This window comes from Stigmatopora argus, chromosome 6, assembly GCF_051989625.1.
Source record: "Stigmatopora argus isolate UIUO_Sarg chromosome 6, RoL_Sarg_1.0, whole genome shotgun sequence".
Lineage (NCBI taxonomy): Eukaryota > Metazoa > Chordata > Actinopteri > Syngnathiformes > Syngnathidae > Stigmatopora > Stigmatopora argus.
Genome location: NC_135392.1, coordinates 16,300,647 through 16,589,004, shown reverse-complemented (window position 1 = coordinate 16,589,004; position 288,358 = coordinate 16,300,647). Strand labels below are relative to the sequence as shown.

The 288,358-nt window shown below is 39.6% G+C and overlaps 2 protein-coding genes across 10 annotated transcripts; one reads left to right on the top strand and one right to left on the bottom strand.

Moving 5' to 3' along the window:
• Window positions 1-73,525: 73,525 nt before the first annotated feature.
• LOC144075595 (receptor-type tyrosine-protein phosphatase gamma-like) lies at window positions 73,526-186,980 on the top strand. Of its 2 annotated transcripts, none has more exons than XM_077602824.1 (29): window positions 73,526-74,198; window positions 101,366-101,470; window positions 130,041-130,220; window positions 133,594-133,742; window positions 137,803-137,898; window positions 144,356-144,422; window positions 148,937-149,094; window positions 151,631-151,823; window positions 154,922-155,106; window positions 161,147-161,255; window positions 161,720-161,769; window positions 161,856-162,591; window positions 165,332-165,470; window positions 169,459-169,550; window positions 170,684-170,775; window positions 175,492-175,588; window positions 175,717-175,799; window positions 176,775-176,909; window positions 176,982-177,116; window positions 177,221-177,393; window positions 177,496-177,631; window positions 177,836-177,982; window positions 179,420-179,513; window positions 179,848-179,924; window positions 180,005-180,133; window positions 182,277-182,423; window positions 182,519-182,661; window positions 183,968-184,103; window positions 185,573-186,980. In XM_077602824.1, the coding sequence occupies exons 1-29, from the start codon at window positions 74,111-74,113 to the stop codon at window positions 185,711-185,713; spliced, it is 4,212 nt and encodes a 1,403-aa protein (XP_077458950.1). In that variant the 5' UTR covers window positions 73,526-74,110; the 3' UTR covers window positions 185,714-186,980. The 2 variants fall into 2 exon arrangements, with proteins under 2 accessions (XP_077458950.1, XP_077458949.1); XM_077602823.1 differs by having other exon boundaries at window positions 177,203-177,393.
• A 480-nt stretch (window positions 186,981-187,460) lies between these two features.
• On the bottom strand, window positions 187,461-275,212 carry cadpsb (Ca2+-dependent activator protein for secretion b). 8 transcript variants are annotated; one of them, XM_077602833.1, is made up of 31 exons: window positions 274,644-275,212; window positions 253,124-253,237; window positions 249,578-249,910; window positions 238,922-239,002; window positions 238,312-238,545; window positions 235,095-235,216; window positions 233,855-233,966; window positions 231,737-231,876; window positions 230,627-230,693; window positions 229,383-229,491; window positions 229,082-229,294; window positions 222,315-222,451; window positions 222,059-222,246; window positions 219,354-219,455; window positions 219,199-219,262; window positions 218,222-218,345; window positions 214,668-214,736; window positions 213,885-213,917; window positions 210,738-210,844; window positions 209,838-209,867; window positions 207,184-207,340; window positions 206,537-206,678; window positions 205,142-205,303; window positions 203,544-203,699; window positions 203,162-203,330; window positions 202,466-202,540; window positions 202,295-202,378; window positions 199,433-199,465; window positions 199,223-199,330; window positions 191,515-191,619; window positions 187,461-188,702 (listed from the first exon to the last, which is right to left on the bottom strand). In XM_077602833.1, exons 1-31 carry the CDS (start codon window positions 274,974-274,976, stop codon window positions 188,526-188,528), a joined length of 4,080 nt encoding a protein of 1,359 aa, XP_077458959.1. In that variant the 5' UTR covers window positions 274,977-275,212; the 3' UTR covers window positions 187,461-188,525. The 8 variants fall into 8 exon arrangements, with proteins under 8 accessions (XP_077458959.1, XP_077458951.1, XP_077458956.1 ...); XM_077602825.1 differs by lacking the exon at window positions 214,668-214,736; XM_077602830.1 differs by lacking the exons at window positions 205,142-205,303; window positions 214,668-214,736.
• Window positions 275,213-288,358: the final 13,146 nt, after the last annotated feature.

Sequence of the window (288,358 nt, the reverse complement as noted above, 5' to 3'; positions counted from 1 at the left end):
AGCCAACAGTCTGGTCTGGGGCCTGACATGCAAACCATAAAATATATGAACATTTTGTCCACAGAAAAATCAATCAAACCACTCAAATTATGTTTTTAACCTGGTCTATTCAATTGTTTGGACACGCAAAATGATAAATCAGAGTGTCTATAAATTGAAAGAGTTTTAAGATGCTACTACAGGGGAGTGATGTATAATCTCTTGCAGTTTGTTTCATTTATTCATAAAATGCAGCTGGACAAAAGAGAATGTGAAGAGACAGATAAAGAAAGAACAGAGGGAATTTGTGACACAAACGTGATTGAACTATTTATGTAGCTATCAGCAGTCTTGCAATCTTCATTATGAAGGGACACCATATGGGAAGGAAAATACAGTCATACCTCTACTTACGAATGCCTTTAGTACGAAATTTTCAGGTAACAAAAGCTTTTTATATCCAAATGAGTGCCTAGAGATACAAAAAAGATCCAAGTTATGAAATCCCCCAAAAAGTAAATTCATTCCTTACATGTTATTTTATTTTGAAAATATTGTCGTGGATGCATTGATCCTCACTTTAGTACCTCCCTACACTCTACTGGGCTCTCTTTTTTCTTTCAAATTTGAATTTTAAACCTTCTTGAAGAAGTAAATAAATTACTCTCCTCGTTATTCCATTATGAAAGTAACTATGTTACCGTGGAGATTCACACCCTTGACTTTGGTGCGGGCAGGCATGGTCTCGATTCCCGCTGGTGGCGGTATGATTGCCAGTGCGTATGGTCGTTTATCTCTCTGTATTGCCTACGACTGACTGGCGACCAGAGTGTGGTGTAGTCTGCCTTCATCTCGAAGACAGCTGGGTTAGGCTCCAGCAACCCCAGCATTACTTTAGAGCACAGGTGTCAAAGTGGCGGCCCGGGGGCCAAATCTGGCCCGCCGCATCATTTTGTGCGGCCCGAGTAAGTAAATCATGAGTGCCAACTTTCTATTTTAGGATCAAATTCAAATGAAAATTATAGATGTATAGGGAATATTTCCTGTGTTTGCTCATTTTAAATCAATAATTGCAGACGATTTGTACAAATTTGAATATCCAAAAGTGATCTATCGATCAGCACGATTGAAAAGGCTGTCAATTTATCAATCAATTAATTTTGGCAGCCTAGTTGGAAGACATACTGGCCCTCCGGATGAAATCGAAACTACAACGTGGCCCGCAACAAAAAATGAGTTTGACACCCCTGCTTTAGAGGATGGGCATTATGGAAGATGAATGAATGAATGAACTATGTTACCTTACTTTATAAGAAAAAAAGAATATGAAATATGATGATTTTGAAAAGTATTTTTGTTGTTCTGTTGTGCAATAAAGATAAGACAATTCCCTCCTTACACTATGAAATGTAAAGATCTACCACCCGCAACGAATATTAAAACTTGTCAAAATATTGACAAGTGTACTTTTATAAATTTGCCCCAAACCATTTGGTTATAATAACAATTACAAAGAAGCACGATTGGATTTATTCATCGATTTATGCCAAAATAGTGAGCAGACCGATAGGCCTCTGCATTTAGATGATGTTTCAAGGAAAATGTAACGAAACCATCACCTAAATTATAGAAGATTTACCTCCTGATTTAATGCTATCGATGTGATACTTTTAGTCGTATTGATTAAACGATAAAAACTCAGAGTGGGAACTTAGAGTTGAAAAGCAGCTGATTTTTTAAATTCCTTGTACACAAATAACCTGTGGCCTGCTTGCCCACCAGTCAAATGTGAAACCTAAGAGGAGTATCTTAAGTGACCTGCCTATTACTCAAAATTAGTTAGAAAGTTGGCCATGCCTTGCCAGAAATTGTCCTCCTTGGGCAGGTTCTCAGTCTATTTTTTTCTTTCTCCTTTCACCCTTGCATACGAATGATGACCTTGAGCTCTGATGTGCTGTGAGTTTCTTAGCATCAATTATTGTCTATTTGGGTCGAAATCAGTAATCACTGAGTCATTAGCATACTGTATCCCTTCATGTCCACGTCTAACTGCCAATGTGCACACACACACCTGCCACCAACACACACACCCCAACACAACCAATCAGAGAAAATGGTTAAGATTATGACTATTCTATTTGGATCCACTCATTCATTTTATGTACAACTTATCCTCACAAGGGTCGTTGCGGGTGCTAGATCCAATCTCAGCCCACTATTGGCACCCGGCAGAGGCTAACCTGATGGGGCCAGCCAATTTGCAAGGCATAAGGAGACAGATAACAATTCATGCTCACACTCAGACCTAGGGGCAATTTATTTTTTTCAACCAGCCTACCATGCATGCTTTTGGGATGTAGGAAGAAACTAGAGTCAATTTGGTCACAAACTAATGAGAATCTGATTGTCTGCAAAAGTAGGCAATATGGAGCAACTAAAAGATCTTCATCTCAGCTCATCTCATCTTCTGAACTGCTTTATCCTCACTAGGGTTGCGGGGTGTGCTGGAGCCTATCCCAGCTGACTTCCGGCCAGAGGCGGGGGACACCCTCATTGATGGCCAGCCAATCACAAGGCACAAGGAGACAAACAACCATCACGCTCACACTCATACCTAGAGTGTCCAATCAGCCTACCATACTTGTCTTTGGAATGTGGGAGGAAACCGGAGTACCCGGAGAAAACCCACGCAGGCCCGGGGAGAACATGCAAACTCCAAACAGGAGGACCGACCTGCATTTGAAGCCAGGGCCGACACGCTAACCACTCAGCCGCCGGGCCCTAACAGACCTTTCTTTTTTTATTACAATTATTATTATTATTTTAGTCTATTCTCGGATGGAATGAAAAATAAGGCTTTAGGAATATTTTTCACTATGCATCATCATTGTGGCTTTTTGTTGATTTCTGGGAAAAGAAGGAAGAGCTGTGCAAACAACCCTCATAACCACCCCTACCATTACCTAAAACCCCGCTTACATATCTATGTTTAATTGGAGGGGGCCTGGCGGTCGCATTGGCCTCACAGTTCTGGGGTCGAGGGTTCGATCCCAGATTGGTCCAGACTTTGCAGAGTTTGCATGTCCTCCCCAGGCTTGCTTGGGTTTTCTCTAGGTACTCCCATTTCATCCCACCTTCCAAAACAAAACATCCATGGTTGGCTGGTTGAAAACTCAAAATTTGCCCTAGCTATGAATGTGATTGGTTGTTTGTCTCTTTGTGCCCTGCGATTGGCTGGCCACTGATTCAGGGTGTCGCCGCGTGGTGCCTGTAGTTAGCTGGGATAGGCTGCAGCACCCCCTGCTACCTTTGACAGGATAAGCGGTTCAGAAAATGTATAGATGAATGGATCGTCTTAACGTGTAAAATCATTATCAATTGGATCAAACTGAATCGTAACCTGTGAATTTTGATACGAATCCTTTCGCCATACACTATGAGGCAAAAAACTACTTTCCACTGCTCCAATTAGGTGAAAAAAATTGATGCAACTATAAAAAATAATTGAATTGGATATGTAAAATGTTTTTCTTCACGAACCAAACTAATCAAGTGTGGAGTTACCTCTTGCAGCAGATTGTTCTATTTACAGTGGTCTATTACATTCTATCAGAGATGTTTTCCATTTTTGCCCTAACAACTTTTTTACTCCAGCTTATAAAGTGCTTTGTGGCTCTTGGCATGTGAAAGGTTCCTCACAGATAAACTACAGGACTTCACAGGCCAGTGGCTCTGTGCATGGAATATCAATGAAAGCATTGTCGTCGGCACCCGTGTCGAAATATCTTTAGCAATGTGGCATCATGCATTGCGTCGTGCTAATCGCCACCATCTTGGAGAGGCGATGATGACACACCCATGTGGGGCAAGAGTGACGTGCTATCTGATGATTGTTGAATTTATTTCCGTCACTTTGCTGCTGCTGCACCTGAATGCACCGTGACAGAGAGCCCAATCTCTCATCCTGCTATGCAGATTGATAAAATACACCAGAAAAAAAATACATACATACAACAACACTGGATTTTCCATTGAATGGTCAAACGATGGACCAGACAAAGCAGTTTATGTGATGATTCGCTGAATAACCGATTTGTCATAGAAAATCCTGCTGATCCAAGCTGGCTTATTCACTTAAGGGCTATATAGCTTCGATAAAACCTCTCCTGTATCTCCCTCCAAATTATGTTTGCAAATGAACCTTTTTTTATTCAAAACACCTGCACAGCTTGCCAATTTTCCCTCATGCTTTGCACTCTGATCCCATCCAAGTACAGAGAGGAAATGTTTACTAAATTAGCAATTTATAATAAAAGTAAATGTACTAGATTTTCTATTTTGTGTGCCTCATAATGGATTTTATTAGGGTTCATTTGGCACCTGATACAGTAAAAAATGGACTAAAAGTTTAATCTGTTATGTTTGTCAATTACCATCTAATCAGTAATGTATGATTATTTTCTGTAATTTCTTCTTATAAACATGATAATACAGCTAGTGTTTGTCAGATTTTTTTCTGTGAAAGTCATTCAAAGTCACATTAACTTAAATCCACGGTAACCCAAACAGCAAATGACATAGTAAGTTTCTTTGGCAGTCTCCACTCTTGTAGTTTATTTGTCATTTTGATGGGTACCGACAGCGATTTATTCTCTATAAAGGTGTCTACAAAACACGATGACAGTAATTCTTGTTTTTTTTCTGAAGAAGAATATATTAAATAACTTTCATGGAAGCTAAGTGCGTGAAAGGAGTACATTGTGATTGAGGAAGGCTGAGGCTTGTGTTTGGCTATAGAAATGTTATTATTATGTTGTGAATTTTTAATCAATACGAGATATGGGAAATAGTTATGTACATATTTATTGACTGTGCAGGAACTTCTTAAGTCTAGGTCAATTTTGAAAGAAATGTTTAAAGAATGCATACTATTCATTATCTTAAACGTTTAACAGTTCCATGTGACATTGTTTTGTCAAAGTACCCCAAGGATAAAAAATAGTCCATACATTCTTACAGCATGTTTCCATCAACTGATGCTTGGCGACAGTGGAACGCTGATGAGCGCCCAAAACAATGAACCTTAATTGTTTTTTTTTTACCCTGGACTTGTCGCCAAGCACAAACAACCTCTGGCGCTACTCACTTCTTCAATTTAGTGGATAATTTTATTTCAATGTAAATCTGGGGATGGGACAACTCTCAATTACCTTGCATAAATCCACTCGACTCCTCTCTCAGAAACAATCTATTGCATTAACATGGTTTGTGTAGTCAACATTTTTGCCCCAAAGCTTCTGAAGTACACGTGTCACTTAATGTAGTGGTGTGACAACTGATTGCGAGGTGAAAGTGCAACTCTGCTTTCTCAGAGACATATTTTCCAAAAGAACCTTATAACTAGGTATTATATTGGATGTTTAATTGCACACTATGGGAGGCCAGTCGCTCTTGAAAACCGACTATTAATATACAAATAATGTACTCAATTCTCCAAAATACGCACCCCGTAAATAGAAGAAAAATAGCAGGCAATATTTGCAAATGAATGTAAAAAAAATCTTTTTTTTCTTTTTTATTCTCCTTTTATCACCTTTTTGTCATGGTTCCCTGGCTGTTACTTTTCTGAAAAATTCCCTCAGTTGACCGTTTTTATCTGAATGGTGATGACAGCATGATGACTTTATGTAGCGAGTTTGCCACTCATTTGCGAGTTGCGCGTTCCAACCCTGGCCTAAACGATCCATATGTGTGATTGTACGTGTCATGATATAGATGTTTGTCTATATGTGCCTTGCAATTGGCTTGGACCCTGTCTCCTGGGATTGACTGCAGCTTCATCAGGATCTTAATAAGGTTGACCGCCGTTGAAAATGGATGGATTTTTCGAATTGTGCAACCTTGAGCAAGTTTGACTTTAGCGATCCCACCGTGTTAGACTTTAAACATATTGTTGTTCAATGTTGCTGTAAAACCACAGTATGAGGACCCCAGAGAATTTCAGAAATTGTAATGAGGACAGTGTTTACTGCAGTTTAGTGTTGACAAGGAGCTCTCGATGCAGAACCAGTGTGTAAAGACTCCAGCGAAGGTTAAAGTCATTACTGTAGGTAACAATTGCTGCTAAGGTGATGAAGAGGGTACTGGCAGGGCCTGTGTCTTATTTTGTGCATACCAATCAGATTGTTAACATCGGAGGGGGCGGTGCTGTTGTAATGCCCTTTCACTCACGCAGATCATCACTTGCAGCATATTTGTCTTGCAGCTTGTGTTGACGCTCATGTAAATGGACTGTTTGGCTCCAAACTGTGATGCACGGTGCCTTTCCCCCTGATTAGACTGATCCTAGAGAGAGTGGCCTGTCCTAATGAATCCCAAACATGGAATCAGAGGCGGCACACTTGCCATCCCGTCGCCACTCTGTCCCATAAATCTTAGCGCAACCCTTCAGCTTGTCGCTGCGATTAATTGGAGCAATCTGAGTAATTACATGTAATTAATAACTTGTAGAGCAACAGAATGTCAGCCGCCGCAGGATTGAAATGAAGTTAAATTTACATTTTTATTACCAGTAATATAAAATGAACTTGGTTGTTGTGAGTTTCCTGCTAGACAGCTACAATTATCAACATCTGCATTTACATTAATGAACTATTATGCAGCTATTACCACAACAGCAGTGCACCATAACTTAAGGTAATGATCTAAAACTGAAAAACGTATCCCAGTGTGACTCATTGTGTCCGTGCTTAGGTTTACATCACGTCGATAAACACTTTTATACATAATGGGTTTAGAGCAAGGTTCGGCCCGTCCGTCTCTCTTGTCCTGTTGGCTGTATAATGCCGTTTACTTATGAGTAGGCACACTCAGGGAAAGCCACGCTTCATCTGCTGTGGCGGCAGAGGAACACAAGCTGCTTGAAGCTCTCGTGTTGAACTCAGGCACCTGTTAGCGGCAGATAGACGACAGCTCCAGTTGGCAGCTCTCGCCGCACCATGAGTTAGCTTCTCCCTGCCTCCGCTAAATCCAATCCTGTTCATCAAGTTTACTAAGTAGCGCCGCTCAACTCCGTCATGCTACCATGATTCAAAGTGGTGCTGACCTTTATAGGGAATAACTTGTCATTAAGAACGTGTCCATGGTAAACTGACAACCATTTTCTCCAGCTGTGTTTCCATGGATACGAAGCAAACCAAAGGCCTTTACTATTAGGGCCATCAATCATTCCAATGTCAACATGCTAAATCATCTGTGCCTGCAAGCATTATTTAATGCTGATTTTCAAATCAAAGCAGTGTTTCAAAAAAAAAACATCCTTAAATTGGTCACAACATTGAGCAGTGGCAAAAACAATGATTCATTTGATCATTTCAATCTTCTAGTTGAGAAGAATATGAACCTCTCCATTTAGCCAACCTGGCTTAGGGGAATTTTTAGAGAGCAGTTTAATACTCTCACACTAACATGAAGCCACACATTTGTAACACTTGCAAAATGTAACCACTTATTGCCATAACAACCTGTCATGTTTCTGAAAAATACGTTGCTTTGATGAATGCACATTTTGCTCCTAATCCTATACGTATGTCACTTTCAGGAATTGTACACAATACCATACTATCATAAACCAAGACTTTTGGAAGCCCAGACCAAGAAAAGAAGAGAGGGAGAAGAGCAAGATTATAGGAACTAGTGGTAAGATCGGCCTGAAAAAGAATCCAGCCCGACCCGACCTGGCCCCCGGGTATTAGAGCCCGGTGAATTAACTTAATTTACAGCACCAAGCCCGAAGCAAACCCGAAATTTCATATTTTGGTTGCGAGGACTCGGCCCGAGTCAGGAGGAGGAGGCGTGTTTTATAATAACAAATTGAAGCCTGTCTTTTGTAACAAAATATAAGTTAAACAAGACTGTATAACCTCATTGGTTAAACTGTCTGTGTTGGATTGATTAGAATAACAACCTGCACCCACAGGAGCCCTCGAGGACCAGTTTGCCCACCCCTCTAACATGTGCATCACAGTTCTTAGAAAAAGGGTTTCGGGCTTTGGCCATCCTGTGTGAAGTTTACATGCTTTCACTCTGTCTAAGCGGGTTTTAAAATAAAAAAAAACAGACTGATTTACAACAGAACAAGCATAAACGGTGCAGTTTGCCATTTATATTGGAAGTGGTGGTCCAGAGACATGTCACCTTATTCATTTTTTGTCCATTCTACGCCCAAAAACCATTGCAAAAATCAAGACAAAGAGGATTTTCTGGCTATAACTCAGAGATTCCAAAGTTATTTGTTTTCAGATTTTGCGCATCTTTTCAGCCTTCAAACTTCATGTATTTAAAGTCCTCAAAATGACCGGACTGGTATTTAATACTACAGCTGATTTTTTGAAAAAGATAGCGGATCATACACGAATATTCTCTTGTTGCAGTGGGACTTTTCTGTCAACATTTACTATGTAGCGCAAGCATTACAAAGCTAGAAATGACAATGAATTTTGTTTGGGACATGCAATTGCAATTTCTGAAAAAGTGGACATGTCCAGATTCATTGTTCTGGTTCGAATAAATATGAAATGTTTAAAAAAAAACAGTCATGTGACTACTGTGATCCTCCTTCACTTCGTGGCTTCAATTTTCGCAGCTTCACTACATCGTGCATTTTTTTCTGAGATACAATCATCTCTCAGCGCCGAAGAAGGAATCTACAATAGAGGGAGAATGGGTGCGCCAAATATCATATAATACAGTCCCTACATGCATTCGTCTTGCCATTTTCTCCTTTGTTGCAATTGAATTTTGCCTGTTTTTTGAGTCGCCATTGAAAATTTCTCCTAAATATTGAAGTTCCTTGATATGCTGAAGAAGTAGCACGCCATTGCGAAACAAATGAGAATACACCTTTGGGAATAATTTAATATTTTTTCGTATAATAAATGTTGGGTTGTAAAACTAGGTCAGTGCTTTTGATTGTGTTAAGGCCGGCAGAGAAGCCCACCACTGCCATTTGGATCTTTTGATCATCTAATGAATAATGATTTAAGACACTAAGAACATGTACTAGTTTTTCTAATTAGTAGTGAAATTTACCTATTTCAGTATTGTTCATTTATTCATTAATTTTCTGAACGACTTATCCTCACTAGGGTCACGGGGGATGATGGATCCTATACCAGCTAACTGTAGGCACCAGGCGGGGGACACCCTGAATCGGTGGCCAGCCAATCACAGGGCAAAAGGAGACGAACAACCATTCACACTCGCATTCATACCCAGGGGCAATTTAGAGTGTTCAACCACCCTACCTCACATGATTCTGGAGTACTCGGTGAAAACCCACACAAATTTCTCCTAAATATTGAAGTTCCTTGATATGCTGAAGAAGTAGCACGCCATTGCGAAACAAATGAATTCAGCTGGTAGGAACCTTTTTAATGGTAATGGGTTCCGCCGTACAGTTTAAAGTGAATGTTTTTCCCCTCTGGAGAGCATGCATTGCTTCAAATAAATAAAAATGAAATTAAATTCTCGTGAGGTGAAGAGGTACGAGGTGTAGGGCTGGTCTCTCTGCACAGTTTGCCGTGTTGCACATTGCAATTTCTTTCCTTGGCCACCGGCGTGCATGTGCTGTTGTTCACCGCTGGAATCTCGCATATTCCAAGGAGCGAAACTGCAAATTCTCGTGTGCACAAAGACATCCAAACTCCAAGGGAAAAAAAAAATGAACCAGCATTATAAAGGATTTACGCCGTAGATACGGCTGTAAAGCTGGCATGGCAAGAGAACCTCAACACACTGCATGGGGCCACTCTGGGATATTTAATAAATATACTTCTTGATAATTGTACCTGTGTGCTTGTATTTTCGTATAGGCTCGAAAACATGTTGAATGGTATGTAGTAATAACAGGGATGATCCAACTTTGCGTTTTTTTAATTATCTGGTCTACATCATTTTCATTTTTTTAACATGGTTCCTATTTCATAGCATCTTTAAACAGTAATTGATTAGTACAGGGGTGGCGAACACGTTAGACAAAGAGCAAAAATTTTAAACTATGAGAGTCAAAGAGCCACTCCACGCAGGGACCTGCCAAAACAGACACACACACAAACACATAATTAAAACCATTTTATTCACCATAACAATTTCTTCCCCTTAAAAAACAACAACAATCCAATCTGCAAAATTATTTTCTAAACATGATTGATTATTTGTTTTTTATAGGCCCTGATGAATATGAGTGTGTTTTAGTAGAGAATAAAAATAAGAGAAACATGAAACGAGGCATAGAGCCACATTATAAACAAAATATGATAAGAAGCAGAGCCACATTCCTTTTGGCCGGGAACCGCATGAGGCTCGAGAGCCGAGTGTTCGCCACCCCCGGATTAGTATAAATGAAAGATAGTTATTGAACAAAACTAAATAAGTAAATCACAATTTTACACAGAAAATTACACTCCTAGCTGCCAATGTTTTCGAATAAATGTGAAGTCAGGTACCAGAATATTCTTTTGTGCTGTAGGTAACTTATTAAATGTCAGCCAGCCTGTCAAAATGCCAGAGGTTTATGTATTTTGGGCTTTGAGTCAAATAAAACTGGTAGTAAAGTTGTTTAGTTCAAGCCATAAGTATTTTCTCCTACTACATTATGCATGCACCTGCATGGCTGAAGCTCAAGTTGATCCAAGCCTACCTACCTGCCTGTTGGATTTAGCGTTTTCACGAAGAGTAAGGTACTCAGCGTAAGGTACTAAGACATCAAGATGGGGATGAATCGTTTATCATACATACATACATGCTTATATTACACACTGTTACACATCAATGATCTATTACTACACTTTTGGCTTGTCCCGTGAGAGGTCACCACATTGAATCAACCTTTTCCATTTCACCCTGTCCTTTGCATCATTCTCCTCTACATCAGCCACTTTCATGTTCTCCCTCACTACATCCATGTATCTCCTCCACAGTCTACCTCTGGCCTGACCGACATCAAAGACAATCACTCTGTTAAATAACAAATAGAGCGGCACCTCTACTTACGAATGCTTCTACATATGACATTTTCAGCTTCACAAAGCTTTTGATATGCAAATTACAATATGCGAAAACAAGATCCAAGTTACAAAATATCTCAAAATGTTAATAAATTTCCTGTATCCGTTATTTTATTTTCAAATTGACGCAGCAGTGTTACATCCTGCTTCACAATCTTCCTACACTCTGCTGACCACCCAGCAATAACTCTCATGTTTTTTTAATAGTTTGTCTTTTCTTTAGTTGTTCTTTATTTAAAAATACTCTAGTGAATCAAATGAAAAAGCAGGCCCTGTTATCCATCCATGACTGATATTGCAAGACAATACAGCCGTGACCCACCTACCATCGCTATGATATTGAAGCAACAGGAAGCATTAAAAGTGACAATTCCTATGGCATGACCTCTCTATCCTCAATTCCGAGATGGAGAGCATGTTAGTACTTTGGATAGAGGAGGAAGTAGTTGCAGGGCATACTGGGACACAGTTGATTATTTCAAAAAATAAATAAATAAATAACAAAACAGCACATACTTAATGCTAAGTTGTTTTGAATTTATAATTTGAAGTTGTTTAGATGTGTGTTTATGTGCATGTATTTGTGTGTTTTGCCAAATTCATAACAGCGTTGCTAAGGGAACCAACAGACTGACAAATCTTATTGTCGTACGATCTACGAGTAAGTAGTACCTTGACGGTCTAGAGCAAGGGTGTCAGACTCGGGTTGGTTTGTGGGCCGCATTAACGTCAACTCGATTTGATGTGGGCCGGACCATTTTAGATATAATATTTAGTTGTTTTTTTATAAATGGATTAAAAGAACTGGATCAAAAGCCCTAACTATTCCATTTTTTTATAGATCTAAAACAATGTTTATTTGAGCGTTTTTTTCTTAGTAAAGGAAAATCTCTTTTAGATCATTATGTTCCATATTAAAGTGGAAAACAGAAAATATTTTTATATATTTTTAGATTTTACAAAAAGATTTTTGAACTAAAAACTGAAAAATATGATTTAAAAAGTACAATTATTGATTTAAAAGGGGGAAAATCAGAAAATATAATATACATATATAATCTTCATTTTAATTTGATCCTAAAACAGAGGGGCACTCATGATTGACTTTCTCGGGCCACACAAAATGATCTGGCGGGCCAGATTTGGCCCCCGGGCCAGCACTTTGACACCTGCGATCTAGAGGAACATGAGTAAGAGAAAATACAAATGCAATTTTTCACACTTTCCTTTTCATATATCGTTTTTGTTCAACCAAAATTAGTGGCCAGCCAGTCCCAGGACATAAGGAGACGAACACATCCCTACGGAAATTTTTGTATGTCCACGTAACCTACCATCCATGTTTTGGGGATGTGGGAGAAAATACACAAAGGAGAACTTGGGAACTCCGCACAAGAAGGTCAGACACCACCGGAAATTGACCCCTCGATCTGAAATGTGAGGTGAACGTGCTAACCACTTGACCACCTGGCTGTCTTTTTATTGAGATTGTTCTCCAATATTTAACAGCAGATTTGTTTTCTTTTTTTTTTTTTTCAAATTCTTAGAGACGATTCTTTCTGCTGGCATGCACTAGATCAAAAAGACTATAATTCCCTTTACAGCGCACTTCCACACATCCATTTCATTATTTCTGTAACAACCTGCTGCTTGTTGTTGGCAAACTGACAACGTTGGTTTAAAAAAAACAGTGATCCGTTTCAATACGAGAACTGTTTCCGTAAAAATGGTAAATGAAATCTTTGATTATTTTTATTATTATTCATCCATCTTCCGTGCCATGCATCCTTGAAAGCATCGCAGGGGTTGCTGGAGCCTATCCTAGCTGACTTTGGCCAAAAGGCAGACTACACCCTAGACTGGTCGTCAGGTACACACAGTGAGAGAGACGACCATTCGCACTCACAATCATACTGCCACCAGTGGAAATTGAGCCCGAGTGAACAATTACTCCACCAAGTGCCACAATTATTCTTAGTGTTGTTATTGTTGTTGTCATTGTTGTTGTTGTTGTTGTTGTCGTCTTCGTCTTTGTCGTTGTTGTTGTTGTCGTCGTCGTCTTCGTTGTTGTTGTTGTCGTCGTAGTTGTTGCTGAACATCCGTGCTTTCTAAATCTGCAGTCATACAAAATGACAGTGGCGGGCGGTGCATTTTCTGGTAGCGCCTTCAATGTATCAATCCAACCCTCAAAAACTATTTTATGGCTATAAAACCTCTACTGCAGCTACAGCTGCAACACATAAAAAATAATCAATATATTAATGCACAAAAATTGGGTAAAATCCACTTCCTAGCAGCATTTCATGATTAAATACAAATACTGGAGCTTTTCAGACATTAAAACCAGGCCAGGGGGTGATTTTCCCGGGAAAAGACAGCGATGAACGTCAATGGCGTACGGGCAAACATTGCCAGAAAATGGGGTAAAATCCAGCCGAAAACAGCATTTATTGATTAAATACAAATACTGGAGCTTTTTTGACATCAGAACCGGGCCCGGAGTATCATTTCCCGGGTAAAAAGACAGCAATTAACGTCGATACGTCCATACGTGAAATGACAAAAAATGCACTAAAATTAGGTAAAATCCACTTCCTAGCATCATTTATTGATTGAATACAAATACTGGAGCTTTTGAGACATTACAACCAGGCCAGGGGGTGATTTTTCCTCGGGAAAAGACAGCGATGGACGTCAATGGCGAAATGGCAAAAATTAAACTGGGATAAAATCCACATCCTAGCAGCATTAAGTGATTAAATACAAACACTGGAGCTTAAATACAAACACTGGAGCTTTTCAGATATGAGAACCGGGCCCACAATTGAAATATTATTTAGGAATATAGCCATATTTTACTCACCAAAAATCCTTTTTAACTGTACACAATATCCATCCTGCTTTCTTTCTTCCTTCTTTCCTATCGCCATCGAAGCTAATGATAAAAGTCGAGCCTGTCCTGTCATATTTACGGCATAGTCCGTTTTGAAAATAGCTTTAAATCAACACGACAATATACTATTTGCTTGTGGAGCTAAGTTAGTGCGCTGAAAGTGCCGCACACACCATTTTCCCGGCTGTAACAGGCTTGCTAGCTTCGGAGTTGACCGCCCTTTCTTAATGATGTCCTTTTTTTTCTGGAAAAGTCCGTCTGGAAAATAGCTTTGTGAGCAAACAGAATCCATTTGTTTTTGCTTCTTTTGCCCATTGTGGGTGGGTGGAGTTTGCGATCTCGGCTGCCTCGGGTACTGCTTTGGCCCGCCTACTAGCCAATCATAGTTTGTGAAAGCAATGACATGTCCCTGCCAGCAAAATGCTAACGCCTATGAAAAATCATTGTGGGGTTGCCAACTCGAAATCTGATTGGTTAAAAGCAACAGTCTAATTTAATGCAGCAGAGCCCGCAAGAACTGATTGTGAAGGCTTTGAGGCAGATCTGATCTGGCAACAAATAATGGCTGAAATGTGATTGGTTAAATGCTTCAATATGAAAACACACATCTGGAAGCAGTGCAACCAGGGGGAAAAGCAATGAAAGGAAGCTAACAGACCATTTGGAATAATAAGTATTGATGGACAAAATATAATATGATTCAGATATTTCTTAGGCCAGCAGAGAAGGCCTTGAAGGCCATGACGGCCCGCCACTGCAAAATGGTATATCTTTGTAATGCTAGACCAGTTTTATTCTGCCATGAAGGGAGCTTAAAAAGCTCCCTTTGTGATTGTTTATATTGTAATATTTATTGAAGATGCAGCCAGCCATAAAAGGGTTTGAGGGGACACAGAAAGAATATAGAGACACAACATGGAGAATAGGGATACATAATAAATTAGAAGCATAATTGACTAAAGATGCTGCATAAATATAAGTAGCGCTGCAAAAGTAGTCATGATTTTATTTTAGAGGGGATACCCTGTGAGGAAAGTGTACATCAGTTAAACCAATACAGTAGTGGAGTATGGTATTAATATCAAGACTAATCACCTCTCATAAATTGTGATTTGACAATTTAAAGAAAACTAAGTCAGCTCAGATGCAGAAGCTTTGAGCCACACTGCTATGGAGACCACACAGCAGGTACAGATGTAGCAGTCATTCTATACATACTATAATTACTTTTCAGCAAAATGAAAAAAAAAACTAAGTGCGAAATGTAAGGCATGGCCAACTGTGGCGTTAACAGAGACTGAGTGAAGAGGCAGCTAGCTTGATCTAAAGCCTTCAACAGTTTGGCATTTGATCTAAAGCCTTCAACAGTTTGGCATTACCTGACGACACTGTGGTGAAAATGTTTCTCATCCTTGCAGGCAGCATTGGAAATGTTGAGACATGAGGATGATGCTGACAGAGATAATTAAGATCTAGCTGTTAAATGAGCTGGCTAAAGGGTCTAACTAGCAGGCTGTTCTGCAACTTCCATTGCCTTGTGCTCAATGTAGTTATTTTGAAGCACTGACATTTCAGATGCCATCATATTCAGAATGTTCTCTTTATTGTTTCTTCTAGGCTAATGTAGAACAATTTAAGAAAGGTGTTTCCTTCATCATCCATTCTATTGTTCTGTTTAATTATGTTTATACAGTAACTCTTAGTCAAGAACAGATTTTTTTACTTGCCAAATGCCTTCAATATGTGTGAGATATTTAATGTATAAGGAACATGGTCTTCTACATGCTCAACAGAATAAAATGACATGCAGTATAGGGACGAAATAAAGACATAAAAGTGTATTTAATCAAAATGAGTTGCTAACCCTTTTATTACATTCTAATTATACACTTCACAGTTCTGCGATTGAGGGTTCAGCCTATGTTCGGAACTTCCTGTGTGAAATCTACTTGCTCTTGTGTGTGTATTGTCCAGGTACTCTGGATTCCTCCCACAAGCTAAAGACATGCATGGTAGACTGGTTGAACATTCCAAATTGCACTTATACGAGTGTGGGAGTGAATGATTGTCTGTAGCCTTGTGCCCTGTGATTGGCTGGCCACCAATTCAGGATGTCCCCTACCTGGTGCCTATCGTTGACTGAGATTGGCTCCAGCACCCCCTGCAACCCTTGTGAGGATAAGAGTGTTGTCCCCATGAGGAAAATTAACAGATGTGTCATGTCTCTTTATTGAGTAGTTCCAGCAGGTAGGTGACAAACCTGACAAATTGGAAAACGAATTAATATCCGTCTCATTCTCATTTTCTGAACCGCTTTATCCTCATTAGGGTCGCGGGGGGTACTGGGGCCAATCAAAAATCAGCAACAAAAATTTTACAAAATATGTGACGTTGTCCTTGGCATATGTATTCTAAAGAACTACATTTTCCATCATTCCCCAACAATGGCACTACACCAACTATCATTTCTTCTCATGCATTTGCCTTTGGAGTGCATTAATTTTTCAATGGTACAAAAAGAGAATACACCTTTGGGAATAATAATATTTTTCCGTATAATAAATGTTGGGTTGTAAAACTAGGTCAGTGCTTTTGATTGTGTTAAGGCCGGCAGAGAAGCCCACCACTGCCATTTGGATCTGTTATGGTCATCTAATGAATAATGATTTAAGACACTAAGACAATGTACTAGTTTTTCTCATGAGTAGTGAAATTTACCTATTTCAGTATTGTTCATTTATTCATTCATTTTCTGAACGATTTATCCTCACTAGGGTCACGGGGGATGATGGATCCTATCCCAGCTAACTGTAGGCACCAGGCGGGGGACACCCTGAATCGGTGGCCAGCCAATCACAGGGCAAAAGGAGACGAACAACCATTCACACTCGCATTCATACCCAGGGGCAATTTAGAGTGTTCAACCACCCTACCTCGCATGATTCTGGAGTACTCGGTGAAAACCCACACAAGCCGGGGAGAACATTCAAACTCCACACACTGAGGACCGACCTGGGATCGAACCCTCGACCTCAGTAATGTGAAGTCGGGGCGCTAACCACTTGTACACCAGGCTGCCTTTCTATAATATATCATATGCTATAATTATTTATTAAGCATTGACAACTTGAAGAAAGGAGAACTGCTTATTCTTCTAACCAAGTATCAAAACATAGCCAAAGTTAAGTGAGATATTATATGCAGAAATGGGCAAAGAATATGCGATTAAGAAGTCCTATCCTAATTGTTCCAAATTTATTTCAGAAGAGATTGCCTACTTCCGTCTGACTCTTTAATTTCCCCTCTGATACTGTTCTGCTCCACATAACAAGAGTAATACAGCCATGACAGCCATTACGACAACTACATCCTTTTACACATATATACAGGACATTACTAGTTATGGAGGTGTCAGATCCATGACAGTTCCAGCAGAGAAAAAAATATTTTTCCTGTCTGGCCATGTTGGTTATATCATTTTCTTTTTTCTTTTTGAGCTAATTGCATTGATCTGTCCAGTTCCTGACTGTGATTGAAGCGATTTCACATTAGACTCCTTGCCAGGGTTTCAATTAAAAATGGAATATGTTAGGGTGGGGATTTTTTCTTTATGAAAGTGTATTCATGTGTGACGTGATCTGGCAAGCTGATTAGCATGTTTCCTTTTCATTCTGTGATTAAGAATAGCAGAATGCCGACAGGGAGGAAAGCATCCCATGAGTCATTTTTGGCAAAAAAAAACATTTCCCACTTATTTCAACTGTCATTTATATTCATCACACCACATAAAGGAGGCTGATTTTTTACATTGATAACTGACAAATTCTCTATATTCTTTTGTACTTAAGAGGAGATTGTGAGCGAATGAAAGTGATTATCTGTTTAAAAGTCAATAGAATAAGTTTCTTCAGGGAAACCTTTATCATCAAGCCAATGCTAGAGCTTTGATGTGAGATAAAGGAAATGAGAATCACATTAATACCAAAACATGCTTAGGAGGATTTATCTCGACCAGCTAATGAGCCTGGGAATGTTTCCAGTCTGCATAATCAAATGCAGGGGAAAATATGACGTGTTATTAGCCTATAGCAATAACGAGCTAAAGCAAATCCACCACTGGCACTACAAAAGAACAGGTAGACTATGACACTGCAAAGAAGAATAAGTAGATTTTGCATAGTTCAAAGCTGTCAAGAGAGGTATTTATGAGCCTTTTCTGTTTTGTTTTGCTTGCTTCTTATTATTGCATGTTCCGGTAAAACAAAAACAAAAAAAACTTTTCACTTGTGAATCTTACAAAGAGCCACACTGAAAATGAAATAAATACAGAAAATGTTTTCACAGACTCAAATTGAGTCAATGGGGCTTTTTCTTCCTCAAATTAATATTAGCACTCCGGCCCTGGTCCAAATAATAAATTAAATTAAAATAAATACAAAGAAATGTTCAACTTATTACATCACAGTTCTGCAAAGAATTATTAGTACCACTCTTAAACTAGAAAATGAATAAAATCAGAGAGTTTACTAGCTCAAATTGAGCCAGGGTTATGAAAGGTAGCTGGAGGCAGCAACCTCCAAATTTAATATGCAGGTATTTTTTTTTCAAACAGGAAGAGTGCCAAAAAATATAATGATGCTATATTTTTACTATGGGAAAAAGTAAGTAAGTAAGTAAAGAAAAAAAAAGATTTATCATTCCTCATCTTTCCAGGTGTACAATACACAACACTTGTAATAACTTTTAAAAACGCTATTCTTAAAAAGAAAAAGAAGTATAATTCCTAAAATAAGAATGGTAGCTCAAGATACGAGATGAATGAATGGAGAATTTCTTTACGGTGCTAATGTTAACAATGATAGTGGTGGTTTTGTCACTGCTGATATTATATGAACATTTATAGTATGGTGGAACAGAATGTTGACAGATACTGTAGGTAACAATATTTAAATGATTATTCTTAAAATGATTATTTGGAGTAAAAGGAGTCAATAATGTTCATCCGGCTGTATGACTGTATGCCACAGTATTACTACCTAGGGGCAATGGTTGACATTTTCATGGTTTGTATTGGGTAAATTCTGTTTTGTGCCTCCATGTATCTTGTCCTTGTAATGAACTATTGATTTGCCTCATTTTTGCTTTCTCCTTATGTGTCTGCCAATCAGCAGACTCACGTGTCACCCAACGTTGTCCTTATCTGTGTATTTAAATTCCTTGGTTCGGTTTACTCTTGTTGGCTGATTGTCGGTGTCAGTGTGAAACCTATGTTACTTCTATTTGCACATACATTTTCTTTTTCTACATGAGTGTTTCTTTAAAAGAAAATATTGTATATTTTATGATATTTCCCTATCACCCTGGACTCCACCCACCGATATATATGTATGTATTTAGGTGGAGGTACAAACGTGAGTGTGAATGGTTGACGAGTCTGTGTTTCTGTAGTGATTGACTGTCGGTCTGTCTAGCTTCCTGTGACCCTTGCAAAGGATCAGTGAACCTGGCGATGAATAATGAATGGATATTAATATATCATGCCGATAAATAATACATTTAGAGTCTTGCAAAATGCATGGAACTGTTACTGAGTTAAGACGAGTTATAATAGTGTCTCGAAGGAATGAAGTACGTACAATGTCATCAACCTCTGACCACACAGAAATGCATACTCAATCAACAAGTATTTAATCAATTCAAAAACACAAATTAAACCAAAGACTTAATTTACCGAGACTTTGCCTATGCGGAGAGCAAATTGGTGGGAGGAAAAATTGTTTGTCAAATTAGTTTTGTAAGATCAAGTTCAGTATAAGATGTAATTTGACTTTTGCTTGTTGCTCATCTGCTCAATTAGTGGCTCATACTTGTCACTCTATGTCACACTGTAAAAGTGAAGGCTTTAATATATTCCGTCAGATCATAAGTAACTTCCCACCAGGGTGAGAAAACATTTCCGAGATATTGCAATGATTAGACTAGTAAGCAAGTATAAATTACAGAGAAATGTTTCTTTCAATCAAGCATAAAAAAGCAACAAAAAAACACTCAGAATTGCTGATGATACTGCCAGAGATAATTAAGCTGTGGGTGTCGAGTTGTGCTTCTAAATGAGCTGCTTCAGATATTGTCAGCCCTACACAGCATGTGTAAAGCTCAGAATGACAAATTAAAGTGTTTATACCTTGAACAGACCAAACAGCGGTGAGTCTATGTCTGTTCTTGGCAGTGACTGAGTCGATATTACGGCTAGCATTGGCTGCTACCTCATTGCAACATCAATCTCAACTGAATAGTTTTATATTGACTAAGTTAAATTATAAAAACTTAGCAACATGCTGATGCAGTGAATCAACCATGCAGTTGGACTAAAGAAGAAACATTACAGCACACTTTTTTGCCATGTAAGACAGACAGTGAGATTGGTTGTTTTTCCCGTTACACGGCTTGTAGCTCAAAACGTTTGAGTTTCAATTTGTCTTTCCCTTTTCAAATTAATAGAAATGCTTTTAGTCTGTACTCTGCCCCAAAATATTTTGATGTTTTTTTTTTCGTTTTACCTCAGTAAAGTTTTTTTTCAGCAAGGCAAATAGCAGTCTATAATGTTTTACGACATGAGCACCAGGGCACAATCATGCAGAAACAAAGAAATTCAGTCAACGGCAGCCATACTAGATGTTAATGTTATAGAATAACTGTAAGGATTTTTGGTCATTGGCCAGTTGCCATTTGTCATCGGTGGTCAGCTAAGCAGATGTTTCCATGGGCAAAATTATTTTTTGTAATTCTCTTTGTTTTATGTTTAGTCTGGCACTATATTTCAACTGAGAGGTTTTTTTTTAAGATAAAGAATTGATGGTGTAGCGGTTCACTCGCCTGACTTCAGTGCGGGCAAGCGTGGGATCGGTTTGCGCTCGGTGGCAGTATGATTGTAAGTGTGATTGGTTGTCTCTCTCTCTCTCTCTGTAGGCACTACAGCTGACTGGCGACCAGTCTAGGGTGTAGTCTGCTTTTGTTTCCCAGTCAACTGGGATAGGCTCTGGCAACCCTCATCGCCCTTGCGAGAATGCGCGGTACGGATAATGAATGAAAAGAAGAATTGAGGTTGATGCAATTCCCAGTAACTGCCTGGATAAAAATTTATGACCCCAGAACTGAGTCCGACGCGCTAACCACTCACCCACCGGAACGCACGTCGCCCTCACAGCTCTGGGGTCCTGGGTTTGAATCTGTGTGTGGAGTTTGCACGTTCTCCCTGGTATTCTGTGGATTTTCTCCGGGTACTCCGGTTTCCTCCCACATTTAAAAAAACATGCATGGTAGGCTGATTGGACACTCTAAATTGCCCCTATGTATCAGTGTGATTGTGAATGGTTGTCCGTCTCCTTGTGCCCTGCGATCGTCGGGCCACCGATTCAAGGTGTGCCCCGAAATCACCTGGGATAGGCTCCAGGACCCTCCGCAACCCTTGTGAGGATAAAGAAATGAACGAATGAATGAATATATTTTCTTACTGAAATCAAACATTTTATGTCATATTATGCTTGCTATAGTCTGGCAGGTTCAAGAAATGTGAGGCCCCAGGCAAAAGATCGACATGGAATGGAATCTTTGGAATGAGAATATAAACAGATCATTTATACATATACTGCTAGAGCCTATCGCAGCTAACTATAGGCACCAGGCAAGGAACACCTATCGCAAGGCACAAGGAGACGGAAAAACATTCACGCTCATACTCATGCCTAGAGGCAATTTAGTGTTCAACCAGCCTATCCTGCAATTTTTTTAGATGTGGGAGGACCCAGAGTCCCCGGAAAAACCCATACAAAAAACATGCAAATTCGACACAGTGAGAACCAATCTGGGATCGACCCCACGACCTCAGAACTGTGGCGCCGACATGCCAACCAGTCGACTGGCGGGCCGCCTAACAATTTTGATTATAAAATTATTTCAATATAGAGAGCGGTTAATATTTTCTAATATTTCAAAGGCACGTTTGTACATTATTCACTAAAAACACTCTTTCCCAAGTTCAATGGGATAAAGAAGTACTTTTCAAGGACAGGAGAAAAGTTCTCTCCGCTTCAAGAGCAGCAAAAATAGACTCAACCAACGCGCTTGGTTGTATGGAAAAAAATAAAAGGTTATATCGACAGTATTTATGTTTTTACAATTTCCTACTCAATACGCAAAAAAAACACCTAAAACAGTTGAAACTAAATGGAGGGGGAGAGATGTACGTAGTACGCGAAGAGGCCTAATTCCAGTGAAGTCACTTAGTAACAACGATTGGTTTCTGGCCAACAGCGAAATGGAATGAAAACTTTTTTGGTCCTTTTCTGGGGAGGTTATTTTAAAAGAAAAGAACGATGGGTTGTGGCTAAGTGAATTCAAATCTATCAAATTCAGTAATGTACCCAGTTAAAGGGGACCTTTAAATGCCTTTACAATTTACCAATAGCAAAAGCTAGGCTTTGAATTGTACATTCCCTAGTACAATTAATACTTTCTGGACATGTATTAAGATGGACCGATCCAATGTAGTGAAAACTAATGGGGGATGCCAAGATGTATACAATACAGGAAGCATGCTCATTTTGCTTAACTGTAAGTCCGCCGCTGGCAAGTTTAAAGGATGAAGAACTCCAATGAATAAGTGTATAAAGCACATAAAAAAAGAACAAGATGCCTATGACATTGAAACAGTGGATTATCTGGATGCAAATGTACACTGTATTGAGAGGCTTTTTAATTGAATTCAAGGGCAGAGATTTGACTTGCAAAACTTTACTCACACAAAAGGAAAATTACATTGAGATGAAGGCTTTGCTGTTAGTGGCAAACAGGGAGATGAAACATGTGCCCAAAAGAAAGGACCATCAATCTAAAGGAATTCTATTGAAAAATGTGTTCATTTCACCATTATCTTTTCTCATTGGGGGATAGTCAATGCTGGAACACATGCACACACACACTCTGAATAATAAGTGTTTCTCTATGAGAAATTGTCCAATATAAATTTCAATGTGGAGAATAACACCATCAAATAAAACGTCACTAAAATCAGAATCCAGTAAATACCAAATCAGCCTAATTAGTAATGACGCACTCAGAGGTCACAGTCGACGTGACGACCACATTAATAATGCTCGAGAAGACATTTTGAGTCTTGAGTTTTGCGATCAGCATGAGGCAGTAAGAGCCCCGTCGTCTTACCACTTGCTTTTATGACACAGCTGTACACAGCAATTATAGTTTTATTTTGGTCTTCATCTCACTAAGGTCAGACAGCACTATGAAATAATAGTGGTTTTGCCTCACAGTTCTGAGCATCATCATTCAAATCAAAGCTCTGGTCTTGTTTATTGTGTCTTTAATGCCTAAATGTTAGGTTCACCGATGACTTAAATGACCATAGGTGTGAAAATGAACCACCACTGACTGGTGCAGCAAGCTCAATCCTTCTGGTCTAAAACGACACTAATTTAACAGCAAAATGTATACTTTTTAAAAATGAGTATTAAGCATAAAAATCAGACAATATTCATTTTAAGCCATGAATATATAATTATCTGTTGCTTGGGGTTATTTAGTCAGGTTACAACAAAGAAGTGAAAGGGCTTCCTTGGTTCCCTGATGCTTTTTAGATTAAAAGTGAGTGGAATGTAATGGCATATTAAATCCCGTTTTCTGCTTGTTTTCTGTTTTACTGTTATATTACATTCTATGGAGAGCCTGGGTTTGGGAACAACACTGTATCAGGCAACACACATAGGTATCACATTACTTACATGTGAAGACATCCACTTATGCATCCTACCAAAAAACCCAAACTGGAGCCATGTGAGACTGGTTGACTGGCACTGATCCACCAAACATCTCGACATAACCCCTTTACGGCATTTACATGCATTTTAATGCCATTTTAGGAGAAAAAACAATGTACTAATGATAAGCAAACTTGCATTAAGGAAAGTTTATGTTATGTATAGTAGTTTAGGGGTCTCTATCCAGTGAAATATTTAACTTATTAGATCATCGAAGGAGCAATATGTAATATTTGCAGCTCAATTATTCATTGAATTGCCTTAATGTTTCATTCGACATTAAAGAAACATATTTTTTAGCAAACTCATTGTGCTTCTGTGTCCCACCATTCAACAACAGTCAATTGTGATATCAGTTCTTTGTCTTTGGCCAGGTTACTACAACTCTATAGCATACGTAAACACAGGTTGCTGCCACTTTCATGGTTAGAAATGAGGGGAAAAAAGGTTCCGAATGTCAAATGAGTCATGACAAATCAAGAACCTAAAGAAGGATATATATTGCAGATGGTTTTGATCAACTGAGACAACCGTCTTTTCTAACTTGCTGTATGTTGTCAAGAAAAATAGGGTTTCTCCTCCAATCTTATCATGAGAAATTAACTTGTGCTTGTAACTTGCCTATTTATTTTTGGGAAGCACTCTTTTGTGATAACCTATATTGCTAAAAATACTTTATTGTTGTTGCACTAATGTATTCCTTGGTGCAATTAGAAACTTTAAAGATGGAATATTTCGGCTCTTTGGCTCCCCTGGTATCAAAATATCACTTTTTCTTACTAACAAGAAGCACACCGTCTTTAAATGTATAGAAAAAAGAAACAAAGTAAATACAGTAACAACATTGTTCTGAGTTCATTTATTAATGTAGGTAAATTACTGGAGAATGGCATTTAGAGAGCAGATGCTACCTTCTGTTGTTTGCTCCACTAACACAAATGTTAACTCAGCTTTGACTGTTGGCTTCATCCAGTGTTGAGACTCCTAGAAGTGCATTGTATCAAGTTTTTAATTGTATTATCCCATTTCTATTACATGTTGCTCCTTTAAAAGGGCATTATCACCTAAATCTTACGCATATGGTATCAATTAAAGCCAAGTCATGTCACAATTTTACCTTGAATTGATTTGTGAATGCTATATACAGTGCTAACTTTACTTAAGAAATTAACTGGTTCCATAACTTCTTTTGTCATTTTTTCATAAATAGAGCAGTATTCATATGTAAAATCTCCAAAGACCTACCAACTAAACCTTTTTCACAGTAACAAGGTGACCCAATGTTGTATGAAAAATGTGAGAAACACAAAAATGAGAAAAATGATTTAATAATGTATTAAAATGAATAACAAGCGTGGAAAAACATTATGTATTCCTGTTGGTGCAGAAGTGTAAGGATGAAACTAGCATTAGGTAATGTTTTTGCTGCTTTTCTGTCTTAATGATTTGATTTGGTGATTCTCAATGATCCCATTTACTTTGATTTGCTTTGTACTTTGTGCTTTTGCTTTGTTGTTCTGTCTAATCACCCTCTCGCTACTGCCACAATGAAATTTCCCGAATATGGGATGAATAAAGTTATCCAATCCAATCCTATCCAAACAAAGCACACGAACACATGCACATGAACACACATCTAAACAAGTCAAATTATGAATTCAAAACCATTTAGGATTAAATAACTGCTTTTTAAGAAATAATCGACTCTGTCACTGTATGCCCTGCAATTGCTTCTTTCTCTATCCAAAGAAGTGACAGTCTCTGTGTTAAAGCACACCCATCCACCCAAAACCCCAACAAAACATATCTTGTCGTTCAGTACAGAGAGGCGATGCTTGACTGATGTACTCATGAATGGTTAACAGGGCCTGTTTCTTCAGTTCCAACCAGTATTTTAAAATAAACAACAAAGTTCATTTAACCACACCCTAAAACCAAAACAAAACAAAATAAATATGGACAGATATTGTTGGGAGACAGCCAACATATTGCCTACGCGAGTGATATCAAAAGGTTTCACAAAGATTTTCCACCTAACGTTAATTGAAAGATAATATATTTGGCTTTTCCAAGCCAAAGTTATAGACAATTTTATGGTTTCCCAGAAAAAATAATTTAAGGTAAAGTGATTTCTATGAGAATTTGTCATAAAGGTATACATAAGAGTTAAGTGTATACATTTAAATAAAGTACAAGTACTAACCCATTGAAAATCCCCGACAGACACAGTGAAGAAAGGAGAAGGAAAGCCGGTGAGTGATATTCGAATCTATGATATGATGTTTTGTATGCATAGCTAAAATGATGAATGTTGTATGTGTCTGTGCTCAGGAATCAAAAGAACATAGTTTGAGTTCTGTGGGGCTTCATCAATAGTGCATTCTTTTATATCACAGGTAACTGTAGGTTGTAGAAATTGCACAGTAGAAATGTGATTTTTTTTATTAATGTCATTTGTCATTAATATATTCCTCGTTGTTGTTGGATCAAAAGGTTAGGTAAGGATCCCTAATTATCCTCAGGATAACAGCAGGTCTATAAACATTTTTTTTATCGTTCCCATGCGTCTGATGTTTTACTCCAAAAAGCTATTCCCAAACAATTAATTTAAGAATATGAAGTCTACTAAATAGATTAGAAAACCAGAGCATCACAGAAAAATTCATTTTTTTAAATATTTTGGTTACTTTATCATAGTCCATCAGAGATACAGTATTGTCATTGAGACATGAAGGCAAAATCTTGTACTAACAACGTGTGAAGGAACAGTTTGACCTTCTTACTGCCGCAGCAAAGTCATGTCACGTTATGCGAGATGAAAATCCAATAACCTTTGCATCATTAGCGCCGTTTGCCACAGAGAGTGTAAGTGTGGAAATAATGTTCACCGGCACTTGCATATCAGCAGCAGCTGTGCATGTTAAAAAACCACCATGGTTCAGACCTGCGCAGTCAGGGATCGAATAAGTTATAAGCTGCAAAATCTCCTTGAGACCTTAAAGGTGAGGCAGAAAGTTCATCAAACAGGACTTTGAGGTGCTGAGTTTAGTTGCTTTTGCACTATTGTGCAGACTATTTACCATGCTGTGTGGTGTTCTGGCCTTTGTTACAAAATTAATTGCTTGCCATGGTTTCTATGATTATTTTTTAGAAATGCCGGTTAGGTAAAATGGAACCACATGAGGAAAGCTGAAGTTGCATAGAAGTATGTCAGATAAGTTTGGAACATTTATGAGAGTTCTACTCAAGAAGTAAGGTGTGCAGTAGGAGTGACAGAGGAGTTTGGTGTTGAGGTGGGGATTGCACCAGAGGTCAGCTCTGAGACCCCTTTTTGTTTGGCATGGTGATGTATAGACTGAGTCAGTCTATACATCATCAGTCTGACTGACAGATGAGGTGAGACAAAATCTCCATTAAATATAATGTTTGCAGTTGAGTAATAGTAATAGTTGTTTGGGTAAAATAATTGGAATGGGCACTAAGTTTTTTTTCTTAATAAATAATAATAATAAGCCATTTACATTGCAGTTGCAGCCTGCATTGCGGTCAACCAAGTAGCTCCACTTACGAAATAAATTGGTTCCAGAAGTGGTTTTATAATTTGGATTTTTTCTAAGTAAAAGCAGGGGTTTCCATGAAAAACACATTGATTGCATAGTGGCAAAGCCTTTCAGCAAATAATGGTGCCTTCACAGATGTTTAAGTTACTCATGCCATGGTCAGTAATCAGCCCCATACTAACACAGATGTAAAATCTTGAACTGGGCTTCCAGAACAGTACGGATGGTCGTTTTCCTCCATGGCCCACAAGTCCACGATGTCTGCAATTTCCAAAATCAATTTGACGTGCGGACTTTTCTGTTGTGCTGTTGATACATGTATTTTGTCTTGCATAGCAGAGTTTATGCAATTCACCTGAGAGTGGATAAAACAGACTTCATCCCTCAAGTAATTTTCCCTGTAAGTACAACAAATTTAAATCATAATTTTTCTGCGTTTAGTAGGTAATTTATCAATCTATTAAAGCCTGTGTGCATAGAGCCAACCTCAGCTCAGATCATCCTAATAATTAATTTTATATTTCACTTTATTTGTAGTTTTGTATGAAACTGAACTCCAGGAGAGCTTTGTGTGGATTCTGGAGTGTTGAAAGAGCATCAAAGAAAATAGATATATTCATTTTATATTAACACAGCACGGAGTGAACAACTGCACAAACAGTACAATGGACAGCAAGCATGTCAAAATGTGATGTTGGTGTATCGACCTGTGCTGTGAGGAATGACAATGTAAGATATGCAATATTGATATTTTGTCCCCCCTTGAACAAATAGTGAAGTGAGCTGCATTAAATGTTAATACAATTATAATCCCTGACATCAAGTGCACCTACACCTGCGTTGGGATTTTTTGTTTTCATCGGCACTATTTAAGTTTTTATATAAAAGTCCTTGCAAGTACAAAGTGGTGCCTGAGGGGGAGAGAACACATCATGACCACACATTGAGTTAGCACTAGTGCCTAAAATCACCTTGAATTGAACAGAAACGCCATTCAACCATTTACAGATAGTTAGTGATGTGCTGTCAGTGGAGGCAGTATTCATTCTTCTGTTCCAGGTACCTTCACAAGTTGACTATAGGCAGCAGGTGGGCACAAGGAGTCAACACACATATCTAGGTCCAATTTAAAGTGGTCAATCAGTCTAGCATGCATGTTTTTGGAATGTAGTAGGAAATCGGAGTATCCGGATAAAATCCACGTAGACACAGTGAAAATATTCAAACTTCAAGGCCAGAGCCACCGATAGAACTCTTGGTTGCACATCTGTGTCTCGCCAGATGCATCATTGAAAAATATTAAATGGAAAAAAAATCAATAACCTCATTGACTGTCGTTGATGACCTCCCCAGTCCAAATAGTTTGGACATCTATGGTCCTTAATGAGTGTTGCTTGATTATTGTATTAATAAATTCAGACTTTAAATAAATACTTCTTTTGGTAACTATCACAGTGCAAATACATTAACCAAATTTATGCCATTGATGTTAATTGGCGTCCAATCTACTTCGATGCCAACGATTTGCAATCCAAATGGATTGGACATCTATTGTGGTCAATAATTATTACATTTTCATATATTTATTGTTTCTCTTATTAAAAACCACTGCACATACTCTGTGAATAGTTTACATTTTCCATAACCTGATACGCCAGACAGACTGCTAAATACATATTCTTCCTTTGGAAACATTTCACCAATCCATCTGGGAAAGATCCAATTGTGTCCATTGTCATGGTAAGGACCGTAAAAAAAATTCAGCTGTTGATTGGATGATAGGTCTTCTCATCACGATCACCACCGACGAATCCACATTAAACCACAGAATGATTTCTTGGCCGGAAAAAGAGCAAAAATAATGTTTCCTGTTAAATAAGCTTTTAGCGACATCGTTTGCTCATCTTTTAATCAGGAAATCGATACTTTTTCTGACAAAACAGAAATTGACCTAGCTTCAAGAACTGCTTTCCTCGCCGTCATTGTTTTCAAACAGACATGTTCTTTTCGATGATGTCACCTCTGCGGCTCCAGCCTCCCGCCTCTTTCCCTTGACTGGCTTGGATATGCAAAGCTGATAGCTGGTTTTAATACTACAGGTTGTCAAGACAGTACTGCATGATGAATCAGCCGGTGACTGCTCTACAGGGATATATTTTCCCAGGCTGGCAGTGAAGTTAGAATTGTACAGTGGTTTGTTCTAAAAAAAAAATGTATTTTTCTATTTGAAATTATTTTAGTATATGAACTAAATATCGACGTGTTTTGGTCAATAAGTTCTCTTAACTGTACGATCTCAAAACAGTAACTAATTTATGAGGCATATTAAACCCCACAATAGGAGGCATGACTTGGTAGAGTGACTTGCAGCTCTAGGCTGGGCCATGGAAATTAGAGTATGCTAGCAAGTCAAGTGCTCTTAAATTGACTCCACTGTATGGAGTTTGCATGTTCTCTGGGTTTGGAGGGGGTTTTCTCCGGGTACTCCGGTTTCCTCCAACGTCCCAAAAACATGCAGAGTAGGCTGGTCGAACACTCTGAATGGCCTCTAGGTGAGTGTGAGCGTGAATGGTTTTCCGTCTCCTTGTGCCCTGCGATTGGCTGGCAACTGATTAGGGGTGTCCTGTAGTTAGCTGGGAAATGCTGCCGCAGCCCCTGCAACCCTTTTGAGGACAAGTGGTTTAGAAAACAAATGAACGAATGATTCAATGTACACAGCCGTGAAGGAAAACTTGAGTTTTTGGGATCAGTCAAATTTCAGTGGAGGTTTGATCGTTAAAAAGAGTTTGGTGATTATTGTAGAATATTGAGGCGCCCAATAGTCTAGATAACACCTACTGTGGCAAATAGCAACATGTGTTCATGAGACAGGGTCTTAAAGATATCAGACATTGGCAAAACGATGACGAAGGAGGGCAGATGTCCTTCACATTCTCACTGTACTGTGCTCAGACGTAAGACGCGATTGCGAAGGACGGCGGATGTCCTTCACTATGCGCAAGCTTTAAAAGACGCCGAGTTTTTCAAAAAAGTAGTTCTTGCTTCCTGTCTGCAACCATATCGTGCTGTTCATTTTTCCACTCCAACATGATATTTTTGTTTAACAACATTTGTCATCAAATTGTACAACAATGATTTAAACTTTAAACAACTTCCACTTGCCTACATTTCGATACCTAACTCGTTGCGAGGTCTGGCGAAGCAGTACGTGCGGTAGGTGGAAACACACATTCAACTTAATAGTTAACATGAAATAAGCAATATGGGCTTGTCCTTATTCATAAAAAGTCAATAAAATGTATCTTACTAAGAAGTAAAAATGTTGAGGAAAAAACGTTAAGTTAGAGGCATTCAAATTGCCCTACTGCAATGGCCAAATAGTTCACAATGTCAGTTCTGGACACCTACTGAATTTTTCCCAACCTTAAATGACCACCTCTTAGATATATCTTGTCACTAAATAATGTTTTTTTTCCCACATATACCTACAAACTGATTGCCGTTGTCGAAAAGTAAAAAGTACAATTGTTGCCAATCAAGTAATCGAACTTAACCAGCCATTAGTTTCATTGTACGTTTGTAAATCTGACTGTGATAAAGGCAGTGCCTCACCAGCCTTAAACTTCACTGCATGTCACTGCAGAGAGTTCCCACCCCCACAAAAAAGAATATGTCAAAAGAATAGTGACAAATGTACTCTTTCATTTTGCACTTTATTAAAAATATATGTGGTAATAAAATAATTCAATAGAATGTAAAGAATTTGAGCAGCATGATGAAATTGTTGCATCTCCTTCTGATGTTTGAACCTGTTCCATTTGGGAGCAGTATGGTATAGTCATGTAGAAGCCAACTGAGTTGAATGAGTAAGCTGCTATAATATTAGATGCTTTTGTAGAGAATGAGGACACGTCTGTGAATATTACAATTTCACATTTTTACTTGCAAGTCAATGAAAAAAAAAGTTCAAATGAACTACGATACTGGTGCTCACTCCAATAATGTCTCAACTCGGAGACATGATAAGCGCAACCAAATGTCCTATAGTGGTATGAAAAGGTTTGGGCACCCATAATGAGATTTTCCTTTATAAATATGTTGTACGCATCAGAATTTTCAGTTAAATATATTTAGAAAATAGCTGAACACGGGGATATTTGGGTGATGGAAAAAACCCTTATATAAAATGTGCACTAATTATTTGAATAAAAGAGCCAAGAGCACAAAATGTGGTTACCCCACACCAACAGAAAAAGAACATAAATATTTAGTAGGTTCTATTGCAAAAATAACAGGCTTTAAATGCTTACACAGCTTCCAATGAGGGCATGAATTCAAGTTGAAAGTATTTTAAACCATCCTTATTTACAGAACATCTTCAGTTTATTCAGTTTTGATGGTTTCTGAGCATAGACAGCCAGCTTTAAAATTCATGACTGGATTTCAATAATATTTAGGTCTCAGGACAGAGATGGCCATTACAGAATGTTGTACTTTTTTCTTTGCATGAAAGTTCTTTTAGATTTTGAGCTGTTTGAGATTATTGAAGTACTATCCAGTATCCAGCCCCAGCGGAACTTGTTGTCAAGAATCTTCTGATTCATGGTTTTCCGTGATATGACCCTGTAGATACAGAGAAAAGAAACTTCTCACATAGTAATGAGGTTTTTATTGCTCCAGTTCCTATTTTATTTTGAAAGTATTACTCTCCTCATTTCAGAGCACTTGATTTTTCTGATTTTATGTCTTGTGGTATGTGAGTTTGTTAGTCTGGTGATGTGACATGACAGCCTTTATACTCTGAGGAAAACAATCTGTTCTAAGTGTTTATGTTCTAAGGTACCTAAGTTTGTTTGCTATGTTTATTTTTGTCACAGTTTCTCTCCTCCCCTGCAGGACTGTGTTTTTAATGACTTTTCCTCCTCGTAGTAATTTTTGTGTGAATTGAATCCTGCTTGCTTCTGCCCTCAGAATGAGGGCTGGTAAATTAGGACATTTTTGTTTTGCCAAAGAATATTCTGCATCTGAGTCCTGTCTCGAGTTCAGTCTTGGCAAAACGTAAAATGTATGCAAATAGCCACCATGAATCCATTTTCTCATTATATATTGGCTTTACCTGTGTATGTAGGTCATGGGGCAGCAAACTACTGATGAAATGTGTGTTTCAATAATTAGTGCTAAAGATAATCAAATCAAAGACACAATGAGAGGGTAAAAAAAAATGTAGCTCCTTTTTTGTGCACACCTTTATCTCTCAAATGTACTTTTTAAGGCAATTCTATGTATTTAACTGAAATTACTGATCTGTGCAACCAAACACAGGGGAGTAAATACACGAACAGCAAACAAGAAACTCGAGGGGGGACCCTAGAAACAAAGAAGAACAAGAAAGAGGATCACACCTCAAAGCGCTACTGCAAGCCTCTTACACTGCATGAGCATGTTCACGTCAAATGCTTGAGGACTTTATTCAACAGATCTCTACCAACTTTAAAGAAATGCATTTTGGGCTGTACAAATGGCTCACAAGCAATAGGTTTTTATGTTTACTTTATTTAACTACACAAGTGACACAGTCTGCTTTTTTAAAAATTCTTATCATTTGTTCTGTGCCTTCTGAATTTGAGGATTTAAATATGAATTCTATTCATATCATCCTCTATCCTGGTGGTGAGAAATTCAGGGAGCCTGTCTCAGTTACTTCACAATGAATATGATAATTTCTAAATGTATGACTGTGACAATCCTCTGCACAATGATCTAAAATGTGGGCTATATATAGCGCTGCGACACAACTGTTTACAATATCCTGTCAAATAAAATATAGCACCTATTGTCTCTTGAGAAAAAAAAAAGTGTAATGTTGTTTTTTGCATGGGGTTTCATCAGTGTGAAGTTATCCCAGTAACTGTTTATGTGTGCGTGCGTGTCTGGGAGTGGGAGTGCGTGACTATGTGTCCAGTTTAGAACTTTCAGCCCAAGTTCTATCACAACAGACAGCTTCACCGAGAACATTTTCTCAGCGATGGATGGAGAAAACTTCCCCACTAATGAGTTGGGAAATAGACACTGGTGTAGACACTTAGTCATCTCCATCAGCGCAAGTTAATGTGATGTTGCTTTTCAATGCATTAGTATTCGGTGGGCTTCACGCATGCATGCTGGATAGGGGGGCGTCTAGTTTAATTCATTTCCTAAAATATACATGGGCTGTTCTCATGGTAGTTCATTCAATTTGTTGATTGTTCTTGTCATATTTGGGGTCATCTCATTTGGAGACGAACTTTGTCACTGAAGCGACTTATTTTGATGCAAGCTAAATTAAAAGAAGTGTAAATTGGTCGACTATTTATTTAAAGATAGCAGCAGGTAGGATGATCATTTACAGTCATCGCAGTAGATAAGGTGTTTGTAATTAGAAAAATGCAAAGCGTAACTTTAATGACACTTCCAACTTTTACGTCAGGGCTCATTTAAGTCTTTTTCTATTTATCGCTTCTGTAAAATGCTGCAATATGTCCTATTGGCAATGCTCCTGGGTGCTGGGAGTTAAACTGCCAGGTGATGTTCCACAACTACCAGAGGAAGACCGACATAGACGAGCCGCTGCTCGTGCACTTTGGCGGCGAGGGCGACGACGACAACAGCACCAAAAGGAAGAACAAGGACCCGCTCTTTATCCATATGGAGGCTGAGTTTTATCGCTACGGAGTCAAGATGGAGTGGATGATGATACACCGCATTCTCAACCACAGTGTGGACAGAAAGAGGATCGTTCACTATCTGATCAAGTGGCGAGATCTGGCCTTGACTAAAGCGGGAGATCTTCCTCATATCAGTAAAGTTGGATTGAGGAAGCAACAACGAATCATTATTGTGATTATTTCTCCCTGTGTTTCCAGCGTAAATACAGGGTTTTAACTCTTCCATTATTGATCAATTCATCCCATCAGTTTTCTTCTTTCTTATCTGAGATTAGGTCACAGGGGCAGCTGATGATCTTCTCTGCTGTCCAGCTAATCCAGGCATGTCCAAAGTCCGGCCCGCGGGCCAATTGCGGCCCGTGGACAAATTTTTACCGGCCCGCGGCCTCTATCATGAATGTTTTTTTTTTTTTTTTTTTTTAATTTTTTTTTTTTTTTTTTTTTTTTTCATCATGAAATCAATAATATGCGGCCCGCCAGCACTGTTGACCACAGTATAAAATACATGTGTACAAAAAGCTATTTTTCATATTTTTCATTTCACCAGAAGATGGCAGTAGCCCTGTGGCCGCACTCTGGCCGCCGTGACCCTTGACCTTGCGTGATCGTTTCAGCCCAGCACATTTCTAACATGGCGTCTGTAAACAAAAAAAGGAAAGTTGACCGCGAGGGCCGCCGCTTCCAGGACAAGTGGAAATTTGAGTATTTTTTCACTGAAATACGAAACAACTGTGTCTGCCTAATTTGCCAAGTGACTGGCTGTTTTCAAGGAATTCAACATCAAGAGGCACTACCAGACGAAACATGCTAGCTACGACAAGCTAACTGGGAACAAACGCGGTGAAAAAGTGAAGCAACTGGAAGCTGTTTTAACGGCACAGCAAAGCTTTTTCACAAGAGTCCGTGAGTCAAATGAAAATGCCACAAAGGCAAGCTACGACGTGGCAACGCTGATTGCAAAGCACTGCAAACCTTTCACTGAGGGTGAATTTATTAAAGACTGTGTAATGAAAATGGTTGAGAAAATTTGTCCCGCGAAGAAGCAAGAGTTTGCCAATATTTGCCTGGCTCGTAATACTGTGGTACGGAGAATTGAAGACGTTTCATTAGATATTAAGAGACAGGTAGAGGCAAAAGGAACTGAGTTTGACTTTTTCTCGTTAGCGTGCGATGAAAGCACGGATGCGTCCGACACCGCTCAGTTACTGATCTTTTTAAGAGGAGTGGACAATGACATGAACGTGAGTGAAGAGCTTCTGGACCTCCAGAGTCTGAAGGGCCAAACAAGAGGAACGGATTTATTTGTTTCTGTTTGTTCCACCGTAAAAAAACCATAACGGTCAAATTTCCATGGTTAGTTACTACTACTACATTCAAAGAATGTCAGGCTAAATAGTCGGCCCCCACACATTTTCACCTTACCAAATCTGGCCCTCTTTGCAAAAAGTTTGGACACCCCTGAGCTAATCATTTGCGAGGCCTTCTCTTTTGATCTCGAGCAGTTTCCAAACCACAACCATGAGGATCTAATTCGATGTTAGCACGGTAAAAGGAAACTATCAGTCTCTCACCCGGTTGATGCTGTCGAGGAAATGGAGCCTCAGATGAGTCTTCTTGAACAGAACGGAGGTCGAAGTCTGGCCAAGGTCCTTTGCAATGTCTACACCTAGCTTAAGGGATCCTAAAGCTGTTGCTTTTGGCACTTTGATTCCCGCTGTATGTGCCCGACTCCTAACTTATGGTAGTTTTTTCTATGTGATTATTTTGGTATGTTCCTTTCTTATTATCTCAGTTTTTTGTTGGTTTGTTACTACCCTGTGTTTTTTTGTAAGGTTTTATTATTGATACTGCCTTTGGCCATAAAAAAACTTACATTAGTGCCACTTTGTCCGCCAGAATTCCTGCACTTGAGTCCAACTCCGTCTCACTACCGGGACAATTCAAAAGAATAATAATAATATCACTTACTTCCTCTAAATAGGGGGGTCAATAAGCTCCAGAGTTTTTTTACGCAAACCCTGTGTATATTTATGTAGTGCATACTCCATTTTTATCTGCATTTATTTAAATTTTCTAGCTAAGATTAGGCTGTTAATGATTGCAAATATACACGGAAATCATTTTTAAAATTTATTCATAGTTACTCTTCCTCTTTTGACACATTATTTTGTCCATGGTCAGAGAAAGTAGTGGCTTTTATTCCATTTGAATATATCTTGGACTTGCTGCCTGTCAATCACTGGCCAAGTGTGCTCAATATATAGAGTGGGATTTGAAAGGCAGGTATTTGACAGTGTAAACCAGGGGTGTCAGACTTGGGTTGGTTCGCGGGCCGCTTTAACGTCAACTTGATTTCACGTGGGCCGGACTATTTTAGATATAATATTTAGATTTTTTTTATATTAATGGATTAAAAGAACTGGAATAAAAGCCCTGAATATTCAGTTTTTTTTATAGATCTAAAACAATGTTTATTTTAGCTTGTTTTATATATTTTTAGATTTTACAAAATGATTTTTGAACTAAAAACACAGAAAAAAATGATTAAAAAATTACAATTATTGATATAAAAGGGGGAAAATCAGGAAATGTAATACTATACATCTGTACTCTTCATTTTAATTTGACATTCTCACTGTACTGTGCTCAGACGTAAGACGCGATTTCGAAGGACGGCGGATGTCCTTCACTATGCTCAAGCTTTAAAAGACGCCGAGTTTTTCAAAAAAGTAGGTCTTGCTTCCTGTCTGCAACCAGATCGTGCTGTGCATTTTTCCACTCCAACATGATATTTTCTCTTCATTTTAATTTGATCCTAAAACAGAAAGTCGGTACTCATGATTTACTTTCCCGGGCCACACAAAATGATGCGGCGGGCCAGATTTGGCCCCCGGGCCGCCACTTTGACACATGTGGTGTAGACAGTATGTTATTTTCACCCTATATGGGATGTGTATACCAGGATTATACTCTAAAATTTGACTTTATATAAAAGTGGAACATGTATTCAGATGTTGAAAAGTGCAGCTTTCAAGCTTGCCTTACTATAGCAATTTTGAAACCCTGTGAATGACTTGAGGTTCTTTAATGAAGTAACACTCAAATTGAAGAGGGTTCTTAAGAAATTAATTAAAGTCAGTCATTGGCCTAAAGGCTAAATAAAACCGAAGAGTATTTGAGGTACTTTTACAGGAACTACCTTCCATCCATTTTCCACTCTGCTTGTTATAATTAATAAGATGACTTTTGCAAATAACTGAGAGGAAGGACAAACAACTTGTTATCGGTCAAAAGAATAAACCTGATGTATATGTATATATATATATATATATATATATATATATATATATATATATATATATATATATATATATATATATATATATATATATATATATAGATAGATAGATAGATATAATCTCATTTTCTGAACGCCTTTATCCTCACTTAGTGTCGCGGGGGGTGCTGGAGCCTATCCCAGCTGACTCCGAGCCAAAGGCAGGGTACACCCTGAATGGGTGGCCAGCCGATATATATGTGCGTATGTATGTATATCTATATACATATGTCTATATATCTATATATGTGTGTGTGTGCAGTACATATATGTACAGTATCAACCATGATAAATGCTCAGAATCTGTGATTTCCATTCGTGAGTCAAACTGTTTTTGTTAGATTCATTGTATAAAAAGCAAGAATTCCAAAAACAGCCCGTCCTTTCCTTGTTCATTTGTCAATAGCACTTCCCCTTTTTTACCTTCAAGGGCACATAAATGGCTGGTTGATGCTTGCAGTGCCTGAATCTAATTATGCTGATGGTTGAGAGACTGTAAAAGCTGTGGGTCATTAGCTCTCATAAAGGTCTACATGCCCCCAACTCCCACCACCCACCCTGGTGAGTGACGTACTGCTGAGGACAGGGAGATCTATCCGATGCATTTTTATTATGGACACTGCAATGACTGCATTGGGGGTTGGGGTATGGTCGATGAAACTAACGCTGAGGGAGTGTCTGGAGTGCATTGTTTTTTTTTCAACTGTCATCCTAGAGTCGTGCCAAATCTATGCCCTGGATTATTTATCTGAAAAGGGATGTTCTATTGTCGCTGTAATGACCACAATTTCTGTTGGGAAAAGAGCGAACACATAATACAAAACAACATGTCTTTGCCAGCTTTATTGTAGTCCTGCAATGCTGCGAGACAGGGGTCAAAGTCAAGTCAGTGCAATTTTCCTCACTGCTCTCCCTGACACATTTTTCAACTGAATTTGCCAGGGATTGTCCCTGCGAAGTGATGGCATGTCTAAAGAGGTTTAGTGTTATCTTGCTGCAGATAAACTGACAAAGAATACTGGCACCTCTTCCCAATGGTAAGGGATCTTCATTCCAGGATCCCTTGAACTTTGCTTTGTCAAAGCTGTTTTTACTAGGTTTTAATCATTTTCAGAGAAGAAATATGTACATAACAATTTATTGATCTCAACTAACACTGTCAAAAACATAGACTGTGGCTGGGCAGCCTTACATTAAAATAGAACACAAATGTCTTAGGATACACTAGGCTACAATGCCGTCCACGGCCCAGTTTCTTGCAACTCTAATTTATATGGAAACATGAAATCGAATCTGTTATTATTATGTAATTTTTTTGCACAAGTATGCACACCTTCTGTTATTTAGAATGGCCTGATAATATTCAAACTCTTCTTAAAAAGGGGTCAGCGCAGATATTTCCACCTAAGGCACAAGACAACATTGGATCAAGTGCATACCAATGGAAAGACTCCTATTCAACAATTTTAAAGGAAAATTTATTTTATTTTCTAGGCTGTGTAATATTGAGAGAACACCTATAAATGCCAATATTTACAGGAAATGTAAAAAAAATTCTTTGCAGACATTTTTAAATGCCAGAACTCTTTTAGTCAATACCAATGTTAATATTCCAGGTAGTCCTCCATTGCTTATGACGTCAGTCCTACCCATGATTTCTGAGAATATTGCAATGGCAATGTTGTTTAAATGCGAGTTTCCACTCAAAAGGTCATATACACATACATTTTCCTCGGAAAAGAAAAAAAAGAAAAAAGTGGGAGTATGATTGTGAGTGCGGATGGTCGTTTGTCTCTGTGTGCCCTATGGCGGCCAGTCTAGGGTGTAGTCCGCCTTTTGCCTGGAGTCAGCTGGAATAGCCTCTGGCAATCCTTACAAGGATGTACGGGATGGAAGATGAATAAATTAATGAGTGAGTGAGTGAGCGAGTGAAAAAATTTGTGGAGAATTTTGTGAGCAGGAAAGTGTGTACTTTCTGTGTACACACAGAATACTGCTGCCTAATGGTGTAGAGGTTCACTCGCCTGACTTTGGTGTGGGCAGGTGCGGACTCGATTCACAAAGGTGGCGGTATGATTGTGGGTGTGGATGGTCATTTGTCTCCGTGTGTGCCCTACGGCTGACTGGCAAGGAGTCGAGAGTGTAGTCTGCCTTTCGCCCGAAGTCAGGCTGGATTAGGCTCCAACAACCCCTACAACCCTTTCGAGAATGAATTAATTAATTATTTTTTAATGTACACACCTGCCAGTGGCTATTTTTTCTATTTCACTTTTGATATGTGAACCTCTTAATGGAAAGTTTCCTGGTCATTTTCATCCTCAAATTCTGTTGTCGCTGTTGCACCAAACAGCAAGAGATAAAAAGGCTTTTACAGGTGCTATACATTGGAATCGCAGGAATTAGTAGTAATTTTAAACCATCATTTATTTTGCTGAAATTTTACAGAATGTTAATGTAAATCTAAACTATGCATGTATGATGGAGACCAGAGCAATCATTTTACAGAGCACGAAGGATTCCTTTTATCACCATGTACCTAAATGCTTCCTTTGAAACACATCTTTTTTTTAATCGACTTTCCAACATTATCATTATTATCCCTGAAAATGACACTTAATCCTTAAAGCCACTCTCAAATGTGCCGTAGAAACAATAAATAATTCTTGCAGCATTTTCTTTCCAAAGAAGTCAATAACAGGCGGATGAGAGGATAGTGCATCGGCCTCACAGTTCCGGGGTTCTGTGTTCGAATCCAGGTAAGTCCACCTGTGAGGAGTTCGCATGTTCTTCCCAGGCCTGCGTGGCTTTTCACACGGTACATTGGTTTCCTCCCACATTCCATAAACATGCATGGTAGCCTGGTTCGACACGTAAATTACCCCAAAATATGAGTGGGAGCATGAATGGTTATCTGTCTCCTCGCGCCCTACGATTGGCTGGCCACCAATTCAGGGTGTCCCTGCCTCATGCCCAAAGTCAGCTGGGACACTCTTATGAGTGTAAAGCGGTTGACAAAATGAAAAAATCAATGAAAAAAGACAAAATTCTATGTATGGAGTGTAGTCAGTGTGACAAGTAAATGTTCTTTTTTTGGGTTTGTCATACAAAATAGTCACAATGGAAAAAATATTAGTACATAATAAAAATGACATTTTAAGAAGGCGGCCCGGCGGTTCAAGTGGTTAGCACGTCGGCCTCACAGCGCTGGGGTCCTGGGTTCAAATCCAGGTCGGTCTACCTGTATGGAGTTTGCATGTTCTCCCAGGGCCTGCGTGGGTTTTATCTGGGTACTCCGGCTTCTTCCCATATTCCAAAAACATGCATGGTAGGCTGATTGGCCACTCTAAATTGCCCCTAGATATGAGTGTGTGCGTTAATGGTTGTCGGTCTCCTCATGCCCTGCGATCGGCTGACCGATGATTCAGGATGTCCCCTGCCCCTGGCCCGGAGTAAGCTGGGATAGCCTCCAACATCCCCCGTAACCCTAGCGAGGATAAACTGGTTCCGAAAATGAAAGATGACATTGTAAGAACAGTAGCGATAAAATTCCACACAGCCAAAAATCTTGTTAGCAAGTACGCAATCAATATTCACTGACATACCTCAGAATTTTGGGTGGCAATATGAGATAAATATCTTGACATATATAAAGTCAATTTCATAACACAGCAAGTTAATTTGTATTTGACTAGTAAATGTTTCAACATAGAACTAATAAGTAATATATGCTTGAATCCTAGAACATTTGTTGTTCTTCAAGTCAGGGTGCTCCACAAAAGACATTGTCCGAATCTCTTCATGTATGAAGAGTTGAAGGGTGGGGTTTGAATTGATGCAGGAATTTTATGGCCTACATCAGCAATATATTCTGTATTGCAATAGGGGCAAATGCACATGTCAAACTTTTAATGAGAATGAATGGGTATATGTCTATATAACATAATAAAACCGGTCTAAGATTAATTGTATTGAATAAATGTAAAGCAGAAAAGAGATAGAGGAATCAACTTAATTCAAGATTAATTGGGTTTCATTTTTCTTTTTTACTCTTTCAGCAATTGATGGAATAGAAGAGTACATATGCATAGAGATTAAATTAAATTATACATTTTTACATATTGAACTGAATTGCCATATGTCTCATTTTCATTTTTGTGTTTGTTTCTGTTTATTTGTTAACATTTGTAATAACCCTGTTGAGTTCAAACAATAGACCCTTACAAATACTAAAGTAAATGCAGTACAAAATTAACATGCCCTTGACATTATTTATTCTATATTAAGGACTTGTTTCTGTCTAATTATTGTTTTTTGCACATGTGCCATTGGGGAACTCACTTCATGAATTCAATTTCTATTCCACTTATCCTCACAAGGATCGCAGAGGATCTGGAGCCTATCCAGGCCAACTATGGTCAGCCTGAATTGGTTGCCAGCCAATCACAGGGCAGAAGGAGACAAACGACCATTCCCGTGCACACTCATACGTAGGAGCAATTTAGAGTGATCGGCCAACCTACCATGCATGTTTTTGAAATGTGTGGGGAAACCAGTGTACCCAGAGAAAAACCCACACAGGGACTAGAGAACATGCAAACTCCACATAGGAAGGTTGGAACTCACCAGGGATTGAACCCTCAATCTAGAAATGTGAGACGCATTAACCACTCTTTCAACGTGCCGCTGAATTAGACTATAACTCCACCAAATAGTATGGTTATTTTGATTAAACTGCACGTGGACAAAAATGTTGACGAACTTGATTTAAGACCTGCTCCTGGCATATAATCAAGGTAAGGGACACTTCTGTCTAGTTTTGATGTGTTTCCATTGTTTTTTTCCCTTCTTGGACTGGAAACAAAGTGGCAATCTGGACATGAGCGAATACAAAGATGAGTACCACAGAAAATGATCATAGTGAGCATCAATGCAGGAGGCATTCAGATGGTTGGGAGACTGACGGGAGCCCCACTCAAATGTTTTCATTTCTGAGCAGATTCAGACGTCTGAATAATTGCAGTCCTAATTTGAACGGTGACGATGCTGTAACTGCTTTCACTCTGTGATAGTGATGCACATATTTCAGATGTGTTTTGCACTCAGGTGCCTACTGTATGAGTGACGATGTCCTTTACCTTGTTTTTAAGATCAATAAATAATAATGTATAGAGTTTATAACAAGCAGCTGACTTTACATTATGTGAACCCACAGAGAAGCAATTTATATGCTGATGTCAAATGGATTTTTGTTTTCCATCTACTGTCTAATTTTCACATACACAGAAATAGAACATGATGTGGCAGTTGGACATTTTAGATCCATGTTTGCAACACAGCTCTGAGTGTGAAAACTAAATGCGTCTCTGAAAGGCAAGCAGTATATTCTAATGACAATATGAGGGTTTTGAATTGATTGATTTGATGGCCAGACCAACAGGATGAATAAAATGCATCTATGCCAAGAATACACATAAAAGCACACTTGTTAGCATAGCATCATGGTCTCACAAGACAGATGCTAGTTGCAGACATGGCTGAGAATAATATGGCAGTGAAATAATAGTGATTAGGGAGTTTAAAGACTTAGCTAACATACATATATTGGCATGATTTGTCTACACGCAGCACCACTATTTTCAACCTAATTTGTAATATTTTTTGTTAGAAAGAAATCATTTCTTCCAGTTCATGTACTTCTCAGATATTGCCTGATAAAATTCCATCCTTTGTGAGCTGCCATTTTGTATGTCTTCTAAATCAGTATTGGTGGGCCAAATTTAGCTTTGACGTTATCATCAATAGGACTGATGTTTTATCCATCCATTCATCTATTTTCAACAGCACTTATCCTTCTCAGAGTTGCATGGTGCCCGAGCCTGTCCCACCTGATTTAAGGTAAAAGGCTGACTACACCTTGAACTTGTCGTCAGCCAGTCGTAGGGCACATAGGGAGGTAGACAACCATTTGCACTCACAATCACACCGCTACGGAGTGGAGATCGATCCCACGTTGGCTGCGCCGAAGTCAGGCGAATGTACCACTACATCATCAGTGACATGTTTTATCCATCAGGTTGCAAATTTGTACTCGAAGCACATGTTGGCCCTCAATGACATCACCATTAATTTGTCTTAAAGATGGTCGGTTAAAGCATCTGTTAGAGGTTTTAATGTTCTTACACCTTCTTTTCAGGACAAGATGTTGACATCGTTGATGTAAGTGTTGATATAAAGTATCTTAAAACAACTGTAAGAGATACATTAATAAATATATAAATGTGAAAGTATGTTAATGTAATAAATATGTTAAAAAGGCAATGTGAAAAAGCATTAAATTTCACGCGGAACTATTGTTTCGTATATTTTGGTTCAGTTGGGACCAATGCTCCCTCTAAGCTGCACACGTGTGCAATTGCGCACTACTCTCGTCTTCTCTGCGCACAGCAAATCATATGCAGCGCACAAAATAAAATCCCATTATTATTATTATTTTTTTAGCTGTGAGGCCGACGCGCGAACCACTCATCCGGCGGGCCGCCCATTCATAGATGTTACGGCTGTCAGCCTGGGTACACTATATCGTAGGGTGGGTTGTTTCGTCTGTGGTTTCTTTTTCTTCACAGGTACCTGGAGCTGTGGGTCCACCCCTGTCGCAAAGCCTTGCCCAGGCCAACACAGCTGTGACTACTTCCCAATCATCCCTCCTCCAATCAAGATCCACTTCCTGTCCTTATTTAAACCCTTTTTATTTTGCAGTCCGGCCCTTCTTGGCCTTTGGCTCCCTGACTGCATGTGATTGTAGGTGCTGAGGCAGTGGAGTCCTTGCTTTCTTGGGATGGCACTTATTGTCTAGGGGAAGTAGGTTTTGTTTGCCCCAGCATCACCTGGTATTGTAAGTACGCTACTCATGGTTATATTGAGTATTTATGTTGATAGAGTTAATTATTTTTGGGCTGCATAGGGGGACTTGAGATAAGTTTAGACACCCCTGGGTATACATATAGTTTGTTGCATTTATACATGTAGTTCATTCCCCTGTCAAGATTTTTATTACATCAGTTCTGACAGTGGCACCCTTAGGCCTTATTTCCTGTATTTTGTGGGTGTTCATTTGAACACCTTTCTGGGAGGGTGGTTTTTTACTATTTTATTTGAGGGTGCCGCTTTAATATCTTTTGCTTCCCCTATGTTGTCCAGGTTTTGGTGGACGTTCTTGTTAATAAATCCTCATTGAAGGCTACTTGCAATGTGTGTCTGGCTCGTCATTGACGGAATCTTTCTGCTGTGGTAGTTGCGACTCCCTGGTATAGCTTACCATCAGGGGGAGTCGTAACAATAGATATTAATCATTACATTTATTACTAAATAATCTGTGTAGTAGACATACACCTACTTATGGCAGGTGTGATACTGGTGTGTGCCCATAGCGAGAAATGATGATGTTGCTCACATCGGAACTCAGAGTGCTTAGGGAGGTTGTCTTTCTGCCCAGACAAACAAAAAATTAGAGGGAACATTGGTGGGGACAAATTTATGTTAATGAGCAGGTTCGTAGCACGCATTCGGTGGCAACGAGGTGATGGATGCGCATGAGCAAAGTTTGGTGACAGCATTATGTGCAGATTTATAAGAATTTTCAACACTCTTTTATGAGTTTACATTATATAAGGATTCACTGTGTACATTATGAACTTCATGTTTTGTGCATTTGTATTCGTTTCTGCAAATTACCGTTCTCACGGCATTGCTGATGAAACACAGAATACCTGTTGGTGACTTTTGACAACCAACAATAAACGCCCGTCAAAGAACTTACCTTTGTTTTTTCACGCCATGATTGTATTTATCAACATATAAAAAATGTTGTTTGTATGCGCGCCAGAGAAGTGGGAATTCCTCTAAGCTTACATTTAAAGCGTGAGCTGCTTTTTTTCGATGCACATGAGATTTACTGATGCAGTGATAAAAAAAATTGTGGCCCAGTAACACACCCCTCCACACCAGAAAAGACTGTTTTCTTCTAAAAGGGGATTATGATTGTGGCAGCAGCAGTGCCGTCTTCTGGGCAAAAGGCACGTCCCTCCTGGTTTGATTCAGGCAATTGGTTCAGGTCAGCTGCAATATTTAAATCTGGCGTTCCTGTGTCACCCATTCATGTGTTCCTTACGCAAATAGATTACCAAAATACGCGCAATAACAACCTCGCCCAAGCAAGTGGGATCGGCAAAGCCGGGTCCCTTTGCTTGTTTATTTTAAATGTACCTCCATATGAATGACAATGCGATCACATTTCTTAGGCCAGACTTCTCACTTATTTTATAAAAGCAGTGAGAAAAGATTCAGTATGTTTGTATTAGTTTCCACAACCATTGATGCCATTTTACCGGGATTGCTTGGCAATTTGAGTTGAAAGTCTGAACATTTAATTTTTAGAGCTATTTTAGTTTTTGCTCAGGTTTCGGTAAAACTTCTGCCATTGTCAGTAATATGTGGCCGACTGGATTTAGCACCCTTCCCCCAGGAATCACTTCTGTTTTGGTGTTTGACCATCAGTGCCAAGTGAAATGCTGATTGCTCCATTTGCTTGTGCCAACCACAGCAGATAGTCAAATTACAAATAATATGCATAGATTTAAGTTCTTGCTTAAGATTTATATTTGATCTTAGAAATGGTTGTTTGTACGCAATGTTCCCTCTAATTTTTTGTTTGTCTGGGCAGAAAGACAACCTCCCTGAGCACACTGAGTACCAGTGTGAGCAACATCATCATTGCTCGCTAGGGGCAGACACCAGTATCACACCTGCCATAAGCGGGTGCATGTCTACTACACATAAATGATTTAGTAATAATAAAATGTAATGATTAATATCTATGAATGGACGGCCCGGCGGATGAGTGGTCCGCACGTCGGCCTCACAGCTCTGGGGTCCTTGGTTCAAATCCAGGTCGGTCCACCTGTGTTGAAATTGCATATTCTCCCTGCGTCTGCGTGGGTTTTCTCTGAGTACTCCGTTTTCCTCCCACATCCCAAAAAGATGCATTGTAGGCTGATTGGACACTCTAAAATTGCCCCTAAGTATGGGTCTGAGTGTGCATGGCTGTCCGTCTCCTTGTGCCATGCAATCGGCTGGCCACCGATACAGGGTGTCCCCCGCTCCTGGCCCAAAGTCAGCAGGGATAGGCTCCAGCACCCCCCGTGAGTGATAAAGTGGATAAAGTGGTTCAGAAAATGAATGAAAAAATATCTATGAATAAAACATCTTCATAAATGCCATTAGAATATGCATAAATCCGACTCAAATTTTACCTTATTTTACCTTATTTTACACATCTGTCCTTCTCACTTCTCGTTCAAATGACTTTTCTGCTGAACGTGTCACTTGAGATAGTCAAGTTTCCATTTATATGCAATATTTTTCCATCATTTTGCTTTGATTTATTTAATAAGGGATAGCACATATTAATGAACATATTTATATTCATGTTAATGAACATATATATGTAAGATTGTAGCAGAGGGCTAATTTCCATTTATAGTCCATTGTGTAGGTTGAAGACAAACGATCACACATAGTAGACACACACGCACGCACACAACCACACACAGCAGATTTAGACAATTCTCACCTGATTTCGCCGCTTGTTCTTCTATTTGCACAGTAAAGTAAAAAGGACTGTGTTAAGAAATATTAAAATGTAATTAAAAAAAGATAGAAGGGCTGTAAAACACGAAAAACATAAGAGCGGACAGAGCTACTGCCACTGGCTGCCGCCATCATGAGGAAAGAGGGAAAAAAGAGTTTGGATTTTATTTCGCCATATGATTGCTGCTGCGCGGAGAAGACGAGAGTAGTACGCAATTGCGCACGCGCGCAGCTTAGAGGGAACATTGGTTGTACGTCATGCTGATTTTCTATTAGAATGTCTGTGCAGTGTTAGGATGTGTGATTGATTGGAAAAGGTTTCTTTCATTTTTCTTTTAACTTTAGTCAGTCTTTCAACGAAAAAAAGAATAGTAATCTCATTGTGCCTAGGAATCAGTCCTCTCAGCCTATTGACTTTTCAATGCTACATTGCTCATTTAATGTCTAAACACTGTCAAGCACTGTTAAACACTTTAACACACTTAAATCTATTCTCATGGAAATGTAGTTAGAATTTGTCTGAAAAATGGGGCAGTTTAATTAGAAAGAAAATAGGCTTGGGAGAAAACAGAGGTCGCTCCTTATTACTGTAAAACCTTCAAATTCAAATATCTCACAGGCGTGTTTTAAATTACATTTGTGGTTCACTAAGTAGTTGACAGTTTATGTCTAAAGTAGGGAAGTTAAGATTTGAAGTGTAACACATTTTACCCTTGTATAATATGGGTAGAATGTACAAAAGGTTACTTACCTTGCTTCCACTCAACTTTATCCAAAAAGAAAAAATGATAGAAAATGGGAAAAAAAAGAAAATGGTTTTGGAGAGAGACAAAGGTTCTTTCCTTTTCACAGGAAAACCTTCAAATTTAAAAACATCTCAGAGATGTTTTATGTTATATATGTGGTTTACTAACCAGTTGACAATGACAGTTGATTTGTAAAAGAAAGTAGATTTGTATGTATTTCAGTAAATATATCACCGTTTTGCACTTGTAAGATATATAAAGGAATAAAATGTTTCATAGCTTGGAGGTTCCACTCAACTTCATCAATAGAAAAAAAATGATATCAGCTTTGTCAAACCAAACTATTCAAACGTACCCAATTTAAGAGCATTCATGACTTTTTTAAAGGTGTTGCAGTGGGAGAATGTCAGGGCAAAACTTAATTAAAAGTTGAACTATTGTACTTTTTTGAGAGAACACTTATCAAAGATATCTTAGACGGCATGTGTGAAAGCTCTAAACTTGAGCTACGCATGCATGGTGGGAATATAATACATTCTATTACAGTGAATGTGAGGACAGGAACACATTTCCTGTTAACAATCATTTTTCACATCTGCATATTTCATTTTTCATAATAGATTTGCTAAAACGGGTCTGCAGGCACCTGCCGAGCAGTGCTGCTTGGCTACTACTGCTTTGTGCATTCTCTTCCATTCAGCTCTATTCCTATTTTGACAATAAGTTTTAATACAATTGAGGTTGAGAAATCAGCAAAGTCAGATATTAATTTCATTAATAGTGTCCATTTTTTGTAACCTAGATGTATAAACGATGATATTGGACTGACTGTATTTTATCAGGTCGGACAATGTGGATTTGGAGAGCATGTTTTCAGCAAGACTACTGATGCATTTGAAGACTTCATATCTATTTCTGACACTGTGAATTGCATGCATCTATCTGACTTTGGTGAGAAAAACGTATACATTTGTCGGTAAGAATTTTGAGTATTTTAAAAACGTATTATATACAGTATTTAGAAACAAAAGTTGTGTCATTTTTCAGGGTTCGCAAGGTGTAATACTCAGTCTTAACTTTCGTTGCAAGTGACGATGGGAATAGCAGTCAAGTCTACAATGTTCAGTTCTTTTTCTCCTCTTTTTTTTCTTGTATCAACAATAAAAGATGTGTTTTTATTTCTCCAAATCTACATTTTTCGCCAGCTTTGAAATACATGTTGAATGTTACAATTATACGATCTCAGAGGTGTCCCAATTCAGAGGAACTAGTGTGCGTGACTAGCTTAAGGTGTGATAATGCATGTGATGCTCTCCCAGAGAGGATGCTGGCAGCTTTTAAATTCACTCTTCTTTCATTTCTGCTGCACAGTGTAGCCATGTGCTCGAACATCTGTCAGAGCTGAAACTCCCTTCGCCTTAAACGACACATACTAGTACCAGGAGGGTGGCAATACAGCAATGTCTGAATTATTGACAAAAGTATTCATTTTAATGACTCCGTTACAAAGGGGAGTATGGGGACAGTCATGGGTTTTGTTGGGGGTAAGGACACGCATACATCATCTTATTATAGGCACGATTTGTCCAAACATACAAACAAGCTCAGTCCGTCCCCTTCTGGTGATACCACTTCGGCCCTCGGGATCACTGTGAGTCAGTGTTGCACGGCAGAGCCAAACGTGTCCCCGCATCTCCTTTCTGCACTTGTCGCTTCTCAGTTCCTGCAACACAGGAGGGAAGAGCAGCCGAGCGCCGTCACGCTACACAGAAAACTCATTTTGCCTGTTTGTAGCTGCGTTAGCTCCTTCTTACTTTGAGACAAATGAGGGGAGGAAAATCACTCAGTTGTTAAAGTGAGGGCTTTCAACCTGTTCTGGAAAAGTCTTTCCTCATGTTTTGAAATAGGACTGAACTTGGTGCACTCGTGGGGGCGTCTTTTGAGATTGGTGAATTAGTGGAGTATGCCTATGGAATACTTTGAGAGCTGGGTTATTTCTCAAATGTAATGAAATATACAGAATTTTCCAGGGTAGTGTTGTCTGAATGCAGCAGGTTAGGTTTCGCATCAGAGCGCAGAAACAGATGACACAGCTCCCACATGATGATACTATATTACCTTATTTTTAAAGACAAAATAACATTTAATGAGGAGTAAATAAATAACCTATTAACATACGTCAAGGATTAGGGTAGGGAAGATAATTGAGATGAATGATTCATTCATTCATTCATTCATTCATTTTCTGAACCGCTTTATCCTCATTAGGGTCGTGGGGGGTGCTGGAGCCCATCCCAGCTGACTCCGGGCCAGAGAGGGGGGACACACTGAACGGTGGCCAGCCGATCGCAGCGCACAAGGAGACAAACAACCATGCACACTCACACCCATACCTAGGGGCAATTTAGAGTGTAGAATCAGCCTGAGATTAATGTTTATTTCATTTTTTTTCATTTCATTTTCTGAACCGCTTTATCCTGACTAGGGTCGCGGGGGAAACTGGAGCCTTTCCCAGCTGACTTCAGGCCAGAGGCGGGGCAAAACACCCTGAATCAGTGGCCAGCCGATCGCAGGGCACAAGGAGACGGACAACCACGCACACTAACACCCATACCTAGGGGCAATTTAGAGTGTCCAATCAGCCTGCCATGCATGTGTTTGGAATGTGGGAGGAAACCGGAGTACCCAGAGGAAACCCACGCAGGAGAACATGCAAACTCCACACAGGTGGACGAAACTGGACTTGAACCCAGGAACCCAGAGCTGTGAGGCTAACGCACTAACCACTCACTCCTCCGGGCTGCCCATGAATGATTATTCAAAGTTATATTCTATGATTGTTTTGATATAAATGTGGCAGTACAGTGGGTGGTTGGTTAGGATGGCCACATTAGAGTTCTTGATTTAAGGGTTTAATTTCACCCTCCGGTAAGATGTTTGCATGTTTTCCCATACCCATTACAATCATGATTTGGCCCTGCCAAATTCCTGACATTAGCCCTATAGAAATTTTTCAGAGCAGAAGCTTTGAGTTTTCAATCTAAACACAATGGATTTGGAAATGATCAGCGGAAAGTCGTGGAGTAAAATTATTCCTGCCTTGGTTGCCACCCTAGTAAGGAACTACAAGAAAGATCTGACTGTTTTGCTTCCCAAAATGGGTTTAGCCACCAAGTATTAAATCATAATTTGAAAAGGGGGTCAAATATATACCTCCTTCAATAAAATGATTTTTTTTTAAATTCAAGTAGTTTTCTCAATCTTTCAAAAAAATCTTTCTGCCAAAGTTAAAATAATACTTCCATTGTAAACCAGCAAGGGAAGAAATACTTGCAATACTTAGTGATGTATGGTTAACTTTTTGAGGCCAGTTTCTGACCAATTGCTTAAAAAATAAATAAATAAACTAACCACTTGCGCCACTGGGCCGCCCAGGAATGGGTTCACTACAAGTAAAATTTAAATCAGAATAGTCCCAGCATCTTCTGGGTGATATCATCTTAATCCGCAAGAACGAGATGCATATAAAGCCACCCAGAAGCCTCAACAAACTCCTTGACTCATGGCTTCGGGCGATTTGTGGTGAGGAGCCGTGCTCAAACATCTCCAAGACAGACTGCTGTGCTAACTTTTAAGAAGGATATGTATCCAATACATGGCAGAGCAATTTCTGCATCATCGGGTCAAATTTGATTTCAACCCTCTGAGCTCCTTGCAATTTGACAGCATCTGGGAAGGGGAAATCAAGTGTGAAAGATGCTGTGAGTGTATCGCTGCACAACTGATCTGTGCCTATTGCAGATCTGCACGCAGCTTTGGTGGAGGTGCAAGGAATCCTGAATTAAATACTTTGGGGATTTGTTTTAAAAAATGCAAATGTGTCGGTGGTCATATTCATCACACAATTAATCAAATTAGTTGGATAGTTATAGTTGTTTGAGGTCTGAAAAAAAAGGGAAAAAAAGGTTACGATGAAGATGATTTAAAATTATGAGACCGGCATTGCAATAATAGATTAAAAAAAACCTACATTTCATTCCTACTTGTGCTACAGACCAATAGAAAAAAATGACAATCATACATGTTCCATTCCTGCATTGATAAAGTATTTTTAAACAGAAACCAATGTCATGTTTGTACGAAAACAAGTTTTTTTCCAATTTGTTTTCAAAATCAACCAAGCAATCAAAGGCAAATTATTATGATATCAAATATTTTATAAGACACTTGTTAAAATTATTTTCTTCGTTCTTATAGTACTCTTATCATTCCAATATTACAACATTAAAACTTTCTCATGAATCATCTTTTTTTCTTTCAAAGATTCATTTTTTTTTTAAAACACAAATTTACAATCACATTGTTATTGTGTCTTTTTTATGGGGAGTAGAAATCTATTCAGAATCCGACACATAACTTTATATCTGGGATTAATTTTATTGCCTTTCAGCACCAAACCCAAGAAAGCTGAATACCGTATTGCGTTTTTGACAAATGCCTTCAACTTAGCCACATTGGAAGAAATGACTTTTTCTTGCAGGTGATTTATTGATACACTTGCATATTCTTTTATAATGTTTAAAAATATATAACAACAAATTACACATTAGCTACACATTCGAGTTGTACTGCCATTGATTTGGTTTTGATAATTGCCTTAAAGATGGTATTGCTTGATTGCAATTTTAACCTTAATATCACCTCTTTAACTTTTAAAAAACACTATGAATGGATTAGGCTTCTAACTTGCTATTTCTAGGCTCACTACTTTGTGGTGAGTTTCACTCAGGGCTCGCGGACTTAAGTCCTTGGGGGCACCTTTTCAGTCTGTTTCCATGTCTCTGTCCTCTAATACATATCATCAGAAAGTACGCCATAAGGCTGTGAATGACTGTGATCATTTAGGTCAGGTGTGTTGGAGAAGGAACAAATGAAAAAAAATGATGTAGATGATCTCGGGGATCAAAGTTAGTGACCCCTGTTTTAGCTCTTCTTTTGTCCCCAGGCCACAAGATCAAACCCACAAGGTTATGCTGGGATGGGAGGACCCCATCAAACTTCACCTAAAAATCTTAACACATACTTAATAATACTTAAATAATTCCAGAAGAGGTTATTGCCTCAAGGCTAAGGATGAACTCTATACTGTATTTCACTTCCACTTTTACTCTCTGTAGGTGTAGGGGCCAGGTGTCCCAATACTTTGATTCTGAATTTCCCGAGTGGGTTCTGATCCAGACGCTGTCATTTAGAGTTTGTTCTGATGAGTTGCATCAGTCTCAAACAGTGCAGAATGTGACCACCTAGCTGCATCATGGCCTCATCTTGGCTCTCTGTACATTTATTTTATCAGGCGCCACCTGTTCTGACTCTTGGCTGACACTTTGTGAACGAAGATGCAGAAAATGATGACGTCTCGGAGCAGACGTTTTGGGGGCGACTACCTAAAAAGCCTGCTGTCGTCACACCCCCTCTGAAACAAAGAATACATAAAACAATCCGGACCAAAAGATATCTTATGTCTTTAGACTTGCATGTTGTTATACTCTTTAATATTCAAGAACCAATATTACTACTATGAATCTACCTTTAATTTCAGATTTTTTTATTTTAGCCACATAGCTTCGAAAAAAAAGTATCTCCTGGCGATATAATTCTGCTCTGTAGTTTAAGATAAACACAGCAGGTCTCACACAGCTTTGAAAACATTTCACCTTCCTTTTGTGGCTACTAAATGATATCAATGTGAAGATTTGAAAAATCTGATTTCCTACATTCTACTCTTTCCAAATATTATTACTCATCAGCCAAAGACCCCCAAAATTTAACAATTCATAATCTATACTGACTTATGTGCTGTGACTGGTAGATTGTCAGTACTTACATGCCCCACTAATGGGCAGAAGTGGCAAAAATACTCACATTCTAAATCAGGGGTACTCAAACTTTCTTTGCTGAAGATATACTTTTCAAGGAGCCAACTTCCCAAATACACCGTCAAAGCTCAGCAGTTACCACCGAATTGACCCAAATATAAGACACCCCTGATTATAAGATGACCCACTCTTTTTCAAGACTCAAGTTTGCAAAAAGACTTTTTGAACACCAAACTCAATTTTTATACTGAAAATAATTACAGTATATCTGAAACAAATGGTTATAACAATATCTTAATATCTCTTCTCTTATCTGTCTTTTCTTTCCGCTAATTTCATAAATGTCAACCTCTGCCGATAACTGCCCTCATAAATGATTATGATTCCCCTTACAAACCCCCCAAAAACCTTACAAACACTGTACGAGTCGTACGGTGTTTGTAAGGTTTTTGGGGGGTTTGTAAGGGGAATCATAATCATTTATAAGGGCAGTTATCGGCAGAGGTTGACAGGTATGTAATTTCTAATTTTTATTTTTATTTTTCTTCTTCATGCTACTATATATATCAGTGTTGGACCGTCAGGACCTTCAAGGCCTTCTCTGCTGGCCTAAGAAATATCTGAATCATTTATTATATTTTGTCCATCAATACTTATTAAATAATTCAAAATTTTCTGTTAGCTTCCTTTCTTTGCTTTTCCCTCTGGTTGCACTGCTTCCAGTTGTGTTTTCATATTGAAGCATTTAATCAATCACATTTCAGCCATTATTTGTTGCCAGGGTCAGAAATCTGCCTCAAGGCCTTCACAATCAGTTCTGCAGGCTCTGCTGCATTAAACAAGCGTCGATAAGACTGTTGCTTTAACCAATCAGATTTCGAGTTGGCAACACCATAATGCCTTCTCGCAGGCATAGGGATACGTCATTGCCTTGTCGCAGGCGTAGGGATACATCATCGCTTTCACCAACTATGATTGGCTAGTGATAGAGTGGACTAGCCAGAGCTAACAAACTGTATCTGGAGCGAGCTGCACAAGCAAATATATTGTTGTGTTGATTTAAAGCCATTTTCAAGACGGACTATGCCAGAAATACGACAGGACAGGCTCGACTTTCAGCATTAGCTTCGATGGCGATAGAAAAGAAGGAAGAAAGAAAGGAGGATGGACATTGTGTTCAGTTAAAAATGATTTTTGGTGAGTTAAATATACTATATTCTTAAATAATATTTCAATTGTATGAAATTCCCGGGGAAAGTCGTCCTCCGGGCCCGGTTCTGATATCTGAAATGCTCCAGTATTTGTATTTAAGCACCAGTGTTTGTATTTAATCAATAAATGCTGCTAGGAAGTGGATTTTACCCCATTTTAGTGCAATTTTGGCCCTTTCGCGTATGGACATATATGGACGCATATGGACGCGTCGACGTTTATCGCTGTCTTTTTCCCGGGGAAATCACCCCCAGGGCCCAGTTGTAATGTCTGAAAAGCTCTAGTATTTGTATTTAATCAATAAGTGCTGATTTTAACCCATTTTCATGCAATATTTGCCGGTTCGCCATTGACATCCATCGCTGTCTTTTCCCGGGAAAATTACCCAGTATTTGTATTTAATCACTAAATTCTGTTTTCAGGTGAATTTTACCCCATTTTTGTGCAATTTTTGCCGGTTCGCCATTGATGTTCATCGCTGTCTTTTTCCGCGGAAATGACCCTCTGGGCCCGGTTCTAATGTCTGAAAAGCTCTAGTATTTGTATTTAATCAATAAATGCTGCTATGAAGTGGATTTTACCCCATTTTAGTGCAACTTTTGCCGTTTCACGTATGGACGTATCAAAGTTCATCGCTGTCTTTTCCTGGGGAAATGATGCTCCGGGCCCGGTTCTGATGTCTAAAAAGCTCCAGTATTTGTAATTAATCAATAAATGCTGTTTTCGGCTGGATTTTACCCCATTTTAGTGCAACTTTTGCCGTTTCACGTATGGACGTATCAAAGTTCGTCGCTGTCTTTTCCTGGGGAAATGATGCTCCGGGCCCGGTTCTGATGTCTAAAAAGCTCCAGTATTTGTATTTAATCATTAAATGCTGCTAGGAAGTGGATTTTACCCCATTTTTGTGCATTGATTTATTGATTATTTTTTATGTGTCGCAGCTGTAGCTGCAGTCGAGGTTTTATAGCCATAAAATAGTTTTTGAGGGTTGGATTGATTCGTTGAAGGCGGTATGAGAAAATGCACGGACCGCCACTGAAGTGTGGAGAGTTTAGTGTGATTGGGTTTTTTCTGCTCCCTGTTGGTCTGGAGGGGGGCACTCGTATATTCCGCTTAGTTGACTTGACAGTGTTTAAGTGAGTCAAGGCAGGTGAGCCAGAAGTTTTGGAAATATAGTGTTTTAGGAGGGGAAAAAAATATCTGATGAAACTGTTTTTTTCTTTTCTTTTTCTTTTTCAAACGACTTGGCATTACATCAAAGGAGAAAAAGTTAGGCATAGGGCACTCACTCCTCAAAATAGGACTGTGGATTGATGTAGCAAAAGCTTGAAGTTAAACAACGATTGACAAGTTCATACTTTCAAAGAGTAAGTATTTTTGCTCTTCTAAACGGTATCCGTCAGTACACATATCTTCTCTTGGACATGTAGATTCTTTAATCTGCTTTCATGAAAATAAATGAATATGGGCTTTACATAAATTAGATATCAATAACTGCTGAAAACAAAATCTCTATTTCCAGTAATGATATCTTTTTTGTGGTGTATATTTTGTAAAAAGAATTGCAGGGACAACATTAGGACTAGGTGCAAAATGCTACAATAAAAGTAACGTGTCGGCCACCCAGTTCTGAGATTGAGGATTCAATCCTAGGTTCGGACCTTCCTGTGAGGAATTTGAATGTTCTGCCAGGGCTTGCATGGGTTTTCTCCAGGTACTTTAGTTTCCTCCCGGATCCCAAAAAGCATGTTTGGTACGTTGGTTGAACACTCTAAATTTCTCTTTGGTGTGTGTGAGCATGAATGGGTGTCCATCTCCTTGTGCATTGGGATTGGCTAGCCACCAATTCAGGGTGTCCCCTGCCTGGTGCCCGTAGTTCTCTGGGCCCAAAGTCAGCTGGGATAGGCTTCAGCACCGCCCACAGCCTTTGTGAGAATAAACGGTACGAAAAATGATGGATGAATGTATGAACTATAATAAGTTATTTTAGATTGAGATATGCACTTAACATGGTAATTATTTTGATACTATTGTACTATGTTATCTAGCATCTTTACTCAGCCACTTGCATACGTGTGAAACATTTTTACTCTGAAGTATTTCTACGTGCACCCTGGTGTTTTCTTTGGTTATGATCATCGGGCAACAGAGGAGGGATCAAATGAAATATTGAGAACTTTTGATTTCTTTACTTTCAGAAGATCGATCTGTGTTCTTTGTTCTGTGATGAATGAAGTGGGAGAGATTTATGGCAACATGAGTTCAGCAGACATCCCCAAGAGGCTTGAAGAGGCAACCATGCAACTATGTCAACTATGTCATTACTCTTCTTTTTCTTCTTCTTCGTATTATTAATACTATTGCTTCATGCAAGTATTCACTTGAGTATGGGCCCCCCATATGAGAAGTCAGGCATTTATCTCTCATGATATTAGCATCACACAACATTATTTCCCACCGTCGAACATTAACACCGCTGTACCAACATGTGACGCCACAGTGAAGGCACTTACAATGTGAGAGCATCATTACTTTGATGAATGACATCATTTGCACAACAGTATGACCTAACTGTAAAAAACACTCTGTTTCACAGTGAGGGACGCATATGAGGAAAAAAATAATGCAATAAGAGATAGGATAGTGCCGCAGGAGTTATCGTTTCTTGTCTCGAGCTACTATTTGTTTTACTTGTTTGGGCTGATTTGCATTATTACTTTTGTTATTATGGGCCTTCTTATGTTCTTGGGTGCATGCAAGTTCAAATGTAAACTTCAAGAAACTAAGACCGTCCAGAGGAAATACTCAGCGCAGGCGCTTGTAGCCTTGCAGCAGTTCGTCTTTCTAACCTCTGCCCATAGGCTTATTGACCATTTCATGATTTTCTTTCAGCATTAATTATGCATGCCTGTGCTATTGCACTGCAAATGTATCACACACAGATATTGTTCATGCATTTCTACACAAAAAAATAAAAAATTGAATCAAGACATTCTTTGTCTTTGCTTGCTGCATCCTTTCACACCAGAATTAAATTAAATTATATCAGGAGCCTGTGTGAATAAAGGTGAAGACACACCACAGTAGGTGTCTACTTATCACTAAATCTGATGTTGATTTACTACTTTGTATAGAAGAAAAGCTGGTAGTAAAGGAGTACAGAAATGTATATCAATGACTTTGAGAATATTTTCCTGAGGATTGAATGAAACTTTTTTAAGCAAAACAACATTTCTAAAAGGGACAATACAAATTGATATTTGGCCTTTTGATCTATTTCAATTCAATTGTACCAACATAACAAATCAATATATCAATAAAGATCAATTAACTGTTACACCTCTACTCCAAACAGACTTTGAATGGACTCAACATGCATGTTTTAGGAGTATAGAATAAAGCTCAAACTCAACTTTTCTGCTGCTGTACTGCCTCTAATAAATTGCATTTATCAATAATTTCCAACATAGTTTTGCGTTCATAAAAAGATAATACATAGTCAGAACCCTTCTATGATGGCAGAGAGGTGCATGTTCACAGTCTGGCCCTCAGAGGCTATGGATAAAACATTTTATGTCATCAAAGTTGCCTATTCCTCCTCATCTTTTGAAGCCGAAGCAAAGAAATATACTAAAGTAACATCGTCAGAGGCCTGATTTTGATTCTATGGAGCAAGCTTTCCTTTGGCTGCACCATTAGAGAAGGCACCATGATCAACAAACAAGAAACTCACTCAATGCAATGCAGGAGCATCTCACATTGATGAGCAAGAACTGCACAAAACAAGGCAACAAAAGATAAAACTATTTGGGGAGAGTAATAAAGGCAAAAATAGCTTTTGGTAAATAATGTATGACATAGAGAATCAAATAAATTATATATAATCATAGCCTGAATTGCATTACATAATTGATGCACACAGTCATACATTATGCACCAACTGTCAACATGTGAAATGTGTTTGAAAAAATAATACAAGTGTGATTCCCAAACCACTTAAGGGCAAAGAGGAGAGAGAGGCTTCGGGGACAAAGTCAGTGTCATAGCTGGATTCAGATGAATCATACATATATCACTTCTTTTCATTTTTTTTAAACTGAGCAACACAATTTAACTGTCAGGGAACGTGTTAGGATGCCTTAAGGGCTGCAATTCCCAAAGGGTGAAAAAGATTAAAATGTCAAATGACATAGCACAAGTTGCAATGGCCTCGTGAACCTGAGTGCACAGAGGTCAGTGAAAATAATGTGAACCAGTTATATTATTTCGAATGACAGGGCACAAGTAAGTAGTGTAAAAAATATCAACAAAAATTTGATTCATGAAATCATTCATAACTCCAGCTGTAAACTTTGACTTGACTTTTGCTTGTTTTGGTACCATTTTTGAAACCTATTTACTTACACTAATGACAGTGGATGGAGGTTTGACATCACCAAAATGGCACAAGCTATTTTACATGTTTTATTCGCTGTCTATAACTGTATACAATCTTTAGTTATCTTCAAATTATTGTCATTAGCACTATACACATGTATTGCTATATTAACCTTGATATGTTATTGCCTCCAAGTGCTGTACAGTAATACCTTGACATACGAGTGCCCCAACATACGAGAAATTTGAGATACGAGTACAATTCCGAGCAAATATCTACCTTGAGATATGAGCATACGAGACAGCCAGGTGACCGAGACGCGAGAGGCTGCTTATGATTTCAGCGCATTGTCTTTCTCGCCTCATCTCCCTCGTGCACAGATACCTACGAGTACTGGGCGGAAGGTTGCATTTTTTCCATGTTTTTTTTTGCATTAGTCAATGCAGAATTAAGGGGAAAACAATGGGTCCAAAGCAAGCCGGTGAAATGAAGGGTAGTGCGAAGAAAAGGCGTATGATGACAATCGATATTAAGCACGAAATAATCGAAAAACATGAGTAGTGTATGGGTGATTGAGCTGCCTCGCCAATATGTATGGAGAAGCAGGAAGTTCGCCTCAGAAGCCACAGTGGAATACATTAACCTCTTTGCCTTGGTTATTGCACAAGAAGGCTTACATTTAGTGTAATGTAAGATTAAAACTTTTTTAAGTGTCTGTGTATAGGAATCTAAGTTCATTTAAGTTAAATTTAAAGTTTATGTTACGTTACAGGCGCATCCGTCAAGTCTTTTGCTCTCTCTCTCCCTCATCCGCAAACTCCCCGTTATATAGAATAATGCCTCATTTCATTAATAAACATTATTTGTTACTCTGTTAGTAGATGGTGAGTAACAACCAATGAAAATATGTTTTTCCATTGTAATATCCATTTTTTTAGTTTTTTTTTTCAGAGGGTTGTAACGAATAAATTTTTATTTAGTTCATTTCTATGGGAAACGTTAATTTGAGATATGAGTAAATCGACATACGAGCTCGGTCCCGGAATGCATTAAGTTCGTATCTCAAGGTATGACTGTACATTGTATCTATATTTATTGTGGCATCTAATTACCAACATGTGGTTTCCATACCTGTCAACCTCAGCCAGTTGCTCCCCTTATCAATGATTGCAATTCCCCGTATTAAGTGATAATAAACCGTACAAACACAACGCGGCCCATATTTATTCGCATAGGGCGCACTGTGAAGTATACAATTTTCCCCTAAGTGGACGGGGTGTCATTAGCCTTTTGTATGCACTAAATTCAAGATTCTGTAGATGTTGTATGACGCTGACAGCTTGATTGTCTGGGTACACGCTATACAGTGAAAAGGCGGGCGTGACGGATGCGGGTGCGCACATCTTAAAGCATGACAATACACTGTATTGTCATGCTTTAAGATGTCCACTCGCAGCAACTTTCACGTCTTTATTGCAAGGGACACAGAATGAGAATTGAGTGCCTCTTAACGATGCTTTAATCCAGCCAGCATATTCACCTTGAAGTAACTCCCATTCTTTCTGGTGTCGACCCGATCCTTGAGTTCTTCGTTTCTTACTAGGTGGCTCCTCCATGCTTGCTTCCACGATATTTACTCTATGTATATCTACGCATGCGCATGTCATCCTTTATCGATATTGCCGTACGCACCGCTAAAAAAATACATACGATTTAGGATGATTTTTGCTGGTATACCGTGACAATAGTAACGATCGATGACAGTAGCGTCGTTGGCTACCAGCCTACGAGACTATCTGGATTTTAGCCAAAACGGTCTTGTTAAGATCGGTTTTCATAAATATTGGCGATTTTTTTTTTTTTTTAAATTCCCCGTACAAAAGTCGGTGTACGGCGTACATGATTTGAAATGGTAAAAAAACCATTAAAATACAGTGGTACCTCGTCATACGACCGTTCGTCATACGGAATGCTCGTCTTACGGGGGAAATTTCGATCGAATAATTCGCCCGTGATGCGGTCAAAGTTTCGTGATGCGACCAAGCCAGGTTGCCATGGCATTTTTTTGGGCATATCTTTCGTGTATAACAATATTTACGAGCACCGGATGAGCTATTCAGACCAGGAAACGCACAACGCGCATGCGCGGTGAAAAGAGGGCTTTCTGGGTAATGAAGTATACTCGTGCTCGCAAAAGTATCCCCGGTAGCAACTCTATCATAGGCGCCGTTCGATGGGACGCGAACACAGATGCTACAAGCTAAAAGGAGCCGCTAGCCAGCGCCCCTGTAGCTCCCATGAGAAATCCGACTCGGATCGCTGCCGCCTGTGCGACGAGGAAACAGAGTCGTCTGAACACTTATGGCTCCGCTGTCCGGCCTTAATGACCGAACGCTACCATCGCGGCTTGGGCAACTCCCTGGATGAACTTATCCGTGTTCCAGTGGCAGCCCTAGCGCTGCTGAGGGTAATCCTCAGGCGCCTGAGGTGAAAAAGAAGAAGAAGAAGAAGAAGATGAGCAGCGGGGCGATCGCTGATAAGACTGCTTGCTGCTCGTTGGCAAGTGGTCGTGCGTTCTCCGATTGTGAGGACATTTGTGTGCATCATTTTCGGAATATTTTGAAGGGAATAGTACGACAGCAAACAGCCCATCGATAGCGAACGTGAGGGTGGAGTGTTTGTTCTGTTTACGAGTGCGTTGTGTGGAGGGAAAAAAAAAACGAAGCCCCTCTCCCCTCGGCGAAATCCGGCCAATTTTAGTTAGATTAAACACTTTATTTCTATTAAACCACTCGTTATTTATTACTTTGTCAATATATGGCGAATTATAAGAAATAAAACATTTTTTTTCAATCCAATATCCTGTTTCTGGTGTTTTTTTCAGAGAGTTGGAACGAATTAAATTGTTTCCCATTCATTTCAATGGGAAACTTTACCTCGAGTTACGAGTAACTTGTCATACGAGCTCAGTCCCGGAACGGATTAAGCTCGTATCTCGAGGTACCACTGTACGTATAAAACGTACAAGTTGACAGGTATGGGTTTCAGACTATATTATTGAGGTATTGGTTAAATGTACATCTGTGGATTAATGTAGTTTATTTTGTTTTCTTTACGTAATGTGTCATTACAATAAAGGTGAAGCTCAAATAGTAATCAGTAAAAGGAAAAGATTTGCCAAGCATCTGTTATCTGATTAAGAGACCTTTAGTCTAATAATTATACTGTCTTACACACCATCAATGTACTACTTCTTGGTGTACATACTTCTTGGCTATTATTATTGAAAAGGGCTGCCAGTTTGATATAAAATTATGAAATGTAAACAATTGCATTTTATCAATAATTAATGATATTAAGTAATGTGTGGGCAGCACGATGAACGAGTGGTTAGCATACACAGCTCTGAGATCAAGGGCTCTGGCCTTCCTGCGTGAAGTTTGCATCTTTCCCTTAAATGCCGGTTTCCTCGCACATCCCCAAAAACATGCAAGGAAGGTTGACTGAAACCTCCAAATTGTCCCTAGTTATGTGATTGGTTTATTTGTCTCTTGGAGACCTGTAATTGGCTGGTAAACACATCAAGGTGTACCCAACCTACTACCCACAGTTAGCAGGGATGTCTTCAGCACCCCGCACACTTCTTGTGGTGACATGGAAGTTGAATGAATTAATAAATCCATTAAATAATGCAGCCACTTGATGGTGTGTGAGTTCACTCACCTGACTTTGTCACTAGTACTACATTGGTATAAGTATTAACTCTTTTCAAAGACCTGATGGGAATTGCAGCGTCGATTCAAATTTCCTTTGCTCAACAATATATGGATAAAGACAAACCACACAAAACACAAGCAACAAAATTTGTTCCATTATCAATTTTACCTGATTAATTATTATTAAGCCACCTGATAGTGTAGGGCAGAGGTGGGCAAACCGGTCCACAAGGGCCACTGTGGTTGCAGGTCTTTGTTCCAACCGATCCAACACAAACAGTTCAACCAATGAGGTTTCTGCTAAAACAAGAAGCACCTGACTGCAATCCACTGATTGCACTTTGCAGAGGATACCTTTCTCACCCAATGTCACCGCTTGTTCTTCTATTTGCACATACTGCGACAGCCATTCCATCTTAAAAGAACCACATTTCCTTTTTTACTTTGGCTTGTTGAGTGGCTCTGCCAGAGCCCGGTCGTTTTGCCATGATAAAGGTTTGGCATCAGCTCCACCGAACTGTTAGCTGTATGCTAACCTGTGAAACACTGGCACCTGCGCACAACGCGTAACTAACGCAGCCAATCATGGCCATTGACATTTACTCATGCCGCGGAAGTAAACACACGTGACATGAACCGCATTATGTCATTTACTGGACAAAGTGTTAATCATAGTTTTATACGTGATTACAGTTTCTTGTTATTTGTCAGTGACAGGCAGTCACTCCCTGAGTTGCGTTGCAAAATGGCACAGATAATTGTAATATGTTTACGTTTTTACGATCCAGGTTGGATATTATTTTGTGCACTGCATTTGTTTGCTGTGCACGGAACACATGAGACTAGCCCGCAATTGCGCACGCGCGCGGTTTGGCGGGAACATTGGTCTTTGGAATAGTCCTTGAGCTCGAAGTCCACTGGGATAGGCTCTAGCAACCCCTGGAACCATTGCGAGGTTATGTGGTTCAGATGACCGATTGAAATGAACGAATTAAATAATGCTTAGATTAGGATTGGGCAAACTGGTCCCCCAGGGCCACTGTGGGTGCAGGATTTTGTTCCAACCGATCCAGCACAGAGAGTTTAACCAATGAGGTTTCTGCAGAAACAAGAAGTACCTGAGTGCAATGCACTGATTGTATGTGTAGGAAACCAGATTGATGACAAGGTTTCCTCTTGATGAGTTGAAAACCCAGATCTACTGTGGCATAGTGTTAGCTTGGTTAGAGTTAGTAGTTTGCCCACTCCTGGCATAGACACTGCTCATGTTTGGGAGTTCTCACAACAATTGGGAAACAGTTCATAAATATTCATTCACTTTCCATATCGCTTGAGTTGCGGGGTGTGTGGAGCCCACGTAGGACATTCAAATTCCACACAGGAAGATCAAAACCTGGGATTGAACACTCGATCTCTGAACTGTGAAGCTGACGCCCCAACCACTCGCCCATTGGTCTGTAGTTCATAATTGTGCAGTATTTATTCCAATACATTTCTTATAGAGTTGAATGCATTCGTTCATTCATCTTCCCTACTGTGTATGCTCATAAGGGTTGCAGGAGTTGCAAGAAGCTATTCCAGCCGACTTCGGGTGAAAGGCAGACTGCACCCTAGATTGGTCGCCAGTCAGCCGTAGGGAAGACAGATGAGACAGATGATCATTCTTACTTACAATCATACTGCCACCAGTGGGAATTGACCCAGGGCCTGGCCATGCCAAAGTCAGGCGAGTGAACCTCTACACCAGTGGTCTCCAAACTATTCCACAAAGGGCCGCAGTGGGTGCGGGTTTTCATTCCAACCCAGAAAGAGGAAACCTTTTTTTTACCAATTAGGTGTCCTACAAGGGCAATCAGTGGATTGCAGTCAGGTGCTTCTTGTTTTCTGCAGAAATCTCATTGGTCAAAATGTCTGTGCTGGATCGGTTGGAACAAAAACCTGCACCCACAGCGGCCCTCGAGGACTGGTTTGGGGACCCCTGCCCCATACCATCCGGTGGCATAGTGTTAAATGTATTATATTATTATTTTTCAAAATATAACTTCTACAACATTCCTAGACCTTTGTGAGAATAAGCGGTACAGGAAATGAAATAAAAACTAAAAGGTCAAAAACACAATGCTTGAATTTATGTGGCATCCATGCTGGTCGTAAAACTTAATACTAATTAGTAACTTGAATTCATCACAGCTAATTCCATCTCCTTCACATATTACTTAAGTTGGCTTGGCAAAGAAAAATACCATTTATAAGTCAGGAATCATTCATCACCCCTTTGGACTCCACTAGCTCAAAAAGAGTACTTCAGGTTAATTGTACTTTATTAGGTCTGTAGTATTGTCAAGCACACCATAGCGCCGCGTGCTCAGAGGCACTGCAAGGCTAGAAGATCCTGAGAGGATGCCCAGGAGGCAACGGGCACTTTGGAAAAGGTAGCCCTTTTCGGAGAAGAAGCAGATGGCCTGCATTAAAAAGCAAAGGGCCCTTGTGACAGTGCTCAATAGCCCTGCAGAGAACTGGATAATTAAATGAGAAATTTAATCAAATTCCTCAAATTAAATGTCCAGATGGATAGCTTTGCAAAGAACACCACTGACTACACAGTTACCTGAGGGACGGACTCTGGTGAGCGCACAATCCTCCAATCAGTACACCATCACACCTGATGAGTGTAGGTGATGATTACTGCTAAAGTATTCCATTCACAGTTCTGCCAGCAGGAGGTAAAGGGACATTAGTGTGTGACCACAGGGGAGTCATTTGCATAACAGGGCCTGAGCGGAAGTGACTAAACAATAGGCTTGATATCTGTTCTTGCATAAAGGGCACTAGGGTGCAGTGCCCCTCTATTTCAACCAGGGGACTGTCGTTCTGTTTCTAGTAATCTTTACTGAATGTTTTTTGACATTTGAAATAATCACTTGCTAGTTGTTACATTAATAGTAACCATAATGATAATCAGACAACCCCGGTCTGGCAGCTAACCTTTGCAAACCAGTTTAAGTAACACTAAAAACATGAGGATGTATTTATTATATGAATAAATGAATATGTACTGTATTTTCTCAAATAGCTTCTAGATGATACATAAAGCAGCTGGGGAAAATGTTCACTAAGGTGAGGCCTTTATTTGTACATTTTTCATTTTTATTAACAATATGGGCTGTTCATTAGACAATCTCTAATTAACAAGGACCCATCCAGTCATTAATTTCCTGTTGAACTTGTCCTATTACGGTCTTGGGTGCACTGGAGCTGAATTAACGAGAAGTGGGCTACGCCCTTAACAAGTTGCCAAAGCGCATAGGATAAACAATCTTGGTCTGTATTGGACTGGATACATGTCCTAATGGTGGTTCATCCATTACATGACTTTTGCATTAGCCAATAAACATGGCAGTTCACACTAGGGCAAACATGTGGAAACCGGGCCAGCACAAAAGTACCACAGAGCAGGAAAAAAAATGTCAACATTATATTGATCAGTCTGTTACTAAAACTTTATGGGTATTTTTTTATAAAGAATTCCATGTTTTTGTTCCTGGGATTTGAATATAAGAATATTTCAAAACAGATAGCATTTTTGTAAGGTTCATGTTTCATGGTGGCGGCCTGGTGGTGCGAGTGGTTAGCGAGTCGGCCTCACAGCTCTGGGGTCATGGGTTCAAGTCCAGGTCGGTTCACCTGTGTGGAGTTTGCATGTTCTCCCCGGGCCTGCGTGAGTTTCCTCTGGGTACTCCGGTTTCCTCCCACTTTCCAAAAACATGCATGCTTGGCTTTTTGGACACTCTAAATCAGACATGTCCAAAGTCCGGCCCCCGGGCCAATTGCGGCCCGTGGACCAATTTTTACCGGCCCACGGCCTCTATCATGAATTTTTTTTTAATTTTTTTTATTTATTTATTTATTTATTTTTTTTCATCATGAAATCAATAATATGCGGCCCGCCAGCACTGTTGACCACAGTATAAAATACATGTGTACAAAAAGCTATTTTTCATATTTTTCATTTCACCAGAAGATGGCAGTAGCCCTGTGGCCGCACTCTGGCCGCCGTGACCCTTGACCTTGCGTGATCGTTTCAGCCCAGCCCATTTCTAACATGGCGTCTGTAAACAAAAAAAGGAAAGTTGACCGCGAGGGCCGCCGCTTCCAGGACAAGTGGAAATTTGAGTATTTTTTCACTGAAATACGAAACAACTGTGTCTGCCTAATTTGCCAAGAGACTGGCTGTTTTCAAGGAATTCAACATCAAGAGGCACTAGCAGACGAAACATGCTAGCTACGACAAGCTAACTGGGAACAAACGCGGTGAAAAAGTGAAGCAACTGGAAGCTGTTTTAACGGCACAGCAAAGCTTTTTCACAAGAGTCCGTGAGTCAAATGAAAATGCCACAAAGGCAAGCTACGAAGTGGCAACGCTGATTGCAAAGCACTGCAAACCTTTCACTGAGGGTGAATTTATTAAAGACTGTGTAATGAAAATGGTTGAGAAAATTTGTCCCGCGAAGAAGCAAGAGTTTGCCAATATTTGCCTGGCTCGTAATACTGTGGTACGGAGAATTGAAGACGTTTCATTAGATATTAAGAGACAGTTAGAGGCAAAAGGAACTGAGTTTGACTTTTTCTCGTTAGCGTGCGATGAAAGCACGGATGCGTCCGACACCGCTCAGTTACTGATCTTTTTAAGAGGAGTGGACAATGACATGAACGTGAGTGAAGAGCTTCTGGACCTCCAGAGTCTGAAGGGCCAAACAAGAGGAAGGGATTTATTTGTTTCTGTTTGTTCCACCGTAAAAAAACCATAACGGTCAAATTTCCATGGTTAGTTACTACTACTACATTCAAAGAATGTCAGGCTAAATAGTCGGCCCCCACACATTTTCACCTTACCAAATCTGGCCCTCTTTGCAAAAAGTTTGGACACCCCTGCTCTAAATTGCTCCTAGGTAGGTGTATGAGTGTGCATGGTTGTCCGTCTGCTTGTGCCCTGCGATTGGCTGGCCACCGATTCAGGGTGTCCCCCACCTCTGGCCCGGAGACAGCTGGGAATGGCTCCAGCACTCCCCGTGACCCTAATTAGGATAAAACTGTTTTGAAAATGAGATGAGATGAGATGTTTCATGGTATTAAGTTAATGACAAGTAAACTACAAGTTTGAAGGATTCATTTTCGTACTGCATTTCATCCCATTTAAAGCAACATTTAAAAGAGAGCAAAAGCTTCAAGGTAGGACAATCATAGGATTGTGTAACCCCACAGACAGTGGCTGTTTCACATAGACATTAATGTGTGGCTACACAAGGCGACATTGTTGGGGGTGTAGTAAGGTGCCTCAAAATAAAACCAAAATTTTTTGATGAAAGGTTTTTGGGGAAATCACTGTTTTTGTACAGGGAATTTATACTTGCATATGGATTTCCTTCTTGTTAAATTGTTGAAGGAAGGAGGACATGATTATGGTGAATGATGGGATATGTAAGGTTCATTTAATCATTGCATGAAAAGTACAAGAAACAAGCCTAGCATGCAGGAAAAAAGAGCTGTATTCTTTTTATGATCTATTATTTCACGAGGGCCTATGGATTCTGACGCACAATTGTCAATAATATCTTGTATCGTTTATTAGTAAAGTACCACTTGTAATTTCTTTTTGTTTGGCCTCTCATATATTAATTTATGATAAATTACTAACTATTCATTCAATCATTCATTCAAGGGTCATGGCGGGTGCAGGAGCCTATCCCGGCCCACTATGGGCAGCAGGTGGGGGACAACTTGAACAGACAATTATTCACACTCATACTCATACGTAGGGGCAATCTAGAGTCATCAACAAGCCTACTATGCATGTTTTGGGATGGGGAGAAACCCTGACTACCTCGAGAAAATCCACGCAGAGAACAGGCAAACTCTACTCTAGAAAGTCAGAACCCTACAGAGATTGAACCCTCGATGTAGAAATTAACTATTAGGCTTCTGAAATATGCAGGTAAACCACAGAGTCAGAATCAGAACACAATTAGGAGAAAGGGTATGAGGTCAGGACCATGGAAGAGGGAGCACCTTTTTCTACTCATTTAATGAGTGCCGATATTAAATTATTATGGATTATAAGGCTCCCCGGGCTTGTGTGGGGGTTTTTCCGGGTACTTCGGTTTCCTCCCACATTCCAAAGACATGCATTGTAGGCTGATTGGACAATCTAAATTGCCGCTAGGTATGAGTGTGAGCATGAATGGTTGTTTGTCTCCTTGTGCCCTGCGATTGGCTGGCCACCAATTCAGGGTGTTCCCCGCCTCTGGCACGAAATCAGTTGGGACGGGCTGCAGCACCCCCCGCGACCCTGGTGAGGATAAAGCGGTTCAGAAAATGAGATGAGATTAGATGGATTATAAACAGGTAAATTTCTGTAAAGAAAAAGCTGAGCTTTAGGAGAGTTTTTCTTTTTTCTAACTGCCTGTAGCTGAAATAAATAGATCCAGACACAGATTAAAAAATATACAAGTGTGGTACAAAAATGATTCGCTGCAGAACGCAGCACAGTAACCCTTCAGGGTGCTAGTTGAACATTTTTGCTTACCTCTGCAAACAGCCTGATTTTCATTTTGTGGCTGAGTGGATAAAATTTGAATAATGTAATATTTGAATTTAGGCTTTTTGCTGTGATTGCCCGTTGGCGAGTGTATGTGCGGTGGGCAGGTGTTAATATTAAGACCTCAAGTGGCCTTTGGTGTCTAGGATTCAGAAAAGGGCAAGTACTTGCAAAAAAAGGTGAAGTATGGTGTAACCCCATCACTGAATTCAATTTAGCTCCTTTACACCAGTGTTTCTCAACCTCTGTGCCATGGCACACTGGTGTGCCGTGAGCAATGCTCAGGTGTGACGCGGGAAATTGCAAGAAGTCATACAATGTAAAATTCAGACAGAAAAATTAATATGACTATAACGAGATTAAAATTGAACTATTACAAGGTTAAAATCAAACTCTGATGAATTCTTAAATTATAGAATTTACTATTACAAGATTCAAATTGTAAAAACAGACACTTTGTTGCTTATTTTTCTCTAACATGAACCGGAATTTGTTTGGTTTCTAGGGCATCAACTTTTGCCGATGTAAAGTCTGTGTGAGCACATTTTTTTGCGTAATATTAGCAGATTCAAGTCATATTTGGAGAAAAGTCATAACATTATGCGATTAAAAACATTACATTACTTATTTTTGCATCACTCGAACCGGAAATTGTTAAAGGTCCACAGACATCAACTTTTGTTGATATTAGGTCAGTGTGAAAAATCATATTTTGGAATAATTTTGGAGGTTTATTTAATTCCTGCTGATAAAACTTTGATGAGAATGACTATTGTTAATATAGGGGACATAGTTTCAAATGAACTAATTTCAAATGGTGGTGTCCCTTGAGATTTTTTTTAATGCAAAAAGTGTGCCGCAGCAAAAAAAAAAAGGTTGGGAAACACTGATTTACACAACCAAAAGCAATGGTAAAAACTTGGTATCAGACAAAAGGTCACTGTTTCTGTTCCTTGCAATCCGGGGGGTGACTATCCCTTGATAACTTCAGCAAAGTTTTTGAATGATTGCTCCCTTGGATCTGTATGGGTCCTTCCCGTGACCGGACGTTTGGTCGCTCGGGTGAATATAATTTTGAGAGCTGGTTTCAACAGTAGATATTTAGATATTAAACTCTCTCTCATGAATATAATTTTGAGAGCTGGTTTCAACAGTAAACTCTCTGTCATGTTGTTAAACGTCCGGCGACCAAACGTCCGGCGACCAAACGTCCGGCGACCAAACGTCCGGCGACCAAACGTCCGCGCGACTAAACGTCCGGGCGACCAAACGTCCGGCGACCAAATGTCCGGCGACCAATCGTCCGATTACCAGTCCTTCCTGGGTGTGATGTTTAGCTGTACTTCTCTCAGGTTATCTGTTAGTTATTTCAATGTTTCTTATTCAAATTTAATATCATAAAAAAAGTTACTTTAAATTGTCCTATTGTGTGTTTCGTAGGTGTGCATGTGTGTTGGGGTGGGCCAGGAGTGGGCAATCTGGTCCTTGAGGGGTGCTGTGGGTGCAGGTTTTTGTTGCAACCGATCCAGCAAAGGCACTATAACCAATGAAATTTCTGCAAAAAACAAGAAGCACCTGACTGCAATCCATTGATTGCACTTGCAGGACACCAGATTGGTGAAAAGGTGGCCTCTTTATGTGTTGGAATGAAAACCAGCACCCACTGCGGCCCTTTGTGGAATAGTTTGCCCACACCTGGGCTGGGCAGTGCCGCCGCTCCCCACACATGCATAATACACTGTGCATGGGGCCCTATGTGGTCTGAGGGCCACTATAACAAGCCATTTCTCACACACTAATTGTTTTAAAGCAGATTTGATGCACCTAAAATATAACTTTCTCGGTGTATGAAAAATCACATCACAGCATAATATCAAGTGAATGTCAAGAAGAGTGATCATTTTTTTTCTCGAAATTTGTTCACTTTATTTTTTGCATGAATATGCTTTTTCTTTTCTTTTATGTCATTCTTACAGGTGCAACTGCATAATAAGTGCTCACAAAGTCGACGATCCCTTTTAGGCAATTATTTGTAATGTTACTAAAAATATTTGCACTGTTGCTCAGAGAAACTTACTAATCATTTCTTTTTTCTTGTGATTTTGCTCTAATTTAATAACGGCCTGGCGGGTGAGTGGTTAACTCGTCTACTTCACAGTTCTGGGGTCCTGGGTTCAAATCCAGTTCGGTCCACCTGTGTGGAGTTTGCATGTTCTCCCCGGGCCTGCGTGGGTTTTCTCTGGGTACATTCCAAAAACATGCATGGTAGGCTGATTGGACACTTTCAATTGCCCTCTAGGTATGAGTGTAAGTGTGAATGGTTGTCCTTTGCCTCCTTGTGCTCTGCAATCGGCTGGCCATCAATTAAGGGTGGCCCCTGCCTCGGACCCGAAGTCAGCCGGGATAGGCTCCACCACCCCCCGTGACCCTAGTGAGGACAAAGCGGTTCAGAAAATGAATGAATGAATTAATAACTGAAGTAACCCATTGTCTACCCTTCAGGCTGCAAAATGACCAATTCAAAACAACGAGGAGAGTGTAAATGTAAAAAAAAATGGATGAACGTATATTTCTGTCAATGGCACTAAACCGTGTCATTCATTTTCAGTTCTCTCGGTTCAAATTATTAATTATTACTGCAGATAATTACTTTTGACAATCTCTCTCACTCTATTTCTCTCTCTGTCTCATATATCTCTCTCTGTCTCTCTATGTTTTATATATCTCTCTCAAACTATCTCCCTTCTCCCTCTCTGTCTCCTTCTTCCCTCTCTCTGCCTCTTTCTCTCTTACTCTCTCTCTCTCTTTTTTCTCTCTCCCTCCTCTCTCTCTGCCTTTCTCTTTCTCTGTCTCTGTCTCTTTCCCTTCTCCCTTCTCTCTCTCTGTCTCCTTCTTCCCTCTCTGCCTCTCTCTCTCTCTCTCTCTCTCTCTCTCTCTCTCTCTCTCTCTCTCTCTCTCTCTCTCTTATCTCTCGCTCCCTCCTCTCTCTGCCTTTCTCTTTCTCTCTCCCTGTCTCTCTCGCTCTACCTCCTCCCTCTCTCCCTCCTCCCTCTTGCTCTCTCCTCCCTCTCACTCCCTCCTCTCTCTCTCACACCCTCTCTCCCTCCCTCTCTTTCTCTCTTTCTTTCTCTCTCTCACACTCTCTCTGTCTCTCTCTTTCTCTCTCTCCTCCCTCTCTCCCTCCTCCCTCTTGCTCTCTCCTCCCTCTCACTCCCTCCTCTCTCTCACACCCTCTCTCCCTCTCTTTCTTTCTCTCTCTCACACTCTCTCTGGCTCTCTCTCTTTCTCTCTCTCCTCCCTCTAACTCCCTCCTCTCTCTCTTTATTTATCTCTCTCACGCTCTCTCTCTCTCATATCTTTCTGTCTCCCTCCTCCCTCTCTCTCATTCTCTCTCTCTCATTCTCTCTCTCTCATTCTCTCTCTCTCATTCTCTCTCTCTCATTCTCTCTCTCTCATTCTCTCTCTCATTCTCTCTCTCTCTCTGTCTCTCTCTCTCTCTCCCCCCCCCTTCTCTCTGTCTCTCTCCTCTCTCTCTCTCTCTCCTCTCTCTCTCCCCCTCTCCCTCTCTCCCTCTCTCCCTCCCTCCCTCCCTCTCCCTCTCTCCCACCATACCTCCCACCCTCCCTCTCTCTCTCTCTCTCTCTCTCTCTCTCTCTCTCTCTCTCTCTCTCTCTCTCTCTCTCTCTCTCTCTCTCTCTCCCCTCTCTCTCTCTCCCCTCTCTCTCTCCCTCTCTCTCTCTCTCTCTCTCTCTCTCATTCTCTCTCATTCTCTCTTTCTCTCTCTAACCCCCTCTCTCGCTGTAACACCCCCCCCTCTAATTCTCTCTCTCTCTCTAACCCCCTCTCTCGCTGTAACCCCCCCCCCCTCTCTCTCTAAACCCCCAAAACACCCCCCCCCCTCTCTCTCTCGCCAACTGTTTGAGTTGCTTTCAACAAATCCGAGCAGAGCCCCGCCTCCCCCCTCCCGCCCTCCCATTGCCGTCCCTCCGCCCCGCGCGCAGGCAGCCTGTCCGCCAGGATGGAACCAGCAGCCGTCTCATATCCATGATTGCATGACCGCTAGTCCACTTCCTGGATGGAAGAATGGGACAATTCCAGCAGCAGTTTTTCTTCGCACTGTACGTCGATCCAAGTCACGGATAAACGCTGAGTGCTCGACACTTGAAATCAATACAATTGGACCACTTCGACCCCCCTCTCTCTGGCGTAGTTAAAGACAACCATTGATCGCCGCCTGACCCTTCCACACTCCGGGAATGTGGCTCCGCGGAAGCCCGTCGTGGAGTCCTAAGAGCCCTGCCTGGAAGTGCTTCCACGCCGCCGTGGCGTGTTATTCCTCGAAGCCGAAGGAGCCCCAGTTTGGACCAAAGCGGACTATTTTATAAGGAAGGTTTTTTTTCCTATTTTTTATGCTTGTGTGGCCGCAACGTCAACTTAATTTTTTGGTGAAAGGCTTCTCTCGCTCGCGTGGGATTTTCTCCCCGTTTTGCGATAACAGGCTAAAAGACTAAAAACACCCACAAACTTTATCATCAATCGCCTCCTCGTTGCTCTCCATGAGTAGTTTAACATGCAGAAGAGACGGGAACTGAATCGCTGGTGGATTTTATCCGTAATGCTGCTTCTAACCTTGCCCGATCACGGCGACTGTCATCCTGGTAAGTCTCGGCGATTACTTTGCGGTACGCAAGCTAGCTCGGCTGATTCCAAACACCGACTATCTCATCATAAGATCAACTGACTAATACAATAAAACAAATGAAAAATATAAATGCAAATCCGTTGACCACCCCTTGACTTCTACATTGCGCCAAAGTATTGCTGCGAACCTTAACATCGCTTTCTTAAATGGTAGCGTTTGTTTTTCTATTCTTTTATGATTGAAGCTAAACTTTAGATTTAACTATTGTTTTTGGCTGTTCGTCATGATGAAGACGACCCTTGCTTTCTTCCTCTTGTATGCTGCACAGCAAACGGCCACTATGAAACTGTGACTCATTTTACACCCACTGGATTCATTATTAGGTATACCTAGTAGCAATGTCTGTACGTTTAAAATAAAATTTTCATTTCATTTTCATCTTCTGAACCGTTTTATCCTCATTAAGGTCGCGGGGGGTGCTGGAGCCCATCCCAGCTGACTCCGGGCCAGAGGCAGGGGACACCCTGAATTGGTGGCCAGCCAATCGCAGGGCACAAGGAGACAAACAAACATTCACGCTCACACTCATACTTAGGGGCAATTTATAATGTCCGATCAGCCTACAATGCATGTCTTTGGAATGTGGGAGGAAACCGGAGTTCCCAGAGAAAATCCACGCAGGCCCGGGGAGAACATGCAAATTCCACACAGGTGGACCGACCTGGATTTGAACGCAGGACTCCCACTGTGATGCCGGCGCACTAATCACAATAAATAAGTAAAACAGAAAAGAAAAAGAAAATATCAACATATGCATATATGTATGTATATGTATATATGTGTATATATGTATATATGTGTATATATGTATATATATATATATACTATATATATATATATATATATGTATGTATGTATGTATGTATGTATGTATGTATGTATGTATGTATGTATGTATGTATGTATATGTATATATATATATATATATATATATATATATATATATATATATATATATATATATATATGTATGTATATGTGTATAGTGTATGTATGTATGTGTATATATATATATACACATACATACATACACTATACACATATACATACATATATATATATATATATATATATATATATATATATATATATATATGTATATATATGTATGTTTATGTTTATATTTTTTTCTTTTCACAATTCATCAGCAACCTGCAATGCCACATAATAAAACCACAGAGCTAAACATGCATATTCAGTTTCATCTTGCAACACAGTGAAGACATAAGTGAATGATTGTAGTTGTAGTGAACTGGAATAGCCTGAAATTAGTGCCACCCCCTCAATTTATTATTCAGCTATATAATTAAAATTCTCAAATGTCATCCTTCACTGTTGCAAGCATTGGTAGAACGTTAAATGCAGTTATGTCCCGTATTGATATTGTTGCTACTCATGTGTGGCACCAATTTTCCTCTATCAGTTGCAGTGATGCAACAGAAGAATGCTTCTGTCTTAATCACAACCCTCTCTAACCCCAGTGCTCCTAAGTTCCCTTGTTTATTGACTTGGTGCCTTACAAGATGTGAGTGAGCACAGTAGAAATATTTTATATTGCATACCTCAGTGGACCTCTGACTCACAGCAAAAAGGCCGACTGCCGGACGATTGAAAGGTCGCTAGTTGAAAAATCCAATTCAACTCCGTTCACGTAACTGTTCTAAGGCTGCCATGGTAAGCAAGGTTTTTCTGTTCATTGCCAACTTTTTGTGTGTGTTTGAAATAAGAATACAGTAATACCTTGACATACGAGTGCCCCGACATACCAAGTAAAATTATGAGCAAATATTCACCTTGAGATACGAGACAAATTTTGAGATACGAGCCTTCGAGACAGCCGCGAGAGGCTGCTTATGATTTCACTGCACTGTCTTTCTCGCCACATCTCCCTCGTGCAAAGATTTCTACGAGCACTGGGCGGAGCGTTGCATTATTTCTGTGTGATTTTTTTTTTGCTTTAGTCAGTGCAGAATTAAGGGAAACAAGCCGGTGGAATGAAGAGTAGTGCGGAGAAAAGGCGTATGATGACAATCGATATTAAGCACGAAATAATCGAAAAACAGTTCGCCTCGAAAGCCGCGGTGGAATACATTAACCTCTTTGCCTTGGTTATTGCAGGTTTAAAGTTGGTGTAACGTAAGATTAAAACTTTTTTAAGTTTGTGTATATGAATCTAAGTTCATTTAAGTTAAATTTAAAGTTTATGTTACGTCACGAGTGCATGCGTCAAGTCTCTCACTCTTTCTCTCCCCCTCTCTCCCATCCGCGAACTCCCCATTGTATTGAATAATGTCTCATTTTATTATTAAACATCATAACCACTAGTTATTTGTTACTCTGTTAGTAGATGGTGAATTACAACCAATCAAAATGTTTTTTCTACCTCCAAGGTGAGTGGTGGGTGGTTTCAGAGACCTGGTATGGGATGTATTGCAGGTTGAGGTGGTGTTACCATTTGATGGGCTTGGGACTCAAAGCGGGCAAAAAGTTGTTTAGAACCTCTGTTAGTGCTGCACCTGACTGCAGGATTTGCAGCGCAGCCCTCGTAGTTGGTGAGGGACTGTATGCTCTGACACATTGTTCGGGGGTTGTCGAGTTGCCCTTCTATCTTACCCTTGTAGTCTGTTTTGGTGGTGGTATGATTGGGCGTGTCAATTGTTGTCTGACTTTGTGTGTGTTCTATGGTCAACTGGCAACCAGTCGAGGGTAAAGGGTTAGGGTTGGCAACCCTTGCCAGAATACGCGGTATGAATGGTGAATTATAGAAGGTTTTTTTCTGACTTATAATTGGGGCTATGTCGAACATTCAACCTGCTGAATTAGTGACGGTAATATTTTTTTTGAAAAACTTATTTTTCTAAGTCTTAAAAAAGATTTTATGATGGAGAAATATCAGCATGTTCACATGCTCAGCAGACGCACTTAGGAAAAAAAACGAAAATGTTAAAGCGATAGAGGCTTACTTATGCAATCGATTCCAAATCAATTGCCACGCTGAAGTCGCACAAGACGAATCATTTGTCAGAACTTGTAACTCGGATGATTCACAATGCACTCGTGTTACCGAAATCTTCCGATTTACAGTTCAGATGAATCAAGATGGCAGAAGCCGTAGCAATGGTGTGATTTTCGAGGCATTTACATTGGAAATTTGGTACTTTTCCGAAATGGTTGCTTAAAAAAATTGAAGTGATAATTTCTTTGGATTTCCGGACTTTATGGAGGCTGTCCATAGTCCCGGAGTTCATGTTGCATTTCCGGGTAAACCCCGGAAATTCTGGAGTAGTTGGCAGCTCTTGTGTTGCATGACATACAAGACAATTTTATTAAACTATTGGAGATGATGTGTTTGTATAACACTTTTTGGCAGATTTTTTCACAGTTCAAAAAGAAAATAGGGGCGAATATAAAGAATTTCAATTCAAACATTCAGTGGACTTGCAAGGTCATAATCAATATTAACTCATTCACGTTTTTTTTATCTGTACTGCTTTGTTTTTATTTTTATTTTTTTTTATTTGAGATGACCCACGCAAACTATTGAAAACTGTTGACTGTTGAAACAAAAAACAAACCAAAAGAAAACGCTTTTGGCATTTGTGATATTTTATTTAGATTCGATGCCAATAGAACATTTTTGATGTTTGCAGCTGCATATTTATAGAACTCCTCCTGGAATTTCTCTGCATAATTTGTCCAATATGCACAATGTAGGACATCACATCTTGCAGCCTCATGTTGATTAAAATGGCATTAGAACCATATGCTATAAAACTCAGCATTTTGTGTGGTGTCCCAACCAGCTGCCTGTACTACTTGCTAAATGGTCAATTGGGAGAAACATTGCAACTTTGAGCACTTTTCACGTGCAGTAATATTAGTTTGCCTATTTGCATGGACTCGTCCTATGCAGTGGGTGATCAATTTATTTGGAATAAATTTAAGGTGTGTGTTGTCTGATTAAGAATTTACCTGAAATCGCCCCCAATACCATCTTTTTCAGTGGATCGGAATTGAGTAGTATAGAATGATAGATATACAGACTATTTTGACACTATTGAAACACACTTTGAAGTAAAAAAAGTAAATATACAACAAATCACAATTAAAACAGCTCAATTTGGGTGACCTGGTTTATAAGCTTTATAAATGTATTTACGTAAAATTTGTTATGTAAACAATTGGTTTGTAAGCTTGTTTTGGTGCCGCACGACTAAGAAAAAGGTATTTGTGTTTTTTTTCTGCTTCGATGAAATCAATCACACTTTTATATGATTATAATTTAGCGACACCTCTTCAAATTTGGTCGACAAAAACACTTGGATGTGGTACTTTTTTTTCTCAATACATTTCCTTTGTTTCGGCTCAGGACTCAGTATTGGGAGATTCTGTACCTCATGCAACTCGGAGTCACATGCAAAAATATGTGATCGGAACATCCCTTTTCCTGGTAAGAAGGATACCACATTAAAATATAAATGTCTATTGACTATGAAATAATGTTGACACCATGCCTGTTTCATGTATGCCCTGTTTCAAATTATGAGCTCAGTCTTTAGAACAGCTAAAAGGGTGCTTGTTTTGCATACCAGTGTACCTCAAACAGTGACCTATGTAATGGGCGTCTCAATTAATCTTCTTGGTGTTTTACCCTCTTAAAACAAATTAACACTTGTCCCTAATTAGAACACACCAATTTTATTCTTAAACATTTTGGCTTTAATGAATTAACTGCTCTACTACTAGCAAAAAAAAAACCCAAAACAGGAGTTACCAAAGCACAAATAGATTGTTAGCCCGTGGGATGTTTATGTCTTTTTCAATTTTTAGTCAAGTCTCTTCTGTGCTTGCTGTATATACATGTATTGTTTATGTTCTTCGGAGCCACACGCTTTGAAATGAATTCTGCCCAGTCTGCCTCTAGCTGGCACTGCCTGAGTAAGTCAAATCAATATGTGCTGTGTTTAGGACTGAAATGAAAATGCTATATATATCTACTTTACCATTCAACTTTAAAAACACGTGTTCCAATATATAGTGTGTGTGAACATTCGCCTCGTCCTCTCTCACCTCTTCCCTTCAAAAACAATAGAAAATGTTTTGCATGTGTTAGTGTTTAATTTCAATGGCTCAATGAATAATTTTCTCATCTTTTTCTCTTTTTGTGTTTTTCATCCAAAATTGGAATATGTTGATCATTTTTAAAGGGTTTAATTGGTAGTATATTGAGGACCGTGGAACGAATTAGAGATCTTACATGTAATATGCATCTTCAATTGCCAAAAATCCAAGTTGCGAAACCACTTCTGGAACTAATAATTTCCTAAGTAGAGGTACCAGTGTAATGTAATTATGTGCTAAATGATGGGGGTTTTGTAGCTACCAGCTACGTTAATTTTGTGCAGCTGTCACATAAATGTTACATTATGCGATTTAATTAATTTCATGTTTCAAGTACTGTGTATATCACATTTAATATTATTGAAATGCGCTTGTCCTTTCTGATGCTATTCTGTTAGAATATATTCTATATTACATAAAAAGCTTTAAACAATTTCTGAAAAAGTCTGTTCTTTGTTTTGCTTCTTAGTTATCCTTATCCAGTGCAGATATGTACTCGCTGTTTCTGTTTTTCAGTGTGTAACTGTCATAAAATCTGGCTCCCATTGATAATAGGAATCGATAAGCTTGGAGGCACACAAGTGCAGTTAGAGCGGACAAATTGGAAGAGTTGCTCGATTCCCATCTATATAGCACATCAGCTTAATGGATCAAAAAAAAAGAAAAGAAAAAGACATTACAGAAATGTGCCACAGGCCACTAGATTTGATCAAAATCAAATAGGCTTGCATGGCAGTGCACTATTTCTGGCGTAATGTGACAAATGGCCAAAGTGGCCAGTGGACATAAGTGGGTTGTCCACCATCTGTGGTAAAGTGGCATATCAGATGAGTTTATGGTAATTAAGAAGTAAATGCAAAATTTGAGTGATTTGAGTAGCTGTACATCAATAGGGATCTTCAATGTTGTTTAACATGGTGAAAACCAGAGTCTATCTTTGCTGTGAATCTCACTTAGTGTTTTAGCCAAGAGAGTCTTATGGTCACAGTAGCTTTTTAATCAATTAAAAATGACTCACAGCCACTTCACTCCGAATCTTTTCATCTCTCCTAACCATAAAAGACACGCACACAGTCACACATGATCTGGATCGGACAAGGCTGGTCTAAAACTAGTGGAAAACACTGCTGTGGAATCAAATGCACTTATTTCCTGTGCTTCTTGACAAACATGATGAATGTCCACTCTGTAAGGCAGTGTCACTGAAGGACATATACTGCTGCACTCAAGGACTTGGCCATATCAATAAATGTCCGGTGTCCTTCAGTCCCCACATCCTCTTTCCCCTTAAACAATCTTGCTGTGATGCGATACAAAGTCGCCTTTGCTTACAGCTGAACTGTCAGTCAGAGTTTCCCACAGAGAATGAAAACAATGGAAGCTTCAGTCTCCTTGTTGCTACATTGTGTTGTTGTGCATCAACAGAGCATCTGTTTGCTTTATGTTCATTATTGTTTTCTTTTGTTCAGGCTACATTCACAATTGCCTGATTGTAGACATTGCCGTCCATGAAACTAATTTCAAATGTCGTGAGCAACATTACTCTAACTCAGTGGCGGGCTGTCAGGGCCTTCAAGGCCTTCTCTGCTGGCCTAAGAAATATCTGAATCATATTATATTTTGTCCATCAATACTTATTATTCCAAAGGGTCTGTTAGCTTCCTTTCATTGCTTTTCCCCCTGGTTGCACTGCTTCCAGATGTGTGCTTCCAGAGGTGGGCCAAAGCAGTACCCGAGGCAGCCGAGATCGCAAACTCCACCCACTATGGCCGACAGAAGCAAAAACAAATGGATTCAGTTTGCTCACAAAGCTATTTTCCAGACGGACTTTTCCAGAAAAAAAATGGACATCATTAAGAAAGGGCGGTCAACTCCGAAGCTAGCAAGCCTGTTACAGCCGGGAATATGGTGTGTTCGGCACTTTCAGTGTGCTAACTTAGCTCCACAAGCAAATAGTATATTGTTGTTTTGATTTGAAGCCATTTTCAAAACGGACTATGCCAGAAATATGACAGGACACGCTCGACTTTCATCATTAGCTTCGATGGCGATAGGAAAGAAGGAAGAAAGAAAGGAGGATGGATATTGTGTAAAAAGGATTTTTGGTGAGTAAAATATGGCCATATTCCTAAATAATATTTCAATTGTGGGCCAAGTTCTGATATCTGAAAAGCTCCAGTGTTTGTATTTAAGCTCCAGTGTTTGTATTTAATCACAAAATGCTGCTAGGAAGTGGATTTTACCCCAGTTTAATTTTTCGCGTTTCACCATTGACGTCCATCGCTGTCTTTTCCCGGGAAAAATCACCCCCCTGGCCTGGTTGTAATGTCTCAAAAGCTCCAGTATTTGTATTCAATCAATAAATGATGCTAGGAAGTGGATTTTACCTAATTTTAGTATTTTAGTGCATTTTTTGTCATTTCACGTATGGACGTATCGACGTTCATCGCTGTCTTTTTACCGGGGAAATGATACTCCGGGCCCGGTTCTGATGTCTAAAAAGCTCCAGTATTTGTATTTAATCAATAAATGCTGTTTTCGGCTGAAATTTACCCCATTTTCGGGCAATGTTTGCCCGTACGCCATTGACGTTCATCGCTGTCTTTTCCCGGGAAAATCACCCCCTGGCCTGGTTTTAATGTCTGAAAAGCTCCAGTATTTGTATTTAATCATGAAATGCTGCTAGGAAGTGGATTTTACTCCATTTTTGTGCATTAATTTATTGATTATTTTTTATGTGTTGCAGCTGTAGCTGCAGTAGAGGTTTTATAGCCATAAAATAGCTTTTGAGGGTTGGATTGATACGTTGAAGGCGCTACCAGAAAATGCACCACCCGCCACTGCTCTAACTACAGTCCAGAGTGATTGAAAAGTCACTTCCTACTTTGAAATTTTATTCCTTTTTAAATATTTTCCTCAGTTTTTCTTTTCTTATTGGTTAGTTTGTTTAAATTTTAAAAGCGCTTCAAACAAACTACATTTGTATGGTACAATAATCGTTCGAATATAATAATAATAATAATGTAGATCAGACATGGGAGCGATGATCGAAAGACCGCGAAGTAGGATCACCTCGTATTTTTAGCATACCATACTAAATAGTACACAAGTACAATAATCAAGAAGTGTATTTATTAAATATTATAGTTATATGGATATGAAAAGACTAATATATTATCTCAATATAATCTATAAATAAAAGAAAATTTAATACTTTAAGTACTGTACTCACAGTGAAAGCTTTAGTCCAAGTCCTCTTCATCAGACTTGAGAGGCATTGGGTCATCGATGGAATCTTCAGGGGGCACCGTAGGGGCAACAGAAGGAGCTTCTTTCTTCGAGAGGTTTTTGGCGCACAAGGAACATGGTGACCGCCCTTTCTTTCCTTGTACAAATATGCTGTTGTACAAGGACATGACACTGTCAAGACTATCAAATTTAATGGCTCCTACCATGCTGTCATCAATCTCCTAGACCCTTTGTTGCAGACTGCGTGCCATATTTAAGATCTCCTGCCAAAGTCTTAAATGAATAAAGACCACGTTCTTCATCCTCATTCTCGTCATTGTCCGCTGGCTCTTCTTCTACACTCTTCAATGGGATGATTTCGACGAGATCCTCATCAGTTGCGGGATGGGAGGTTCTGAGTGGCTCTTGGGCAGTGTGTTGAATCCACTCGTTATGCCAGCTTCATGGCCGTATCTACGGCATAAATCCCTCATGGATCTTTTTTTTTATTCCTAGTGGTTATCACTACAGTAATCTCTCGATTATCGCCGATTCACTTATCGTGTATTCACGCGGGGGACAGCCTGACTTGGTGGCCTGACTTGGTGGCCAGCCAATCGCAGGGCACGAGGAGACGGACAACCATTCAGATTCACACTCGTACTAAGGGGCAATTTAGAGTGTCCAACCGGCCTACCATGCATGTTTTTGGAATGTGGGAGGAAACCTTAACCCACGCAGGTCCAAGGAGAACATGCAAACTCCACACAGGTGGACTGACCTGGATTTGAACCCAGGACTCCAGAATTGTGTGCCCGACACGCTAACCACTCAACCGGCAGGCTGCCCCTACGAATTTAAAATCAAACTAAAAATCAGTTTTAATTTGGTCGTTCTGCCAAAATTTCCTCCACATTTACACAAACGGCAGAAACAGAAGTCAAATCCCACTCACACCTGGCAATTGTCTTTGGGGAGACACTTTGCGTGTTGTATAGCTGACTGTTTATCATCAGCAGCTTTCATTGGCAGGCGTGGAAATGTAACACACTTAAGCACTGTGATTACACTTCAAAAAGATTATTCTTTTAAAAGATAAACCAGAATCACAGTTTGGATGCTGTTTATAAGGACTTCAAAAAAAGCTGTGTATATGGTAAAAAGAAAGCTAAGGTATAAGCTCGGCATTATGTGAGGCCCTGGTCTGTTGACAGCTATATAAATATATAGAGAAATCATTAATTTAAAAAATATTTCACATTTTAGTTTCTCTCTTTAGTTCTTGGTTAAATCTTTTGAATTATTTTATTTCACACATTTTTTTTGTCTTCTTGAAGCAGCTATTCAAAATTTCTTTATTTGCTTTCACAATGAGTGACATTTTGTTTCTCCTATGTAGTTCTGCTGTCCCCGGGATAAAAAAGAAAGGGGGTAAAGCCAAAATTAGGTAGCCTCACTATTTAACAGACCTTTGACAAAGCAATCAAAGCTTTTTAAGTGACGTTGAGCACTGTATAGCAGTGAAGCTTGATTGCATGATGTAAAATGGTATGGCTACAGAGGAAATCTGGCGCAAGTTAATTTCAGAGGATTTCAAGAGTGGAAGGAAATGTGCTGAGTTGGATGGTTTTAGGAGGGAGTTTAAAGACTGCTCTATCGATCCTGTTGGCATGTCGCCCCCTTGGGGAATGCAAATGTTTCACTTTCTTTACACACATCCAAACCCTCCTAGTAGGAGAACCTTAATTATCAAGGGATTTGAATACCATGGCCTTTTCCTCTGGCAATTTTATTTTCCAGAAACAAATAGTTTCATACTTGCTGAACAATGACCACTCGTCCATTTGTGCAACACCAGTCTCTGTTGCTGAAATTGCTAATTGTCAAGGAAAAATTCGGATCCCTCGGTATTATTTTTTTCCTTTGACAAATGTCATCACAATACCTGCAAGTTTGCACACCTGACAAACGCTATTGCACACAGAAGCAGTGACAGCTGCTGTATGTTATTGTCGCATCCAATTTGAACCCCATCCCACATGTTTACCAGAGCGAAGAGACCTATCCCCAGGTAACGGCTAATCACTGAGGGATTCCACACATCATCTGTCCCACACTTAATAGTCTGCATGGAATAGGCAGTAGAAGGCAGCGACTGCTTGAACAGACACACAGATCTCAAGACAACTCACTGTTTTGGATGATTGGGCCAATTAAAAGGTTTTGGTTGAGTTGTTGACACTAGTGACACTGTTGTACCATTCCCACAAAATGAGGTAATCATTTACCATGGCCAGTCCATTGAGATGAAGTGCCTTTAATTTGGTATTTTCTGTGTAATTGTGCTAGAAACAACAAAAGTCCCAACAGGCACAAACATATGACACTACTTCTAGCACTGTGTGACATGTTATTGCTATGAACCTGCTTTTCTAGAAAGGGTTATTCTTGAGTGTGAACACAGCTTTAATCAGATTGTCTGTGAACTATAGCCGTTTATAAATAAGCACCCATGGCAATCACATTTAATTATTCAGGAATATTCTGAGCTACAGTTACAAATCTTGTATTTGGGAAAACTTTGTATTCTTGACATATAATCAAGCCATTTCATCTCAATGCTGAAAGTTATGTTCCGTTCTTTTGTTTTTTTCGTCATTGTTGTGGCCACCCACCATTGCAAATCCATTGTCTTTTCCCTATTACATCCTCTAATATTGTATTTTTTTGTCTATAATCATTATTCTGCATTTACTTTGAGCACTGTCTCCCTTTTTTATTGACCAAACCAGAATTGTGGATCAACAGATCTACAGCAAATGAAAATGACAGTAAATTCCTTGCTGATACTACTAATGCTAAAACAAATACAGCACATACATCCGTAGATAATGGAAAAAGACAAAGCAATAAACAGGATAAAATGAGTTTTGGGATAAATCTCTGTGGCTTATATTTGATAGGATAGATGAGGTATTATAAATGTCAGGTCATATTAATTTATTTTTTATCCTATCACCAAGAAAGAAAATGTTCATGTAAAAATGCCTGATTGTTTAGTTTTAATAAAAAAGAACAAAATATAAAACATGAGAATAATTACCAAGTATTTTGCAAAGACTTTTTGTGACTTTGTGCCCCCTTGTTCTTCCGTAAGTTGGTTCCATTGGTTAATTTGTTACATTGTCACGTTCTCCTGGTTTTTGTATTTAAGGTTTGATTTTTGGAGAACAAATTTATGTTGATTAAAGATCACTTTAGTGCACCCTCATTCCCCATGTCTGCATGCTTACCTGCACTTGGGTCCAACTCTGCACCACCGCTAAACCTAATATCGTATAATTACTGTTGTCATACGGTCATTTTTCCTAATGTTTATAGAGCCAATGCAACTTTTTTAACATTAAAATATTACCCTATATTGATGCATCACAAAATCACTAAAATAATGATACTTTGGTTTGGCCTCAAAGATGATATATTAACAGTGAGGCCCGATTTTGATTTTTTTCTCTTATATAAACGTCAGCTTGTAGTTGGATAGATTAATCAATTAGTGTGAAACCATTTACTGAGGCGTGTGCTATCTGAAGCACCCCATGATTCAAATTTATTATGATACCCACTGCTTTGATTTGAATATTCAACAATTATTAACTATTTTTATTATTATCTTGGATTTTTCCCCTAGCTCAGTTACAAGTACCATCTCATTCATTTGCGGCTACCTCAGAATTTTAAACACAATAAATGCTCCTCAAAGCTCCTGTAGTTACAACAAATAAAAATACCATTAAAGGTACTGTAAAGACATTTTGATCATTTTCTTTTAAATACATGAAACTGCTTTAAGATGAGTCCTGATAAAGCGGACACAAGCTGAGAACAAGTGAGTACAGACGCTCCCCTACTTACGAACGAGTTAGGTTCCGAGCGATTGTTCATAAGTTGAATTTGTTTGTAAGTTGCTCAGTGCTATATTTTGTATTATAATTTATATTTAAGGCCTATATAAGTATATTGAAGGTTTATATAAGTGCATTTGTATGTTTAAGGCTTGTATAAGTAACACGCATTGTTTGTACTGAAAAAACATTTAATAAAATGGAGAGAATACATACAGTACTGTATACATACATTAGAGAGAGAGAGAGATTTACTAGAAACTGACCGAAAGAAGCTATCTAATGACGATCGCAGTTTTCTTTTTTTCATCATAAATGATGCGGTAGCACTGGATGGCGTCATTCAATTGATTTGCAAACTTTGTGCAACGTTCAATATTTGGGTCCTGCTCCTCGATCTTTGTTTATAAATGGTACTGACGGTCGAACGATTGAAGTTGTATTCCCGTGCAACGCGCATCAAGCTTCGTTATTATTGCCACTCATTTCAAATGAAATGGCTTGCCTCTTCCTTGCATCTCCCTCAATTTCCTTTCGATTTTCACCAACCATATTGAATAATGGATGCACGAGATATTTAATGATGCAAATGAAAAAGGTTCTTTGCGCACTGCAGATACGTTCACGCACTTCCGCATTGCAACGAACTGGGCAGAGGAAGGTAGATGCTGGGTGAGCTGAGCTCTCACAGCGCCAGGCGTCGGTATTAGCGGCGGAAAGAAGCACTACTCGGAAAAAGGCATGCAATACAAAATCGAACTGACGAACATTTTTCAACATAAATGCAATTTGCAGACATGTTCGTATGTACCGTTGTTCGTAAGTCGTATGTTCGTAAGTAGGGGAGCGTCTGTATTGAGTCTCTTCTTAATAGACAAACCCTTATTTTTGTCGTCAAAAGCCCAAGCTGAGCTGAGTGCCATCACTGCTTCATGCTACACCACTATATACGTCAACAGGTTTTCCATTTTAGCAAAGGCAAATTCCACATTTCCTTTATTTTGCATATTTTCTGGATCCCACTAAGCAAAATTGTAATGTTATTTAAACTACGGCAAAATGAGGAGATAAAAAAGACACAAATGGAGACTTATTTTACGGACGTAGTCACACGCGCGCGCGCGCCCACACACACACTTACCTATTGGAACAGTTGGTATGCAGTGTTTGTGTGATTTGCTGCAATTCCCCTCTATGGGAAAAAACAAAACAAAAAACAATAACATAGTGTCAAAAGTGGGATAAAGACACGTTCGTAACTGCAAACAATGAACACATTTTTTTTCTTTTTTCCTTTCTCAATTTTTGCCGACACTGCTGTCAGTGCATACGAACTGCTCTGATAACAGATGGGGACGTATAAATACCCAATCAAAGCCGTTGCTCCAGTCAGTGAATAGTTTATTGAAAGCCCCCTCCCATCACTTATGGGAATAAAATTCGAATCAATAGGTTTTTACACCCCTAAATTGTCTGCCTATTTATATGGATCTAGTAAGCTTGTGAAATGATTGGTAATAAGCAACAAATGGTGGATTTACTTTTAAGTTTACAATATGATTCTAAGATTTTTTTTCTGTAAATCAGTTAGATCCATTTTTCGTCCACCTCAGCTTCCCAAAATGTATGGAGCACTACTCTACCAAATGATTAAATTGTAAAATACACCTTTCAAGGTTCAAAAACTCTTTATGTCACCATTCTTATATATTTTTTCACCAAAAAAAACTTTACAATGTGCAGTGCATACTTTACAAACAGTTTGTCCATGGCAACTTAATGTTGCTAGTAACAAATAAAATTAATTAATTCCATTCTTAATATTTATAGGCTGTCAGTCAAAGGATGGGTAGGTTCTCGGTACACTTCGTATTGTATCTTTGATAATCATTTTAGTCTGCTCGAATCAATTCTAATTGCTCCATCTCCCTCGCAGCTTTTGTGATTTAATTTAACAATTTTGTTTTCAAGTTAGCTAATCCAAAACAAATACCGTATTTACTCTCATATGAGCCGCCAGTGCGTATAAGCCGCACCCTGAAAGTTGCCTTGAAATTTTAGAATTTTACAATTTCTCGCGTATAAGACGGCCCCCTGATTCCCAATTTTCACCTCCATATTCATGGTTTTAATACGGAGTACAAATGTGTTACTTTGAAGGGAAAATGCAAAATATCTAATTATTCAATTTGAAAAAAGAAAGAAGTCTATGTTGATGAGGACCTGGTTCTTTCAAAAAAAATTAAATTACAATTTTCTTACCAGAAGTTTAAGATGTTGTGGCAGCCATATTGCTTCTAATGTCAAAATATCTAAATTCTTTCGATGGATCATATTACTCCAATAGTTGTCACTTTCAAACGAGAAATAAAACGAAAAAAATAAAGGTGGAATTTGATTTTATTTCAAAATTAAGGCCACTCGTGTCTGGCGAAAAAAATGTAAAAAATCTAGACGGCAGCTAAGATGCCGGTACCCCGAGCGAGCAGTGACGGGAACGTTTTGCATTTTATGCAAGATACCTTTTTTTCATGAATTTCATTCATAGACCTAAAAATTAATTGTGTTTAGCGTTTTATCTGTTTATCTTTTCTCCATTTTGAAATAAATGACCGTATCGGCAATCGCTTGCGTCGTGACGTCACGGCGCACGCTTGGGTGCCATTTTGTCGTGACGTCATCGTGGCACGCCGCCGTCAATTGCAGTTTTCTTGCAAGTCGTATTTTTATGCGCATATAAGCCGTACCCTCGATTCAGTCATCATTTTTTGTCCGACAAAAGCGGCTTAGATGTGAGTAAATACGGTAAATCGTCTACAATACAGTGATAACACTGAACAAAAAAATGGTGTCAGACACGTGGCGGAAGTAACTTGTATCCTACTATAGTTTTATTTATAATTTTTAAATGCAGCCTTCAAGTATTGATCGGAGAGCCACATCAAAGAACTCTTAAAGAGGAAGCAAAGAGTTCTGACTGCTTGCATGGCCCAAGGCATGCATAAAGATCCTTTTTGGAAATGATGCATGCAAAAGAGTGCTCGAGCAACAATTATTATATCTGGCCACTCCTGAATCATCTGGCCAGTGAACTTCAGGTTAGCTATATTAATATATATTTATTTTTCCATATCTCAGTGCATACTAAAGTCAAATGTGTTTGCAGTTGACTAGAGTCTGATGTTATCAAGGATCTCATATGCCTTCTGAATTAATACATTTGTATTAATGCACACGTGTCTTTCAAATGCCAGCTGTTATGGTTCATTTATGTTCACTTTACAAACCAAAATAAGTAGTGTAAAAATCCACTTATCTGTATTATGTTCTGCCATTATTTTATCAGTGAAATGTTTATTTTGAAGATTCTTTCTCGTATTAAAGACTCTGACACCATTTAATCTTCTGTTATGGTACTGGTTAGGCCAGATCAGCTGGCACATTAATAGAAGTGATGTGAAGAGATGTATCTCTAATCACATTTTATCTGTTCGAAAGTTACAACAGTGCATTGAAATGCGGCTGCCTTGAGATAGGATTTCTTGACATTTTTTTGTATGATTTACGCAAAGGAATGTCAGCTGATGGCTATTCACTCATCAGAGGTTAATGGCTTGGGAGGGACTGATGTCATAAGTCACATTTACAAACATATGCCCCTTCCACTATACTATCGGTTTATTTAAACTCATCTTGTATGCATACAAAATGTAGCACAAAAAAACAACAGCCCCTTTCATTTATAAAGTACACACATGGACATATATCAAGGTATTTTTGCAATATGTGGTAATCGGTGTGAGAAAGTTTGACGTCTGTCAAAAATTGCGTGTCATCCACCAGGACAATGAGCCGTAACACAGCTAAAAACAATGAATAGCTAAGCGCTAAACATAGGAGTATTATTAAATGGCAAACAGTGAGACTTGTTTTACAATAAATCCTATTAAACAGATAGCTATTTAATGCATTTCATTCACTGTAGTAGTTTTTCCCTTGAAGTGCAGTCGACAGCCTAGATGGATTTAGTGAATCACTTTACCCGGTCTTGAATAGTGTAATGGAAATTCAGCCTCTTGTTCTCTGTGGATTTCCTTTCAGGAAGTCAGACATTTTCATTCATAAGACTTGATTTGAGTTAGACAATAGAACAATGGTTCTTTATCAGCATCTTATCAATAAAGACTAAATTCCAGGATATGGCCAACCTCCTCCACCTCTTTTTATTTTAGTGCAAGCCTGATTAAAAACAAATGTTAATGTATTTTTTGTTCAGGCATAATCGCCCAGATTAGTGTTCAAATACCAATGTATTTATTATTGTGAGTTGAGGTAAGTTTGATGATGTGTCAAATGTTTCTTCGGGCAAAATCCAAAGTACACCCTAGACTGGTCGCTAGTCAGCCGAAGGGCACCAAGAGAGCCAAACGAACCCCCGCACTCACAATTATACTGCCACCAGCAGGAATCGAGGCCGCGCCTGCCCGCACTGAAGTCAGGCGAGTGAACTTCTACACAACGAGGTGTATACATACATTTATATATATACATATATATATATATATATATATATATATATATATATATATGTATGTATATATATATGTATGTGTATATATATATATATATATATATATATATATATATATACACATATATATATATATATATATACATATATATACATACATACATATACATGTATGTGTGTGTATATATATATATATATATATACACACATATACCTGGATATGTACCTGAATTTAAATAAAGACTAAAGTAATGCAAATTCCCCAAAAAATGCCCTCTTATAAATAATAAATTTGACAACTGTTCTACAATACCCCGGATGGATGTAAATGTTTGTTGATCCGCAAGGGCCTTCAACTTCCACTTTGCTAACTAGCCAGCAAGATGAATACACCCTCACTCCACCGAACAACATGCAGTGTTTACGGGCCACTGTAATCCGGAGATCCTGCGGGTCGATGAGCAAGTCGCGCAAGACCGTCTGGGAACGATTGACACCCTGTAATTGATTTTTCTTCAAGAAGCCAGGAGGCAGGAAGGTAGAAGTGTGAGCCAATCGGACGAGTAATAACGGTCTTATAGCTGTTGTTGTTCTTACACTGAGGTCACTTGTGATTTTTTTATTTGTGTAAACCTTTGTCTAATTAAGATAACTATCTCATACTGAGAGAAATTATGGATTTAATCATTTTTAGTACACATTCAAATATATATATTCTATAACGGAAGTGTTTAGATTAATATCTATCATTACGTTATCGGCACACTAGGTTTCTCATGTTGTACTTTCTGCATGGCACAAACATCACATTTGAGCATTCTTTGTCTAGCCTACATGCCAATCAACTTAATCACTGTTATTTTTACATTTTGTGCTTTTGAAATTGAAATTCAGATGCAGTTTCAATTCATGCTACACATAATTATAGTCTAAAGGAGACCTACAGAAATCTTTCAGAAGTACAAAAAAATGCTAAATTTCCCCAATGCTTTGAACACTGCATCTTATCAACTGCTGTTTAATTGTGGACTTTTCCTGGCTGATGAGCTGCATGTCTTTAGATATACGCACGTTTGGCATACATAATACAACGTGCACTCTATAGTCCGGTGCAGTTTATATATGAAAAAGTAATGTTTTCATGTAAAATTTGTTGAGTAAGGTTTATAGTTGATTGTATTTATGTCAAATCACCATACCATATTTTGCAGACGAGATGACCTACTTAAAATCTTTTGTTTTTCCCCAAATTTACAGTACGCTTTATTATCCAGTGTACTCGTTTATATAAATTTTCGTTATGCTCACATACCTCAATCCTTTAGTGTTTGAGCATTATTGTGTTATACTATTCCAGTAAACCGCTCAAAGGACAATCATCCTTCAACAACTATGACCAAATAATAAACTAGTTAATAAAAGGAAAGCTACGTATGTTACTATGGTTCTTTGAATCCCGAATGACCGCCACTGAATGATCCCTTTGCGCATGCGCAGTGCAAGTACCAATTCCAACAAAGTCACCTGGGACCTGTGAAGGGTATATAGTTCCAGATCAACCGTAGCTTCAGTCCCAACAAAATCTTCTCGCGTGAGCATAAGGAATCTGAGTGACTGGACTTTCGTTCTATTTGATTCCTTATGACCACCCGAGGCAGAGCTGTAACCACTGAATGACCAATAACAGTGAAGTCCCAAAGATTACTAGACACAAACCTCACCAGGCATCCTCCGCAGACTCGAAGACCACACCCAGCGGGTGGGGAGAGGTGACATCCAGAATGTAGGACCAGAAAAATGTGCCAGGAGATGACCATGAGGCAGCGGCACAAAGGACCTCCAGGGACACACCCCTCATAGCTGCTCAGGATGTCGCAATGCTCCTTGTGGAGTGGAAACACACCCCCGAGGGCGGGGGGTTCCCAGTCACGCGGCAAGGCTGACAGATCGTATCCACGATCCACTGAGAAAAGGCGCTGCTTAGAGACAGCAGAGCCTCTATCATGAGACCCCCAGCAGACAAACAGTCGGGAAGACCTGCAAAAACTTGCAGTCGAGCCCATGTAAGCCCTCAGGGTTCTGACCCGACCCAGCAAAGCAGCCCTGGTCTGGCCCTGCTCTGACCTGTTGAGGGGCAATAGCAGGCAAGGGGTAAAGGTGTAAATGATGACGGACATGCGAGCTGGACAACACTTTAGGCTCAAAGGCAACGTTTGGCCACAGAGTGACCCCAGAGTCCCCTGGGTGCCACAACACGCATGACGGGCTCACCGAAAAAATGTGCACCAATGCGCCACGGCACAATCTTTGGGAAACACTGTTCTTGAAACGGGAGGCCAGCAAGGTTATAGGAAATAACCATTCGGAAAAGATTTCTGCTGCAGGAAAAAATACCAGATGCAGGAATTGTATTTATGTTTCAGGGGACGTTTGATTTCGTTTAACGTTTCTGAACTTGGACTGTTTTTCGTATCTTGGAAAAAATGGTTCCTATCACAGGTTTTCGTTACCTGTAAAGAGAATCATTCATAAGTAGAGGTATCGCTGTGCTTGTATATGGCAGAGACGACAATAAACATGCCTGACAGACTGACCAACCACCTGTTGCCTTTCACAGAACTTATCAGTTCAAACCTTCAAGTGAGTATAGCGGTTGGGAGAGTTGTGCTTTAAACACAAAAAGTATTCAAAGACAAAACATAAAACAAGTGCAAAAACAGCAAGATGTAAATGCTCCAACTACAGAAACCAAGTGGAAGGAAAACTGTACAAATCAAATGCAAAAGCAAAAGCACCAGACCACTAGGGCTCTTGACGGGATGGGTCAGTCCCATGCTATGTATGATCTGTAGGAGCAAGGTTTTGTGTGTTAAGTAACTTTGCTTAATTTAAAAGAATGTACATTTTGCCCCACATGCGATTCTTTGCCTGAAAAATATGTACTTTATGATGCCATGTTTTATACTGTTGCCAAAGAGAGTGTCTGCATGGATCGTTATGGGCCCATTCAGACAGCAAGCAATTGAACTAAATCGAGACCTCCCAAGTAGTGCCCTAATTTCCTTAACCACAGCAATTATCTCCACAAAATTGATTATATTCTTAAACTCATATCTATTTATCCATATCTTTGCCACATCTCTGCTAACATGGTAGACTGTGTACTTAAAAATATTTCAGATTGACCACATTTTTTTGGTGGGAAATTCAGCGCTGTTGTTAGTTTGACAGTTCATGACATGTTTATTTGAGATTCTAATTAAAATACCCTGTCTACTTCTTACAGAACAGAATGTAGTGTAAGTGCAGCCTAATGAGCAAGATGTGTGTGCCTTCTTTGCCCTTCCTCCCATTTTGCTTGCTTTGTTGTTCAAGTTCCCTGATGAATCTCAGACTAGATTGTTTTCTGTTTGGACGGTAGTCCAAGGCCGGAATACACACAATGCTCGAGAGGGTGTGTACATGTGTGTTCTGGACTTATTTCAAAGTTGGTGTCGCTCACGCTGGCCTCTCGTTTCTACATATTTTTTCAGTTTCTCTTCAGGAAGTTGTGTTTCAGGTTCCCAGCGCCCAGCAAGGCTTTGAAATAAACATCTCGCCCCTGTTTTCAGTTGCTGCACTTGTCAACTAACATTATGAATAAAACACCAGACTGGCCATAGAACATCAGGCTTGCAAAATACATGACATGTGTTGGGGTAAATTTCTAAATTAACTATCGGATAACCACCTCAGGAAGTGCTTTAACATCAGACTACTGGGTTTAATTGTCCTGTAATATGGCTTCATTTCTCTGTCCTTGGGGTTTTTGTGTACACTGCTGAATGCGCTTTTCTTTTAGCTGTGAAAGCCAAAATCTCTTTATTGGTATTTGAATAGTTGTAGTATTTGTGAAGTTGACATCCTGGTCCTAAAGGCCACCTGATCTTTGGCTGATACAGGCTTTTATCCCGTTCTGTGTCCCTCGTGTGATTTGAGCACGTTCTGAGACATTGCGCCACAGCCCACTTTTCCAGGAATGTGAAATGCACGCATTTCCTACTCAAAAGTCTACTTTTATTTATGTCAAATATTCATTCTAGCTAAGCAGACTGTATACCCTTAGAATTTAGAAGACATTCCAACTCGTACTCATACCACACACCAAAAGCGCAACATTGGTATGTGGATGTTTAGGTAGGCGAACGGGTGCTAATGTGAAAGCGCTTTGTGCCTGCTCAATACATGTATATAATTGCACTATATATGTAAGTACTCTCCATTTACCATTTCACTCATACTGTAAGGTTGAAGTGCAGTTACTGTGCAGTCACATTTTTATTCTTGAGTCTCGTGGGCATCAGTAGAACATGTTAGACTGTTTTAACTTGCTACAGCTGATCAAGAAGGCATTTCAATTGTACACCAACTCAAATATTTAAAGTAGTTAGCAACTAATAGCGACTGAATTTTCCACACTATAAGGCACACCTTCAATGAATGTTCTATCATAAAATTGTTCATATATATGAAGCACACCAATTATAAGACGTAGGAGTAGTGGTGGTGGTAGTAGTAATAATAGTAGCAGATTGTGTTATACATCCACTGGATGGAGTTATACTCAAGGGAATTTAAAAAATGCTTTAACAATATTGATCCATATATAAGTCGCACCGGATTATTAGGCGTACCCTTCAGAAAATATAAGTCTTTTAGTTATGCCTAATAGTGCAAAAAATGTGGTACTAACATCCGTACATGCATCCTAATTTGTTTCTAGCTTGCTCTTCATCCATTTTGCAATGCTTTGAGATAAGAGAATGTTACTTGGAACTCGCTATCACAGTTGTCACTCCCAAATCTAAGACATGCGAATAATTCATCCAAATGATGTATCATTGCTCGGCAGCAATCACTTCTTGTTCCCCCGCTGTGTAAGGCATAACTTGGATTAACCAATTAGACTTGAAATTGGCCTTCATTCAAAAGTCAACCGTAGTAATCAAAATCCATCAACACATTGTACAATATGCCTAGTTTACTGTGCATAAATCCAGTTTAAAAAAAAATAGAAATAGAAAAAAAATAGTACCACAAACGACTCATTGAAAGTAAATAGAATCACAATAAAGGCAGCATTAAGAAGTTTCCTGCGTTTTAGCGCAAAACTAAAAAAAAAACTTCAGGAGAAGCAGATGTCATTTGACAGTTGCCTCAATGCTTTGGTGATGAGATAGCAGCTGTCTCTCAGTGCACTTTTTTTTTTTTTTTTACCAACCAATTTGAATCATGAGCTGTTTTGTACTCAAAATGAACATGAAACCACCCAAACTAACTTCTGTTTGTTGCAAATTCAGGCAAATTAAAGTTTTTTTTTTTGTCTTAATTATTCAGTTTAATGGTTGGCCTTCTCTGTTTCTAAGAGAAACTGTAGAAATTGTTTAAAGAGGAATGAAGTTTGCCTCCCTTTCAGTCAAAGTTTTCAATGTGTGTATTAAGGATTGAATGTCAAGTAGCCAGTCAGGTAGTCAGTAAACGACTGATTGACATGCGAGAAAATATTGTATTTCTTTCAGATGTTAGATCTGACATCACCCTTTTTAGGCATATGCCCACATGTGGTTGTTAAGAGTGGTAATTTACGCCTTTTTGGAGTGATGGTGTTCACCTAACAATGTGAAATTATGTTAGGGTACATTCTACGTATATTGCTATAAGTCAACGTTTGCTCTGTAAACTAAAATTCTGTGAGTGCTCTCAAGATAACCGGTGGTGACATCACGTACTATAGGACGTTAGACGTTGTAGCTTTTCTACAGCTACTTCATTTATAACATAAATGTTGAATCCATGATGAAAGATGTCTTTGGTCATACTCTTTCTTTCTCAGAACCTGGTGGAAGCACTCTACTCCAAATCTAGGATCATGGTTGCCATAAAATCTCACAATTTATATGTTGACTAAAAAAAAATTAAGAATTAGGTAAAATAATATAAAATTGAGGTATTTTAGATTATTAAAAAAAAAGATGACTATAAACAAAATATCTAAGATTTGTAACAAAACAATAAAAATATATCTTCGGGAGGGATGTTGGCGTGGATTCACCATGCTGTATTGTTAATTATTATAATAATTGGCAGCAATTGCATTCATGTAGAAGCTTACAAGGTGGGAGGTCACAACATCCTCCACTAATTAACGGGAAACCCAAAGGTGCCATTTGATGATTATCCAAAATCTGAATTGCTATTTTGTGAGCTCTAATAGATTGGTGATCATTTTGTCAAGTTGTGGTTATGTCTCTAAATACTCAGTGGCCAACATTCTCTCGTCCAAATAACCTCATTTTCGGACTAAACGTTCCAGCGTAAATGTCACAAAAAGTGTAAAAAAGTTTTTATTATAACGACTTTTGATTTACACTGAGTCCTGTAGGAAATATGACTACAGGTCGACCAATATGTGATTTTTAAAGGCCAATGCCGATATTGTAAACAATCTAAAGCAGATATGTTTTCTTCAAAAATGGATTTGGTTATGAAAGGCAATTCATAAAAAAACGCTTTCACGATACTGGCAGGTTTGCTTTTTAGAGTCGAGGGTTGTAAATGTAAAATATTTTCCATTCCTTCGGTCCTATGTGAATGGAGCTCAAGATGAATCCAAATATACGATATGCGATAGGTACCTTTTAATGCTAATACCTGGGATGCAATTGATATTTCAACTTGACTCTTGAATGTCTTAGGCAGATGAAACACTCGTGGTGTTTGTTAGGTTGTTGTTGTCTTTTCGAAAGTCTCTCAAGGGTTTCTTTGAGTTGTTGTTGAGTGTGATATTATGGCACAAATGAGCAACGGAGGAGATTGCCCTTAGGGTGATGAAAAGGGGGAAACAGTTGTTCGCTACGGCATTACAAGCTCTTTTGATCCCTAAGGCCTTTTAACACTTCTTTTCCCAAAATAATGAAAGGTAAAAACTTGAAAATGTGTAAGACATGCAGGTAGAATATTAATAGTCATAATTTGCATTGGTTTCCTTTATGTAACATATAGGACTTGCAGTGAAGCTCTCCTCCCATCTCAGGATCAGCACAAAATGCATTTTCTGCTCTCCTCAATCAGAAATGCTGTGGCTTTAATCCTTTGCCCTCGGGGGACAGCTGACATGGATGAGAGTAAACTGTTGACATGGAGCTGTCTCCTATGCTCTGTGATCAAAGCGTGCACGGCCCTCCTGTTTCACAACATGCCTTCAAATATTCTCTGAGTTGCCGCCGCAGAGACAGCCTCCCTCTTTGTTTCACACACATCATTTTAATCCACCCCGAGTTGATAGATGTGATCACAAACTGGCTACTTAGGACGTTTCCACTGTAGCCTCTGTGACCTTCCTCTAAGCACGTTGCGTCCGATTTCAAATTTGCTCACGTCTTGGTGAATACCATTTTTGGAGGCATCAATGTGCAAATTTGAAGTGCAAGGGAGAACCGTGCTTGATGCAGCTCTGTTTAATTAATCCCCAGTAATGATGCAACTATTAGTAACAGCAGAGATGATTTTAAGTGGCTTGGGCGGTGAAACTGTGCGGATGCTGTGATGGGAGTCAAAACATCTTATTGACTTCTATACTGCCCGCATGTTATTGTGGCATGTAATTGTTTGATGTACAACAAAACAAATTGTTCACAAATTTGAGCCTGGGGTCTATTTTCTGCAAAGGACTAAGGATCCCGCTATAGTAGGCCTGGGGGATATGACAAAAAATGTTATCTTGATTACATATACTGTAATACCTTGAGATACGAGCTTAATGCGTTCCGGGACTCAGCTCGTATGTCAATTTACTCGTATCGCATCTCATTTTCCAAGAGAGAGAGAAATAGGACAGGAGAGAGACTTGACGGACGCGCTCGTAATCTTACGTTACACTAAATTTAAACCTTCATGTGCAATAACCGAGGCAAAGATGATAAAATATTCCACCGCAGCTTTCGAGGCGGAACTTCCTGCTTCTCCATGTGTTCGTTTTGTCCAGGTAGTGTTTTAAAATTATCGAACCAGTCACGACTCGCTATGAAAGGTTTTTGTGGTGTCTTTTTCAGATGCTTGCTTTGCTTTCCAGTCCATGTAGATTCTGCTGGCTTTTTAGAATATTATCTCCAGCTAACTGTTTATCTTTTATCCATATTAAAAGAAGGCTCTCCATCTCGTTATGAATGTCACTGGGCAGCTTGGAAATTATGGTTAGTCCTTTGGGAGGCTTGATATCCTTCATCCTTCTGCTTAAGGATGAAGGATATTGTCGAAGTACTCCTCTCGTTCTGGCGAGCCAGCTCAGTCTCGCATACACCAGTCATGTTTTCAATGATTTTGTGCTTAATATTATAAGAAAAGAGAATAAAAAATATGATGATTTTAAAGTATTTTTGTTGTTCTGTTGTGCAATAAAAATAAAACATATCCCTCCTAACACTACGAAAAGTAAATAATAAAACCTGCAGAAATTTTGACAGACGTCTTTATTTGTTTAAATTTGCCTTCGAACCAAAAGTTGCTGTGCAATATGAAATAAATAAAATAATCAACTGTAGAAATCACCTTTGGTAAGCAGACCATTTTCAGACTCACAAAACGAAACAGAGTAAACTTACCTCACATATGGCCATTTACAAAAAATTAAATAAAAAAATTAAAAAGTTGGGATGAACTTAACCCATTTTTACCCAAGATAACAAGTTTTAGATTTTTGAAACATTTTCATTTACATCGAATGGGTAAACACCTTGATATCAAGTAAGAAAAACATTGCAGGATGTCCTCAAAATAGCTGGAGTTTTTTTTAATGCCTCGTAAATACCTGTGCACAAAGAGCAGCCTTATTGGAAATGTTCTTAACCCACTGTCCTCATTTGAGGACAGCCTGTAATATTTTTGTGACTTGATATCAACATTTATGTAAATGTTCTGAAAACGTTGCAAAAATCTAATACTTGTTATTTTGGGTTAAGTTCTTCCAACTTTTTATTGTTTTTTTTGTAAATGGCCATATGTGAGGTAAATTTAAACAGTTTCTTTTTGTGAGGCTGAAAATAGTCTGCATGCCATTAGTGATGTCTTCGGTTCATTATTCATTTCATATTGCACAGCAACTTTTGTTTTGAAGGCAAATTTGCAAAAATAGACACCTGTCAAAATTTCTGCAGGTTTTATTATTTATTTTTTAGTGTAAGGAGGGAGATGTCTTATTTTTATTGCAAAACAGAACAACAAAAATAGTTTTTAAAATCTTATTTCATATTCGCTTTTTTAAATAAATTAAGGTATTATAGTTACGTTCATATTTGAATAAGGAGGAAAGTACTTTATTTACTTATTCACAGATGTTTGAACTTTCAAATTAGAAAAAAAGATGTGATGATTAACGTCTTAATTATCAATATCGACTGATTTTTTTTTTTTAAATCGTGATAACATTTTTTTTCATATCGCCCATCTCTTGATAATATGCAAATCTAAACTTCTGTGAATAAGTAAAAAACAATATATCATGACAGTACTACCTATGAACAATATGTCGTGAATTGCCATCCTCTCACTCTGTGGACGTGTAGATACATGCCCTGTGATGCAGAAATGCCACTCCAAATCAGGAAAAAAGTGTCACCCCCAAACGAGAATACTTTCAGAAGTGTAATTTTAACACACTCTACAATCTTAGGATGCTATTGCAAATTCTGGTTTCCCTACTGTAAGTAATATGGTTTTGAAGGAAAAAATATAAAATAAAGCTTTGTTGCTTGTCAATGTACAACAACAAAAAATGTGTGATTTAATTCTGTGCACTTAATAGTGTCACGGCTTGTGGCCGCCACAGTGTAGAGCATCAGTGGTGCAGCCGAATTCCAGGCCAGCTGCTGCTGAAATGGATGTAATTGTTCGTAACTGTTGGAGTGCCCAAGACATCACAGGCTCTGCAGGTTGGCAAATCTTGTCGTCTGCAGGTCTTGATGGTGATGATCATTGCCAGCTGTTCAGGCTGTGTCAAACAATGCTTACTGGACTGGAAGCGAGAAGTTTTCCTTGCACACATTTTTCTGTTATTGCTTATGAGGCTAAGACATCGGTGTGGTGGATACTGCAGAAGTGAATTTTGATCATCTCCCTCCAGGGTTACCACCATCCTGGGAGTTGCAGAAACTGCCATCTGATAAACTACTTGAACAGCAATATGAAATTTCAACTGTGGAAATTACATGAATGTGTTATATTTACAACCCACTGGCTAAACATAACATTAACATTTGGCAGTCTCATTTTGGCAGCTTCCCTAAATGTTTTTTTTCTCCTCAGTTTTGTCAGATGGCCAGCCTCACCAAGCTGGAGCAAGGGATCATGGGAGCGCAGGTCTAATAAGGGAGAGGAGAGCAGCTGGAGACTCTTACTGGTCCTACTCAGGTAAATCTCTCATTTAAAAATCACAGTTGTTTGTCCTTCCAATTTAATGGTCCTGGTAGGAGAAATTGTATGATTGGTGTCAGCATGGTTTTCTTCTTTTTTATGCATTCCATCTTCTCAAGAACTCCTCTATTTTAAGAGGAAGTCAAAGACACTGTACAAAGATATGATCTTAAGCTGCATTCCTGGTGAATGTTTTCATCAGATTCACACAGCAACAGATGGCTCAGATGTGAAAACAGCTGTATAAGGCAATACTTTAATGGTATATTTTTTTATAAGATCAACCGACAACAGTAATGAACAAAAAAACAGGAGTTAGAAATGTTCCTTGCGTTATGCATCTTGTAAGTATAATCATTGCTTAACAGAAAAAAAGCTTGAGCTTGCCCTGTTAGGCAAGCTAACAAATCAACACAAAATCAGATCCCCCCATCCCTACACACGCATTTATACACAAAATACATAAAAAAACTGCCTCATCAGTGATCAGAATAGAATGTCATTTGAGAATTTCACTATAATAATCATATTATTTAGTATTTTATTCAAAACAGATATTGCAATTACTATTTGGCACAATTTTTCTCCAGAATAACAGATAAGATGACATTTTTACTTGGATATGCTTTTACTTAGAGCTGGGCGATATGACAAAAATTGTTATCACGATTTAAAAAAATATATATCAGTCGATATTGATAATTATCATGATATTTTTTCTTTCAAATTTGAAACGTCAAACTTCTGTGAATAAGTAAATAAATGACTTTCAATCAATTCAATTATGAAAGTTTGAGTTTGATTTATTTAATAAGGGAGAGCACATAGTAATGAACAAATTCATTTTAAAGTTAATAAACATGGATATGTAAATGTGTGAGATAGCTGCCAAGGGTTAATTTCCATCTTAAATTCCTTGTGCAGGTTAAAGGTAAATGATGACACACACACACACACACACACACACACACACACACACACACACTCACACACCCTTCCAATGAAAAAAGAGAATATAAAATATGATGATTTTAAAAAGTATTTTTGTTGTTCTGTTGTGCAATAAAAATAAGACATCTCCCTCCTTACATTATAAAAAAATAAGAAAAGCTGCAGAAATTTTGACAGGCGTCTTTGTTTTTATAAATTTGCCTTCAAACCAAAAGCTGCTATGCAATATGAAATAAATAAAATAATTAACTGAAGAAATCAGCTTTGGCTAGTAGACTATTTTCAGCCCCACCAAACGAAACACCGTAAACTTACCTCACATATGACCATTGCTCAAAAAATAAATAAAAAAATGAAAGAGTTGGGATGAACTTAACCCACATTTACTAAATATAACAAGTTTTAGATAATTACAACGTTTTCCTTTACATAGAATGGGGAAACAACTTGATATCAAGTATGAAAAACATTGCAGGCTGACCTCAAATTAGGACAGTGGTTTAAGGACATTTTCAATAGGGCTGCTCTTTGCACAGGTATTTACGAGGCATTAAAAAAACAAGAAAATGCCTGGGAGAATGCACTTGGATCTTTTAGTGGATCGGATCTGTGTTGTCCTGCATCTCATTAATCGCTACTTTTGGCCGTGTTATTGCCCTTTTGCGTTCACGCTCCATGTTGGCCTCTATTGCTAACATGCTAAAAACAAATTTCCTCTTCTCCTGAGCGTTGGTCTGGAACTAGGGTTCATCTTGCAACAGCGCCCCTGCTCTCTATGGTGATCAGGTGGTGTGATTGCAGTTTAAAATTATCAAATTTTTATTGTAGTTTTTTTTTTTTTATTGCTGACAAAAAATATTTCACGATAATTATTTTTATCATTTTATTGCCCAGCTCTACTTGGAGTAGTCTTTCATTTCTTACCATTACTACAGAAATCTGTATAAGAATAGCTGCTAAAATACATTGAACATTGGTGACATTCAATTGTCCATAAGAACATATTTTTGCAAAGTCTGATGAGTAGTAAGGTTTACAATATTTGCTGATTTATGCAATGTATTTCAATCCAAAAAGATGTGCTCCAGAGGCACTACAAAACCAAACCGAAATGGGGTAGCGGCCACCAGCAGAGTTTGAGAGCAACCGTTCCAAAAAATGCCCTTTTCTGGGCCCTTTTCCTTTTTTTCCAAGACCATGGCAGAGGAACTCTGGCCTGGAGTGAGTTCCTGATTGATGTGCCTTTGTTCGTCACGGGGCTCTTACTCTTATTAAATTGTGTGTTTATGTGCGTGTGTACGTATGTATACTCAGCTGCCACTCACAATTCCTTCCTCTTGGAAAATGTCTAGAAAATAGATCTTTCGCTTTTTTGCATTCATACACATGACATTTCTGTGAATATTTCATACAAAATTGGTATACTTTCATAGTGTTCAAAGGGGTTAGGGGTAACATTAAAGATCGTAGATTGAATTATGCTAATATCAATGTACAATATGTCTCCATGAAAAAAACCCAACCACTTCTGGAACAAATTAATTTCGTAAGGAGAGGTACCACTGTACAGTGCTATTGGCCTGCACTATGTTGGGGGTACTATACTTAACTGTTGTTTTGCATGAACATTTTGTAGTGACAACAAACACAGCTGCAAACTTTAGTCTAGAATTGACCATACTTAGTTAGTATGGTCTTTTTATGGTATTACAGGAGGATATTTGCTTTAAACGTGTCTGCTCACCTGATTGTGTTATGGAGAAAGAAGCACATAGATGTAATTTTTGATGGTGGCCATGACTCCATGACAGTTCCATGAGTATGACATTTTAGGCATTATTCTCTGAGCTTCAAAGTATGCACGGGTGGATGGTGAAGGTTGAAATGTTCTTGTGCAAAGCCTGTAAAGGGCAATAACTGATGTTGCGTTTAAAGACTAAAAAAACATTAACCTGTCAGGATGAAAACTATAGGGGCATATAAATGAAGGAGCTACTGTTTTAATTATTAGAGCATTCCCACATTTTAATGTTCCTAATGAAACTAGTAATTAGCCAGTGATTGACCTAACTGTTTGTATGTGAAAGCTTTCTGGATTTCTTGAAAAACAAATTATGGCAAAGAAAAGTTCTGATAAGCATGGTTTATTTATTTATTTATTCTTAAGCTCTGCTTTTTGTTCAGCCATACAAATTTGCCACGGACACCGGAGGCCCCCGTGCAAACAAAGCTGTCCAGCGAGAAATAGAGGTTATGTGCTTTGGTAAAGGGCACCTCGCAAGATTTGCCCGGGAGACCAGAAGCACTCTGTTAAATTGTATTTACAGCTTCCAAGGTCCAAAAACAGCATACAGAAAAATAACTAACTTGCTCTTGGAATGTAATGTGTTTGTGTGGATGATTGCTCTGAGGGTGTCATTTGTATTCGATAAAAGAATTGCAGATGTCTTTATAGGAAGGAAATAGAACAACAATCCAAGTTTGCTGGAATGCATGTCAACTCAGATGTGGATTTCTTTTCATGTATGTATTAAATTAGAAAACACTGTACAGCTAAAGCTGTTCAGTGCTTCATTTATGCTTGTTTGAAGTTCAATTCAAAAATTCAAAATGGTCATGTTTGTGCTAGGCTGTCTTTTCTCCCACTTGACCATTCAGAAAATACATGGCTATGCATACATGGCTGTTTCATTTATTGCAATGTGTTACATTGAAGGGTGCTGTAGTCACTCGAAATATATATACGTATATGTATATTTTTTCCGGAGCAAAACCCTTTAAGATAAGTTAAATGAATAAATGGAACATTATTGTGCACAAGCATCAGTTTTTGGAAGTGTTTCAACTTAAGGTGAGTGGATCCAAAGACAAAAGCATGATGAATTAACAATTTTAAATGCATGTCCAATAAAGGAAAAGAAATGGGAAACCAGTACTGTTGATATAGCTGAGGTGGTAACATGAAGCTAATTAGTTAATAACCATCTCTGTACAAATTACTATGTAATAATTAATATGCAATAAATTGTAATTTATTTTCAACAAGAAGAACATTTCCAACCCGCCTCTCCTGTGTCCAAAAGTCTATATATTTGTAGCAGCAATACACCATTTGACACATTTCAATTGCGTGTGGATCGTTTAGCTTGTGATCTATGTTTGAATCCTGTTTAATGAAGACAAAACCCATTGATTGGATTAATCTTTTTGATCCCGTACAATTTGAACTGTTTATGGTTGGGTCCTCGTTTTACGACAGAAACTAAAACAAAGTTTGTGTTTAATTGTACAGTCTGCTAATCACCAGTCATCTATCTTGACTGCTTGGTGAAGAAAAGGAGGGCATTGAGGCAACATAGAAATGTCCGTTGCATTGAAAAGGTAATTAGCAGCTAAGGTTGTGAATGGAGGACCGACAAGCGTGCCTCAGCAGCTAAATGGTTATTAAGTGCATTTGCTCTGTGCAAGTGAGTGGAAAAAGAAATGCAGACAGCTGGCTGAGGCTAAAGCTCGAAAGCACTGGTGAGTAAACAAAGCTTCAGCACTGAGCTTCGTACTCTAACGTGCATATACTTAGTTTCATTTTCAACATCCTGTAGGAATCTGGTATTAAATTAAGACCCTTCATCTCGCCCTGCAATCGGCTGGCCACCGATTCAGGTTGTCCCCAGCCTCTGGCCTGGAGTCAGCTGGGATAGGCTCCAGCACCCCCCGCGACCCTAATGAGGATAAAGCCGTTCAGAAAATAAGATGAGATGAGACCTTTCATCTCTTAAATTACCCTCACTAGTATTTAAAACACATTCGTATTGTGTTTCAGTCACTTGTATGTAAAGTAATATGTAAAAAATATCTTTTACAGATGAGCTTGAGAATGATGTCAATCAAAGTTTCTAGATACCACCCCAAATACTGCAGAGCCATCAGATATTTAACCTGAGCACTCTATAAGCTAAATACAACACATATTTCTCCTGGCAATAATTATCCACTCATCATTTTTTTAAATTATAGGATCATTTCTTAGTATGGAGCAGAGTGATTGCGGTGAAGTGTGTAGTGTTTAGTGCTGGCATCATGAATAAACACTGTATTGAGAAGCAAGCTGAGGAAACATAAATTAACCAATCAGTAGAAATGATCTCAGCATTCGGTTTTCTATGAAAATTTGTACTCTGTTGCGAAGGGCCCCAAGTTAGAAATGTGAAACAATGAGTGCTGGAACATATAAAAACTCCTTTATTTATTACTATCTTCATGTGTGCATTGTTTATGAACTTTGATGTAAGTCGCATTAATAACCACAGTATGTAATTTGATGCAGTGATTCTATGGACATAACACAATTCTGCATTCTTTTTTATGGTGTTATTTGTTTGTGAAAAGTTTGTGCCTTAAAAAAGACTCCTAAATGATGTCTTCTAAAAGTGGAAAATGATGATTAAGGAAGGTTACGTGGCCGTAGCATACCATTACATAACTAATCGGTAGTGAGCTCCATAAAGAAAGATAGAGCAAAGATTTGCGAAAAGGCAATGTCTTTTAATAGAGATAAAAAGCATGTTCTGATACAGGTGGACAGCCAGTTGTAAAAATAGAACACGTATTTACGCTATGGACCATGGAATACATGATTAACATTCTGAAGAAGACAACGAAAAAATCAAAATGCATGTCATTATTGTTATATACATAACTAGGTTTTTCACCTTCCTAACTGTTAAGATCACTCAAATGAAAAACAGAATGGTTTTCACTCAAATGACTGAAATGTTTCATCAACATTTTTGAGAACACCAAAATTTATTTGTATTTTGTATTGCTTTTGGTGAAATTTAACTGGGTGGGTTTTCTCCAGGTACTCTGGTTCCCTTCCACATCCCAAAGATGTGAGTGGTAAGCTGATTGGACACTCTAAATTTCTCCTTTTTACTTGCTATTGGCTGGCCACGATTTTGCCTGGTGCCCTTGGTTAGTTGGGGTAGGCTCCTTGAAACTAGAACTATCTCGCATCCTTCCCGGAGAAATTATCAGACTCTGCACATCCCCTTTGTAGTAGCTTAGCCTTTGGTCAAGCTTGCTTCATCCTCAATATTTATTCGACTCTTATTTGTCCAGGTAAGGCATTTGAGAACACAAATTTATTTGTAATGCTGACCTAGCAGCAGGCAGAATAGTAAAACAAGATACTGTTACTCTTCTTGTGTTTAATGCCCGGTTCTCCCATAACCTTGCTTTGCTATCCTTCCATATTGCATATTGTGGAGCACTGTGTAGAGTTGTGATGGTGTTGGAGCCTATCCCAACTAACCATGGTCAGGAGGCAATATACACTCCAAACTGGTTGCCAGGCAATTAGAGGGAGCAATGGGACTAACAACCATCATTCTCACATTCATACCCACTGAAATTTTAGACTGTTCAATTAGCCTACCATGCATGTTTTTATTATGTGGGAAGAAACCAGAGTACATGAAGAAAAACTAAACTAAATGTTCCAGAGGAAGGCAGGAGACCCTTGACCTTAAAACTGTGAGGCCATGTTAACCAGTGCCACCCAACTAGTCTAACAATGAATCGATAAACCTGTCCAATTTAAAATAGATCAATCGAAATATGAGTGGAATATTGTGATATTGCAGCGGTTACGAGACTTGATCTTGAAGTGCCCTCTCCAGAGTTGGCACGCAAGACAGGCTTACACAGTGGTACCTCGTCATACGACCGCTCATCATACAAAATGCTCGTCTTACGGGGGAAATTTCGATCAAATAATTCGCCCGTGATGCGGTCAAAATTTCGTGATGCGACCAAGCCAGGTGGCCATGGCATTTTTTTTGCATATCTTTCGTGTATAACAATATTTACGAGCACCGGATGAGTTATTCAGACCAGGAAACGCACAACGCGCATGCGCGGGGAAGAGAGGGCTTTCTGGGTAATGAAGTATACTCGTGCACAGCTCAGCTGCTGCATTTCCTGTTATTTTTATCTAATACGAGGAGTATTATATTATTTCTCGTTGGCTGCTCATAAGAACATCGGGGGCACTGGCTCGCAACAGCATCCCCGGTAGCAACTCTATCATAGGCGCCGTTCGAGGGGATGCGAACACAGATGCTACAAGCTAAAAGGAACCGCTAGCCAGCGCCCCCGATGCTCCCGTGAGCAGCGGCGCGATCGCTGATAAAAGACTGCTGCTCGTTGGCAAGTGGTCGTGCGTTATCCGATTGTGAGGACATTTGTGTGCATCATTTTCGGAATATTTTGAAGGGAATAGTACGACAGCAAACAGCCCATCGATAGCGAACGTGAGGGTGGAGTGTTTGTTCCATTTACGAGTGCGTTGTGTGGAAAACCGAAGCCCCCCGCCCCTTTTGTGCCCCTCTCCCCTCGGCGAAATCCGCCCAATTTTAGTTAGATTAAACACTTTATTTCTATTAAACCACTCGCTATTTATTACTTTGTCAATATATGGCGAATTATAAGAAATAAAACATTTTTTTCAATCCAATATCCTGTTTTTTGTGTTTTTTTCAGAGAGTTGGAACGAATTAATTTGTTTCCCATTCATTTCAATGGGAAACTTCCCCTCGAGTTACGAGAATCTTGTCATACGAGCTCAGTCCCGGAACGGATTAAGCTCGTATCTCGAGGTACCACTGTATGCCCCTAAACTCATTCAGCAACATCCATGCAGAATAGCCTCATGTACACCTACTTAGCCGGTACTTTATCTTTTTAAATTTTTGTGCCGGATAATACGTTTGATTATCGATTTATTATTATTATCACAGGTGCACTCAAGCCAATGGTGAAAATCAAGGTGGTTGAATGGGTAGCACACTCTCCTGTGCAATAGGTGGCAGTATGCACATAATTGTTGCAATCTGCCATGATTCAAAATGTGGAGATGCTAACTTTCCTCTGTTTCAATGAACTTTTACTTTGTCATCATGTAGCGTAATGACACCTAATACATTACTTAATTTGATAGATGGGACTTCGCTGACCCACAACCTACACTCATTTTCTATGTAAAATAAAGGCTAATGATGGCTAGAAAACTGCAGTTGTTACCGAGTGACATCACTGGCATACGGCATCTTTGTGCATTACTTCCTCTTATGTCTAGTTTATTGTAGAGGCCAGCATTTTAGTTGGGTGTTTTTGGTCCAAGAAATTCAATAATTTAATCAGAAAATGGGTAATACATGTGTACTATTGTGTAGGAAATTAGAACACGAACACTGCCGATATTAGGCTCTATTTCTTCCCGTACAACTGAGCGCTGAACTGACTGAATTGATCACGTAGAAAGAAGTGGAGCAGCCGCTGAGTACTCGCTATTCTGTTATTTTAATCTGAATATTTTCCTCAAGACTGCTCTAACCAAGTGACAAATGACGTGCGACCGATGTGTTGGGTTGTTTATACAGACGATCCCCTACTTACGAACATACGACTTACAAACAACGGTACATACGAACATGTCTGCAAATTGCGTTTATGTCGAAAAATGTTCGTAAGTTCGATTTTGTATTGCGTGTAGTGCTTCTTTCCGCCGCTAATACCGACGCCTGGCGCTGTGAGCGCTCAGCTCACCCAGCATCCACCTTCCTCTGCCCAGTTCGTTGCAATGCGTAAGTTGCGTAAGTGCGGGACGTATCTCCAGTGCGCAAAGAACCTTTTTCATTTTTACCATGAAATATCTCGTGCAGCCATTATTCAATATGGTTGGTCAAAAGCAAAATGCTTCTAGTGAGGGAGTTGCAAGGAAGAGGCAAGCCATTTCATTTGAAACGAGTGGCAATAATAACGAAGCTTGATGCGCGTGAGAGTGGTGAGCGTTGCACGGTCATACAACTTGAATCGTTCGACCGTCAGTACCATTTATAAACAGAAAGATCGAGCAGCAGGACCCAAATATTGAACGTTGCACAAAGTTTGCAAATCAATTGAATGATGCCATACAGTGCTACCGCATCATTTATGATGAAAAAAAGAAGAAAACTGTGCAATCGTCGTTAGATCGCTTCTTTCGGCCAGTTTCTAATGCATAAATCTCTCTCTCTCTATACAGTACTGTACATATTCTCTCCATTTTATTACATGTTTTTTTCAGTACAAACCAATGTGTATTACTTATACAAGCCTTAAACATACAAATGCACTTATATAAACCTTCAATATACTTATATAGGCCTTAAACATAAATTATAATACAAAATATAGCACTGAATCAACTTACAAACAAATTCAACTTATGAACAATCGCTCGGAACCTAACTCGTTCGTAAGTAGGGGAGCGTCTGTATATGTGTTTTATTTATATTTATATATATATATATATATATATATATATATATATATATATAGTGCTATATTTTGTATTGTAATTTAAGTTTAAGGCCTATATAAGTATATTGAAGGTTTATATAAGTGCATTTGTATGTTTAAGGCTTGTATAAGTAACACGCATTGGTTTGTACTGAAAAAAACATTTACTAAAATGGAGAGATTATGTACAGTACTGTATATATATAGAGAGAGAGATTTATGTATTAGAAACTGGCCGAAAGAAGCGATCTAACGACGATTGCACAGTTTTCTTCTTTTTTTCATCATAAATGATGCGGTAGCACTCTATGGCATCATTCAATTGATTTGCAAACTTTGTGCAACGTTCAATATTTGGGTCCTGCTGCTCGATCTTTATGTTTATAAATGGTACTGACAGTTGAACGATTTGTATGCCCGTGCAACGCTCACCACTTTCTGACGCGCATCAAGCTTCGTTATTATTGCCACTCGTTTCAAATGAAATGGCTTGCCTCTTCCTTGCAACTCCCTCAATAGAAGCATTTCGCTTTTTACCAACCATATTCAATAATGGATGCACGAGATATTTAATGATACAAATGAAAAAGGTATTTGGCCACTGGAGATACGTTCACGCACTTCTGCATTGCAACGAAGAAGGTAGATGCTGGGTGAGCTGAGCCCTCACAGCGCCAGGCGTATTAGCGGCGGAAAGAAGCACTACTCGGAAAAAAATACAAAATTGGACTTACGAACATTTTTCGACTTAAACGCAATTTGCAGACATGTTCGTATGTACCGTTGTTCGTAAGTAGGGGAGCGTCTGTATTTATAAGCTGGACATCTTTATGCCTAAAGAGCATCTCCTGGGTTCTTTGGAAAGAATGCCACACAGTCAGTCAACTTTGCTTTAAAGTCAAGTGCTACTAAATACACAAGGGTCTACCGGGAGCAATGTTTCTCTTGATGCATTAACTTGCAGGAGCTTCCTCTTTCTGGCACCATGGTGACATAGTATTGCTCTTTTTCCTTTGTAAAGGGTGTCAAGCCACATGAAAAAGTATGTTTGATTCACACGCAGCTAACCATTTTGAAGCTCAGATTCAACTGAAAATGATAGAAGCAGAAACACAAGTTTAATGAAAAAAATAAATAAATTTAAAATTCCAAAGACATGCATGGTAGGCTGATTGGACGCCCTAAATTGCCTCTAGGTATGAGTGTGAGCGTGGTTGGTTGTTTGTCTCCTTGTGCCCTGCGATTGGCTTGCCACCAATTTCAACCAATTTCCAACCTCTGGCCCGAAGTCAGCTGGGATAGGCCCCAGCACCCCCTGCGACCCTAGCGGTTCAGAAAATGAGATGAGAGATGAGATGAGTATTGGAAACTTTGAAATAGATTAGGACTTTTACATGTACAGCAATCCCTCGATTATGGCGACTTTGCTTATTGGAAATTCACTAATTGGCATTTTTTTTCTGCTATTAATTACTTAAAAAAAAATATATATATTATTATTTTTTATATCAGTGCCGAGTCCTAGTAGCAAGAGTGGCTACCGCTTACGAGTTTCAGCACGGACTTTCACATTTTTATCAACTGTAAAATTTTTTTTAAAAAAAAATGGTTAACTTCAGTGCTGAGTCCTAGTAGCAAGAGTGGCTTCCGCTAAATCCACGCTGAAACTCGTAAGCGGAAGCGACTCTTGCAACTAGGACTCAGCACTATAGTGAAAAATTAATCCAATATTACATGTTACATCCAATATCATGTCCTGGTTGGCCTTCTGGCATACTACCCTGAAAAAACTCTAGAAGTTAAGCAGGGTTGTGCATGGTTAGTACTTGGATGGGAGACTGCCTTGGAATACCAGGTGCTGTAAACTCCACTAATTTTGTTACACGTAGCTGTGTATGATGACAATAAAGGCTTTTGATTTGATAAATAAATAAAGTTCATAAAAAATAAAAATCCACGCTGAAACTCGTAAGCGGAAACCACTCTTTCTATTAGGACTCAGCACTGATGTAAAAAAAAATGTAATAGGGGTCATCCTACTTGGTATACATTAATCGCGATATTCGAGGGATTACTTTAAAATCCACTATACTTACAAAAAAATTAAGTTATGAAACCACTAGTGGTACAAATTAATTTTGTAAGGAGGTACCACTCTATTTATTTTTTTATTAATTCAGGAAGTTATTCATTCATTCCAAAATTGTATTATTTATGTTTTTACAATAATTATTTAATACATGAATTCCCTCCGCGACCCTAATGAGCATAAAGCGGTATAGAAAATGAGATGAGATGAGATGAGATTTATTCCCTTTTGGCACTGGTGTTCCCTTTCACAGCTTGGAAAATTGTAAATGCAATTCATCCAGTGTGGGCAAGGATTGCCTTGAACTCTCATTAAATTGGCCTGTTAATACACGTCCTTAAACCCTGCCAACATCATGTCCACTTGTTTAATTAGGATAATTTATTTAATGATGTATGTATTTATTAAATTTGGTTCTCTGGTAATTTGATACCCTGGTTCCCCAGACAAATAAACATGGACACACACAGAATAGTGGAACATGTCAGAAAATCTAATGTCATTTTTCCCATGGAATATGCTCAAGAGCAGTGTGCACCAACCACTGGGCTGCAGACCGTGACCAGGCCACAAATAAACAAATAAATACATTTTACACGCACACAATAACACCATTGCCACTCAAATGTGTACTGGTCAAGTGACAGATCAGAAAGACAGTTTCCAGCTTGATCATACCATAAATATTATTTGCCCTGTTGAGTAAGAACCCACCTAATCAGGCAACACAGACAAACCTGCATGCAGTTTTTATACAACAGATATGGCCGTGCACTGTGAGTTTGTTTCAGAAACTCTTTTGTTTTCTTAGCAGTTGCCTGGCTTGCGGTAAACTGCGACACGGCGCAATGTGCCGATGTTGCTGTTCAAAGATGCCTCGTCTATACATAAAGGCCTTTTTGGGCTAGTGATAGTGGTGTGCGTGCGTGCGTCTTCCTGCATTGAAACCATTATTTGTGTTTGTGGGAGGGAACACAAAATGTCTGATTAGTATTGCCATATTTCGGTTGGCACAAGGGTCACACACGTCAAGGCACAATTTAGAGCACATGTGTCAAACCGATTCCGCCGAGGGCCGCAGTGGGTCCCGGTCTTTGTTCCAACCGATCCAGTGCCGACATTTTAACCAATCAGGTGTCTTCTAAAATAAGTAGCACCTGACTTTAATTAACTGATTACACTTGCAAAAGGTATCCTCTTGTTGAGTTAGAATGAAAACCTGCACCCACTGCGGCCCTTTGAGGACCGGTTTGACACCCCTGATTTAGAGTTTCAACCAGCCTACCATGCAAGTTATGAGGATGTGTAAGGAAACTGGAGTACCAAGGGAAAAGCCAGGCAAGCCCGGGGAAAACAAAGGAAGGTCTGGACCTGGGATTGAACCCTCAATCTTAGAACTGTGGGACCCCGGTCAGTTCTTTTTTTTTCTAATTGTTTTTGTTTTTTTTGTGTTCATTGTCAGACATTTCCAGCCAAAGATAAAACAAAGGACTGTTTCCCCTTGAGTACATTGATAAGTCATTTGGTGCATAGTGTCGTTGATATATTTAGTCATAACTGAAATCCTTACTGGTTAGATGGCCTTCAATGTATTGAATACAATAAACAACCCGTACTGCTTAACCTCACAGGGTTCATAGGGGGTGCTTGAGCCTAACCCAGGCAACTATAAGCACAAGGTGAGGGACACCTTGAATTGGTGGCCAGCAAAAAACGGGTACGAGGAGACGGACAACTATTCACCGTCACACTCATACCGAGGGGCAAGCTAACCACTCGATCACTGGACCGTCCCTAGAATAAATATAATACATCCAATAGATGAACAATGACCACAATCATCAAGGCACTTGTGAGGTATACTTTTTTTTAATGAGCAAGTAGGGGCTTTAATTGCCAGCAGCAGTTTGTATAGGCGCAACCAAAGCCCTTTAATTGAGCACTCCGTGGTTTATTTGAACTTGACCTAGAAACTACAATATTCTGTTATCTCTCGCAACCAGATCCTGATATTTTCTTCAAAATAGGGAATGTATATTCTGCATTATTTAGTTTCTACCTGTCAGCAGTATGCTTCTACACAAGAAATTGTATATTCCTCTATTTTGCTCTTCATGTATTCATAAAGGCAAAAAAAGATGCCGCAGCATTAATTGTTAAAAATGAATTTAGCAAGAGTCCGTGTTTACTCATTATTCATCATTGCTACACATTTGGCTCAGCCTACGTGTGCCAGAATAGATCTATTTGTCTCTGTCGGAGATGGGCCCTTGACAGATGTGCCAATATGGCTAGCGAAGTTCAGTGTTGGGGGGCAACCTAATTCTCCATGATGTATCATGCTGGCAGCAGGCAATGAACAGAATTGAGTTCCAAATCATCTTACTTCCCACTGCCTCTGGCAGTTTGTTTCCTTTCTCTCGATGAGGTAAATATATTAAGGATGGAAATAAATTAGGGGTTACTGAGCCTTGAGCTAAGGGTGTATCAGTGTGCTTTTATTGCAGTTGATTTCTTGTATTGTCACACTGGCATGCCCTCATACCTCATAGATACTACACACAAAAGCAGCGCCCAAAAGCACACTGTGATGTTTCTGCTTTTTCCATTTAGACTGATGATTGATGTGCTCGACACACAGGTTTGCTATGTAAACATAATTTAATTTCAGGAATCACACACTACTGTTGTGCCTTGAGGACGCATATTAGGCCTTGTTTGTGGCTTAGGTTTGTCTTAATGGATGTGGACAAGCTTTGCCTTTTGGAATTGCAATAAAGCGGAAGCGTTAGATTGCCAGTGCACAAGTTTCCTCTGTAATTTGGTTATGGTAATGAGCTGGAAAGGGCAGGTGAGAAGCTCAGCAAATTTTTAAACTCATAATCATAATAATTTAGTCTGCAACGAGTACTTATCAGCCCAAAGGTGTGGTGTTAACTACATCGAGCAGGCTTTTGACAGTCTCAACATTGATTAGAAGATGGCTCAGGCTTTGTTTGGATTCTAAAGTGGTGTTGAATAACTAAGTTGTATAAGTAAAGTGGAGAGCCGCGAGAGTTGTAAGGAGAAGTGATTTATTACATTTAGCACTACATCACTTCGAGAACACACATTCCCTGCTTAGGTTAGGTCGTTTTTCCTTTGCTACTATCTAGGGTTTACTGATTTACACTGCTAACAATTGATTTCTGTCTAGATTCTAAATTATTTAGACACTTGTTGTGTAAACATTGGTACTACTCATTGTGGTTCCTGCTTACCTTGTAGAACGATTCAAGTAATGACTTCTGAGAGGTAATACTGAGCTCCAAAAGGTAATTAAATGTTGTTGATTAACTTATGTTTATTAAGGAAAGATGTTTTATACAAGAGATAAGCCAAAATATTGCTATATTGCATAGACGTGTGGTTATTGTTTTGGTTAGAGACACTAGAGGCACGTCCCTGACAATATTCAACCATTAATTACAATATAGTCACTATGAATGTAAGCATTGTCAATTGTGTTATGATTACGTAACTCAAATAAATACATGATACATGAGCATTAAATACAATAAATACATGCATGTAGACCTGGGTGTTAAAGCGATAATGGTAATTATTGTCAAATAATTTCTTTCAACAATAACATTAAAAACATTTGATATGTCAATAAATATAAACTGCAATTACACCACCCGAACACCATAAAGATCAGGAGCGTTCATGTGTCGTGAACACTAGTTACAGACCAACGTTCAGTAGACAAAGAAGATGATAAGGAACGGCTAATCATTTATCAGGGTTAGTGATAGAGCGGCCCACACACAGCATGAAAGCAAAATGACTATAAGACCGCCAAAATGAGCGATTATGAGATGCAGGACAACACCAAGCCTACCCACTAAATGATCCAAGTGAAATCTCCCTGTCATGTACGCGTCTGATGAATGCACATGAGGCGCATTGACAGCAAACACAATTGACTGAGCCTCGGCAGCCCTCCCAATCCCTCACTCCTGCAAGTACAGGTTCAAGACAGCAGTCCACAGTAATTCACTCTCTAACATTGGCCATGATGTTATGGGAAGCCAATAAGAGAATATTCTGATAGGGTAGAGCTCTTCTAACCAAAAACAGGGAAGGGATTTCTTTCTTTTAAAAATGCCCCTTTAACACATGCACAAACAGCTGCCTTATTGAAAATTTATCTCACCCATTTTAACCCACTCCTCATTTGAGGACAGCGTGTAATTCTTTTCTTACTTAATTTCAAGGAGTTTCCCGATTTTATGCAAATTGAGCAAAAATCGAAAACTTGTTAACTTGGTTGGTTTAAAATGGGTTAAGTTGATCGAACTTTTTTTTCTTTAAATGGCCACAGGTAAATTTACATTGTTTCTTTTTGTGAGGCTGAATGAAAAGAGTCTGCTTGCCAATCTTGATTGTCTTGTCTTAAATTGATTATTTTATTTATTTCATATTGCACAGCAATTTTTGGTTTGAAGGCAAATATGTAAAAATAAAGATGCTTGTCAATATTTCTAGTTTTATTGTTCTTTGCTTTTCCTCGTGTCAGGAGGGAGTTTAAGCTTTAAAATTGATGCGGTTATATAGTAGTTTCCTTATATTTTCTGATTCCATTCAAAACATGCCACTCAGGTCTGTGTGTGTGATTCTGTTATTTCTGACAGGGCAATGAATAATGAAAACAAAATGGCTTTTGCCTTACAGGTTAAAGGCAAATGCTTTAGAATCCTCTAAGAATGTCTTTTTTTCAAATTAATTACACTGGCTGCTTTATGATTAATGTCCACATGAAATAAAAAATAATTAGACATCTTATTGCTTTGCTTCCACCAGATATCAAAATGTATCATTTTGTCTCCTTATGTATATCTTGTCAGTTCCAAACTGAGCCAAATTGAATTCAAACCTTGTGCAATGAAACAAATTGTCTTTTTACTTCATAAGATGGAAGGGCGTGACTTAAGGAGGGTTCAAATAACCTCATGTGAGATGTTGCGTTTGTCCCAGCAACATCACCAATAAAAAAGAAGTCGCGGGCTAGCTGGGGACACTGTCTGAATGCTTCTCAATAGATTTGTAAAGTTTTTTTTCTTTTTCTTCATCTGCAGTACATACATTTTTGTTGCAACAGATCATCACAGACACTTTGACCAATGATATTTCTGCAGAAAACAAGAAGCACCTGACTGCAATTTACTGATTGCACTTGTAGGAACCAGATTAGTAAAATTGTTGGTTCGAGTGAAAACCCGCACCTAGGAAGAAACTTAGAGAGAGGCCTCTACAACTCAACTGAAAAATGTATGAACATAAGCCTTTTATTGAATTCAATGCTTTTATTGTCATTATACAGGTATAATGAGGTTTAAAGGTTCACTACGAAGTGCACAAATAATGACAAACAAACGGACAAACTAATAATCAATAAATAATAACAATATATAATAAATCAACAATCAACAAATAAGTAATAAATAAGTAGTCAACAACCTAAATATGTGGGGAAGGGCCTATGATCAAGGTGAAGTGAAGATGATGGTGGTTTAGTGTGCAGGTTATTGAGAACTTTATTTCAAGTCAGGTAAATTCTCATCATGAAGTTCAAGAGGTCTCGTCATCAGGAGGAGCTTCTGCGGGTTTTTTTTGGCGCACAAGGAACGTAGTGACAGGGAGTTGTGACTGTTGTTTCTTTTTGTACAAATATGGTTTTGTACAAGGAGATTGGGGGTGGCCCGGCGGATGAGTGGTTAGTGCATCTGCCTCACAATGGGGGACCTGAGTTCAAATCCAGGTCAGTCCACCTGTGTGGAGTTTGTATGTTCTTCCTGGGCCTTCGTGGGTTTTTTCCGGGTACTCTGGTTTCCTCCCACATTCCAAAGACATGCATGGTAGGCTGGTTGGACACTCTAAATTGCCCCTAGGTATGACTGTGAGCGTGAATGGTTGTTTGTCGCCTCTGGCCCGAAGTCAGCTGGGATATGCTCCATCACCCCTGGAAACCCTAGTGAGGATAAAGCGGTTCAGAAAATGAGATGAGACAAGGAGATGACACTGTCAAGACGGTTGCCAAGTTTGATAGCTATGACCATGTTGTCATCAATCTCCAGGACACTTTGTTGCAAACTGCAAGCCATATTGAATATTTCTTGCTGTAGGAAGACCACATTCTTTATCCTCATTCCCGTCATCGTTTTGAAGGAAATCCAACTTCCACTCTGCTCCTTCGTGACATCCAGCCTTCTGACCCGCCCAGAGAGCTCTATTTTCGGATAAGAGCGACGGCGTCCACCGGGTACCCGCACTTGAAGGGAAATTCAACTTCCACTCCGCTCCTCCGCGGCATCCAGCTGCTACCCGTCCAGAGAGCTCTATTTTTGGATAAGAGCGACGACATCCGCCCGATGCTCACAATTAAAGGGAAATTCAACTTCCACTCCACTCCTCCATGGCGTTCAACCGTTTTACCCGCCCAGAGAGCTCTATTTTCAGATAACATCGACAGCATCTGCCTGGTGCCCGCAGTTAGAGGGAATCTTTCAAGTACCCCATGGACCCAACACCCTCACAACTTTTTATATTTTTTTCTGTCATTGAAATTTAAGAATTCCAAGGGAATGTAAGCTATAATGTCTTCAAGACAAGAACTACTAAAAGTGGTTTAAAAGAGAAGGCATTTTTCTTCACAAATGGCACTTAAATCTTAATGCCGCTGGCAATAGATTTTCGAAGAAATTATCATAATAATTACACTAACTATTATTCAATTAAATGACATACTACATAAGTAGAAAAAAACAACTTCAGTGTTGTTCTCTTACAAGGCATACACTCGTTAGTCTTGGTTCTGTGCAAATACACGTCAGTTTTGTCCCTGGTAAACTTGAAATGTGACTATACATTTGAATCTGTGATTTAACCGTGTCCGTTTAGAGATGTTTAGCTGCATGTGTGGGGCCCATCTTTAGGCACAGTGGATGCACAAAAATAATGAGCCCGTTTGTCTTCGTAACATCACAATTCCTATAGTAAATTTTGAAATTGGCTTGTATTGCCAACGCTGATCAGAACTCATCCTTGGACTTAGCAAACTATCTCAATTTAACCAGTGCCAACAATGTCCTATTTTTTTCTTTACTTATTTTGTTTAAATACCATGTGTGTGTATAAAAAAATGTTAATTTGTTGTAGCTTTTATTTTACTGATTGAGAAAGAAACCTCAAGCGATTGAATTTCCAATTTCTCAGCATGCAAATGAAATATATATATATATATATATATATATATATATATATATATATATATATATATATATATATATATATATATAAAAAATGGAAATTCAATCGCTTGAGGTTTCTTTACTAATCAGTAAAATCAAAGCTACAACAAATTAACATTTTTTTAAATTCCTTTTTTGTTTGAAATAGAATTAAGGCTTTTGAGCATTGGTGTCAGGTATTATATAATTTATTGGTAGGCAGGGTACAGCTCTGTCTGACAAGGCAAACCGTCCACCTGCCGCCGCGAGGCAAGGCGGCACGACAGCAACTGTGTTGTGGAGCAGAATAAACTAGGACATGTTGCCCGTGATGGCACATGAAACACACATCCACGTTGCTTGTGTAACACCCAAATGGTTAAAGAAAGACAAAGTTCAGAAAAAAGTCTAAGGCCTCCCTAGGATATTGCATTATTCTGCCTGAGTGTTACGATATTTAAATAACAACCAACTGTTGCGTTTCATGTTACTGGCGCACAAATTAGATGAGAAATTTTCTTTTTGAAGTTCACTTGACAAGGTTATGCACTTATGCTAAGCAGCTGAGTTAGTCTTTGGTTAATACACATTGGCCCACTGCCAGATATGCTAGGGGGAAATTGTTAACATCTTTCAGTTTTAGGGAAGCACTTCCTTGTCAGACTGCATGTATTTCCGTCGCTCTGCTTTCTGTACACAAGGTCCTCGAGATTATTTTTACAGACCAAGGGATGTTGTACTTATGCAGCGGCCAACACCCATGAGCAGGAAGCCACCGTTTCTATGAAAGTCCACGAGATGGAAGCAGATAGCACAGAGGGAAAACAATATTTTGGCTAGGGTTCATTCTGCTGGCCAATTAGACTCTGATGTATGTATGATTTAGCACTTCCTCTGCTTGCTTTTATGTATTTGGGCTACTGTTTGGAACACAATGACCCTTGATTAAAGATTGAGCTCAACCTTAGAGAAAGCCTTGGCGCCATTCTTATCAGATGCCTACTTCTTAGCACACAGCAAAGCAACTTGAAATCAATGGTCTTATAATAGTGGTTCTTAACCTTGTTGGAGCTACCAAACCCCACCAGTTTCATATGCACATTCACCGAACCCTACTTGAGTGTAAAATATATATATATTTTTTTCAAATTCAAGATATACAAATTCCTCGCAGCATAGGCCAAGCAAAGTCACGTGATCATGCGCAGCCAGTGATGGTCAAGCGGAGCATGTTATGTGTATAGACATGATGAGTCGATGTGGCTTGACCCCCTTGGCAGAGGCTCCACCAAACCCCTATGGTTTGATCGAACCCAGGTTAAGAACCACCGTCTTATAATGATGTCTCAGACAGCAAAAAATACTTTTAATTATATATTTTTTTACAAGTGACTCATTGAAGAACATGATGTGATTGGAAAGTTCACTTGCCAGTGTGTAGTGCATTGTTAATCCTTTTTAGGTGTGGGGTGATGGTGGTGTTGTTTTAAGGCATGTATCAAGACAAATGGATTGTTTATCTTTCGCTCCGCCCTCTTCTGGAGACATTAGCAGGAAGTGGAAGCCGGATTTTGGAATGGCAACTAAGTGCTGTTAGGTCATAGGTGTTAAAATTTTGTAATGGAATAAAGTTGAGGTTAAGTCACGCCTCAAAATGATCCTTATGTAACTTGTATTCAATTGTTTTCTTTCTGGTTAGTGCCTGTGAGATTATCATTTTTTGCTCACTTTAGTAGTTAGTTTCTCAATTTAAATCCTGCTTTCTTGCTGTTTCAATGTTGTCTGGGAGCAGTAGAAGATTAAATCTGCGTGTTGCGAGACTCGTCTCATTCTATAGGAAGCAAAGATAAAGATGCTATTTTAAAAGCGGCCTCATCTCCTTGTACTTGTGAAATGTTTTATTTGTCTCTTTCATGTTAACCTTCAAAAGCCCTCTATTTCCTCATCACACTTCCTTTGTAGTCTGCATCATTCTTCTACGGTGAAATTTCAATTCTTTGTTGTTGGGTGGCAGTGCCCTGACTTCCGCCATGTTTCATCCCCTGTCTTCCGCTTGTGAGTTTTGGAGTGAATTTTTACATTTTTTATGAAGATTTGTGATTCAGATACTTAATATACAATAATGTGATGTATTGAAGCCGTGAATGTTGAAACCGCGAAGTGGTGAATGCCTTGTCTGTTTTCTATGATTCCAGTTCTCTCCCAAATTCCCAAAACATGTATGCTAGGTTTATAGAACTCAAAGAATTGCCCAATGGTTCAAAAGTAAACATGAAAATGTTGTTTCTCTCCTTGTCCCCTGCAATCAGAGAACCAATCCAGGGTGCACATTCCTACTCACAGGCTCCAGAACCTCTTGATCCTCATGAGGATCAGCAATATGGAAGATGAATGAATTAACGTTGCCATAAATTAAAATAATTGGCAATTACCAGTTCCTGTAATTTGGAAAATTGAAACTAAAATTTTCAAAGCTAAGATATACAATGGTATATCTACTTAGGAAATCGTTTCAGAAGGGGTTTTGTAACTTCGATTTTTTTGTAATTAAAGTGTCATTTTACATATAGATTCTGTAATTCCTTACATTATCTTACATCATTATAATCCCAACTAAACTCTTTTAAAAACCGATCAAAGTGTACCAATTTGGTCTAATTTTGTTTTAATCTAATCTTTCATGCAAAACATTGGTCACACATAAAAAAGGAATACATAATCTAAATCAAAACTTCACAATGGTGGATGTTTCTATTTTAATTTGTTAAGCAGAGAGTAAGAGTAAACCCCTTTTCTGAACTGGATAGCTGAAACAATTATTTGGGCTATCTAATAATGTAATCTATCTCATCTCTATTTTCCTCTGACAAACTAATTCCACTAGATTAGTTAATTCTGATATATTGATGACACATGACAGAATTGTAGCCTCTTAAGGTTTTGGTCAAAAGTTAGATTTAAAAATAAAACCAAAAGCATGATAGTAAATTATAAATTACTCAATACTTCGAAATGACATCACTTGCCTTTGAAGCCTACTGAAACCCTCTGGGAGAGTTATGTAATTCCTGGCTGTAAAAATAATTTGCTAAAAAGCTCTTTTGGAAGTTCTATAGAAATATACAAATGCACTTGACTGACACACTTTTGCAATTTGTACATCGTTTGACTGTTTGAATGACTCTAGCAGGGCGGCTGTCGTGGGTTGCTCATCGAGCCGTACATTTATGTCTCAAAAGACAGTCTAGCGGTGTTGTCTCATTTCTGACACTGCTTTGATTTTATGACGGTGTGTCGTTTTGGCAGCATGACCCTATTTAGTCTCTGTTACAGTCACTCATCAAATGTGGCTGCCCCCATTTTGCCAGGGTGATTTTCTTCACTATGATTCTTGTTCAAAGCCGTCTCAAACAGCAATAACTATATTCAGACATGTTTGCCAGTTCTAATTCATAACCATGTGCAGCCCCGCCCCCAACCCTGTTATACTGTTTTCCAAATGAACTCTTCTCCAGTTTTATCCCGTCATCCCTTGTCGACACTGAGCAAGCATCATGAAACATGTCGACACTGAGCAAGCATCAGTTGCTTGTTACTAGGGAGGTACCGATATTGAGTTTTTGACTTACGATCCAATCTTGATTTTTCCAGATATATTTTGCTGAAACTGATTCAGTGCCAAACCGATGCCCATAATTTTAGACCAGTAAAAATAATGCAAAATATAATGCAACTAGTAAATAATGAATGTATATGTATGTATTTGTATTAAAATCAATACATTCGATATCTCATTAAGATGTTACTGTCATTAGTTTCTTAAAAGATGTAACCCCACCAAGCGGACACGTCCAGTACTCCAAAAATAATCGTATCAGATCAAGGCATCACTACTTGAGATGAAGTGAATTATCTTACTTGTAGACATGTTCGAATGGCATCTCAAAGGTTTTTGTTTAGCACTAGAAAACATTTAGAATCTTTCTTTGTCTATTTGTTTAAAATGTATTAGAGTTATTAGCTACTAAAACTAGAAGCTTCATTCACAGCAAATGTTTTCCTTTTTAGTATTGGATTGGATTGGATAACTTTGTTCATCCTGTATTCGGGAAATTTTTTTGTCACAGTAGCAAGTATGCATACCTCGATTGTTGATTTTTGTAATCAGTTGTGATTGTTTGGGAGCTAGTCATTTAGGGACTTAAATTGGTTTACATCTAACGTAACTGGAGATATTTATTGATAAATCACGTACTGGGAATCTTACTATGCCGAATATACTATTAACAAAGCTTTCTAATTGCAATATAGGCTATAGGCAAACGTGCTTACAAGAAAAAGTGGCTTGTCGTTGTTTTCTAAAATGACATGTTGTCATTGAGTGAGTGAAGAAAAATAGGGTCGTCCTCATTGTTTGTCCAACAAAGACATTTGACACCTCTCTATGTTGCAAAATGTGGCTCCACCATCTGGTGTTGGGTCAGCAGTTTGTACCTGACAGCAGGCGTCTTGTTCAACAATCTCTTGGAATGCCAAGGAGAAAAATTTGGCCTTATTAACAGAGCTGAGCATTTCTACTGAATCTACAGCTAGAGATTTACTACATTGAACAAGATAATGTAAACACATATAGCAATGACAAGTTCATGTTGATTAGTTGCCATAAATATCAAGATGAACAACATCCTATTTGACCCAAAAATGAGCAAAGAATGTACCTTCCTTTTTCTTAAAGGTACTCATTCTTTAATTCATCTTCCTTACCGCACATCCTCGAAAGGGTTGCAGGGGTTGCTGGAGCCTAACCCAGATGTCTTTGGGCGAAAGGCAGAGGACACCCTAGTCTGGTCGCCATTCAGCCGTAGGGCACACAGAGAGACAAACGACCATCCACATTAACAATCATACCACCGCCAGCGGGAATCCATCCCGAGCCTGCCCACAATGAAATCAGACGAGTGAACCTCTACCCTATTAGGCGAGTTCTTAAAGGTACTCACTCAATACACATAATAAAGACTCAAAATCAGGTGATCCAAGTTCAACAATATATGATCTCAACATTCCTAGTTGTATGTTCAGTAAATCTTGCATGTTCATTGGTTTTGAGTTGGTGCCTCACGAACAATGTGGATTAGTTTGCTCTCTAATTGCAAAGGCTCCCACAAAAACATTCTACTTTCGGATTCAAAACATTAAATCCCTTTTTTAAATCATAATCCTCTTAACAAAATAATGCCATGAAATGTTACCTGTGAGCGAACATCTGGGTAAATAGCTTGATGATAGTGGGAGTTTGCATATTTAATCAACATTGTTTTCATAGTGTTGAATCAAACAAACCACGTGCCATCTGATATCTGTGTTGATGAGTTTGGATGCTGGCCAAAATAAGATGTTAAAGAAAAAATGTTGCATGTTAAATGCTATTTTATAAAATATTCTCACCGTGGCCTTGTATAGAGTTGTGGCCACGAGGTTTATTTTAGCCATGCTGATGTATTGCAAAGAGACAAATGAATCCAATGTATCTCAGCCCTCCATTGTCTGATTGCTGTGCTGATCCTCCGTTTTGAATCATCAAAGAAATATATTTGTGTACAGGATATTTTTTAGATGGCAAATCAAATTTAGTGATACCTTTACTTACCGTATTTCCACACCTATAGGGCGCACGAAAACGTCTAAATTTTTCAATAAAATGGTCGATGCGCCCTGGTGGCGCAAGTGGTTAGCGCCTTGGCCTCACAGCTCTGGGGCCCTCGGTTCAAATCCAGGTCATGTCCATCTGTGTGGAGTTTGCATGTTCTCCCAGGCCTGCGTGGGTTTCCTCCGTGTACTCCGGTTTCCTCCCACATTCCAAAAACAGGCTGATTGGACACTCTAAAATGTCCCTAGATATGGGTGTGAGTGTGCATGGTTGTCCGTCTCCTTGCACCCTGCGATCGGCTGGACACCGGTTCAGGGTGTCCCCTCCTTCTGGCCCAGTGACAGCTGGAATTGGCTCTAGCACCCTCGCGACCTTAATGGGGATAAAGCAGTTCAGAAAATGAGATGAGATGATCGATGCCCCCAATTGGTCAGTGCGTGCTTCTTGTTTGTGCACTAAATTCAATTTTTTGTATGACCCTGACTGCTTGAGTGACTGTTTTTATTTCTTGCCGACACACTACTTATTGCACCTGTTGCACTTTTTAAAACATACACCAGCATGCATGCTATGTGCTATGCGTCATGCTAGCTCAACCATACCAGCGTGCCCTTTAAAACGAAGCGCCCTATGTATTGATAAAAAACAGAAAAAAACACTCGCAACTGAGACTGCGCCCTATAGGGTGGTGCGTTTTGTGGGTGTGAAAATACGGTAATTGGTTTCAAAACTTGTTTTATAACTTGGATTTTTCGTAAGTAGAGCAGTATTTTATATGTAAATTCTCTAATTTGTTCCATGGCCCTCCAAAAAATTACCAACTAAACCCTTTAAAATCATCAGTGTCCCAATTTCGTATGAAACATCTTAGAAACGCATAAAAATAAGAGAAAATAATAAGACATTTAAATACTTACAACTTAAGCTATTAAAATGACGCCACAACTCCGAACCAAACAAAAAGAAGCAAAAAAGTCCAGCTCCTTAGCACTGTCGATATCGCTCTCTGTCTCTCTTGCTCGCTCGATTTCTCCTTCACCTCACTTACACTGAGCGGCAAGAACAGCATTTAAATAGTATCTTATTGGAACCCAATTCTTTACAATATGTAAATAAATAAGAAATATAATAATATACACACCCCAATAATAAACCCACAACTTCAAATTATGTAAGACACACAGAGAAGTCAAGAAACAACTCGGTGGCACAAGAACTCACTGCCAAAGAGACGAGGAGGGTCCATATCTAAACTCACGAATTAATGTTAGACGCAATGGCTTCTCTGCTAATCTGCCTGGCTTCTACAGCGCCCTAACCTTGCACATTCATAGAGCCACTGCGAATGGGAAGCCATTGAGGTGTTGAGAGATAATAGGAAACCAACTTCAGCACGACAATTTAAAAAGAAAATATATACAAGTGTATTGTAGCGTCGCTTGTCTGTGGGTTTATTTTCTGTTGATTTAGATAGGTACTGCGCCCGTGATTGTAAATAGGTGTCAATAAAGATATGTTGCGTGGATGTTGTAAGTGAGGCAAGTGAGCCTTTTTTGCCTGCTTTGACCAGAGAGGGCACTCAAGAGCAACTATTTTAAATGCTGTTATATTCAATTATCTGCACTTGATCATTCATAAGTTGGACAGCTTTATGAATCCTGGTATAGCAATTTGTATATTAAAGTGTTCTTAACCTGAAAATTCTGCATGGCATGCCAAAGCATTCGTTAGTAGAGGTACCACTATACCTCGAATAAAATGTGTTTTTGCTCTTTAATTGCCCCCCACCCCCCAGGTACAGTATATGTTGTATCGTGACCTATTTGTTCTCAATTATGTGCCACTTGGTCCTTTATGTTTGCCTAGCAAATATTTATGAATTCATTTGTGTTTTGGCACTCTTGAGAAAAATAGAAAAACATGAATTGTCCTTTTGTTCTTGTAGGCCTATAAAATATGTTGTTGGTTCAGAAAATGGGACCTCTTTAAAGCGACTTGAGGCATTATACGTCAGACAGTAAAAGAGAATTTTGACTTTTGATTTGCCTTTGTCTTGTATTCTTGAAACAGATGGAAGTTATGGCATAACTCAAACATTTTAGAAAGATAACTTTTACGTTCATCAACATTATATTCTGGCAACGCATTACTGTGAAGCTACCACGTCTTGGTTCGATCTGCCCTAGTCCTTGGCCTAGAAACATGAAGCCCAACACGTAAAAGCAAATTCTCTGCTTCTACAAGAGAATCAATATTTTCTGTACAAAGAGTGTCTGCTCAATATTGAACTAAAAAAAACTGTTAGATCAAAAATTGTTAAAAAGAAACTTTCTGCTTCTGAAGTACAACACCGTGAGTTTTACTCAGAATGTGTATTTGAATAAACAATCACTTTATTTCCTATAAAATCACCCTGTATAAATAGATTATATTCTGTAATAAATTGAAATAAGCTACGCATTTTTATGGAATCTGACGATATGGTTCTTTGCTAGATTTATGATTTTTTTTTTATAAACCAATGAATAACAAGTGTACCGTAATCCTTGTCACTAATGCGATGGGGACATTTTTTTTTCAGTCTGACTCATGCTCAAAATCTTTCAGCTTTACATGACAATTCCACTCTCATTTAATCAGGACCTGTAAACCTTAGTATTTGGGTCTGTTAGACCCCCACACACACACACACACACACACACACACCCACACACACACACACACACACACACACACACACACACACACACACACACACACACACACACACACACACACACACACACATTATTTTAATTACACAATGAAGAGAAAAAAATATATCTATATATATATTTTTTCTCTTCATTGTGTATTTAAAATATAATATGTAAATTCAGACAATACATTCTAAATGTTTATAAGTTTTTTATTTAAAAATTCAAGCGCTGTATTAATTTCTACTTATTTCAAGGAATGTTAGTGCCTGTTTCTCACACATTTATAAGCCATGTTTAAAATCAGAGGGTTAATATCCCTTCTTCATGCAAAAGAAAATTGACTGGTATCATGTGGGGGTGTACCTCGCCTGTTTCGCACCGTCTTCGGATAGGCTCCAGCACCATAACGACCTTCGTAGGATTAAGCGTTACAGATGATGATTTAATGAATATTCTGATTCTCAAACTTTAATCATAGTTATTCGAAAATAGTGGGCTTGTTCCTGTTATGCGTTAGAACAATAATCATTGAGATGGGTGGGATTGTTGTGTTTGATAATTCCCAAATAATCCTGGATAATGCTGTTGTTTCTGAAGACTGAAGGACAAGGCCTATGGCTCTAAAGTGTTTATACTTAGCAAGAAGTAAATCTATTCTGGATTGAGAGGGATTCTTGTGTCTTTTTTTCATTTGAGATATGCTAAATTTCCCTATATCTGGTCCGAATGGGATCCTGAATATTGTGTTAACCCAGAAAAAGTTTCAATCCATGCAAGCTTTCTTGTTCCCCTGATCCTTCATCTTTTGTTGTTGCATTGGCCCATTGTAGCCGAGAAGAGATCAAGGGGACCACTGTCGGTTATGGATTATTTCTTTGCAAAAGTGGCACTGTAGGGGATAGAGGATTAAAAGAGCAGACAGTGGATGGGGATTCTACAGGAATTTAGTTTGCTTAGTTTGCTTACTGACTTGTTTAAGTGGAACCATTTCTCTTAATTTGCCAGGGCTGTGATTTGGTTCAATTCTGTATTCTGTGTTTGCTTCAACTTGTTGTGTAGGAAATAATTTTTGATCATTGATTACAGTCGCACCTGTACATACGCATGATTCTATATATGACATTTTCAGGTTAAGAAATGTTTTGATATGCAAATTACTGGTCCAAGATAAGAAAGGCTGTCAAATTCATGAAGGATCACCCGACGGTGCAGCGGTTTTTTCGTCTGACTTTGGTGCGGGCAGCGTGGGTTCTATTCCCACTTGATGGTAGTGTGATTGCAATTGGTTGTCTGTCATAATCTGTGCCAGACGACTGACTGTCAGGGGACTAGGCTGTAGTCCGCCTTCCGGAAAAAGTGAGGTTGAATATGCTTCGCCACCCCACAACCCTTACAAAGACAAGTGTTGTTTAAAATGAATGCATGATTTACATCCTAGCTCTCTGTTTAGCAGGCTTATTGATGTGCTGTTTCAAATGCTGTCATCGAACTTCTAAAATAAAAACAGATTGTGATTTATACATATATAACAGCTGTTTTTAAAACCTCTTGTTGCGTGTTTCCATAGGAAGCCATGGACCACGAGGCTGGTCGACATTATACCCAGAATGTGCTGCAAAAAAGCAATCACCCATCAATATTGTAGAGGAACAAGCTCTGATTTCGGACGAGTATCAGGAGTTGGAACTTGACAAATTCAGCAAGGAGTCCTCCAACCAGACCACCATGAAAAACACAGGAAAAACAGGTCAGCACTTTTTAAAATGTACAGATCAGTAATTAAATGTATATGTTTATACTGTAAATACATGGGTGTACATTTGGGGCAACATAAACTAAATCTGAATTCCAAACTCAATCTGAAATTCTAATTTATGTTTAAGGCCTATATAAGTATATTGAAGGTTTATATAAGTGCATTTGTATGTTTAAGGCTTGTATAAGTAACACGCATTGGTTTGTACTGAAAAAAACATTTAATAAAATTGAGAGAATATGTACAGTACTGTAGAGAGAGAGAGAGAGAGAGAGAGAGAGAGAGATTTATGTATTAGAAACTGGCCGAAAGAAGCGATCTAACGATGATTGCACAGTTTTCTTCTTTTTTTCATCATAAATGATGCGGTAGCACTGTATGGCATCATTCAATTGATTTGCAAACTTTGTGCAACGTTCAATATTTGGGTCCTGCTTCCTCGATCTTTCTGTTTATAAATGGTACTGACGGTCGAACGATTCAAGTTGTATGCTAGTGCAACGCTCACCACTCTCACGCGCATCAAGCTTCGTTATTATTGCCACTCGTTTCAAATGGAATGGCTTGCCTCTTCCTTGCACATCCCTCAATAGAAGCCTTTCGCTTTTTACCAACCATGTTCAATAATGGATGCATGAGATATTTAATGATACAAATGAAAAAGGTTCTTTGCGCACTGGAGATACGTCACACACTTCCGCATTGCAATGAATTGGACAGAAGAAGGTAGATGCTGGGTGAGCTGAGCTCTCACAGCGCCAGGCGTCGGTATTAGCGGCGGAAAGAAGCACTACTCGGAAAAAAATACAAAATCGAACTTACGAACATTTTTCGACATAAACGCAATTTGCAGACATGTTCGTATGTACCGTTGTTTGTAAGTCGTATGTTCGTAAGTAGGGGAGCATCTGTACTGAACATTCTAGAAACGTTCAGATGGTCACAAGCTCGAACAAAAAGTCCAACAGTTTATAAACAACGTTGAACGTCGATGCCTCCGGTAGCACTGCATTAATGTGCAAGGATGTTGCCATATGGGCTCAGGAACACTTTGGAAAAGCATTGCTTATTAACATACAGTGCAGTATTAATCAGTACATCCCCAAATGCTAGTTACAAATTAATAATACAGAGTGAAAACCCTAATAACTAATACATTTTACTAATCTGAGATGGATTGACTCAAAAAGAAAGTGCGATGTGGACTGATGAGTCCACAATTGACCTGTTACATGGCACAAGATCACATTTCAAGAAAGAAAGAAATATTCTAATAGATTGTAAAATCCAAACGTCTACCCTATGAACCTATGCTCCAAAGCCAAGATGTAAAATATTTACTGTGTCCATGAAGCGAGAAACAATCAACACCAATACTAATCCCTTGTTATTTTTGTAAATCCCTCTTATAAACAGAATTCCAACCTCGCTCGTTGTCATTTTACAGGCTCGATACATCATGTACAAACACATTTCCAAGTTTGCCACCCTACCCCCACCCCTCCCGACCTCAGACACTATCTCCTACTAAATCCATAGACCAGAGGTGTGAAAACCCTGACCTGAATTGATATCTTGCGCTTTTGGCAGTGCCTCAAAGATAGTACTGTCATCTTTGCATTTGATTATGATTAGAGTTGTTAGCCTCCATGACAACCGAGGCCACTGGGACAGCAAAGCTTTGGGCTGCTTATTTACACAGATGGAAATAACACAGCATTTTAACACTTGGCTTGACGAGAGGATTTCAAACTGCTTTGCACTGTGCAAATTCTGGAAGCCTCCCAACCTGAGGTCCTATGACAATGTTTAAGTGTCCTTGAGCGAGATACTGAACCCCCACAAGGTTGCATCATTGGTAGCTAAATGAGGAGACAGTGTTAACACACTTTGAGGGCCTGAAAGATGGAAAAGCACTATAAAATTGAAAGGCCATTTACTAATTTTACCATGGAGACCAGCTGGGGAGAAGGGAATAGTTCCTACTTGAGCTTGAGCCTCAGATGTTTTAATCCGCAAATCAGAACTTTACTTTAAACATAGAAGTAGTTGGCATTCTAAGAGAGGCAAATTTTTGAATGTATTTTCAGTCAAACAGGCACATGTGCCGAATTTCCCTGTCACTTAATCTGCATGGAAGATACTCTTAATTTGACAGTTCAGAGTCTATTATTACACATTGTTCCACTCAACACAAGTGTACTCATCATTAAAAAGACAAAAAGACACATACAGGGCTTAAGACCTTTTATGAAATTTCAAAAGTCAATACTGTAATCTAGAAGTTTGAAAAGTTCCCTTGTGTCAGCTTTGAGATCAAACTGATTGGCCGCCAGGCAGAGTGCTCCTCAACAAAAACATTTATGAGTCAAATTTCAAACAACTTTGCACCAAATTCACGGTGGATCGGGTGGCCCCTGAGACATTTGCATTGATCAAGGATTTATTTTCACACACACTCCCCTTCTTTCGCAGGCTGTGATTCAAGGTCTTTTTGGCTTAGCTTCTAATTCCCACTCTGCTGTTGGAGGGTTCAAACACACCCGGTAGCGCATTTCTAATGAAACTCCCAGGGCCAGCCAGTTCTGCCGCTCCTTGACTTTCCTCGTGTTGAGCACTGGATTACAGTGCTTCGACAGCAGCAGTAGAAGGGATTTATCATCTCCGTCAATATTTTTGTATGCATCTTGTCAAATAACTTGCACTACTAAGTTTGCGTGATTGGTGACCTCCTCCCCTTACAGTCTGACCCTCATACTTTTGATTCCTAGAAAATCATCTGCATCTAAAACCCTTTTCTCTGTGAGCTGTGCCATCAACTTAAGCAGCACTGGCATGTTAATGCTGCTGGCAGATTTCTTTGGAGCCTTACGACAGGGGCTCTGCTCATCCCTCATCTCCTGATGCTCTTCTTTGCTCTTCACTCCTATTTTCCCTGAATGTCACCGTTTTTCAAATGTCTCCCTGCTTTCCATCACAGGGTGATCCGATTCATTTATCAAGATTTCACCTAGTCACTGTGCACAGCATGTTCTTCCTGTCTTCTGTATTGACTTGGGGTCTGTGTGTGCCTTTGTGATATGATTACAAGTGGGCTGAGAAGCTGTCTAAATCCCCCTGTAACAGGGGATCAGCCGACACAACACAAGGCCTAATCTGGCTAATGATATCAACTGCAGACAAGCTAAAGGCTTCTATATACAGAAATGCTCTTATTGCCGGTTTAATAAGTTTTTTTAATTATTTTTTTTAATTGTATTTTATCTCCCAAAGTAAGACCGAATCTTTCAGTGCATGAAGTCAAAATATATTGAATGTAACTTGATTTTTTTTTCCGGTAACACTTTAAATTTTCTGTTTTTAGTTGCGGTTCTCCTAAAAGATGACTACTTTGTGCGGGGTGCTGGACTGCCGGGCCGCTTTAAGGCTGAGAAGATCGAGTTTCATTGGGGCCAGAGTAATGCATCAGCAGGCTCAGAGCACAGCATCAATGGCAGACGGTTTCCCGTCGAGGTAAAGTATCCCGTCAACATATTACCACCAAAAATATACACTTAGGTAAAGATAAAGGGTGGTTCACAAAGTTACTTAAGTGTTTTCCATAAATGCTTTCAGATGATAAAAAGTGCTAACATACACATTTCAAACCGGAAACTGGTGCAATAGCTTGTATCAAGGCAATAATTTAAGTAATCTTGAGACAAGCTTTTTATTTTAGGGAGGAGCCAAGCTTAGCTTATAGTATAAACTACTTGTATGTGTATTGGTAAGTATAACACATTTTTGGGGGATTTGGAAATTACTTTAGTCCCCTGTAAAACATATTATTGGATTCAGATGAAGAAAATACAACAATACAGACGGTCCCCTACTAACGAACGAGTTACGTTCCGAGCGATCGTTCGTAGAGTGAATTCGTTCGTAAGTTAAAATTAAGTTTAACTTTCTTTTGGAAGATGTACTTGATGCTTAAGGAGATGATGGAGGAGGAGGAGGATTTTATATCATGAGAGGGTCTTCGTTGTCGCTGGGATGGGCTTCAAAAGTCACTTCCTCCTCCGTAACTTCAATGTAGGAAGAAGTTGAGGGTTGAGGAGAAGAAGATGAGGGGTGATGAGTATCTTCCTTGGAGGATTTACTAGAAACTGGCCGAAAGAAGCAATCTAACGACGATTGCACAGTTTTCTTCTTTTTTTCCATCATAAATGATGAGGTAGCACTATATGGCATCATTCAATTGATTTGCAACCTTTGTGCAACGTTCAATATTTGGGTCTTGCTGCTCGAAGAGTGCGATGGCTTTATTTAGTTTCGTCTCGAATTTCTGAATGGGGACAGGCGTTTCTTCCTCCTCCTCCTCCTCCCAGAGGTAGGTGGATGCTGGGTGAGCTCTCACAGCGCCAGTTTTCGGTGTTAGCGGCGGAAAGAAGCACTACTCGAAAAAAGGCGCGCAATACAAAATCTAACTTACGAACTTACAGCATCTTTTTCCGAACATTTTTCGACATATGCCATATGCGCAGATATGTTCGTATGTACCGTTGTTCGCAACTCGAATGTTCGTAAGTAGGGGAGCGTCTGTAATAATAAATGGATATGACCGTCATACAATCAGTTCAACTGTCATTGGTCTTTACATGTCTAATTACGCCTACTGAGTCGGCTACTGTTGTCGTCATTTTACGTTAATTTTCTGGCAATTGGCATTTAACCGTGGTTGTTACATGGCATGTCTTTAGTCTGCAGATGCATCCCTCGAGTCCATGTGTGTTTCTTTCTTTGACGTCTCTGCACAGAAAGCTTTTGATCCTGAATGCCTCTATAATTAGATGAATTTTTGCCTTGCCATTTTGCATTCAACGCGTTGAGATTGTATACAGTGAAGCTCTTGATCATGTGCCTCTAAATAAGTAGATCTGCAGCTGTTAGAAAAATAAACATTATCATAAATTAAATACTTGATCTAAAATATAGCTTTTCTCTGTGTATGTGTATTTCTATATATGTATGTGTATGTATACATATATATATATATATATATATATATATATATATATATATATATATATATATATATATATATATATATATATATATATATATACACACACACATACAGTTACATATACCAATGTGACATATAATTCCTGTTGAGAATTTGAAGCACCACCCTGGCCAGTTTGAAACATTGTGGGATCCTTGCGTGGGTTTGAAGTGAGAGAATCAAACTGTGTTTAAGACAAAAACATTTACCAACACTCTGGTAGCAAGTGTTACAAAGAATCTAAGACCTTACCTCCCACACACGTATTACTTATTGTCTTCTTCTTCTGCCTCAATACCTTGCTATCATGGGAAATGATACCAAACATGGTCAGCTTTTTATCAATACTTAATTTGGAATATGAAATGGACACACTGCACACTGTGTGGAGAGAAACATTGGGGCAAGAAGGAGGGGAAGTGGCCAAATTCAGACCAAAAAATATCTCATGTGGACAACACAAACTCTACAACAAAGCAAAACAGAGAACTGGAGGTAAATACCGTAATTACTCGAATATAACGCGCACTCGAAAATAACACGCAGGTAATTTTGGGCCAAAAAAATCTGGAAAAACGCAGTACTCGAATATAGTGCGCACCTAAAATTTCCCGCTGACGAAAATCAGAAATCTTACCTTTTTTTCTTCGTTTCACGATTGTTTTGTTCAAACAAATTTATTCATTAGAATCCTTCAAATGAAGAGTTCCTCTCTCACTTTGTCTGTCCTCTCATACATCTCTTCGTTGAGAGTCCTATCAACGTCCACGCTTCCTTCATCCACTTCCTCTTCCTCCCACAACACATCATCCGATTGGCTTTACGAGATGACGTAAAATCCGTGCGTCAAAGTGAGTTTGACAATGCTTTTTTCGATCGAAAATTTGTAATTTATTTTAGTTATTGATTATAACACTGAACTGAGAGAGGGTGAACTGAGACGGGTACGAGGCTAGAGGGGGGCAGTGGTGGTCTCGGCTTTACGAGATGACGTAAAATCCGTGCGTCGGCTTCACGAGATGACGTAAAATCCGTGTGTCGGCTCTACGAGATGACGTAAAATCCGTGCGTCAAAGTGAGTTTGACAATGCTTTTTTCGATCGAAAATTTGTAATTTATTTTATTCAATTCAATTTCAATTCAATTTATTTGGCAAGAAAAAGCACCAGGCTAAGGGCCATGTAACAAGACAAAATAAATAAATAAATAAATAAATTAAAAAAAAAAAAAAAAATTAGTTATTGATTATAACACGCACCCCCAACTATTGGAATTAATTATATAGCAAAAATCTGCGTGTTATATTCGAGTAATTACGGTAATTGAGCTCAAATATTTTTTGTCAGGTGTGCACCTGTTATCCCTGGTTCCTTGTTGTAAATGCCTGTAAAAAATACTGTTGAAATGTGTTAAATGCACTGATGGAAGCAAACATGCCGAAAATATTTGAGTTTGCTTTAACCACCTGTTTCTGCAGTTCTCTTAAAATGTATATTTACTTCACGAACCTGTTATAAAAGTATTTTCGCTACAAATCCCCTAGTTTGTTATTTTTTTACAAGAGCAGGTCACAATAGTTTATCTCTGTGGCTAAATGAAAGCCTATGGGACACCATTTAATTATTAATATGTGACAGTAAAAAATGGCTACCGCTCCCTCTTGCAGTGTTCCCAGACAATAATTAAATTCACTTAAAGCTGTAGTTAAAGCAAATTATATAAATCATCTGAATTAGGTTATTCCTTTACCATTTGTCTGGCCCCTCCCAGTATGTCTTTAACCAAAACCAATGTTTATACTTTCTCTGCCTACTCAACTGTTTTGCACACTTTCAAAGTGGTCATTTTGCAGCAGACACTCAAAGTTTTCTATTCAACCCAGGAATTAAATCAACAATTAGGACCATTTATTAGGACCAATTAACTGGATTCAGTGCCATGAAAGGCTTTTTAAATTAAAGAGTCTCTAGACCGTAATGATGGATAGGTCCAATTACTACCTTTAGAATCATTTACTGATTTTGATCATCACCACATGTCATTGTGTCTGGTTGGAAATGGAAGCAATCAAATTCTTTTTGAGAGCAAATGAAGGCATGACAGGTGTTCTCTACACTTTTTATCATAGTTTTTGCATTTTAGCCACACATTTTAAGCTTTGTTGTGGAACCACAAACAGTGTTGCGGGTGATACAAGGTAATTGGGAGCACTGATGAGAAGCGTTTTATTCTCTTAGATCTCACAGCAGAAAAAGAGCAAATTCCTACACTTCTGTCTGTCTCTGTAAGCACAGTAGTCCTGAGAAACAGGACTTGGAATTTCTAAAGCATATTCGAGTAGTGGCAGAACACAAAAAGGAATGGCACACATTATAGGAGATTTATGGGGGTGATAAATACGCCCTCCTTTATACCTCTCAAAAAAGCCTTTCATCAGCTTCCCAGCAGTGTGTAGCATGAATTTATGGCAGGACAGTTAGTTCTCCTTGTCCACTCCTTAAGCGATACATGTTCTTTCCCCCATCCCAGATGCAGATCTACCTTTACAATTCGGATGACTTTGACAGCCTCAGCGCGGCCATCAAGGAGAGACGCATAATTGCCGCCATGTCAGTCTTCTTTGAGGTAATGCATCACGAACAACCATCGCACACACACACCATAAAGATTCATTCATCATGGGATATGTATATATATATATATATATATATATATATATATATATATATATATATATATATATATATATATATATATATACATATATATATATATATATATATACGTATTATATATAGACATCAGTGGTGTGCCGTCAGGGCCTTCTCTGCTGGCCTAAGAAATATCTGAATCATGTATTATATTTTGGCCATCAATACTTATTAAATAATTCCAAATTGTCTGTTAGCTTCCTTTCATTGCTTTCCCCCTGGTTGCACTGCTTCCAGATGTGTGTTTTCAAATTGAAGCATTTTACCAATCACATTTCAGCCATTATTTGTTGCCAGGGTCAGAAATCTGCCTCAAGGCCTTCACAATCAGTTCTGCGGGTTCGGCTGCATTAAACGAGTGTCGATAAGACTGTTGCTTTAACCAATCAGAATTTGATTTGGTGACACCAAGGGCTTCTCGCAGGCGTAGGGATACGTGATTGCCTTCTCGCAGGCGTAGGGAAACGTCATCGCTTTCACCAACTATGATTGGCTAGTGATAGAGTAGGCAGACCAAAGCCAAAGTGAGCCAGCCAGAGCTCGCGAACTCAACCCACAATGGCCGACGGAGGAAAACAAATGGATTTGGTTGCAGATTTGCTGGCAAAGCCATTTTCCAGACGGACTTTTCCAGAAAAAAATGACATCATTAAGAAAGGGCGGTCAACTCCGAAGCTAGCAAGCCTGTTACAACCGGGAAAAGGGTTTGTCCGCCACTTTCAGTTCGCTAACTACGAGCGCTACCCCTGGCTCACGGGCTCCGAGGAACACTGCAAATTGTATTGCTAGGAGTGCTTGTTATTTGCCACCGATCGACATGTTTGGAGCAACACTGCATTTGCAAATTTGACTTGTTTAACTAAAGCAGCAACAAGACACCAAAGCTCTGCTGGACACTTACAAGCAACGGTGCTCTCCATAACTTTTGGAGAAACCCGAGAGGAGTTACAATTCAACGAGCAAGTGCGCAGGGAAATGGAGCGCCACAATGAAAATGCAAAGAAAAATAGGGAAATCTTAAAAAGTTTGATAGACCGTCATTTTTTGGGCAAGCAGGAACTTTCATTTTGAGGACACGATGAAAGCGCTGCATCCCCCAAAAAAGGAAATTATGTGGAACTTATTTCTCTCATTGCTGAGAAAAACACGGATTTACCTGCCCACTAATAAAGTGTTTAGTGGCACGTCGGGCAAAATACAAAGCGACCTGATAACTGCTATTGCTGAAGTGATGGATGAAGAGATCAGAAGGGAAATAAAAAAGTACTGTTTGTCAATGTAATGGTGGACGAGATACAGACGCGAGTAATGCAGCACAGCTCGCACTGGTTCTGCGTTACGTCACGGGCAAAGGTGTCAAGGAGCGGTTCGTCAGATTTGAAAATGTTACCAGTGGGAAGCGAGCCGATGACATTGCAGGTCTCATCATTCAATTTTTGGTGGAAAATGAATGTCTGGGTAAAGTTGTGGCACAGTGTTATGACGGTGCAGCAGTCATGTCTTCTGGATTGAATGGGGTGCAGGCTAAAGTTAAGGGGAGAGCCCCCTTAGCTTTATTCATACACTGTTATCCACATCGGCCCAATTTAGTATTGACTCAGGGGGCCTCAAAGCTTGAAGAATGCAAGATATTTTTTGCTCACCTGAATGGCTTTGCTGCATTTTTTTCGAGATCACCTCGACGCACACAGCTGCTGGACGAAATCTGCCAGCGGCGTCTGCCGCGTGTGGCACCAACACGGTGGCAGTACGCATCCAGAGTGGTCAATACGGTATTTGAGAAGAGAGCTGCTCTAAAGGAACTGTTTCATCACATCCTGGAGCATCATGATGAGTACGACGAGGAGTCTGTGTGGTGTGCTGATGGATTTAAAGCACTTCTGGATGATTTTGAATTTAGTTTTTTGCTTCACACATTCAATGGCATTTTTTAGCATTCCGACGTGCTTTTTTCAATACTACAGAACAACAAACTGGATGTACAGTTTTGTCTTGCAAGAGTAAAGGAGTTTTGGGACACAGTTGAACGCGAGAGGAGCCGATATGAGGAAATCTACGAGGCCACCGAACACAGTGCGGGTGCTCCAAGCGCACGAAGAGGTCAAGCGCAAGATTCTCGCGCGCACTTCCAACAACTTCACGACAGGATTCTGGACAATATTATTTGCCAGAGGCGGACCAGATTTCAAGACCACGAAAGACTGATGTTTCTCTCCCTCCTCGACTCGCAGATGTTTCGAGAATACCAGGAATTTTCCCACATGCAGCCTTCTCCACCTTAACGCAGAGCCACGGAACACTTTTCGATCTGACTCGGCTAAGAACAGAACTGATTGTAATGTATGCCATGGATGATTTTGCCGGAAAATCTCCCACTGATCTCCTTGACTTCCTTCAGCAGAAAAATCTGAGTGAGAGCATGGGGCAGCTGTACACATTAGTGTTTGGCAGTGACCATCCCTGTGTCCACTGCTTCTGTCGAACGGACATTTTCAGCCCTAAATAGAATCAAAACTTATGCCAGAAATACAAGAGGACAGACTCAACTTTCAGCATTAGCTTTGATGGCGATAGAAAAGAACTTCTTGATGGACCTGAAACGCACGTGTAATCTGTACGACAGAGTAATTGAAATCTTCTTGAGGAAATAAAGGAGGATGGATTTTGTGTATAAATAAAAATAATTTTTGTTGAGTAAACTGTCTATTTTCCGAAATAATATTTAAATTTTTGAGGTTATTATTGATTCTTTTTTATATGTGTTGCAGCTGTAGCTGCAATAAAGGTTTTATAGACATAAAATACTTATTGAGGGTTGGATTGATTCACACGTAGCACTACTGAAGGCCCAGGTGTGAAATGCACGGCCCGTCACTGATAGACAAATATATACATACATATACAAAATCAATCAATACCGATGCTATCAATTAAAAAATGCCGCACCGTGTTCCAAGGAAAGTATCATCCCACCAGTTTGTTGCTGACTTCCTGAGATGCTATAAATTGTTCCCTGAAGGTCTAAGCCAGGGGTGTCAAACTCGGGTTGGTTCGTGGGCCGCATTAACGTCAACTCCATTTCATGTGGGCCGGACCATTTTAGATTTAATATTTAGATTTTTTTTTAAAAATTGGATTAAAAGACCTGGATCAAAAGCCCTAAATAGTCAGTTTTTATAGATGTAAAGCAATGTTTATTTGAGCTTTTTTTCTTAGTAATGGAAAATTTCTTTTTATCATGTTTTTCATTTCAATATTTTTAAATTATGTTCAATATTAAAGTCTACTCGGAAAAAGGTGCGCAATATAAAATCGAACTTACGAACTTACAGCATCTTTTTCCGAGCATTTTTCGACATATGCCATATGCGCAGACATATCTAATATCTTAATTTTTAGATCTTACAAAATGCGCTTTGAACTAAAAAAATTGGTTCTAAAATATTGCAATAATTGATTTTAAAAAGGGGAAAATCAGGAAATGTAATGTACATCTATAACCATTTGAATTTGATCTTAAAACAAAGTCGGCACTCATGATTTACTTTCTCGGGCCGCACAAAATGATGCGGCGGGCCAGATTTGGCCCCCGGGCCGCCACTTTGACACCTGTGGTCTAAGCACACCAGCTCTTGATATATAACAGTGGTCCTAATTTCTACTTACTGTAAAAATACCCCTGAGATTTATGTATCATGGAAAAGCATTCATCTGACAACTTCAGGGTCTACAACAGTGTAATTCACTAATTTCTATTAGGTGTGGGTATTTGTGCAATTGATGGTAAGTGATCAATGTGCACTAACATTCCGCATAACGGCACACACTCAAGGGTCAGTGACTTGGTGGAGGAAATGATGGGGAGGGGGCTGGAATGGGAACACAGGTGTTTTGAATGTGGGTCTACTATCAGACAATGATGGACTATGTATGTGGGAGAACCTAAATGCCCATGTTGCGCTGTGACAGCTCTATTGCTTACTGCAATTAGCACCCTTATACACAATCCGCTGAGTAGCATTTTACACAATGAGGGGTTTTAGTGCATGTACAAACACATACATACACATCAGCTTAGATTTACCATTTCTAATCACTAATAGGAGTCTTCCTTAGATCCCAAAAGGCCTATTAATGGCCTCTATGGCGTGTGAATTATCTTTATTCAGCATTCACATCCACATATTTACTCTCCTCAGACTGATTTGAATTAATATTGAGCATGGAAAGCTCAGTCTTTGCTTCCCAATATTTTCAATCATCAACCTATCTAGGACACGTATATAATGGGGCATAACATGCATCAGAGAAATTGTGACCAGACTTTGTGACCATAAAAAAGGGGCCTCACTTATTTAAATAGGTGTGTTGAATTGAAATATTTAACATGAAATCCTAGTTGGACTTTCTTTTTATATGTCCAAAAGTTAAAGAAACATATTTTTACATAGAAGTACTGGGTGAAGGACTTTAGTAAAAAGAAGATAAAGTGAAATGGAATTCTTATATTTAATGTATTGACGTACATGCAGTCAGTTCACTGGACAAAAATATCGAGCTCAGAGTCGTTCAAGATTCAGCAGATTCAGAATGGTGCTGCTAGAGTCCTTACAAAAAACTGAAATCTGGACCATATTACTGCTACTACTACACATTTGGTTTGTGCCATGGTTTTTCCACTTCACCTTGTCCTTTGCAACATCTTCCCTACACCAGCCACTTTAATGTACTCGCGCATCACATCCATGAGTCTACTCCTAGGTCGACCTCTAGCCCTGTTCCCTGGCTGTTCCACCGTCAACATCCTTTTTCCGATATAGTCCCAGCTCTTCTCTGGACATGTCTAAACCATCGAAGTCTGGTCTCTCTGACCTTGTCTCCAAAACGCATAACCTTCACTTTCCCTCTTAATGTCCCATTTCTAAGCCTATCCAACCCGGTTTATCCTAAGAAGAGCCTCAACATCTTCATCTCCAAGAAAAAAATGTTTCTGCATTTCTCCTCAACCAGTACGTCATACTGTGTCTTAATACATGAACTGATGACTGTAACGTGAACCGCCAACATCTAATCAGAAATCGATTTTTATGATTCCTCCCATGAAAAAAGTCTCAATTGGATCGTTCTCAAATTGATCTGTTTATTACATTATTAGAGGTCATACGGAACAATCAGTCCAGCATGCCAGTATGCCAGGTCACAGTAAGTCTAATTTACAATCCAAACTTCAGCACTTAACTTGGGTATAGCTGGCACATCTTTACCAGCAGTAGCTGCCTTAAATTCATAGATGTGAATCTATTTTAACTATATATTTATTTAACTAGTTTCTTAAAAGGCATGTTAAACAGGTATAAGTACTGTAGTTTAAATTTTAAATTAAAAAAAAAAATTACAATTGTTGAACAATACATTGGATGTACTAGATTGGTATGTTTGTATTGTTCTTAATGTATTTAAAAATGGCCTGTGACAATTGAAATGTGTGTCCCATGATGCAGAGAGGTGTTGAATCAATGGGTTAGAGTTGCATTTTTTTCATCTCAGGATTTAAGACAGTTTTATAATGTATCATAATAACCAATCAATTATTAGATATTGGAGGTGCAAAAAAAACTTCCACATGAGCAAGGAATATATAAATCATGAGCCATGGTCCTCATGAGGGTCTCGAGTAAGTGGAAGCCTTTGCCAGCTGACTCCCAGGGTACATCTTGGACAAGTTGCCTGCCAATTTCAGGGAACATGTAGACAAAATAACCACTTATGTACAATGTAAGTCGTACATGATTGCACAGCTATTGACAATTTGTAGCTTTCAATCAACAGAACGGTTTTGGGAATGTGGTAGTTGGCTTGCATATAGATTTAAGATAGAGAGATGTGGGGGTATTAAGATATCAATCACTCTTAATATATAAATATATAATAGACATCGTTCTCATACATTTCTCTAAATCTTCAAAGCTAAACTTACCAATTTCTCTTTTAGGCGATCAACTTAACTGCATTTATTACAAAGCATGATCATTCTGTTATTGTCTTTGTTGGGGGTATCATGAGGATCGACTGTTTCACAAGTGGAAATGCCTGAATCTGAAAAGTCAGTCATTTAGATGTGCATTTTTTATTGGATGAGTTATTTGAGATGTGTTCTTATGATATTGTGTAGACACAAAACAGAAAAATATATTGTGCCACTATTAGGTTTGATTTAACTCCTTTGCTGCTAACACTTCCAGTAAAAAATAATTGGATGTCTGTTGCTGTCAATGGGATCTAATGAGTTAACAAATGTTGCTGTGCGCTTATCGACATTTATTGTTTTACTGCTGTCAGCGTTTGTAATATTTTGCTTCTGACTCTCGCAGCTCGGGCAAAGAGATAATCCTGCTGTAGAGCCCATCATCCAGGGTTTGAAAGGAGTGGTACATCACGGTAAGCAATTATGTTTATCAAGCAAAATGCAACAGCTTCAAATTTAGAGAAACAAAAGATGCTAGCCTTATTTTCAGCTACTCAGACCTTTGCTCTGATATAGTCCTAAATTAGACCTGGAAGACAAGATCTGAACAACGACTGGCATCAAAATGAGGAAAAAAATACTGCTTGTCTTTTAGAGTGTCACATGAATAGGTGGATCTTTTTTAGCACGTATGGTCTTAAATTAATGATGACTCAGCCCTCATGTGTGTTTATATTTTCATAAATCGAGCCTCCTGGAAAAGCTCATATTCTTGCCTTGTGTTGCCTTGAATAGTACTTTAAGGTATGAGTAAGCCTGAAATATTGCTTTTGTTAGCTTTACTCTATGAATTTAGCAGACCCCAATCATCTCTGTTTGCATTGCCTGTTATTCACTGCTGCAGGTTTGTTTCAATTGGCAACTCTTTTACAACACAAATTGTCTTTGTCAGTACAATTGTGTGCCAACAATGTTGTGTTTACATAGATTAAAATGTACATCAGTGAGTGCAGTTAGATGCACAAAACATATTTAATTTCCAGGCGCGATCGATGCAAATTTTAATGACACAAAAGTTAGACAAGGTTTCGTCGTTGCATCAGGGATTGTGAAAGTGACAAAAACACCCAGCAGAAGCTTTCTTCTTTGTTGGTGAAATCAACCTTGAGAAACCATCGGCCCACCTTCGAAGGAAAACAAAGTGAAAAGGTCGAGTGATAGGACTAGTGTGTATATTGTCGCGTACTTTATATTTATGTTATCGCATGAGCCAAACTCTGAGTTAGTGTGATTCTTTCATTGCCTTACTCTCTTACAGCTGCACCACAACGTCTTACAACACAGCGTTCACAATATTCATATTCACAAGTGCAACTGTTCAACATCATTACTAACACCACATATCTATGAGTTTGACCGAGCATAATAGTCCTTCTTGAGTACGACAGCAAAATGATATTGCTTGCGTGAAAACCTTACTCCTGTCATTCAAGATTGTCCTCTTGGTTCAATAAATTGTTCGTGCTGGATGCACATTTGAAGTGGGGATTGGGATGACGTGTTCTGCTTAAACGGAATCATTTTCACTTCACCTCAGTTTGACTGTAGGAGGCAACATGCCACACAGTAAGTATCGAAGAAGTTTGTCCAAGTTCAGATCAGCTTTGATTTTTGATCCTCTTCAACTGATAATCGAAAGCACAGAGAAATTTCCAGCAGGTATGAATCTGCTCAGCCGAGTGGATGAAGTAATTTCATACATATTTTCTATCTTTCTTTTAATTAAGAGTCTGAATTCGGCCATGATATACCATCCATAATTAAAATTATTTTTAATTTTTTTGTTTCCTTAATGGCGGCCCGGTAGCGTGAGTGGTTAGCGCGTCTGCCTCACAGCTCTGGGGTCCAGGGTTCGAATCCAGGTCACGTCCACCTGTGTGGAATTTGCATGTTCTCCCTGGGCCTGCGTGGGTTTCCTCCGGGTACTCCGGTTTCCTCCCATATTCCAAAAACATGCATGGTAGGCTGATTGGACACTCTAAATTGCCCCCAGGTATAAGTGTGAGAGTGAATGGTTGTTCGTCTTCTCGTGCCCTGCGATCAGCTGGCAACCGATTCAGGGTTTCCCCTGCCTCTGGGCCGAGGTCAGCTAGGATAGGCTCCAGCATCCCCTGTGACCGCTAGTGCGAGCGACCCGGTTCAGAAAATGAATGGATAAATATTTCTTTAATTTGAAAAAAATGGTCTAAGTCTCTTAACTCTTTTAGCGAGAGCGTTCCGAGTACTTAATGGCCATCCAGAAACGAAGACAATCCTCTTTGTTATGTCATGCAAATCCATGAACCGTATACATGTCTCACAGCATAATACAGTAATACCTTGACATACCAGTGTCCCAACATACAATAAATTTGAGATACGACATGGTTCCCAGTGCGGCTGTCGGGGTGGGCGTGTATACGAGAGGCTGCTTATGAGAACAGCATCACTCTGCCTTTCTCGTCGCATCTCCCTTGCGTAAAGATATCTACGAGCACCGGCCAAACCATACAGGTTGCATTTCTTGCAATAATCAGTGCAAAATTAAGGGAAAAACAGTAGGTCCAAAGCAAGCCAGTGCAATGAAGGGCTACCCATCATTTCCAAGCTATGTGTGTGTGTGTATATGTATAGCGTATATATATATATATATATATATATATATATATACATACATACAGACAGACGCTCCCCTACTTACGAACATTCAACTTACGAACAACGGTACATACGAACATGTCTGCAAATTGCGTTTAAGTCGAAAAATGTTCGTAAGTCCAATTTTGTATTTCGCGCCTTTTTCAGAGTAGTACTTCTTTCCGCCGCTAATACCGACACCTGGCGCTGTGAGAGCTCAGCTCACCCAGCATCTACCTTCTTCTTCGTTGCAATGCGGAAGTGCGTGAATGTATCTCCAGTGTGCAAAGAACCTTTTTCATTTGTATCATTAAATATCTCATGCATCCATTATTGAATATGGTTGGTAAAAAGTTAAAGGCTTCTATTGAGGGAGTTGCAAGGAAGAGGCAAGCCATTTCATTTGAAACGAGTGGCAATAATAACGAAGCTTGATGCGCGTGAGAGTGGTGAGCGTTGCACATATATGTACAACTTGAATCGTTCGACCGTCAGTACCATTTATAAACAGAAAGATCGAGCAGCAGGACCCAAATATTGAACGTTGTACAAAGTTTGCAAATCAATTGAATGATGCCATACAGTGCTACCGCATCATTTATGATGAAAAAAAGAAGAAAACTGCAATCGTCGTTAGATCGCTTCTTTCGGCCAGTTTCTAAAACATAAATCTCTCTCTCTATACAGTACTGTACATATTCTCTCCATTTTATTAAATGTTTTTTTCAGTACAAACCAATGTGTGTTACTTATACAAGCCTTAAACATACAAATGCACTTATATCAACCTTCAATATACTTATATAGGCCTTAAACATAAATTATAATACAAAATATAGCACTGAATCAACTTACAAACAAATTCAACTTATGAACAATCGCTCGGAACCTAACTCGTTCGTAAGTAGGGGAGTGTCTGTATGTATATATATATATATATATATATATATATATATATATATATATGTGTATATATATCTATATATATATATGTGTATATATATATGTGTATATATATATATATGTGTGTATATATATATATATATATATATATATGTATATATATATATATATGCATTTATTTTGTTAATTTTAAATCGCCTCCAGGTACCACAAAATGACACTAAAGCGAGTCGAGCCTGTCCTGTCGTATTTCTGGCTTACGTTTTTATTTGTTTTTGTGCTGAAAATGTTCGTTCCTGGTTGTGACAGGCTTGTTGTCCAACCTTTCTTAATGATCTACAGCTTTTTTTCTTGAAAAGTCTGTCTTGAAAATGGCTTTGACAGTAAATCTGCAAACAAATCCTTTTCTTCTCCTCCTTCAGCCATTGCCAGTTGATAAAACCACTATTAAATCAACACAACAATATATTTGCTTGTGCAGCTCGCTCCAGATACAGTTTGGTATCTCTGGTTAGTCCACGCTATCACTAGCCAATCATAGTTGGTGAAAGCGATGACGTATCCCTACGCCTGCGAGAAGGCATCGTGGTGTCGCCAACTCAAAATCTGATTGGTGAAAGCAACAGTTTTATCGACCCTTGTTTTATGCAGCAGAGCCTGCAGAACTGATTCTGAAGGCCTTAAGGCATATTTCTGACCCTGGCAACAAATAATAGATGAAATGTGATTGGTTAGATGCTTCAATATGAAAACACATCTGGAAGCAGTGCAACCAGGGGAAAAGCAATGAAAGGAAGCTGATAGACAATTTGGAATTATTTAATAAGTATTCATAGTTCACGATTCATACAAAACTAAGAATCTTTGACCAATTTTAAAGGGTTTAGTTGGTAGTTGTGTAAGGACCGTGGAACGAATGAGAGCATTTAAGTACATCTCTAAGTAAGTAGAGATATGACTGTACTTATAGTATAGTTTCAGAGCATAGGACATACCTACTGGGAAGGCCCCTGATATTGGATTGATGCGAGATAAATGGATCTCCTCGTGTGACACAAAACAATTCCTGTTTGTTTGGTTTGCCTATCCTGGTTCTGATCAGATGGCGCTGATCTAGAAATCAGTCAAATCTCTCCTAATCCTCGTGTCCACAGTTGTTCTCTGGTGTAGAACAGGCTAGCACCCACCCTCAGATCAGTGCCAGAGCATACAATTTTACCTGACTGAGCTCCCTCTGCTCATCTCCCTCAGCCATCTGAGCACACAGCTCTCTGGTGCTTTCAAATGAGGGCAAGTGAGATAAAATCAGCTAAACCTCGGCATACATTTCATTCTAGACAGGCATGGTCTTAAAGATAAGGTGTTTTGACTGGTAAACAACTTTTTGCTCTTCTTGTGTTGTCCTCAGAAAAGGAGACCAACCTCAGGTCATTCATCCTAAGGGACTTGCTGCCATCGTCAGTGGATAGCTATTACCGATACACTGGCTCTTTGACCATGCCGCCCTGCAGCAAGGTGGTGGAGTGGATCATCTTTTCCAGGCCTGTTTATCTATCCCACTCACAGGTTTGTTTAGTGCGAGCACTTCCATGTCCAAACTGAGTATTCTCTACGCACGGTCAGATTCCATTTGCACACTTCCAAATGATGCTGTTGACCGCACAATGCAGCACGTGAGCTTATCTTTCGGTATCTTTGTCTCTTCTGGACGTCATTCCAGCCATGTTCAAACATGTGTGCGTATGCATACGTTGTATTTTTGTTTAATCAATATCGATCAAACTTTTTATTTAAACCATTCATTTTCTACACCGCTACTGACCCTGGATACTTCCTATTTTTCACTTTCTTTTCCAAAATGGCGCTTTACATTAGCCTGACTTTCGCCATGTACAAAATATATGGCAATGATTTTATTTGTAAATATCCCAAAGACATCCCGTCTCCTCATCCCGTCGAACGCCGACTCATGTTAGCTGACCTACTGCTAACCAAACGACATATTTTATGAAGCCTATGGCTACGGAAGCCTATTACATGCAACTAGGTTTGTGAACCACACTTTAAGTGACCGCACTTTTACTCTCTGTCAAGGTCTAAGACCGGTTGTTTGGTCCGCACCAGATTTTGCTAGTTTGTCTTCACACAAGCCCAAAAAGTGCATACTACAAACTATTTAGGTTTGGTCCAAACCAAACAGGGCAGGTGTGAATAGGCCCCAAGAGTACATGTTGTATTTTCCTTATTTTTGAAAAGTGAACTGGTGGAGTTAATGGAGCAGAGGGTATTCCTAACCTCACATGAAAAATGGGGTGGTGATGTTTATTTGGTATGAGGTAAGGGAAAAAGCAAAGGTCATGATCCAGGAGTCATAAGAATACACGGTGACAAATAAAGCAAGATGCGACTAACGGCAAAAGTACAGGAGTTGATCGGGTGACAAGGTGGTGCATCCTATGGTTTATAAAGTTGGCTGATTGAGATTGCCTGCACCTGTGGCCACTCGACCCGTCTGACATCCAACCTTCAACCAGTAATGATCATGCACAAATGCATCTATTGGTTTTTAAAATTGGCAGATGATTGCCCGCCCCTGTGGCAGTTCCACCCGTCTAACATCCAACCTTCAACCAGTGTTTTGTCAATCCATATTAAACGGAGTGGAAATTCAGATTAAATCAAATCATACCAGGCTGACTTGCCTGGTAATTTCTACATGGTGAAAGTCAGGCTGGCTTGCCGGGTTACCTTTACTCCTATTCAAGACATCTGTCTTTTCATTTTGTATCATTTTTTTCATTATGTTGTTTGTCACTTGTTTTTTTGTGCCTCATCTGGCTCCACAGTCAACTGTTTTCAGTGATTTGCCTGTGACATTCATTAGGGAAAGCATACTGTTGTGCCCTGCATGTGCTTGTACCAGAAACGGAAACAATGCATTTGACATTATTCCCACTATATTTAACTGTCATTGTGTAATATCAGTTAATTCTCTTCTTAACAAATAATAATCGTTATAACCGCTGATCTCATCATTAGACATTTAGACAGAGAAAAAGACAATAACCCAAATAAAATATTTATTGCATTCAGCAATTACATAATTTACTTTTTCCTCAAGGGATTAAGAATGTATGGTTGTTATGACTGTTATACTGGGTATCTGTAGGTGGTTTTTGTACTGTTAAAATTATATTATAATGCCAGTCTATTCTGTGGTTAGAGGGTCAGCCCTGGAGTTCTGGGATCGAGGGCTCAATCCCAGGTCTGGACATTCCTGTGGAGAGTTTTAATGTTCTCTTAGGGCTTGCATGGGTTTTACCTGGGTACTCTGGTTCCCTCCAATGTCCCCAAAGCATATTTGGTAGGCTGGTTGAACACCATAAATTACCCCTAGGTATGAGTGTGAGCGTGAAGGGTTGTCTGTCTCTTGCGATTGGCTGGCCATCAAGTTAGGGTTCCCCCCCACCTGGTACCTGTAGTTAGCTGGTGTAGCTCCAGCACCCGCAGTTTTTTTCACATTATGCAGGGATTACCATAAGCATTGTTTTTCCACCTGAAGCCGTTCTTTATTTTAGTTTAGTGTGTGAGTTAATTTATTCCAAATCATGTCCTTGCACTTTTTACTGATCCTCTGGTGGGCAATTTGCGCGACCGTAATTCCTATATTAGCTGGCCTAACATCCTCTAGAATCCCTTGTTCAATAGACATTTTTTCTTCGACAGCAAAGTTATTGACTAAGGCAACATAGTTTGTGGCACTACATGGACTCTTTTATGTTTCTGTATTCTATGAAGTATGTACTGTGCACATGAATTCTGCACCGTCTGTGTAGTGTAGTCATTATTGCACGGGCTAACAGATCATTTGTGGCAATCAATGGTCACAAATTTACTGCAATGAGAAGTTACAACGCTATAGGTGGTCTTAATCATTAAGGAACGTGACTGCTGGTGTCAAGCGGTGACTGTTTCTAGTACTAATTTTGCTCGATTTCCTAGAATAGGTCAACTAATTGAAAGCGACCACAATGATGTGGTATACTGTCCATAATCCTCAGTTCACTGATATAAAAATGCTCTTATTTTTCCCCTGCTTCAGCTGGAGGCTTTCTACTCCATATTCACAACAGAGCAACAGGACCATGTCAAGTCTGTGGAATATCTGAGAAACAACTTCCGTCCCCTGCAGGACCTTGATAACAGGAAAGTGTTCAAGTCTGCAGTGATGGATGCCTGGCAGAAAGACTTGACTGACATTCACGGGAGCAGTCACAGCACTGAGGAATCAAGAGGTGAGCTCAGATCCATCAACCATCACTACAATATACTAAATATTAGGAATGTCATTTATTTAACATTAAACCATTTGATCCACTGTGAAGAAACTTAATGATTTTTTAAAATGTATTTTTTTTGCAGATTAGATGCGTATTGAAATCATTCACTGTCATTGACAGATTCATAGCACATATGTTTACACGCAACCAATAACCCTTCCATAATTGGGTTAATGGTCGTAACTAATTATCCACGGCCATGTAAACAAATTCAAATCCTGAAGATGCTTGTATTACACAATTCAGTTTACTTTATTAGATGCCCCGTTTTGTTACGGAGCACGTCGCAGATTTATTTATTGAACGAAGCTATTCACATCATGACATTTTTTGTGCATAATTAGGTTACAGTGTGACAGACTTCATATATTTGTGTGTGTTTGTGTGTGTGTGTGTGTTGATATACTAAAGAAATGAACAAGTCCAAATGATCTATTTTATCCAAATTTGTATTTTGAAATATATTGAGGAGTTAGCCTGGCGGCTGAGTGGTTAGCATGCTGCCATCACAATTCTGGAGTCCAGGGTTTGATCCCAGGTCTATCCTCTCTGTGTGGAGTTTGCATTATCTCCCTGAGTGTTTGTGGGATTTCTCTGGGTACTCCGGTTTCCTCCCACATGCCAAAAACATCCAGGGTAGGTGCGGCTGCATCTGAGCCAAAATAATCAAATTTTAAATTTCTTCATATTGGCTGGTCGGATTAAAAAACATAGGCCAGTACCGGTCAGTCTATAATTTATAGTGGCCAATATTTAAGATTATACATAGAACGAATGATGCCAATTCAAAGCAAAATTCTACTTATGGAAAATCCAAGTTACTAAACAAGTTCTGCGACCAATTACCGTATTTTTTGCACTTTAAATTGCACCTTCAATGATTGGCCTATCTTAAAATGTATTTGATATATAAGGTGCACCAGATTATAAAATGGAGTTCTAATAGTGGTGGTTTTGGTGGTCGTAGTGGTAGTGGTAGTAGTAATAGTAATAGTCAGTGATTGTGTTATCCACCCACTACAGGGGTGGCCAAGTCCGGTCCTCGAGAGCCCCGATCCAGTCTGTTTTCCATATCTCCCTCCTTTACCACACCTGAATCAAATGATCAACTCATCAGCAAGCTGTCCAGAAGCTTGATATCGATTCAGATTATTTGATTCAGGTATTTTGGTGGAGGCAGATATGGAAAACAGACCGGATAGGAGCTCTCAAGGACCAGATTTGGCCACCCCTAGATGGAGCTGTAGTTGTAGTAATCGTAGTAGTGGGTCTGATTTGTGTTGTACATTAACTAAATGGAGCTATGCTAAAGGGAATTTCATACTACAATGATTAGACAATACTGATCCATATATGAAACGCATCAGATTATAAAGCACACTTCCGACTTTTGAGAAAAAATGTCTTGTAGTTGAACCTTATTGTGCGGAAAATACGGTAAGTACAGGTACCACTGTGTTCTTAGAAGGATCACTACTACTACCATAATGTATTGTTAATTTCTGATCTGTGTTTGCCTTCAGGGATTCCACTGTCACTTTAAAAATTATTGAAGGTTTACCGATTGCTCCTGTGGTGAAGGTTTTCACTTCTATCTCTATACGGCATCTATACCTGAAGCCCACTTTCTTCTAATTGGCCATCACTTGAAAGCCTTCAAGAGGAGGCTTTTCATTGTCACGTGAGCATGCACTCCCTGGGGCAATCTTGGTTATCAGACAATAAAGATTTTCCTTTCTTTATTGTCACCTGTTTTTTTTCCAGTCTTTTTTTTTGAAGACCCTATGTACACTGGCAGTTTTAAACCATTTATTACATGTAACTGAAAATAAGAAGCGCCTTGAATAAGGGACAGATGAAGATTAATGGGAAAGACTGTAAAGCAGGGTTGTTGGAGAAAATTGATTGGGAATGCTTGTGATAAAGTTGGAGCTCTCTAACGAGGCCAATCAGCCATCATTGTTAATATGTGGCACAGCTAAAATAGAGGCATACAAATTAAGTTGTGAAATTGCTTTTGTGGCGTTAGGTCAGTGTGCAGAATGAATGTGGCACAGCATCTACTCATTTCCATTCCAAAACCTAGTACTTCACCCTAACCCCCAACACTTTCTTTTCAGCAGCAATGTTTATCATTTTCTGCTTAGCTTTCTTTGTTTTGGCTTCACTGCTTATTGTGAGTCTACAATGCGAATGTTTTATCATCAGCAGTGACAGCTGTCAAGGTTGTGTGCGTGCGTGTGAAAAATGTTTGATAGCAAATGTTGAGAGGCGGGGCTACATGGTCTAATCACTACACCCTTTGAACCCATGAAACAATGTTAAAATGCTCTTTTGTGAAAATGCACTTTAGTTTTTAGCTTTGTCAAAGCTATACTTAGGACCTGATAATGTCATGACCATCAGTAATTCTAAAATGATGAACTAGAATGAAAATGGTTGCATTGTAAAGAATAATGAATGTCACCACGTATGGCTGTGGACTTCTAAGTCTGATGATGTCATCTTTTTTCATTAATCACTAAGCTTCTGACACTTAACTTCTGACAGGTTCAAAATACAATTCACACACTGTCGCACTTCATCAACACCTTCAGAATTTTCCCTTGTGTCTTCTATTTTCTTTCCTCTCAAGTCACCCCCTGACTGAGACTGAGCATTTTGTCTTTTGTCCTGGCAGCATAATTTGCACTGATCCCTATACTGAATAAATGACTATGACAATTTAAATTAGTCAGAAATCCTGTGTGCACAAGATTAGTTGACATTGTTTCCTGGCTGCTGTTGCCCCGTTGTACTAGAGAAAAATGTCCAGTTTGTCTGAGTATCCTCGGTGCAGCCTATGCTGCCACCCTCAGGTTGTTATCCATGCTCTTCCACCATACCTCCCCTACCTGTTTCCTGCAAGGGATTGTTAATGGCAACAATGGAACTCAATGCATATAAACAAGAGACTTAGTCATTATTTGGACACCCGTGCAATAATTCTTGCCAAACCATTGATCTCTCATTCTGAATTTACTTAGATGTTGGACACTTTCTTTTTCAAACAGTGTGCAGCAGTGCCCCAGTGGGCATGAAGATCCAACCGTTGAATCAAACGGCTCTGATGGTGAGCTGGGAACGCCCCTTGACTGTGTTCCATCCACCCATCACCAGCTACAAGGTGTCCTACAGCTGGGTAAAGCGTGATGTTGCTGATGAAGAGACCTTCACCAAGACGGGGGATCAAAGCATGGTGGGTTCCCTTAGATAATGCACAACTGACATCTTCCACAAGAGAAAGCCATCTCAATGATTTTTGCAATATGGATTTTACAAACAGGATCAGTCACCATGATTGTAGGCGGTGACAGGTTATAGAGAACTATGCATGTAGGTGGTGGTTGATATCAAAGCCCTGACCAACACCCCCCATAGCTCCCACCCTGTCACTCACTTTTGGGTGAAGAGACACATGGGCCTGTCACATTCATTGCCAGATTGATCCATAATGCATGTCTGTGCACCTGGGGTCTCTCTTTTAGGAGGATCCATTACATTTCCATCAGTAGCGTTTAACATTTAGACTGGTACATGAACAAATGATGAGACACCTGGCCACTGAAACTAAAACAATGGAATATACTAAAGCATTCCCCTATGTTAGCTTCTACTTTTCTGGAATGACTTACAACAAGTGTGGGATTGTTTTTTGCTTTGTTTTGTATTTTTCCATCCAAAGTGTTACACCACAGAAGGGTTTTACACACCGTTATTATCTATGCATCACCTTTAATTGTACATATTCTGGGTTTTAATCAACATATTTCAATACAATACAATATTGATTGTTTGGACTATTGAACATATATCACTTTCCCGACATTACAAAGTCCGACACAATTGTATTCAATTATAGATCAGAAGACAATCAGTTAGAAAGTCAAATAATTGTGTTGTTTTGGGGAACTTTAATGCTTAAATATTTCAGGTAGATTTTTGACAAAAGATTTGACAGGATCCATTGGTAAAAACAAGAGATACAACTGTGCCGATAGGAAGCTCCTCAATTGATCCAAAACTTCAATACCATCTCGAAAATGCAGTACCTCATTGCAAACACATTTTAAACGTGAGTTTAATCAGTTGAATTATTGTGCTTTTTCTGTTCTCTTCAAAGAACTAGACAATATTCCAACTAAAATATTTGACATTTGTTACCCCAATCACTACCCCCACCTACCAAAGCACCTTGCTATTTTTAGACTGCCATCTTCCATTTAATTACCCGTCCAGTCCTACTGCAACAATACTATGTCTGTTAATGCAGATGCCTCACTAGCGGAGAATTTGAACCGTTTCTTTGCCCGCTTTGAGACTGACAAATCAGGCCCAGTCTCAACACCCCCACCACCACCCTGCAGCAATACACTGACGTTCCGGGAACAGGAAGTGAGACTGGTAATGCGGTCTGTGAACACCAGGAAGGCTGCGGGCCCTGACGGAGTACCTGGGAAGGTGCTCAAAGCCTGTGCTGACCAGCTGGCTGGAGTCTTCACAAATATTTTCAATTGTTCCCTGCAACTATCCATCATTCCATCTTGTCTGAAATCTGCCACCATCATCCCTGTCCCCAAAAAGCCAACCATTGGCAGCATGAATGATTATAGGCCTGTTGCCCTCACGCCTGTGATCATGAAGTGCTTTGAAAAGTTGGTAGCCCGCCATATCAGGAATACAATCTCTCCCTCAATTGACCCTCACCAGTTTGCTTATAGGGCAAACAGGTCCACTGATGATGCTATTGCCATTGCTCTTCATACAGCACTGAGCCATCTGGAACACCCTGGGAACTACGTGAGGATGCTCTTCATTGACTACAGCTCAGCCTTCAATACCATAAAACCGGACATTCTGACTGACAAACTCTCCCACCTTGGACTATCCTCTTAAATCTGCTGCTGGATAAAGGACTTCTTGACCAACCGCCCACAGACTGTTAGACTTGGTCCCCACCTCTCTTCCTCCATTACACTAAGCACTGGCTCCCCTCAAGGCTGTGTACTGAGTCCTCTTCTGTACTCCCTGTACACCTACGACTGTGCACCCACCCACCAGTCTAACGCCATCATCAAATTCGCTGACGACACCACTGTGGTCGGACTCATCTCAGGAGGGGATGAGTCGGCTTACAGAGATGAGGTCAACAATTTGTCTTCGTGGTGCTCGGTGAACAATCTCACACTGAACACCACGAAAACTAAAGAAATAATCTTGGACTTTCGCAAACACGGCACAGATCTGGCCCCACTCCTCATAAATGGAGTATGTGTAGACAGGGTCCAGTCCTTTAAATTCCTGGGGGTCCACGTCACGGACAAGCTCTCATGGTCTACAAACACCACGGCAGTGGTGAAGAAGGCTCAGACACGACTCCATTTCCTCAGGGTGCTCAGGAAGAACAACTTGGGCTCCAATCTTCTGAGAACCTTCTATAGAACCACTGTAGAGAGCATCCTGGCGTACGGCATCACAGTGTGGTACGCTGGAAGCACGGCGGCAGACAAAAAGGCCATGCAGAAAGTGATTAACACTGCCCAGAGGATTGTCGGCTGCTCTCTGCCCTCACTTGAAGACATTGCCAGCCCGCGTTACCTCAGCAGAGCCAAGCACATCATAGGGGACCCTTACCACCCTGGTCACAATCTGTTCCAGCTGCTGCCCTCTGGCAGACGCTATAGGTCCCACAAAGCTCGGACAAATAGGCTTAAGGACAGTTTTTTCCCCACATCCATCAGACATCTAAACTCGCGCTAACATACACACATTCCCTTCTGCGGCATATGAATAGATGTTTGGTTGGTGATCTGCCTCCTACTAGCTGACTTGAAGGAAGGTAAGTGGCAGACAGTGTGCGGTAATCGAGAGGTAAGCGACCTGTATCCACAACAGCGGAATGTCAAATTACAAGTCCGTAACTTACACTTATTTAGGTCTTTTGCCGATTAAACGTAGCTTATGGAGAAGCACCATCAATTTCGTCACACGCAGTTTCTGCGTGTGATGACAAGTAGGCTTTTTGTGTTGTGGTAATGACGACATGGCCTATGTCCGATTATTATTATTATTATTTTTTTATCTTCCAAATTTTCTGATCCCATTAAAAAAAAATGCCATTCAAGTCCCCTATTCCTTGCAAGGCCATGAAGAAACAACAAGCTGCATTTACCTGTTTGAACATGATTGGAATATGACTGATTTGGTATATTAGACGTCTCGATAAAAGCAACAAGAATGAAGTCATCTCATCTAACCCTTCCAAACAGAACCAAAACATTATTTAATCATTATGGCTTTAAGTAAATCACTTTTTTATTCGATTGCAAACCATAGCATATTGAATTGGCCTTATTGAAAAAAGATTTCTAAGCCTAATTTCAGATATTTCAATGGAAACAGTTCTTTTGAACTGAACTATCTGAAAGAGGAGGGTTCTTTCAATTTTGGTTTGGTATTGCTTAACTATCGTGGTTTCTCGCATATAACCCGTATTTGTCGCTTAAAAAATGATGACTGAATCCAGGGTACGTCTTATACGCGCACAAATTAGACTTGACATGCACGAAAGTGCAAGGTGACAAAGACGAAACGCTATAACGATGTCCGATACGGTAATTTATTTCAAAATAGAGAAAAGATAAACAGATAAAACGCTAAAAAAATATATTTTGACTCTCTATGAATGAAATTCAAGAGAAAAAAACAATGTATCTTGCATAAAACGTAAAATATAATTCACTTGTGCCTGCCATTGCTAAAATAAGGCTATCTATTTTACTGTAGTTAAACTTGCTGTGACTGGCCAGACACGAGTAGCCTTGATACATGTGTTCGTACGTGTGCCTGCCATTGCTCGCTCAGGGTGTCGCCATCTTTCCGTACTTAAACGTGCTCTGACTAGCCAGACGCGAGTAGCCTTGATATATGTCACACCATGCCAGCACATAGTTGTTAAGGCTGATCGAAGGACTTGTCGATCATTAAAATATCAGCCTGATGACATCTTTTGTTTTTCGAGTGAGCAAGGTCTGTTCTGCAAAACATGCAGCGAAGCTAAAGATGTGAGCGAGTTTTCCGACGGAAAAATATGTACTAAATGGAAGCTTTACTACCTCAAGTGACATATTGAGCAGAAAAGTTGTTTGAATGAAAATAAGAAGTGAGAAGGACAGATGTGAAAAATAAGGTCAAATTGAAGTCAGATTTGTGCATATTCTAGTGACATTTATTATAATGTTTCATTTATAGATATTAATCATTACATTTTATTATGACTAGATCATTTATGGGTAGTAGAAATCCACCTGCTCGCAGCTGTGATACTGATGTGTGGCCATAGGGAGCACTTCTGTTTTTAGCATGGTTAGCAATAGAGCGGCTAACATGGAGCATGAACGCAAAAAGGACTATAACACAGCCAAAATAAGCGATTGTGATGTGCAGGACAACAGCTGCCCATGCATGTTTTTGGAATGTGAGAGGAAACCAGAGTACCCAGGGACCCACGCAGGCCCGGGGAAAACATGCAAACTCCACACAGGTGGACCGACCTGAATTTGAACCCAAGACCCCAGAGCTGTGAGGCCGGCGCGCTAACCACTCATCCGCCAGGCCGCCCTTGTTTGAAGGCAAATTTATAAAAATAAATTCTTCTATATAATTCTTTACTTTTTATAGTGTAAGGAGGGAGTTGTCTTATCTTTATTGCACAACAGAACAAAAATACTTTATAAAATCAGATTTTTTTATTCTCCTTAGATAACATAGTTACTTTCAAATAAACAAATAACGAGGAAAGTAATTTATTTACTTATTCACAGGAGTTTGAAGTTTCCGATTTGAAAGAAAGAGGATGTGGTAGTTATCGGGATAATTACCTATATTGTCTGTTATTTTTAATTTTTTTATCGTGGTAACAATTTTTGTTAAACACCCAAAAATAATAATTACCAAACGAATTTCAAGACAATGTGTCAAAGTATTAAAGCACACCCATCCATCTGCTCTTTTCATTTCCAGTCCCTCAGTAAAGCTATTCAGTATTTTCCCCAGTCATTGTAATAATTTTAGGTTATTCTTTTGTCTTCCCGTATTCAATGTCTCTGCAGAAATCTCTCCTGCAGGGCTTATACCTACAGGCATGTTCTTCCACACACTAAATATTCTACTCAGCTCATGCTGTCTTTGGTTTGCAACGATCCAATAGCTAGCTGCCCCTCTTCTTAAAGCCTGGAGGAGCACCAAACATACCCACCCACTCCTTTCCACTCTCCCACCTGCAGCTTGCTTGCAGGATACACCACTGTTTCAACAATTTTTCTTTTTACCTGCCCACTGGTTTCAAACCCTGCTATCTGCTCTCTGTTACCGATTGCCTTATCCCAGTTATACACTCCAAAGTGCAGTTAGAGACAAAACAAGAAGCTTCAAGTACACACACTTTCACTGCGAGTGGGAAACATTTTGTTCCCAGTTGTTTGTGAGGAATGATCTATATTAAAAGTCTGCTTTATTTTTGGTGCACAAATAGAATTACTGTAACTACAAAACAATTCATTTTGGTTATATCATAACTTACATGAAATCTATCTAATTAAGTTTTGTGTTGAGAAAGCACAAGGGATGCCAGTTCCCCTGAAACCTGAACTAGGGTGAATTCAAAACAGAGCGTGATGAATACTTAGATAAACTGGAGCTGTCCTCATTTTGAGGAGCACAGCTACTTGATATGAGGATTTTTTTTTAAAGTTAAAGTGAACTTTCTCTGTATCTTTGCCTGCTGAACAACCTCAGAGTTGTTTGTCGACTGTGTTTTTAAAAGGATTTCAGTAGATTGTCCCTTTGCTTTCACTCACTTTAATTAATTTCATGTGATTGTACATTTATAGGACAGGCACTTAATTTCTCTGTCAGCGTTGCCGCTCACCGCTGAAACATAAATGCTGTCACTTAACTGAGAGCAGTCTCTCAAGTTCCCCTTCGGCTGTTAGACCTTCTTATTATACACACTTAATATCCATTCCAAGCCTCTGTTTCTATATCTGCACACCTTTAATCTGAATTGTCTTCAAGAAATGCAAGCAGCTGCCTTTGTAACGCGCATTTGGCTCTCGAGTTGTAAATGTGCAGGTCAAATTAATTCATAAGATAGACTTTGTGGTATAATACATGCACTTACTCGAGGTCATATCCAATATGACCACCAACTTTTATTGTGTCTTTGTCTATTCTTGCAGAAAGCTGTCATCACTAATGTGTCTCCAGATGTACTCTACCTGTTCAGAGTTCAGGCGGTATGTCAGCATGACCAGCGCAGCGACTTCAGCCAAACGCTACTATTCAGAGGTACAGTAATCCCCCGACTGCAGGCAGTTAACTTTTCACATATTCCCCCTTTTTCTCAAGTGAACTTTTTAGGGTCTTTCTCAGTTTCACTTAAATTTGCGAATAGGCTATCTACGTCAATGGCACATAATTTTAATCCGAGCGCTCCTCCAGAAAAGTTTAATCAAATTTGATTGCAATACATTAAAATCGAGAAACCACTTAACAATATTCATATTATTAGTGGTCTGTAGGGGTGGGAACAATAGCATTCTGACACAACTTTTTCCCATGAACATATAATATGGTGTTTAGCAACAATTCAATCCATTTATCTTGTTTCTTTTATATTCTATTCCTCACCCATCAAATGCTATTTGTATACCTTTTTGTTGTTGTTGTTTTACATGACCATTTGATCTTTACTTTTTTGTACTTACTTTAATGCTGTCATGCAATAAATACACTTTCCTCTTGTATTCCAGCCAATACCACAAGAATATTTGAAGGTTCTCGTATTGTCAAGACCGGGATGGTAAGTTGACCTTTAGATGGCAGTGCAGGTGTCTACCAGCAAGCATTTTCAAACATGTGGGTAACCTCCTATACTCTAATTCTCAGCCTACAGTATCTCCGGTGTCATCAGCCGACATGGCTCCCATAAGCTCCGGTTCCTCCACATGGACCTCTTCTGGCATCCACTTCTCTATTGTTTCCATGGCAACGGGACTGGGCCCCTCCTCTAGTGGCAGCCAGGCAACGGTGGCCTCTGTGGTTACGAGCACCTTCCTCGCAGGCCTAGGTGTTGGCGGAGGGGTTATCTCCTCTTTGCCCAGTTCAGTTTGGCCCACACAGGTTCCTCGAGCCACTCCGGGGCCACGCCACTCATCTACTCCACCCACAAAGCTTAGCACGGAGCAAGCGCCACCACAGGCCGTGGAGACTGACTCTCCCGCTGAGGATGACCAGGCTGCGGCTAAGGCCGAGGAGGAGGAAGATGATGAGGGGGACGGAGAGGGAGAGCAGGAGGACAGGAGTGCAGAGAAGAAGAAAAAAAGCAAGACACAGCCTACTCATGGCGAAACAAAAGCCAACAACAGCATGCCCAAAGACCCTGTCCACCCAACTCCTCCGTCCACAGCCAAAGAGAAAGCCACAGCCCAAGGTGGCGCGGTCCCTACCAGAACAGCAGATGGCCACCTTACCCCCTCGCAGGAAAACCTCACAGATGCCAAGGCAGTCACCACTCGAGAGCCACGCAATGACAGTGCAGTGATGCAGATTCCCCAGAGCTCCACATTATCACCCAAGATCAGCAGTGATGGAAGGAGTCTATGGCCATTCTCTATCCATACTGGTGAGTTACCTTTATCTCAAACATTTTACTGCAAATACCACTTGAAAGAATACTTGGCTCTCTGAGCACCAGAATCAGAACCAACCAACCTGAACTCATTGGCTGCCAATGGTGGCACCAAAAATTCAATCAATTTTGTCTCTGAGAGGGTGGCAGCCAATTATCGTTACCAGACAAAATATATCACCGTCAGTGGCATAAAAAACGTAGCATTCACTGCCAATCCTTACAGTTAAATGAATTGAATTTCCATTGCCGTCAACCACAATGAGTTGAAGGGAATGACAAAACAATATAATGACATTTTGAAAGATGGGTGCTCAAAGCTTTGAAATATATAAACCACACATATCTTTCACCTGATAATAAAGAAAATAATGTTTAAAGACAAAAAAGATTGTTTACAAGCGCAGCCATTGTATGACCAATGAAGTGTCTGTTAAAGACAAGGGTGGACTACAATCAATAAATGATCAGCAGGTATCCCGCTGAGTTGGGGATCTTCATCATCTTTACTCACCTCAAGCTGATCCACCTTTATGCCCTATAGGCTGGGTGGGCCTTGGTGCGGCCGGACCCATAAAATGCACTTAAATTCTGCTCCTGTATTGAAGAACTTTGAAAACTAATTTAAAATGAGTTAATGTAGACAAAACAAATGCATACCTGTACACTCTTATAAGTCTAAGGACATGATATTAACATGATATTGTCATTTTGTCATGGTAACGTGAGAATATAAGTTATTTAAGCACAAAAATTCAGATACATTCTCGGGATTCTCGAGGACATTGGCATTGTCCCTGGAGCCCAGGTGCCTAGTCAATTCCAAATTCCTGGCAAATCATATAAACCACGGGTGTCGAAGTGGCGGCTTGATGGCCAGATCCAGCCCGCCACATCACTTTGTGAGGCCCGTGAAAGTAAATAATTGACATCTTCAACTTTTACAAGCAATTCAAGTGAAGTTTAATTATATATAGAGACTATTTACTGTTTTTCCCTTTTTAAAAATAAATTAATTCACATTTTAATCCCAAACATTGATATTTTAATGTTTTTTTCACATTTTGTATTTTAAATCTAAAACTTAATAAATAAAACATAGCTCATGATTTTTATTTTTATTTCCTGTTTTCCACTTTCATTTTTTTTACTGGATTTTCTTTTTTAAATGTTTTAAAATATTTTTGAAAAGAAATGTTTACTAGGAGCCTGACCAAAAATGTGTATCTCCCGGTGGCCACTCCACCCCTGATTACAGGCACACGTGGAAATACACGTACATGCTCATACATTTAAAACATTTATGAGGTAGCTTAAAAATAAAATAGGCACACACTCATGTCTGGCTCATCCTTAGGTGCAATTTCCAAATGCTTGAAGATGTCATGTTTATCCGTTCAAACGATTATACACACGTGATAACAACATGGAAATATGCAGTCATCACAGCACTATGGGAGAAGATGCGTCCCTAGAACAAAACCTAAAGACTTTGTGGGGCATGCACTAAAATGGGCTAAGTTGCCACACAAACTAATATAGCATAACACATCTTTCTTCAAGACCAATCTTTGTCAAAGATCAAGCTGCAGTGTAGCCTTGTGATTCCAAATGGCACAGAAACCTGAGGTCAGACGTCTGCAAGAGGTGTTCTGCCCCCAGGTTTTCTTTTGCAGCTATTTTTAATAGGTTGCTTCGAGACAAAAAAAAGACTATAACAAAATGTAATATGCTATAAATACTATGTAGTAGCTTGACAAACAAAATGTATTTCACTGGAATATTTCTGCGCTATTATGGACAAGGTCCAAGATCTACTTGTGGTAATGAAACATATGCTAACAATGAAATAGGCAAAAACATTGTAATTGAGAGTCAAATGTGTGTGTGTTTGTGTACTATATATATATATATATATATATATATATATATATATATATATATATATATATATATATGAATATATATAAATGAATATATATACACATACATACACACACACATATACATATATATATATACACACAGACATATATACATACACACACCTACACATATATACATACACACACATACAATTCTATATATATATATATATATATATATATATATATATATATATATATATATATATAGTACACATAAACACACATTTGACTCTCAATTAAAATGTTTTCACCTATTTCATTGTTAGCATATGTTTCATTACAACAAGTAGATCTTGGACCTTGTCCATAATAGCGCAGAAATATTCCAGTGAAATACATTTTGTTTGTCAAGCTACTACATAGTATTTATAGCATATTACATTTTGTTATAAGTTTGTATTTTGTCCGCCTCACAGCTCTGGGGTCCTGGGTTCAAATTCATGTCGGTCCACCTGAGTGGAGTTTGCATGTTCTCCCCGTACCTGCGTGGTTTTACTCCAGGCACTCTGGTTTCCTCCCACATTCCAAAAACATGCATGGTAGGCTGATTGGACACACTAAATTGCCCGTAGGTATGGGTATGAGTGTGCATGGTTGTCCATCTCCTTGTGCCCTGCGATCGGCTGGCCACCATTTCAGGGTGTCGCCCGCCTCCGGCCCGGAGTCAGCTGGGATAGGCTCCAGCATCCCCCTCGATCCTAATGAGGATAAAGCAGTTCAGAAAATGAGATGAGTACGATGGTGTATATTTTGCTTCAAACCAAACACCGTGGCAATCTTGAATTTGTATTTACCTCTTATTCCAGAGAAGACCACATTGTCAAATGTAACCCGAACATCTCACCCCGGCATGGGCAGGATGGTTTGGATTGTCCCCTTGGTGGTGGTGTCTGCTCTGACTCTGCTCTGTCTCATCATGCTGCTCATCGTAATGGTCTACTGGAGGTGAGACTTGTGCAAGATGAAGTGCCATTTTGAAAATCAAACATTTATTTTCACTCATATTGGGGAGGAATTGTGCACACTCCAGCACCACATAGCCTGTTCTTGATTTTTCTCCCCTGACATTTTTGGTTGAAAGCTACCTATGATTACTGCCTTACTTACTTGAGGATTTCTTTGTGTGCCTGCACAATGAAGGCTATCACCATACAAGGTTTGAGGCAGGTGACCTTAAGGCCCCCTCAGTGCCAACAGTGGTCCCAGCTGTGTTCATCTGCTCCGCTAATTTGCCATCACGCAATGGAAGATATAGTACTTACACAGGCACAAGCCACTGGCCCAAGTGTGATGGTTATTATGTTAAAGATAGCACTACTGGCTATTACATCCGCAGACCTTGTGCTTATTTATACAGTGGTACCTCGACATACGATCGTAATCCGTTCCGAGACTGAGATCGTATGACGAGATTCTCGTAACTCGAGCGGACGTTTGCCATTGAAATGAATGGAAAACAAATTAATTCGTTCCAACTCTCTGGAAAAAAAACCAAAAACAGGATATTGGATTGGAAAAAATGTTTTATTTCTTCTAATTCGCCATCTATTAACAAAGTAACACATAACTAGTGGTTTAATAGTAATAAAATGTGTTTAATCTAACTAAAATTGGGCAGATTTCGCCGACGGGAGACAGAGACGTTTGGGGGGGTGGGGTTCGTTTTTTTATTCCACGACAACGCACTCATAAACGGAACAAACAAATTTAAATTAACTTGGATTAATATATACAGACACTCAAACATACGTTTAATGTAACTTTACACAAAACTGAATTCTAATTTTGTTGTAATCTTTTGTTACCTTCGTTTTCCGGGTTGGCAGTTTGCCACGCCTCCACCCTCACGTTCGCTATCGATGGGCTGTTTGCTGTTGTACTACGTATTCCCTTCAAAATATTCCGAAAATGATTCACACAAATGTCCTCACAATAGGATAACGCACGACCACTTGCCAACGAGAAATAGTCTTGTAGTACATTTTAGCGATCGCTCCGCTGCTCATAAAGACCGGCTCGCAACTCCCTCGTTGAAATGGCTCTGGTTGCAACCGCTTTGAACGCCGCCTATGAGAGAGAGTTGCGACCAGAAATATTACAAAGAGGGAATTGCGAGCCAGTGCCGCTGATGTTCTTAGGAGCAGCGAACGAGAAGTAATATAATACTCCTCGTATTAGATAATAAAAATAACAGGAAATGCAACAGCTCAGCTTACCCACGTATTGATTGTGGGTAATGAAGTTTCATTCTGAGAAAGAGTGCCATTGCCTATCGACGTTGTGTGCACGAGTATACTTCATTACCCAGAAAGCCCTCTTTTTGCCCGCGCATGCGCGTTGTGCGTTTCCTGGTTGATGCGTATGAGAAACTCGTCTGAATTAATCGTTCAGTGCTCGTAGATATTGTTATACACGAAAGATATGCAAAAAAGGCTTGGTCGCATCACGAAATTTTGATCGCATGACGGGCGAATTATTCGATCGAAATTTCCGTCATAAGACGACAATATTGTATGACGAGCATCCGTGTGACGAGGTACCACTGTATATCCCATAAAAGTTCTGCATTATTGTTTTATCTGTAAAATTGTAATCAAGTATTCCCATAACTAATGCATTGTTTAATCTGACTACTGATTGACTTTTGTAAAGAATATGTAAAATTCTTAGTGTTTTAAGGTTTTTTTTTATTTTTGTTGTATGCAGCACGCACACTAGGTTATAATAATTTACATTTCACTATGTTGATATCAATATAAATTTGGGAGATTTCAAATGGGATTACCTTCTTAGTTTAAAAATAGTTAGGAAGCGCACTGTGTAAACGCAAACACTCATTTACCGTAATTTTCGTACCTGAGTATAAGTCAAATATTACACAATGAAGTTGAAAATATAATATATAAGTCACATTTTTGGGAGAGATTTTTTTTATTTGATCAGAAACCAAGAACAAACATATATTAAAGCGACACAAGTAAAATGGAGCACATAAAATGCCACCCAAATCTGAAAATAGAGCTCTCTGAGTGGACTGGACGGTCGGGCGCCTCGGTGAGGATGGATTTTTTTTTAAGATACGCAAGCCTCGGGCGACATTACACCGCACGCCGTTGCCTTTAACTGAAACACTTCTTAATAATTGGTCATGTGTACAGGCGCAAAAACAGTATGGTAGTAATAATAGGGCTGATCCTAGTTTGCGTTTTTTCGATTATCGTGGCCATATCTGGTATTCATTATAAATTCAAGGGATTACTGTAGTAAACAATATCATGGCAACTGCCCCAAAAAATCAAAGAAAAGCCATGGCTTCAAAACACTCTGTAAATTTTGAGTTGGAGAAAAAATGGTCTGCAGATCCCAATAAAAAACAATCATTACTGGAATGGGTCAAATTTAATAAAATAATGTTTTTTTTTTAAATCTAGTATTTCTACTTTTCTCCCAGCTGGAATGAAACAATAAAGCAAACTTGACTTTCCCAATGAACAACTTCCAAAATGGTTCTGACGGTCCCAGATTTTGATAAAAAAAATCTTTGATGCAAGAACAGTGTAGGCATACCGAGCCAAGCATGCCATCCCAGTGGTTGTTATGACAACTCTTATAGTTCAGACAATGTCTGCTCCCTTGGGAAGTGGGCATGATGAAAGATGAAATCAAACCATTTTGCACGCTTTACTCTTTCTGTGCCACATCAACTGACTCAGGCAGCCATTTGAGCTGATCCCCTGCTCATTAGTTTTTCATACTTGTTATCAGCATAATTCCTCTTCATTCATACATGAACGATTTAGCGAAAAAGATGTAATCAGTGTGTCTAGGGGGAGTATTTGTTTGAGGTTTGCTCCTCCTTGCTTGTCAAAGTTAAGGTCACGAGCAGAACTCCGATGGACTTAATTGTAGCACACATATGGACGCCTCTGAGGCTCGAGCTGTTTGTTGAAAGCTCACAGATGTTCGAGGCCGAAACAGATCCTGTACCGTCCCAGCAACTCGGCATGTTTGTGAGGGTGCCTCACTCCATTTTTCCCAACTGCCATCCTTTCAGAGAAGCCACATGCATCTCAGTTTCTATTCCCACTAAGCAAGCTGTTGGGAGGTAAGGTGTAGAGGATGTCTGGACCTCACTGTTTAGTGAGCTGAACACATCTGCGCCCACCGGGAGATTGATTGGAATTTGTGACGCAAGCCAGGGACTCTCAGTTAGCCCAACCTCCCCTCACCATTCCACCGCACTATCCCCCTTTTTCCATACCTTATTCATTCCCTTCAGCTTGTTTTGTTTTGGTTGTCTCTCCAACTGAAAGAATGACTAGCATCTGCACTTTTCTCTGCAAGTACAGGTAGGATCATACCTGCCAACTTTTTAGATGTAGTGGCAATGAGCTTGGTTTTTCTATGTTTAGAAATTTGTAAAGTCTATATGTGGTGTATGATGGCTGATAAGGACATTTCATTTTGTCTATGTAATTTGAGGGGTTCCATGAATTATGATTGTTTCCCCTTCGTGCGGAACGTTTTGCAGGGAGCAAAATTGCTGGAGATTAATTTAGTGACTTTCAAAATATAATTAACACATTTCTCATGTTTTTAGGAGACATCTTGGAAAAATGGGATGTATGTTATCAAAATAGATGAGCTTGCAAACTCTAATATTAAAAAATCTTTTTTTTGCAGAATAGCTGTTTTCAACACATCTAAACTTATACCAACATGTTCCTATTTTGTTGCTTTGTAAGCTAAATTGAGATATTGAATGTGCCATGTTTTGTATCAGAAGAATTTGTTTGAGAGCTATTTATGTTAGATCTAGTCTGTCTGGGAGAATTATCACGTTCAACTGGATGCATGTATGTGTCATTCAAAACTGTAGATTCTTGTGTTGTTTATGACATCTCACTCGACATCTCCGCATTTGTCCCTGCAGGAGGTTTTTCCAGACAGCTCACTTCTATATTGATGAAAGCAGCTCTCCCCGAGTAGTGGCCAATGAAAGCATTCCCTTTATTCCAATACCAGGTAATAGTTTTCTGCCGCAAAATATGCTACTTTTAACACCACTAAGCTCATTAGTTAATGTGTCTATAATGTGGGTAATGTTAGGTTGCATTATTAAGATGGAAAATTAATTCAAAATAACATTACTGATGCAAGAGATGTACTCAAATCACCATAAACATTTCTCAAATGGTTTTCTCTTCATTACATTGATGTGCAAATTTGCACAATTTAGGTTAATTTACATTCGAAATGACTCTAGGAGCCCCTTTGCAGCAGAGCACTGAGGCTGACAGACTTTTCGTTCTTCTTTTCTCTTAATGTTTCCAGCAACTGAGGGCAGCCTGCGTGGTAGTTAGTTCCTCTGTCACAAAGCTCTGTGACATTTGAAAACGACAATATGGTAGTCACAAAGCGCAGCTGATGTCACTATCGACTCTGCATTAAAATTCGCCTTTCATAGCTTGCCTCCTGCTTTCTCCCTTTTATTTTCATTTGTTCCCATTGCCTATATTGTCAGAATAACTATACAGATGCTGGAATTGAGTTGACTTAAGTTTAGCAAGAGGGAAATCCACAGAGCTGTGACCTGATTGGGCTCAGAATCTTATAAGTAATGAAAATATTTTTTAAAGGTTTGTAAAAGTTCAGGAGACAAATCTTGGTGTCCTTATATGACTTGTTTTATTCAAGCTGTCAATCTTTCAACACTTTCAAACATAGCAATCTTCCACATAGGCTTAAAAAGGACATTTTGATAACGTGTTAGGTTTTCTGAGCAGAATTCCCTCTGATGACGTGGTTAGGTTGGTCTGTTTAGGTCCCAGCTGCAATGGTGTGTTCGTTTAAACATTAGTCAGCATCAGTAGCCATGACAGCTGGGACCCTGGCTCTATTTTCCCTGTGGGGCTGCTCCACCAGCCTTATCAAAGATCCCTCGTGTGTGACCTTAAGATGATAGGACCACTGGGGCAGATGCTTCCCCCATAAATGTTCAAAATATCATAAATTTGTCCCTTCAGCTAGAGCCATTTCTCTCAATATCGTGTCCTTTTTACTATTTGAATCATTAATAGGAAAGTAATTCTTTAAAAAAATGCTTTTTTCCCCCTACCAAAGTAATTCTGTCCTATTTTGTTTTGCGCTCCCTATAGATGACATGGAAGCCATTCCTGTCAAGCAGTTTGTCAAACACATCATGGAGCTCTACAAGAACAACCTCCACGGTTTCTCTGAAGAGTTTGAGGTATTCTCAAATGCTTTAAACTAAAGGTGCAACGAATAATTGAAATTTGGTTATCAACGGTTTTGATGATGGAGTAATCGTTTGGACACACCAAGATTTCTGTCATCTCCAATGAACGCAAATAGTTATCTTGTTTTATTAAAAGAAGAAAAAAGATTAAAATCTTTTACGATCAAGATTTTGCTTATTTACTGAAATGGTACTGTAACTTATTTTTGTTTGAGTATGGACCTTTTATTTTAAATTATAATATTCATTCAGCAGTCCAGTGCGAGAGTGGTTAGCACGTCCGCCTCACAGTTCTGAAATGGAGGGTTTAATCGCCGAGCTTTCTGTGTGGAGTACTCTGGTACTCTGGTTTCCTCGCACATCCCGAAAACATGCATGGTAGACTGGCTGGTTGAATGATCTAAATCAGGGTTTCCCAACCAGTGTGTGACGGCACACTGGTGTGTCGCGAGCGATGCTCAGGTTTGCCGTGGGAAATTACAAGTTATACATCGTAATAATCCAAGAGAGAAATCTCAATATCAAGAGATTAAAATCGAACTATTTATTGCGGGGTTAAATTTGAAATATGAAATCATAGATTGTAGTATAACAAGATTAAAATTGTAATATTATGAGATTACAGTAATTTTGTTGCTCATTTTTATGTAAAGTAAACTGGATCTCTTTGGAGTTCCCGGGCTTCAACTTTTGTCGACGTTAAATCTGTGTGAGCACAAACGGCTCTTCTCGTAATGTTAGGTGGTTCAAGTAATATTGGGAGGAAAAAAAGTCGTAATATTACAAGATTTAAGTCATTTTCCTTTTTTTTACGGTACGTGAACCGGAAGTTGTTTAGTTTCAGGGGCATCAACTTTTGGCGACGTAAAGTCTCTGTGAACACATTACATTTGCGTAATATTGGGAGAAAAAGTCAAAAATCAAAATAAGGTTAAAAAACATTGCATTAATTATTTTAACATCAGTCGAACTGAAAACTGTTCGGAATCTGCGGACATCAACCTTGATGACGTTAGATCGGAGTGAAAAAAATAAATCTGGGAACAATTTTTGGGGGGGGATTATTTAATTCCTGTTAATAAAACTTTGATGAGAACTAATGTTAAAATTTGCGACATAGTTTTAAATTGGAAGATTTTCAGCTAGTGGTGTGCCTTGAGATTTTTTCAATGTAAAAAGTGTGCCGCAGCTCAACAAAGGTTGGGAAACACTGATCTCAATTTCCCCTAGGGATGAGTGTGAGCATGATTGGCTGGCCTCCAATTCAGGGTGTTCCCCTCCTGCTGCCAATAGTTGGCTGGGATAGACTCCAGTACTCATGCAACCCTTACCAAAAAATGAATGATTATGATTCATTTACCTGGAGTGGGGGAACACAACTGTGTGTCCCAGTTCGCAGACACAATGTAGGAGAAAGCACACATCCGTCACAAAGTTCCACTATTGGGCAATATTCAATAACAGTCAACAATTCTCCAAGATGTCGAGCCAGAATCACACTGAAATTGTGTTGTCTGACTAAGGCATAAAGCAAGTCATTCAAATTGATACAATTTTTGCAATCGATTTGCAACATCCAGGCAGAAGCACCTATTACATTTGGCAAACAGGGCAGTAAAAAGGAGCTTGACTAGACAAAAGACTTAAACTAACTTAGCCACGACCAATAAGTGGAGTTTGCGTACAACTACTATTATTACGATGATGAATCCAAGCATTAGTGATTAAAACGCTATTACTCTCAAGCATTCACAAAATGGTACCTCATGGATATCTGTGGCTTTTTGTATTTTTAAATTGAGTTGCAAATCATGTTTTGCCATCTGAACAAGGTCATTTGTTTCTTTTTTTTCCCTGCAGCAATATTAGTAGTTGTGTTTATTTTACTTTTCAGTTTGCATTGTGACTATAAACAATCAATATTCGGCTTGTTGTCCAGGATGTATCTTTTTCTCGAGGGTAATTAAGGGGAACTGCACTGACCTACTAGAATCAGGCTATCACAAAACTTTAAATTGTTTGCACGCACACTTTTTTTTACACTCAGAAAAACAATAACAATTCTGAGTTGATCATCAAAATGTATTATCAAAAACAAAGCTATTTCCAGGATGATGGATTTTTTTTAAATTAATAAAATGAATAAAACCAGTGGAAAGTAAAACACATCAACGTGTCTGCACATCTGCTGTCCATACTCTGAACTGGGGTACTCGGACGTTTCGTCGAAAGACGTTTGGTCCCCGGACGTTTGGTCGACCGGACGTTTGGTAGAACGGACGTTTGGTCACCGGGTTGTTACTGTTGAAACCAGCTCTCAAAATTATAATTATGAGAGAGAGAGTGAGTTTAATATCTAAATATCAACAGTAAAGTCTGTCATAATTTGACAGCGAGCGAACCCGGCGACCAAACGTCCGTTCTACCAAACGTCCGTTCCACCAAACGTCCGGTCGACCAAACGTCCGGTCGACCAAACGTCCGGTCGACCAAACGTCCGGTCGACCAAACGTCCGGTCGACCAAACGTCCGGTCGACCAAACGTCCGGGGACCAAACATCTTTCGATGAACCGTCCGGTCACGCTGAACTGGTCGCCAGCCAATAAAAGCACAATTAGACAAATCACCATTCACATTAACGCTTCCATGTCTCCTTTCAAATTAATGTAATAATATGCTGCTTTGTCCAGTAGTAGTTTCTATCACGAGTGAGTTCAAAATCGTTTGGGATTTCGTTGTTGCTTTAAACACAGTTCCATTAAGGTGAACATGCACCAGGGTTGGACTGGCGCCAAAATTGGCCCTGACATGGAGTTTTCACACGCAGGGCCCTGAAAATGGACAAATGTCCAAACAACGGCGGGTTTCTAGTGACTTTCCACTCGACGTCCCCCTTTATACTCCACGGTCCACCACAGACACCTGGTTGGGGGGTCTGGCTGAGATATTAATACATTACTAAATAACTGCTCTCCACATCCTCTTATGTTTCTTTTATACTCTCCTCTTACTGAACCACGTCCCCTTTGCGCCCCAAAATTGGGTCACCTGGAGGCTTGGGCCTGGGTGCAGCTGCACACTCTAAATTCCGCCCAATGTCAAGTCGTATAGAGGGACTTTAAAAGATAATGTAAGATTTTGTAATTTAGACAAAAAACAATGCAGATACAATCTTAGAAATATGAAGACACCTGTATCATATTGAAATTATGTCTAAGCATGATGGGATTTTGTATATATACTTGTTATTCATTTTGTGACATTAATAAATCATTAAATGATAATTTTCTCTCATTTTTGTGTTTCTCAAATCTTCCTTACAAAATTGGGACATGTTGACCAATTTTAAAGGGTTTAGTTGGTAGTTGTGTGAGGATCGTGGAACGAATTTGAGGATTTAAATATAAAGTACTGCTCTACTTACGAAATTTTCAAATTACCAAAAAAGTTCTGGAACCAATCAATTTCGTAAGTAGAGGTATGACTGTAACAACAAAATTTTCAACATTAAATAGATTCTAGACAGTTTGTAACCAGAGACCATGAATAGAACTATTATAAGAGCATGATCAATCTTCCGTACTGCTTATCCTCACAAGTGTCGTGGGAGGTGCTGGAGCTTATCTCAACCTGCAAACATGGGCAGCAGGCTCAATAAAATGGAAAACAACTCACAATCACCCGGCCGCCTAATGGGAATCAAACCCAATGCCTGCATCTAAGTCAGCAGGAAGAACCACTACACCATCGGGTGGCTCATTGCAATGTCAGCCAATCAATTCATTAAGTTCACAAAAACCTGCTATGCTCACTGTTGGTGTCTTGTTTTACTTAACTCAATACTCTCAAATCAAGCAGACTAGTACTCAGCATGACACTCTGTTCCCCGTCAACGTTCCTCTTTTTAAATAGATATTGGGGAAAGGCACACAGACAGACGTGGAGTTAATTAGGGTGAAAGAAGGTGAAGAAAAAAGGCCTAAGCTTCACTCCTGAAGGGTGCACTTTAATTGGGTCGTTTGGCGTCAGGCACATACGCTCATTTGTCATGTAAATACAACACGGGATGAGGAGGAAAAGAAAGGTTTTATGAGTTCAAACATGAATAGCGGCGACACAATAACATTAACCCATTTGCTGCTTGATTTTTACTTACTACTTTTCCCTGAGCTGTAAACAAGACAGCAGTGGACCAGGGACCTGTGATTTTTCTTTTTTTCTTCCAATGAGTTTCGGTTAGATTTGGCTTGAACCAGTCGAGGCGTAACAGATTTTATTAGTATGTGGCATCCATGAGAGAACACTATTAAGTGCCAACAAGTTAGACACTGACAGCAAAGGTACACAGAAAGTGAGCGTATTGTTTATTTTAGTGCACAGCACAGATTAGGTGCGAGTAAATCTCATCATATTAGTATAATGACAATAAAGGCATACAATTCAATTCAAATTGGGTCCTAAAATGAGAAAATATGTTTTTCAACCAATACCCACTCATCTCAGGTCGTTTTTTTTCCCAATTTGGGGTGGATATTTGTTATTCTGCCCATTTAAAAATAATTACCTGTGTTTGAATCGTTACTGATATTAATGGCCAGTGTTAGCATAAGGAGGCAATATGCAATGAATCAAATCATGCAGTTTAGCTTCATGTACTAGCGAATGATTTAATTCCATTTTTTGTTTTGTTTTCTCACACTCCCCAGGAGGTCCAACGCTCCACAGCCGACCTGAAAATCACAGCGGAACACTCCAATCATCCTGACAACAAGCATAAAAACAGATACATCAACATTATGGCTTGTGAGTTTTGTGTGAAATCCGCATTAGAGAGGATGTCTACTACAGAGAAATCCTGTTATATTTTACTATCTTAGTTTCCTTCTTTGGACAATAATTTGCTAAAAAATAACACTCATTTCCCACCACAGATGACCACAGCCGGGTGAAATTACGAGCACTGGCTGGGAAAGATGCGAAACATTCAGATTATATCAATGCCAACTATGTGGACGTGAGTTGAAATGCTTTCTTTTATGCCTGGTTTTTGTCTCATTCCACAATTGGAGGATGTTTTGCTTCAAAATTCTTAAAAATGACCTTTATGAACTTGAAAAAAATAATTTAATTTTTTTTTAAAAGACGCCTCATGGTGTAGAGGTTCACTTGCCTGACTTCGTTGCGGGCAGACGTGGGCTCGATTCCCGCAGGCGGCGGTATGATTGGGAGTCCGGATGGTCGTTTGTCTCTCTGTGTGCCCTACGACTGACTGGCGACCAGTCTAGGCTGTAGTCTGCCTTTCGCCCGAAGACAGCTGGGTTAGGCTCCAGCAACCCCCGCAAACCTTTCGAGGATGGGTGGTATGGAAGATGAATGAATGAATAACATTTTTTTTTTTAATTCCCCTGAAATAAATCTGCGATGTAGTGAAGCAGCCATAACCGAAGCGCGAAGTAGCGAGGTGTCTCTGTATTTTTGCTAATATAACAAGGACATGCATTTTTGTTCTTGGGGGAAAACAGATTAGCGATGTCAAGATGAACGTACTTCACGTCTTTCTTTATCGAACATGGTAAAAAAAGAAAAAAGATTATGGTCATATGGTCACAAGATTGCACGCGTATTACAAGACACACATTCCACAAATGGGATTTATTTAAGTTTAATAGCTTATGCAAACAAATGTTCCCATCCTTATAACAGACAGCAATATAACAAATAATACCCCCAAAATGTCCAATGGTTTTATTTAATTATTGATTTTAGTCATTAGGGGGTAGATAATCACATTTTAAGGGATACTTCAGACTTATACTTCAGGTATTTGAAAAAATAAAAAGCAATCTTTCCAGGGTTTTTTTGTACTCAAACTACATATTTTAGTATTTTGTGTGTGGATTTTTGAACATTTAGATGGTAGGATGTCAAAGGCCCTCTAATTATGTACCCTGTCTTCTCAACATCACCGTATTTGTGGAATATTTTTCAGGGATACAACCAGCCTAGAGCCTACATAGCTGCTCAGGGTCCACTTAAGTCCACTTTTGAAGACTTTTGGAGGATGGTGTGGGAGCAAAACACTGGGATCATTATCATGATAACAAATCTTGTGGAAAAAGGACGGGTAGGCCACGACATACCTTCGTATTTTATAGAATGTTTCTTTATTATTCATATTACTTGCTGTGTTTTACAGAGGAAATGTGACCAGTACTGGCCTACAGAGAACAGTGAGCAGTACGGAAACATTGTTGTGACGCTGAAAAGTACCAAAGTGCATGCCTGCTACACCCTGCGGCGTTTCCTCATACGGAACACAAAAGTCAAAAAGGTAAAGAAGTAAAAGCCATGCGTGCTGTAATGGCAAAGATCCGATTGACTGACAATGTGATTAAATAGACTTTGTTGTATTTTGAGACGGCTGCTGTTTTTCAGGGTCAAAAGGGGAATCCAAAGGGAAAGCTAAATGAGCGCATTGTAATCCAATACCACTACACTCAATGGCCTGACATGGGCGTGCCAGAGTACACCCTCCCTGTCCTCACCTTCATTAACCGCTCATCAGGGGCCCGCACTGCAGACATGGGCCCGGTCCTGGTGCACTGCAGGTACAATCCATTACTTAAATGTACATTAATTATGAGCGTTAGACATTGAAAATGTGCTGATGTGTCTGCCAGTGTGCTCATATTGCTTTGTGCTGGCCTCAGTGCAGGGGTTGGGCGCACAGGAACGTACATTGTCATTGACAGCATGCTGCAACAAATCAAGGACAAAAGCACAGTCAGCATCCTGGACTTTCTCAAACATATCCGCACACAGCGCAACTACCTGGTCCAGACTGAGGTAAGACCCCCAGCGCTGTCCTCTGCCACCATTGAGTTGTATTGAAAATGTTGTGTCGTGGATATTTTCCCCAGTGGACCTTTCTTTGTAAACTATTTGTGTATACTTCTCATGTATTGGGTTCACAAACAGTTTAACAGTTGAAATGAATGTTTTACAGTTATATGTATTTTTTCATATGTTGACATTCCTGCCATCCTGTAGGAGCAGTACGTGTTCATCCACGATGCTCTGATGGAGGCAATTTTCAGCAGAGAGACAGAAGTGCCCGCCTGGCAGCTGCACAGCCACGTCAACAGCATTCTCACCCCCAATTCGGCTGGTCGCACTCGTCTGGAGAAGCAATTCAGGGTGAGTTTACAACCATGTGGCAGCGTCACTTGAGCCCTAATGCCGTCATCCTTTGAAAAGGAGGCAGTCTCTTCACCAGAAATGGAGCTGTACTAATCCCATTTCATTTCCAGGATGAAGCATGCGGTTCTATTTACTGCAAAAAGTATGAGTTATTGATGAGTGGTGACCTTCTAAGATTATATTGGAATTGACATAATGGTGAAAATACCACAAGCTTTGGAATATAGCTTCAATACCATCTTGCCATTAACTTTTGAAATCAATGCTTTCCAGATTCTTTTTTTGAAATAATGCATGTTTGACTTCTTCCTCGGCTTCAAGTTAGTGATGTTGAAAGGCTTGTCCCTCGCTTGTGGATGTGCCCCTTTAAAAGAGTTCAACAACACTCCCTGTTAGGCATGGCTTTAGTGTCATTTTGTGGTACCTGGAGGCGATTTAAAATTAACAAAATAAATGCATATATATATATATATATATGTCCGAAATTAATTCATATAAAATATTAAAAATCATGCTAAGAGAATAGATGCATAAACATCCCTAAAATATATCTTAGAATTTTTTTCTGAGCCGTCCATGAATAACATGAAAGTGCCAATTTTAGTGAGTGTTCTGAAAAAGCTGAATAAAGCGAGGGAAATCTTGAGCCCTCCCTTCAGGCAGCCTAAAACCAAGAACAAGCTGTATAAATGACTTATTGAGCAAAAATGTTTCTAATTCCCCATTGCTTTGTAATCCTGACAGCTGGGTGAAGTACCTTTTCCTGAAAAGGATGGGCTCAGCTATTCTGTTTAAAGCTGTTATGTTGGGAGACTTGTACCCTGCGTAAAATTACTTATGTTGAGATTCTTTTTTTTAATGGAAAACTTATTTTCAAAACACTGGTTATCCAGCGGGCGGCCCAGCGAGTTAGTGGTTAGCGTGTCGGACTCACAGTGGGGGACCTGGGTTCAAATCCAGGTCGGTCCACCTGTGTGAAGTCTGCATGTTCTCCCCGGGCCTGTGTGGATTTTCTCTGGGTACTCCGGTTTCCTCCCACATTCCAAAAACATGCATGGTAGGCTGATTGGACACTCTAAATTGCCCCTAGATATGAATGTGAGCGTGAATGGTTGTTTGTCTCCGTGTGCCCTGCGATTGGCTGGCCACCAATTCAGGGTGTGCCTCGCCTCTGGCCGAAGTCAGCTGGGATAGGCTCCGGCACCCCCCGCCACCCTAGTGAGGATAAAGCGGTTCAGAAAATGAGATGAGATGAGATGGTTATCCAGCGTTATATAACAGATTGTTTTTAATGAGCTGGATGTAGGTTTTTCCTATTGCTGTCTGTGACTGCACTTTATCTCAAAAGAACGTGTGTTTTAATAATTGAAAAATTGTCATAATGTTAATTACTTTGTTTGATGAACTTAAACAAATTGTCCTTCCTGTGAACAGCTGCTGACCCAATGCAACACTCGCTTTGCAGAGTGTTTCAGTGCTCATAAAGACTGCAACAAGGAGAAGAACCGTAACTCCTCTGTTGTTCCATGTGAGTTTTTCATCCGTTTCTGCAATACTCGTTTGTCCATAAAGCAAAACTAATGGCCATTGCACATGAATAAACAGCATTGCAGTCTTTTCTCATCTCGCCAGTCTAGTATGCAGGACGTACATTATTAAAGAGAAATCATCATCCAAAATTAGAATCTAGTTCCATAATCCCATAAATTAATCGTTCTTTGCATTCTTGGCACCCCAACTATGTGAAATGGAGGTTGGCGTTGCTATAGCAACAGCAAGTAATGGTAATGAACGTGTGTGCTATCAGGCAGTGTGCTACAGTGGTTCAGGTTCTCACCCAAGTGTGTTTTTTGCCTCCACAGCCGAGCGAGCAAGGGTGGGACTCACTACTCTGCCCGGAATGAAAGGAACCGATTACATTAATGCGTCCTACATAATGGTACAGTCTCAAATGTTCTTCATCACTGACAACACAATTTTCACAAGTTGTGTCCACAAACCTGCTCCTTATCTCTTTAGGGTTACTACAGGAGTAATGAGTTCATCATTACCCAGCATCCTTTGCCACACACCACCACTGACTTTTGGAGAATGATTTGGGACCATAATGCACAAATTATTGTCATGTTGCCTGACAACCAGGGCCTGGTAAGAAATATCTTAATGTATGAAATACGTCCTTGTCACTTAATTACAAGTCTACACTGTCATCCAGTGAAAGCCTGAATTTAGTGTTTGAACAAAAAAAGTAGCTAATAGAAGTGTACAGAAAGTCCTTTAAACTTTTCTCACATACTGGAAAACGTTTCAAGGTTGAGATGATGTAAAATGAAATGGTAGCATAAGAATAAGTAACCAGGCAAATTCAATACTTCAGGCTTTTCATTGTGGAATAATTTATATTTACTGTGATCCTTCACCACTTCACCGCTTCAACCTTCGCGGCTTTATCTTAAGTATAAAAAAGTCTATAAAAATGTCAAAATCCTCCCTAAAACTCGCAAGCGGAAGACAGGGGATAAAAAAATGGCGGAAGTGAGGGCTCTGCTTCTTCTTCTGCACTGAATTGGGTGGCACACAGCGCTGAAGAAGATTTTATTTTGAATTGCGCACATTAGTACTTGTGGAGAAAGACTACGCCGAGCCTGTTCGAGCTTAATTTGGATTTTGAGTCACTGTTTAAAATGCCTTCTAAATATTGACGTTCCTTGACATGCTAAAGATGTAGCACACCTTTGTGGCATAAATTAATCTATACTGTGGCATTCTTTTGTAAATAATTCACATGGTAGAATTAATGTAAATGGGTTCCACTGTGCGGTTAAGAGGGAGAAACGCGGGAAGTGAACACTCTAACCCTACGGCGGTGCACGCGTGTTGTGGCTGTGTATGCTGCGAATAAATAAAAAGAAATGTTTTCTTGTGTGGACTGAGACACCCTGGCTCCGACTCTGGGGAATAAAAAAAAAAGGACCAGCATTATGAGGTATTTGCGCCGTAGATACGGTCGAGATAGGATGTCAACACACTGCATTGGGCCACTCAGAAGGAGTCTACACCGGGAGATTGATGACAACATGGTTGGAGCCATCGAATTTGGAAATCGTCTTGACTGTGTCAAGACATCAACAACAGCAATATTTGTACAAGAAAAGAAATGGCGGTCGCCATGTTCCTTGTGCGCCAAAAACCTCTCGCAAAAGCTTCCCATTAAAAGCTCCCCTTCGGCGCCTCCTGAAAATTCCATTGATGGTCCAAAGCCTCTTGAATCTGACAAAAAAGGACTTGGACTAAAGCTACAAATAACATGTTTTTTTTAATTAATTGGATAGCAACTATTTTAACCGTCAGTACAGTACAAAATATTTACAATTTTTCATTTAGACATTATAGTTAGATAATACATTAAAGTACTTTCATATGCCTATAACTGTAATATTTGAGAAATACACTTCTTGATAATTGTACTTGTGTACTTGTATTTTTGTCTAGGTGCGAAAACGTAGTATGGTATGTAGTAATAATAGGGGTGATCCTACTTCGCGGTTATTTGATTATCGTGGCCATGTCTACATTCGAGGGATTATTGTCTGCTAGTGTTTGTCATATAAACATTGTCTCGAGTTATGACTTAACACATGCAATTACTAAAGGTCAGCATTTTAATTTTGCATATGGTTTTAGAAAATTCCATATCCTCAAAACCAGGGCCTCAAACTTGTGGCCAGAGGACGATTCAGGCAATATTTTTCGACCCTCCTACTTGTATGCGTCCCTAATCCTAAAGCACCATGGCTCCCTTTTCCGCCATATGGCGGAAAGAGCCCGTTCTACCAGGGCCGAAAGCCACCCACTTTGCCTGTGCCCTATGTGTGGGTGTGTGAAAATATGTGCCACGTTGCATTTGTACGGTTTTTAATCGCTTAATAAGGGGAATTGCAATCATTAATAAGGGGATCATTTAGTCGAGGTGGTCAGGTATGTAAGAGAGAATCTTGAAACATGGATAGTGGTTGTTGTGAGACAGCCAATTGAATTGAATTGAATGCTTTTATTGTCATTTAATGAGATAGAAAACGGGCGATAAAATGAGATCCCAGTAGAGAGTAGCGATGTTCTAAAGTGAGAATTAATGCATCCACGACAATATTTTACAAATAAAATAACGGATAAGGAAATGTATTTTCTTTTGGGGGATTTCGTAACTTGGATCTTTTTATGTGTGTAGGTGTAAGGGTGTGTATGTATATATTTATATTCATTCGCCTACTTCCTCTAACATTCTATACAGGCTGAGGATGAATTCGTTTACTGGCCAAGTCGTGAAGAGGCCATGAATTGCATTGCCTTCACTGTCACGCTCATCAGTAAGGACAGACTGTGTCTCTCCAATGAAGAGCAGATCATCATTCACGACTTCATCCTGGAAGCTACGCAGGTATCACCCATTTTTATCTGCTTTAAAATGCTCTTTTGTGTCATGCCATGCCTCTTTGCATTCATGTAAACCACTTCTTGTCATTATGGCGTCAGGATGACTATGTTCTTGAGGTGAGACACTTTCAGTGCCCCAAGTGGCCCAACCACGACGCTCCCCTCAGCAGCGCCTTTGAGCTCATCAGGGTCATCAAGGAGGAGGCCATGACAAGAGATGGCCCCACTATTGTGCACGACGAGTATGTGTTCACTTCATACTATTTACAGAATGTAAGAGATAACTGCCATGTCATTATTGAAACGGAATTTATTTCTTATAAAACCACCTACTCCAACACTTTTCTCATCAAGAGAAGGAAAACGCATTTCATATCTTGTGCATTCCAGTGGAAAGAACATTTTTAATTAATTGATGAAACCCACATTTTTTTCTGATGTCTCATAGTGAAGAAAATCGTAACTAAAAATCAGTATTTCCCTGAAAAGGTCAATCTTATGGGAGATTTTTTTCATGATACTACTTAACATATTGCATTTGCCCTTGTGATTGCTAGTGCATGCCACTTAGTGAAACCTTTTGACATATTCAGTGCCATTGCTAACAGCATTCTGTCTTTCTTCAGCATAGCTGAACCCGTGGCTATTTAGTAAATATTTACATTTTTGTAATTCCCATCATAACATCTATAGCTGGATATCAAACTTAACATAGCATCCCTGTCTGTGAAATACCGATATCAAATATTGAGCATTCATAATCATGCAATGCAGTGTCAAAGTGCAACATGTGCTCATTGAATGATAATATTGGCACAAAATCTTAACCATGTTGTGAATTATTTTTCTTATCACACTAAGTCCAATTGTGTAAAATGGTACTCGGACGTTTGGTCACCGGACGTTTGGTCGCTGGACGTTTGGTCGCCCGGACGTTTGGTCGCCCGGACGTTTGGTCGCCCGGACGTTTGACAACATGACAGAGAGTTTCAAAATTATATTCATGAGAGAGAGTTTAATATCTAAATATCTACTGTTGAAACCAGCTCTCAAAAATATATTCACCCGGGCGACCAAACGTCCGGGCGACCAAACGTCCGGGCGACCAAACGTCCGGGCGACCAAACGTCCGGGCGACCAAACGTCCGGTCACGGTGTAACATTTACATAGAAAACATTGTGGCAATTTCTGTATTTTAAGCATAAATTAATACGAACAATATCAAATTCTGTAGCAGATTTTTTTTTTTAGAGAAATCATTTAAACACCTGACGGTGATAATGACAAGAAGTCCTAACTGTGTTGCTGCAGACTTTACTGCTTGCATGTCTTATTCAGCAGACTGTGACCAAAACAACTACAATGAACCCTGCGGTGTTGATAATGAGGATAACGTTTCACAAACCGTAGGCGTATTTAGAGGGCTTTTTTTCCCACCTGTCCGCCAGAGTTTGGATTACCTCTTATTATGCCTCCCCAAATTGACAGCAATATTAGCATTCATGAACTCCCCGTCCACTGTAATTGATGTTTTCGCCTTATTATAGGTATGGTGCGGTATCAGCGGGGATGCTGTGCGCTCTCACCACACTGTCACAGCAACTGCAGAACGAAGGCGTCGTCGACATCTATCAGGTGGCCAAAATGATCAACCTCATGAGGCCGGGGGTCTTCACTGATATTGTAAGTGGGGCTTAAATTATTATAATAAGAGTTTGAATCATCATCTATGACTTTAACTGAAAGTTTTAGTCAAACCAATCAGGTTAATTATGTTACCCGCTCACAGAGATTCTGCCTATAAATACTGCCATCACCTGGCAATTTTGTGGATTTCTTGTCACAAATTCACCTAATTCTTTTTTGCTTGGCAAAAAAATCAGCTATTTACACATTGTGTAATCCTAAATTCACACAAGTTGGTACATAAGCGTATTGGATTCACTTTAAAAATAAAAAAATAAATCTGACCGTTTTTCAAATAAATTTATTTTAGCTGCTTTTTAATATTATTTTTATAACTCTGTCTTTCTAAATAATTGTCACGTTATCAGTTTGTTGTAAAAAAAAATCAACACTGTTTTTCTAATTAGTGAATAGGTTTTGTCCGGGATACTCTGCATCCAAAAAAACATGCAGGCTAGGCTGGTTGAATACTCTAAATTGCCCCTAGGTTTGAGTGTATGCATGAATTTTTTTGTGTGGAGTAATCTGGTACTCTGGTTTCCTCGCACATCCCGATAACATGCATGGTAGGCTGGTTGAATGATCTAAATTTCCCCTAGGGATGAGTGTGACCATGTCTCCTTGTGCCCTGCAATTGGCTGGCCACAGATTCAGTGTGTCCCCTGCCTGATGCCCTTAGTTAGCTGGGATAGGCTCCAACACCCCCTGCAACTCTTGTGAGCATAAGCTGATCAGAAAATGAATGAATGAATGCAAGAACAAAAGGTTCCCCATCAAGGCTTTTCGTAACCCGAATATTTCTTATGTACTCGAAGCATTCTTAAGTAGAGGTACCATTGTTTATATCACGCGTCAAAGTGGCAGCCCGGGTGCCAAATCTGGCTTGCCGCATCATTTTATGTGGCCCGGGAAAGTAAATCATGAGTGCCGACTTTCTGTTTTAGGATCAAATTAAAATGAAGAGTATAGATGGATATAAAAATTTCCTGATTTTCCCCCTTTTAAATCAATAATTGTAATTTTTTTAAATCATTTTTTTCTGTTTTTAGTTCAAAAATCATTTTGTAAAATCTAGAAAATATATTTAAAAAAAGCTAAAATAAACATTGTTTTAGATCCATAAAAACTGAATATTCAGGGCTTTTAATCCAGTTCTTTTAATCAATTTATTTAAAAAAAATCTAAAACTTATATCTAAAATGGTCCGGCCCACATGAGATCTGGTCACCATAAATGTGGCCCGCCAACCAAACTGGGTTTGACACCCCTGGTTTATATGTATAATGTATGATAATATACTTTTCTCCTGGAATTAAACCCATAAAATGTCATAGCTATATCTAAAAAGGAAGAAAACTATATTGCTCCCGGCTGATAAAGATTACAGATTTATAACAAACAGTATTCACACATTTATCATTCTTGCTGTCCTTGAGCTTCATGTTGTGTTTCAATGTGTTGTGCAGGATCAGTACCAGTACCTTTACAAAGCCATGTTGAGCCTGGCGGCTAGTGGAGAGTGCGGCCTCACTTGCACGGACAATAACGGGGTGGCAGCGATGGCAGACAAGTGCGACCCGGCCGAGAGTATGGAGTCACTGGTTTGAAGAGCGTTGCTCAGGCCTGACATTTTTAAAAGAACTTCTTCCCCTTCGAGGCCTTTTTTGCCAGACTATTGATTAAATAATAAGAAAAATCCTTACTATCACTTTTTTATACTGACAAACATTTTGGGATATTTATGTTTTTGCCCTTTCTTTTTAATCATTGCTCGTCTTCAAATCCTGCTGCGCACCCATTACCGTGATGAAGGATATACAAAAAAAACAAGCAGCGCTTGTCCACTTTGCACTCAACTATCAGTGTTACTGCCTAACTCCACGCAAGAAGGTCTTGCATTCAAACTCGAATCCAACGTGTCCCCGAAGTTCCTCAGCGCCCTGCTTAACGGCACCGGTCACCTGACTACTCATGTGGCCTCAAATTCCTCACCTACATCAATGTCATGTAAATCTAACAAAATGGCTTAATTTGCTTGTCACCACATTCACTGTGAACATTTATTTCTTTTTACAGGGATTTATATTGTTATACTGTTTTGTAATATATCTCTCTATATAATATATCCTTAATAGCCAATCACTCTTTGCCTATTTGTGGACTGGCTGTTTTAGTGCTGTGGGGTTTGGATCACGTTCGCACAGCTTTGCCAAATGTTATTATTGTGAAACATTCAACGTAAGGGACACGGATCTGCCCAAAAGAAATAAAAAAACATTTAAAAAAGGAAAAAAATAATAAAAATAAAAATAAATGTCAAAAAAAATGTTTCAATTGTCAAAGTGCAGATACATTTCCTCAACTATATGCAGATGAATATACAAAATAAAAAGTTGCTAAGAAATGCATGAGGATTGTGAAGCTGTTGTACTTTTTACTGGTTTGAGGTCGGTGCTCAAATTGGCCGTTTAAGAGATTGTTTTCTGTTTTGAAACCTTTTCGCTGTAACTTGTATTTTGTCTCCAATGGAAAGAAAAAATATTTTTTTGCCATTTTTGGTCAAGAGGTAACCTATATTTTTTCGCAAATGACCTTCTGTTTCGCGACTTACAACACCATTTCGGACCAATAAAGTGACTAAAGAAACAGAACACTCTCGTCCAGGAGAATTCAACCCGACCCCCCTACATACACACACACACACACACACAAATGAAATGAATGTCATTTGACAGGAGGTTTGTTCACTCTTATTAGTGTTGATAGATACTGACTTCACTTTGGCACTTTTTGTTGTTTATCATTATTGTTACGCTTTCTCTACTGTGACTCAGACTTCTTAATTATATGAAACATTAAATGGTCCACACTTTAGCTGATTCCTGGCTTTTGTTCACTGATAGAGCTGAAACTTTGACCGTGTATTTGTCAAAATCGTATTTTAAAAAGAGTTCAGGCTTTTAAGTTATTTTTACTTTATATAATATGTTTGCTCAACAGCTGTTCGATGGTCAATGAAACTAAATTTTGAATGTTTTGGTAAGAAATCCAAAAGAATGTATGGCGTTAAGAGCATGGATGAATTTGACTTTGTAAATTCAATGTTTGATTTCAAATTAACTCTTATTTTACCTGACTGCTTTAATCATCTGTTGAAGTAACCAACCTTAAATTGGTAATATGTCAATATGTCACTCGAAAAGGTTTGTGTATATGTTTTACTTTATTTTGTCGTGCCCACTGGAGTTCCCTGATTATATTGATTAATGTCCTTGCCCTTGATTCATCCATCTGTCTTTCAGCTATAATTTATCTATGCAACCACGACCAATGTATCAAATAAGAAGGCATCGGTGACACATGTACAATAAGATTTATTTTGAGGCCGCAGCTCTTGCATGTCACAAGTGTTGGCGTTCAATAGGCAAACAAAAATTGAAGAAATAGCCATAATGATTCCACAAGCTAATTGACACACAAACATGAAGTGAAAGTGAAGGGAAAACATTAAAAAAAAAGTCTTGGGGAAGGAAGGATTAGAACCTACAGGCATGCAGCGATGGCTCAGAATGCAATGTACAGCATTTTATATTTATATATATATTTATATCATATATACAGAACAACAGTGAGACCCAAAGGATGCCAGACATCTCATTCCACAGTTACACAACAAAGACAGACCAACTTTTTTGTCGTTCATTTAAAAAAAAATCATTTCTGCTCTTTTCCTTGGAAAAGTGCAATGCAATTAAAATAGAACCTGTTTTCAAGACATCATTTTTTTTGTTTCTCTCAATGTGGAAATAAAAATAGAATCTCCCGAGTTATCAAAATGGAGCGAGAATGGAGAGTATTGCATCTCTAGAATCCCCTCGTGCTGAGGCTGGAGGTCGAAGGTCAAAGTGTCTAAGACAAGCCGTTAACAAAACACGCGGGTTTCTTGTCACTCCCAAAGCAGTTATCGTTCACTTGAAAACAAAGAAAATGATTCACGAGCGCGCGCACGCTCATTGTTACGACAATGTACCATGAATGAATGAGAGTACGACAAAGAAGCGCCATATACGTACATAGTTTGCATTTGGACGGGAAGGGACACACTATTTAATCTCACTCAAACGAATGCTTCTCCATATTGCTTAGTAACACATAGAAATGAATTTTGAAATGACTGAATCGGTGATATCTTTATATTATGACACAGCTAAACTGCCAATCAATGGTATTTTTTTCACACTTATCTTGTGTCCTCGGTATGTACTATTTTTTCCATTATTATTAGTTTATAGTTCCTTCATAGGCATTTCGAGCTGACAAAGAGGTCCTAGTGTGGCTATCTGAGTTGGTACATGCATCGGTTAACCAGGCTAAAGTCAAAAGTGTGATTAAGAAGGGCTGGGGGTGCATGGGTGGGATCTAGTCATCATCATCGTCCTCTTCATCGCTGTCCTTCATGGAGATGCCTTGCATGCCTCCTTCTCTCACCGACGCAGTGGCCTCCTCCAGAGTCAACCTGTTGCGAACCGTGTCATACATCTTGCTGTTCAGAGTCGAATCCAGGACGCCCTGCAGACGGAAGTCACGGTACTTTTTCTGCAAGGAGGAAATCATAGAGCACATGAGCGTTCAACAATGAGAAGGTCAAATGAAAGTCACCAACAAAGATCTTCATATTCCACTTATCCGAGGTCGGGTCGCAGGGGCAGCAGCTTAAGCAGAAAAAGGCCAGACTTCCCTCTGCCCAGCCACTTCACCTAGTTCTTCCAAAAGCATCCTAAGGCGTTCCCAGGCCAGCCGGGAGAAATTGTCTCCCAGCATCTCATGGGTCGGCCCCATGGCCTCCCGGTGAGACGTGCCTCATGACCAGGCATCCCAATCAGATACCCGAGCCAACTCAGCTTCTCTCGATGTGGAGGAGCAGCAGCTCTAAACCGAACCCCTCCGGATGATCGAGCTTTTCACCTTATCTCTAAGGAAGAGCCCGGACATCCTTCAAAGAAAATTCATTTCAGGATCTAATTCTTTCGGTCACGAGCCAAAGCCCATGAGCATATATATGAGGGTAGGAACATAGTTCAACTGGTCAATAGAGATTTGCCTTTCGGCTCCACTCTTCACCACAACAGAATCAATGTCCGCATGTCAGTGAGTCCACATCAGCTCAGACGCCACAACAATCCGCCTGTCAATCTACCGCTCCCTTTTTCCCTAAATCGTGAACAAGCCCCAAAGATACTTAATCTCCCCCACTCAGGGAGGACCTCATCCTGGACATGAAAAGGCCTTGCCACCTTTTCCTGACTGAGGACCATCGTCGCAGATTTTGAGGTGTGGATTCTCATCCTGACCACTTGACCCTTGTTTGCAAATCATTCCAGTGAGAGATCGCGTTCTAATTAAGCCAACAGAATCACATAATCTGCATAAAGCAAGAATGCTATACTGAGGCCACCAAACTGGACCCCCTAAACATCACGGCTTTGTCTAGAGAGTCTGTTCATAAAAGATCCGAACAGGATCGGTAAATAGGGCAGGGCTGTGGGAGTCTAATCCCCACTGGAAATGGGTCCGACTTACCACCGGCTATGTGGACCAGACTCTGACGCATGTCATACAGGGACCCGACCCTACGTATCAGGGATTCCGGTACACCATACTCCCGGAAGTTGTTTTCACCTCAACGAACTCTTCCCATGCCCTGGTTTTGCTTAAGGGACCACCAGAGCCGCGTGCCGCTTGGCCAGCCGGTAACTGTCAGCTGCTTCCAGAGTCCCGTGGGCCAAAAAGGCCTGATATGGCTCCTTCAGCCTGACGGCATCCCTTACCACTAGTTTACACCAGCAGGTTTTGGGGTTGCTGCCACGACAGCCACCGACTACCTTGCGGCCGCAACTCCGTCTGCCGCCTTGGCAATAAGGTAACATGGTCGCCCAAACTCAATGTCCCCCGCCTCTTTCGAGACATGAGCAGCTCTACCGGAGGTGGGAGTGGAACACGGGACTCCACCAGGCGTTCCCAGCAGACCCTCACAAAACATTTGTCTGCCGGGTCTGACCGGCATCTTCCCCCACCATCGAAGACAAATCGCTACCAGGTGATGATCGGTTGACAGCTCTACCCCTCTCTTCACCCGAGTGTCCAAGACGGGTGGCCGCAAGTGCGATGGCACAACTACAAAGTCGATCATTGAACTGCGGCCTAGGGTGTCCTGGTGCCAAGTCCACAAATGGAAATCCTTGTCCCTGAACATGGTGTTCATTGTTGACAATACACGGCGAGTGCAGAGTCAAACAATAGAACACCATTCGGGTTCTGATCAGAGGGCTGTTCTTCCCAATAACGTCCCTACAGTTTTCAATGTCATTGCCCATTGAGCATTGAAGTTCCCCAGCAGAACGAGGGATTCCCCAAGAGAGGCAGTCTCCAGCAACCCTTTCCAAGAACTCCAAAAGTGGTGGGTACTCTTAGCTGCTATTTGGTGCGTAAGCACAAACAAAAGTCAGGTCCGTCTCCCCATCCTTTCATCTACCAGGCTGAACCCCAATGTACAGGCACCGAGCTGGGGTGCAATGAGTATGCCCATATCTGCTCGTCACCTCTCACTGTGGGCCACTTCAGAGTGGAAAATTGTCCAAGCCCCTTCAAGAAGACTAGTATCAGAGCCCGACTACATCAAGTCGGAACTTGTCAACGTCACGCATGAGCTCAGGGTCTTTCCCAGCCAGAGAAGTGACATTCCATGTCCCAAGACCCACTTTCTGCAGCCGGGGATTGGACCACTAAGGACCCCTCCTTTGGCTGCCACCCAACTGTCTGCACACACAACCTCTTAGGGCTCTCCACATGTGGTGAGCCCATGGGAAGGGGAACCCACATTGCCTTTTCAGGTGTCCAGCCAAGCCCCTTAGTGGAGGCCCAGCCACCAGGCACTCGCCAATCTGCCCCACCTCCAGGACCAGTAAAGATGGGTGCATATTAGGGTCATTCTGAATCTTTTTGGGCGTGCCATATTTTCCGGACTATAAGTCACACCAGATAGAAAATAGGTATAAGTATATATAGTATAAATAATCCAAACAAATACAGTATATGTGTTTTTTTGGCAAGAAACTGTATTGCTTTTTCAGATAGGTAAACTCATTCAGTTATTCAGATAACCATAGAGGAAACCACATAACTTCTTTATTGAACACACTCCAAATTACTACCAATCGGTATCACTTCTGAACAACTCTGGAAGTAGGGGGCTTTCTTAGAGTGCCCTTCTTATAGTCAATGTGAAAGAATAAATGTGTATAAGTCACAGCTGAGTGTAAGTCAGAGGACCAGCCAAACTATGAAAAAGATTTAGGAAAATGATTTATAATCCAGAAAATATGGTAGCTCATAATGAGCCCCGTTTCACCTTGGTGATTCTGATGAGGATCTTGAGCTGGTAGACATGCAGCTGTTGGTCCATACGCTCGGTGAGCCAGGTTCCCAGCAAGTTCATGGTAGCAGTGTACCATTGCTGGAACAGAGAAACAAAACCCTCCAGCAAAACACACACATGTCGCAAATGTGCAGAGCACACTGTAAATAGTAAACTCCGTTTTAGAGATTTCTGGTTAAAATTTAGCAGAATAAAGTGCCGTTATACCTAAACTCAATAAGTGATGATAACATATATAAACACTGTGTCAGTGTATTTTCAAATATTGAGGAAAAACAACTCAATGTGATGATGCTTTCTATTTACATCTAATGGGTTGGCTTTACTTTGAATTAGATTTGTGACATCGCAAAAAAAGGTTAACATTTATAACCAATACAGCTTTTATATATGCTGTTTATGTGTTGACCCACTAAGCAAAAGGAGTATCTTTCTGTCTATCTGTCTCTATGAATCCATCCATTCATCTCCCTAATATCCATCTACAACATATCTAATCTTTGGAATTGTTTCAGTGGAAACGACAATTTGTCCCAACAGCTGCAACACAGGCACTTTCCTTCCCTTTTATTATGCAGCAACACTTAATCTAGTGTTTTTATAGCCAATAAACACTGAAATCCACATCATGTTTTTACGGATGAACCCCTTTCCACATGGAGTACAACTCAAACAGTCATTCTAAAAATGTGCTCAGGCAGCTTTATAGAAGTGGACTGAAGTTCTAAATGCCGTTGATATTCACTTTAAGCTTCCCCACAACATGAGCAAGAATTTAGCCCCTTGGATTTCAGCAAACAAACTGGATGTCCACCATCAAGCCATACGATGTACTGTATATTGTCTCCGCAAGAAACAAAAGGTACTAATGCACACAATTTTTTTTGCTGAATACACTTTTTAAGCAAAGTGCACATTAGTTTGATTGTAAATTTAAGAACTATCATTACAAAGATTAATTTAATTTACAAACACAAAAAAGCATTTGATGTCCACCTGAGATCAAACCTTCGACCCCAGAATTGTGAGACCGACATGCTAACCACTCATCCAACAGGCCGTCTATTTTCAAAAATTGCTAATTATATTTTGTCAATTTTTTTTTTACAATAAATTGTTGGAATGGGAAAAATACTTTAATTTGATGTCCCATGTCTACAGAACACATCTGCCAAGGCTTTTTGGATGGAAGGAAATCATTTATCTCTTTAGTGGGGCTATGTGAGAGCAAAACAATATAACAAGCTCCTAGAAGCACGCAAGCAAGCGGCGGCTTGCAGCATTTGGCCTTTTAAATTAGCACGGTTGCCTAAAATGAATCCACAATGCATGCAATGTCAGTCCTGCTGAAGAAGACGTCACTGCCTGTGTGCCCTGCCAGCCAAACTGCGTCATTGCTCATGGCTGTCATTTGTCTCACCTAGACAAATAACATAATAGACATATAAATGCAAGAAATATCTGGAGGATCTGTGGTTATAATTTTTAACAGAGCTGAAGGTGACTGTGTAGGGGCGGAAATCAGCCTGGAGCTCAGACTTTCATGCTATGACTCACCAATCGACTCCACCAAGCCTATGCACACTTATCTTTAAAAATATGTAAAAATCTAATTTATGCCCTATAAACATATTTTCTAAAGATGCTTATATTCAATAATAATTGAGTTTGATTTTCTTAAATTGGGTTTTCAGTTTTCCAACTGGCATTAAATCCACTCTAGCATAGTCCACAGGAGATTCCATGATTCATTCATTTATTTTCCATACTCCTGATCCTCACAAAGGTCGCAGGGGTGCTGGAGCCTATCCAAGACAACTACGAGCAGCAGTTGGCGGACACCTTGAATTGGTTGAAGCTGCATCGTGCAAATTCTAAATTAACACATTTACTTTCCAATTTCAATTTCATCTATGTTATCTAGTTTTACATTATTTTGTAGGTTATTTATTATTATGGTTAATTTTAAGAATACAATTTTGGTTGACTCTCTGCAACATGCTTAGTATGAGTGGACAATGTTGTTCATGCATTTTTTGCAATTTTGTGCTAAGAATGTGCTACTATTACATACTACCCAGTTATTTAAGTAGAAAAATGCAGTACTAATTATTAGTACTTTAAGTTACTGCCTGTTACACACACCTAGAAATTACACCTCCAACTGTGATAGAGATGTATCCCGACTGGAAAAACATCACAGGTCTATCTTTACCGGTTGTTTATGGGCTAAGAACATTTGCAGCAATCAGACAGAGGAAATGAATTTAAGAAGAACGCACAAATTGCGATAATGTGTGAGGCTTCGACAGAAAATTGCAGGTCATACGTCCGACCCACCTTGACTACTTCGTCATCCATTTGTGAATAAAAGATGGTTAAAGGCAACCTGTGTTTTTAGTTGTTTCATTACAAAACAAATAATCCACTTTAAATTACAGTAAGTGGTTTTTTCCCTACAAAAAGTATATACATATTTTATCTGCTCATAAAAAATAAAAACAAAGTATAGTCGGACTCCGCAATCTTCCTTGACTAGAGTGCCTAATTCCGAAAGGAAACTGAAAGTTTTATTTTGTATCAGAGCTCAACTTCTTTCCCAGCACGGAGGTACTTTGTCAACCCGTCCGGGAAAAATAAACTTCCGCATCAAGCTTACGTAGACGTTTCTGCAGGCTGTGAAATTTATAAGATTGATTAGTATACTTGAGAAAACCTACAACATCGTGAAAGCAGCCAATCTTGTCATATCTGCAGGCGGTGTAATCTAGCCTTTACACAATTTAAACTCCATATATGCAGTATATAAGGTATTATTATTATTGCTCACAACAATCCTTGTCATAACAATTCCCTTGTTTACACAACTTCCACTCGTGTGCTAGATTTTTCTATGCTCAATCCTATCTTGGATAACCAGAATGTTCATACCAAACGTTGATTTCCATTATGACATTTATGTGAGCTGCTGATTGTACTCTTTTTTACGATTTGGTATTTCAGTCACGTTCGGCAACAACGCTTGGTGTGCGACAGGCCTAAGTAAGATGCAACCGTTGTGGTAATAGAACATATAGGGCCTTTAGATGGATTAAAAAAGGATGCTTACTTTGCATTCCTAGCATGGGGATATATTTAAAGAATTAATCGTGCAAAGTGGTCAATTCATTTTCCACATACTGAAGCTGGGCATATGCACAGAAAAAATGCAAATTAAGCGGTAGTGTGAGCATGTGGTGGTGGGTGGCGGGGCAATAAGTAGAATATGCTGATAGCGCTGCAGAAACGATGCAGGGTCCATCAATTGCAGGGCAAATCAGGCCTTGGAATTTAAAGAAAAAAACAATGGTAAAGTGAGCTGGCAAAAGGAGTATAAATGAGAATGTGTAACCGGTCAGCCTTAGGGGAAGAAGCAGTTCTATTTCTCTATACCTTCTCACTGCTTTGGCCGTCTGTTTGCATTTGAGGCTATTGGAGAACAGCACTCACATTAAGTAGAAATCAGAGCTCCAAGACCAAGAAAAGAAAGCTTTCATTGGGTCCAAATCAAAAGGCTCTTTGCCTCCACTCGTCGGCTTTCACCTCAATTTGGCTTGAGCTTAGGTGAATGGATGGTGGGTTTTGGACTCAAGGAAGGGGATGCTTAGGGGGTACGGATTCCGGGTTTATGCAGATGCCTGTCCACTTCACAGTCGACTTGAGCGTGCAGTGCATGCAGACCTGGCGGGTGTGTGCGTGCTGAGGAAGAGACCGATCTACTGTATGTGTGCAAAATGTGCCACACGTCTGAGGAAGAGGGTCATGCTAGAAGATGTACACAGCAAGATTATTTGACTCCCAAAAAAACATGCCAACCAACATAATGTGAGAAAACAAGGCAACATTAGAGATAAGTGCCACTTTTTTCAATTGTTCTAGGTTTGCCAGTGGCTGTATTGACGAGATGCTGATATTTTTTTTTACAGCAGTTCCACTGCAGTAGTTCTGACACCATCTACACATTTGAGATAATTTACCTTTAGCAAATATCATCTATGCTGAGGGAAATTATTGCACATTTTCATGCTTTTAAGATTACATTTATTTTAGTGTGTGTGCATTTGTAAAGGGGTTGTTTTTTCTTTGTTTCTTCTTAATAAGGCTTGACAATTAATGGAAAGAACAGCATTTTAGTTTAACTCATACTTGCTCAAATAAGAGAAAATATACATGTTTTCCCATATTTCCTCAAATTGGTGTAGTAGAGAAGTTATATGGAAGGTGATTAATACTGAATGCAATGGTTTAAAATTATTTCTAACTTTTATGTTATTGAACGCATGACTAAATTTTCTGAAGTACATTGCTTTTTTTTTTTACAAAAAGAAAAATACAAATATTTTCACCCATTAAAAGATAGAATACACTACAAAAACAACAATTTCTCAATTCCAGTGAACATTTTTTGATAAATGTTGATGTTTTTGCGCATTTTTATATTGACATTATTCACAAGATATGCAGTTATCTGAAAACAAGCAAATGTGGGGCGCATATAATGAATGGATAGAAAGCAAAAATAGATTTCAAAGTGCAACTTGGGAATAGGACTGTATACTATATGAATGCATTTTATACTGGAAAAAATATGATCAAATTTAAACTCGTCGAAGTTGGGTTCTTTTGAGAATATTCACTAATTTTAAATGAGTTACCTGCCCCACATTAATTTATTCATTCGGTTTGGCAACCGTTTGTCCTCACAACGGTTCTAACTTGGAGCCTATCCCAGCTGACCAGAGAACCGGTGGCCAGCCAATCGCAGGGTATATACAGATGGACAACCATTCAGCCTCACACTCATACCTAGGGGCAATTGAGAGTGTTCAACCAATCTACCCTGCATGTTTTTTGGGATGTGGGAGGAAACCGGAGTACTCGGAGAAAACCCACGCAAGCCCAGCGAAAACATGCAAACGCCACACAGTGAAGACTCACCTGGGATCAAACCCTCAACCCCAGAACTATGAGGCCGACGCGCTCACCACTCGTTCTGCCGGGCTGCACCTGCACCACATTTAACTGTTTATCTCTTTTGAAACGCTAGAAACACTGGAAATGCGAACTTATATATATATAAATATATATATATATATATAAATATATATATATATAAATATATATATATATATAAATATATATATATATATAAATATATATATATATATATATATATATATATATATATAAATATATAAATATATATATAAATATATATATATATATGTATGTATATATGTATGTATATATGTATATATATATGTATATATGTATATATATTCTGAACAGTTCCAATTAAATTTTTTAGCATTATTGTTTTTCTTACTGGGGTCTAAGAATATGATGCACAATCATTCATTCATTCATTCATTTTCTAAACCACTTTATCCTCACAAGGGGGGGTGCTGGAGTCTATCCCAGCTGGGTTTCGGGCACGTGGCAGGGAACACCCTGAATTGGTGGCCAGCCGATTGCTGATATGATGCACATAATTTTGTAAAAAAATTATAAGTGGACGAGTCACACTAGCACGCTTTGCCGTGTGATGCCAGTCCCATGAAAAATGAGCTTAGACTGAAAGAAGTTAGATTCATTTCTATTTGTTGTTCTGTTTTGAATGCTCGAATTTAAGCTTTGTAGATTTATTAATGACCTGTGCTAACGGACAACCTTTTTTTGCATTACTGAGCTTATTTGTCAATGTCCCCTACTTGATAATTAAGCACGTTTGCACATGTAATGAAGTGCTTGGATTGAAGGTCACAGGCATTCAGAGTTTATATTCAGCCTTGCTGCTTATGTGCAGAGTTGTGATTTATTTTCTGGCTCTCTTTATTATACAATGGACGGTAGATGGTGAGATGTTTAATTGTCTTGCATTGTGTGTAGTATATGTCAAGATTTTTTGTTCATGTTGTTTTTCAATGAGTGGGGCACCTCAGTCGTTTTTGCTTACAGGGTCCTCTTTTGATTCACAATGATGGCACGTAGCTCTTTCAACATTTCAACAAATATTTTCTCCTTTTGAATGTGCCTAACTATTTTAATAATTGTATTTCAATTCATCTATTTTTAATAGCATTTCTAATGTTTCCAGTCTTTTGCGCTACTTGTCCCAGCTTTATTGGGATGTTAACGCATTGGAAAATCAATTATCTTGTTTTTTGAATTAATTGAATAAATATTTGAAAAGTTTTAAATTCAGTTTTAATGTTTTAAACAATGGCCAAAATTCACTCGGACCAGGATTTAGCATTAAAAAAGACTGCAACAGAGATCTAACCCATACAGAAACTGTAATAAATATAAATATTATATTGTCGATCCATTTTTCTTTTAAACCTCGTCCTTGCTATTCCTAGCTAACTTTCGGTGAGATATGTTCGAAACTGAGGATGAATTATTATCCATTTTTCATACCTGATTAATGTGATCCAAGTCCCCCTGCCTTGGATTTAAATAGTTTACAAACAATACAATATTCAAAATTGTGCATACTGTTGGAACTGCTGTAAAACGACTGTTAGGAAAATAGACTTATATCTCGTAAATAAAGCCAATGAAAAGTTGATTTTACCAGTAGAAGATGCAGCAGGAATGGTGTTCAAAAGAAGAGACCAAAAGGATTGAAATAAGAGAGTTGAAGTACAGCTAGCACAACATCCACGAATGGCTTTGATATGCATGCAAAAATTGATGAATGAAAATGCATTCAAATGCTAAGCAAAAAGTACAACAACAAAAAACAAACAAACAAAACCAACGGACATCCTAATTTCACTCTAGAAACACGGCTTTGTTTTGTGAATAAGCCACCAGAAAAAAAAGTTGAATGTCACTCTTTTGGGGGCCACAGGGAGAACACCAAGAGGAAGTAAGGCACAGACAGAGGTAGGAGCCCAACAGGGGCCTCCTCGCACACAAAAGCAGAGCCACTTTTAACAAAGGAAAAACATTAAAACATACATGAATCAAGCAAACAAAAACAGGTCCATCTATCCCACGACTTCTGCGTGTCAACCCAACTCACTTCCTCACAAAGCCGCCACGCTGCGGCGGAGACACGCGTCTCCACAGAAGGTTTCGGTATGACGTGAAAGCACACACAACACAGCATTATGTTTCTTTGAAACCACACATGGAGGACACATTGCTGTCAATGTATCCCGTCAGGATTATGTTTGGGTAAGACAGTGCTCTCTTCACCCTCCAACATATGAAAACCTGCCCGTAAGCCTGTTGCATTTGCAATTTTGTATTTCCACTATTGGCTCCTCATGTATCTTCCTGAGGAGTACTCTAAGTCTTTTTCTCAAAGCATGCACGTGATCACACTATGTTCTTTCCAGAGAGCACTGCTTTCATATAATCCTTATTTCTTTTTCTTTTTTGGAGGTTGCTTTTATGGACTCTTTGTGAATAAAAGTGTATTGTTGTTTTTAATAGACAAAGGCCCAAAAGCACTGTGGCAATCAATGCAGACTTGACAAACAAAGAGAGAAGAGGACAGAAAGGACAGGAAGAAACACTTTTCCTGCTCTTAAAGAAAATAAATGGGACTTATCCCACTCTGCCCTGTTGTTTTGCCACATTCTGTAAGGCCCCCTCCCTACTTGAGTGGAGGAGATGGCATCTTACTTACATCAAATAACCTTTCTATATACACCTCCTCATTGACCTTATCACGCAGCATATCCTGAGAGTGGCGGACAAAGGTCACGTAGCCGTCGGCCACGTCCATGCCGGGTTTCTGCAAAACAAACACACCACTGGCTGACTCACTGTCATAGACTGGAAAACTGCCAACTGAAGTCATTTAATGTGTGCTGTGTAGAGTGGAATTAAAACTTACAGGTACGTCTACATACTTGGAGGCAGCTTTCACCTGGAAAAAGAACAAAGACATTTTATTATTAAAAAATATAACTTGTATCTCAATACAATCCCTGTCATGTATTTCTAGGTTATTTATGTCACCGCTGTGACATAAGAATATGAATGTGAATAACCTCACGCTACTAGAGAGGAGCATTTTTATTTAACATGGGAGCGAGACTCAAAAAAGAAAAAACAGTTGTAGAAAAATGAATTTGCGACCATATATATTGTAGTAGTAAAATCATTGTGTCAGCTGTCAGGCGCTTTAACAAAACAAATGGCTGAGTGTTAAGACTTACCGTATGCATCCATGCACATCTATGTATATGTATGTATATATGTGCTTATATATGTGTATTGGATTGGATTGGATTGGATAACTTTATTCATCCCGTATTCGGGAAATTTCATTGTGACAGTAGCAAGAAAAGGCATAGTTATAAGTTAGACAGTACAGTCGCAAAGGCCGCATAACAACAAAGCAAAAAGTACAAAGCAAATCAAAGTAAATGTGTATAAAATGCCTTTCCTATTTCTGCATCCTCACCCTCTTGCTACTGTGACAACGAAATTTCCCGAATACGGGATGAATAAAGTTATCCAATCCAATCCAATGTCATAAATGTGCGTGTGTATAACTAGGATAGATTTTGACATCAACATTTTGAGGGGCTGTGCAAACAGTATTGTAGTAGGGTAATCATTGTTGTATGTTGTTTTGACCATGAATATTTTGTCATTAAAAACACACCAAGATGTTGATGTAGTAGGTTTAGGAGTATCAAAGTAACTGTTCTGCTTGAAATATTTAGTTCACAGCATTGCCAATAAGATTTGCTTTCGAGAAATAAAAATGGCTAATTGAGTGTTATCGCCAAACAAAAAGAAAAATCTATATATTCAGCATTAAAACCATTTTTTTGAGAATGAAGTCATTCTTTAATATTGTAATATCACAAGATTAAGGTAGTAACATTACAAATTTAAAGTTGTAATAGTATGACATTAAAATTCTAGTATTATCCATTCATTTTCCGTACCACTTATTCTCACAAAATGTGTGAGTGCTAGAGCTTATTCCAGCAAACTTTAGGCAATAGACGGGGGACACTTTGAATTGGTGGCCATCCAATCGCAGGAGTCAAAGAGACGGAAAATCATTCACACACACAAATATAGGGACAATTTAGATTTTTTCAAAAAGCATACCATGCATGTTTTTAGGAGGAAACCGGATTACCCAGAGAAAACCCACACATGCACGGATGGAGATAACAAGCAAACTCCATACAGAACCCACTGGGTTTTGAACCCTTGATCTCAGAACTGATGTGGACCTGGTAATCACTCCATCACAGTGCTGACGTAATAGTAGTAGTACATAAAAAAGGTTGTAGCATTAGGAGATTAGTCATAATATTAACCACTGGGCCGCCTAATCTTGTAATATTATGAGTTTCTCTCATCCTCATATTATTACTTTAATATTGTAATTCATTTTATTCCCCTTGAGTTTATGGCAAAACACTGGCAGCTGTGGTTGACATAACTACCAATAAAATAATGTGACACATTTATTTTCAAATTAGCAACTACCAATAACTCTTGTCAAATGGTTCTAAATATTTCTGCGCCACCAGCCTAATGGTGGCAATATTACAGTACCGCCCTTCTTGTTCTCACCGTTTTCTAATTGGTGTTCAAACCCACACATACTATTACTCAGGGAGGCAGGTGTGCCGAATAATGAGCCAAGTGGAAAGTTTAGCTTTGGCTTCCAATACACTCGTTTATGTACTATAGATTCTAAAGGCAGAGCACTTCCTCCAACAGTTCTGCAATAGCTCAGGATTTCGCACATTTGATTGTCAAGATGATATTGTAAGTTTGAATCCTGAAGGAAAAGGGGGATAATGAGTAAAGGTGCTACATTAAGCCGCCAATATACATTATGCTTACATGTTATTTATAGTACAAAATTCATTCATTCATTCATTCATTTATTCATTTATTCTGAACCACTTTATCCTCATTAGTGTCACAGGGGGTGCTGGAGCCTATTCAAGCTGACTCAGAGGCGGGGGACACCCTGATTTGGTGGCAGATTTGTATGTTTTTTTAATTTTAATAATAAAATTCAGCGGCCAGTATTTTACCAGAAATTTGAGAAAAAAAATTCTTGGGTAGCTGACCAAATTGTTGGAAGAAAATATTGGCACAAGAGATGCGAAATAACATTAAAGCCAAAATTTGAACTATCTACAAGACAACTAATGAAATGATGGATTTTTTGTATAAGTAATTTAAAAGTGTTTTGTAATCTTTATTTTGCTGTTTTACACGTTAGATAACTCTTCTTTTTTTCATTAATTCGTGGACATTTACCTCTTAAATCTTTTCAATTTGACCAAAATTATCTTGTTTTTTTTCAGACTACATATAAGTTACACCGGACTATAAATCGCATTAGCCCAAAAAATACAAAATGAAAGGGGAAAATAATATAAAAGTTGCATTTTTCGGAGGCTATTTTTTAATTTACCAGACAGAAGCCAATGACAGCAAACTACATGTTAAAGTAATCTTAAAAATAGGAACAACAGACAAAATAGGCACCCTCTAATGTATCAATAACAGTTATGTTTTATAACTAGAGGCCAAATAATGAAACACAACATAACACAGTTGGCGGTCACAGTGGGAAAAAAAAAATATATATACGAGTCGCAGAACCAGCCAAACTACAAAAAAAAATGTGACTTAGTCTGGAAAATACATTAGTCCAATTTCAAAATCGAGCAATTGAAGAACAGAAGAAAACTTAGCTTTGCCTCACCGTGAATGAGAGAAAAGAGGAGAAAAGTGTGCCTTCATCATATCTGGAAATCTTTGCCAACACTCCTTCAAGAATGGCAACAAACTTAGCAAAACACACAAGAAATATTAAAGCTTAAATCACAGAATTGCATATTTAAAAAAAAAATCAATGTAAAATGAGACCTTATACCTTTGCAACCAGGAGCTGAATCATATCTCGCACGCTTTCCTCAATCAGTTCATCTATTTGTGAGTGGATCTGTTTCTGGAAAGTGAGAATTTGGCAATTTAGACAAAGTTTCTGAGTCTGTATTGTTCAATATTGCGGTTAAGATACACACTTTCTTTTGGGGGGTGATTTGAACACATGTCATATGTGACTAAGCATTAACCTGACATGATATCCCATAATTTATGGTGTGTGCGTTGCTTCCTACAGTGTCTAATTGAAAAATGTGGATGGTCAACAATCATATATATGGTAAACTAGTTCAATATTGACAATCTCACCTCTACACCTTTGGTCAACACCAATCAGTCAACACACTAACTTGGTGATTGTAACATGAAAGTGTGATAATAAAAAAAAAATAGAAAGCTGTTACCAGACACAAACAGAGGAGCCACTGACTATACATTATATAATGTTCTGCAAAAAACTTTGTTTTCATTTTTCTTTGTATTGTATGGCCTGGACTCCTTGTGGAACCATGCTGCCTCTGATAGGTGAGTCTTGGTACTTTTGCAGACCAAGGTAAAATGCTCACAATTGTTGATGGATCATATGATTTAATGTACAGCAGCTTTTTTTACTCTAACGATTGGGTGCAATATTAAAAATCAGTATGTATATCCCACAGATGAAAAACAGAAAATGTTGATTTACTTTATTCTTTTCCTTGGTGACTTCCTGACCCATCTCCATCGCACATAGTTTGGCCGACTGATCTTTTGCATCTACCATCACATTGAACATGGTGCATAATGTTGGCGAAATGCGGAAATCTGTTGACTTGCTGCTCTTTGCCAATTTAGACTCAAAGGCCATCCTGGTTCTGTTCAAAAAGCAAGAAGAATAGTGGGAATGCTACAGACTATAAATGTGATAAAATTCTTAGCTATATGGTTTACCTGTAAATTGACATTCAATTTTCAAGTATTAATTGTGCAGTAGAATACTTTGGAGCACTGGAAATTTTATTGCAATCCACTGTATTTTGCATGCATTTGAATATCAACACAAATATACTACATATTTTTCCACATACCGCTTGACGCAATTCTCAATCATGTTGCTTGACATGAGTTTGATGCGACTCTCAAGGTGTTTAGCGAACTCCTCCTCGGGCCAGTGGAGGTCTCGGATGAAGGTTTGGAGGGCATCCAGCTTCCAGAACAGGTCTTCAGATGTCCCGGAGCCATTACTGCCATTGAACCAAACGAACACATTTCAAGCTTTATGCCAGATGTGTATGTGTGCACGGGAGAGTGGGTGGATGGTCACAGAAAGAGGGAGGGAGGTGCTGAGGGATACTGCTCCTCGCCACCTGAAAACTCATTTGAGTATTTGGACAGACACTGACTGATCTGCTCAAATCGGCACTCTTTTGGAGCGTCAGCGCACAGGTGGGGAGGAGCAGAAACTTCACAGTATCAAATCAATCAATAATCATGCCAACTGGGATGATTATTAATCGGGGGTGTGAGGTGGCCACATGCGGGTTCAGATTACTGAAGCTACAGCATTGAGTCACAGAGGGAATGAAGACATGAGAGAGGATATCGCAGATGGCATTTTGTGGTCTGATTCGCCCAAATGGTCACATCCTCTCTCAGCGTTCATATCCCCACACTGCTGGGGCCCCCAGATGAACTACCAGACATACCATGCAGATCTTCTTGAGTTAGCCTAATGAACCCTGCCCCCACAAAACAGCAACGACCTAGGCTAATCTCTGCTGTTTTTTTTTTGGCAGGTCAGTCTATCAGGCAAGAATGGATGGTGATAAAACAGCCAGCTGCCACATTCTTTAACATAACCCCACACTGTCCACTCCATCCAGACCGTTTTCTCCTCAGAACCCTGGCGAGGTGGTCAAGGTTGTAAAAAGAGTAAAGCAAATGTCTGGGACCTCCATGTGGAGATTATTTTGCCTCAGAGTTCAAATGTTTTTTATATTGTTTCTGCTTCAAAAGTCATTAGACAGCCTCTGGACAATACAAAGTGTGTATATACTGCATGGAAATATGCACAGTATATACATTTCCTTCTTTCTGGGGGTAGGGAGCCTGTATCATCACATCTCAAACTCAACAGCATGCATGTTGAGACAAACGACCTCATCTATTCTTAGAGAGTCCTTGGCATGAACACGAAATGTTTTAAAAGGAGTCGGAAATTTGATATTACAATCATGCTTAAAGCAGCAAAGTGTAATATCTGGACCTAGAAGCAACTTTTTTTAAATTTGGAGAATAACAACCATACTGTAGTTACTATGGTGTACATTGGACTTGCCACGAAATGGTTCATTTTGTAGCTCCATCATTGTAGTTATTGATGGCATGTACATTCATAAATGTGGAACCCAGGAGCTCAGAACTGTGAGGCAAACGTGCTAACCACTCGTCCACCCTGTTCAAACATAACTATATTTATTTCTTGTGTATTGTCTAGCCATGTGCTTATCTGTGATTAATAAAATCAGTCAATTTTAATCAACAAAACCAGATCCAAAATGTAATTATTTGTTGTTTAAAATGGAAATCACAAAAGTTCCAATATACACTAGAACTCAAGCATCTTCATACCAAGGCCATCTCCGTTTTAATCTATAAAACTAGAGTGAACTAGTTGAATACACACTCAGAGTCATATATAGCAGCCATCCACGATGGGGTTGAAAAGCTAGGCATTTGTGGAAGGTTAACTGACAGTCCCGCTACTGGACCTGGCAGATTTGGTACTTTGGGAATTTGGAGGTTGACATTTGGTAGATTCACATTGGGCAGATTACTTGTTAAACTCCTGTAGAACAGACAGACAAAAAGAAACAACAAGAACAAAAAGAACGTAACAGTGGCGTGGGCGTAGCAGGAAGCAATGTGACACTTATTATTCAACTTAAAAATTTGCAAGAACACATGTCAACAAATATACGCTCTATGAAAATACCTATACCTAGACTCACATGTAAAAAGAAGCAAATGTAACTATATCAAAACAAAAAATATTTTTTTTCAAAACGTTCATATTTGTTTAATATACGTAATCAAAACATGGGGTGGAAGACACATAAAATGATGGTACCCGGACATTTCGTCAACGGACAATTCGTCGCCGGACACTTCGTCGACCAGACATTTCGTCGACGGACAATTCCTCGCCATGGATATTTAGTCGAAGAGCGTTTTTGTCGAACGGTTGCTTCCTCGCTAATGATTGTTTTATTGCAAAAATAATTTGTTGAAAGCGATCAACCAGGTAATCTCTCTCAAAATTATAATCACCCTAACCTTAACCACTATCCCCTAACCCTAATTCTAACCACTAACCTTAACCACTATCCCCTAACCCTAATTCTAACCACTAACCTTAACCACTATCCCCTAACCCCAATTCTAACCACTAACCTTAACCACTATCCCCTAACCCTAATTCTAACCACTAACCTTAACCACTATCCCCTAACCCTAATTCTAACCACTAACCTTAACCACTATCCCCTAACCCTAATTCTAACCACTAACCTTAACCACTATCCCCTAGCCCGCGACGAATTGTCCATCGACGAAATGTCCGTCAACGAAATGTCCGGTCGATGAACTGTCTGGCGACGAAGTGTCCGGCAACGAATTGTCCATCGACGAAATGACCGGTCACGAAAATGATCAACAAGAGAGACAGACTACAGGCCTTTTGCTTCTGGCAACATGTCAAATGCAAAAGTTATGAAGGTTAGTGTGTACAAAAAAATAATAATATTAGGCATCAGCATCAATGTGCTTGGAGAGAAATGGCAAATACACATACTACATTACTCAGAGGCAAAAAACATTTTTCAATGTGAATTACTTTTTCCACTGGAGTTAAAAAATAATAATAAATCAAGCTCATGTAGCCCACGCATGACTTGTTAATAGAGTTTGACAGACATCAGGGTGAACTTGATGATTAACTAATTCACCAACAGTCTGCAATTTTATTTTATTTTTAAATCCCACAGGTGGGCTACAAAGATGCAAGACGGAGGCTCCTTACTTTACAGGTTCCCAGGACTCCCGCTCAAAGCCCTTGTGAATTGACTGTGCGATGGATGACTCCATCAGATCCACATATCTAACCACTAGAGGAGCATACAGATCCTGAAGGTGCTTGTGGAATTTTCCATTGCAAAGATGATCTGGAAAGAGGATAAGGATAAGGAGCTAGTTGAGACTGCGGTGCATCACCAAACAAAAATTATGTTACAATGTATTTAGTAATACTGATGGTTTTGTCTCAGTTAACACACAAACTGTCTGTATGACAAACTGTGAATTCTGGGTCTATGCAAGTAAACACAAAGTAGATACCCTCACAGGAAGCCATGACTTTTAATGTTTAATATCACTCGTGATAGGTGATACAGTTGCACATCGATAAAATACAGTTCTCCTTTTATGGCCCCTCTGCTTCATGCGCACTAGGTTTTGCCGCCTGACTGCACTGTGTTCTTTATACTTATTGGTTCATACAGTAATAGCTTGAGATACGTTCTTAACACCAGGACCGAGCTTGTATGTCAATTTACTCGCATCTCAAATCAATTTTTCCCATTGAAAATAACTAAATACAAATTAATCTGTTCCCACCCTTTGAAAAAAAAACACCAAAAACAGGATATTACAATGGTAAAAAAGTCTTACAGTCTGTACGAAGGAAATCATTCAGAAGCTGGAAGAGCGGGAAACTGTCCCAGCTCTCAGGCGACTGGATCTCTAGAGCGGCGTCCATGTCGATGGCATAGAGGGCCAGAAAATTTTCAGCGTGTTCCACCATGAGGTCAGTCCACCATGCAAATGCCTGCAAAGAGAACCAAAAGAAACAAGAAGCAGGTGAAATGCGCCAAGAGGAGGGAGGAAAAGGAGAAAGGAAACCTGGATACTTGTAGAATTGTAGATGCTTGCTCTTCAAAACATTATAATCCTTTCATTCATTCATTCATTTATTCTGTACCGCACATCTTCATAAGGGTTGCGGGGGTTTCTGGAGCCTATGCCAGCTGACTTCAATTGAAAGGCAGTCGCCAGTCAGCCATCGAGCACACAGAGCGCCAGATGAGCATTCGCACTAACAATTATACCGCCACAAACAGGACTCGAACCCGTGCCTCGAAGTCAGGCGAATGAACCACTACACCATCACGTGGCCACATTATAATAATTTAGTCTTTATTTTTTCGTCAAAGCTGAAATCCCTATTATGAAATCCCATGGCAACAACTCTGATCCTGAGAACCAGATGGAACCCAGCATTGTTGGCGAACTCGCCCACTTAGCTGAACTCTTTATGTCGGTTACAGAAGATGAGGACTACGACTTTGACAGATTTGTAGATGTTTGAATACTTTGACTTGTATTTTTTAAAATCCACATTACGTCAATAATACAAAATCAAACTCAATTTTGCTCCTGTTGCCTTTTTTTAAAACATAAGCTAGCATGCATGCTAATGTATGTGTCATGCTAGCTGGCACAACCATTGCAGCGCGTCCTTTGAAACAAAGCGCCTTTTGTATTAACAAAACAGAAAATACACCCGCAACTGAGACAGTGCCCTTTCAGGTGGTACAAAAATATGGTATATCCCTGGCAAAGTGTTATGCATTTCAGGTGGCAAAGGGAAAAAAAACTGTTCTTGCCGTTCATAAAAGTTAACGGGACATGATCCAACTGAAAAACCAACTGCTGTGAATTGTGTGATAACCAAGGATTGCTCAAATACTTACAATATATTCAGTAGCTTGATCAAAATTTCATATTCTTCAAATATGAGAAGATAAAATCTCCAGTAAATCTGCAGTGTGCCACTATGTTAAGCATCAACTGGCGTTGGATTTTAATATATTTTTTATGTTGTTACTTTGAAGCTAATGTGCCACCTCGGCACACAGAACTGTGTCGTGCATTGAACACATCATAAACAATTGAACTGATGCATGCCCAGGAATATCCAAGCAGCTTGTTGTGAAAAGTTGTTCATTTTAATAGAAATCACATTCCTGGGTGGCGTTAAATCAATACTTCCATAGCCAAATTTTCAGGAAATAACCAAGGATAGACTCCCGATGAAAGTGTGTAAATAGGTACAGTGAATATGTCAAGGAAAACTGTAGTTTGTAGCAGAGGTAGAAGTGCACTGTGTCATGCTGAGAGGTCACAACAATAGTACACCTTGCAGTAAAATTTACTGTGAGTCAGATGCTCCATGCTAGTAAAACAACATGCATTTGAACTGTCCGTGTATAAAAGACAGCATGTCAGGGCCTTCCCCCACTGTTGACAGTGTTTTGCAGATTTGAGGTTTTTCTCATGCTGACGTGCCACTTCCCTGCATGCTTTGCTGCCAAGCTTAGAAGAGAGGAGCTCTGTCACCATTCATAGCCAAAATCCCAGACAAAATCAATTTGACTGCTGCTCACAACATGCACGTCATCTTCTTCAGATCCTTTACTTTGGTGCACAGCTTCCCGTCAGGCTTCTCGTTTGCCTCCAAATGTTTCCAAAGTACACTGCATTTATTTGCTGCATTTGATGAGGCTCACCCACGGTAATTTGCAGTCCTACTTACCTATCCACTTACCCCCCGCGGTGAGCTAAAACAAACACTAGCAGCAAATCAAGCAGCAAAACAAAGCTCTTCTCCAGCAAATTGGAGGAGAAATTGGGGTTGGGGGCCCTCCAAAATGTTGATTATTATAGTTCAGAAGAGCACACTAGCCAATACAGTGCTTAGTCAATGCAATCAGTCCAGAGGGGACATGCACATGACTCATTCCATGTTATTACATACCTCTTTTCCCTGCATGGGGAGGCATCAATCACAGTGAAAACACATTAAGATGATAAAGATTGCACTTTTGAGGTGCTTTTGCATGTGTGGTGATCTTAGACAGCAGAGGGGGTGATGGAGAAGGAATAGCTTAGTGCGGAATAATGCTTGGACAAGAGCGGACATTAATTGTCAGATGGAGCAGGAACACAACTATGGTGGATCAAAGTCAGAGGTTCACATGGAGCATACTCGTTCATATTGTTTCAGCATGCTGTTGGGAGAGCAAGGAAACCTCTTCATGGCCCGATGAACATGCGATATGATCACAGTCATGTTGTGCAAGCTCCTCTTATTCACCTAGATTACCGAGCCCACCCGTCGTTACAGCCTCAGCTACAGAGAAGGTGCTTCTTGCCATAATGGCACACATGCCATACAAAAGGGGCTTGGGGAAGGGTTGGTGGGTTGGGTTTGTGCGTGACAGGGACTGAAGAGGGGAAGGATGAAAAAGATACAAATACTGTACCGATTGATCTGCAGAACTTGTGACTGCCGCCTGTCAAGCATATTCAGAGAGATACAATAAATCTGAAAGATCATTTAAACGTTGCTATAGGATGAGACTGGATCATCAAGTGTTTGATCTACTCAAGGTATCGCAGTGAAGAGACCTTCTTTTAAGTTTTAAGCCCTTGCAAAAGAGTCGCAAAAATAAATAATATTAATGGTGCCCAATCTTCTTAAAATAAATACGCAAAAGCTAGATTTCATTTCAGTCATTGAGCTTGGATCACAGATATTACATTTTCTAAAAATGGAAAGAAGGGGTGGCGAACTGTTTTGTATAATTGTCTTTGTGTAATATTCATCACTTCTCGCAAACTAACCGGAAACAATAGAAGTGTCCTTTTATTATTGCTTAGATTAGATTGCCTATTTATTGTAGGGCACTCAAAATCTATTAATCTGAACATATTAAAAACAAACAGTCTCAGTATTTATCAATATAAGTGGTTAAAATTAATGCAATATCAATATTTTCTCTTTAAAAAAATGTACATTTGTTCAGATTCACATTTTGTTTTCAATTTAAAAGTCTTATAAATTAAACTTGTATTCGACAACATAAGTCCATTGGGATTTATCTTTCAACTTCTTGTAAACTGTTGATGCAGGTCAGGTTAAAATACATACATTTTTAGAAGATGTTGAGGAAGAATAAAAACATGCATTGTAATGCACTTTGGGATGGACTGCATATTCCTGGCTCAGTTTAAACTGTGGTCAGTTTGCACTTAAATTAATCTGTGAGAGGGTTATTTTAGCAACAGAAAGATGCAAGCTGTTTTATTTATAGCAGACTTTGCCACATAAAAGACCGCTTGCACAGCAAGATAAGTGTTGGAAGGAGTGGCTGATCACCCACCTCGGCATGGTGCTCCTGGTTCTGCTGAAGGACCTCAATGACTAATTCCGCTAGGCGAATGGTTTCCTCCAGTTTTTTGGCCGGTGTGACTAAGCGGCCTACATTCTCTGAGGCAAAAGGACGAGGGGGAAGGAAAAGTGGTTAGTTGAGCACAGGGCTAGGCAAAAAGAAGGGATGTGAATTTTACGACGAAATTTAAAAAATAAATCATAAATTAAGTGTTTGCATTGTGATATTAATTCCAAATAAGAATACTTTTTTCACTTTTACTGCATGTATGTAGCAGGATATAGAGCAGGAGTGCCCAACTCCAGTCCTTGAGAGCCACGATCTGGTCTGTTTTTCATATCTCTCTAATCTACCACACCTGAATCAAATCATCATCTCATCAGCAAGCTGTCCAGAAGCTTGAATACCACGCTGATTATTTGATACAGGTGTGTTAGTGGAGGGAGACATGGAAAACAAACTGGAAGGGGCAACCTGAGGACCAGAGTAGGGCACCCCTGACATAGAGCAAATGTGACATTGGCAGGACACGTGAAATCAACATGGAAATTGATGTGCAACACCACATGTAGAAAATGCACATGGAACAGTTGCATTGAATAACCATCAAGATTTGGAACTGTTTCATCAAACTTGCAAAGAAAAAATTACTATAAATTGGAATATAAAATGAAAGATTTATTTTAACACCATAATGAACAACAGGGGTAAATGTGTTCACCTTTTCACCAACTACAATCATTCCTAATAATTTGATAGGTTTATATTTTGCTTACAGTTCCAAGTCATGTGCTTATCAATTTCTAAATGTCATGACACTCAAACTGTGAAATGATACAAATTATTTTGAATGGTCATATAAAATAAAGAGAAAAAAATTACTGTGAGCCAGAATTTGTATTATCACTTCAATTGATCAATCAGGTATGTTTTACTGCATATGTAAGTATATATTATAATATTTAAAATATATATATATATATATATATATTAAACCAGGCATTTCAAATGGACAGAAATTTAAATAAATAAATTTATGAATTAGATAAAGTGGAAACATAAAATATTTTGGATGGTTAGATTAAAAATAATGTTTTCAAGTTAATTAAAAAACATTTCACTGATTCGAAAATAACTTGTTACATTGTTCCATGACCGTCGTTATTTCACTTTTGTCTTTTTCTTGTTTGTATGGATTAGATTAGATTTATATTAGATAACATTATTCATCCCGTATTTGGGAAATTTCACTGTTACAGTAGCCAGAGGGTGATTATTAGTAGCATTAGTAGTTAGTAACATGAGGCATACAATTGGTTGAGCTTGGACATGTTTGAGTGTTCATTACATAAAACAATAACTTTCTCAAAACCATGCATTAAGTATATTATAACTTTGCATAATATACTTTATGGAGGATGTGCTACATAAAAATTAGGCACTCTAGGCATGCATATTTATATTTCATATGTATATTGTGTACTATAGTGGGTAAAGTACAGTATGTTTTTAATTGCTGGAAAGAAAACAAATTACACTGTGTAGTATGTATAAAAAATGCACAGTTTAGTGTGTATATTATGTATATTATGTACTGTATATATGAAAAGTCGACTAACAGTGCCAATTATTTTCCCCCAATTGTGAATAATCATTTTAAATATCAAACAAACATAACCCAAGTACAGGTAAAATTCAAATTTTCTTCATCAATTCATCTGCTGCTAAAATGCTTTTAAAATAAATAAATACATCATTTTCAAATGGTACTTTGATTAGTTTATTAAGGGGGAAAAGCTCAGTAAAGCTAACTATTCTTGCCACATTAGCCTCATCTCATCTCATTTTCTGAACCGCTTTATCCTCACTAGGGTTGGTTGTGGGGGGTGCTGGAGCCTATCCCAGCTGACTTCGGGCCAGAGGCGGGGGAAACCCTGAATTGGTGGCCAGCCAATCGCAGGGTACAAGAAGACAAACAACCATTCACACTCACACGCATACCTAGGAGCAATTTAGAGTGTCCAATCAGCCTACCATGCATGTCTTTGGAATGTGGGAGGAAACCAGAGTACCCAGAGAAAACACATGCAGGCCCAGGGAGAACATGCAAACTCCACACAAGTGGACCGGCCTGGATTTGAACTCAGGTCCGCCAATGTGACGCCAATGCGCTAACCACTCATCCGCTGGGCCGCCCCCGCATTAACCTAACGCTTTGGAGTCTATCATTCTCTATAACTGACCATTACTCTCTCGTTACACTTTTGAGATATTTTGGCCAATTCTTCCTTGCTGACCTGTTTTTCTTTAAAAGATTGGAGTATCCTAGAAAATTGGGCTTTTTTTTAGCTTTCCACCATGTTATGTGGTCATGTCCTTGTTAGAAAAACACATTGGGGATGGTTTTCTAAACCATTCACATATGCTTGATATCTTGTCAAATCTCTACCGGTGGGATCTGCTGGAACATTCGGTCTATCATAGCTCTGCCTTTAATACATAGTCCTTCCCCTGCTCTGATGTGTTCACTGTTCAGCTACTCCCACTGGAGCATAGCCCCCTTAGGAGAAGTAACAACAAATATGAACTCAGATAACCCTTAGCATGTACTAATCAGAGCTCAAGTCATACAGATGCGTTTTTAATCGAGTCATTGCTAAAATGTCGACGAGGTAATGTATAATTGCCTGTAAAGAGAATTGTCCTCTTTTCACACTTTCAAAAATGGAAACAAGCCTCCTTCTAAAAAGATCTATACTGTTTGTGCAGGGCATTTTTACAGAGAACTGCTTTTGAAACAAGGACTGATAAGCAGCTTGTCAATTAAGAGCACTCAAATGAGAATTTCATGGGTAAGCTGATTTTCCTGTGTATTTGAGTTATACTTGTTCTCTCTTAAACATTAAAGTGGGGAAACTGCAAAAAAAGTAAAACAAATTAAGAATACTTTTTTCATGGCACTGGATATAATGAACTTTTTTATACTTTACCTGTGCATAAACAGATACGTGCACAGTAGTAAAATCTAAGTACTCTAAACCACAGTGTATTTTATGTGTAAAAATATTTGCATTTGTGCTCAGTGTTGAAACATGATAAGATGTAAATGTCTAAACCAAAAGCTAAACATGAGTTCACCTGGATCCTTCTGATCCTTTTGACCTTTCTCAACTTGGACGTGAAGAGGGAGAGAAAAGAAATGTTTAGAATTAGAGCGATTTTAGTTTGATTTCACACTAGCATCTAATATGAAGGGCCTGCGCTCTTGCAATTGCTGGTCTAGGCAACAAACATGTCACAAACACATACGCAAAACACAGACGCTGTAACGTAACGTACCCTGTGAATGAAAAATAAAGTGATAAAATGCTTGTTAACAAATGTACAAAAGCTCTTGAAGACAGACGGACATTTAGCAGAATTACACTGGACACATTGACCAACTGGCAAAAGCTAAAGATTGGACAAACAAACATTTAAAGCACTTCAAGTGAAAGCAGCCTATCGTGTTATTCCATTAAGAGTACCCCGTGGTCTCAAGTTTACCTGTTGGGCAGGGTACATTAGTACTTATACATACGTGATCAGACCACATGACTGAAGGAGATATCAATGTACGTAAGCAATGTAAAAATGCATTCAAGTCAAAGGAAGGTGCATTGAAACGAAAAGAAAGAAGCTCACGGACCAGACTGCTCATTCATGTCCACCCAAGCAGATGGTTGTGATGAAATATATTAAAAATATATAAATAAGAACCCATCTGAATCTGTGGTGCTGCTCGGATCTCACAACAGCTTCTTTGGACACTCAATCTCACACATATAAAGGCACAGATAATAAAAAAATAAGAAATGGCAGAGAGAGAAGAGGCCAAGTGGGAGATGAGGTAAGAGGTGGGTTTTGGATGAAGGTACTCACGGATGGTTAAATCCATCACTTGAGACGCCAAGCAGAAGACAGGGTGCTCAAACATTTCCCTCTTTTTCCCTACAAAAAAAGGATCGAGGCATGCAAGAGGCTGGGATCAAACGAGGGAATGCTGGAGGTGGGAAGCTGATGGGAAGACGGCTGTCCTTGTGAGACTGCAACTCAAATGCTTTTGGCAAATTGTTAAAAAAAGAGGTGGCTCACGAGGACAGCTGGAGGTCATCTGACATAGCAGCGTAAGATAGTAAGGCTGTCTTCTTAATATCTTTTCAGCACGCTGAGTATTGTTTTTCAGGGCATAATATAACATCAGTGTGTGGTGGCGTAGCGAGGGACGCCCAGCAGGCAGGCCATGGCAAGTACTTTGAGACACTATTCTGTAGGTTTTTACCCAAAATTGGCACAATTATTAATACATACGAAAGAAGTTAAGTTAATTCGGTTAAAAAAACACTAAGAAAGAATAATTTCTCAACTACTGTTGTAATTTAAAAAAAATAGGCTAATATGGTCTTGAGCAATAAATTGCAAATGCATTTTGAATGATTTTGAACTATTTTGATTACATAGCACAGATATCACATGGACTGTCATGAAGAGAAAATCATGTCACATTGTTATTGTGAAATGGAAGTTGACTGACCAATGACTCTTAATTTCAACCCCTCTAATCAATTTCATGGATTTTATGCAATTTTGTGTTTCAATATAAATTTAATTTATGGATTAGATCGGCTTGACCCAACCTGTGAAAATGTCTAATCCATGAACCATATCTCCGACCTTGTCATTTAAAATGTAAGAATGTGGTCGCCCTCCAAAATGTGATATGTTGAGCTCCTTTACAGCGCTCCAGTTTTTTTTCATTTCGTCAATTTCACTTATATGGCGAATGTTGGTTTCACCTCTGTTCAAGAGCATGATCATTTAAAATGTAAGACGGAGTTATACGTTATTTTGCTGGTTATTTTTAATGTAACGTGAACTGGAGATAGTTGGTTTTGATGGGAATCCAGGTTTGGCCTGGCGAAATCTATGGGACCACAAAACTGCTTTTTGCATAATATTAAGACATTGCGGTACTCTTATGAGAAAAATACATAAAATTATGAGAGTAAAATCAGTGCACTATTTATTTTGACATCACGTGAACCAGACGTTGTTCGGGTGCACAGATTTCAATTTTTGGCAATGTAAGGTCGTTGTGAAAAATGAGATTTTACAATACTGAATGACTTTATATTGTAAATATAAGTGATAATTTTTCCAGCTGGGGGTGTCCCTTGAGATTTTTGCAATGCAAAAACTGTGCTGCTGCGCAAAAATGATGGAAACACCTGCGTAGATGAACCTTTTCAGGGTGATCTAGAAGCAGCCAACACCCGCTGCCACACACTACGCCACTGTCAGTGTGGTATTATGCCAAGCAAAGTGCCTGTGAGTGAATCGAGATGACATCTCTAAGCACATGCAAGGTGGGGGATGCTAGCTTGTAGCTGATCAATCCCAGCATCCTTTTTCTTGGTAAGCCACTTTACTACAAATCTTCTGATTGTGAGTAAAGTGGCTATGTGGGTGAAGAGAAGTACCGTATTTTCACGACTATAAAGGGCACTTAAAAGTCTTACATTATCTCCAAAATAGACAGGGCGCCTTATAATCCAGTGTGCCTTATATATGGACAAATATCAAAATTGTTATCACGATAAAATAAAATAAATCAATCGATAGGGTACACCATCCTCTACAGGTCTCACAACTACGGTAAGCAGCCTGCGACATTTTCCCCCATGCGTGGTTCATGCTGGGATATGTAGTTCTTTTGTCAATAACCACATTAATTTGGTGCTCGCCGTCATTCCGGCTGGATTGACAAAAGAACTCCAGCCGCTAGATTAGCGTCAACAGAGCATTCAAAGCTAGACTGCGAACTATATATATATATATATATATATATATATATATATATATATATATATATATATTATATATGGCTCAATATTGAGCCGCAACAGCTCTCGCAACTACGGCAAGCAGCCCCCGACTCTATTTCCGGTGCACGATGAGTGCTGAGATATATAAAATGGCGTTTCATTTCGATTGAGCTCGATCTAGCACATTAATTCTATGTTCGTCGTCATTCCCAGTGGAAGTCTCAACTGTGGTCCGAGCTTTCAGGAAGGCAGAAATTACTGACTCGATTAATGACGACTTTGGTGAGACGGAGACGAGTTATTATGCTATTGGTGTGTCGAGAAAATACTAATTCTTTAACCTCGGAGAAAATTAAAAAAACTGTTGTTTATTCATGTTGGGAGTGAATGGAGTTGTCAGACAGCTGATTTGTAATCTATTTATAAAGTTTGTCTGACCTATCTGACTGTATTGTTGACATTCGCTTTAGGGCAGCACCATCTAGTGGATCCATAACATAACCCCAGCCTCTACTGTAGACCCGTATAATGCAGTGTGGTAGACCAGTGTAATGCGGAGCGGTGCGCCTTACAATGCAGTGCGCCTTATATATGGAAAAACATAAAAATGTGTCATTCATTGAGGGTGCGCCTTATAGTCGTGAAAATACGGTAAGCAGAGTTTACAGAAGGGTTAGTGGGAGACAGAGGTTACAGGACAGCTGGTGTTATCCTGAGAAGGGGAGTGGTAAGGGAAGTTTGAAAAGAGGTCGGGGTTGGGTTTGTAGAAGCTAATGCAGTCTAAAGCCTTTGGAAGTCCTGATTGTCGAGGGGTCACGAGAATGACAGATCCGTATTGAGAGATTTTGGGGGGAGTTGAATGCATTTTTACTCACACACACCTCTATACAAAGGGAAACTTGAGCTACAGATCAGCACAAAGCTAAAGCAGGCCTGAAACAAAGGAGAGGGTTATTGCACTGAGAGACAGAGAGGGAGAGAAATTCTCGATGGCAAAAAGAAAAGAGGACAAAAGGTCAAGTGGAGTCTCTAGACGTCTTTTCGTGTTCATATTGACCAATGGCCAGTCGGCTCTGTTTTCTTATTTGCTGTGGTTAAATGAGCGCAAAACAGAAGTGTTCACCTTTTTATTTAGATGTGAATAAAAGTACTCCAATTAGCTTCCCTAGATGCAATTTTTGCATAATCAATACAAAAGCATAGACAGGCCATCCAACAGGTTTACTTTAAAGTGGTGTCACACTTTTATTAAATTAACAAAAGTCATAGTTGTTGAGTTAGCCTTAACAAAATACATAAATGCTCAACATGAGCATATTATTTGCCCAAAATATCAACTTTTTCGGTTAATTGTAACACAAAAACAAGTTTGATCAACTTAGTTTGAAAAATTTGAAAGAAAAAAAAAGGAAAATCACCGCATATCCAGATTTTCAGAAAACTATGCATGAATTTTTCTTGACAAATTTCAGGCATTTCAAGTGGGTAATTATGAAAGAAAACAGTAAACTCAATCTGCAAGTAAAAAATATAAAAAAGGATAGTATATAAACTGTTTCGTTGCAGATATTTTTTATCTACACTCCATCAAAGAGAAGTTATTTTATTTACCTTCAATTTTAGCATACTCTTTAATCCGTTGATAGTTGAGGTTAGCAGCCTGTTCCAAACATCTGCGGATTACTCCTTTAACTTCCTCTGGAGGGACTGGTGTCACAATGTCCTTCATCAGGACCTGTGGAGCCCAATTAAATACAAGCATGTGACCTGCTCTTTTACATTTAACAGATATTATCCACTGCGATCGGCTGGCCACCGATTCAGGGTGTCCCCTGCCTCTGGCCTGGAGACAGCTGGGATTGGCTCCAGCACCCCCCGCAACTCTAATGAGGATAAAGCGATTCAGAAAATTAGATGAGATGAGATATTATCCATATAGAAATATACCTAAAAAATCTCAAGTCCTCAATGATTCACCATCATGACCAACATTAAATAAATGATATTCTTAATTTAATTTAAAGAAGGATTTAATTATAAATAAATAAAATGTTGGGGTAGTTGTGTATAACGAACAAACCAACTCATGCTTTCCTTATCATAGTAACTCACTCATAGAAAGGACTCTATCTTGCCAGCCTTTACCCTGGACTATGTCACTCCCATGTAGTCTATGTATTGTATTCTCATCTCTCATCTCATCTCATTTTCAGAACCACTTTATCCTCATTAGGGTTGGGGGGGTGCTGGAGCCAGGCGGGGGACACCCTGAATCAGTGGTGAGCCGATTGCAGGGCACAAGGAGACGGACAACCATACACACTCACACCCATACCTAGGGGCAATTTAGAGTGTCCAATCAGCCTGCCATGCATGTTTTTGGAATGTGGGAGGAAATCGGAGTACCCGGTGGAAACCCATCCCCAGGCCCGGGAGAACATGCAAACTCTGGGAGCCCACATTTCACCAACAGTGGTAGCTAGATGCCATTGTATTTTGATCGTGTTTGACATCTTATTCAGATTGTGGAGTAATACAAGCAGTACACATAAAACATGTATGAATGTGCATTAAAAAAATGTACAAACCCTTTCTAGCAAAGATAACGTGGCCTTCAGTGCGCCTTCTGGACGGCCAAAGGGGAAACAATATCTACACAGAGGGGACAAGAAGACATGTTTTCATAATGACAGATGACAGTTTGTTTAAGTGGAATAAAGTGCAACGCGTGGGTATTTGTCACCTAAAATTTACAATCTGGTTTTCCAATATCACACGCAATCGCTCTTTGATATCTTCAAATCTCTCCTTCTCGTCCACTTTGACGGTGCTCAGCCCATCTGGCCTGTGAGGGTCATAAAAACACATTTGAAGGGCAAAAGAGCTGGATAATCACATGCGCACACGCACAAGAGTTGTCTAAAATGGCGTTCTTCTCGAGCCAAATTAAGAGTTCACTTTAGGTTAAAAATAACATGACCAGAGGCTGGTCGTAACAAATTACATTTACTCCATTATTATTACTCAAAATCTTTTTGGGCAGCATTGCACCATACTGTTTTTTTTTGTTTTGTTTCATTGATCCATGTACACTTAACACAGTCTAACAGTGTCTGTGGCCCCACAGAAACGAATATACCCCAAAGTATTCATTTAACTGAAGTGGGTCTTTGATAAAATGGCTGTGTGATGAGCTAAGATGCACTGCCGTTTTTTTTCTATATACGATTTTTACCCACTGAGCCTATTGCACTGTTTCAAGAGTGTAAACAACCAATCAGTTTAAGCTCAGATGTCAAGCATTGTTGTTACTGAATTTGCGTTCACTTATGTCTTTTTTAAGCAAAAATATCATTTATTATATTTTTGGTTTTAGTAATGTTGAGCAGTTTCATTCCAATTGGTCTATTTGAAGCTCATGAGCTTCTCACAAATTACTCAATCCTTAAGTTTATGGAACAAATGCACTTATACTTAATTGCAATTATATATGAAAAAAATATTTTACTCATTTTTTAGTCATTCTATTCTGAAGCAGCAGTCATGTTCTCTGACTTTTCAAGAGTTTTTGGCTACTCCATCGACAGCTGATGATATATTGTCTCACCTTTTGTGCTCTTGCGAGAGCTTGGAATCCCTTCTTTTTCTAAACTTGCATATGAGGTTCGCTCGTTTAAATCCACTTTCAGGATTTGGCCTTTGGAAGTTTTGGGGGTTCATTAGGGCCTCGTAGCCCAGCGGACCCCAGTAACTGCGGCCCTCTCTGACTTTAATGGATGCATGGGAGGATGAATAATTTGGACAGTAAGAAACTATGGCAACAAAGGAAAGAAAGAAAAGAACACAAAGAAAAAACAAGGAAACACGTGGACATATGCAAATGGTTAACAACACAAAGTTAAAGCAAATACAGAGACTCAATTTATGGAACTGTAATGTGTTTTTCACAGGCTATTGTAAATTCAGTAGGAAAAAAGACACTAAATCTATTGATCAGCAACATGACCAAACAAGAGAAAGCTAGGGAATTATGCCATGATTATATATTTCAACCCTAATATGTTTTGGCATGCATGTTTTTTTAGTAATTATTATAGTTATGGATGATTAGCCCTATATGGCCAAGCGTATCATATTTGGTGCATGAATATTTAGCAATGTGATATTAATTCTACCCTGATAAAAAACTAATTAATCAAATGTATATCATACAAATTCATCACAAATTATGTTTGAAATATGTAGCCTTTTTGTTTTGAGGGACAATCCAGAGCCTAAAGAACTTTAATTTGCTGTCAATTATTTTGTGCTTTGGCCTTTTACTACCAATTCTCGGTAGTCAAGTCAACAGATATATAGAAAATAATTAGAATAACAAAAATATTTGGAGCAAAGAGAAAACTAATGATATAAATATTTTTTATTTTTTGGGGGGCCATGGCTATACCTCATTAAAAACTGCTGACAGTAACAGATCATCAAGTAATTTGGAAACAAAGCCTTTCTTGACTTTGATAAAAACAAATTGTTTTATCATTTACTGGTTACATTATATTTTGCATTATTTTTACTGATCTAAAAATGCATAGTATGATACTAGTATGATATATAAAATATAGTAAACGTATACTGGTCTAAAAATATGGGCACTGATGTATTTCTATATTTTGGGACATGTTTACCACCTTGTTGCATAAATCACTTTTCCTTTTAAATACACATGAAAAGGGATGAATTGTTTGAGCTTGGAAGGTGAAGTTGTTTCCCATTCTTGCGTGATATACAAATTTAATAACCATTTTAATTTGATTATTGTTTTGTCTTTAGCATGTATTTAATTTAATACATGTTATGTAATGTAGTTAAATGTATGTTAAAAAGGTGTTTAAACATTAATCCATCCGTTTTCAACACCTCTTCTCCTTGTCAGGATTGTGGGGTGCTGGAGCCTATCCCCGCTGAATTCAGGCAAAAGGCATACTACACCATAAACTGGCCGCTATCATATTTTAAAATTCATGGCGGCATTTACATTTTAAACAATGCCAAAACTTAGTGGAATGTTTTGTTTTTTGGGGGTATTTTTGGGTCAGGGAGTAAGTGAACAGGTTGATAGAGTTTATAAAGGAAATAATTAATATTAGAATTGCTTATGGTGCTACAAAAAAGTAGGTTTCAGAACACAAATGAAGCAAAATAGCCTGCAAAAAAACATTACGCAGTCCTATTAATGTAGCCAATGCATGAAACAATATAAAAGAACACTTTAATCAAACAACACATAACGTGAAAGAAATAATAGATGGGTAAAAACTAAATATCTCGGACGCAATGATTCGTCCCTTCGTAAGGTATAGTGTGTGCTATACGTAATATGAACACATGTTTTTGGAAAAGCTTTTTCCTGTCAAGTCATAGAACAATGGAAAGAAACAGGTTTGTGCACACCTGTTCCCGTGCACATGGGAGGCACAAAATGCAAAGCTGTAGTGCAGAAGAGTAGGGTCGATAATGGCGCCACTCTCCGCCCTCTCCAGCAAGTCGCGCAGGTAACACAGATGCCTGTGGCAACCTCGGACCCCGTTCCTGGCACAGTATTCATCCAAAACAAACACCTGACCTGGGCTGAACCATCCCTGCGTGGCACAAGTGGTAGTCAGTGGCCTGCAAGGCAACCCTGAACGTGAACGCGACAAAACCTCACCAAACAGCAGAAGGTGTCGTTGAGCCTGTGGTCCAAGGTGAGTCGCTGCACCATCTCAAAAAGCGAAGCGTGGTCAAAGCTACAGGGGTTAGCTGAGATAAACTCATCCATGCCGTGTTTCTGAGCTCTGTCAGCATCTATCCCCCCAACGGCACAGGAAGAAACACACAGGTCAGAGGATGGGATGACAGTCAAGCACGTGCTAAGTCTTGGTCATAACACAGAAGCATCAGGGAATCTTTTTTTTCTGTTGGTGGTGAAGGGGAGGGGGTTCTTCTGAGGGCAAATTATAAACATTAACAGCTTACATTGTCAACTTGCATTGTGTCAGACAGCGTAAAGAGATCTGATCTATTGCTGGGAGAGCTGATGCTAGGAGTGACGTGCTTACATTAAATGTGCATGCACGTGTCTTTGTAGTATCAAAATACTTTTTTGTTCTTCCTGTCAAACGGCATCAATAGATTCTGCCATTCCCAATGGTTGTTTGCCAACCAGCTGTGTGCCATAGAAATGCACAGCAAAGGTCCCATTTAGATTGGCTATTGATCTACTTGGTTTCAAAGAAAATGAGAAAATTGTCAAAAATGAATGGATATGGCTGATGATTATTTTTTAATTGAAAATTTCTTCGTTTTTTACTGCTTATTAAAGACCACATGACAATATTTGGTGCACGTTCACTATCTAATGAGTTCAAATGCAAGGCCTGAATTGAAACAAAAAAAAATCAGTTTTGACTACCATGGTCACAGAGGTATTAATTTAACATATAATTATGAGGTTGTAGCTGGCAGTCATGTGGAACTGCACCACATAAAACAGAGAGTAGTTTTTTTAATCACCACATAAGATGAAAAAGAGGGCTGGCATATTAAAAATACCTTTCACTCTGATGGAGTGCCAGCATTAACAACTTGTGTGTGTAACAGGAGGGAATATAGTAAATATGTAGATTTCTACATTTTCTCCATTGGCAATACTACAAAATTATTTAAAAAACACAACTCATTATAGATTCTAGAAACTAAAAGATGATAATGCTTTGAACCCAGGACCCCAGAACTGTGAGGCCGACCCGCAAACCACTCGCGCGACTAGGCCGCCCTGTGGTTTTATCATTTTTTAAAATTAATGTTTATTGTTATTAGTGTAGTTATCAGGTTTATCCTTTTTAGCATTACAAGTAGTAAATACTTTTTTTTACAATATCCGCTCTTTGAATACATAAATGTTGTAACCCTCAACCAATTAGCTGGTAATTCAAATAATACAGCGCCTTGTCGTCGGCTGCTCTCTGCCCTCACTGGAAGACATTGCCAGCCCTCGTTACCTCTGGCAGACGCTATAGGTCTCACAAAGTACGGACAAATAGGCTTAAGGACAGTTTTTTCCCACATCCATCAGGACTCTAAACTTGCAGTAACACGACACAAAATCCCTTCTGTGTAATAACTTCGGGGTGAGGTAACATGAAAAGACGTTGGGCGGTGATCTGCCTCCTACTGGCTGACTGAAGGTAAGTGAGAGACAGTGAGAGGTAAGTGATCCGCTCGGGGGGTGATGCGATGTATCCATCACGGCGGAATGCCAAATTACGAGTCTGAAATTATCACTTATTTGGGTCTTTTGCCGAGAAAACGCACCTTATGGAGAAGCACTACCAATTTCGTCATACGGGTATGATGACAATTAGGCTTTTGTCGATGACAAAGCCTATGTCCGATTATTTTTATGTATTATTATTATTATTATTATTGGAGAGCTCTTTTTGTATCTAGTTGTCAGGGATACTGCTCTTGTATCCAATCTCATTAGTTAGTGCAGGTGTTCTTGATAAGTGATGCGGTCATGTCCTCTGTGTAAGTGACAGGTGTCAAACCCATGACGCACAGACAAGGTGACTATGACGCAGGAGGGGGCGTGGGGTGGAATGTGTCGGTCTGAGTTTGCGGTTGGGCGGAGCCTGGAGAGAGCAAAGGTGATATCTGTCAATCTCAACGCAAAGGAAAGGCTAACGAGGGATAGAATTGCAATGCAGGTGCTTAGCATAATGGAGTATTCTTAACGAGGGAAACGACATAAGGTCACAATTATCCCCTCATCTGAGGAGAAAAACCTGTGGGGTGACAACACAAAATGTGCACAAGAAGAGTAAGAGCGTAACAACAAGTGAGATCATGTGAAAATGTAGTGCGAGAACAGAAAGTGAAGATGGAGGACACTGACAGAAGTTAGGATTGAAAGGACAACAAAGAAGTGGACAAAAAGACAAAATAAAGGAAAAAGGAGGACCAAGGTGAAAGAGTTGTTCATGACCAGGTTATCCAGTGGGAATTTAAAAGGGTGTTGGGCAAATGAGACAGCACTTAAAAGTATGAGCAGAAGGAATCTGGCCTGCAAATATATTCTTTGTTCAGAAGTGAGGGCATAACGGATGAGTGCACTAGCTGGCACATTCAACACTACGTGACAGTTCCAGTTTCAGTGGTGTATTTGCTACAAAAGAGCAGACGCTTAAAGAAAGAAGCACATTTTAACATCATGCACATCTACTGTTCAGATTTGACATTTGGAATTGCATTCCCTTGTTTTGTATTCTCGAGGTTCTCTTTCTCTTTCTACGCATTTGCAAGTTGACAATACTTCAATGTGTTGCAGTGTGTTCATGGTCATCTACTGAGCAGACTAACAGGCATGTCACTACTAAAGAGGTCTAAGAGGGTAGCAGTTTGGTGCAAGTATGGGTAAACAGCATGAAGCCGACATAGGCAGAACTGTATCATTCTCTGGGATATGGGGAAAGGGGAAGGGGGATCATGAATGGAACCTCCAGTATTGACAGACACTAATGGGAACATGACATAGTAAAAGTGTCCTATTCAGGCAAATAAAATGCTGTATGAGATCACTGCTTTCTGAAGGTGGACTACTAGACTTGCCTCAATATCACCAGGCCCGTCTATTGCAGGGGGAAGTTGGGAAGAGGAGGGAGTTCCGGAGTATTTCATCGTAAGAAGGGGCGGCATTAGCTACTCCTTGTCTTTGGCATTCAGAATACTCCGCATACATATTTGCCAACTCTCGTCAAATCAAAAAGTAAATCATTGGAGTCTAGGAAAAAATTGAGCCCTCAGTAGTAAAGCATGTGAACACTCTCACAGCCTTGCATGAAATGAATTATTCATGTTCCATTGAGCTAATTTTAAAGATTTGCTTCCAGCTCTTTAATACCACATCAATAATACACATGGATATAGTTTTACTTTTATCTTGGGCCAATCTGTCGTCTTTTTAGTCATCAAATTGCTTTACTCTTGAGGGGTATGGTTTCCAATGTGAGCAAAGAGAGAAGGCAATTATGCAGGAACAACGATCATATCCACTTTAACCAAATACTAATCCAAAAGAAAGAGCGAAATAAAATTGTTTTGTTCTATTTTTCAAAAGAAAAAAAAAGACATGCATCCTATACTGGCACGAATGAATGCTTCTGGAGTAAAATTTGATCCTCAAGTGGAGGTTCTCAAAAAAGAAAAAAGTTCTCAACTAAGATCTAAAGATATGAAGCGAGACATGAAGAAGGAGCAAAGGCAGGAGGAGAAAGAGCAGGAAGAAGAGAAAGAAAGACAGAAAGAAAGAGCGTTGCATTTGTCAGATAATCGGCGGGGATTATCTGAGCTGTGCCGGCTACAGGGAAGCACTTACCCTTGAGTCCAGCTAGAAGACAGCAGGGTAAGAAGGGACAAACCAGAATAACATAAAGACTAGCAACAAGGCTGGAGGAGAGCAATCACGAGAGACCCTGACTGACCGAGCAGCTAGCGGCATTACTGAACAAGGGTAGACAGGCAAAGCATGAAGAAAACACAACTTAGAAGAAAACAACAACAACAAAACAACAACCGATACCGACATGAGACCTTGTGGCTTGTGAGTACATGTGGAGACGATGTGTGACAACAGACTCTGAGGCAGATTGAAGAGAGAACGGGTCGGACAGAAATAGAGAAGAAGAAAGCGTCTAGAAACCCCCTTCACTCCACTGTAGTGTTTTGTTGTCCATTTTAACCATGTGCATAAGGAGTGGTGAACTAACAGGTACCATTCATATTAAAAAGAACAACAAATATCAGTCAAGAGGAAGGTTCTGGAAAGAATCAAAAGAGTTTCACCTGTATCCCAATCTTTAATATCCAGGAATATCTCCTGATACAGACATAAACTCAAAACCAATATCAAAATCTTAGGTTTTGACCTAATTTCAAATTTACAACGAATGGAATTGTATTAATTTATGCACAATGGTCTATTACGTATTTTGCTGTTTAATATACCCCCCCATTCAATATACCCGGGTATATTAAACGGCAGGGGTATATTAAATGGCGCACAAGCGGGAACGTATGATCCACTACGCACTCTTTATGCCGTGACGGGGTGCATCAATGTTTTGCAGACTAAAACTACTTACTGCTCAGGTTAAAACTACTTACTGCTGAATAAAGTCTGACTTGGAATTTTAATGAACTTAAGTATCTATAATTATGCCCCCATGAACACCATACAAATATTGCCAAAAAAGCTGAGTTGCCGTTTAATATACCCGGGTATATTAAACGGCAGGGGTATATTAAATGGCACACAAACGGGAGGCTCAAAAAAGCAAAAATCATTTAATATACCCGGGTATATTAAACAGCAAAATACGGTAGCTACATTTGACAACATCGCCGCCACCCATTTTTGCATTGTTTCTAGCAATTTAGGATTGATTACAAAAAATACATTTAACATGATTCGGCTCATTAAACATGTGCAGGAAGATACATTATTAACTTCACAGTGTCATGTTTTATGAGCAAAGGAGCCCCATTTAGGATCAGCTTGGAGTCTTATTGTTCCCCAAATGTTATTTTAATGCATTTGTTTGTTTGAAATTTCATTTGTTATGTGGTGAATGGAGCAGAACCACTGAGGTCTCAGGGCTCAAAATTAAATTTTCCATTGCCTGTACCAAATTCTAGATGCAAAGACATGTAAGCAAATAACAATAAGATTTTTTGTTTGTTTTTCTTTAAGGAAAATCATTAATGAAGAGAGAGAGAGAGAGGGACTGAACTCTTTTGGATAGTGGAGAAAGAGATTGCAGAAGATACAAAGATGGAGTTGATTATTTCAACAACAAAAGAATCAGCGCCGAAGATCAACGTAAAGCCAAACAGGTAAGAATCATTGGCGATTAATAAAACAGTTGAATAATTAAATGTTTAACTTTGAACCACTTTGCCAATATTTGGATTACTATGTTTCATTTTCCATCGGTGAAACGACAAAGTTCACTGCACGAACACTATATTTTGTAGTATAAGTCGCCAATTGTACATACTTAATTGGGAAACTCTTAACATTGAGCCCTGAATGTGCTAGCATTGTTTATTATTATTCTATTTTATACACTCCCATACCTCACACCTAGACCTGTTTTCACTGATAATTGTGCAAGTGCAATGAAGGAAAGTACAAAAAAAGAAAATTTTGCAGGAATAAAATGGGACAAAAAGTTTTAAAAAGTTAAAACTGAACCTTCCCAAGACTGTTATTTAGCACTACAGCGGAGTGAGGAGGGTAATGTAGAGTACATTATGATCCCAGTGCCATTCAAAACCACCAGGGGGTGAAACATATTTGCGCAATGTGCCACAATGTTTCAGGGTAGGGGTTGGGGATTGGTGAGATTGTGTCACCACGGTGAGACTTTGAATGGCGAGAGCTGGCGTCAGAAGAGTCAACTAACCACAAGAACGACCACAAACTGGACAAAGAAACCAATGAGGAAACAAGAGACATTTGCGATAGGGTTCGGAGGGCTGACCCAATTGATATCAATTTCAATGCAATTTGAATGCAATGATGCGGGGAAAAAGAGAAGAATACACTTCAGGGGCATTATCATTGGGAAATTGTTTTGTCGTCTGAGAGTTGGGTTTAAAAAATGCCATAAGGTCTTTCTTTATGGGCATAATGAAGATGCACACTGAAAAGCCTAATAACATCTTGAATAGCAGGATCTATTACAGAGGAATTAAAGTATCGTAGAATCAAATCAGTTGATCTGTTTTGCCATAAATTCTGAAAGCTTCGTGTAGGGACTATGCACTAGGCCAAATGAGAGAGAGAATTAGATTTGTTGTAATGAACACAATCTGCAATAAATTTGGATTTAAAAAAAAGGATTTAGGGAAACAAGATGCAGTAAAAACGAAATTGGGACAGATGCCACACGACTGAAGACAGTCTTACCTTTCACTTTTCTACCAGACATGTGAGGTGCTTAAAGCACAGCGGTTTACTGGTCAAAAACAAGTGGGGCCACCATTTAGTGAATAAAACACGAGCAAGACACGCTGACGTCAGCTTGAATTCCACCCCAGCAGGCTTGAATGTTCAGATCTCACGAGAAGTGGTAATTGTGGTTTCATACCACAATGATCACACCTTTCCTAAGTTGGTCGTTGCTTTGGATAGCCTGTTGGGTTGGCACCCTTGGGAGTGGGTGAAGTGAGTAAGTGGTGCTTCAAACCATATGAGGTCAAGGCATGTGTGTATGCTTTTGTGTGTGCATATGATTGTGCGTTAGTTCTACCAGCATGTTTGTGACCGTCAGAGTGGAGCACATGAGCGTGAGACATTCATGAACCGTCACTGCATCGTGGATGGAAACTACCTACGGCTTAAATAGGCGTGGTGCAATTCGGCCTACTTACAGAACTGAGAGATGGGAGCATCCATTTGGGCAGAAGTACCCCCTTTGGAGTTAAGTTTCTGGACCTGAGTGGGTGGGACAGGCTTGTGGGACTGGCCGGTGGCACGATACATGGCTTGGACCCACAAGATGCGGTCCTGCTCGTCATCGCTGGCGAAGATCACAGTGTCGCCCTCCTTCACCGCATTGAAGAAAGCCCTTCCGCCATCCAAGCCTGAGATATTCGGAGCAACGCCGGAGATAATCAGCTTCGCAAAACAAAACAAAACAATAAAATGCTCTGGAGGGAGATGGTAACTTACCTGGCTGCGGGTCACTGTAGTCCACAGTGTAACCATCGAGCTGGAGAAGTTCTTGTGGTTCTGACTTCTTCTCTCTATAGCTGCACATGGCGAATGTGTACTGACTCACCTATGAAAGCAAGTGTGGGGTATTATTTGAAATATACACAAAGAATACGCAAGGGCCAATGATTCTTCATGACTTGACATGACATGAGTTCACAAATATATGATTTCAGTGCAAAATTCCTTGGTCATTTAAATCAGTGGTCCCCAAACTATTCCAGAAAGGGCCGCGGTGGGTGCAGGTTTTCGTTCCAACCGGTAAGAGGAAACCTTTCCACCAATCTGGTATCCTAGAAGTGCAATTAGTGGATTGCAGTCAGGTGCTTCTTTTTTCAGCAGAAACCTCATTGGTTAAACTGTTTGTGTTGGATCGGTTGGAACAAAACCCTGCACACACAGCGGCCCTCCAGGACCGGTTTGGAGACCTCTGATTTAAATCATTATTGAAATTTGACTCTATAATCAGTTTCTGTATAATTATTCTAGTGTCTTAAAATACCAGTAATATAGTATACCCATCACCTTTTGATAAGAGGAAACAATATGCTCCTATCAGTTCATGTCCTAAATATTTTAGTATTATATTGACACTCTTGTGAATTTAAATTAAAAAAGATATATGTATAGGTTCCAGGAACACTGTCAAAAGTGTGAAGATAAGTGGAATGGACAATGAATGAAATATATTCATACTATAATTTAAATAACGTATAAACAGTTTGCATGCTTTCTTTGCCCATTTTAATGCATTTTGTTGCCTTTTTTGCCCTTTTTAACACATTTTGTAGGCTTTCTTTACTTATTTTTAATGCTAAGGGAACACATTTAGTTAATTGTGTTGCTTATATAGGAACAACAATATTATTCATTTATCTTTATAATAGAAAACAAAACAAATGCATGTGCATCGCAAGAGATCTGAAGATAGGTGTACCTTACATTTATTTTAGGAAGTAATTTTTGTTTATTTATTTACTTTTATCTTAGATGGGGAAAAAGTCAAGCACAAGAGGCACAATATATAAATAAATTGATACAATTTTCCCTCTGTTCCCATGATTAGGAGATGAATATACACGCCAATAGAGCACTCTTAATCTACATTGAGGAGGTGTTTAAAGACAAAAAGTTGAGAATTGTGTCATGTCCTGATATTTAGGGACCCAATTGAGTGAATGCTTGTGGATTTTAAAACATACCTGCACAAGGACAAAGAAACGCTTCTTCCAACGCTTCCAGACATTCTTCCCAAAAGCCCAGAGATACCTGGCAAAACGTTTAGCAAACACAAAAAAATGGTTCTCATTTAAAGACTTGTTTTTTCCAAATTATTATTATTTTTTTTTATTCTGGTATCCACCAGAGGGTAGTGTTTACTTCCCTGTACATATCAATGATGATGACCAACGTTCCCTCTAAGGTGCACACCTGCACACTGGTCACACACGCTCAGCATACAAGAAAATCTATCCAGTGCAGTGATCGCACTGCAAATGAATTAAATATTTATAACTTTTTTCTGTATTATTTTGCTGTGTATTTAAGTGAGTGACAGGTATCCAACCAGTCATGGGATACCGTGCAATTACGGTACGCAGCCAATCACGGCATTGACAGTACTTGCGCATGTAACAGTGCGGCGGCGTTAAGTGACGCTAATGTTAACCCTGCTGAAGTGAATGTGATACGTCGACTCCCGAAACCAAAATAAAAAAGAACTGCAGTTCTTTTAAATTGGAATGGTGGAGTATGGGCAAAAAGAATAAAAAGCGGTGAAACTGGGGTCGATCATTTCTTTTTGGATTGAGAAAGGTCTGCTGTGCAAAACATGCAGCGAAACTAAAGTTATAAGCGAGTTTTCCGAGGGAAAAACATGTACTAAATGGAAGCTTAACTACCTCAAAGGACACATTCAGCAAAAAAGTCGTTTGAATGAAAATGATAAGTGAGAAGGACAGACGTGAAAAATAAGGTCAAATTGAAGTCAGATTTGTGCATATTCTAGTGATATTTATTATAATGTTTCATTTATAGATATTAATCATTACATTTTATTATGACTAGATCATTTATGGGTAGTAAATATGCACCTGCTGATGGCAGATGTGATACTGGTGTGTGGCCATAGCGAGCACATCTGATGTTGCTCACACTGGTCCTTAGTGTGCTCAGGGGTTATTTCTATATGCCCAGACATGTGTAAAATTAGAGGGAACATTGATGATGACTGAAATAAGGCCAGGGAAGTTTGTTCTATGCTAAAGAGGCATGGATCCCCAGAACTGACACCCACCCAGCTATTTACTCACCCGCAGTGTTTCATGTTTTGAGGCTTGTCCATGCGAATGGCCAGTTTGATCCTGAGATCTTGGTCAGGGCAAGCCTTAGTCAAGGTCATTTTATGGAGCTCAGACTGCTTTGGGCTATTGGGAGTCGGATGTAGGACAACCTGCATTTGAAGCAAATCAATACCTATGAGATCAATGTTTTGGTGTGACTTGATTTTTTTTTGCTAAGTCACCTATGCATGTACCTTGTTCTGTGAGTAAATGAAAAAGAAATAAAGAAAGATGAACAGGCCACCGCTTCTTGCTGCCTCTGTCTAATCTCTCTTTACTGCAATAAAGCAATTTGAGGAAGTATGATTTCCTAGCAGTGTGTGTGCCGCGGTGGGAGATCAGAAGGCCTTGTTACAGCCAAGGTCACCTTTTCTGGGACATCACCAATGTATCAACACAGACCTACCTTACCCAAAGGACCAATACATACTAATCTGACCTTAAACATTGGTTTGAAAAAAAGCACACAAGCATCTCTGTCAATGTAAAAGTGACTTTGGAAAACCTAATTCACTGGTCTATAGTATTTGTGGTACCATTTTGGAGCCTTGTACAAACTGTAAGTCTTTTCACGGATCAGATTTCAAGAGTTGATTTTTTTTTCATAACTAACATGTCTAAATATCAATGCTAAATTCATAAATTTGGGGGATTTGTATCAGTCATTCACATCTAGAGTCAGCTTAGGAACTTCTAGAAGGATTTCATTCTTCAAGGATATATCTGTTGAATTTCTGCTGTTTTGGTAGCCTTGCCACCAAGACGATCCGGCCTGATTAATTGATATTGACAACCTCGATTTTCTACAGTTTAAACATTATTTCCTCATTAACAGATTACCTAATTTTCTACACTATTAAGATTACCTTCCATGAATGGCCTATCTTGAAATTTGTGTCATATATAAGACGTACCTGATTATAAGACAAGACGCAGTAGTAGTATTAGTAGTGGTGGTGATAGTGGTAGTAGTAGTAGTAGTGGTGGTGATAGTGGTAGTACTAGTAGTAGTAGTAGCAGTAGTAGTAGTAGTAGTAGTAGTCATAGTTAGCAGTAGTAGTAGTCGTAGTAGTCACAGTAGTAGTAGTAGTCACAGTAGTAGTAGTAGTCATAGTAGTAGTAGTCATAGTAGTAGTAGTAGTCGTAGTAGTGGTAGTCATAGTAGTAGTAGTCATAGTCGTATTAGCTGTAGTAGTAGTAGTAGTAGTAGTGGTAGTAGTAGTAGTAGTAGTGGTAGTAGCAGTAGTAGTCATAGTTGTAGTAGTCATAGTTGTAGTAGTCATAGTTGTAGTAGTCATAGTAGCAGTAGTAGTAGTCGTAGTAGTAGTAGTCATAGTAGTAGTAGTAGTCATAGTAGTAGTAGTAGTCATAGTAGTAGTCATAGTAGTAGTAGTCATAGTAGTAGTAGTAGTCGTAGTAGTAGTAGTCATAGTAATAGTAGTCATAGTCGTATTACCTGTAGTAGTCGTAGTAGTGGTAGTCATAGTAGTAGTAGTCATAGTCGTATTACCTGTAGTAGTCGTAGTAGTGGTAGTCATAGTAGTAGTAGTCATAGTTGTATTACCTGTAGTAGTAGTGGTTAGAAGGTGTTATACATAAACTAAATAGAGCTGAAATAAAGGGATTGCATACATAATATGGTGCACTGCCAGCTTTTGAAAAAATTCAAGTCTATTCGTTGTACCTTACCAATAAAGGTTTGATTGACAGGAAACAATATTTTTGTGCTTCCTCTTGGCCAGTGTGTCATAATGTGGAAAATAGTGGATTTTTTAGTGATTAGTGTGAGGAGCCATCGTCCAATCAGCAGCGGTGTGTATTCTTATTCACCTGAAAAATGCCTCATTTGCCCAATTGAACACATTGACATTTCTTAAATATTCCTATCATGTATATAGAACAATCAATCTGGCGATATATTATGGGAGGGACCAAATATACCACAGCAGTGCATGAGCAATTTGCAATTAAGGCCAATTCAGGTTCTTTTTTTTAATTGCATTGGACTGTAACACATTTTTACAAATGTGTTTAGGAGATATGTTCTTTAAACATGTCCACATTATTTGAATAAATGTTTTTTTTTACCCTGCCCAGCTCTTTGTCCTCCAGTGCCAGCACTCCAGTGCTCTCAGTGAACAGTTTTACCTTGACAGCAGGCAGAGGGTGTGTAGTAGTAAAGTCCCCCTGAGTCCCCCAGCTGAAAGACATAACACAATCGACTCCAGAGTTTGGCTTCCATCACATTTTACAACACAGGAGACTGCATCGCCTTGAATGCTATTTACTGCTGGATGGCAGAAAGTTTTACTTTGGCTAAGAGAGAGTTTCATGACACTCAAATTAATAAAAAGGTATGCTCTTTTTTGACACCATCAATCTGCAACATAATTGCACAATAAAAGTCAGAACAGTTCAGAGAACAAATTCTTTATAGACACACTGACACTAATAATCCATCTTTGTGACACTTGTGCTAAATGAATTATGCAGTTTATACACCAGGCATCTTAAAATCTGAACTTGGCAAGATTTGTAGATCGCTGTTTGCACCGGCCTCGTCAACCATAGTTGTTTAAAGCTATATATCAAGAAGATCCCAAAGGCTCATCTCCAATTAGTTTAAATGGACAACAGTATGTATACAACTCAGAAAGTAGTTTCTGAGTAAACGGTAATTGGATGCATTGTGGGTTATTACTTTGTGCGGAAATACTAGCTGCTGCAATCTCATTTTGCCTCATTCTTTACTATTTACACTCAAGATGTGAACAACCGTTTTATTTTGAGAGACTTGAGAAAATGTGAATTTAACAGCAGTTGATGTGCCACAGCATTGAGAAGCAGGTTATTTTATAACAGATTTATTCCAAGAATATATATATATATATATATATATATATATATATATATATATATATATATATATATATATATATATATATATATATATATATATATATACACACATATATACATATATATATACATATATATACATTAGAATACAGTTGTTATGAAATAACCTGCTTCTCATTTAATATGAGAAACAAAACAACAATGGCATGCTTGCGATTTCTGATCATCTGCAATAAAAAATGTTTAAAAAAAGTCAAGTGCCAAAAGTGGAACCCCAGTGAAATACACTGAAGGAGTTTAACCATTACATTAAAAGGTAGCATGTTTTGCACTGAACTCAGAGTATATAACAAGTTGTAGCAAACTATTATAACATACTCTGGATTAACGTTAGTCAATTGTAAAGGACATTAAAAGCACATGCAAATGTGATGTTATTGTTGAGTGTATGTGTCCCTGTGTGTCTTACGTTGGCTTAGAAGCTTCCGCTTGGTCAGTCTGGAGCTTTTCTCCTCCCTCCACTTCCATAGTGCAGTAGACAATCCTGTTGGGGGCTAAAGACTTCAGCCCCTGCACCTCCATGATCACCACCTATATAGTCAATGTGATCATTCATACCATAAACTCATTTAGTGGCAGGTACAATTGATATTTAACTTCAACAACACTTATTAGCAGTGATTTAAAGGTCCTATAAAACAATGGATAATAAATGCAAATTAAGGCCACCTGATGGTACAGTAGTGGCTCTTCTGCCTGACTTTGACCCAGACCGTGACCGGACGTTTGGTCGCCGGACGTTTGGTCGCCGGACGTTTGGTCGCCGGACGTTTGGTTGCCCGGACGTTTGGTCGCCCGGACGTTTGGTTGCCGGACGTTTGGTTGCCCGGGTGAATATAATTTTGAGAGCTGGTTTCAACAGTAGATATTTAGATATTAAACTCTCTCTCTCATGAATATAATTTTGAGAGCTGGTTTCAACTCTCTGTCATGTTGTCAAACCTCCGGCGACCAAACTTCCGGCTACCAAACATCCGGGCGACCAAACGTCCGGCGACCAAACGTCCGGGCGACCAAACGTCCGGCGACCAAACGTCCGGGCGACCAAACGTCCAGCGACCAAACGTCCGAGTACCGACACAGACAGACTGGGATTGTGAGTGTGAATATTTTTCTTTCTCTGTGTGTCCTACGATTGACTGGCAACCAGTTAAACTCTGTTTTCCATATCTCCCTCCTCTAGCACACCTGAATCAAATGATCAACTCATCAGCAAGCTTTCCAGAAGCTTGATACCGATCTCCATGATTTGATACAGGTATGTTGGTGGAGGGCGACATGGAAAACAGACTGCATAGGGGCTCTCGAGTACTGGACTTCGCCACCCCTGGTGTAATCCGTCTTTTGCTTAAAGTCAGCTCTGCTACACTGACAAGGGTAAGCAGTTTTCAATATAAATGAATGAATATTGTAGATTGGTGACACCATAGAGGAGAGTGTTGCTACAAGCATGCCAAATTTGAATGATTAACGAAGAAAACACCTTTAACATGCGAGTACCAGTGCAAAGAATCTCATTTACCGACTCTCTCTCTCTCTTAATCTCTCTCTCATTTTCTATACCACTTATCTTCATAAAGGTCACGGGGGGTCTGGAGCCTATCTCAGCCAACTAAGAGCACCAGACGGGAAATCCCGACTTGGTGGCCAGCCAATCGCAGAGAATACTGTTTAATAAACTGAAAATTCACAAATTAATTTGTATGATGTCTAACCGTGGGGAAAATAAAAGCCAGGAAAATGACACCATTAGTGGGGGCATGCATGTTATTGATGCCAATTATACTAATTATTACATGCACCTGAGTGTATCACTGTGCATGTGTGTGGCCACAACTGTCACAAAATGGGTGCTCTCATAAGCGTAGGTGTAAGAAAAGCAGAATATGCATAGCTGAATGCATTAAACAACTGTAATTTATACTAGAATATATACATATTTTGGCGTGTTTATATTTTTATTACTTTCATGTTTTACAAACAGATTTTTATGTCATTATTGTTCACAAATATAGTTATACAGTGTGCAGTGGGTGCTTAAATATTAATTTGCAACGTTTGTCATTTAAAACTAATTATTTGTTCATGGTGCAGGTCTGTGCCCTATAGGCTAGCTTCTCAGTCACATACTGTGACTTGAAGAGACGTACCATTCACTCTCACACTCATACCTCGGGGTAATTTAGCATGTCCAAACAGCCTACCATGGATGTTTTTGGAATGTGGGAGGGAACCGGAGTACCCGGAGAAAACCCATGCAGGCCAGGCCGGGGAGAAGATGAGAACTCCACACAGGTGGACCGACCTGGATTGAACCAGGAACCCAGAGCTGTGAGGCCGACACGCTAACCACTCAAGCCGCTAGCCCTTCCTTATTGATTATTTAATTTTTAATATTATTTTTATTGATTGTTTGTTTGTTTGTTGTTGTTATTTATGTACTTTCCAACTTATTTATGTTATCAACTACTGATTTATTGATTATTTGTCATCCGTTGTTATTATTCATTGATTATTTAGTTGTTTGTTTGTTGTTATTTGTGCAATTTGTGGTGAAGCTTTACATCTCATACTTGCATAATGACAATAAAAGCATTCAATTCAATTAAAATACAGTAATACCTTGACATACGAGTGTGCTAACATATGAGAAATTTGAGATACAAGGACATTTCTGAGCAAATTTTTGCCTTGAGATACGAGTCAAATTTGAGATACGAGCATACGAGACAGTTCCCGATGTGGCCGCCCGGGTGACCAAGTATGCGAGAGGCTGCTTATGAGAACAACATTGCTCTGTCTTTCTCAGCGCATCTCCCTTGAATAAAGATATCTACGAGCGGCGTGCCGTAGAGGTTGCATTTTTTAACCGGAGATAGCGATAAACTGCGAAAAAGCCAGCATAATCTACATGGACTTGGAAGCAAAGCAAGCATCTGAAAAAGACAGCTGCTGAACCCTTCAAAGCGAGTCGTCGCTGGTTCGATAATTATAAAAAAAGACAAACTGTGATTCACTCGGTTCTGAGGCATAGAGAAGCAGCAAGTTCCGACTCGAAATCCGCGTTGGAATACATTAACATCTTCCCCCCGGTTATCACACAGGGTTTCATTTTAGTGTAATGTAAGATTTTAGTGTAGCGTAAGATTAAAACTTATTTTTAAGTGTGTGTGTGTATGTATGTGTGTGCGCGCGTGTGTGTCTGTATAGTAATTTAAAATCATTCATCCATGTTCCATACTGCCCATCCTCAAAAGGGTTTGCGGGGGTTGCTGGAGCCTAACCCAGCTGTCTTCGGTCGAAAGGCAGACTACACCCTAGACTGGTTGCCAGTCAGTCATAGGGCACACAGAGAGGAAAACGACCATACGCACTGCCAATCTTACCGCCGCCAGCGGGAATTGAGCCCGTGCCTGCCCGCGAGTGAACCACTGCACCACGAGGCGGCTTAATCTAAGTTCGGTCCTAGAACGCATTAATAGCTCGTATCTCAAGGTATTAGTGTACGTTAATTTTGTACTTTTGAGACAAAATGCATATTTTGTAGTTTGACAAAGACTGGCATGGTGAACTACAGAATATTTGTAGTACTTGGCAGCTCTGTCACTGTATGTAAAGAATTTTACCTCCAAAGTGAAAGACAAAACCACATCAGACTTTGAGAGCGTGTTTTCATCCTCCTGGCCCATGTCGATTATGGAGGTGTTGTGTCCTCGCTTCAGTTTCTGGAGCTTGAACTCTCCACCCTTGGACACAGGCATGCTTTCCAAATTGGCCATCAGCTGGTTCACTGAAGATTTGAGCTCCTCAATATACATTGCCTCCATGTCCTTTGACACAAACTTGGGGAAACGCCCTCCCTAAAAGAGACAAATAATGCATTGCTGGTAACAGATGAGTAACTGCTTCCTAAAAGCAGTCAAAAAATATTGAATGAGAGTAAAATGCATAAAACACAGGTGCTGTCTCCCTTGGCAATTATTTCCACAACATTTGGATCCAATTCCAATGCCGGATGGAAGTCAAAGAGATAGGAAAAAAGGGATCATGTTCAACCCAGTGGAAAGAATCTTGTTCAGTGATGTGAAAGACACAAAAATTTGTTTTTGTAACATCTAATACTGGCGAAAAATATAAAAGAAAACCAGTATTTCCTGGAAGTGGTCAAAATAGTCTTTTTTTAGAGAGAGACTAACACCTTTCAACAACATAGTAGACAAAGAAAGGCAATCTCACCCGTGCAATCTGGTCAGCCATTTGGAGACGGCCATCCAACTCTCTTCTAATCTGTGCAGCCTGTTCATCCAAATTGTCCAGCTATACAAACATATGGGGAAACTCCATGAGATCACATTTGATAAATACGGTATGCCATGTACTCAGAAGGTCATCAGTAAGATCACATTTCTCACACTGATGTTTTAGTTTAAATCATTTTTTAAAGGAAAGGTACACGCACAGTAAATATTTCATTCTTTGAGTATGTAATCCTTTAAATGTTTCACATACAGTGTTGCCTAGAGATTTCCGTCAGATGATTAAATTTATGATATACGAGCTGTTGTTTAGGCATTTTTTGTTTTGGCATGTGAGCAAATATTTGAAATATGATTACTGTATGGTTGCAGTAAACTCAACACAACAGAGAACAGTTTTACAAATACAAAAAAAAATTCTCAATGCCAGAGGCGCAATGTTTAAATGGGTTGGCAAGTCTGCCTTACTACACTTCTGAGATCAATCATGGGCTCCTTGTGCATCATGTCCCTGTGTGGGTCTTCTCCGGGTGTGTTAAAACATGCATGTTAGGCAAATTGGACACGCTCAGTATGTGCGATTATGAGTGGGAAAGGTTGTTTATCTGGTGTGCTTTACGATTGCCTGGCAACCGGTTTAGGGTGTACCCCGCCTCCAGCCCATAGCCAGGATAAGCTCCAGCCCCCTCTTATATAAAAGTGGTATGTGTAAATAATGAATTATAATTCCCCCTCCCAATTTAAGTGAGCAGTCAAAATAAAACAAGGAGAATGAGATGTGAATTTAAAACAACCTACAAAGCCAAGAAAATCAACTACTCTATGACAGATTGCATATCTGGTCAGTTTGTTGCAAGAGGTTGTAGTCATAGCAGCACGTTGTGTTAGCCAGCTTAAATTGAAAAGATGAGACTGAAAGGAAAATCCATCACTGTCTCACAGGCGGAGAGCTGTCATCACCATAGAGACCAATGAAAGGCACTACTGTGTGAGTTGTTATATTTCTTGTTGATTTGCAAGGTGGTTGGCATAAAACACGACCAAGACAGTAAAGCTCAGACAACAAAACGATGTTTGGACTGAAATGAAAACAGAAGTGTAGCAGTCAAAAACTATGCAAGGTAAAGCGAGGCTGCAAGTTCTGGCCCTAGAGGAGGAATGAAAATCAGATACATTCTTGGCTCCCTATCATCAATAATAAATGGGAATCTTAAATTAGCTGATGCAGGGAAAGAGGGTCAGGATCTGATGTCTCTTGCGTCCTCAATCCTTACATTTTTATGCTTTATTTCTTCCTGCTCTTAGCAAATGTGATTCTAATGAGACCAGAGACTACTGCTTCTAGGGGGGTTACTAGGCTCTATAAAATCTCAAAATAACAAATCTTAAATCATCAAGAGAACGCACCGAAACGTTTCTAGTGTTCCTCCCGAGCAGTGTAGTGTGGGTACAACAATAACATATAAATCATAAGATACATAAAACCCAAGCATCGGTTTCTTCACTGCAACTTTTCAAAAACACGGAAATTGAACTGGATTGTCTTGATTCTTCTTTTCAATCCTTTGCAAGAACGTTAGGATTTTTTTTCTTTGTCATTTTTACTTGGACTCCTCTGGGGTCTAAACAAGAAACGTTTATTTAAAAACGGACAGCAAACTTTTCCTTTACTTATCCGTTTTTTTCTTTTTTCCCTCTTTTTCCCCAGATGAATTGAATGGGCGGCACAGTGGGGAGTGTTAGCACATACGCCTCACAGTTCTTTTTCTATGCTTCATATTAGACATCAAAAAGGGACAATGTACACATTTGCAGATAATGGTTATCGTGGGTTCATGTCTTTCAGGTAGTGTGTTCAACTGAGAAGAGTGAATGTCGACTGTCAAGTGTGTTGACAGTTCAGGCCATGTACGAGCACCCTGCTGCATAACCCAGAGTTGTTGTTTAGTAGAGCATATAATCAGACGCTGCCACCAGATGCAGTAAAATGCCTGCACTTGAGTGCTGTTGGACAAGAGTCTAAGCATCCTGCAGAGGCTACTTCAACATATCCGATACCAGAAAAGCGTCCTTAACCTGACCTGCTGCTTTTATCCCTGAGTATTTGTCTGCCTTTCATTCTGAAAGCCATCCTGCGATGCTTGTCAAAACACTCACAAGAATGGCACAGCACATGTCCACTCATAAATCAATTGATCGTACCACACATGGACAAAAAGGACAATTTGGAACGATAGCGTGACAAAGCACTTTTACTCAACTGTGTGCGTGATTGCCTTCTTTAATTGAATCTTAGGAATGATGGACAGACAGACTAGAATAGGGTTAAGAATAGGATTGTGTTCGGTCATGATCTGTGAAAGTAAGATTGAAGTTTATTCATTTATCGTTTAGGTTTGAGTTTGAAGTTTATGTTCAAGTTTGATTTATTTAATAAAGGACATCACCCCTTAATGAACATAGTCATATTCATTTTAATGAACATATATGTATCTATGTAAGATTGTAGCCGACAGCTAATTTCCATCTTTAGTCCCTAATGCAGGTTGAAACTAAACGATGACAAACACAAACATAGACACATACACATACAAGTAGCACAGTTTTAGACAGCGTTGTGAACGCATTTTTTTTCGTCTAACCGCCAGGCTTTAACATGATTGCGGTTCAGAGACGGGAGTTCACGTATGATAATTGGTATTAAGTTCCAGGTATGTGAGGCACGGACAAACTTTACTAAGATTTGGACAGTGGTGTAAAGTAACGGAACACTCATATTTTGCAATAGTTCTTTTATCATTCATTCATCCGTTGTCTGAATGACTTTATCCTCTCAAAGGTCGTGGGGGGTCCTGGAGCCTATCCCAGTTGACTTTGGGCACAAGGCGAGGGACACCCTGAATTGGTGGCCAGCCAATTGCAGGGCATGAGGAGACAAACAACCATTCACACTCACACTCTTTTTTTATTTTTTTTATTAAGGTAAAGTCAATACGTGCAACTGATATGTTCCTAAAAGCACAAGGATTTTAATTACTTAAATCCATTCTTTGCTATATTTACATAGCCATATCTAAAATGGTTCGTTTTTTGAAGCTCATTGACAAGGAAATGGTTTCCTAGGGTACCAATTCTGTGATTACCATATTTTTCAAAGAATAAGCCGCTACTTTTTCTCTCCATTTGTACCAGGCAGCTTCTAACGATACAGCTTATTCAAAGGACGTTTTTTCTTTATTTTCTTATTATCATTGTATTTGGACACAAGCCATTTGTTATCTATCTAACAGGTAAAGAAAAACATTTTATTGATTCCAAAGTTGAAAAAAGACGAAAAAGTACATTTCGGGCGGCAGCGTAGACCGCCTTATTTTTTGTTTGTTTGTCTCTCAGCGTTAGTTAGTAAGTTTATTTGTGCTTCATGAAGCACGGCTTAAGTGCCAGAAAGAAACGAAGGGACTCTACCATTTGCCTTCTGGGGTGAGGAAAATGGTTCTAGTGTAACTTTAACTGCAAAAACTGAAAATGCTACTACATTCCTTTAACAAAATCAAGAATATAATTTGCATAGCCTACTTGTTTTTTTGTCCTGTTTTTGATAAAAGGTCACTTGTCAATTCACACAGGCTAAAAAAAAAAAACAAGGCAGAAATGTTTTAAACAAAAGTGCTAGGTACCTACTCTATTTAAATTTATATTTAGCCGACAAACCAAGAACCAACGTCATAAACCTAAAGTTAAGCCATCTACAACACCTACTGTCATACATAGTGTAGTGAGCTAGTTAATACGTCTATGGAACATATTTGTAATTTGTTTAGATATGTCTGAGTCACTTTTTGCCATTGAATTCAACCTCAATATGTGACTAGCAATTTTTGCGAGTATTTCACATCTTGCTGCCCTCGTATCACGCTAAAAGCCTGTGTGCCTGAGTTAGAAACCAGCACATTGCCACACGAGAATTATTTAACGTGTATGTGACTTAACTGAAGAGAAATAAAGTTTTCTCTTGAAAATCCTTTTGCTGTGCAAATCTGTTCACCCACGCTATGCACCTCTGTCACATCGAGGAAGACTTGACTATCCTGCAACTCAGCTTGATAACCTTGTGACTCGGCTTGTCTCAACATAACCTTGTGACGTGACTTGACATAACCTTTTGACTTGACTGGACATAACCTTGTGACTCGACACAATTTGATCACAACAAAAAACATGCTTGAACACAAATGTGACTCGCTTGGGACTCAGGGAGACTCGTGCAATTGTCCATTAGGGCCAAGCACACTTTTCTTTTTAAATATCCTCAACGCTATCACTGTGGATGTTGAAGCCTACCCCAGCTAACTTTGGGCACCAGACGGGAGACACCCTGAATTGCCGGCCAACCAATCACAGGGCAAAAGGAGACTGACAACCATACACACTCACATTAATACCTAAGGGCAATTTAGAGTGTTCTGCCAGCCTACCCTGTAGTGTTTCAGGGTGTTGGAGGAACCCGAGGTACCTGGAGAAAACCCATGCAAGCCTGGGGAGAACAGCCAAACTCCACACAGTGAGTACCAACCTGGAATCGAACCCCCAACCCCAGAACTGTGAGGCACTTATTCATGTTGACTACTTATCTATGTTGACCACTTATCTATGTTGACCACTTATCTATGTTGACTACTTATCTATGTTGACCACTTATCTATGTTGATCACTTATCTATGTTGACTACTTATCTATGTTGACTACTTATCTATGTTGACTAATTATCTATGTTGATTACTTATCTATGTTGATTACTTATCTATGTTGATTACTTATCTATGTTGACTACTTATCTATGTTGACTACTTATCTATGTTGACTACTTATCTATGTTGACTATATATCTATGTTGACTACTTATTTATTTATTACTTAATTATTGATTAGTATTTATTTATTTATTATCATTATTTATTGATAATTTATTTGTGCACCTCATGATGAAGTTTTAAATCTCATTATACTTATTTAAATAATAATAAAAGCATTCAATTCAATTTAATTAAAGTGAATGTAATAAATATGAAAGTGAATTATTTTAACATGGTAGTTAAAAAAAAGAATAATGGGCAGCAGCATGTAAAGTTGGAGGTCAATGCCGACGTGAAGCAACAAGCACCCGCTGATCCCTCAGCACCCCAATCTTTGTAGGCCGCCAACTACTGAAAGGTCATAGATATCAGCGTGTGCACGGGAGTAACATAACCTGACAAGCAATCTAATGACAAATCAGAGAGACTAAAAGGTCCATCCTTCGACCGATATCCAGGCTGGCAGAACTGTGGCTGCTAAAGACAGAAGTAGTTGACCGTAGTAGCAGCCCAGGCATGCAGCTAGTTAAAGGTGAGCATGACATCAGGAACTCCGCCAATGTAAGTCCCCTCACGCTAGATGAGTATGTGGGCAGTTGACAGCCAGCACAGCCACGGGCGTTTTTTATGTGCACAACAAAAGACGGAGGGGGCAGATTGAGAGCTGAATGGCACCAGGAGGAGTTGAAGCATCTGCTCTATATTTAGACCCTTGCTATGCAGTCTGTCTGTGGTAGAATTACCAAGATTCTCTTTTTCAAAAGTGCTGTCAAAAAAGTCACATCTTTAATTATATGTATCAAAAATGTGACCTGGGCTGAACTGTGTGAATGACATTGTCGTCCCATCAAATTCATAAATTCCCTTGTATGGTATATCTTTGCTTGTCTATATATAAAATTGATCTACAGTTGTGTGTTTGGTAGGGCTATTGGGGCAAATTCTAACAGATGCCACATTTGATCGAGTTAAGCAACAACAAACATAAAAGAGAATATCTAAAATACTTTAGGGTGCTGATTATAAAGCTTGCATATGAAAAAAGTCAACATGACATGCAAATAAAGACATAAGTTGTGATGTAAATTGCCATTTGTGGTAGCAATAAAAGTGGTAGTGTAGCGTAGTAGCAGTAAATAAAAATTATCTCTGCTTTTGGTACAAATTATTATTTAACAGGGGGGATAATGCTTTGATAACACTGGTTTGCAAGCAAGATGCTTTTCTGGATGAAAATAGCAAGACCTTACAAAATTGAAAAAATAAAAGAAAAATGTCAATTGGCCATAGATTTTGAAATAATAGTAACTGGTTGGAATGTTAAAGCAACACTAAGTAACTTTCAGTTTTCGGTACATTTAGACACACATTTTCCCATTAAGTTCGCAGTTTCCAGTGGCTGTGCGAAGAATGAATAGTGATGAGGTATGAATCTATTTCTGGCTAAACAATACCGTAAAAACATATGCCGTAAAGTAGGGGGAACTTTTGTATTTTTTTATTGTGTAATTAAACTTTAAAATGAAAGATTTTGAATACTTTAAGCCAGACAGCACTAAAACCTGTTATATTCCAGTCCAGGTCACTACAACAAGTAAGAATTAGACAATTTAATCTCTGACACTTAATATTTTCCTAATTTTTAAACCAGTGTAATCTGTTGTGCACATAATGTAAATGATTTTATATTTTATTATTAAGGGTTTAACACATGGCAATTTATAAACATAAATAGAAAACAGTGCAGATACAGTGTTACTGCTAATGGTCACGTGTCTATTTCTCATTTTCGACATTCTTTAAAAATATTAACAGCTCCCTCATCTCTGGTATTTGGGTGTAAAAATGCAAATCCCCCATGATAGTAAAACTCTGCTGGCCTCTGAGTCCCAGGCAATCTAGCAAAATGTTTCATTAAATCCCAGCAGCACTGTGCCCCGCTGACGGAATTGCCTCCTAGTGAGGATTTTATCATTTAGCAGGCAGGGATAATTGATAGCGACTGGTTGCTTACTGAGAAAATGCTGAAAGTCATCATTAGATGGGTATAATGCATTCATTTGGAAGCAAGAGGAATAAGAATAGATGCTTAAAACAGCTGGTGTAAGCATTTGGAAGAGACATTTTAAATTGTTTTTATGCAAATTCTACTCCATTTATTGATAGTCACCAGTGGAGATGTGGAATTTTTGAAAGAGTGGATTAGGTGTGTTTACTATCTAAACTTTTGCCTGTTCACTGGTCCTGTGGTGTTACGAAGTGGAGCATCTGCAGATGTCCTGGATGCAGATTTGTGACCTCATACCATCATCTTTGCTTTTAGCTCATGCTCATCCAAACTAGGTTAAGCATCATCAAAGGCATTAGAAAGAAGGCTATGGAAATGTCTCACAGCACAGCATTAGACATCAAGTTAATGAATCCCACTGAGGAAGAGAGCACGTATTGATCTAATCCAAACAAGGTTTTAAGACAATACTGACTGATTTCTTCAGAATCGCCAACATATACTTATGGACACATGGGTTGTCTTAGTTTCTGAGCTCCTCCAAACTACTACTTATTGTAATCAGGAGGTTTGTCTCATGTGTTGAATAAACACGTTTGCTAGCACGCCAGAGGTTTCCTCCAAATATGACCGTGATAAGACTTTTAATCGGGCTGCTGAAGAAGGAATACATTAGTGCTGCTTTTAACATTCCCACCGAGAGCAGTAGAGTAAGAAAGATAGCAGGAAAAGAGAGTTATATGCGACATGAGCCCGGAATGAAGCATTGGACATTACCAGATAGAGAGAGCTGACAAATTAAAGCAAAAGTACGAGATTTTTGCTCCAGGGAAAGTAATGAACTGTAATCTACTTTGAATGCATTCTGACAAACGCAAATCAACAGTCGTAAATGAGAATGTACGTATGATAAAGACATGGCCAAAAAGCTAGAGGAAAGCGAGCTTATAAAAGCTAAAGAACAATTTGCGTAACAATAGGTCTTGAAATAAACCCTAGGATTAATTTTTTTGTGTGACAAATATTGTACAAGCAATGTATAAAACAGGTGAGTTTGCACCTAAAATATGAGCTCAAAAGAGCTCTCCTGGTTCGCCTAGCGAAAATAGACAACAAAATTTGGTAGTAGAACTTCCCTTATTTTGAAGCTGTTGACGTGTAATTCTTGCAGTACGTGTTTCAAAGGCAAAGTGGGAGTAGAATTCAAACTTCAAATTTACATAACCAAACTATTCCCCTCTGCAGTAGGATACCTGCTTTGCACCGAATGAATGGATTAAATGAAACGGTGACCTGGCTCAACAGTGCAATAAATGTAAATGAATCTGAATGTAACTTACCTTTTTAGCTGACTCCTTGAAGCAACAATTCATTCATTAATTCATTTTATGAACCACTTATCCTCACAAGTGTCGCTCGATTTCTACTTATTTAGTAAAGTAAAAAAATCAAGATTTTCAATCTCAACATCTGTCACACAGTTTTGTAACACTTTTACAACTGTTCTAATGTTTAGAGAGATAATAGTGTGTTCTAGAGCTATTTTCAAATCAAATTGGCTAAACTTCTGTTCGCAAAATAAATCAAAACAAAAATCAGTCAACAATGGAACCTTAATATCAACTAGAGAAGAAAAGTTTAAATTGAGCAGCGTTGACAATATGAAAAAGACATAACCTACTTACCATGGGGCAAGACATGCCTAGGGACCAAAGATTTACAGAGAAAGACAAAATTTACATGCAACTCCTTACTACTGATTCAACTCTTTCTTCTGTTTAAGTTAATTGTTGTTTTAATCTTAGTTCATGTGCTTTAAAACCCATTAAAAATGTTCAATCTCGGCTAGTTGTTTTATGCTCCCTCTTTTATTATCAAAAATGTGGCTAATCTTTTTTAACAACTATTGTCTTCACATCTACCAGGGGTCTCCAAACTATTCCAGAAAGGGCTGCAGTGGGTGTATGTTTTTGTTTCAACCTACTAGAGGAAACTTTCCACCAATCTGGTATCTTAGAAGTGCAATCAGTGGATTGCAGTCAGGTGCTTCTTGTTTCAGCAGAAACCTCATTGGTTAAACTGTGTGTGTTGGATTGGTTGCAACAAAAACCTACACCCACAGCAACCTTTGAGGACCGGTTTGCAGAGCCGATACAGTATCATAGCATGATAAACTTGATATCGCAGTTGTGACCATTAATTATACTGGTTGTTACCCAAGTGCAGAGGGTCGGGAACCTATTTGACCGAGAGAGCCATAAATAATTGCAATTTTTAAATGTAATTCCTTGAGAGCCATGAAAATTATTGCTTGCATTTTTTGTCATTTAAACACTTTTGATGTACAAGAAGTATCTAAATTATTTTAATAACATTGTTATGCTGTTGCTAATCAATGAGCATGCGCAAGGGAGTCTAATGAAACAAAAAATTATGACTTATGCATCGCTAGAGTTAGTGTTGGTACCATTTAAATTTTGATCTGCCAACACGCAGCTCGCATTGGTCAATTGAGTGCATTCGAGGTAATGACGAGAACACAGAGATGTGCCAACGCAAGGCTCCAATTGGTCGATGTAGTGGTGCTTGATGTAGTGTTACGAACACAGGGATATGCCAACGGGATGCTCCTATTGGTCGATGTAGCAGCGCTAGAGTTAGTGTTGGAGCTACAGTAATACCTATAAAAATGGCTCAGGTCAATGTCTACCAGTTATGAATGTGTGCTGTGATCAGGCAAATTCAAACGCAACCTCAAAACTCAATACATAGGTATCTTATCTGTTCATGAAAATGGAAAGCATGGACAGATTCTGCTATCCTCGTTGACAACAGTGCTTAATTTTGCAAGAAAACCAGAGGTTTCATTTTGTATCAGTGCTAAACTTCCTTTCCAGCACAAGGGAAATGTTTCAATGTGATGTGTGTTCGGGCCGAGACGTCCACAAAAAAGACTTGTGTTATGACTGCATCTGTCCCGTCATTGACGTTTCACGGGCAGTGAAATTTGTCAGATTGATTAGTATGCCTGAGAATACCTAGGACGTCGCGAACGGGAACAAACTACAAGCGGTATAATTGAGCTTTTAAAGTTCCACGCAAGTAAAATGCAGCAGCACGGAAAGGGATTGTGACAAGTGATGCTTTCTCCCGGAACATGTGAGAAGTAAAGTAGTCAAAATCGTCAGCTGTATTTAATCCAGGTTTGTTTCAATTACATTCTAATCAAAAAGATGATTCACTTGTTACATAACCCTCTTTTAATTACCTCATTCATCTCCAGAGATGGAAGAATTTTCTCTGATGCACATTTTTGCTTTAGGATATAGATCAGTGGTTCTTAACCTGGGTTCAATGAGTCGGTATCAGAGGTTCGATAGAGCCGCTACCAAGAAGGTCAAGACACATCGACTCATCATGCTTGACCATCACTGGCTGCAGATGATCATTGCTTGGCCAATCAGTGCTGCGAGGAATTTATATACTTATCTTCAATTTGAAAAAAAAGATATTTTATTTTACACTAAAGTAGGGTTCGGTGAATGCGCATATGAAACTGGTAACTCCAACAAGGTTAACAACCACTGATATATGTATAAATGTCCAAAATGTTTATGATAAATATTATTCACTAGGCATATCAAGCAAAACATACAAAAATGTAAATGAAAAATGGTAAATTATCTGTCAGAGAGAAGGTTTCTTGATTAATTTTCACAAATATGTTTAAGACCTGGATCCACTACCTTTAGTGACTCTTAATTGATTAACATACCTGACAGGCTTGGTAAAGCAGTTGGTGTTCAAATTTTTTGATGCCCAGGATATTCTGGAACATCTCATACAGCTGGTCTTTGCTCAGGATGAGCTCCGAGGCAGCACTAGCCGTCATCCGCTGCTGCGCCTTGCGCGGATCCTCGTCGCCACGGTAGATGGTGTCAAACTTGGCCATCCAGGAGCTGAGGACCGTCTCCTTGCTCAGGCCATCGATCTCCGGGAGGCTACGCACGCGCTTCTCAATGTGCCTCTTGAAAACTTCCCTGAAGTCACTGGCTGAGAAGCCGCCGCTCTGGACCATTTTAGCCACACGGTCACTCTTTAAGAACACCTTTGGGGTAAGAGATAAGGATGCAAGATTAATGGTTACAGCAGAGACATTACCTTGCTCTCCCCTGGAAAATATAATTTTCTATTCATATACTGTTGTTTCCCGTGAAGATCCAACTTTTTCATGAATGCATTCATCAGATGTCATTCTTTTACCTCTTTGTTTTTTTTAGCTCTGATGGAATGAAAAATAAGCCAGAGTTGCTCTCGCTAGATACTGAGCGGATGGGGGATGAAAGTCGACAGCAAATTGCACAGAAAGGAATGATGTGACAATAATGATTTCAAATCTGCTGTTTGCAGAGGGGTCTGACAGACAAAAGTGATTGCAATCAAATCGCAAAGCACATGGATGCAGGTGACAGAGTAATTACGACTGTATTGCGCATGAAATAGTGAAAAAAATGGTAATTTCAGTCATAGTCCAATATGATAAAAAACATTTCTGAACTGCATGCAGGAATGGTAGGAACATGGCTGCCTGCTAATCACAGCTTGGCAGTGATGGATAAGATGACAGCATGAACCAAACAATGAGGACCACTGCTTTGTCATTAAGACAGTGAATTCGTTTTCTCAACATCTAATGTGGCTAAATAGCAAGCAAACAACCAAGCTTTGGTCGTATTGATTTCTGTCTAGAAAGGCTTTTAAAGGGACAAAAGTCTAAAAAAAAATCAATGATTTAATTAATTATTGTGTCTTCCTCTCAACCTGGTGGTAGAATAGAACACCAACCCTTGTTTAAATTATTTTGTCGATTAGCTAAACAAATAAATTTGTGATTGAAAAAGCCTAGACCTCCATGACTATAGCTATTCCACTTTTCTATCCAGTTAGCACAGCATCATCTCTTGTTTTTAACCCTATGTGATTTATAGCCGCATTGCCTATTCATTGCACTTGAGTCCTCGTTGCAGAGGTCTCAGTTATAGGTTTCCCTTCTCTTGTGTATGACCTTAGATTTTTCTGAAAATGCTTTTTTGCCTTATTTATCTGCCTGAATATCTGACTGCCAACTCATTTAGCGGCAACATGACACATCCAAAGACAGACCCATGGTGGTGTTTAAGCACCTGAACTTTTGTCCTGGATGAGAAAAAGCTCTTGGGTTCAAATCCAGGTTGGTCCACCTTTGTGGAGTTTGCATGTTCTCCCCGGGCCTGCGTGGGCTTTCTCCGGTGCCTCCGGTTTCCTCCCACATTCCAAAGGCATGCATGGTAGGCTGATTGGACACTAAATTCCCCCAGGTATGAGTGTGGGCGTGAATGGATGTTTGTCTCCTCGTGCCCTGCGATTGGCTGGCCACCAATTCAGGGTGTCCCCCGCCTCTGGCTCAAAGTCAGCTGGGAGAGGCTCCAACATCCCCCGCGAGCCTAGTGAGGATAAAGCGGTTCAGAAAATGAGATGTGATTATGTGATGTCATACCTCAACTTATTAAGTGCCTGCCTACTATTGCTTCCTCCCTAGCAACTCATCAAAGGCCACGTTAGTGGTGCCAAACATACGGCCCCCAGGATAAATCTGCAATACTTGAAAAAATCTATATTTACTGTATAATTTTCTTTAAAATTGTCAGTTCCTATATTGTCCATTGGCGCACACTGTTTTAGAATGCACTGAAAACATTAAAGCAACAGACGAGAACTAACACCAGGTAGCATTTATATCTGTTCAGCGTCTATTGGCGGAAATTGTGTTATCCATTTTTTCTTTAACCTCGTCCCCTCATCAGTGAAATGTTTTTGTCAAAATGGAGAAAAGTGGGTACGGTGCGTTGGATTTTCATAGAAAATTGTCTCGTTGTTCTTAGAGGTTAAAAGGAACCCCATGTGTCTGGCATGCCAGCAGCAAGTTTCAGTGCTTAAAGAATACAATTTTCGGCGCCATTATGAAACTCAGCATGGTGAAAATTGCAACTGCTTGGAGGAGAATTGAGAAAATGAAAAGTGAATAAAATGATGGTGGTTCTGAGGAAATAGCAATCTGTTTTCACCCATAATTAAGATTCCAGTGATGCTGCGGTTAAAGCAGGCTACCTAATTGTCGTCCATATAGCATTAGTCTCAAAGCCGTCCAATGATGGAGAGTTTGTAAAAAGATGTATGACATACTCATCTTCTACAGAAGTTGTGTCCTGAGAAGAGACGTACTTTTGCCAATATTAGCAGACAGAATTTCAGAACTAACCACACATTTGCACCACCAACTGGAATGCAAACTGTAGTCATTTTTGGGGGCATTTTCTGTTGGGATCGATGAGGTTACTGACATTACAAACACAGAGCATGCATTTTTTGTGGGAAGAAACACGGAGAAAACCCTCAAAAGCCTGGGGAGAAGATGCAAACTCCACACAGGAAGGTCCGAATCTGGGATTGAACCCTCGATCACAAACTGCGAGGCTGACGCGCCAACCACTCTTTCACTGGGCCGTGTCTGTTTATTGTTATTTCAATGTAATTTTGCAATGTTTACTGGCACGATTCGCTTAATCAAAAGCAACAACATTCCCTCTGATCTAGTCTGATTGGGTGGATTTCATTGAAGATTTCATGAAGACAATAATTTATCAGATCAATCTTGCAGCTTTTTATGTATGGACAGTATCTATGGCTTGCATTGTTCACAATCAAATGCTGTACATGAATGTACAGATTAGTATATTTAATGTATCCTGCGACAGAGGTGTAACTCCAATTAACCTTTGTTGCCATTAATAGAATGCAAAAATAATTTATCAGCAATTTTACATAATGACTTTGCTTGTTATGTTAGCATTAATGAACTGACCTTGAATATCATTTGCCTGTCATGCCTTGGACATACATGTTAATAACAAATTGCTTCATTATGTGGATTGAAGAGACTAAGCTTAGAAAGACAGTTGTGTCAGACACACAGTCTGAGTCATAATCGGCAGAGTGGGAAGCCTCAGCCACCATTTTATCACTCAGCCGCATGGATTTCAGCATTTTGACATGGAAACGTGAGACATTCTGGATGGGGGTTTGGATTTATGGTCCGAAAACTGCACGGCTAGAGAGAGCTAAAATTGCTGCGGCCAGCCACATTTTCACACTCCTGCAATCAGCAATAATGTGTGTGGACCGGCATTCAGTCAGTGATGAATTCAAAAAGTCATCCAGACCCTGCTCATTGAAAAATGGTTGTGATTGAGCTGGTGCCACTGTGATTATGGGATGCTGGTACCTCATGGTAGCTCTGCACAGCGTTGATGAAGGCTTCATCTGCCACAATTTGCGTATCTCCGTTCAGGAAAGCCTGGAAGCGATCCTTGGTCTGCTGAAGCTGCTGCTTTGTTATCTGTTGAGGCAAGGGCAAACAAAGGTCACGGCTGCATTAAAAGGCGATTAGAAAAGGGCACACATTAGCTAAAACAACTTTTTAAATGTTCTTGTCAGCTCCTGAACTTAGTTCCGAAGCACTCTCAGTGGAGCTGGATGGGTGGGCAGGGCCGTGTAATACATACACCTGTAGCGCATTAGTAGAACGGTATCTAAGGACTCCTGTCACAATCGGTGACAGTCGGACTATCACCTTGGTTACCGCTGTGTTGTCATCTCTGAGTTCTCCTGCCTACATAAGGCTGTTTTTCCTTTACGATCATTTTTGTATTTTATGTCCTTAATTTACTCGCCAACTCGGTTGGGCTGTTTTGGTCTTACTTTATTACCTGCGTGGATATTGCAACACTTTAGTCTTTACTCTTTCTGGATTCTCCTTACTTTGCTCACCAACTCAGCTGGTTTTTTTTTTTTTGTAACTTCCAAGTAGCATTATTTGGTGTGATCCTTTTGTTTAATAAAGACTACTAAGAAAAATTTCCCACCTTCTTAGTCTGTTTTGGGATCCAGCTTCAACGGCTTGCTGTTTGCACACTATAAGTTCACTGCCGCATCCTCATTTGGCCTGAAAAACTCTCCCAACTCTAGAGCTTTAAAGACGAGCTATTCTGGGCCCAAGAAATACACTAAGAGGATGCTCCCGGGGTAAAGTAAAAGAAGCTCAATGTCACGCACTCAACTCTACCAGCATACAAAGACATCACCCACGAGATAGAAAAATAACCCCTTTTGTCTTATTTGATCCAAAATCTTCTTCGTACAGGCACCATACTTTGCTCATGACCTCACAGGAGTGAATTAAGAAACCGTAAGAAGGAAGTTCAGAATCATTAGGTCACAATTAATGCCAACCATACAGTGAAGAGCGTACAACCTATTTTTTCACAAAAAAATGACTAAAATCTTGCAAAATATGGATATACATGTCGTTTTGGTACCTAGCTACTTCCAACTAAGAAAAGAGGATTTCCCTTGTCACTATTCATTAGTTGAACATATAGAAGTAAAATTAAAATGAATAATTAGCTTTTTTTCACACAAATAAGTGACATTGGAAAATTTACCAATGCACATCTGCTGATATATTATAGCTGGTTATCTTCACAAGCGTCGTGGTGGGTGCTGAAGCTTATCCCAGCCAATCATGGACAGCAGGGCTCAATTGGTTGTCAGTCAATTGTTGCTAACCATTCACACTCACACTCATAACTTGGGGCAATTTAGAGTGGCAATAGTGCATAGTCAATTTTAAATTTAAAAAAAGGGAAAAACACTTAAGTTATCCAATCCCTGGAAAAATAGTTATCCTGATGTTTTCGGCCTCCAGAAAAGACGTTCATATCCATTTTATGTCAGTCAATTTTTGACATGGTCACCAGAGCATTCTGTCATGATGGGGAAAAGAAGAATGTATTCTTTACAAATTAAACTTCAATGTCAGATGTTTACCACTCTAATCTCAACCGTATACTCTTCCGATAGATGCACTAACCCATTATCTCAACTTTAGCTGAAAATTGCTATATATTCAATTCATAATAAGGCAGCCCGGTGGGTGAGTGGGTTAGGGTTCTGGGGGTTCAATCCCAGGTCGGACCTCACTGTGTGGAGTTAGCATGTTCTCCCCGGGCTTGCGTGGGTTTTCTCCAGGTACTCTGGTTTCCTTCCACATCCCAAAAACATGCAGCATGCACAGTGCGCTGGTTGAACACTCTAAATTGCTCCTAGGTATGTGAGCGTGAATTGATTGGCCACTGATTCAGGGTGTCTCCTGCTTGGTGCCTGTAGTTAGAATGGACAAGCTCCAATACCCCCTTGTGAGGATCAGCGGTTCAGAAAATGAATGAATTCATATTGTAAGTCACAATTTTAAACACGTCACACTCATAACAGTGCAATAGAACCTCAGTGGCATTTTTTCACCTGAACTAAGCAGATCACCTTTCGTTGTTTAGTCTAAAATGAATTATGTATTTATTCATTTATTTTCTGAACCGCTTTATCCCCACAGGGGTCACGGTGGATGCTGGAGCCCATCCAACCTGACTTCGGGACAGAGGCGGGGGACCCTGAATCGGTGGCCAGCTGATCGCAGGGCACGAGCAGACAAACAACCATTCATGCCCACACTCATACCATGGGGCAGTTTAGAGTGTCTAACCATGCATGTCTTTGGAATGTGGGAGTAAACCGGAGGACCCGGAGAAAACCCAAGGGAGAACATGTAGTAAACTCCATACAGGTGGACCGCCCTGGATTTGAACCCAGGACCCCAGAGCTGTGAGGCCACCCATTAATTGTTTAGATATTGTAAATTATATCTGACTTCCGTAGAGAGCGCTACCCAATGGTGCAGTGGTTCTTCCCCCTAAATTTGGTGCAGTCTGTGTTCGATTCCCACTTGGTGTAGGTGTGATTGTGAATAATTGTCTGTTTCATTATGCCCTGCGATTGGCGTCCCCCGCCTACTGCCTTTGGTTGGCTGGGATAGGCTCTGATGCCCCCATAGCCAATGTGTGGACTAGCTGCAGTGGGTCCATGCTTTTAGCCCAACTGAACATGAGGACACCTGTTGACCAATCCGATGTCCTTCAAGTTAATTCACATGTTTACAGTCATGGGCTGGCGGTTTCAGCAGAAACCTCAATCTGTCTGTGCTGTTTTGGTCAGAACAAAAAAAACAGGACCAACAGTTGCCCTTTGTGGAATATTTGCCCACCCTTTTAACTAGCCAGTAATTCAGTTGCTAATATCCATCCATATAGTAATATATAGTGGCAAGATAAATAGAGACAATTAACTTTTAATTCATTTGCTCCAATGTTATATTTTATATGCACATAAAGAACCTAATTAGAAAAAAATGTGTGTCTCAGACATTCTCCTTTTTTCACCTTACTCAGGTCTAAATGTCCTTGAATTGATTTAACACGTGAAAAGAGGCAGTGACCTGAAAATCAATGGAGTGACCATCTCTCTGTGACAAACATTGTCTGTACTTTAAGTTGTCGTGTATATCATACAAGCAAGAGGACCAGCTGGTAATGTGTGTGTGCGTGTGTGTGTGGGTATGTAAGCTTGTGTGTGTTAGCAAGTAACAGATTTTAGTGTGGGAGGCAAATGGAAAAAGAATTCAATATCATGTGTCTGTGAGGCAATCTAAATAACATCTGTGAGCCTGCACCCAGACACACACATGAGATGAAAGATATATATATATATATATATATATATATATATATATATATATATATATATATATATATATATATATATATATATATATATATATATATATATATATATATATATATATATATATATATATATATCATCATAGGCGCCGTTCAAAGCGGCTGCTAGTTGCAGTGGCTCCCTAAACCCTCACTCGTATTCTGTGTTTTTAGGGCTTTTTTAGAGCTTTTTTATCCTTTATTTTGACATTTTATTGTCTCTTAAGATTTTACTTGTTACTTTGCTTTATATATTATATTCCAAACTTTAATGTTTTAAAACTTTACTTTCAAGACTCTACTCCGAGACTCAAGTTGTGCGAGAGGCAGTCTTTGAGCTATTAGTTTAGTTTATCTTTTGGGAATTCTGGACATTATATTTTGACCCACTCAGCCATGCCTCCGCTGTCTTACACAAAGGATCAGCTGTTAGCGCTACGCAACACCTGGATTCCCCTGGACCTGGACCTGGACCTCCCCGCGGAGTTAAAGAGGAAGAGAAGAGGATGCAGAGCTGGACGAAAATGTCAGGAGAGAAAGCGACGCTTCAGACCCAGCATTCCATCTATTATTATGGGGAACGTAAGATCTCTCCCCAATAAGATGGAAGAGCTAACGGCGCTGACCAAACAACAACGACAATATCGGAATATCTGCATTATGTGCTTCACGGAGACCTGGCTGAATGAACTAATTCCGGACTCTCTCGTCTCCTTGGACGGTTTTCAGCTGGTGAGGGCGGACAGAGATGCTGAGGAGAGCGGTAGGAAGAAAGGGGGGGGACTAGCTGTTTTTATTAATAGTAGATGGTGCAGCCCCGGGCACATTACTGTGAAGGAGCGACTCTGCACTCGAGATATCGAGCTAGTAGCTGTTAGCATCAGGCCGTTTTACATCCCCCGGGAGTTCTCGCACGTTATCATAATAACTGCGTATATACGTCCCTCGGCCGATGCGACAGTCGCCCGCGAGCTGCTTCACGCCACTGTGTCCCGGCTGCAAACGTCACACCCCCAGTCTCTCTTTCTTATCTCTGGTGACTTTAACCATGCTCCCTTGGCTTCTACTCTCCCCACCTTCACTCAGTTTGTGAAGTGCCACACCAGGGAACAAAAAACTCTGGACCTGCTGTATGCTAACACAAAGGAGGCATACAGCTCAGTCCCCCTCCCCCCACTGGGCCGCTCAGACCACAACCTGGTCCATCTGATCCCCACCTACATCCCTATGGTGAGGAAAATAAAACCTACCACGAGGATCATACAAAGATGGACCGAGGACACCAGCATGGTACTGAGGGACTGTTTTGAGACCACCGACTGGGAGGTGCTGTGCAATTCACATTGTAATGACATTGACAGCTTGACCCACTGCATCACAGATTATATTAACTTCTGTGTTGAGAACATTGTACCCTCCAAGAAGGTCCGTTGTTTCTCCAACAATAAGCCGTGGGTCACCAGGGATCTAAGGGCCCTCCTGAACAAGAAGAAGAGGGCTTTTAGGTCTGGGGAGAAAGAGAGCCTGAAAATGGTCCAGAAGGAGCTGAAGAGAGAGATAAGGAAGGGTAAGACCATCTACAGGAGGAAGCTGGAGAACCAACTCCAGAGAGGCAACACCAAAGAGGTCTGGAGGAGCTTGAGGACTATTTCGGGCCATGGAGGCAACAGCGAGAGAGACCCGGAGTCTGGCGGCAGGGAGTGGGCCAATGAACTGAATCAGTTCTTTAACAGATTCAGTCCTGCCCCCACTCCCCTGACCCCCCAGACCAGAAGCAACGCTCCCCCCTCATTCTCCTCCTCCTCCTCTTCCTCCCCCTCTTCCACCGGTCTCTGCATTACTGTCGATCAGGTGATAAAACAGCTCAAGAAGATCGAGGCAAGGAAGGCTACCGGTCCAGATGGCCTCAGCTCCAGACTACTGAGAGAGTGTGCGGATCAGCTTGGTATAGTGATTCTGCATATTTTCAACCTCAGCCTCAGTCTGCAGAAGGTCCCCACCTTGTGGAAAACTTCCTGCGTGGTCCCAGTTCCTAAGACTGCGTACCCCAGGGAGCCAAACCACTTCAGGCCGGTAGCATTAACCTCTCACCTGATCAAGACATTGGAGAGAATCATCCTCAATCACCTCAGCCCCCTGATGAATGCAGAGCTGGACCCTCTGCAGTTCGCCTATCGTCCAGGCATTGGTGTGGAAGATGCTACCACCTACCTGATGCACAGGTCTCTTTCACACCTGGAGAACGTGGGAAGCACGCTGAGAATGATGTTTTTTGACCTCTCCAGTGCCTTCAACACCATTCAGCCGGTTCTACTGAGAGGGAAACTGGAAGAGGCTGGAGTAAGGAACCACCTAGCCGCATGGATCATCGACTTCCTCACTGACAGACCACAATATGTGAGACTCCAGGACTGTACGTCTGATGTGGTAGCTTGCAGCACGGGGGCCCCACAAGGCACAGTGCTCTCTCCACTCCTCTTCTCCCTCTACACATCGGACTTTAAACATAATACAGACACCTGCCACCTCCAGAAGTTCTCTGACGACACCGCTATTGTTGGACGAGTGACGGACGGGAACGACCTGGAGTACAGGGGAGTCATCACAGCCTTTGTTGACTGGTGTAGGCAAAACCACCTCTACATCAACACCAGTAAGACAAAGGAAATGGTCGTCGATTTTCGGAGGAATCCTCAACAGACCACTCAGGTGAACATCCAGGGTACAGACATTGAAATCGTGGAGAATTTTAAGTACCTGGGTGTTCACCTCAACAACAAACTAGACTGGTCCACAAACACAGATGCCCTGTACAAGAGGGGCCAGAGCCGCCTCTACCTACTGAGGAGTCTACGGTCCTTTGGAGTGTGCAGGACACTGCTGAGGACTTTCTACGACACTGTGGTGGCCTCTGCAGTGTTTTATGCAGTGCTTTGTTGGGGATCCGGGAGCACGGAGAGGGACAGGAACAGGCTGAATAAGCTGGTCAGGAGGGCCAGCTCTGTTCTGGGCTGTCCTTTGGACTCTGTGGAGGAAGTGGGAGAGCGGAGGATGCTGACCAGGATGATGTCCATCATGGACAGCACCTCCCACCCCCTGCATGAGTCTGTGGAGTCCCTCCGAAGCTCCTTTAGCAATAGACTGCGGCACCCTCATTGCAGGAAGGAGCGCTTCCGCAGATCCTTCCTCCCATCAGCTGTCAGGCTCTTTAACAAAAAAATGGCTTTGTGTTAAGACCTACCGTATGCATGCATGTACATTTATGTGTATGTATGTATGTATATATGTCCTAAGCAACACGCTTATTTGATTATATATTTATTCATGTATTTATTTCTTGACCTACTTATTACCTATCTATTACCTATCTATTTATGTCTAAAATGCCTTTCCTATTCCTGCATCCTCACCCTCTTGCCACTGGAACAACGAAATTTCCCGATTACGGGATGAATAAAGTTATCCAATATATATATATATATATATATATATATATATATATATATATCCAGATGCAAACGCAGAGCACAAGGAGACGGACAACCATGCACACTCACATCCATATCTAGGTGCAATTTAGATATATTTTGCATTGACAAAGACAGGCATATTAACTTTCTTATGATATTGACCGAATCATGTGCTTTTGATTCATACAGTATCTCAGAAATACCACATGCGAAGATTTTTCTTAAGATTTTCCCTTCAAAGTACTCCCTCTGTATTAAAACCATGAATATGGATGGGAAATTTGCGAATCAGGGGACGGCTTGAACGCGAGAAACTGTAAAATTCAACAATTTTACGGCAATTTTAAGGGTGCTGCTTGTTCGAGTAGGCGGCTTATATGTGAGTAAATACGGTATATATATATATACACCTATATTATCATCAATTAATTCTGACCAATGCAAAAATATAGGAACTATACTCAAAGCATTCAAAGGTTTGGCTTTTGACACAAGAATGCATCTTTGGCAAGTCAGCCGAATTCTGGAAAATGGAGTTCCTTTCCAAAAGAAATGATACATTTTCATGCAAAACAATTATGACCGTGACGTGAACGGGAGTCAGCAGAATTCAGCAGTCAGCAGAACTAGTTGTTTACTTTGACTTTTTCCCTAGGTTGTGTTAACAACATTAAAATAAGTCATTCCAATATAGACTTGTTTTAATGTAATCATTAAGTTGAGCCCTCCTGTGGCTTGGCCAGTGACAGACGATTAATCTTTTCATCAACATTATTAACATTCTGGGCACAAAAGCGAGAGATTGCTGATTGGAGAACTGTACAGAATAGTGACCAGATTGATGAGCGAGAGAAAGTGCCTACAATTTCATCTGATTCCAAATCCCCATGACATATTTTTCCTACTTGCCGAAGTTTCCGCATATTGATTCGTTCTCTTTGGCTGGTATCTAGATTGCAGCACAGTCCAATGATTCATTTGTGCCATTGAATTAAACATTAATCACCCCCATGTATCAATAGAAGAGCCAGGCACGTGAATTATGCAAGGAAAACTTTATTACTGTTCAAAAATACTTGACTCAATGTCTTAATGCTTGGGTGATTCCTAAGCCATTGCCATTGTTGCTACTCAATCTAACTTCGATTTTACATGTAGTGCTATTCTAATTGATTCATCAGTTTTTGCAATTTTATTCTGCATTTACAGGGCAACCATATTAAATCATGTCATGTAATTTCCCCCACCATCCCCGTAGGGTGTGTAGAGGTTCACTCGCCTGACTTCGGTGCGGGCAGGCGCGGGATCGATTCCCGCTGGTGGCGGTATGATTGGGAGTGTGGAAGGTCGTTTGCCTCTCTGTATGCCCTACGACTGACTGGGAATCAGTCTAGGGTGTAGTCTGCCTTTCACCCGAAGACAGTTAGGTTAGGCTCCAGCAACCCCTGCAACCCTTTCAAGGGTTGGCGGTATGGAAGATGAATGAATGAATATAGGCTCACAGATGTTATTTGTTCACATGCCTGACTTCGGTACGGTCGGTTCCCACTCAGTGGTGGTCGGATCGTAAGTACAAATGGTTGTCTGTCTTTGTGTATGCCCTGTGACTGACTGGAGACCAGTCTAGGGTGTAGTCCATCTTTTGCCCAAAGTCAGCTGGCATAGGCTTCAGCACCCTGACCAGGATAAATGGTGTTAAAAATGGATGGATGTAAGAAACCACTCACGACGGGGAAAAATTATTTTCTTGGCTTTTGCTGTCGCTGGAAATGTTGTTTTTGTTCCAAAAAATGTTTCAGGTATAAATATTAGTATATATTATGTTTTGTTTCAAATGGGAAAACTGGTATTATTGGGGGCTGGCAGCGGTCATCCAAAGTCAAATTGGATTGGACATCTTTCTTCCTCAATGGCAGCCAAAGAATTAATATTTATAAATGCATACATTTTAAAGTGCTATCTTTTTTACGTCATTAACATCTTTTGTTTAAGAACAAAATTGTAGGGATTTCTTTTTGGCCCTTGCACCCTTTCTGAGAAGCGGCCCACATGCAAAAAAATGCATACAACTGGGATAATATAATTTCATTTCATGTTTGTAAATGTTAATCGTGTTATGTATATGTGCTGAATGTGTATATGACTTGGTGATTTTTTTTAAACTGAAGAAAATTGTAAATCATGTTTTTTTTCTTTGTTCACGCCTAATCTTAATTTAGTTTTCAACAAAAAGAAAGCAGACTCGTTTAGCCCTCTTTTTATCTGAAGTCAGCTGGGATAGCCTCCAACAGGCTAGGACCCTAACAGGGATATGTGGTGCTGAAAATGTGTGTATGAATGCCACAAACCACTAACCAAAAGGAAAAACATCCTCATCTCTGTGCTTACTGAACCAGTGATGTACACAAAACTACCAACACTGCATGTATAACATTGTTTGTCATAATACCCAGAGAAGAGAAAGAATAATGTAATAAGAGTGTGCCCTCATAATAGTAGTTAAACTGTATTTGAATGTAAACTGGCTATGTTGGTTTTTGACAACCAAAAGCCCATTCTACTCACAATGCAAGCATCACCTGTGAGCATGAGTACATGACAGCTGTGCAAAGTCAAATAGAGCAATCCCAGCCTAATGAAATCTTTGTGGTCACAGATCTACAGAAATACAAAAACGGCTGCTCAGGCTATTATCCCTCAGGCAGACAAGTACACATTCATTTGCAGCAAAAGACATAGAAATTAGGCACTATAGGACAAAAGGCAGTCGTCAGGGTCAGCAAACAGCCAGGTGTCAGCTTTGCAGACACACAACGCACATGGTGTGTGTCTGCAGTCTCCATTATGCCATGATACTACAAGTTGAGGCACGGCTGGTGTACACATGGGAACACTGTGTTCACCACCAGCTAAGCTGCTTCTCGTAACAGACAACCATGATCGCACCACCCACAACCTCATATCACCCATCCTGCTCAGCCTCGGTCGTCAGTCCTGCATGTACCAAGCAGAAAATAAGCCCTTACACAACTATGACATAAATGGCACAGGCATGTGAACTTCCATGGTTTACAGGCTGAAGTCATCAGGGCGCTTCAAAAAGTTCACGAAGAAATGCAGTTATCAAAATTGGAGTGGAGTTGATAAGAGATTGAAAATTACCTCCTATCATCTCATTTTCTGAACCGCTTTATCCTCATTAGGGTCGCAGGGGGTGCTGGAGCCAATCCCAGCTGTCTCCGGGCCAGAGCTGACGGACAACCTGAACAGGTGGCCAGCCGATCGCAGGGCACAAGGAGACGGACAACCATGCACACTCACACCCATACCTAGGGGCAATTTAGAGTGTCCAATCAGCCTACCATTCACGTTTTTGGAATGTGGGAGGAAACCGGAGTACCCGAAGGAAACCCACAGTCCCGGGAAGAACATGCAAACCCCACATAGGTGGATGTGACCTGAATTTGAACCCAGGACCCCAGAGCTGTGAGGTCGATGCACTAACCACTCGCTCAACCGGGCTGCCCGTTGAAAACTACATGTAGCAGATTTAGTTTATATAATTTTGTGTGTTAGTCTTAAGCAAATTCTGAAGATCCATATTTGCACAATAAAATTGCATTACAGTGAGCAAATTTAGTTGATATAAAAAGTCTAAATATAACTGTGACAGGTTTTTGTCCGCCACCTTCAAATTTTCAAATTTTCCACAATTTCATGCAGAAATTACTGACCTAGTTGAGGTTTTGGCAACTATGTTGTTTGTTATTTGATATCAATTGCATTTTAAGTCAAACCGCTTCGACAATAGTTAAAGTGCACAACCCTTTGTCTTTTCTGTCTTATGCACTTGCCAACCAATATACCCACATCGACAATTCAATGTCAATCCAGTTACTTTTCGGTAATTGCAGATGCAGGTTCGCAAAGAGGCCTTTGTTGATGTAACAACAAGAAATGTGTGGTCTATTGCCCAAAGCTATAAATTGATATTTAATTTTTCACCGTAAAAAGATGTGTTGCACCTGTGTGTACACAGGCACTTGAACTGATTGGACACTCTAAATTGCCCCTAGGTATTTGTGTGTGTATGTGTGCATGGTTGTCCGTCTCGTTGTGCCCTGCGATCGGCTGACAACCAATTCATGGTGTCCCCCGCCTCTGGCCCAGAGTCAACTGGGATAGGCTCCAGCAACCCCTGTGACCCTAAGGATAAAGCGGTTCAGAAAATGAGATGAGATGAGATATAAAAACAGATTCATGCAAAATGTACTTTGACATCTTGAACATTAATGAAGACTTTCATATCTTATAATAAGAACCTGATAGAATGCCTCCAAGTCACAGGCAAACTAACCAAAACCAATCCTAATTTGGATCTGCACCCAATTACTTGATACTTGTTTGTGATCTATTTGAAGATTGCTGCAGTAAGTTTTCAAATAGTTAATCATCATTGTAAATGACCCCTGAAAATTTTCAATTTCTATTTTCTATTTTCTTTTACCTTTTTTATGCCTATATTTGAATCTGTTTGTGTTGATTTGCTACTAAAGCATGTTTAAAATTGACATAATAGTCATTACAGCAATAGCGGTGCTGATAAGCCGTGTCATTTTAATGTTTTTCCATTACCAGAGGTCGAAAAATAATTGCATACTTTGAGCACCCATCTTTCAAGTGAAGGTCATTTATACCAGGTGCTGTCTTCTAGAAAATTTCAGAAATGAACAAACATCAACTAAAACAATGGCCCTTGTAGATGTATATGTGTATGTAGAGATAATTCCAGAAGACATCATTTAACGTGGAAAGAAAATGCACCATCAAGCAGTCAAAGAGCAAATACTTGATTACAACATTTGCCATTGTAACATATTTCAACACAGTATATATGCATTAGTGACACATGTAAGTGGTTACGTCTTAGCATTAATATGCATAAAAAGCTTTATTATTATGCTTTCAATCCCCTAAATGAATTATTTTTTATAAATAGTTTTAAATAATAGTATGAGAGGTGCTAGTGCACATTTCAAGCACATTTCAAGCTGTTACCATAACATCATTGGATCGCCACTGCCCAGTAAATCACCAGCAAACAACATTGTGGGCTCTACACGGCACTGAGAGCATGGAATTATATTTTGTATACCGTTAAAAATTTCTAGGGAAAGACTGAACGGGAGCACAGATTAATCAGTCAGGATGGATACATTAACAAACATTAAGCTCCTTTTAAGCTTCGTGGATTTGCTCCATTATGACACAATTTTTTATTCTCATCTGCATGTCAAGGTTTGGCCAGGGGGAGAAAAAAAACTGCAGTTCATTTCTACCGTTCGGAATCACGTGGACTCTGCTGGAACATAAAGGTTTAATTAACACGTGCACAACAGAAATAGAAAATCAACTGGTGCGGGGCTGCCGTCAGAATGTGCGATGAGGTTTTCAACCCAGCGCATGGATGCACTTGCAAACTGCGTAAGGGACAAAATGAGAAACAGCCATTCTGAAAGTGTCAGGCAAAAACTCCTCAGCCAACATCTATCTTTATTTCAATTGCTGTTTTTATACTGACTAAAATGTATTGTTCAAATCATCAACTCCTGCTCCTTTGTAGTCTAAACAAAAAGAGCAAATATGTTTTTAACCCTCACAGATTTGGACCAAAAAAAATTGCACCATAATTATTTTAATGTGTACATTATTTTACAACAATATGACCACTTACACCTACACAAACTAGGTCTGAAGGAATCATTTGCACTCACAGATGGACCACCTTTGTCACTAATGTTAATAAATCATTCGAGCACAAAATTTTGACTCGGTCTGGAAAGCTTCTTTTAGAATGCCCTTTCTCTGCCTGAACACAATTTAGAGCTCTTACCTAATAATGCAAATCATTCCACATGAATTCCCTTTTAGTGACGTTCTCTCATGTGATTCCTTTTTACACACGAATGCCTCGGAGATCTTGATCTACACATTCAAATGCAATATCTATGAGTGACAATGAGATAAAATGAGCTTAAAAAACATAAGACTTGATGATGCCTCATACAAATGTGCATTTAACACGCAACACCTGACTCAAATTTTGCTTTATCACTGGCTCTAAACGAGTGAGAATAAACAGTACAGATGATGTGTAGGATGAAATTTGAAGGCCTTTTTGTTGGGGGAGTGCATACTTCTGCAACTATTGATCACAAATATAAGAAACATTGCCTATGGAAGGATTCTCAACAATTAACCTGGACTGATATACATTTGGTTAAAAAGAATCTTATTGAAGTTGATCAAAAACAAAATTGTCATCTTTTATATAGGCTGCTTTATTTAAAACAATGCGTTAACAATAAAATTGTCAATATCTTTCAAGTTATTTTGTATTTTTTATTGCTTCAGGTGAAACTGATCGTGTGAAATGTGTATATAATAACATTGCACTCCAGGTCCTTGAGTGAAATCGTAGCACACATAACCAAATAGAGAAACCTCGCTACTTCACGCTTTGGTTGTCGCTGCTTCACTACATCGCAGATTTTTTTCTGGGGAAATATTTTTTAATTTTTTTAAATGTTTTTATTCATTCATTCTCGTGAGGGGTGCTGGAGCCTAAGACAGCTGTCTTCAGGTGAAAGGCAGACTACACCCCTGAACCCCTACACCACGAGGTGGCTTCTTTTGTTATTTTTTTATTTTAATTTCATAAAAATGTGAAAATCCACACTGAAACCACTAGGACTCAGCACTGAAGAAAAAAAACATGTATTCATTTATTTATTATGTTAAAGTTCATTAAAATGTTAAAATCCACACTGAAACCACTAGGACTCAGCACTGAAGGAAAATATATATATATTTTAAAGTTCATAAAAATGTAAAAATCCACGCTGAAACTCGTAAACAGAACCCACTTTTCTTTTCCAAAGAATCAATACTATATTGTATCATCATTATTTCATTTTTAGCAAGTTGGATAAGGTAATGGTGCCTATAACATACAGCAGGGGTGGCCAAATCTGGTCCTCGAGAGCCCCTATCCAGACTGTTTTCCAAATTTCCCTCCTCTAACAGACCTGAATCAAATGATCAACTCATCAGCAAGCTGTCCAGACGCTTGATACCGATCCAGATTATTTGATTCAGGTGTGTTGGTGGAGGGAGATATGAAAAACAGACCGGATAGGGGCTCTCGAGGACCGGACTTGGCCTCCCCTCACATACAGCAGAATCCACTTGAGAAAATAATGCAGTGCTTAGCGTCCCCCTAAATCAGAGGTGGGCAAACCGGTCCTTGAGGTCTGCTGTAGGTGCAGGTTTTTGTTCCAACCGATCCACCACAGACACTGACCAATGAGATTTCTGCAGAAAACAAGACGCACCTGACTGCAATCCACTGATTGCACTTGTAGGACACCAGTTTGGTGAAAAGGTGTCTTCTTTATCGGTTGGAATGAAAACTTGCACCCACTGTGGCCCTTTGTGGAATAGTTTCCCCACCCCTGCCCTAAATAATTTATCATTCTATGAAGAATCAAAATATTGCAATTCTGGGAGCTTTAATAGTCAATGATTTTGTAATACATTGGAATCAGGATAAAGCATATAAAAGTTGAGTACTATGTATATGAAAACCATATACGGTACATACAGCCCTGGACTGTTTGCTGGCCGGGGCATATAAGAAAAGACAAGCCACCCACCACTCACATTCACACATAGGGAGAACTCAGATTTGCTACCATGGTAGTTTTTGGATTGCACAATAAACCAATAAACCAGGCAAAGAAGAAAAATCACGCAATCATTGGTAATTGCATTGAATTTTACATTTGCCTCTTTCTGACATTCCCATTTCATATCCCCATGTCACATTTAGTTCCAATCTTTTACCATGTTACCTCTTTCATCCATTAGCTGAAATGCCACGCTTAGGCTGATTAAAATATCACATCACATAAACTGGACAAATTAGTCAGAGAAGATCCATTATGTCGGTGGGTGAATTTCTCCATTGATGTGTTCATTTAATGAGAAAGACTTCTGCATGATATTTTTAGGATAAAGTTTTTTCTCTTTATTTGATATTTGTTTGTTTTATTTTTTATTTTTTGGCCCCTTCATGTTTTAAAACACACCCATCAGCCGCTATGTTAAACTTAATTTTTTTTCTTGATTGACAATATCAGGAAATGGTGCATGGCATTGCGTGACAGACTTAAATGTTGAAGGTGGTGTGTTTTAACTGCCTAACAAGACTAATTGGAATGTGAAATATTTTCACCAGAATAGGACAAAACCCTTAAAAGGCAAAAAAGGAGTTATCGTTTAATAATCAATAAATATAAATAAAGGGTGACCCCTCATACTTCTCTGATAGGATGCCAAGACCATAAGAGAGGGAGGGAGAGAGAGAAAGACTGCCTGCATAGAAGAAGATACCAACAGTTGGCCAGTATCAAGAATTTCTGAATGAATTGTTAAAGATTCTGGCACGCATAAAAATGAAATCCGGTTGAGGCGACCTACTACTGCAAGTACAAAAGTGTATATTCATTCATTTTCTAAAATGCTTATCTTCACAAGGCTCATGGGGACTGCTGGAGCCTATCCCGGCAAACTATGGGCACCAGGCGGGGGGGACACCGAATCAGGCAATCGCAGGACACAAGGAGACAGACAAGCATTCATGCACATGTGCAATTTAGAGTGTTCAACCAGCCTACCCTGCATGTTTTTAGGATTTGGGAAAACCAGGGGGAGAACATGCAAACTACACACAGTTAGGTCCCACTTGGGATTGAACCCGCAACCCCATAGCTGTGAGGCCGACACGCTAAACATTCGGCACCCCGGGCCGCCCCAAAAGTGTGTAATGTTTTTGATTTAATATTTAGTCATTTATCGGTAATTTCCTAGATAATACTGACTAATGTGCCTGCCCTACAATTGACTGGTGACAAGTCTAGAGTGTGGTCTGCCTTCTGCCTGAAGTCAGCTGGCATATATGACCGGACGTTTCGTCGAAAGACGTTTGGTCCCCGGATGTTTGGTCCCCGGATGTTTGGTCGACCGGACGTTTGGTCGAACGGACGTTTGGTCGAACGGACGTTTGGTCGAACGGACGTTTGGTCGAACGCACGTTTGGTCGAACGGACGTTTGGTCGAACGGACGTTTGGTCGAACGGACGTTTGGTCGAACGGACGTTTGGTCGAACGGACGTTTGGTCGAACGGACGTTTGGTCAAACGGACGTTTGGTCGAACGGACGTTTGGTCGAACGGACGTTTGGTCACCGGGTTCGCTCGCTGTCAAATTATGACAGAGAGTTTACTGTTGATATTTTGATTTTAAACTCTCTCTCTCTCATGATTATAATTTTGAGAGCTGGTTTCAACAGTAACAGCCCGGCGACCAAACATCCGTTCTACCAAACGTCCGCTCAACCAAACGTCCGGTCGACCAAACGTCCGGGGACCAAACGTCTTTTGACGAAACGTCCGAGTACCGCTGGCATAGGCTCCAGCAATGCCAGCAACCCTTGTAAGGACGCGTGGTACGGATGATGAATGAAAAATACTGATTGATCACTGTAATAGTTAAGGGACATTTTCAGAAAGCGATACACCATCTGTCAGTGATGACTAACTTTCCTGATATTAATACTTTCAGACAACGCAGCGCACAGTATTGTGGCCATTTAAAAGTGAGTGAGCCCCAATAGTAGAGGAGAAATACGCTATAAGTCAACTGCTGAGGAGGCCTCTGACACCACCAATAGGCCTGTCATCTCCTACAAGATATAATATGTTGCCATCTATTCACACGTGTATGGTTACATCAAGAGGGCGCACTAAATATTTGACCTCCACCACCTGTGAAGTGTAGAAAAACCTTCAAGCACTAACTGACTGCCACCTGTCAGACCCTTGGGGGGCACAAGATGATCAAAACAAACTACCCGTTCATGGTTGAGGCTTCAGCTTAGCTGTATGGATTACACTGCTTTCCAATGTAATCCTAACTGTGGTTTATACTGGTGCATTTAAGAAAGAAATTACTGTATCTTTCAGGCCAACAGGTGCATTGTAGTATCAGGCACTACCTAAAAGAATGAGTTTATTTTTGTACATTTATAAGTTCAAGTTAGCGCGTCGGCCTCACAGTGGGAGTCCTGGGTTCAAATCCAGGTCGGTCCACCTGTGTGGAGTTTGCATGTTCTCCCTGGGCCTGAGTGGGTTTTCTATGGGTACTCTGGTTTCCTCCCACATTCCAAATACATGCATAGTGGGCTGATTGGGGACTCTAAATTGCCCCTAGGTATGAGTGTGAGCGTGAATGGTTGTTTGTCTCCTTGTGCCCTGCGATTGGCTGGCCACCAATTCAGGGTGTCCCCCGCCTCTGGCCCGAAGTCATCTGGGATAGGCTCCAGCACCCCCCGCGACCCTAGTTAGGATAAAGCTGTTCAGAAAATGAGATGAGATAACTTCAAGTCATGAGTGCAGCCACCTCATGTTGCAGTGGTTCTTTCGTCTGAGTTCGGTGTGGGCAGTGTGGGTTCAATTCCCGCTCAGTAGCAGTGTAATTGTAAGTGTGAATGGTTGTCTGTCTCTGTGTGACCACTATGACTGACTGACAACCTTTCACCCAAAGGCTCCAGCACATTAACTAGGATAAGCGATGTTGAGAATGAATGAATTAAATATTAGTGTGTGCCACCTGATGGTGTAGTGGTTCACTCACCTGACTTCGGTGCGGGCAAGTGTGGGATCAATTCCTGCTCGTCACGGTATGATTGTGAGTGTGAATAGTTGTCTCTCGCTCTCTCTCTGTGCCCTAGGGCTTACTGTCTAGGGTGTGGTCTGCCTTTCCCCCAAAGTCAGCTAGGATACGTTTCCAATGAATGAAATATAATGAACCATGAATCAAATATAAACGCATGAATGCATTGCATTTCTGATTTGCTCTATTAACATTGTCATTATTGTTTCATTTATTTTATATCTGTTTTATTTATGGCTGCATTAGTTTAAGAATGTGTCTTGAGCACTTCAAACATCACTGAAGCATTATAATACAATTATGCTCCAAGAAAATAGGTTCAAGGTCATTTAGCACAACCAGCAATCATACATAGACCAAAAATATATGGTATTTTACAGCACTGTTTTACACTACTCCAAACTGCCTAATGTTCTGGCAGTGTGTTGTTGCCTCAGTATTGAAAATATTGGTTGGGAGAAAACTTTGAAACAGGACAATATTGGTATGTATATATTGTGTATGTAATTTTAAGATAGTTAAGACTTAGATTGAATAGGAACCTGACTCGTTACTGCCATCCATCAACTGCAACACTCATAAATAAAGTCATATTGGAAACCCTTAATTATGTGTAGCTCAAACATCCCAAAAAATGATTTCCCATCTCGTTTTTATGGTTGATTGATTGGATTCTGACTTTTGTTACCTGCTGGTTCAATGAGATGTTAATGAGTGGTATTTATAACGACATTGCCGCAACATTTTTTACCAAGTTACAGTTGTAGTTACAGTTGTAGTTCTTTTGCATGGAGTACCGCAAACATTTTCAATTGAGTTTTCAATGTTCGTCTCAAAATTGACTGTAACGCGTTCGTGGAGAAGAATGCCATGCACTGTCAATTCCTTAAAATTCATATAAAGGGACCTGATGAATCATCTGTGTGTCACCATCTCACTCTCTGACCGGAGTATCTGTGTAGATGACATGTCCCAGCGCTATCAACGAACACCATAACGCTAAGCTAATTCGCTAACAGTTTTATTTGTTTATCGTTTCTCTACTTTGAAATAAATGACCGTATCGGCCACATTGTCTTGTGTTATGCGTTTCGTCTTTGTCACCTTGCAGTTTTGTGATGTCGTCTTTTTATGCGCATATAAGCCGTACCCTCGATACAGTCATTTTTTTTTGTCCGACAAATCTGGCTTATATGTGAGTAAATACGGTTCATCCAATAGTGACTTCAATAATTTCCTCCCAATATGTGTATTTTAGTCAGAATCGTGCAATTAGTTGTTGCATGTCCAAAGCCAATTACGTACACTTAAATCTAAGTTTACTTTACCAGATAGAATATAAATATTTAAGCAGCAGCCCCATACAGTATCTTAAAAGAAGAGTTGTCTCAGTCACCAGCAGGGAAACATTTCTGTTGCCTTTCAAAAGCTAATTTCCCCCTTTTTGTGTCGCCCTTTCGCAAGGTTATGCCGACATGTTGAAGACGCAGCAGTGGGGCTGACGTATTTTGAAGCCCGGCCTGTTTCTCTGTGATAGTCCATCACTGACTGCTGTCTTTATGCCAGAACCTCTAATAACAGATTACCATGAAGCCGCTCCATATGCTTTGCTTTGGCTTTGAGTCATTTTATTACAAACCAATTGCTTTATCATATTTCTCTGAGTAATCCATAATAGCCTTAATGTAATGGCCTGGGCTGAGTGGAATGTATTTATAGGTGGTAGGAGCATTTTTTTTCAACAAAGGCTGGAATCCATTGAAATAATTGCTGAGCATGAGGTGACACATAATGGAACTTACATTATAGGACTGTTTAGTAAGGGTCTAAATGTAATTACTCTCGTTTCATATTTTTGACATTTTTTTGTCTTCATGGCAATTTGTAATCATTCATTCACTCATTCATTTCATCCTCAATTTGGGTCGCGGGGGTGCTGGAGCCTATCCCAGCTGACTCCGGGGCAGAGGCGGTGGACACCCTGATTTGGTGGCCAGCCGATTGCAAGGAATAGGCAGACGGACAACCATGCACACTAACACCCACACCTAGGGGCAATCTAGAGCACATGTGTCAAAGTGGTGGCCCGGGGGCCAAATCTGGCCCACCGCATTATCATGAGTGCCGACTTTCTGTTTTAGGATCAAATTAAAATGAAGAGTATAGATGTATATTACATTTCCTGATTTTCCCCCTTTTAAATCAATAATTGTAATTTTTAATCAATTTTTTCTGTGTTTTTAGTTCAAAAATCATTTTGTAAAATCTAAAAATATATTTAAAAAAAGCTAAAATAAACATTGTTTTAGATCTCTAAAAAACTGAATATTCGGGGATTTTAATCCAGTTCTTTTAATCCATTTATTTAAAAAAAATTCTAAATATTATATCTAAAATGGTCCGGCCCACATGAAATCGAGTTGACGTTAACGCGGCCCGCGAACCAACCCGAGTCTGACACCCCTGATCTAGATTGTCCAATTAGCCTATCATGCATGTTTTTGGAATGTGGGAGGAAACCGGAATACCCAGATGAAACCCACGCAGAGAACATGCAAACTCCACACAGGTGGACCGACCTGAATTTGAGCCCAGGACCCCTGAGATGTGAGACCGACACGCTAACCACTCAACCGCAGGCCACCAGTTTGCTATCATTTTCCCCAAAATAATATATTCATAGGATTGTGGACTGAATGAAATTGTACAACTATGGACAGACTCTTTGATAGGGTTGCATTGCAAATTGGATTGTTTTGTCCAGGTATTCCCTCACCCACAGCCCAAAGCATTGTAGCCGCATGAGCTGCCCGATGTAAGAATGCATTCAACTGTCAACAACCTCAGCCAAAAGGGACTACTATCAGACACATAAAAAATTGTGGGTTAGCCGCTGGAATTCACTTGTTCGTGACTCAGCAGAAAATGTCAACTATACTGTGTCTTAAGGATGATAAACATTTAAATACAAGGAACAGCTGCATGTGCAATTTCTGTACAGGTGTTGAATTACTTTGCATGGCCTATATGTAGAATTTCAGATTGATTTCAGCTAGTGAGAGTTTCAGTAAAGGAGCTACATAGAGAGCTAGGTTATGCTGCGGTGAATTTAAGAATATACAGTAGGGACGACTTGACCTAAATGGGTTACAGAGACGCATCAAAGAAACAGCACCTGAACTCAAACCAATGAACGAAAATAGCAATTTATTTTGAATTATTAAAAACTTGCTACTTGAATCAGATTAACTTGTTATCTGTGTTTATGGTGGCAGATTTAGACACATATTAAGGAGATCTGAGCCCAAAAGTCACCTTGGGAGGCCAAATTAACGTATAACGAGAAGGGTTTTATGAATTGCATTGTTTTACCTCTGTTAGCTAAAGGCAACAAGCCTTAATCTCAATTCTACTTGAAACAGCTCCTTGCGCGCTGAATGTGCTTTCTGGGCTGCACAATTGATCCCATTTGGGAGCTTTGTGCGTGTACCACACTTAGGTCTGCAGCTCTGCACCACCATGTGTCCTCCCTTCCCACTATGTGGAGCCATACTATAATGTGCGCCTACTCGGGTTTTAATGATTTTTAAAAAATTATTTATTTTTTGCACCCATTATTTATTTATTTTTGAATCGAGGTTTGAATAATTCCCTACATATATACCATATAGTCCCTCCCCCTCCTCTCCACGTCCTCTACATCCGTACAGTAGCTTATGTAGGTCATCAATGACAACATCTGTGATGTGAAAGGAGGTGTCTCAGCAGCATGTGCTTATTATGAACGATGCCCTTGCGCCGAGGACCAAGAGGATGAAGAGCGCAAGAATGGGAGATGGGGGTGTGGGGTGGGAGTATTTTTTTTTACCTTCTGTTGTCGCCTCGCCATATCTGTGGGCTGCTTGGCGTTGAATGGATAGGCGACGCATCGCATGACAAACACATAGAGCTGCAGCTTCTTTTTGCGCTCCTCTTCCTCCCGTTGCAGCTTCTCCAGGTCGTCCTTCTCCTCGCTGGCGGCCGACGGGCTCGGGCTGGTTGGCCGGGCGCTGCTGCGGCCGCTGCTAGGAGCCAGCCCACCCGAGCCCTCACTTGTCCTGCTCGGGGAGATGCGGGATCCGGCCTGAGGGGCCATCACTTCCTTGCTCTCCTCCTCCACTATCCCGTCGGACTCCTCCTCGCTAGACGACGGATCCAACATCTTGCCTTTTTAGCGCCGATGACCTTTCTACTTGAGTGTCTGACCTTCCAAATTAGGTCCCCTCCCCCTCCCCCTCACCTCGAGTGTGTCCGTAGTGTGAATTAGTAGTGTGTGGAAAAGGCCCAGGTTGCGCTCGGTGCTTTGGGAAGAAGTCAGCGGTGCCGAGCGTTGATACTGCTTCACACTGAGCATCGTCCGCCTGCGCCGAGCCCGCGTCGATGCTTACGTGTATCCTCTCGTTTATTGGCCAGTCCCTGCTGCGGATGCAAAAGGGAGGGAGGGCGGTCGGGAGAAGGAAAAAAAGACACGCTTGCAGCTCTGCGCATGCGCGGAACGGCGCTGTCCCTGGTCCTGAACGAAGACTGGGAAAGGATGGTCGTCTTGGCTTCCTGGAGGCAGCATTGGTTCACCTAAAATGGCTGCCGTGTAGTAAGAAGTGGCCCAGCAATCGTTAGTGAAAGTAGTGCATGCATGAACGGCAGTCTGCTCATAGGGTGAATGGATTTTTTTAACAAATAGCTCGAATAGGACGCATTGTTAAAGCTCTGAAGCTAGCTTCCCTTCAACAGACAGAAAACAGCCCCAGACTGAAAAGTCAGATAGTGACTTCCACTCCACACATGTATGACCTCACCTTGTTAAAAATATAATTTCTATTCTCTTAATTAATAACCACGCCGATGCAAACACACCATTGGATTATTGTGTTACATACAGATTTTATAGTAAAATTGTAAAGTTCCCAGATCAACATCTCTCATCTCATCTCATTTTCTGAACTGCTTAAACTTCACTAGGGTGCTGGAGCCTATCCCAGTTGAATTCGGGCCTGAGGCGGGGGACAACACCCTGAGTTGGTGGCCAGTCACAGAGCACAAAGAGACAAACAACCATTCACACCTAGGGGCAATTTAGAGTGTCCAGTCAGCCTATCATGCATGTCTTTGGAATGTGGGAGGAAACTGGAGTACCCGGAGAAAACCCACGCAGGCCCGGGGAGAACATGCAAACTCCACAAAGGTGGATTTGAACCCAAGTGTATGTGCCTGCTGTGTGTGTGTGTGTGTGTGTGTGTGAGAGTGTGTGTGTGTGTGTGTGTTGTCTTTTTTCCAAAGCTGCTTATGTAGTAAAATCAACGGCACTTTTTTCAGCGACTTGCAAGTGGTTGTACAACATAAAGTCTAAAGAAGCACAAGATGACATGAAAAATGAAAAAAAGAACTGCACATATGCTCCAATTTGCTTTCAGAACAAGTCAACAACAGGAATACCACTGCAAATCTTTTAGCACTGATTACACACTGTACACACTGTACTCTTAGATTGTTCATTGTTGTTTGTCTACTCCCATTGGCCGAGTGTTTAGTCAGTGTGTTGGCCTCACAGAGGGTTCGATCCCAGGTACAGCTCTCCCTTTGTGAAGTTTGCATGTTCTCGCTGCGTGGGTTTTCTATGGTTACTCTGGTGTACTCCCACGTCCCAAAAAAGGCATGGTAGGCTGGCTGAACGCTCTGAATTGCCCCTAGGTATGAGTGAGCGTGAATGGTGGTCCGTCTCCTTGTGCCCCTCAATTGGCTGGGCAATTCAACCATAGTGGGTTAGGATAGGCTCCAGCACCCTCCTTGAACCTTGTGAGGATAAGTGGTACAGAAAACAACAGGCAGTGTCAGTCACATGGTGCTTTCGTCTCATCTGTGCTTTGGTGATTTCTACTGTGTGTTTTAGCTCCACCTCTAGCATCAATTTTGAAATGTAGCCCAGCTCCGAATGACTTGCCATTTATTTTGTACAAGGCAAAAACATGTCTGAATTACAAAAATGGCAGTAATTACCTTAGATTATATTAGATTTTAGATATTTGGTATTTGGGAAATTCACTTTGTTGCAGTAGCAGGAAGGTGCAAAAAGGTGATGGAAAAAAAGGAAGGGACATTGTAGACTTAAATAAGGTAGATAAAAGATAAACAAGTAAATAAATAAGTGTATAAATAAGCGTGTGACATGAAATATAAACTTCATATAAACATTTACTGCATATGGGATTAAATATGCAGCATGCATTAACATTTTCCTTTAATGCATTCTGGGTATTTTCAGCACCTTTTTCCAGAAGAAAGAAACTTGCTCAATAAATTGAGTCATTCCAATTCCATTTCATTCCAACCTCTAAAAAGGAAACCTTTCCACAAATCTGGTACCTTAGAAATGCAATCAGTGGATTGCAGTCAGTTGCTTGTTGTTTCAGCAGAAACCCCATTGGCTAAATTGTCTGTGCTTGATCGGTTTTAACAAAAAATCTGCACTTGAAGACCAGTTTGCCCACCCCTTCACTAATCACTCGCCCACATAAATATATAAATATATATACCAGAGCAAAATCAAAATGTAATAATTATGGTGAACAGCTACAATAAGATAAGTGTATAATTTGCTGATTTAGCCGCATTGCTCTTGTATTGGTAAAGAAAGAATTCATTGTTGTAATATGACAGACCAGTTTTGTTGTAAGGATATTCAAATTCAAGGTTTCTGAGGGGTCCTGAGCTCATGAAGGAGAACAAACAGGTTTTAATAGATGCGTGCTTGTTGAGCAAGGAGGGAACATGAGTAATATAGCGGCAGATTTAAAGAATCTGGAATACTCTAGTACACAGGTGTCAAAGTGGCGACTGGGGGCCAAATCTGGCCCGCCGCATCATTTTGTGCGGCCCGAGAAAGTAAATCATGAGTGTATATATGTATATTAAATTTCCTGATTTTCCCCCTTTTAAATCAATAATTGTAATTTTTTAATCATTTTTTTCTGTGTTTTTAGTTCAAAACTTATTTTGTAAAATCTAAAAATATATTTTAAAAAAGCTAAAATAAACATTGTTTTAGATCTATAAAAACCGGAATATTCAGGGCTTTTAATCCAGTTCTTTTAATCAATTTATTTAAAAAAAACCTAAATATTATATCTAAAATGGTCCGGACCACATAAAATCGAGTTGACGTTAATGCGGCCCGCAAACCTACCCGAGTCTGACACCCTTGCTCTAGTAGTAGTATCTAGAGTAGCTGAACATCTGATTAAAATAAAGTAAATATAAACATAAAATTCGCTGCACTGAATTGGCAGATCTGTCATCACACGAAATGACGGTTGTAGGTTTGACCCTCAGCCCTTCTTAACATAGTGAAGTGGTCTTAATGCTGTCATTAATAGGTGAAGGAAGACATTATTAAAGTATTTCGAGTATTCAGTGCAAGGGTGTTCTTATTTCTATAAAATCAGCCAATGAAAGGAAGAGGTAGGAGTACAGTAAACCTGTCGCACTTTCGTCGTGTCCCTTACTAACACGACCTGTGGCCCAGATGATATGATTGAAGTGACAATGTGTCAGGTTGTGTGGGTTAAGATGACAGAATTGCACAACTATACTCTCCCTATGGTGTGGTGCACATGACTGCAAAACACATAGAGTATACCCACTGACTCACTATACGAGTCATTGTATTTGTTTATACCTCGCTAAGTGTCAAAGAAAACGGGTGATATACGGATAGTGAAAAGATGCCAAAAACCAGTTTAACAACTGAATTCTATTCATAAGAGCTTTGGCACTCAACAAGTAATACCTGCCTAGTGATTTAATGTGTGTTATCATTTTTCTTTGCCACTGTTCCGGAAGATGAACTGTTTGTATTGAAATTCTTCGCCTATAAATAAATGTGATGTAGTAAAGTAGACTTGTCTTTATTCATACCTTTAAACACACACATTCCCTTAATTATATTATGTCTTTAACCCATCCTAAATAATTTGTTGATTTTTTTTTACAACTGTTGGCATTTTTTATTTAAAGGAGCTTGAATTTGAGTTAAAAATGAATATTCAGATTAACTGAATAATTGTATGGTTAGGAGCCCCATAACTACCATTACTTAGTCTATTCCAATTGACTATAGAGGGTCTATCTACATCATAAAAGACTGTTCTATGTCTTCCTTGCATCCTTGCTTGTAGTCATTGCCTGCAACCCGTGGCATGTGTACATTAGCAGTAGTAGCACACTTAGCCAACTAGTGAAGCAGTTTGTAATGATCGGAAAAAAGTAATGGATGTACAAAAGCTTTTTTCAGAAAAGTAAGTATTCAGGAATACGGGTAAATTAACAGGGCTTGGACAAGTAAAGTTAAAGTGCACAGAAGCGAGCATTTCACCACAGCTGGTGTGACATACTAGAGTGTTTGATTTATTAGTGTGACATGCTAGAGTGTTTGATTTATTAACGATTGCATGTAAAGAAGCTATGACGAGGTTGGATTGAATGTGTGTATCGGTGTTCGATTGGTGATCCTTGGATCCACATGGCAAGTGTGGGGCATGTTAAAGTAGATCGGTATTCGATTATTGATGTCTTAGCAAATAGCTTGAAGCACGGGAGGTGTGTTGAATGATTACAGTAAAAGTTTGGATTGAACTAACAACAACATCTCGCTGTTCTGATTATTTCCCCCTGTGTCTCAAGATCGAATGCAGGGTGTAACATTTTGGAGGCACCGCTGGGATTGCTGTTCAGATGTCCAGTGTCCAAGACCTGCTCACTGAATTCTGAGCCAGCTAAATCCCCCCACAAACCAGGCCGATGGCAGTGAGAGGAGGTGTTGCTGTTTAAGAAGAACTGGAAGTTGGCGGTTGAGTACTTGTCATCTGAGGCCTACGAGATCATCAGATGGACAGTAAAGACGTGCCAGTTCAGAGTTCACTCCTGTACAGTCAACAGAGCTCCTAGATCGTCAACAAAATGGAACAGTTACTCGAAGAGGTGGTAGGAACATTGAACAACCTGACGGAAAATAACCTACTGGAAATATGTGATTTTCTTAACATATTAAGAAGTGTTAAACGGAAATCGCGTCTATCATTAGTGGCTCACATTGTAAAGTACCTAGAAAGAGAAGAACTAGAGGAACTGCAGGATGAAGGCATGTCTGAATTGTTGAAACTGAAAGATAAAATATCAGATATGAAGCATGAAGTCAAAAGAGATGAAAACGAAAAGCAAGGATCAAGATTGGAAGAGACTCCAATAACTTTGCCCCAGCTACCAGATGCTGCGGACCCTCAAGGGGGTGTGTCTCCCCAGCCCCAGCCAAGCTCATACTGGCGCAAGGACTTCAAAATTGCCGGCCAAATAGGTGAACCAGGCCAGAGGGACAAGCTGACATTCTCCAGCCTTGTGCATCAAATTGAAAATGGACTGAATAGGGGTTACTTAGATGTGGAAATTATTGATGCAGTTATCAGAGCTATCTCCCCCAGTTTGCAGCTACGTAATTATTTGGAAGAGAAACCTAACCTCACTCTTCCCACACTCAAACGCATCCTACGCGCTCATTTTCAGGAAAGGAGTGCTACCGACCTCTATGTGCAGTTAGCTTCAGAAGTGCAGCATATCAAAGAGACTCCTCAAAGTTTCTTAATGCGAGTCTTAGTTCTTAGGCAGAAGGTACTGTTTGCATCTCGAGAATCAGAATCAGGAATCCAGTACAACCCAAGTTTAGTCCAGCGTATGTGCTTGCACACGATACTCACTGGTCTCCAGAGTGACAGTGTTAGAGTAGATATGCAGCCTCTCTTGCTGAACTGTAAGACTTCAGATGAGCTTTTGCTAGAGCGGTTAAATGTAGCCTGTGCTAATGAAACAGAAAGGAGAAATAAAAAGAAGTTTAGTACCCCACAGGCAGCGACACATATTAGCAAGGTGCACTCAGAAGAACTACGACCTACCAATTGCCCTGGAGAAGAAAAACCAAAAGTGTCCCGTGAGGTACGAGCGGAGTTGACTGAACTTAAGGCTAGTGTTGCTTCTCTTAAAGATCTCAGTGCAGAGATAGCTCAGATCAGAGAGACACTACAGCAGGCTATGTTTCAGCCTCAGTCCTACCTCCCACCTTCAGTTAGAAGACCAGTTAGGGAGCCCCAGCCACCTTTTGCAAAACAAAATTACTACAGCAAGCCCCCAGCACCCCCCTGGAACACTAGCCGCCCTGCTTATGTCCCAAGAAGGTGTTTTGCTTGTCAGCAGGGAGGGCGAGATGTGAAGTGCACACATTGTTATCGGTGTGGGAGTGGAGAACATTTCCAAGCTGGATGTAAAATCCGAGGAGGCAGACCACTAAAAGAAGAGACTATAGCAGAGCTAACTCAGGGAAGGGAAGGTGTGGTTCGTGTGCTTTGTGGCACACCCAGTCCACTGGCCATCGTCAATCCTCCCAGCATGCAACAGCAGCAGGTGGGAACTCAGCAACACCTGATGGTGGAACCTGCCGATTCAAAGGCAAAGATCAGACGACTTAGACAAGAGCTAGAAGAGAGGAATGAACAACTGCTGGACAACAGACACCAGCAGGAAAACATGGAGGAAGAAATAAAGAGGCTCCAGCAGGAGAATTTGAAGCTGCTCGTAGACGCCCGTGCAGCCCGCGCCTATCGCGATGAACTGGATGCGCTGAGAGAACGCGCAATCAAAGCTGACAAGCTGGAGTTATACAAGGCCAAAGTGGAGAAAGGGAGACAAGGGATGGAGGAGGCGTACACCATTGCCACCGTGAGTGTACGAAACGCTGCAGAACGAGGTAAAAAGCACTATGACACCAAAGTGAGGAGCTCCGTGCTACAACCAGGAGAGCGCATCCTGATAAAAAACCTGACACCAGAAGGAGGAAAAATTGACAAGAGTATGGAGAGAAATAAACAGCAGCCGGTATCTCATCTTCAAGAGACAGACCAAGACAGTGGTTACGAAGATGACTTTCACTACGAGCCCCTCCAGGTGCTAAATGAGAGAGATGCCCAAGGGATGGAGTCTGAGCACAGGCCACTGCCAGCGAATCAGAGACTCGGAGTGAAGGGCCCTGCTTCCGGACCAGTACAACGAGAAGAGGACTATCAGCGGGAGGACCTGCCTGGTGAGGGAACAAATCTGGCTGTTGAAGATCCTCGTGATGATCATTTATCAGAGACCTGTCTGCCAACCACTGTGAATGAACCTGAGGCGTTGACTTATGAACGGCCAAGAAGGGAGAGACATCCACCACGACGAACGACCTATGATCAGCTTGGTGTCCCCTCCTGTTATAGTACTCAGTCACCACATCAGCTGCTACCTGCTTACCCTGCACCAGGAGTGGTTCCTTGGTTAGTACACCTGCAGCCATATTACATTCAACCACCCTTTATGTATGGACTCCAACAGGCTTGAGCCTACAAGGGTGGCATGTATTATGCGAACATGGACTGTTACGACTGTGATTACAGTTTCCATCCAGTGAACGTGGACCGTACGAGTTGTGGATTATATTTGAACTGTGGCCCTTGCCGCCTGGAGTTTTCATGAGTATCAGTTTACAGAAGAGGATGTGAAATGACAAGTTCGCTAGACTGTTCAGCATAACAACCAACAAGGGGAAGATATTTGGAATATACTGATGTCGGGACGACATTTGTTTTTGTGGGGGAGAGTGTGACATACTAGAGTGTTTGATTTATTAGTGTGACATGCTAGAGTGTTTGATTTATTAACGATTGCATGTAAAGAAGCTATGACGAGGTTGGATTGAATGTGTGTATCGGTGTTCGATTGGTGATCCTTGGATCCACATGGCAAGTGTGGGGCATGTTAAAGTAGATCGGTATTCGATTATTGATGTCTTAGCAAATAGCTTGAAGCACGGGAGGTGTGTTGAATCATTACAGTAAAAGTTTGGATTGAACTAACAACAACATGTCGCTGTTCTGATTATTTCCCCCTGTGTGTCAAGATCGAATGCAGGGTGTAACACTGGCTCAAAATGTACAACTGATTGGAACTGTCAGTCAACTAGCATTTAGCTTCCTGCTTTCCAGGTAGGGGGTTGGGCAAAAATGTCAAACATGATATTGTGGTCAGTAGTGGTTGTTTGTTTCCATTCACGCTCATACTCATACATAGGGGCAATTTAGAGTGTTCAACCAACCTACCATGCATGTTTTTGGAATCTGGGAGGAAACTGGAGTACCTGGAGAAAACCTAAGCAAGCCTGGGAGAACATGCAAACTCCACAGGGGAGGACCGACCTGCAATGGAACCCAGGACCCCGACACGCTAACCACTCATTTGGTAGGTCACCCTTAATTGACAATAAACACCTTAAATATCCAAACCAATGAGACTATCAGTAAGTGTACAGTCATGGCCAAAAGTTTTGAGAATGACACAAATGTTACATTTTCACAAAGTCTGTTCCTTTAGCGTTTTTAGGTGTTTGCCAGATGTTTTTTTGGTATGATGAGATACAATTAGAAGTATTTCACAAGTATGAAAAGCTTTTATTGAGAATTACATGCAATAGGTCAATATTTGCTGTGTTGACCATTCTTTTTCAAGAACTCTGCAAATCTCCCTAGCATGCTGTCAATCAATTTCTGAACCAAATCCTGACTGATGGCCATCTATTTTTGCACAATCAATGCTTGGAGTTTGTCAGACTTTTTAGGTTTCTGATTGTCTGCCTGCCTCTTGAGGATTGACCACAAGCTCCCAAGGGGATTAAGGTTTGGAGAGTTTCCATGTCAAGGGCCCAAAATCTTAATGTTTTGTTCCCTAAACCATTTTTTATGACCTTTGCTTTATGGCAAGGTGCTCCATCATGCTAGAAAAGGCAACTAAGAACCCACAAATTCTGACAAACTCCAAGTCATAATTATCCAAGAATGGATGGCCATCAGTTAGGATTTGGTTCAGAAGTTGGTCGACAGCATGCCAGGGAGAGTTTTGAAAAAGAAGGGTCAACATTGCAAATATTGACCTATTGCATGTAATTCTCAAGAAAAGCTTTTGATACTTGTTAATGCTTCTAATTGTATCATAACATAGAAACATCGGGCAAACACCTAAAAACCCTGAAGGAACAGACTTTGAGAAAATGAAATATTTTTGTCATTCTCAAATATAGATGGGTGAATTTAACAATTCATTCTTGCTAAATTTAGGTTAAGGCAAAAAAAGCTGACAAATAGCAACTGACAACACAAAACCTTACATTGTTCTTTACAATAATAACATTAGTGTTGATGATCATGATTTCAGACCAGGACTGGGTGTGTTCTTCCCACCCAGGCCCAGGGCAGGACACACATACACAAATTTGAAGCGCAAACTCAGCATGCCATGAAGACCGGCACTCTTCTTCTTTGAGATTCAAGTGAAGGTGACAGCTGGATGGGCTGACTGCTGCTCCACGTGTTCTGACCATTTGATTCTCTGGAGGTAAACCCGCTTTCAAGAGATACTTCCGCCGCTCCTATCTCAGTGGCCCCTCTGCTTTTTAAAGACTCTGGAGATGGACTTTGTCCATTTTCTCTGTCATCTCAATAGTCTCAAGCTCCATGAATTGTTTTTTTTAGCAGGGTGAGACTGAACCCTTTCGGTCTTGTGTGACTGCATAGTTTGGACGTCCCACGGGGAGATCTAGCATTCTCCAAGCCTTTTAAACATGAACAATTAAGTAATTTTCTCGGTCCCGCAACTATACGTCAGAGACTGTATACGCATTAAATGTTTATGTTCTTTACGGTAGGACAACGCACATTTTTTCCTGAGACGGGAATTTCAAAGCCTCCACAGGTCATAATTGAATTGGATTGGATAACTTTATTAATCCCGTATTCGGGAAATTTCATTGTGACAGTAGCAAGAGGGTGATTAGACAGAACAACAAAGCAAAAGCACAAAGTACAAAGCAAATCAAAGTAAATGGGATCATTAAGAATCACCAAATCCAATCATTAAGACAGAAAAGCAGCAAAAACACAAAACGAGCAAGAGTGGACGGAGCTACTGCCGCCTGCTGCCACTTGAACAGCGCCATCTTGGTTGTGGTAGCTAAAACGGATACAGACTCAAAAAGACGTTGTAAAGTTGGACAAAAACTGGAACCACACACAGGAAGTCTTCCACAAGATGGGGAACTTCTGCAGACTGTGACCGAGGTAGAGAATATGCAGAGTCACTCTTCCAAGCTTATCCGCACAGTTCCTCAGTAGTCTGGAGCTGAAGACTATCACTTATCAGGTCTTTTGCCGAGAAAACGCACCTAATGGAGAAGCACTACCAATTTCGTCATACGCAGTTTGGGTGTGATGACAATTAGGCTTTCTGTTGTTGATGATGACGACAGGGCCTATGTCCGATTATTACAACAACAGCAGCAGAGCAGAACTCCTCGACTCCGCTTCCGGCCTGGTAAGCGCCGACAGCTCTTCCATCTTATCCCATGATGGAATGGTTGGTCAGAAGCGTCGCTTCTTCTCCCGACACTTTTTTCCAGCTCCAAATTTCCAGCGGGATTGAGGTGTTGCTCCTTCTGCTGCGTATTGTAACAGCTAGTCCCATGTGAATGACAGCATAGGCATGGTAGTAAAGACACTCCCTCTATCCTGTATTGTATTTTCATGATTTTTTCTGAAATCAACTTTATTCTTAATTTTTATAATGGGCCCCATGAAAATGAAGTTCTTTTGAATTTATAACTTTAAGTTAAATTGTCTGCATGTCTTCGTATATTTTATCAGTTGCCAATTGTTTTCCTGCTCTCTCTCACTTTTGCAAATAAAATTGGTATATTGATCATTTTTAAATGGTTTAATTGGTAGTATTAGTTACCTTGGAACAGATTGGGGCTTTTACATATAAAACGCATCTCTACTTATGAAAAATTTAATTCATGAAAAGACTTCTACAACCAATTATTTACCGTGGTACTGTACATTCCTATACAACCTGTTCCAATTCCCCCATCATTGACTGGTTCTGCAACTGAATACCTCAGACAACACTTGAAATTCTGCAGTTAGAGCGTATCTTATTTGTTTCAGTCATGGCGGTATGGTAAATATTGGGAATTCTGAAGATTATGTCCACCTATATTGATCAAATCAGGTCCAGATAGATCCTCATTCGGTTAACAAGATTCAGTACATGTGTCAGATAAATGCTAATGTAAGAAAAAAAATCACAGCGCCAGCAAAACTTAATGGAGATAATAAATTGGCTGGTACTTAAGATCTTCACTAATATTAATGGAATGAGACAATATCAAACACTGAACTTTCCTTCACCCTTATGCTATGACTCAATTATTAATCAACTTCACCGAGACATGCCTGGCTTTAGGATTCACTTGATTTCTTACATGACGGCCTGTTGTGATGGTGATATTATCTTGGAGCTATAAATGAACAACAATAGCGTATTGGATAAATTGTATGTGCTCTTGTTGCATAACATAACATACAATAAATCTCACAGATGCAAACTAATATTAAAATACTCACAAACACACTACATTGCTGTGTGCAAAGACATGAACAGAAAAATTAAAACAACAGTTTTACCTCTACTTACAAAATGAATTGGTTCCAGGAGTGGTTTTGTAACTTTTTTTGTAAGTAGAAATAGGGCTCAGTGGACAAGTAGTTAGGGCATCGGACTCATACTTCTGAGATTGAGGGTTCAATCCCAGTTGGGTAAACAGCAGTGGTAGACCGTCAGGGCCTGCAAGGCCTTCTCTGCTGGCCTAGAAAAATATCTGAATCACAGACTGATGTTAATTATGTTTTGTCCATGAATACCCTTTTAAATAATTCCAAATTGTCTGTTAACTTCCTTTCATTGCTTTTCCCCTGGTTGCGCTGCTTCCAGATGTGTGTTTTCATATTTAAGCATCTAACCAATCACATTTCAGCTATTATTTTTTGCCCAGGTCAGAAATTTGCCTTGAGGCCTTCACAATCAGTTCTGCAGGCTCTGCTGCATAAAACAAGCCTCGATAAACTGTTGCTTTAACCAATCAGATTTCAAGTTGGCGACACCAAGGCCTTGTCACAGGCGTCATCGCTTTCACCAACTATGATTGGCTAGTGAAAGAGTGGACTAGCCAGAGCTACCAAACTGTATCTGGAGCGAGCTGCACAAGCAAATATATTGTTGCGTTGATTTAATAGCGGTTTTGTCAACCTGCAATGGCTGAAGGAGAAGAAATAGATTTTTTTCCAGATTTACTGTCAAAGACATTTTCAAGACGGACTTTTCAAGAAAAAAAGCTGGACATCATTAAGAAAGGTCGAACAACTCCCAGGCAAGCAAGCCTGTCACAACCGGAAACGAACATTTTCAGCAAAAATGCCAGAAATACGACAGGACAGGCTCGACTTTCAGCATTAGCTATGATGGCGATAGAAAAGAAGGAGGAAAGAAAGGAAGATGGATTTTGAGTACAGATAAAAATGATTTTTGGTGAGTAAAATATGGCTATATTCCTAAATAATATTTCAATTGTATGAGGTTATTATTGATGTTTTTTAATGTGTCGCAGCTGTAGCTACAGTAAAGGTTTTATAGCCATAAAATAGTTTTTGAGGGTTGGATTGATTCCGGCATAGCTGAAGGCGTCAGTATGAAATTCACGGCCCGCCACTGGTAAACAGACTGTAATAGAAACAAAATACACATGATGACGAATATCTCTGCACATGTATTGGTGAGTTTTTATGTGTGTCTGTTTTTGCAGGTTACTGTGCGGTGTGGCTCTTTGACTGTCACAGTTTATAATTTTTGCTCTTTGTGTCTGACTTGTTCGCTACCCTTCACTATAATGTCAACAGCATTCTCTGATAAGTACTTCTACTACTTCCAGTAAACCTGTGATTAGCACGTTGGCCTCACAGTTCTGAGATCAAGGGTTCAATCCTAGGTGGGTTTTGACCTTCCTGTGTGGAGTTTGCATGTTCTCCTTGGGCCAGCCTGGAGTTTTTGTTCCCGATGCTTGAGTTTCTCTCACATTCCAAAGGTCAGAACCCACCGGGTATTGAACCCTTGATCTCAAAACAGTGAAGCGGACGTACTAACGACTTGTCATCATGCTGCCCTATATATGTATACACACACACAATGACAAATAGAGAGGCTGAAAGCTTCTCAAGAGGATCTCTTTGAAATATTAAAATGCGGCTTTTTTTATAGGGGATTGATGGAATAAGGTCACTGAAAGAGTTTCAGCTCCTTGCAACACCACACAATTCATTGGCCAACCTCACACGTGTGTACGCATGTGTGTGTTGTAGGCCTGGATTTCGCTAGGATGGGGCTGAAGTGTCTTCACCAGACGTAATTGGCTTGTTGGTGCAAGGAGGAGCCCATTTTCCAAACAAATCCTTTTATATAACACAGTCCTCCACATTTTACTCCCAAAATAGAAAAGGTAATCCTAATATTTTTTCATCCAAATCTCACTTTTTAAAGGAGGAATTTTAGTGCCTCTGCTGCCTTTTTCCGATATTTATTTTCAAATTTGAC

Coding starts and splice junctions, on each gene's coding strand:
- LOC144075595 (XM_077602823.1), top strand. CDS start 74,111: ATGCAGAAGAGACGGGAACTGAATCGCTGGTGGATTTTATCCGTAATG. Junction 133,743..137,802: donor GCAGACGGTTTCCCGTCGAG/GTAAAGTATCCC, acceptor CCCCCATCCCAG/ATGCAGATCTACCTTTACAA. Junction 182,424..182,518: donor TCATCCTGGAAGCTACGCAG/GTATCACCCATT, acceptor TTATGGCGTCAG/GATGACTATGTTCTTGAGGT.
- cadpsb (XM_077602833.1), bottom strand. CDS start 274,976: ATGTTGGATCCGTCGTCTAGCGAGGAGGAGTCCGACGGGATAGTGGAG. Junction 218,346..219,198: donor CGTTATCTTTGCTAGAAAGG/GTTTGTACATTT, acceptor TGGGCTCCACAG/GTCCTGATGAAGGACATTGT. Junction 202,379..202,465: donor TTCAGCTCCTGGTTGCAAAG/GTATAAGGTCTC, acceptor TGTTTTGCTAAG/TTTGTTGCCATTCTTGAAGG.